We start from the raw sequence: 247,096 nt of genomic DNA, 5'->3' as shown, positions 1-247,096 counted from the left end.
ACACACATATACATACAAACAATTAAAAGTTCAATTAAACAAAAAATATATATATAAAAAAAGGACTTGCAGAACAGTATTGTTTTTAGCATTTTTATATACTACTTTTATATACTTTTATATACTATTATAATAGCCTATTTATTAATATTTTGAACATGCTTTTATTTTTAAATGTTCAGTTTGGTATTTTAATTTATATTTTTGTAATTTTTTGGTTTTAGTTTTTATATATATTTCTATTAATATTACAGTTTTTATTTATTTTATTTCTTAGACACTAAGGCCTGGTTTTACAGACAGGGCTTAGAATAAGCCATGATTAGTTTGATTAGGACATTTAAGTAGCTTTTATAAACGTGTCTTAGAATTACTGGTGTGCATCTTGAGACAAAGCAATGGCACTGACATATTTTAAGATATGCCGAGCAAGTTACTTAAGGTTAGACCAGCTCAAACATACATTTAAGTCTGGGACTAGCTTAAGCCTTGTCTGTGAAACCGGGGGTGAAAGTGGCACTTGTGAAAATGGTTCACTTCCATTCATAAATCCCCTCCCGTGGCCTCATGGGATAGTAAAGTGACCATCGAAAGCGCACTACTTTACAATCTCGGCGGAAGTAGTAAGTCATCAGAGGACTTTATGCAGTCAGTTTTTCGAATTCTTTAGAAAACTTATTTTCGATATTTCAACTTATATTTACTTATACAGCACATTTAAAATAAAATTCCTTGATCTTTTGACATGTAAAGGTAAGGACACCCCAAACCGACGCCAAAGAACTAGCGCTGATGAAAGTCGACTGTGTTGTCGCCTCGCGTCGCTTGCATCGGGGGCAAAAATCTGCACTTGAACACACTGAGAGAACTACAGCCGACTTTTAGCTAGCATGAATAGTTCTGCGCCTGCGTGTGAATGAGAAAACTGTCTATAACTGCAGATATATTCATCTATATTCCTCATTCAAAATGGGAAACTGACGCTGCAGATACACAAACCGCACAAGCAGCGCGTTCTTACCATTTTTAATATGAATCCCCAGACAACAACATGGTGTCGGCCCAGATCCGGTCCATATCTAGTCCACATGTACCAGATGTGGCCCGGATCTGGGCCTACACTATGTTGCTGTCTGGGATCCTGCTGATCACTTTCTTTATTCCACTCCGCTCATGTTAATATAAAAATATTCGCTGAGGAACACTCAGGTAAGATGACGTAAAATTAGAACAGCCTTCTATCTGTACCGTTGTGACTTCTTTGCTGCTGTTTTGCTATTATTCTCGTGCACTGACTCGTTCACCAAGCTAAACAGCCAATCAGAGTTCTCTCTCTCACCGACGGCCCGACATCGATTCTACATGCTGAATCGGCCCAAAAAACCCAACAGCGTCCGACTAGAGCCAACGGTGTGGAACACGCCGAAAAAACTACGTCGGCCCGATGGTGTATCCCGGTCTTAAGAGGTCATTGTACTATAAAAAAAATCCTGTAAATTTCAGAACTCAAAATTTCCTTGTTAGGCCAAAAACAGCTTTCACTGAAATCAGCTCTGTCACATTATGACGTAATAGTGCGAGAGAGACCGCCTCTGCAGAAACAGATCAGCGCCTACTTCCATTTACATCATTGTATATTTGGCCCCGCCCACTGGATATATAATTGTCCTCTTTATTCACATTACTAATAGACAATAGATAAAACCAGGGCTGCATCCGAAAACTAAGGCAGCTGATTTGGTTGCCTCGCTGCCCTATCAGGCAATGACTTTGCAGGCCGCATTAGCACATGAAGGCACCTCACGAAACAGACTTCTGAGGCAGCGTAACGGTTTAATGATTTACAGCAAAATAGTGCAAGCTGGAGATTAAATAAGCAAATATTTAATACTACAGTAGTAACTTTTCGCGAGAAATGACAAAAAGTGTCAAAAGTGGAAAACAATGGTCAAAAACATACATTTACACACAAACTGACCATGAATCGCAACTTTCAGACATCATCTTTATTTTTTAGTTCAACTGTCACAGAATGGAAAGGATTGTGGGATATCAAAGGCAGCAACTGGATAGGCTAAATCTATGCTGCCTTCAAAAATCGATCAGATGAGGGTCTCTCATGAGACAGGGAGTGAAGCTGACTTTGGATTCGGATGTACCTTGATGCCTTCACCTTGGAATATATCCTCCCTAAGCAGCATTTTTACGTTTTCGGATGCAGCTGTGAGTATAGCTACAGGGTTCTGGCAGATACTTAAAGTCTTTAAAGGTATTAAAATAGATGTAAAGGCCATAAAAAGTCTTAAAACGTGTGGCACGTGTCAGTGCAGTGGGTCACCTCACAGCAAGAAGGTCCCCGGTTCTTGTTTTTTTTGGAAATAATGAAAAAACGAAAAAGCATTTTTCTACTTTCAATTTTAAATAAAAAAAACGACTGAACGAATGATACACGGATTCGGGAATAACGCTAAGAAAGAGAGAGAGAAAAGTCTTAACACGTCTTATGAGAGGTCTTACATTTTAGATGACACTTTTACTTAGAAATATCTAAATCCTTTACCAAATTAAAACTAGGCATTATAATTAGCGTACATTTATTTTTTAATTTAATTTAACAATTATTTGTATTATAGGTGGATTTGCTTGTTCACGTGACAATTCGCTATTCGTATTCGCGCATTCGGCGGCATTTACGACAGCATATCCTCTCCTGCACGCGAAAGAAAGAGAGAAAGAAAATGGGCAACGTTAAATGTTCAATTGTAAGTAAGTACATTCTTTATGTGCGTAGGGATGTGCAATATGAATCGTCTAATGATTGTAATTATTGTTTTAATAATGTGCGAGCTGACGTCGAGTTCGTCACTCACGCTTTCACTGCGTTATGTATGCAGAAATATGGCCTTAAAATTCAAAATACCAGAGCATTTTTGCCCCGGTGAGTTTTTTCCCCCTTATATTTACATGATCATATTGTAGTTATATTACAATTTCACACGAGCAGAGTGCCATCCTTTATTTCGCCAACGAAAATTTCTAAATGAAACCACAGCAGAAGAACGAGTCTCCAAGCAACGGACAGCGATGATTTTTAACTGACTGAATCTGCATTTTGAACGAACAAATCAATCAATGATGGTCATTCATTGGTCACTTGTTTCTTTCTTGAATGAATCAGCAGTTTGAACGAATCGGTTGAATGAATGACTCGCTCATTAAGACAGTGCACTTGCTGCCACCTACTGGCGGTTTTAGTTTCATATTTAAACTACCCTTTAAATTAAAAGTTAAAATTAGAAATAATTTCATATTTAGCATTATTCATGCAATTGTAAATGGAAATGCAGTGTAAATATATTAATGCCACGTCTGATGCTGCTTCTGTGTCACCTCTGCACTGCGAAGATGGATTTTGTTGATGATTTAATTTGATTGGTAATAGCCCTATATTGTGTTAATATTCTTATTGAATTCTTATAGAATTTGACATAAAAGGTGATGAATACATCTAATAAGTTTTTTTAAATGCCCTTATAGTTAAAAATTCCCCTGGAAATTAATTTAAGGTGGCAAATATTGCCCCTTAATAAAAAATAAAAAATTCTGTCACTGCTGTAAACTGACCACCACATAGAATATGAATAATATGAATATGTCTTTGTGAGTCAGCTGTCCACAACAGGCCTTGAACCAGCCATTGTACCAGCACAGAAACAAACTCAGCAAAATAGCATATAATTATTGCTATCAACAAAACTTTGAAAATATCGAGATATACTTTTTTGTCAATATTGCACACCCCTAATGTACAGTATTTATTTTTATTTCTTCAGGTCTTAAAACGCAGGCAAAAATGCTATTATACTGCCTGCAAGCAATGAACAATAGTGCAGCTACACAGAAAATATATATCTCCTTAAAGGACTTTGTCATTTATGCACGGCATTTTTTGGTCTTTAAGGTATTGTTTTTACAAAATGTGCATTAAAAATTATCTAAAACTAAAGAAAGTACATTTGGATGTACAACGAATTTTTTTTTTTTATGGAATTTATATATATTTTCTTTATATATATTATCTTTCTTAAATTAACTCACTGTGGTGCTTCGAGAGCATGTGACCAAATGTGCTAATGTCACTTCCTTGCTGCCAAAAAAAAAAAAAGCAAACTTATAGCAAATACATTTTACTGGCTGAGAGAGATAGTTCACCGTTCCACTTCCAAACCTGTAGAGTTTCTCTTCTGTTGAACACAAAATACGATATTTTGCAGAACGTTTGTAATGAAACAGCTGACGGTACCCATTGACTTCTATGGTATATATATATTTCTTACTATTGAAGTCAATGGGTGCCGTCAGCTGTTTCATTACAAACGTTCTGCAAAATATCGTATTTTGTGTTCAACAGAAGAGAAACTCTACAGGTTTGGAACAACTTGGGGGTGAGTAAATGATGACAGAAAGTTCATTTTTGGGTGAACTATCTCTTTAAGGCGATGTCATATATAACTAAAATTACTACTATTATTATTATTATTGGTGGACATATTAATGTACTTTAAATGCAATGTTCTTAGCGTCATTTATAAATGACCCATAGATGTTCCATAGAGTGGCCAGTGTCCCACCACCCCACACCACCTCACACCACCTCGACCAGTGGATCCAGAGTAGGCCTATGTAAAACATTGGAGTTCGCGGGGGGCAACAGTTCAGACAGAAAACACCGGGTCTCGGTTAAAATCAGAAAATCCAAATTTTGCAAAACAATAAAATCGCGAGGTATAAAAGTTTTATTTCCTCACATTCAGAAGTGCCGCTAACATACGCGCGCGCGTTCCTCGACGGTAACCCTCCGTCTCGTATTTGGTTTTGTGGCGCTTCTTTTTAAAAGGTGAGATAAGTCCAGCGGTATATGGACATCAGGTGCTTGGAAAAGGTTAAACTATATCCACCGGTGATTGTTTTGGCGAGACACAAAGTTAATTGAAGTTTGAATGTCCAAAAGAGTTCCCTCAACAACCACGAAAACAAAGACATAACATACAAACACAAACCATTACTAAAGTGTTCGGGAATCGACGGCTTGTCGTACAACATGCTGGCGCCATCGCCACTCAGTTTGCAATTGTAAAACAAACTCTTTGCAAAACGCTTAACACAGTTCTCTACATTAGGCACACCATTCAAAACTAACAGCTCTTGCGTTGCATTTGATGGTTTCTGTGTAGATTTACTAACGTTATACACAAACACATTTTTTTGAAGAGTTAATATATTTTTGAATGTTTGCTTTAGCAAGAGATGTGTTACGTTTTGCATGCTGTGTGCGTGTTTTGTGTGTAGAGTTTAGAGAAAAGGAGCCTCAGTTTGAGAAATTGTGTAAGCACTTATAGTTTTCTATGCAACATTCTCTTTTTTTTTTAATCTATTAGTATTTTATTCTATTTCAGCTTTATTTCAATTACCGAAAACAATTTATTTTCTATTAATTTTATTTACCTATAACAACTCTGTTGCAGACATATTTTCTCTTGAAGAGGTTTAGCTTAGATTGTTGTTGTTGTGTGATGATCGATGGGAGTCAGTTCCCCGTCTCTCCAGTGGGTGTCAGTGTTGTGTAAGTGTCAGAGAGCAGGCGGCGCTGTTTGCGGCCTAGTGGAAGCTTTTGCTCTGTGGGCCTAAACACATTCCTACTAATTCATCGAATAGAGTCACCTTAACATGTACCAATGTCTTAATGCTGTAAAGATTCAGAGAAGTTTTGTTTTAACACTCACAATATTGTAAGGAATCTAAGGCATTTACCTAGCTAGCTCCTATGCTTTTGTGAATGTGAAAATATATTATTCATAATAGCCTATGCTACTTTGTTTTTCCTGAAAACTATCTTCATTGAATATAATGAATTGTTTTTTAAGTGTTTCAGGGTTTAGTTAATCCAATCCGTTTAGCTACATTACTCATTATGTAACATCCAAGTGTATTGCATTTGTTTTTTGCACTGATTACTGATATAATAATGGTAAAGTACTTTGCATTTCTCTTTTTGGAGTGAACACCATATCTACTTTACATATTGCTCATGAATCGGTTGCAGTTCTTGCACAGGAAGTTATGGTGGCTGCACTATTTTTTGCTCAGGGCTCATATTCACTAAAGGAGTGTCTCCTATTTCTCAACCGGCTCCGGTGGGGGGAGGGATTAAACAAAGGCCTACGGCTCCACACAGACAAACAAAAGAGCTTTAATGCGAAATCCCACACAATTTCCACAGCTAACGGATATTTAGCTGCCATTTCGTAGTGGGTCTGTGCAAACAAGCGTGTGTTTTTTAGAGTGAGTGAGGCCTAGTTCTTTCTCTCCCTCTCCTCGGTGCTCTTTCCCGCACTCACTGCTGATCCTGCCAGTGCCGAACAAAGATAATTTACTCAGGAAGCGCTTCGGCCAATCAGACGAGGCCTTACATCCTGCATGTGGGAGGGCAGCCAGTCACGGCCCTGCTCTGATCACACAGGCCTGAGCTCTGAGAGTGGAGAGGAGAGCCCTCCCTTGTCTAAAGGCTGAGGCTGTCCTCCATGTTTTATAAGTATTGACATTACACTGTTTCAGCCATGCATCCACAGAGGTAAGCCTGATGTTTTATTACGTTTGTCCTTTCTTGTCATTGTACTGTTTTCATCCACTGCTAACACTGTGAATTGCAGATTTGATTCTCCACTGACTGGGGAGGCCTAGCAAAGGCCTGAGTCTCAGAAAAACAGGGCAGAGGAGGAAGGAGGTGGGGGAGAGGGCCAGAGAAGGGGGGGGGTCATGCGTTCTCCCTCTCTCTCTGCTGAGCTTTGGCCTGTGTGCTGCTGCTCGGTCACATGGTTGCATGGCAAACGAAGTCAGCTATCACTCATTGCTGAACTGGCAAACAGCTGAGTGACAGTCATTTCTGTAGATGTTGATCTGCTCCACGTAGGGGGAGGAGGATCAGGGGGGTAGGGTGCTTGGGTGATGTACTTTTTTTAAGCTGATTGCCTGTCCCATTGTCTGTTTGTGTCACAAGCCACGCCACAGAAAATGGAGGCATCTGTTAGGGCCCTATTAGAGAGCTGAGAGTCCCAGCTGTGGTCATTTTACACAGGGGCAGGATGGGTAATTCAGGACGTGATCTACCAATGAGGGGCGGAGAGCACAGTTTTCAGTGGCATTCGTGTTTGTTTTATATTTTCATTTTATAGTTTTAGCTTTAGGAGGGATGTTAGATGACAATCATATGTATTTTTTTTTTTTTTTATCTAGTGATTCCAGTTATTTTCTGTGCTGTTTTTCAACACGTCCTTAAGAAAATAATTGCTCAGTGTGGGTGTTTGCATGATTTTTGCTGTCATATTTCACTGTCAGTCACATTGAGAGGGCAAGTACGAGTTTAAAAATAGCATTGAGACACCATTTTGTCATAAGCATTTTTCAAGCATGGATTATTCTTGGAAAAGGAATTCATCAGCTTCATGCAAATCATGCAAAAAAAGCCATTTTGTTATTTAGGCCAGTGATTATAATACAAACTGTAACACATATTATGTGCAGACAGGCACAATGACAAAAAGCCATTGAGGTCTTAAGAATTATAGTCCGCTTTCATTTCCTTTGTGAGCAGACTTTTATTTTTTTGCATTGCACTATTGCACACGCACTATCATTATGATATGTCAGCATTAGCAATGTTGAATTATTTTGGAATGAATGCATAACATTTAAATTCAGTTTCTTTTCAAACTTAAATTGTGTAAAAAGAAATTCTTGTCATTGAGAAGGCTATGACGTATTTTAAGAAGATTGTTTCGATGATATTAGCATATTTCTCATCTCCTTCAAGTTTTTTTTTTTTTTTTTGATTTATGGTGATGTTAACCATAAAATAGCACCACGGCACATACACACACAGCTGCTCCCTAAGACAAAACAAGCGAGTGCAAACCACACGGGACTAAAAGCCCCCTGCCTCGTTCCCAACGGATCCTTGGCCTTTCTAATGATATTTATGGCAGCGTTTCAAAAAAGCCTTTCCAGTACGTATCGTATTTCACCTGTTTATCAAACAACAAATGGTTCCCGAGTTAGTTGTTAATTATGAACAATTAATTTAATTGCGTTCACACTATAGTCAGCTAGATCTTCATATATTGTTAGCCTAGCTTCTCTTTATGGGAAAATGGCTGGAGTGTTTTATGTCAGTACGGTATAGCTCAAGTTGTGTGTGTTCCCAGGAAGATTATGCCACTGTGATTGGGATTCTTGTCAAGGAAACGACACTATAAAGGATTGTGGTGATTGGCTCCTTGCCGTTCGGAGGAAATGACCCGCAGTGGTTTGACGAGGGTTTTTTGCCTGGGTTAAATCAGCAAAGAGCTTCAGAAAAAGTCAAATCATATCTACATCTACATTGTGACAGGAAACAACTGTGTTCTTGTGAAGCCACTGCTTGCCCTTGAAATGATTCACAATGCAGCCATGAACCACAAAGTAGCTGCTCCCTTTAACGGCCCAAGAGCTCAATCTGCGAGCAAGGTTTGCCTTGTCTGAATAGCGAAATGTTTGTTTGCCTGTTGTTGATACTCGGGTGCATTGTCGCTTCACTTGTTTTTCTCAGCTGTGGCTCTTGAGACTGACCTATATGCTAGGGTTTCTGTCGTTCTCCCTGTTTACTGTAAGCTCCCGTGCCATGGACGTGCCAGAGCCCGCGTCTCTGGCCTAGAGGGAGGGGGGAAGGGGAGCTCGAGCAGAGCGGTGGGGGAAGGGAGGCACTCTCATTTCCTGCGAAGAGAGAAAAAAAGACCTCGGCTCACTCTCTGACCAGTTATCTCCACATTCACAGCTGCCTTTCTCTTTATTTGGTCTGTTTGCGAGGACCTCTGATTGTGTCTCTGCTCAGATCGTTCAGGAAGATCCCGTTTTGGAGGGCGGTTTGATTGCAGAGCGGTGGTTTTCTTTCTCTTCGTTCGATCAGCTTCAGGACTTCCTGTTTCTTTGATTTCAGTGTAGAGATCTGGATTTTCAGCCTCACAGTTGGCTTGACCTTTCTGAAGCGAACAGGAAAAGAAAGGCCTGGTGGATGGGAGTTTCTGACGTGATGTGGCCCTAATGTGAAATAACATCCATGCGGCTCCTTTTAGCCTCATATTAAAGTCAAAAATGGCCCTTGGCTACCTGCTTAGATGTGCATTTCCCTCCTCAGACATCACATGTCTAATTCAAGTTTGCTGAAACGGATATACGTTCTCCAGACTAGTGTCATTACTCTTGTTTCTGACATACTCTGCAGATTACTTATGATTTTTCAGCACAACCGGGAATATTTTCTTGTGAGAAAGGTGAGTTTTATTCATCGCAATGGAAGGTTATTTGCCACTTTGGATTTATTTGATGAGTTTTCCTTTTTACTGTCCTAAAGAAAGGAAGTCTCTGAATATCTAAACACAGTGAAAGTACATGGATTTATTTTTTTTACGATGTCAAGCCGTGGCTCCGTCAATGAGAATTAGTGAAAGACTAAGGCCTCATCGTGGCCTGATGATCAATCTTCTCATTTGTGCTCGTTCTCGACACTGGTCCTAATCCTGACCTCATGTAACGGAGATTCGTTGGCAGCTTTTAATCTTTTCTGGTCTTTTCTTCTGAACAAAGACCAGGATCAAGGCCTCATCGTTGTAGGATTTTGTTTGTGCCGTTGACCTCGGTCCGCCTCTTCTCTTTCACCTGTCATTTACATGATTCTGTTTGGTACCCGTCATTTCCATTCTAGCCTTGTGGTTGAGAAGGTTTTTGTTGATTGATTGACCATAGTGGGTTTCCTCTTTTGTGGTCAAGATATGTGTGGTTAAGTGTGTTAAGTATTCACCTCTTTTTGTGGTTGTTGTTGTTGTTGTTTAATCCTTAAGCTTATCAGTTTACTTTCATTAACTTTTGTTAATTGTTAGATGTATCTGATTAGATTCCATTATTGCTGGATGTATAACATCCATTTTGTTACCTCGGTCTGGTCTTAGATGTTACATTTCGGTCCGATAATGATATTAAATAATAACACTGCATGATCAAATGTTAAGTTCAGTACAATAGATAATGGTTCATATTCAAGAAACTTGAGCAGAATGAATTATTTAAGTAAATCATTTTTTTGACATTGATTTTGTAAGACACAATGATTTACACACATTTTTTATGGGTAGTCTTGCCCCCTGAATTGTCATTGGCCAAAAATCCCAGTTCATGTATCTGTTTGCTGTATTAAACATCAAATAAGTTGCTGTTCATACTAAAGGCCTTCATGTGCCATGAGGAACGCAACAACGCAATGTGAAAATTCGCACTCAGAGCAACACAAATTGTGTCTGATGAGATTTCATTGTGGGCAGGGCTACGCAACGCCTCATAAATTGAACCCATGTGACCAAGAAAATGCGGTGTTGCACCGTCGTAGTCATGGCAGGTTAAACCGTGTTTACACTGACGCCCATTAAATGGAGTGTCTGAGCTGTTGGTTTCTAGTAGACGTTCCTACTCTGCCGAAGTATTCAACTGTATCATGTGGCGAATTGCTTTCAGTGCTTCTGTTGGAATTCGCTGCATCGCCACGCTGGTTATTTCAGAGACGGGGACAGACAATTTTGCGTGTTATGTGTCCATTTCAAGCACAATAAGACGAGAAAGAGATCTGAATTTGTCATTTCGAAGGCTGCGTCCTCCGGAGGTCGCATTTGTCGGCTGCATAAGTTATTGAGGCTGCTTCATTTCAGTAAACCCGACCACTGCATTCCAAATTCATTAGGAAATTACAACAATTTATGCTTCAATATGAATAAAAGTAAATTTTCTGAAATAAGACTTCCTTTTTGATATATGGGGCCGATTAAAAAATGCGACCTCCGGAGGATGCAGCCTTCAAAATGAGACACAGCTAGTATATCTAGCAGCCCTACCAGAACTCGCTGTTCTCGCTGAAAATAAAGCAAGAACCATCGTTTTTTTATTGCATGTCTTTAACCATTTACTATGCGCAGTCATTTTGTCACAGCAAATTCACCTTTTATTGCTTGCCACTTTATTGCTTTGTGACTGATAAGGGCAGGCCGTGACAGTAAAGATCTATTTTCTGAGAAAACAACAAATATCAGTTGACAAGAATGGGGAAAAAATTGGTTTCATGGGACAGCAATGTTTCATTTTAACATCTTGTTGTTAATATAGGCCTTAGTTGTATCATTTCATTAGTGTTTGCTAAATTTTACAAGGCAAACATACTGCTAAGAAAAATTTATGTCAGCTTGACATCCAGTTTACATTTTATACAACGTCTGAATATGTAAATACTGCCACATTATTGGGCACATTTTGAATGTATCAATGTCAGTAGCTGATGGTATTTTAATACCCGATTATGCCTGAACTTGGACAAAGTCAAATCCTCTCAAACAAGAAGTAGACTGAGTCTGAATTAAAGACACTCTCCGGTGCTCAGCAGACGTCTCCGCCGTAATCCCCTGTGAGTTGACCTATTCACGGTGGTATTCCCCATGAAGAGGTTTGGTTCATCTGAGGGAGGTGCTGGGTACTAGACACAGAGAGAGAGTTTATGCTTCACAACGTCTTGATCAGTCGTGTTTCCCTCCTACGGTTAAACCACGTAATATCCTGTTGTAAATACAGGCCGATAATAGGTTACAGCACAGCTCAGACAAAGCAATACTCATGCAAGGGTCTCCTTGCCCAAGTAAAGGTGGTTCAGATATGGAATGGAGGACGATTGCTATGAACAACAACAACATAACTCTGGAGATTAGATTACATCATCCAAGTCTTTTATCTCAGGGGTAGACCTCATGAGGTTTCAGTGTCTTATTCCAGCTTTTTCTCTCTCTACTTCATTTAGTTTGGCTGTGGAGGAAGTAAAGACGGAGTCCGATGCTGTTGATGGGATGGAGGTGCCCATGCCACCCAAAGGTATTTTTGTTTTTTGTTTTTATATTTGTATTTATATCGTTTTTTAAATTCTAATATTTAGCTCAGTTCATGCTTTAATCTTACGCAACAGACTCCAAATATAGATTGTGAGAGTTGAAATGTTGAAATGGATAAAAAGCAAGTCACACTTTTAATCTGAACCACATCAAATATGGCGTGCAACCTAATTTCCTCTTTCATAATGGCAACTGATTGTAAGTAGGTTTGTCAGATGTTAAATGCAGCACCTTTTTGTTTTATTCTTGAAGAAGCACATGAAAGACAAGTGTCTTTGTGCGTGGAGGTCGATGGTGGTTTGTGTTGTTGATGCTATGAAAGGTCACAATCACAGGCCCAGCTGGGTGAGGTGTTGTGTTATCCATGTGGGCTTTGCATAATGAAGCAGCTGTGTTTCTCCTGCCAGCGGCCCCTGATCTAGGATCAGCAGAACATGCGCTGACTGCGCAGAAGAGGAAAGCACCCAGTCCTCCACATTCCTCAAACGGACACTCTCCCTCTGACACGTCACCCAGTCCCATAAAGAAGAAGAAGAAACCAGGATTAATCCACAGCAGTAAAGACCAAGTATGTTCCCTCACTGGCTTCCCTTTCTTCCTGATGTCCTTTTGTCCGATTTTAATTGGTTTGAGCTGATAATTTGTCTTCAAATGCTTAATTTAAAAAACATTTAAAATCAAACTCTTGTCTCTTCCTGTGTCCTTTTATATTTCTTTCATTTGAACGGCCAAATTAAATAATCAGGGTTGATTGTGGCTTGTAAATCTGTGTGATTTTATTTTATTTCTATTCAATGTGCAATTTTTAATGATAAAATGCTGGTCATTGAAAGTAAAATGCTTTTACTGATTTGCATGAACAAAGTCGACCCCTTGTGGGGATTTCTTTCTCAAAAAGCATTTGGACACTACAGGCATACTTAAAGGGATAGTTCACCCAAAAATGAAACTTTTGTCATTTACTCACCCTCATGCTGTTCCAGATATTACTTTCTTCTAAGGAGCTCAAAAGAAGATATTTTGAAGAACGTTTCAACTGTTTTTGCCCATACAATGAGAGTCAATGGGGTCCAAACATCAGTGCACAAAATATGGACACTTTTTCAAAATATCTTGTTTTGTGTTGCACAGAAGAAAGAAAGGCATACAGGTTTCCAATGACACAAGCGTGAATAAATAACAAAATACATTTTTGGGTGAACAATCCCTTTGATGTATTTATGTCATTGCATTAGAGAATAAAATATAAAACTGAGTAGTGTTTACTTAAAGAACAACCTATTTTAAATGATCAAATAATAATTATACTGTTTATAATGAAGGCAAAATGTATTGACCCTTTCTGTTTATCATTTCATGTACACTATTCAAAAGTCTGGGGGTCTGTATTTAAAAAATAAAATAATTTTTTTAAAAGAAATACATTAAAAACAGTAATATTGTGAAATATTATCACAATTTAAAATGGCTGTTTTTTTATTGTTATACATTTTAAAATGTAATTAATTTAGCATCATTACTCCAGTCTTCAGTGTCACATGATCCTTTTAGAAATCATTCTTATATGATGATTTGATTCTCAAGAAACATTTCTGATTATTATCAATGTTGAAAACAGTTGTGCTGCTTCATATTTTTATGGAAACTTTTTCTCCAGGAGTCTTTGATGAATAGGATTCCTTATTTGCATCTTTTTTTTTTTTTTTTTTATCTTAAAAAAATCTTGAACCCAAACTTTTGAACAGTAGTGTTCATATAGTTAATGTGATGAACTACACCTGTGGTTTCCACTTTCTAGTTGGTTAAATGTCATTACAAAAATAGCTCAAAGGGAAGTTATTTCTCAGAAAAGTTCTAGCTTTCAAAACCTATCATTTATTTGCGCAAACTACACTTTTTTAAAAATATTGTGTAAGTGTCCGAATGCTTCTTTTTGGGGCCAATGTTAACTTTATCACAGCTAAAAATCAAACGTGAATGCTGTGCCGTCTTTGTGGTGGTGCGTCGCAGTACATATGAATGAACAATGTTTCATGAAAGATGCCAAATGTGGATTTGCTTAATTATGTTATTAATGCGAAAACAACAAGCAAATTTAAATGAACTAGTAACTTACAGTTACAGTTTTCATATGAATCAAGTATCTTTTGCCACTGTCCCTTGATCCTGCTAATCTGTATTTGGCATCTGATGGTATTTTAGGATTTCATTCCAATCCTGGCGAAACACACTTGATCTCAGACACCACAAGGTTCTCAGATCACACATGAGTCATGTAGTGTGTTTACGGAAATGTGAATTGAAATCCTACACAGTGTCTTCCCAATGTGCCGCTTTTGACCCAGTGGTCATGTGACTGCTTACCTGTCCATGCTTGATTTATTGCAGTGCCTTGCTACATTTCCCCTGCGAGTGTTGTGGCTTGTGATTTGACCCCTTGCCCTGTCTCTCTTGCCTGCATTTCAGTGTGAGCTTAGACATGGTCCCTTTTACTATGTCAAGCAGCCCGCACTCACCACAGACCCTGTTGATGTTGTACCGCAGGACGGGCGGAACGACTTCTACTGCTGGGTGTGTCACCGCGAGGGCCAGGTGCTCTGCTGTGAGCTCTGCCCGCGCGTCTACCACGCCAAGTGCCTCAAACTGGCCGCAGAGCCTGAGGGCGACTGGTTTTGTCCAGAGTGCGAGGTACTGAGGACTGTACTGTGTCTGGATTAGTCAAGTCATGTGACTGTCCTTCTTGCACATTCAAATATGTTCAGAGCACAAAAAGCTACTTGTGTAGCGATAAATCATGTCCATAACCAGTCATATGGAAACTTAAGATCTGTTCTAAAACCTAGTGAGCTAAGTTCACAAATTAGGCGAAATTATGCTGCCTTAAAGGGATAGTTCACCCAAAAATGGACATTCTGTCATCATTTATTCGCCCTAATGTCGTAAAATGTATGACTTTCTTTCTTCTGTGGAACATAAAAGAAGATATTTTGATAAACTTATCTGTTTTTTGTTGTTGTTGTTGTTTTTTAACCATACAATGGAAGTCAATGGGCTGGAATGCTGTTTGGTCTTTTTCCAACATTCTTCAAAATATCTTCTTTTGTGTTCCAAAGGGTAAACTATCCCTTTAAGAAACTACAATCAGGAGAATCCCTGAATGTTTATATCTAAAATAGCGGACGAGTCACGATAAACATGTCTTTCAGTACTGAAAAGTGTTAAAAATCGTTTAGCAGTAAAATAAAAATGTTTGAGTGTGCTATGTTTATGCTTATGTTGAACATTAGTATTGTGTTGTTAGTTTAACGACATGCTAACCTCAAACTGTTGCGCTTGTAGAGTATCTGTCTATGTAAGACCGACAGATCTTTTGGCGCGTTTTGCTTGCTATTGAATTTTCTGTACAGCATCATGGGTAATGTAGTTTTTCACCACAAATTCTGCTGTTAAGCATGATTATTTTAAAACTAAGTTGAAATAATGCGAGCCAGCGATTTCAACAGAAACAAATACTATCGATTAACAACCTCGTAGCTCACGGTGAGGCTGTATTTAAAGGTTTATAAGTTATTGTGCACTCTCTAGTTAGTAGTAGTAGGACTTTATTATTATTATTCAGCCTTAGCTGAAAATTGGTCTTTGGTCTCGCCATACAATCACAAAACAATTAACAATACACAATATACATCAAAAATTAAAATATTCACATTTCATTCCTCTATGAAGGAATGAAATGGATGCTACCCATGATAGGAGCAACCTATGTAGACAGCAAGCTCACTAGGTTTTGGAAAACTCTCCTTTCCTAAGAGTTCTATAATTTGCTTGGACTAGTATGAACCAGACCATTCAGAAAATAGTGAAACGAGTTGAATTTATGTAGAGGTCTAGATATTTGCTCTGATGACAATCCTGTTATGCATTATGAAATCTGAAATTTGGTCACAAATCAATTTATTCTGGTATGATTTGTATGTTTACAACTTAAAATAGCTTCAGTGCATTTTTACGCTCCTAATTTGGAGCAGACAGTTCTTACCAAGAGAGGAAAGAATTATTTTAATACATTTTCATGCTAAATGGACAGTAATCAACAGATATTCATGATATTATATGCTTGAACACAAATGATTATGAGCTGTTTGTGTGTGATGCATGTATATAGTACAGTAATTTCCCTCTCTACTTCAGAAAATAACGGTGGCTGAATGCATAGAGACTCAGAGTAAAGCTATGACCATGCTGAACTTGGAGCAACTGTCCTACCTGCTGAAGTTTGCTCTGCAGAAGATGAAACAGCCAGGGGTGAGTTAAATACCACATCCCTTACAATTTATTTAATCACCCCATATTTTCATTATGATGGGTATTGGTTTTCGATTGACTAATTCAGTGCTTGCGGCGTATCTTTATGAATGATTAATCTTGCAGACGGAACCGTTTCAGAAGCCAGTGTCCCTGGAGCAGCACCCAGATTATGCAGAATATATATTTCACCCAATGGACCTGTGCACTCTAGAGAAGGTACGTTAGGTTTTCTGTATTACAAGTGTTAATATATATTTTTTTGTCCTTATTTTAAAGCGTAAATCTATTGTTTTATCATGTAAAACCTAATAAACTTCAAAATGTTTGCTTTTTGAGCCCACTGTATGTGCCTAAAGGTAACATAAATACTGTAACTGAGAAATATGTGTGTCTGTAGAATATCAAGAAGAAAATGTATGGTTGCACAGAAGCATTTTTGGCTGACGTGAAGTGGATTCTACACAACTGTATCATTTATAATGGAGGTTAGTGCTGGTCTATGAAATCAATGTGCTTGAATCTTTACTCACATCAGTACATTCATGAAGTCTAAATGGCTCTATTTCAGGGAACCACAAGCTAACAGCAACTGCTAAAGTTATTGTCAAGATCTGTGAACATGAAGTGAGTAGTCAAATATTCTTACAATATATAAAACATGTTTTATAAAAGCTGATACACCGTCAAACGTTTGAGGTCTGTATTTAACTCTTATGTTTAGCAAGGCTGCATTTATTTGATCAATAATACAATTAAACAGCAATTTAAAATAACTGTTTTTTTATTTTAATTTATGTTAAAATGTCATTCATTTCTGTGATGGTAAAGCTGAATTTTCAGCATCATTACTCCAGTATTCAGTGTCACATGATCTTTCAGAAATCATTCTAAAATGATGATTTGCTTCTCAAGAAACATTTATTATTATTATCAATGTTGAAAACAGTTGAGCTGATTAATATTTTTGTGGAAACTGATACACTTTTTTTCAGGATTCTTTGATGAATAGAAAGTTCAAAAGAACAGCATTTAAATAAAATCTTTTGTAACATTTTAAATGTTTTTACTGTCACGTTTGATCAATTTAATGCAGCCTCGCTGAATAGAAGTATTCTTTTCTTTTTTTAAATCTTACTGACCCCAAACTTTTGAAAGGTAGCATATGTGTACATATTTTAGTCCTGTAAAGTGATACAGTATCTGTAAATCATCCACAGATGAATGAAATTGAGGTTTGTCCAGAGTGCTACCTGTCCGCCTGTCAGAAGAGGGACAACTGGTTCTGTGAACCTTGTGTAAGAGGATGATTTTTTTAAAAGATATTATAGCACTATATATGTGAGTGATCTCTCCTGGTATCAAGCTGCTTCTTGGTTTGTAGTTAATCCTATTAATTTTGTAATATATATATAAAATAAAAAAAATGCCAGTCAATATCTGGGCTGTATTTCAAGTGTAGCTAATGGTCATGTTTGTTATGTTTTCATGTAGTCTCAGCCTCACCCTCTGGTGTGGGCTAAACTGAAAGGTTTTCCCTTCTGGCCTGCTAAAGCCCTGAGAGACAAGGACGGTCAGGTGGACGCACGGTTTTTTGGCCAGCATGACAGGTGAGCCTATTACTCTTCTGTTTACTTAAGCCGGGGACACACTTAACGACTGTAAGGCCGATTATGAATGTAATTTGATACTTACGACTGATCATGCTCAAACTCGCAGAGTCAGAGACACAGTGTTCACAGTCAGTCGGTGTTTAAAATCTGCTCCAGTCATTGAAAACAGTCTGTAAGTGTGTTCAGTTCAGTCTTAGATTGTTTCAGCTAGTCGTTAAGTGTGTCCCCGGCATTAGGAATTCACTTAAATAATATATTGAATATTTACAGTATGATGGCAATGATTTTGTTACCAATATGCAAAATTAGCAACATCAATTAAATTAAATCTTGAACTTGATTAGCTTTTCATTTGACCCGTAGTTTTGTGACCTGAGGTTGTTAAAACACATTTTAATAGCTTTTCTGATTTAAACTCAACTTCTGACTTGAACTAGCAAATACATTTGGGAAGTTTGAAATATTTCTGCGAATCAAGTTTTTCCAACAATACGGCAGCCAATTCATTCATTGCTACAATGTGTTCATATAAGTTTGCAAAAGTTAATTTTATGTTTTAAAAATTAGTTAATATTACTGTATTGTTTTATTGGTAAAACAAATAAAATGTGGGGGGGGAAAAGAAAAGTGAAAAGGCATACATAATCATTCTAATCTGCTGATTTGCTGCTCAAGAAACATTTCTTTTATTGAAAATAGTTGTGCTGCTTCATATTTTTTGGTGAAAAGCCAAGATATACTACCATTCAAAAGTTTTGGGGTCAGTAATATTTAAAAAAATGATGAAGAAATTAATACTTTCATTCAGAAGTGGCAGTAATGACATTTATAATGTTACATAATGTTGCCATTTCAAATAAATGCTGATAAATGCACTTAAATGTATCATGGTTTCCACAAAAATATTAAGCTCAATATTATTTAACATTTATAATTGTTTCTTGAGCATCACATCAGCATATCAGAATAATATATGTGACACTGAAGACTGGAGTAATGTCTGCTGATACATTATTACTGTTTGATCGAATAAATGCAGCCTTGGTGAGCATTTTGACAAGGTGACTTCTTTCAAAACATTAAAACATTTTATTGATTCCAAACTTTTGAGTGGTAGTGTACATCAACAAGGGTCTTATAGAGTCATACTGCCATACGCATTTTTTAAATTTGTATTCAAATATGTACTTTCCCCCATCATTTCCCTTTCAGAGCCTGGGTGCCCATAAACAACTGTTACCTCATGTCTAAGGAGATCCCCTTCTCTGTGAAGAAGACCAAAAGCATCTTCAACAGCGCCATGCAAGAAATGGAGGTCTACGTGGAAAACGTGCGCAAGAAATACAGCGTCTTCAACTACGCGCCGTTCCGGACGCCTTACACACCCAACAACCAGTTCCAAATGCTGCAGGACCCTAGTAACCCTAAAAAAGGCACGGTGAAGAATGAGAAACAGGACAAAGTCAAGTTCAACTTCGATATGACCGCATCCCCCAAGATGCTCCTGGGTAAGACAGTGATGTCAGGAGGGGCGGGACGACGGATCTCTGTGACGGACATGCCCAGATCGCCAATGAGCACCAACTCTTCGGTCCACACGGGGTCAGACCTGGAGCAGGACGAGCGAGGGGCGAGAGTGTCATCGAGTCACTATAGCGCCGGTGAAGACTCAATGGATTATACAGGTGATTAACTAGATTTTCTGCCTTCAAATGGCCAATATTTTGTTTAATACTGGGTAATAAAGTTTTCAAATTTGGCTCCCAGCATCCCCTGCGTCTCTGAAGACAAGCGGCAGCCCCAAGCCTCTCCTACCCACGCCGGCTAAACAGGAAAGGAGCTCAGCCACGGGAGGCATACTCAACCTCAATCTTGGTGAGTCTAAAATCAACACAGTGGCCACTGCACCACTTATTCCTCTGTGCTTGTTGAATATTGGTGTTGAATGTGTTCCCTCAGATCGCATTAAAGCTGAAATGGACCTGAAGGAGTTGAGTGAGACTGTACAACAGCAGCAGCAACAGCAGCAAGGGACGTCCGTTCTCCTCACCTCTCCCAAAAAACCTACCAGGAGTTTGGATAAAACTATAGAGAGCTGCAAGGCCCAGCTGGGTAATGAACACACAAACACACGGAAATTATGATAGACCTCAACAATGACCCTCTACTTTTTCAGCAACCTTGTTTCCACATTTATTTCCTTAAATTTATTTCCTCCACATTCTTCAGTAAAGAGCCTTGAATCATGCTTTGAGATCAATCACAACATTGCAATATTTGAATTCAAGCAACTCAAATATTGTATTTTTTTTTACCGTATTTGTGCCATTCAGAATTGAATTGAGAATGTCTTTTCAATTCCAATTAAATTCCTCGATTTGAACTGATGTAGCAAAAAGGAACTAGAATTGAAATTTGAATACAAAGAAGTAGAAAAATTCAAATACATTTCTATAACTGTAATAAGTGTAATTTTTAACAAGAAAAAGTAAAGTTTGTTAACATGATATTGTCAAAAAGAAACATTAAAAAAGAAAAGCCTTACAGACAGACAGACAAACAGATTTATAGACTAAGGTTTCCCAGAGTGCCATAACTGTCATTAACTTTCTTTGAATTGCAATTCAGTCAAATTTCTCTTTCTGTCATTCCATTTCATATTCCAATTCAGCTTCCTGTGTTGGATGTGACTAATTCAGTTCAAATTCCAAAATATGAATTGAAAGGGAGCTTATTCAAAATTTTCGCAACCTTAACATCTTTTTATGAGGCAATAAACTCCACTTACAACTCCCATAAAGCATTATACCTGTTAATCTAATCAGTCTGGATTTTTTGTGTAGTTTCATTGTCTTATCAGAATCCATAACTACTGTTTCTATGCTCAACCCTACAGTGTTCTGTATTAATTTAACATTTGGTTGGTTGCTAGCAATTTAACTAGCCTGCTAATGTTAGCTAAAGTTATGTAGCTAGCCTGCAAAAACTCACAGTGGGTAATGCCTAGATGTTTGCTTGTGATTGGTGGATCTTGCTTCAAGAATTGTCGGTGATGTATTACTCAAAATGTTGTACTTCACTGAGAATTTAGTGATTAAAAATGTATATATTTTTTCAAATGGAAGGTAAAATCACACTATGACTTGTACAGTATATATATAAAAGAACAGCATGTATGATTAAGATTATAAATATTTTTACTGTCATTTTTGATTGATTAAATGCACCCTTCCCCCCCCAAAAAAGTACCGTAGTTCCTCTAAAAACTAAAACGAAAATTTCTTAATGATTCAAGATGATCACACACCCAAACACGCTCATATAGTGAAAATGTCCTTTTTGTTTTGAGAAACTTTCTGTTCCTCAAAGAATCCTGAAAGAAATCATGCTTTTCACAAAAACATTAAACAGCACAACTGTTTTCAACATTGATAATAATCAGAAATGGTTCCTGAGCACTAAATCACCAGATTACAATGATATCTGAAATATCATGTGACTCTGAAGACTGGAGTAATTATGCAGAAAATTGTAACTGTTTGTGATCAAATATAAATCTTACTGACCCCAAACTTTCGAACAGAAGTGTACATCTGAAGCCCTACTGTTAAGCTCCATTATGTCCCCAGATATGCATTCTGTAACATTTAAAACTGAAAAAATGTCTCTTTCTCTGTCCACAGGAATCGATGAGATCTCAGACGATGTTGAGCACAGTGATTCGGACGACTCGGACAAATCTGACTCCAGTGACAGCGAATACATGTCTGACGACGAGCAGAAGCCCAAGAACACTAACCACAACAACAGTGTCCACAAAGACTCCAAAAAGAGACCCAGACCTCCATCTGCTCAAGGGCAAGACCAAGACGCTGCCCCATCAACCGCTGGAGGAACTACATGTGGGGACAAGAAATCCTCAGATCCCCAGACCAAAGAGAAGTTAAGTGGTGGCGTGGAGAAAGACCCTCAGGAGAAGAACAAACCCCTGCAGCCGACCCAGAAGGAGCGGTCACAGCCTGGGCAGGACGTCCGGCCCGCCGGACCAGCGCCGGATGTGGACTCGGACTCTGAACGGGAGCTGGTTATAGACCTCGGCGAAGAACCAGGTGGGAGGGAAAAGAAGAGAGCCAAGCGAGAGACTCCATCAGCTCCCGGCTCCACACCTAAAGATCAGGCGGGCATTAAAACAGATGGTAGATACCTAACATTTTGGATTTTGTTTCTCTAAAAACATTTCTAGAATATCTAAACTGAAGCTTTAAATTTACATTGCGTTCTTCCCTCTGTTTAGGTAAAGCTCCTGCATCTACCAGCATATCAGCTTCTCCATCCACAGATAACGCTTCATCTTCCTCCAATCCTGGTCCAAAAGATGCAGCCTCATCAGCCATCAAGCCTCCAGCCACCGTCACAACAGCATCTACCACTCAAGCCAACTCCACCTCCACCTCAACCGTTCAGCCCGCGTCCACAGTCCCTGCCGCGTCCAATGTGTTGAAAAAACAGCGCCCTCTGCTGCCCAAGGAGAGCACACAGCCGGCACAGAGGCCTGCGACGTGGAACCAGGCTGGTGGTAAATTCCAGACCTCATCTCAGAAGTGGCACATGCAGAAGGTGCAGAGACAGCAACAACAAGGAGAGACGGTTCCTCAAACAGCCGCACAGAGCCAAGCACAGCCCCAGACCTCAGCCAACAACTCCAGCACACGCTACCAAACCAGACAATCCGTCAAAGGTAAATACATCGATTCCCAGTGACTCCAGCAAACGCTACCAAACCAGACAGTGTGTCAAAGGTAAATACATTGACTCCCAGTGCAGAAGTTTTATTCCCATATAATATATATATATATATATATATATATATATATATATATATATATATATATATATATATATTAGATAATATATAGATAATGATCATTTTATTTAATTGCTAGGATTTGTGTGAGAATTTCCCATGAACTCCTGAGCTGAAATATTCAGTTTAAATCTATGTTTAAAAAATATTAGATTTTTCTAATCTAGGTGATAAATATATTTGTATTTAATGACTAGACTTTGCATAAGATCTTTTATTATTCCCTTTTATTTATTCCCCTTTGAATGTATTTTTAGATTACAATAAAAACTGACATAAACAATGAGCACACCTTATCAAATAAATCACATAACTTTATTTGGACATCATGATTCATCAGCTGTCCATCCGTGTGAGGTTAATGACAATTTTAGAGCTCAAATAACGATCTTTCATGGAAAAAAGTGAAGTAAAGTGATTTCACAAATAAATATGAGCTTCAGATTTATCCCCCAAACATGTTTTTATTGCATTTTAAAACAACTATGACAACAACAACAACAAAAGCTAAAGCATGAGGAAAAAGAAATCTCTGTGATGATCAACCTTATGCAACTTAATTTGTATGGAAGCCAGAGCATTGGTTTAATTTGGCATAAATCTTTTCTCTTGTTTCACCAGCTGTTCAACAGAAAGACACTTCCCCTGTTAACACAGGGTCTGGTACGTCCACTTCCAGCCTGGCTGGAGACTTCCTCACCCCTCCTGCCTCTGCTGACGTCGCCGCTGACATCGCCAAGTACACCACTAAGGTGAGTCATACATTCACTTCAGAAGTAAACACTGTCAAATTGTTCCATTTAAATAGTTCCATTAGTACAATAACGCCTTCAAAAAGCAATACAACATTTCTTATTTGACATTTATATATAATGTTTTCAAGCACAAAGCCTTGATGGCAGGTCACATCTAATTCAAGTGGCTCTGTGCTGTAATATCATTCCAGTATGTACTTATATTATATGAAATGAATTCTGATGTTTTTTGGATAATTAGTTTGAACATATAATTGATCCAACTGATTATTACTCCTGCTGAACTGCTATTACTCAAATTGTCTAAATAATTTTAAAGTCAATGGTGAATTTGACTAATGTTGTCTGTGTTATCCATCATAATGGCAGGTGATGGACGTGATCAAGGGAACAATGACAGAGATATACAATGATCTCTCTAAGAGCACGACAGGGAACACCATTCAAGAGGTGTGTACTTTTTGTGCCTTATTTAATTTCTATTAGTTGACTTTATTCCATCATCCAGACTCATTGTCAATGTGTATTTTATGAAAAGTTAAACTTCTCCAAGACACTTACAGGTTGCAAGTTGATAGACTGAATTCATAAAATGCCAACACTTTGATATAGTTCTCGTGTGACATTCCCACACCATGAACAAACACCCTGAAATCAGTCCCAGCGTTGGAAGTGTTAATTTTTTTAAATCAGTTTTTTAAATCAATGGGTCCAGATTATCTATAGCCATTGCTGAATAGAAGATCCACCAACATGTTCCTAATTTTTTTGACAAACCAAATATAGCTTTCGAGTTTTTAGCAAATACAGATTTTAAAACCTGATATACAGTAGTTTACCATAAATGTTTCTCGCCACAGAAGCATTAAAGGGATAGTTCACTTTGAAATTAATTTTTGGTATGTTTTAGCTTACCTCAAGGGCATCCAAGATGTAGGTGTCTTTTTTTCCGCAGTAGTTTCAATTTTGATATTTTTAGGTCAAACCGTTCTTGTCTGTCAGTCATATAATGCAGGTCTATGGTCACTATCTCAAAACACAAGCTCAGAGTCCAAATTAAAACAATTCCCCGTCGTCCAAATTAAACAATTCGTAATCGTAAGTACACTTTGATGGCCTAAGACACGAAACGAGCGGTTTGTGTGAGAAAACGAACAGTATTTATATCGTTTTTACCTCTTATACGCAGCCATCTGCGTACACGTCAGATCAGATCACTTGGACATGGCTGTGTATAAGTGGTAAAAACGATATAAATACTGTTCGTTTTCTCACACAAACCACTCGTTTCGTGTCTTAGGCCATCAATGTGTACTTACGACGGGGAATTGTTTTAATTTGGACTCTGTGCATGCTCTTTGAGGTGGTGACCATCGACCTGCATTATATGACTGACAGACAAGAACGGTTTGACCTAAAAATATAAAAATGTAAACTACTGCGGAAAAAAAGACACCTACATCTTGGATGCCTTTGAGGTAAGCTAAAACATACCAAAAATTTATTTCAAAGTGAACTATCCCTTTAAAGTCATCATGAAAAGGAAGTTGCGATAGTCGTTTCTTCCCTATTGAGACCTTGACTTATTGCAAAACCTCTTATCGAACAAGAAAAAATGTAAGGCAGGACGTGATTTTGTCCATGAGGAATTGATTAGATGGTTGTGGTTTGCCATTGGTGGTTGCCCCGCCCTCACGTCAATAAACACATCATCAGAGAAGAGAAGAGATGAAGAGGGCAGGAAGTTATTTTGATAAAAGGTTACGAGGGCACATGAATTAAAAAAAGATGATGTGCACGGATAAATTATTTATAAAAAAATAATATATTCCACAAAAATTTTTTTACATTCTGTGGATTTTGTTGCAGATCCGGCGGTTGCGGATTGAGATTGAGAAACTCCAGTGGTTGCATCAGCAGGAGCTGTCAGAGATGAAGCATAACCTGGGTAACTCTCCTTGATGACTTACAATAGCACTGCAAACTGTGTTTGGGGATGCTATAGCAAATACTTTTGTTATCTAATTCAATTTAGAGAACATTTACCAAAGGCCCACTAAACTCCTACAAGTTCTAGATGACCAGGCCAGAGCTTTAACCACTAATACTAAATCACCAGTGTGTGTGTGTGTTTGTGTGTAGAGCTGACCATGGCTGAAATGAGGCAGAGTCTAGAGCAGGAGAGAGAGCGGCTGGTGTCAGAGGTCAAGAAACAGATGGAGGTGGAGAAACAGCAGGCGGTGGATGAGACCAAGAAGAAGCAGTGGTGTGCCAACTGCAAAAAAGAGGCCATTTTCTACTGTTGCTGGAACACAAGTTACTGCGACTACCCATGCCAGCAGGCACACTGGCCCGAACACATGAAATCCTGCACACAGTCAGGTAACTAAACATTTCTGTACCTAGCTTTTACTTTTTAGCACTTTTACCAAAACTGTTGGGAATGGAATTGGGAAATGTTGCAGGACAGATTCGAACTTTCATCGGCCAAATAAGCGCCAAAGCTCAATCTGTCAATGCAAATGTACCAAATGCAAAGCCACTGCTCTGAATGGCTGTTTAGAATAACATACTAACATACTACTTAAAATGTGTTAGTTCACCCAAAAATGAAGCTCGATGTGTGTTGGATAATCAATGTTTATACATGATATAAAAGTGTACACACACACACACACACACACACACACACACACACATATGTGTGTGTGTGTGTGTGTGTGTGTGTGTGTGTGTGTGTGTGTGTGTGTGTGTGTGTGTGTGTGTGTGTGTGTGTGTGTGTGTGTGTGTGTGTGTGTGTGTGTTTGTATGTATGTATGTATACTATATGTGTATGTATATATATATATATATATATATATATATATATATATATATATATATATATATATATATATATAAGCCTAGATTTAATGTGTTCATCATATAAAGTGATAGTGTGTATTCAGAAGACTTTAAACCACTCAGATCATATGGATTTCTTTTACGATCTCTTTGTGAACTTTTTGGGCCGTCAAAGTTTTGGGTTTCATTAAAAATATCTTCATTTGTGTTTTGAAGATGAACAAAAGTTTTATGGTTTTGGAACGACTTGAGAGTGAATAATTTATGACAAAATTTTCATTTTGGGTGAATTATTCCTTTAAACTCTTTCTCTATTATATAGCGTCCGCCTCCCACACCGGAGTCCCCGGTTCGAATCCCGCTCGGAGTGGGTCGAGTAGGACTGGTTACACAATGCACTCAACATGAATATTCAACTTTAGTGTAATGCACTTTTTTTTGTTGTCGGATCAAATAATGTTTTTAAAAAAGTGATGTTAAGACAATTAAATAAAAAATGCTAAATAACCTATTTTAATTCCAAGACGATAACAGAAAGCCACTCGCATTGTAGAATGTATAGCTTTTTATTTATTTTATTTTTTATTCACCATTTACAATCGACCCTTTTCACATTTCTGGGGTTCTCACTAGCGCAAGTCGTCATAGTTGGGTAAATTATGACAAATTTGCTCCCGTAGCAAAAGAAAAAAATCCACGTTAGTGTTTCTATGATTTTCCAAAAGAGGATTTTTTTGCTTTTACTCCCTCATCCATTGTATTATAAATGCTCACGCAGCAGCGTTTGCCAGTTTTCTGTAATTTAATGCCAAGGTAATAAAAAACAAAAGTATACTCTAAAAAAAGATGGTTCTTTAAAGGTTCTTTAAGGCCCGTTCACTCCAAGGATGACAACTATAATACTATAATGATAAAGATGTAGCTCTAAAAATCATTCTAAATATAGAAGAATAGCAGAGTTCACACCACAGAGTTCACACCACAGCTATAACGATAACGGCACAGAGAAAATATATCATTGCAATCACTTTCAGAACGATTTTGTCCAGCTGATGAACGATAAAAACATTGACAGCCAATCAGAATCCATCCTTCTGTAAGGAGCTTGAGCATTTAAAGCGGCAGACAACAAAACTGCAGCGCTCTTAGAATAAACAGAACGTTATCGTCCGCTGGTGTGAATGCTAATATAGTTGAATATATATAAGTTCTTGGTGTAAACGGGTCTTTACACATAAGTAACAGTTCTATTTAGAACCGCATCATCCTGAAGAACCCTTTAAATGCTGAAATGGTTCTTTGTGTTAGAGTTTAGGGTTCTTTATTCCCGCCTTTTTGTTTTTCAAATTTGTAACTATCAAGGCCACCTCATTACTGATTTTCTGGAGATCAGCTACACAGACTGTCAACACACTCTAAACAGGTAAATTATTTATTTCTTAAAATGTCTATAAATTGTAACTTTCATTTTGTAACTGGTTTCTTATCCAATCATGTCTTTTCCTCTTTTTAGTTAAACAGAACAAAGTAAGTGTAAGTGTGACCAGAACTGTTCGGTTAAGGATACTTATCTTCTCTTCTCCACTAAGTAAGTAACAGAGAAATTTAATTTATGATCCATATTTTTAGATATTCAATTTATGATCCATATTGTTTTTTTAATTATTACTTTATAAATAAACATAATCAGCTTTTTTTTTAAAGCTATCCCATGACTTTATATCACTTTTTTCCTTTTAACATTGTAAATGTCTCACATACTGTCCATTTTTGCTCATTTTGACCTTCATAAACATAATTGTTTTTACATAAACAAATGGAAGAGACACACTGTAACTCGAAACTCAATTGTGTATTTCAGATGCTGTCGTACCATAACCTCATCATCTGCCGAGAGAAACTGACACTCAGAATACACACATAATGAAGGACCTAAAAACATCATAGAGGATTGTGAAGAGATTTCACTAAAACTTGGCCTATATCTATATCATGTTCAATAGCAATTGTTATTTATTGATGTATTCAGCTAATAACTCTTGTTAGAGCACTGTCATTCTTGCTACAATTTGCCATATCAATAAAAAATAAAAGTACCCAATTGAAACAACATGCTGTTTGTTGTTGTTGGTGTTGTTTTTATGTAAAACCCAAATAGAGGCTACATGATAATACAAGACCAGTCAGATCGAGGGGTAAAAAAACAAACAATATTAATTATACTAATATTAATGAAAATAAACTAGTATTAAAAAGGTTATTTATAACCCCATTAAGGTCCTATATAACACTTTCAAAGCACGGTTCTTAGTGGAACCTTATAAAAAGGGTTCAATTTAGCACCAAAAAGGGTTCTGCCATTGTTACAAGACGAATATACCAAATTTGGTACTGTTTGGAACCATTTTTTTTAAAGATTGTATAGTGTTACAAATATGCATTACTTTAAAAAAAAAAAAATTTATGTCGCTGTATTTACGATGTTAAAGATTGTGGAAACATGTCATCGGTCTGTGAAAAGGGTCCGTTTTTTAACTAGTAGACAGTATTTATCTACAGTATATACAGTGATGTATTCAGTATGTGGTAAGCTATATTCCCTTCTGAACCACACTCTTTTTACAAATGCATTTATTATTGAAAAGCAATTGTCTCAATAAATAATTCTCTATTCTTCCTCATAGCCACAGCATCTCAGCCTGAAACTGAAGCAGAAGCCAGTTCGGACGCAGCCGGAAAACCTGTAGGACAGTCCCCTAAAACCCAACCGCCATCTACCGGAGAAAGAACGTCACCCGCAAACCACGGACCCTCCCCTTCCACAGACAACACTAAAGGCAGCTCCTCCGTTGCCGTCTCGTAGCTTTTTCATCATCAGAGCGGTGCCATTCAAAGAGAGTCAGATGTGAACACCAAAGGACCTTGACTCACTTCAAACAGACTGTTTATTGTTCAGTGTGGTCATGACATGATGTCAGCACACTTCCTGTTCACTACATCAAACTCGACATTAGGACAATGCCTATAGAAGTTTGATTCATTTCTACGTACATTTCGTATTTGAATTTGTGACTTGTTTAGTACAAAGACGGAAACACCCTTTGATATAAAATATGCAACTGTAAAACTGTTGTGCTTTTTTTTTTTTTTTATACATATCAACTTTTGTAAACTTCAAAAATTGTGTTTGATCAATATGATTTTTTTCTCTTAATGTGAAAGATGCACTTAGAAGTGCCTCTGGAAGAGTAAGTTCACTTTATTCAAAGGTAAAGGTAAATGAAGAGCGTGTTTGTGCAGGTCAAAAACGTACGGAATATGATTGTTAGTACTAATGGATTGTCACTACGTTTCTTGGAAAGATTCAAAGGTTTATATCTTTCAGATCTTTCACCCATGAAAGGCTTCTTGATAAACAAAAAAATGCAAAAATCTAGAGGAGCAAAGGAAAAGATTTTACTTATTGTGGGCATGTTTCTTTTTTTCTCTTGTCTTGTGGACTCTCTTGTTTACATACTGTAAATACAAAAGATTAAGCAGAGATATCTGTAAGAAAAATAAAGTCTTCATGAGACAACACTTTGGTATGTGTTTTATCCATTTGTATCAGGAAATCCATTAATCTATCCATCCATTTATATATCTATCATCTATCTATATATATCCATCATCTATCTATCATCTATCCATCCATCTATATCTATCATCTATCTATATATCTATCATCTATCTATATATCTATCCATCATCTATCTGTCATCTATATCTATCATCTATATATCTATCCATCATCTATATATCTCATCCATCTATATATCTATCATCTAACCATCCACATATACATATGATATATCCATCCATCTATATATCTATCATCTAACCATCCACATATACATATGATATATCCATCCATCTATATATCTATCATCTATATATGCATATATCTAACCATCCATCTATCTATCTATCCAACCATCCATGTATTTATCATCGATCCATCTATCTATCATCCATGTATTTATCATATATCTATCCTTCCATCTATATATCTATCCATCATCTATCTATCATCTATCCATCCATCTATATATCCATCATCTATATATATCATCTAACCATCCACATATATATATATATCCATCCATCTATATATCTATCATCTATATATGCATATATCTAACCATCCATCTATCTATCTATCCAACCATCCATGTATTTATCATCGATCCATCTATCTATCATCCATGTATTTATCATATATCTATCCTTCCATCTATATATCTATCCATCATCTATCTATCATCTATCCATCCATCTATATATCTATCATCTATATATATATATCCATCATCTATATATCTCATCCATCTATATATCTATCATCTAACCATCCACATATATATATATATATATATATATATCCATCCATCTATATATCTATCATCTATATATGCATATATCTAACCATCCATCTATCTATCCATCCATCCATGTATTTATCATCGGTCCATCTATCTATCATCCATGTATTTATCATATATATATCCTTCCATCTATATATCCATCCCTCTACTCATATATCCATCTATTTTTATCTATACATCTATCCATACATCTCTTTCTATGTATTTATCATCCATCTATCCATCAATATATCATCCATCTATTAATCATCCATCTCTATCTATCTATCTATCTATCTATCTATCTATCTATCTATCTATCTATCTATCTATCTATCTATCTATCTATCTATCTATCTATCTATCTATCTATCTATCTATCTATCTATCTATCTATCTATCTATCTATCTATCTATCTATCCATCCATCCATCCATCCATCCATCCATCCATCCATCTAAAAAGTAAAAAATCTTATTTAGTTTACATAAATAACATTTTAGTAATATAATTGCTTCAATTTACTAAAAAATAAAAGCAGTGAGACAGAAAGACTCTTATTTTGTCAAGTATTTGCCACAGTATTTCCCTACGTACGTCTACGTAATGACGTAACACGCCCAAAGAACAAACCGACGCATGATCTGAGAGAAAGGCGCCGGCGAACAAGAGGTAAAACTCGTCTGAGACAGCTCAAATGCCGTTAGATATTATTTATTTTATTTTATTTCATAAAATAAAGACACAGTGAGATAGGTTATGTTGTGACAGCGTAGATAAAGCGTTATATGCCCGTTGGAATTGGTTTATTTTTAACGAGTGCGCTGAAATGAACGCTTAGCCCCGGTCGCTAACGGAAGCTGATGCTGCTGTTTCTGATGTTTTATGGGACAAAGAATTTGCTGGGCTTGTCTTATATTTCGTCGGTCCTGCTGTCTATGAGGTCGTATTTGCAGTTTGACCAAATACGTGTATTCATTTGCGTCTACTCGTTGTAGTAAGTGTCGGTAAAACCCTTGTTGTAAGGGTTATAGAGGGATAGGCGAGGCCTGGATGTGGATGAGCAGCTGAGGCGGTGTGTGACTCAGGGCTGTGTCTCAAAACCTTGCGAGCTGCGTTGCAAGATAACCATTTTGGGCGTCAAAGGAGCATTTGAATCAGACGTGCTTAGTTTAGACGGATTTGGTTTAACGTTACTATGTTTTAAGACACTGCCAGAGTGACTGACATTACTGCTGTCTCCTTTCTCAGCATCTGCTCAGCTGTCTTGAGACTCTGTCTGGCTTATTGCCATTACGATGCATTACAGTCAGCCAGTATATCACACTGACTAGGTTTAGGCACATTAGTATCTTCAAAGTGCTCATTCTGTTACATACCAATGCATTAGTTGACTGAAAATACTATTTCTGTGTGTTTGGTTGATGGATGGAAGGAAATGTTGAGGTGAAATCCGACGTTAAATATGCATGGTACACTCCCTGCGTCACCCATGTGATAAAATACATAACACTACATTCATTGAAGTACTTATGTTTCTTTATATTCCAGCATGGATAATGCATGATATTTCAACATCCTTTATAGTAAAATTGAGATTTTGACTGAATAAATGATCTTATATCATGATGATAATATGTTGATTGATTAGGCTATATTATAATGCCCTAGTTTCTGCACTAACAGTTTACAGTCTTCGCATGGTTACTCATCATGATGTCTCATTTATCTTTAGGAAATGGCTGTGAACGTATATTCCACCTCAGTGACTAGCGACAATCTGAGTCGCCATGACATGCTCGCATGGATCAATGAGTCTCTACAGATGAACTTCACAAAGATTGAGCTTTTATGTTCAGGTGAGTTGTAAGGCTTGTATGTTCTTTTGTAGTAAGTCCTGTATGCTCTTTTGTAGTAAGTCCTGTATGCTCTTTTGTAGTACAATATAATGGTTATGTTTTGTAGTAATGGAAGTGTTATAATTTTCCCTACAGGTGCAGCCTACTGCCAGTTCATGGACATGCTGTTCCCAGGCTGCATACCTCTGAAGAAAGTTAAATTTGGTGCTAAGTTAGAGCATGAATACATACACAATTTTAAGATATTACAGGCTGCCTTCAAAAGGATGGGAGTCGACAAAGTGAGTTGCTTAATTTCTTTTCCTCAAGCTTGTCTGTACAACCAGTGTTTGTGTGGTCAGGTTCAGCAAAACAGACTTTAGCAACAAACTACTAAATGTTATTAAATTTCATCACAGGAATCATATTCACTAGAATTAGATAATTTTTATTGTAGATGGGAGCCAATTATATATTTTTCACGAGTCTCAAACATTACAACCAATTTTTTTTTTTGAAGGATTTTGATTTGTGTCTGGCAGGGGCTGGTGTTTAATTAGGTAGTTTTACAATATTGGCCCACAGCCACTTAGACATTGTAAACTTAAAGTTTATGTAATTTCTGTATTACATGCAGAAGCACACAGAGGGCTTGTTTTCTGAAGCTTGTGACTTTATAGTGTTTGTGGGTTTCCATGTGTTTGGAACAGTCCTGATTTTGCAGTTTCTTTTTGGTGTTTTTAGTGGCGTAACTTCCTCAAATGTAGTTGTATTCTTCCAGTTTTTATTAAAATTTTAAATATATACCTGATAAATCCATGAAATAATATCCGGATGTGTTTTTCCCATCAGATAATCCCCGTTGACAAATTGGTGAAGGGCAAATTTCAAGACAATTTTGAATTTGTTCAGTGGTTTAAGAAGTTTTTTGATGCCAACTACGATGGAAAAGAGTATGACCCAGTGGAGGCTCGACAGGGCCAGGACACCATGCCTGCACCCAACCCCTCCATGCCTGCCCTCAGCAAGCCCAAGAAGATTTTGAATGCAGGTTGGTCACTTTGCATCAAGTGTTTGAACCTCATGGTTTGTTTAGTATTTTAGAATTTGAAATATTTGTGCGTATTGTATACATCTGCCCAAATAGGTCAAGAGTTCAGTGTAAGAACTACACTGCCAATCAAAAGATTGGGGTCAGTGAGATGATGTAGTATTTAGAAGTAGTAGTAATAAGTAAATTGATTATTAAAAAAGTTTTTAAAAGCATTGAGCATTAAACCGTAACAGTATGGACATTTACAATGTTAAAGGAGAACTCTGTAACTCTAGCGAACTCTAGTCACTTCTTCGCTGATTTTCCCTTTTGTTGTCGCATGTTTTCCCCACGAGCTCCCCCTACAGCTGTGGGGGGGCGTATATTTCACAACACAGTCGTAAAAAACACACTTGCGGCGGCCTCCTCCCCCTCTCTACCTCTGCTCATGTGCGTTTGTTTTGATCGGAGCAAGCCAACTGTATCGCGTGGAGCTATGTCTACCGAGGTGGGTCATCTGGTAATACATCATACATGCGTGTGTGTTTATGTCGAATTGCCGTAAAGCAATTTGTGTTTCGCGCTCGTTCTCGTTCTCGTTCTCGATTCTCACGAGACTTCCAATTTCACTTTGCCGGGACGGCAGTGCGCAAGTTGCAAGGTTGGTTTTCCGCCTGGGAACGCTGGGGGGAGCGGGGAAAGTCACCAATATCACCAGAACAGGTTGTTTAACCATCCAAATGATTTCTAGACAGTTTTATTAAGTTAAAAAAGTTACCAAGTTCGACTTTAAATATTTGAATGATTTCTGAATTTGGCTTTGATTACAGGAATAAATTACATTTTAAGATGTATAGAAAAGTTATTTTAAATTGTGACTTCACAGTATTACTCTTTTTACTGTATTTTTGATCAAATAAATGAAGCCTTGGTGAACATATAAGAAAGCGCAAATCTCACCAGCCCCAAACTTTTTAGTGTGTTTTAGCATTAATCATTTTATTCTATCGTTTTTCTAATATTCTCCAGGCATTGTGTTGTTCATGGCTATTTACATTAATTCTTCAATGAGATATTCATTTGGAGACCTGATCATTTTGTTCTTTCTCCTCTGGCCAACGAACGAACACTTGTGTCATTATTTACAAGTCAGAATTTAGATTGGGATTGGTAGAATTCAAATATTCATCCAGTTCCTTCTGCTTGAAGATAGATTCATCAAGCCGGTATGGAGCCGAAGCTTGCTATAGGGTCTGTGGAGAGGACCTGCTCTTGTGGTCTCTGCTGAGGATCTGTCATATCGACGAGGCCTTCACAGGGGATTGTCAAGTAGACACTGTCTCTGCTGACATTCAGGGCTGTGTTGTGGTCGTGTCTAGGTGCAGGTCCACCATCTGATCTGGATATGGACCGGATCCGGCTGACTACATCATGTGTTGTGGTCGTGTCTAGGTGAAGGTCCAACATCTGATCTGGAAATGGGCTGGATCCGACTGATTACGTTAACCTCGGGATAAGGATGAGACAGACAGACTAATATTAGCTTAGATGCCTTTCTTCTGACGATGTAACAAGTAAATCGGGTGTTCTAGCAAGTGTTTTGGTTCCTGTAAACTGATCTGAATAATAGAAATTGATAACGTGTTATGTTTATGCCAGGTTAAAGAGATGTGTTTTAAGTCTAGATTTAAACTGACAGGGTGTGTCTGCTTCCCGAACAAGGCTAGGAAGACTTCCAGAATTTGGGTGCTAAATAGGAAAATTATTTACCGCCTGCCCTGCAGTTGATTTTGATAATCTAAGTATTATTAACTTTTTGAGATCACAATAGATGTGAAGGACTGTATTGCGTTAAGAGCTCGCACTAGGGAGCTAAATTATTTAGTGTTTAAGTAATTAGCAAGATTTTAAAATGTATGTGATGTTTAATAGGGAGCCAATTCAGTGTTGACACAGGCTTGTGATCATGAAATGGTCATACTTTCTGGTTCTAGTAATAACCCTTGCTGCTGCATTTTGATCAAGCTAGAGTTTGATTATTAAGCTTGCAGGGCAACCACCCAGTAGAGCATTACAATGATCTAGCCTGGAGGTCATGAACGCATATACTAACTTTTCTGCATTTGTCATTGAGTGCATATGTTGTCATTTAGATATAATTTAAGTCTACTCCTGTTAAGACAGCCAAAGCAGCTGCTGTAATCGGTATGAACTAGCTGTTGAGCTTTTAAACATCTTTAGTGTCTGTAGTAGGGCTGCCCCCTAATAGTCGACTAAACGTTAGTCGATGAGAAGAGGCTTAAAGGTCCCATGACATGAAATTTTCACTTTCTGAGGTTTTTTAACATTAATATGAGTTCCCCTAGCCTGTATATGGTCCCCAAGTTTCTAAAAATTTCAATCGGTGTAAATCGAGCTTTTGCTATCTTTCTCTGCCTTTGAGAAAATGGAGGCTCATACGCGCTGATCTTGAATCTCCTCCTTATGACGTCATAAGGAGGAAATGTTACCTCCCCTGTCTCTGCTTTGCCCGCCCAGAGAATATTTTCCGCCCATGAGAAAATGCGCTAGGAAGTAGGAACGCACGCGCGCGATTTTAGTTTGTCCACGAGAGATATCATGGCTTTTAAGCGAGCGAAACATAACAATTGCTCAATAATTGGATGTACAAATGAACACCGAAGGGTCAATACAGAGCTGGGCTTGCTGAACGTCTGAAACTAAAGTCTGGATCACTCTCTTCTCAGCTAACGTTACACACCTCGGACAAGTAAGTCAACTAATGATATATAAGTGTGTTGCTTTACTGTTTATGGTTACCTAGATTTTACACGTAGAATGTGGCTGTAACATTATCTATGCAGCTATGCAGTTTATGTGTGTGAATACACACACTGTAACGCGAGTGTTGTACACGTCTTTGTTATTTGGATAACCGTTTTCCTGTTGGTTATATGGCGCGCGCGATATCCGCATTTCAAGATTGCAGAGCTTGATGTAATTGTAATCAGATAAATACAGACGTTACAGATCTCTCGTGGAAAGGCAACAGTAGGTTCGCGTTAGCTACATGATAATAACTGTAAACCATCCCGAATAAAGTACCGTATCCAGACATAATATTTTAAACTAACCATTCGGAAACGTCCTGCTGGAGCCGCTGAGTTGCAACTTCTTCATCCGTTGCTTCTCCATCTGGATCAGATTCTGGGTCAAACTGAAATGCTTGAAAGACTGCGTGTCTTCGTGCCATTGCTATATCCAACGTAAACATGCACGCCACGTTACCGTTGCACAAGATGGTCAAGGCCACACCCACCCTCCACCTTGCGCCGTCTTTCTCCTCCTCATTAGTATTTAAAGCTACAGACACCGAAACGGCCCGTCTGAAGGAAGCTCATTCTGGGACTGGCTTGTAGTGGCTATAATTCTGCACTGAGGCTGAATTTTTGGAAAGAGATTTCAGATACAGTACTAGGGACCACTAAGGCCTATATTAAAGCCTACAAAAAGTAGCATGTCATGGGACCTTTAAGGCTGATTTATACTTCTGCGTCGGACCTACGCCGGAGCCTCTACGCTGTAGGCAACGCGTTGGTTTTCATTTATACTTCTGCGTCGTTGTCCGTGTTGACGCGCAATTACACTTGCAGAGGGAGCATGTGAAACCAGAGGGAGCGGTCCTAGCAGACCAATCACAGCGCTTGCGTCTGCGTAGAGTTGACGCGTTGTTACATTTTTGGAGAGGTGCACGTCAGCCTACGACGTAGCTACGGTGTGAGTTCAACGCAGAAGTATAAATTGGGCTTTAGGGCCAATCCCAATTCTACCCCTTACCCCTTCCCCTCTGTTTTGCGTGTGCACGTGAAGGGTTAGGGCTGTCTCAATTCTCTTTTGGTTGGAGGGGTAGGGGGAAAGGCCAGATAGCCCTTGAAACGAAGATTTTTCGGGACCACACTTCAAACGAAGGGGTATGAGAAATGTACCTGCTACAGAGGCAACATGACTGCCAATAATCATTTTCTTTGTCACATTCAATCTTGTGCTCATTTTTACGGTCATGTTCTTCAAAGAAACGGTTGCAAAAAAATCGTTAAAGTTCATTACCAATATGACGCATGTAAAAAGCAAAAGTTTGAAGCGAAGTGGACGCGCGAATGAGCTGAATTCGCATCCACCGCGCCGCACTAAACGCCTCATTCGCGCCGCAAGACCTCCAGACGCGTGTAAACGCGTCTTTTAACATTGAAATCACTTGCGCCAGACGCTCTATTCGCGTTTGGTGTGAACGCAGCTTTTAGGTGTCGAAGATATCGTCATCTCCGTTGTTTTCTGCAAACTTCAGAAGAAAAATACAAAAAATAGCTGTAACTCACGCAAGACTACAGCTGACGACGGCATCTTGGAAGTTTGTGATAAACATTGGCGCATCTCCTGTGACGTAGGCGCTAGCGACGATGTATAATGACATGTAACGGTGTAGTAGTGGTGTCCCATTTCTTAGGTGAATATTTTCACCCCTACGCCTTGACACTCTTGTTTCAAGGGTTAGGGGTAGGCGAAGGAGTATAAAATAGAATTGGGATTGGGCCTTAGTCAACCAAAATGTTATTAGTCAGTCAGTTTCAACTCGCAAGGAAAAAAAACTCCACAAGAAGTCATGCAGTCTGTGAGGGACAGATCGGTTTTACAGTATGTCAGCCGGGTAGGAAAGCCAAACGTTTAGTAGCAACTTTACATGGACTCTAGCTATAAAGTTATCTAAGATTATGTGCGCTATTATTAGGCGAATATCCAAGGGATCGTCCGGAGTGTGGAAGCTGAAGTATAGCTCGCTTTACTGCATGACATGGAGGCGCCGACGGGATCACTTGCATTTTTACAGGACTGGAGCAAGTCACAAAACTGAACCGAAACTCATTTGTTGGCCTCTTACTACTTTGTGATTGCTTGTTTCCCACAGCACCACAGAGAGCAGCAGTTGCCAAGGTAACACCCAAGATGGTGCCTAGCTCTGCGCGGAGACCTGGTGCAGGTGGTGATGAAGAAAGGGCAGAGCTTATTCAAGAGGTTTGTTATACTGTGTACATTCTCACGTCATTATATTAGTCTGATATATAACCCATCACTACTAAAATGTTTGTTTGGTTACTTTCAGTTAAATATGTTAAAGTCTACGATCCAGGACATGGAGAAGGAGCGGGACTTTTACTTTGGCAAACTGAGGAACATTGAGCTGATCTGTCAAGAGAAGGATGGTGAAGGAGACCCCACCCTGCAGAGGATTGTGGATATTCTTTATGCCACAGACGTGAGTCCAACGCAACTGCAATCTCTCAAAAAAATGTTAACGAGATTCTCTGACTTGTGTTTCTAATAAGACCCTTAACCTGTTAACCCTCACCAGTGCGTCGGCGCACTGAAGCGTTTTTTTATTTATTTAGTTCAAAGTTACTATCAGATTAAATGTTTTACCTTGACAAACTATACATCATTAAAAAGATATAAGACTCAAGTTTCAGTATTTGACAACTATTGTATTCTGAGAAACTTATAGTGACAGTTATGTCTTATTTTGTGTCAGGAGTTATGAAATGGAAAAATGCGTTGATCCCTTTAATATGATTTATGAGCGTCAGCTGGTCCATTCAGAAAAAAAAACTCCGTGCTGTTGTCATGACAGCGATTCACAAAACAACGTCCCTCAGGGCTTTTAGCTAAAAAATGTGCAGACTTGGAGAAATATTGATATATTCTCATAGATTCACATCATATTTCTATAGACAGGAATAATATTTATTGAATTTATACCCAAATGCGTCGATGTAATCATTATGAGCGCTTCTTACTGAGATGTGCTGTGTTTTCAATTCATACCAGCAGCCTGAGGGCGCTATATGCACAATAATACTCCATATATGGAACATGAAGAAGAGCCATAATCATGTGACCTTCAAGGACGTCACTGATAGCAGCTACACACAAAGCTAACACAGAGATCGCTGTAATATGCAGATACAGACGTTTTGAAGACAATAAACATGATTGCAAATGATATTTGATATTTGAGTGTTCTTCAAGCAATGCCAGGTATTTTTATAATAATAGATTATATTTATAATGTAATGCTAATCGATATAGACTTTATCATCGTGCATACTATAAATAATATATTTTCTTTCTGATTTTTTTTTAATCTGAAGCCAAATTAGATCACAGAAGATTATTTAAAACAATCGACTTGCGTTATAAAATAAGTTTGAAGCACAAACATAGTTTTAATCTCATAAATGGTCGTGTATTGATGGTGTGCTAAGCTAACATGCTAGCTAGCTCAGGTGCACCTGTCACCTAGAAGTTATTCTTTTATGGGTTTTTTTTCTAAATAGTAATGCTTTTCTAAAATGTTTTAGTGCATTTGATACAGTTTCAAATATAAGTGAGAACTTCGATAAAATAAATTAGGGATTGAAACCCTATGAATAGCCTGTGAATAGCCAGTCGTTAGTAACTATAATGCAGACAAAAGATATGCATATTTAGATCCATAACCAGGCTGGAGAGGTGTGTGAATGTGTACTGGGGAGACTGAGACTGAATGGGGCTCGTTTGCACCACAAAACAATAGAGACAATAGACTGAATAGATGACTTAGATGATGACTAAACATCAGTAGCATTTTTAAAGTCTAATCAAAATAAAGTAATTTGACATGATCTTGAAAAACATTTAACCAAATACAGAGTTTTAGACTTATCATTTTCAGATTTTAAATATAACATGGTCACACATATGGCTTTAGCTGCAGTGCATTTCTAGATTGCTCCAGGGCCCACTTCAATTTTATTTTCATGAATATGTTTAATAAAAATTAATTTCTAATAACTTTACAAAACTTTGAAGCTATTTAAAAAAATTTTTTTCATTATGACAATAATTAATTCTACATTTACAATAAACTACCAGGTGTCAGCTTTCAAATGAGATCATACTTGTGCTTTTAGTGCAAAGGGTTCATGAACTGTATGTGTTTCAGTTTGGGTATGTCATTTCTGGGGATTTTTCAAAAGTGGCGTTGCAGCTTAACAGGTTAATAGAGAAAAGTGATGTTGTCATACGTATTGTCATCTACCTCATGATACAGTACTATGTCATATGCATTGGCCGATATGACTTTTGTAGGAATGCGCTTTTAGTAGTCAGCCATGATTAATATATTTCATGAGTGATTGTCCATTACCATGGAGGTCACTGAGATAGTGTAGGACCTCAATTCTTTAATGGGTTAGTTCTCACAAAAATGGGGAAAAAAGTTGTCATCAATTACTCACCCCTTATGTCGTTCCAAACCCGTAAGACTTTCGTGAATCCTCGAAACACAAAGATATTTTAAATGAAATTTGAGAGATTTCTGTTCCACCATTGACAGCTACGCATCTACCACTTGGACACTTCAAAAAGACGTTGTAAAACTAATCCATATGAAGTAGTTTAGTCCAAATTTTCTGAAGAGAGACAATCGCTTTATATGATGAACGGATTGAATTTAGGCATTTATTCACATATAAACATTGATCGGCGAACAAACAGAAGCTTGATTCACAAGAATGAACCTCATTGGTTCTTGCTGAAGCTCAAACGTGCTGCGTAATTTCTCAGATTTCAATAAAATATCTTCATTTCTATTTTGAAGATTAACAAAATGGGTTACAGGGTTGGAATGACATGAGGGTGATGTATGTAAATGATGATAGAATTCATTTTTTGGTGAACTAATCCTTTAAGCCAGCGACACGTCAAGACATGCCTCTCTGAAAATGGCAAATACTGTATTCTATACTCTTAAAAATAAAAGTTCCCAAAAATTTTTTTTGCAGTGATGCCATAGAACAACCATTTTGTGTTCCCCAAAAAACCTTTCCTCTATAAAGAATCTTTTGTGCAATAGAAAGGTTCTATGCGTGCTAAACGTTCTTCATGGAACCATCAATTCCAATAAAGAACCTTAATTTTTAAGAGTGAAACTGGAAACACTCACAAAAAAATTTTGACTTTTTTTGTTTTTAATTACATGGAATTATTTATTTTTTTGTATGCGTTGGATAAACACACCTCTTCTGATTGATGCATCGATCCATATTGATGTGTCGTTACAATATATTGGCGCGTCGTTACATTACTCCTCATTTGCCTCAAAAATGAGTTGAGGAAAACACATTCTTGGAACAATCTTTAAATGGCTAGACTTTTGTTATCGGATGACTCACTCTCTCTCTCTTGTCTGTCTCTTTCCTCCTTTTTTTTTCTTCTCTTGCTCTCTCTCAGGAGGGATTTGTCATACCAGACGCTGAGTCAGAGGACCAGGAGGAGTTCTAATGCTCGTGACTTGTTGCAGTTTTACCCTCCTCTCACTCTCTCCATTCCCGTCCTCTCCACACAGTCACTTCCCTCCCACCTTCCCATCCACCCATCCCGTTATGCATTTGGACTATTCCGAGCTAACTCCATATTGAATCCCATCGCATCTGCTAAAGCATGCATAGACACACATCATGTTGAAAGAACTGTTTTAATGCCCTCAGACCTCTGGCTGCCACAATACTCCTGTTTCGCTCCGAGGAAGAGTGTGTTTCCTGTCTGTAAAATACAATCTAATATTGTTTTCCTCTTTTAGCAACTTCAGACACCTGCAAATGTATTTATCTTATTTTAAATGTCTCTGAAACGTCTGTAATGTTTTATTGGTGGCGTCTCCTCCCTCACTGCTGTGATACATATCTGTGACCATGTCTCATTCAGAACCGTACCTTACTGACATAAAACAAAGGGACGGAATGACAAAACGTGCGTTAGTTCATTGCAAAAACCTTCTCACTTCCTAGGTTCCACTCATAGTTTTGGTGCTTGCTTTAGCGTAAGGCAGATAGCAGTCACCAGCGCTCCAGTCTATCCTCAGTGACTGTGCCTTATACAGACTGTCTGGAGGGAGTGGACTCAGTCTGATGTTTGTCTTTACTTTGTTTTATGGATGTAGTGAAGCGTCGTTTTCGAGTTGACGTATGTACTAACACTCAGTCGTGCGCTCTGGTCTACAAGACGCTGCTGTACTGTAGCGCCACAGTTGCACGAGTAAACATATTTTATTATAATTTTATTGCATTCGTTTTAAAGAATTATACCAGCCACTACATCGGTGGACTCAAGGACACATTTTGAGTTGACAAGACAAACACTGCCCATTTTCTACCTGTTTTTACTGCCTTATATTTAATTCTTTTTTCTATCCTTTATTCACATTCGTTTGGCAAATGTTTGTAATTCAGGCTGTTAAAGTTTTCTTTTTTGTTTCTTTTAATTATTATTTGTAGAAATAGCAGCAGCAGAATATTGATTATTTCAGACCACACAAGATAATCCATGAAATCCTTTGAGTTATTTTAAAAGATTGCACTCTTTCAAGACCATTCCCGAAATAACCATGTCAGGCTGATGATACAAATGCAAAAAAAACACTAAAAATAACAACTAAAGGAGGCTTTTTAGATGAACGCTTCCTGGATTTGATCTTTGAGTTGCTTCTTCTAAGCAACGATGTCTCACTTCATTTGTTGTTTTTGGAGAGTCATGATGATTATGATCACTGTGCGAACTGACTTTCTCTGTGTAGTTTCATTGTTTTCATGTGCACTGGTCATTCTCAGTCGATAAGAATTTTTCTCTGTGTGTAGTTCTCAATGTTGCATTTTTCATCAATAGCACACGCAAAGTTTTTATTGGTGCTATTAAATACCTTGACCCTTAAGAACTTGCCTGTTTGTGCTAGAAAAGCCTCTTTGCTGGTTGTTTTGGTTTGTTGGATTAGAAATGTTGCTGCAGTTGGGTGGATATAACGGCATTATATCTGTTCTAAATAGGAGACAATAGGAAAACAAGTGACACTCACATTTCTGAGCTTGCGTTTCGACAAATATCTCATTGTAATTTCATAATCCGAACTGCTAAATGTTGGTGGATGCAAGTAAAAATGTGGAAGGAAGTTGTTTGGAAGCAGGTAATGTCTGTGAAGCGCAGTGATTCACCCTTCCCTCCTTTCTTTCAATGCTCTGTGGCCTTTAAGAACAATCTGTAGCAAAGGTACATAGTGGGGCCCGCACCACGACCAATCTGTCTCTCTCCCTGTTTTTGTACTTGCAGGCTGTTAAGAGTTCCACATTTTTAACTGAAATCCATTTCTTACAATAAAACGGTATTTACATGTCTCTCTGTTGGTGTCTTCATTTCTGGTGTTGAGGAGGGGTTTGCCGTTGGATAGCATCTTGTTTTTGAGAATTTGTTTTGGACGTGTCTGTTCTTTATATGATTTTCCTCATTTTTGAACAATAGAAAGTCATCCAAACTTTGAAATGCGTACATTTGTCATGGAATAACTAAAAATGTCAAATCTCAGCAAAGGCTGTGATGTCTGAGGGATATTTTCCTGGCACACTAAATGCTTAGTACCAATCGAGCATCGTTCAAATGCCACAGCCTACCTGAGAATTGTTGCTGACCACATCCATCCCTATATGACCACAGTGCCCATCTTCTGATGGCTGCTACTTCCATGTCACAATCATCTCAAACATGAGTTCACTAAACTCAAATGGCCTCCACAGTCTCCAGATCTCAATCCAATAGAGCAGCTTTGGGATGTGGTGGAACAGGAGATCCACATCATGGATGTGCCGCCGTCAAATCTGCAGCACCTGCGTGATACTGTCATGTCAATATGGGCCAAAATCTCTGAGGAATGTTTCCAGCACCTTGTTGAATCTGTGTCACAAAGAATTAAAGTAGTTCTGAAGGCGAAAATGTGTCCAACCCGGTTCTAGCTAATCAAGTAGCCAGTGTCTGTAGTTCTTACCCGTGTAGTCGACAGTCAGAAGACATCACCACTAGATGGCGGTAGAGATCAACGCTGTTTAAACAGTTGGACTGAAAATCCTGAACATGCTTGTGTCTTTAAAGGCTGCTTTCACTCGCTGACTCGCTTCTGTGAGCTTCTGTGAGTACTATAGTTGCTATAAAGCAGTCATTACATGAGGAGAATCAGGTACGGCTCAAGCTTTGTTTGTCCATTATTAAAGAGTGTGTGTGAGATTACAGCTGTGGAACTGAATAACAGAGTAATAACTGTGTTGTACCAAACAGGTGTGCTGTGTTTCTCTGTCATCAGGCCTGGTGTCTGAGATGATGACATTTAGCTGCGATGCTACAGTACAGGTCGGAAGTCACATCCTGTGCTTACATGTCAGAGGATGATTGTCAGGGAAATACTTTTTACTTTTAGTATTTATTATGCTACATGTTTTGACATGACAAATTGTAAACAACTGTAAAATTATCTGCTTAGGTATTGAAATTTTCAGGTAACAGTTTTGTTTTTTGGTTTTTTTGATTAAACAAACAGTTTTACAGTTACTTTTCAGTAACTTTGAAAATGTCTTCTGTCTGTAGAATTGATAAATTTAGGGCTATTTCTAAAACTAAGAAAGTTTCCTTCCTTTTTTAAGAAATAATATTAGGCTACTTTCTGATAATTACAAAGTACAAAGCAGTGTTTTACATTTTTTTTTGTTTGGCTATGTGTTTATTCATTTCTTTTTGTCTTTTATATATTTGTAAGTTTTAGTAATTTTAGTACTTACATTGGTTACACTTTATTTTAAGGTGTCATTGTTAAAGTGTAATTATATAGACTTACTCGGAAAGTTTTTGATTGGGATAAAGCTCACAACTACCCCTGGTCAATGGAGGTCCTTGGAATACTCTCATCAGTAAAAGCACAGTATATATTTACAAATAATTATGACGCTAGCGGCGGTCATATAGGGATTGTCAAAGTTTTTTTTTTTTTTTTTTTTCGTCACCTTACTGAATTTTTCGTCAACGATACCAGGGACACCGAAGCACCGGGGAACATGAAATTTGGTGGGCATGTAGCCCCACTAGACTTCTAAGGAAAAATTTCGTTTGGTCCCCGGGGGCCACTCCCCCCCCCGCGCTGGGCCCCCCCAAACCCCCAAAAATGCAGTTTTTCCTAAATAACTACCTGAACCGTGGAACCGAGGATGAAGACATTTTTATGGTATGTTGGTCTACTAGACTTTTACGGAAAAATTTCGTTTGGTCCCTGGGGGCCACTTCCCCCCCCGCGCTGGGGCTCCCTTAAATTTTTCGTCAACGATACCAGGGACACCGAAACACCGGGGAACATGAAATTTGGTGGGCATGTAGCCCCACTAGACTTCTAAGGAAAAATTTCGTTTGGTCCCCGGGGGCCACTCCCCCCCCGCGCTGGGCCCCCCCAAACCCAAAAAAATGCAGTTTTTCCTAAATAACTACCTGAACCGTGGCACCGAGGATGAAGAAATTTTTATCGTATGTTGGTCTACTAGACTTTTACGGAAAAATTTCGTTTGGTCCCCGGGGGCCACTTCCCCCCCCCGCGCTGGGGCCCCCTTAAATTTTTTGTCAACGATACCAGGGACACCGAAACACCGGGGAACATGAAATTTGGTGGGCATGTAGCCCCACTAGACTTCTAAGGAAAAATTTCGTTTGGTCCCCGGGGGCCACTCCCCCCCCCGCGCTGGGCCCCCCCAAACCCCCAAAAATTCAGTTTTTCCTAAATAACTACCTGAACCGTGGCACCGAGGATGAAGAAATTTTTATGGTATGTTGGTCTACTAGACTTTTACGGAAAAATTTCGTTTGGTCCGCGGGGGCCACTTCCCCCCCCGCGCTGGGGCCCCCGTAAATTTTTCGTCAACGATACCAGGGACACCGAAACACCGGGGAACATGAAATTTGGTGGGCATGTAGCCCCACTAGACTTCTAAGGAAAAATTTCGTTTGGTCCCCGGGGGCCACTCCACCCCCGCGCTGGGCCCCCCCAAACCCAAAAAAATTCAGTTTTTCCTAAATAACTACCTGAACCGTGGCACCGAGGATGAAGAAATTTTTATGGCACATCAACCTAGCCCATAATCACTCATTTGTGATTTGCGCCCCTCCCATAAAACATGAAAATGCAATATTATTCTGCTTTAATCGCCCCTATCTTCAGTGGAGATGTTCAGAACTGCACCATATTTCATGTGTATGATTAACTTGACAACCTCTGGGGGTATCCTCTGCTAAGTTTTGTAGAATTTCATCCATGGGGGGGTATAAAATAAATTCATTTATGTGCACATTTAGTGACTGTACACTCATCGGCCTGTAGATGGTGCTGTTGAGCGAAGGGTTGCTGGTTTAGGATGATACTGTCACACACACACATGCAGGAATACAAACAAACGCAAGCATGCACACACACTGACATCCACACGCACAGACACACACCCATACACACACATACAAATCCACATGCACAGACACACACACACACAAACACACACGCGCACACATGTACGCACACATACATACACGCACAGACACACACACACACACACACACAGACACACACATACACAAATACACACACATACACACACACACACACACACACACACACACACACACACACACACACACACACACACACACACACACACACACACACACAGACAGACATGCACATACTATTACTTTTTTTAGGTATATACATAAACACGCAATACAGCCAAATTACTCCACGTCATTTATTTTTGTGGAAAGCCAGTGCAGGCCTGAGCGGCGGTCATATTTTGTACCGCAATGCGGTACATCTAGTTTACAATGTGATATATCTCAGGTCAGACAGTTTTTGTTTAATTCATATAAAGAGCAATGGCAATGGCAGGTGTTAAATAAGCCCAAATTGAGAAGCTATGTTCACTTTAAAAATGATTACTCCACAGAGCCTTATGTTAAATGTTGGTTAACTAGATTACAGAGGTCTTTGTGTGCCCAGCTCAGAGCAGGGGTGTTGCCCTTGCAGATCGAGGTGGGGCGCTATAAAGGTGTCCCAGAAGAGGACAGATTATGTGTTTTGTGTGATTTAAGGGTTGTTGAGGATGAATGGCATTTTTTGTTTTTTTGTCCTGTATATCATGATTTAAGAATGGGTATGTTTGAGAGAATTCAACATAAAAAGCCTGATTTGTTTTGGATGACGGATGGGGATATGTTGAGCTGGCTATTTGAAAATGAAATTTATAGTTTGGCTAGATATGTGGAAAAGGCGTGGAAACTTAGGCAAAGGAATTTATATCCTGACCTAAATTGACAGTGTTTTGTTTGTTTATATTGTGAAAATGATGGTAATGTACTTTGTATGATGGTCATCTTCCTTTGTACTTTGTATGATGGTCATCTTTCTGTATGATGTTTGTTTTGTGTCAATAGTGTCTTTTAAGCCTACTTGGGCTGGGCATGTAAGTGCAAGACACTTTAATAAAAAATTCAATTTAATTCAATATATATTTAAGTACTGAGTAATATTAAGCAACTACATGTCCTTACTATAGGGTTAGGGTAGGATTTGGTTGAGATTAGTTGCATGTAATTATGCATAATTTACTGTTATTACTATAGTAAGTACATGTAACATATACAAGGACACTGTAAAATAAAGTGTTGCCAACAAATTTGAATAGATCTAGATTTAGTTAACAATAACAGTGGTACAATTCAAAACATTTTACTTTTACTCAAGTCTGTTTTGGCTAGATACTGAGACTATAACTTGGGTATAATTTTGACCCCTTTTTTTTTACCTGTTTTTTTTTGTGTGTTTTTTGACCAATTTATTTTTGCCTGTATTTTTGACCAATTCATATGTATATATATTATTTTTTTTGCTCTATGTTTAACTGCCCTATGACATCTGCTGTATGTGATTTCACCTGCTTCGGTCGTTGTCCTGTTCAGTTTAGTCTCGGTCTCACACTGTTCTTTTGTTGTTATCAGAAAAAAGAAATGCTGTTATTTTCAAACACTCTGGGTTTTCTGTCGCCCATCTTTCTTATTTGTGTCTCTGTGCTTTGTTAGAGCTACTGGACGCACAGCTTTTCTTACAGAGGTTATTTATCTCCCTTACAGAGATTACAAAATGCCTGTGGCCTTTGCCCAATAAGACAGAAAGATCTTAAACTTGAAATGATACTCATTCCTATTTATGGAGATTCACAAAATCCTGATATCATATAGGCCAGTGAAGACACTGACAACTAGTCTCTTCATACTCTTCTTTAATTTCTTTACGGCTGCATCTCTATTAACTATCTATCCTAGTATGCAGGATTGCTATTGCACTCTTAAAAAATCACAGCAATATCATAGAAGTATCATTTTTGGTTTCTCAAAGACCCTTTCAGCGAACAGTTCTTAAAATAACTTTTTTTCTTTTTTTGTGTGTGTGAAGAACATTTAAAAAAAATGTAAAGAAACTTTTGTGCATTTGAAAGATTCCATGGATGTTAAATGTTCTTCACTAAACCAGATGACAATAAAACCATTGCTTTTAAAAGTGTAGTCCATCCCAAATTATATGCCTAAAATAGTGTTACAAACTAAGGTGCCCAGATAATTTATTTGTGTGTGTGTGTGTGTGTGTGTGTTACAGATCATCAATGGCTCCAGTGATGCAGTGATTTCACGGCCAGAGTGAAGCCAGCTAACAAAAATATCGGGATCAGGGGGTGGAGATGGGTAGGTTTAGGGGTGGGTTTAGGATCAGGGGGTGGAGATGGGTAGGTTTAGGGATCGGGGTGGAGATGGGTAGGTTTAGGGGTGGGTTTAGGGATCGGGGTGGAGATGGGTAGGTTTAGGGGTGGGTTTAGGATCAGGGGGTGGAGATGGGTAGGTTTAGGGATCGGGGTGGAGATGGGTAGGTTTAGGGGTGGGTTTAGGGATCGGGGTGGAGATGGGTAGGTTTAGGGGTGGGTTTAGGATCAGGGGGTGGAGATGGGTAGGTTTAGGGATCGGGGTGGAGATGGGTAGGTTTAGGGGTGGGTTTAGGGATCAGGGGGTGGAGATGGGTAGGTTTAGGGATTAGGGGGTGGAGATGGGTAGGTTTAGGGGTGGGTTTAGGGATCAGGGGGTGGAGATGGGTAGGTTTAGGGGTGGGTTTAGGGATCAGGGGGTGGAGATGGGTAGGTTTAGGGGTGGGTTTAGGGATCAGGGGGTGGAGATGGGTAGGTTTAGGGGTGGGTTTAGGGATTAGGGGGTGGAGATTGGTAGGTTTAGGGGTGGGTTTAGGGATCAGGGGGTGGAGATGGGTAGGTTTAGGGGTGGGTTTAGGGATCAGGGGGTGGAGATGGGTAGGTTTAGGGATCGGGGTGGAGATGGGTAGGTTTAGGGGTGGGTTTAGGGATCAGGGGGTGGAGATGGGTAGGTTTAGGGGTGGGTTTAGGGATCGGGGTGGAGATGGGTAGGTTTAGGGGTGGGTTTAGGGATCAGGGGGTGGAGATGGGTAGGTTTAGGGATTAGGGGGTGGAGATGGGTAGGTTTAGGGGTGGGTTTAGGGATCAGGGGGTGGAGATGGGTAGGTTTAGGGGTGGGTTTAGGGATCAGGGGGTGGAGATGGGTAGGTTTAGGGGTGGGTTTAGGGATCAGGGGGTGGAGATGGGTAGGTTTAGGGATTAGGGGGTGGAGATTGGTAGGTTTAGGGATTAGGGGGTGGAGATGGGTAGGTTTAGGGATTAGGGGGTGGAGATTGGTAGGTTTAGGGGTGGGTTTAGGGTTTAGGGGGTGGAGATGGGTAGGTTTAGGGGTGGGTTTAGGGATCAGGGGGTGGAGATGGGTAGGTTTAGGGGTGGGTTTAGGGATCAGGGGGTGGAGATGGGTAGGTTTAGGGATTAGGGGGTGGAGATTGGTAGGTTTAGGGGTGGGTTTAGGGATCAGGGGGTGGAGATGGGTAGGTTTAGGGTTGGGTTTAGGGATCAGGGGGTGGAGATGGGTAGGTTTAGGGGTGGGTTTAGGGATCAGGGGGTGGAGATGGGTAGGTTTATGGGTGGGTTTAGGGATTAGGGGGTGGAGATTGGTAGGTTTAGGGGTGGGTTTAGGGATCAGGGGGTGGAGATGGGTAGGTTTAGGGGTGGGTTTAGGGATCAGGGGGTGGAGATGGGTAGGTTTAGGGGTGGGTTTAGGGATTAGGGGGTGGAGATTGGTAGGTTTAGGGGTGGGTTTAGGGATCAGGGGGTGGAGATGGGTAGGTTTAGGGGTGGGTTTAGGGATCAGGGGGTGGAGATGGGTAGGTTTAGGTATATGTAAGGTGGGAGGAGTTGGATCTGGATCCAACTCCTCCCCCTGGATTTTGTGACGTTTTGCTATTGTTTCCAGTAAGTTTGGAAAATGCTATTTCTAAATGTTCTCCGAACATTCGAAATGTTATTTTCTTGGTTAGGTGAACGTTAGAAAAAACATTTAGGATATGTTCGATTTTATTATTTAGCAAACATTATGGGAACGTTATTTTGAATGTTCACCTGTAACAAGTTGTAGGCCTAAGCAGTGACGTTTTAAAAAACATTAGACGAACGACCCATGAACGTGTTGTGCTAACATTTTGATATATTATTAAAGACCAGATAACTTTGAATGAACATTCTATTAACATTACTGGAAGAACATTTGTTCACAACTTTGAGAGAACCTTTCCAGAACGTTAGCCAAAGATCTGAGAAAATTCCCCTGTACCTGGGAAAAGGGTTAGTGTTTCCCCCCATTAATTGATGTGTTATACTCCTGACAAAAGACTCTCATTCCTTCCTCCCAGACACCAAAGAACCGCAACCATTGTAGCCACCAAAGTAGAGCTCTTCAACATTATCATATTCTGTCTAAAAGCAACAATACAGGCTAATGCTAACCACCTAGTCTGGTGTGCGCATGCTAGTGAAAATCCACGTCTCGTTGATCACATGTCTATTGCTTGTCTATATGCGTGTTCTTTGTGAGAGATATACTCTTAATGTAAAGGCTAGACTGTATTCTGTTTGTCTGAAATGCTTCACCGCTCACTTAGCAAGACCTCCGGCCTTTTGTTCCTTATCTGCAGTTAGCGCTCTATCATCTCTTTTCATGCAGACTAAACATCAAAGCATGTGATCTTAACAAAACTGAGGGAAGAACGGGAAGAGCAAGAAGAGCACTGTTTTGTTAAAGTACAATCAAACTTGATAAAAACAATATGCCTGTAGGCTATATCCATATATATATATATATATATAGCCTATACCTGCATGATGAACATCATTGGTTCCAGCTATTCACTAAAAATACGTGTTTGTGAAATGGCTTAGGCTGCTGGAGAGACTTGTCCAATACCCATCATGCCTGTTTGACTCGGGGATTAGGATTTAAACTTCATGTGTTTCAACTGGAACCAAGTTTGTTGTTGAAACTTTAATGCCGCACTCCTCACTCGTGTCTTTGCTAGGGGCAAAATAATCAGAGGACCTGTCTTTTGCTATTTCCTTTAATATGAGTTTGGTTTCAAGAGGATTTTCTGCTCTTTATTGTTTGTGCAGTGCAGAATGCTGTTGAATGTTTAGCGTGGGTTATCTGTCTCTTTCTCCTCATTAATGAGGAATTAGAGGTGCTGATATCCTGCTGTTATTATTAATGTGTGGATTGATGGGTCTGACACGTCGAGCAGGTGTGTTTGTGTAGGGGGAGTTTGAGGCAAACGTTGAGCGTGCTTTCGTCTCTTTCACATGAACATGCTAACTCACTATCTCAATGATCTTTATTAGTGGTGTTTGCTTAAAAACACCTAAATAATCTCATAGATTTACTAAAACAAGAAGAGCATAGAGACTTTTTATAGAAGCCTTTAAATTTAAAATATATTAATAATATAACAAAATATAATGTACTAATACAATCTCACAATTGTGACTATTTGTCATATTTATGACTTCATATCTCAATTGCAACTTTATTTTATTAATGTCTCACAACAATTGTAACTAATTCTAATTTTAGACTTAATATCTCACAATTGTGACCATTTCTCAATGGTATATTTCTCAAATATACCATTTAAAGGTACACTATGTGACATTTCTGCACAAAACTGCATGCCTTTTGTGGAAGAACATTGTTTTGGTTGTGCTTTGGCTGTGCATGACTGCGGATTAATATGACCCTTTACAATCGACAATGAACTTTGTTAGAGAGCTACATATGGCAATTTATCTGTTCAGTAAAATACCTTACTTACCTGTTTAGTAATAACAATACATTCTCCGCTTCGCTTTTAACATTTTAAATCCTTCAGTTCTCGCTGAAAACCCAAGCCAATGTTGATTCTTGTTTTATTACGAGCTGTTGCGTTCTCTTTTTGCCAGCAGACTCTCCTCTAAAATATAACAGGCTTACCATAGTGATTCAGGGTGAGACAAAAACACATTTTGGAAGAAGGATTGATGTATTGACTGATGTATTGGTTCATTTTGAACAAAAGCGTTTACATAGTGTACCTTTAAGACTTTAAATCTCACAATTGTGACTATATCTCATATTTATGACTTCATATCTCAATTGCAACTTTATTTTATTCACAACTTTATTTACAGTTGTGACTATTTCTCATAATTGTTTTCATATCTCATAATTGGAACTTTACCTCCCGGTTTCACAGACGAGGCTTAAGCCTCCCGGACCAAAACGCATGTTTGAGCGGTTTTAACTGAAAGCAACTGGCTGAGTATTTTCTCCTTAAAACTGCAGTGAACCAAAGACAGTCTCAAAAACGTGGTTTGAAATCGTTGGTGTTTCTGACGTTACAAAATACCTTGTAACCAATCAGATCAACGTGTGATCGTCAACCAGTGGATCGCTGAGCTGGTGTGAGTGAGTGGAGGCGGGGCTAATTTGCATATTCATAGAACTGCGTATTCTAAATGATGCAAGGGTGTAGAGTTACATTCAAGCTATTTTAAGGCATGAGGAATTTTTTTTCAAGGAAAAACCTTTTAAATATGTCATTTTGGTGATCAAATATGAGTTTTAAGGGATACGAATATTTACTACAGGGGGACTTTAAGAAAAAGTACAAACCTAGTTTTATTTTCTACCTCTCTCATGTGTACACAAACACTTGGTTTATCCTGAACCGTCCAGCTTGGACAGGTGAAAAAGTGCTAAGAACCACATCACAGTTAAGATCAGGCCTGTCTGATCACGTCTGTGGCTTACTGACTTTGAAGTGCATGAAAAAGCCACATCAGAACTGTGTTTGAGACACATTATCAAACAATCTCACAGACACACAACAGATTATGTGAAAGGAAAAATATGTGACTGGAGTATATGCATCTTGTAAAAAAATTATAATTTAAGAACAGCCCGTTTAGTCGCTGACCTGTGCCGAGTCTGTAAGGGTGTAACGGGGCGTTTCCACGTCATTCTCACTATTTAAAAGAAATCCCTGGCAACCAGGAGGCCTAGAGACTAATACACTGACACAGCCACTTCAGACAAAGAACCTTTCTTTCATCTCTTGTACTCTGAGTTGACTCTCTTGTCCATAATGGAAGTATGTGACAGCTGGATGGCATTTCCTTCATCCTTCAGTTGTGAGATTTGTCTCTCTCTTGTTTCGTTTTTGTCTGCCCTGTGTGGAATGTGTTCTTGTTTGGAAGTGAATGAGATTTCGGTTGCATTAGCAGGAAGACTCTAGACTTCCAAAGTCAAACACCAATTTGACCCCTGCCAGTTTGTGGCGATACTCCTCTGAGAGCAAAGTTCAGAGGTCAACGTGTAGGACAGACAAAAATATTAGTGTGTCAGCCTTAAGCTTCATTCATTAAAAGTGACACGAGTCAGCAGGGGAAGTTGAAGTATTAGTTCATCCAAAAATGAAAAATCTTCTCACCCTGATGTCATCCAAACCTGCATGACTGACTTTCTTCTGTTGAACATGAAAGAGATCATTTGAAGAATATTTGAAATCAAAACATTTCGGTTGCCATTGACTTCCATTATATATTTTGTCTATACAATGGAAGTCAATGGGAACTAAAACTCTTTAATGACCAACATTCTTCAAATGTTCTTTTTTGAAATTTGAAATCTTTTTTGAAATTCCCATATGATTATTCTATAATATAATATTCTTATATAATAGTCATACAGGTTTGGAAGGGCTTCCCTTGTCCCTTTGAGAACAAGGCATTCTTGTCTGTTCTTGTCAATGGAGAGACACCAGATGTCTTCGCACATCTGGCTGCCATCTTATCTTGACTGCTTGAAATCAGCTTGGGCATCCTATCATCTCCTTTTATGTTCCACAGAAAGAAAAAGAAAAGAAAGATGAGTTCAAATCAACATGAGTGTGAGTGAATGAATTTTCATTTTGACCAAAATACGACCCCAGACTTTTGACCTCAGCAGTTTATTGTTCTGCAGCAAATAAAGATTGCTGGACTGAATACGTGTGTGAATAACTGTGTGTGCGTTTTATGACTAGTAGTCAGAGGGGCGCCTCTTTGCTGGCTGTGTTTCAGGTGGTCAAAATGATGGGCGAAGAAAACACCTGCTCCTCTCCTCCCTCTGTCCCCTCTCTCTCGCTTTGTTCTCTGGAGCGCTGCCATTTAATTAAACCTCAGGTTCTGTAGACTGGAAAATGAAAGCCTGACGCTATATGAGGTGTGGAGGAATGTGAACGAGCTCTGGTGGGAAATCTCACAGTGTTGGAGGGGGTGTAATGCACGGTCTGATGGGTTGCTGCTCGCTATTACAAATGTTTCTCGTCTTTTGTGACAACATTTGATTTGTACTGACTGGAAACATTTTACCCTTCAGTGCTCTTAAAACGACAAGCATGTATTGTGTTGCAGTAAAGTAACAACAGATGTGTAAAGAGTACCTAAAAACCATACTTGAGTAAAAGTACAGATACCTTACAGTGAAAAGTACTCCATTACAAGTTACAAGTCACCAATTCCAAAACGACTTGAGTTAAAGACTTAGAGTATCTGATTTTAACAGTACTTAAAGGGATACTTCACCTCTGGAAAGATGAATGTGTATTTAAAATTGGTCATTTATGTAGAAGAAATGTGAAATTATTTTTGAATTCGGAGCTTTCTAGACTGAGAAAAGCCAGAAAATGTATTTTTGGCGTATGTGGATGAAAGACAACAACTCCCAGAATGCACTTGCTTCGCTGCCCTACGAGGCCACACCCAAGCCACGCCTACCGGTAAGAGAGCGCAGTTGAAAACAAGAAGGCTAGGCTACTTGTGAGACTCCGTGACGAGTTTGCCCGGTATTTTGAGATCGCCCAAAATGTCCGGGATTCGGCTTTTGCGTTCTACAGTCGCCATTCATCATGTTTACTGTGGCGAGCAGGACGAGGCTGAGGGGCGCGGGAGAACGTCGCGAGGCCGGTGGCGTGATTACTGAGACACGCCGGGTCTTGCATCTCTCACGGAGGAGCGGGAATTTTCTTAGCAATGTTAAAACGCACATCGACCGATCACTTGTTTAGCGTTCATGTAAACACTACATTCAGATTCACCATTTGGAATGAATTCAGATAGATTGAAACAAAAGGTGTGCAAGCATGTAAATAATGAATGGCGACTGCAGAAACCAAAAGCCGAATCCCGGACATTTTGGACGATCTCGACGGCCGGACATGTCCGGGAAAAAGAGGATGGTAACCCCTACTCAGCTTTCTCCTACTACTCAGCTTTCTCCACAGAACAAGAGCCTGCTAGCTTATTAGCTTCCAAAGAAAGAGGGCTGACACTGTGTACATTCTGTGAGTGAGATCCCACCTCCTATGGGCGGGTTGAAAACATGCGGGACAGCCCCTACTACTGGCTGTAGTCTTAGCCTCTGGCCAAAAAATCCTCCGATGACGCAAAATGAGGATTTTTGCGTCATCGGAGGATTTTTTCCAGACAAAAAATACATAAATCTCTCATCTCAGGGGGATATGAGGGTAGAAAGCACGGTAATTCGAAAATACTACAGGTTTTCTACCAATACAAAGCTTAATGCTAAATCCTTAAGTTTCCCTTTAAAGGAACATGGTGACTTTTTGGGACTTTAGCTTATTCACCGTATCCCCCAGAGTTAGATAATTCCATACATACCCTTTTCATCTCCGTGCGTGCCGTAACTCTGTCTGGCGCACCCACCGTTAGCCTAGCTTAGCACAAAGACTGGAGGTAAACGGCTCCAGCTATACTGCTCCCAATAAGTGACAAAATAACACCAACATTTTCCTATTTACAAGTTGTGATTTGTATAGTCACAGTGTGTACAAATAACAAGGTCACATGAGACACAGCCATCTTCTAACCGTATACATACTGGGAACTATATTCTCAGAAGGCGAGGCACTGTTACTTCAGCGGAGTGATTTACTCCAACTCTGAGCGAACTCTCTCCTCCTCACCACGGGGCTTCTCAGGTGCTGCGAGCAAATCACTCCGCCCATATGTCTATTTAATGTCTGCATACAAATCTGCAAGATGCAAGAGTGTTTGCTCATCTGCAATACGTCTCTGAGACGTTTCCTGTCAGACGTCATATAGACATTTAGAAGATGTCTTTAAGATGTTTATGATTTAGTATGGATGTAAAACAGCTTTTTCTAAACTTTATTCGATGTTTTTACACGGCAGATGTAAAAATGATATGATAATGATTTACTCTGCAGACATCTTGCAGACGTGATATGTCAATAATTATTTTTTTTTCTAGCTGAAGGATGCCAGAAAGACAGTTAATGATTACACTTCTAAAAAGTAAAATATTAATACATAATTTTGGCTTTAATATAATTATGTGGTAAACCTTTTTCATTCAAAGAAATAAGGCATGCTGTATTGTGAATAAAGTCCCAGCTATAGCTACAGCACGGCCTCTCCCCAGCAAACACAGAACATTCCCTAATTTGGTTCGCGTTTGGTTTTTTGAAAAATTTAAATAAAAAATTAATATAGGCCTATAGCCTATAATAACATTATTTTTAGGTTTTATTTTGCAACCATAAAATAACGTTCCCAGAATGTTGCAGGGTGGTTATTTTTAAATAACCTAACTTATACAGAACATTCCCTAATAGTTATTTTTCGGCTATTATTTAATAATCATATAAAGACTGGGTCGCGGGTGTGCTGGATTATTATTAGCGTACAGCGGGGTAGCAATGATATCGGAGTAGGCTAAAGAGGTTAGGGAAACCTACAGAAAACTTTCCTGTCTTACCAAAAACAAACATTAAAAAAAGAACGTTCTGGGAAACAAAAATTGTTAGCTGGGTCGTAGCCTACCTTTTAGCTATAATCTGATCTGACGGGAGAACGGAATCAGTCTGATTCATGAACTGTTTTTTTTATTTTTTTTTTTATTTTTTTTATGCTCACCTGATTCACCATAAAGATTCGAGTTATTCACGAATCTGACATCACTTTTCTCATGAACGCTCATTTGAGAACGAGGAGGACGTGAAGATAAATGTCAAAATGTTAAACAGAAGAAAGCAGGCAAAGAGACAAAAAGAATGGTGTGGCTAAGACAGAATTTACCTTTTATATTTAGGCTACCATGAGATTGATTTTAACAGAAAAATATGTGATTTGATTTGGCAGGAATGGGGTCTATATCACCTATTCATTGGGTCTCGCAGCGTGAGAGAGAGACAGGACTACACACGCACTGCACTGCCCTCTCTCTACTCAACAGCGCGCGCGCGCACTGCACTGCCCACACAGAGGCAGAGCCCGAGAGAGAAGTTGCCCCTTGAACTACACTTCTGCCTAGTATTATTATATATCACACACAGAAAGAAACCGCAACGACTTTCCGTTTATTCGGTCTCTCCAAATGTCCGTCATTAACACCGCAGCAAGCTCTCCGTGGACATTTTGACCAGTTTTAACAGTGTTGAGCGCGCGGCACAGGTGAAGATGGCGAGGGGAACACCGCGCGCACCGGTGTTAGTGTTTCTATCGCTGCTGCTCATTGAAACTTTAACGGCGCAGGAATTGCCCACCGGCGGCGTGAACGGATACAGTTTGCACCCACCGTATTTTAATCTAGCGGAGGGAACGAAAATCACGGCCACGGCAACCTGCGGAGTGGACGAGAACGAGCAGCCGATTCAAGACTTGTACTGCAAGCTGGTCGGGGGGCCCGTGTCAGGGGACCCGAGTCAGACTATTCAGGTAAAAATGTGGAAAATGCTAACTTTTATGCAGTTTACATTACTTAAACATGGATAAAAGCGTATTTTTATGTTAGTATAGTAGTTATAACTTATAATGGATTGTATTTGGCTTTGTGAAATGCACTTTTAATCGTTTTTGTACTCAAATATAGGCTATCAGATGGTACTGAATAATTCCCATATTAATTTAGACCTACTTGGAATTCAAAGTTGGAACTGCAATGGTACACGTTGCCATGTTATATTTTCCAAATTAGACTTATTACCATATAAATACTGTAATTTTTCTTTTTTTGTTAGTCTATAAACAAGTCAGGACAGTGCTCGAGGTCTCGAGGAACTGCAAAAACTTAATCTTATTCTGAGAGCACCTGCTCAAGGTGAAAATGCCAAAGACCCATATAAAGGGCTATACTGACTCCTGAGAGACCCCCACTGAGGCTTCATAAGCAGGGGGCTCAGGAGGCACGACTCAGCTTGTTGGCGAGTGAGTGAAATGTTTAAACATTGTAAGGAGTAAAACGCAACCCCCGTGTAGCACTGCTACTGGGATTTTCCCTGAGGAATGTGTGGCATTCCTGTAGGAGACCTTGAGGGAGACAAACACATTCACATTTGCACCACACTTTCAAAGTATTTGTTAATAAAAGGTTGCGACCTCATCGATTGTTGCAGGGACGTCCTGCGGCCTTGTTCACAACATCACACCTTTGCATTTATTCATTTATCAGAAATGTTTATCCAAAGTGACTTACAAATGATGGATACAATAAGCGATTTACCTTAAAGAGCCAATAAACACGAGAATATTCAAATGTAATTCAGAAAAGTAGGCCTACCATGATTTATCATTTTACTGTAGTAACAGCAACTGGTATTTTGGCAGAGACTTTGGTTGCTGTGCAATTGGCAGTAAGTCGAACCTTCTTATGAAAGATTAGTCAAAGGAAATCTTATCTAATCAATCTCAGAAACCTTCACACATGGGTGGTCTCAACATAATTTGTGAATTGCTGATTGAGTCTTCTCCTGTTTGTTTATTTATACTGTTATAAATCAATCTATTTTCCTAGCCAAGTACACAAATAGCTCTAAATATTAAGAATTAAAAGAAGTTTGAGTTGCCAGCAGTTGGAAAATAATGGGATTGAATTCCTTGGTTTCTTCCAATGTTTGCACTGAAAATTCTGCACACTAAACCCCTACAAATCCTCAGTGTTCACAAGCAACAAGTGTCTAGAGCTATTTGCTGATCACAGTTTCAAAGGATTTCGACATCAAAAATGAAGTTTTACTTTGCTTAGTCGGTGCATCTTTTTCAGACACAGTTTCTACAACTCAGATTATCATGGAAAATATGTTTTCACGTTGTCCTTTAGTCTTTATCATCAGAAATAAACAGATAAAAGGTGAAGAAAATTTTCCAAGAAGGTATTGCATGAGTTGTTTATTTGCACGCACTCTCTGTATTCGTTAAAATAATTATGCAAATCAGGTGTTTTGCAAAAACTCCCAGAAAATTAATTTTAGTTTGTACTCCACAATTCCTTTGCAGGTCACTCTGCATCTGAATCGGCTCTTTAAATGCTTGAGTTTTAGTCATAACTCTCTTCTTTATCTTTTCATCAACATTTGATGAATTATTGCTTCCATTGATAGAAAATTTACACATATCTTAATTATGCCAGGAACTTAATTTATAAAGCATTTAGCAGCACAGCAACAGTTAGAGCACACTATAACATCTGGATCAACTGGATTGTGGGTGGTTTCAGTGCTGTAATACCGCTCACAAAAAGTGGAACAACTGTAGTGAATTCAGGGAGTTCGTGACAGAGGAGTTAGTTTGCTCTTTCAACGTTTCAGCCTGTCTGAATTAAACTAAAAGTAGATCGCCGTTAGAAACCTAAGACTTCCTTTACCTAGTTTTATCTAGTGGCCGAGGCGTCTCGAGGCCAGGATTAAAGGAGAAGAGTTAAGTTTACAGGTCAACTTGAATGTTTTACAGATAAGCCATTACCTGATCATGTGACTTACTAAAGCATTGTGCATTCAATCATTATTTATGTGACAGATTGATACATTAAACTGCTCAATCAGTTTTGTTTTGCAAAGTGCTGAAACGGAAACCTAAAAGCTAAACTTTGTGTCTTCCTGTGTTATCAGGGCCAGTACTGTGACATCTGCACCTCAGGAGACACTAACAGAGCGCATCCCATCAGCAATGCCATAGATGGAACCGAAAGATGGTGGCAAAGCCCTCCTCTCTCCCGCAATACAAAATACAACGAGGTCAACGTCACTCTGGACCTAGGACAGGTATGTTGCCGATGCATTCTTACAATTTGTCTAACTCTCTATCACATCCCCGCCCAAACGCACATATCGTGTTCAGATTATTCAGCGTACAGTAGAGTAATCCGATACTCGGCTACAGCAGGCGCTTTTGTGGATTGCACATGAGTGTAGAATTTCAAGGGTGGATCCTAAGTTGAATATCATCCATTCATACTCAAGTTTGGAGTATCTAGAGGTGTTTTTTTGCTCTGAACGCTTCACATCTTGATCCTTTGTATCGAGGTTTGTTATTTGTGAATAGCTGAAGAGCCAAGGGGCGTTTAAAGACAATTACTTTCTAAACTGTAATTGTAAATAAACATTACTTACACTCTCCCACACTTATTCTCCTCCTAAAGACCTCCAGCGTTCCCAGGGGCTTCTACATAAACAGTCAGCGCTGCTTCATATAGCTTCACGCTGCCCAAATGAGACTTGCCGTCAACAAACGTTTCCCATTGACCACCATTGAGTTTCAGACTCTTCAGTTGTGATTTAATGGGAACCAATCAGTGTTCAGGCTGCAGGATGTTATTATGAGAAGCTTGGATCACATCTTGTGTAATGACTGTATTTAAAATGAGATTTTGGTGAGTGATTTATTACCAGGCCCACACAATCTGCACACACAGCTCTGTGAACAGAATGGCCGTCATTCACAAAACTTCGATATTCCCACATTCCTATTCAATATTTAATGAATAACATTATGCTAATTCTTTCAGCTACCAATGAGTATGTACTCTCAGCTGCATTTAACATGTTTTCCATTCAAATCAGTGTAGAAAGTCTGGACATTCTGTAATTGGCCTACTTACTTTTATAAACAAAAATTGAAATGAGCAATGACCCAAACTCAGATTAAATAGAACATACAAGTAATAGTAATTTGATTACTTTGAGAAGTTATGTGAGCCGAAAAAGTTCACAAAGTGATACGAGAAACTAGCTATATAGGAAATCGGTTGCTTGGAACAAAAAGATCAGTTGAAAAAATATTTGATCACAGAGCCCAGCTAATGACGAATCATAATGAAGTATTCCAGAGAGCTGTTTATTATTTATACACTAACGTTCAAAGTTTAGGGTCGGTAAGATTTATTTGATGTTTTTGAAAGAAGTCTCCTTGTTCACCATGTCTGTATTTATCAGATCAAAAATACAGTAAAAACAGTAATATTATGAAATATTATTACAATTTGTAATGACTGTTTTCTGTTTATTATATTTTAAAATGTAAATTATTCCTCAAATGTAAAGCTGAATTTTCAGCATCATTACTCCAGTCTTCAGTGTCACATGATCCTTCAGAAATCATTCTAACATGCAGATTTGATGCTCAAGAAATTTTTTTTATTATCAATGTTGAAAACAGTTGTGCTGCTTAATATTTTTGAGGAAACAATGATTAAAAAAAATTCAGGATTATTTGATAAAACAGCAGCATTTGTTTGAAATATAAATGTTTTGTAATGTTATAAATGTCTATGCTGTCACTTTTGATTTAATGCATCCTTGCTGAATTAAAGTATACATTTTTTGAAATTTTTTTTTTAAGAGTCTTGCCCTAAACTTTTTAACCAATGTTTAAATAGTCCAGTTGTATCGCTTTTAGCAGTATTGTGTTTATGTGTGATGTGGCTATCTAGTTTTGGTCTAATTCAACTGAACATGGCTGTAATATGTGACAGACTAAGCCCTGTACAACCTACTTTCCTTTCTCTCTCAATCTCTCTCTCCCTCCCTCCCTCCCCCCCTCTCTGTCTGAATGGAGGCAGAGAGCAGTGATTGGCTTTGTATTGAATTCCTTTATGTGGCTGTTGTTTTTTCAGTGCCACTTAACCAGCTTGCTAAAGCTATCATACCTACATTGCTAAGCAGAGAGAGTGAGGGAGAGATGTACTATTTATATTAATGCCATTACACTACAATCTGTTTTGTCAATATAATATTTTATTACAGTATCAACTGTGGGTGCTCTTGCTTTCGTTTGAGGGTGCATAGCAGGGTCTTCAAGTATAATTCTCTCTTTCTCTTCTTCTGAATCAGTCTCTGGTTCAAACATTATGGTTGAGTTAAGCCAATATTCCCACTTGCCATTGTGTTGCATTTACCACAGTTGAAAGAGTGGATCAGGTAGTCCGAACTGGTCTGATTGAGTGGAGGCGGGGACTAATTTGCATATTCATGGCTCTGTGTATACTAAATAAAGTGAGGGATTTTTTTATATTTTTTTTATATGTCATTGTGATTATCAAAGATTAGTTTTAAGGGATACAATTATTGACTGCAGGGGGACTTTAATACAAAGACTTGCACCGTGTCTTAACCAGATGTGAAGTCGCGACACAAAAAAAGGTGTTTTTTTTGTCCTAACTAGCTGTGATTGTGATACGCTATTAGTGACAGAGGATTCTATTTACATACAAAGTAAAAAATGGTGTAATATTTATTAATTTGATTATGAATTTGATTAGTGCCCACACGCTCTTCTAATTGGCTGTGATTTTTGATTGATTTTGTCACGTCTTGTAGTCGTGTTGATCTGGTGTGGAATTTCATTGCATCACGTCTGGTTAGGTTTGTTCAGAGCCACAAACCTAAGTATGAGAAGCAATAATAGTGATGCAGGAACGAGGTGCATTCTGACCCTCAGAGCAGATGAATTAGATTGGAATGTTAGTTACTCAATATCTGCCTCAACCTGTTCAGGGACACAACGACCCTCCCCATCACAATCAAAGTTCACGTCTCTCTCCTCTCGCTCACTCTCTTTCTCTTAACATAAATGCTGACACACATTAATTCATTCTCTAGATGTAATAGATTATTAACCAGTGTTTATGCATGTTCTTTTCAACTCATCTGCCATGTTAACAAGTCAATACTTTTAAAGACACCTGTAATTCCCAAACAGTGGTTCAGTGGGTTTGGTGCCGATTAATCAAATGATTTGAACAAATACTTTTTTTTTCTCATAATGAGCTTTGAATCGATAAATAGATATTTGTTCTACATCTGGCTTTATTGGAACATTTGAGGAATATGTCCCAGGATGTCAAGGAAAATGTTATGGCGTAATGTTGTAAAATATATATATTTTTATTAACCAGTTTATTCTACTGAACTGTTTGAAAGAATCAAGGTTGTCCTTGAGTCAGACTTTAGTCATTACTAACAGTCTTGAGGGCCGTTCACACCAAGAATGATAACTATAACTGCCAGTATATTAGCGTCCCCAACAGCGGACAATATAGTTCTGTTTATTCTAAGAGCGCTGCAGTTTTGTTGTCTGCCGCTTTAAATGCTCGAGCTCACAGCAGGGTAGATTCGGATTGGCTGTCAATGTTTTTATCGTTCATCAGCTGCATAAAATTGTTCTGAAAGTGATTCCATCGATATTGTTTCTCTGTGCCGTTATCGTTATAGCTGTGGTGTGAACTCTGCTATTTTTTAATATTAAGAACGATTTTTAGAACTATATCTTGATCGTTATCTTTATACTTATCGTCCTTGGTGTGAACGGGCCTTTAGGCTCTGTAAACGAGAAAGCTGCTTGCTCTTTTTTTCTAAAAACTTGGCCAATGAGTAAATTCTCTCTGCCCTTAGCGTATTCAGGTTTGATGACATAGCCAGGGCAAGGTTTGGAGAAAAAGTGTGTGGTTGAATGCATGGCGGCAGTCTAATTCAGTCTAATGGAAAAAAGCCAAAGCTAAGCTAAAAACACTTACACTTTAAGCTGAAAATTGTTTTTCATTTTACTGTCTGACTTCTCCTAGCCAAATTCTCACAGTTAATGTAACCTCATTTGTGTAACCTCATCCTCCAGGGCACATTAGTTTAATATCACTGAGAGTTTAGCATTAGAGACAAAGAAAAACTGTCTTGCTGCTAATATAGCACATAAGTGCTTGGGAAATAAAAACTAATGCACTTATCTAAGCTTAAACGAGATTATTCATTACTTAAGCTCTTTTCTGAAGTATTCAGTCATCAACCTGTAATCTTTTGAGGAAGATCATGGATGGATCCCGTCCCATCCGGAAACAGGTCTAAATTATACTCCACACTGCATCAAAACAATAATCAAGCCTGTCAGGGAGACATTCATCACTCTGTTAAAGATACACGGTTGTTTATTTCTTATTTCTCCCTCTAATTCTTAAACATGCATTACTCGTGTACAAGTTTGCACTTCACGCTAAAGTATATTGCAAGTTTTCAGTACCATTTAAATACCTAAAAATACTCTTCTTCCAAACCTTAGCAGAAATCCTGTGCCCTTTTCTGGGGTCCTTTTGTTGCATATGAATTAGTTAAAAATAGACAATGTCTAATCCAGAGTTGCACCATACGCTGTGTGAGTGTGTTCGAGTGTATTTTGACGGGGTGGGGTTGAGTAGGACTCAGTGGGGACTAAAGTGCCCCATTGTGTGCCATGCGCAGAGACGGGCATGATGCCAGTCATGAGAGCCGCACAGAACTACAGTTTCCTGTCATTTAGAAAGGACTGAGTTTATCCAATGTCAAGGCAGCCAAACTGGATGTGTTGATCTCTCAGTCATCTTAAAACAGCCAGTTGCTCACCGTATCCTTACATGAGATTAGTTTTCCTGCCATTATGTATAGATCATGTGATCCGGAGCTAGCTTAAAGCAACAGTTCACCAAAAAAGAACTCGCCCTCATCCTAAAACTGTATTACTGACTTTATTTTGGAGAGCACAAAAGAAGATATATTAAAGAATGTTTCAAATGTGTGTGTTTCAAAATATCTTCTTCTGTGCTTTTGTTCCTCTCTTTGGATTAAAGCATCTGCGAGATGCATAGATGTAAATGTAAATGTTGAAAGAAGAAAGAAAATCATACAGATTTCGAATGACGTGAAGATTTTTGTAATACATTTTTTACATTTTTCACTGAGAGTGTGTTATGCCTCAGGTACAAGATCTACCATGTCAAAATTTGTGTATATGTGTCTTCCATAGTCTCAGGTATGGGACGTCCCATTGTGTGTGGCCTGCATACCTTGGCAAACAAAGTTCCCATTGTGCAGTTCTCAGCTTGCTTTTCCCTCACTTTTTCCATTGGAAAAGATGACACTCTTTTTATCTATATTGCTAAAATGCTTAGTAAATGTCTCTTCTGAGATACTCTTGCTCCGTAAACAGTTTATCATCTGCATTTTTAAGTCTTCCAATATAAACACGCAAGCAATTTTAAGGCGTTAATGAAAATTAGATGCGTCAATAAATTAGATCCATGCATTAGGTCTGAAAGGTCACACCTTTCACCTTTTCTTTGCTATCACTGCAAAGTTAGGAGCGACAACCGCATTGCGGAAGTGAGTCCCCTAAATTATTGTTCCATGTGTGTACAGAACACAACTCACTCCCAAAACTGCGATGATTGACACCGTGGTAACCATAGAAAGGTTTTGGTGTCTCACGTGTTTGGTATCTGCTATTCTGAACGGAGTAATATTACAGTGACAAAAGGCTTGCTGTGTTCAGCAATTTTAACTAGAGCACAGTCGACGGAGGCATTGTTCTGTTTAAAGGCTGATTCACAGAGTGCGCTCGCAGTGTTGCCATGTCCATTAATTGGCTTGGCTCATACAGCGATCAAGTTTATGGAGTTATTAAATTGAGCAGGTGCAGGTCATGACTTATTTTCAGCATAAAGCATTTCCCTTTTTTTGGGGGGCTTGTTCTTGTTCACTAATTTTCTTGCAAGATCTGGCAACAAGAGTCAGGCTCATACCGCTTTCCCTGTGATTTCTTGAACCGCACATACATACGAGAGATACATACGAGCTCTGTCATCTCCCATATTTCTCATCGTACGTCATTAACAACTAGTTGTTCAGTTCAGTTCCGTACACACTGCGGAGAATTTCTGTAAATGTGGTTGTCACTACCTGCATTTTTCGGGAGTTAATTCGGTTGTAGAAAAAGACGTAAATTACTGAACTATATGTGTATAGAACGGGATTAAGCACTAAAAAGGTAAATTGACAACCGAATTTATCTGCAGTGTGTATGGCCAAAGTGACAGCAGCCTAATATACCTGTTGCTGTGTGTGTCCCTAATGTTAATCAAAAACTTATAACTGAATAACTTTTGTAGCTTTAATAAGGATTAATTTGATTATTCAATTTCTGTATTCCTTCTTACATGAATACTACCGTTAGACCATATCTGAACATCTTAAAGTTCTATTGAATTTATTTGTGCTATCGCTTGTTATTTGTTCTTATTTTATGACTGACTGCTTGCTTGTCTTTAATAATGTCTGAAGTTTACATTAGTTAGATTAGTCATTTTTGCTGTGGTATCAAAACTGGAATCGAGAATTGTAAAATATCCCTGTATCTAAAATGTTGCTGTCGTAACAATCTTAATTATTAGAATACAAAGTTACATGGGTCAAAAACAGTGAAAACAAACAATTTTTTACTGGTCTGGCCACTGAAAATGTTGGTAGGGCAAGTAAAAATCTGAAGCACCTGGGCCAGTTGGCATTCCTTGACATTGATCCCTGTAAGTCTTATAATTCATCTGTGTCTCTTTCACATATCTGTTTAGTAATACACACACTAACAGAAGCCAAAGCTCTCTTGCTTGCACACACACCCTTTTTTTCATGGTGTTTACCGAGCATGAAAATGGGCCTGTTAAAGGGAGAGAGAAAAAAAACAGTTGCACAATCCATAGGAGGGAACCATGGAGACGAGGGCACAAGGAAAATTATATGATCCAATCTTTCCTGGATGACAGAGCACTGAGTTGTCTTTCCCTTTAATATGAGCTGGCTTGTATAATGGACATCCATGAGAGTGTCTCGTGCATGAGTGTGAACCATCATTCCTGTTTGAGATGGCTGTTAATGGGGTAATTCAGAAACAGCAGGGATCTGAACTCCTGGTCTTAATTCTTTAGAGTCCTCTACCCCGACTTTAGCCATCGACCATGACGGAGGTTTTGTCTGCAGCTTTTCTGCAGCCCCTTTTCCCCAGCATCCCTGTTGGCAAAAGCCCCATTTAAACCCCAGATGCATATATCTTCACTGACACCGAACACTGCTGACCTGCTCACCTCCTATTATTTATTAAAGGGGCCATATTCTACACTTTTGCAACATACTCCCTCCCCCCCTTAAAGGTCTTTTGCAAAGGCTTCTGGTGGCAAAAACTTAATTTTGACCCGGATGTAAACCCTCTTGCTGAACCACTGAATTCAGCAAGACTGCTTTTGGTACTGTACCTTTTAAGCAAAGTCCTTTATATATACATATACGTAAATGAACTCTGTTATGTTGCTGAATACTGAATAGGGGTAAATCTATAAACCATATGTCATATGTTAATGTGCATATGGTTGTGAAGACAGATTTCATTATATATATTCATTCATATATAAATAATAATAAATGTTAGGTTTTCTTTACAAATAAACACTTAGCTGACAGGTTTATCTGTTCATCTGAACATTCTGGAGAACATTGCACATCTCCCTGTGTGGCAGACATCTTTGATTTTGAGGCTGTCTTCACTTAATTTCTCCTGAATAAAGGTTTTCTGTAAAGTACATAAACAAAATCAACAGATTAGACACTTCCAGATTAACTGTTGTTTACGTATCCTCTCTAGGCCTAATCTCCATTGCATTGGGGGGAAAGCATGTGCACAAGTGTGTGTGTGTGTGTGTGTGTGCAGAGTCTTATAGAATTTAGATGCTGTTTTGCTGCCTGTTTTCTGGTGTTTCAACATTGTATGCTTATTTCCATCTGAGATCACGAATTATCCAGTATCAACTTTAGTATTCTTCCTTTAAAATCCCCCAAATTGCTGGTTTTGCTCTTCTTGGGATGGATGTTGTTTGAAAAGACTTTTTAGAGATCTGGAGGAGCTTTCCTGCTGGAGGGATCAGCTGATACAAACTCCATATACATTCCTGCTTTGAAGATAATTGACCATTGTGAGTTTCATATTGACATGTTCTGGTCATTCCTTTAGTTCAGTTCACTTTCTTCAGTCATGTGTTCCGGTTTGGCTCGCAGTGGATGTTTAGGTCACTACGGTCCACAGCCTTCATCTCACCATGCACTATGCAACTAGCAGCTTTGATTTGACTTTTCTCCCCCCCCCCCCCCCCCCATCTCTTCGCTTCCTGACTTCACTTTTAAACAGGCTGCTCTTATCTCCTTTATTGAACGTCACAGGGCAGTTTCCTCCACTCCTTTCTCAAATATTAGCATTTCAGCAGCATTTTTGAGACATTGAGGGAGAAAAATTAGGATAAGGAGTAGATTGTGATGAAGCAGTAAACTTTGAGTTCAAGGAGAGGGTTTTGATAAATAATTGAGGTTAATGTGAAATAGTCAGAAATAGTGAAACTGAAGATAAGATTGGCTGAATTTTCTATTAATTTGATGGTTTCTTTCATTTTCATTTATCTTAAAAATTGCAAGCATTGGAATACAGTTTACTAGATGTGATGTTATTGCTTAATGCCACGACTGTAAATTGATTACACATTTTAATCAGAAATGAATTAATCACAATTAAACACATATACAATATTTACTATAAAAATTCCCAAATGAAGATATTTCAAGGACTTGATTCTGGCAGAGAAAAAAAGACTTATTCATTTTAAAAACGATTAACTTTGATCATTTTTTGTCTCATTATTTTTTATTATTTAGTCATATTAAATCAACAAGTTAATTTTACAGCTATGCCTAATACGAATGCTATGCTTCTTTACGAATTGTTGGTCATCAACTTTAGCAAAAGCATGCTTATAGATCTGCTGGACATAAAAGCTTTTGAGCCGTGTCACATAGGAATGAATGAGATCAATTCACTCCTCCTCAGGGATCCTCATGTTCCCAAACCTTATGGCCAGAAGGTAGCCTTCAAGAAAACATTTCAAACCCAAATGAACAATTGACCCCCAAAATGAGGCGGGAGAATTTGAGATGGTGTGTGGGGGCTGTCTTATTGCTTTTTAAACAGAAAGGTGGCAGAGTTCAGCAACGCCCCCCGATTCCTGTCGAAACCTGTTCCATTATGCATTTGAGAAAGAAACCCACCTCCATGTCTCCACGGCTGAGTTTGGGAGCTGAAACAATAGGGTGATCCTGCTGCCTTTCAATGGATAGGTACACGACCCTGCAGTGTGACCTTGCTTATCTGAGCCCTGCATGCAAGATAGCTGTCTTTCACAGGTGACATGTCTACAGATTAGGTGTTAAGACCTATCGCTGCTTCACTAGTCTGCTGATTAACTATCAGTGACAAACCAAAATTGGGTGAAGGAACTGAAAGGTCAACCAAGGGTGAAATAATATGTAGATCTAAAATGTGCCTGGGCTTCTTCGGATTTTGGTTTCCTAGAACCACAGTTCAAGCTCATGTTCACACATTAGGAGCAGCTTATGAATGAATGTACTGTATATATATGTAGGTGTGGCTGCTCACCCTTATACTGTAAAAAAAGGGCGAGTGATGTGTGTGAGGGTATGTTGGCAAGGTAAGATTTAGTGGTTGACTCACTAAACACTTAAATATGTCTAAATTTTAATTTCATTAGATAGAAAATATAAAGTGGCATCAGCAAACAACTTATGCTAGAGCTTTTCTCTAAACTAACTTCAATTTTCTGAGCCACTTTTTCAATTATTTTTTATCTAATGATCTCACGGTTATTTTTCGTGGAGGTATGAAGTCAGTTCCCCTCAGGTTCACACAGATGTCCCAGCAGAATAACCACCGGTGCAGTTCATTATATTAACATATGACATTTTCCACAAAGACATTTTGTCTTCATTTTAAACTATATTTGTTTCATATTTTGAAGCCTAACACACTTCAAATTGTGAAAAAATTTGGGTTGAAAAGTTTGATATTTTGATATGAAAATTAATTTTTACATTTTTAATTGTGGCCGATGTGTCCAAATTCTTTTTGGGGCCGCTGTAGTTTTTTTAATGGCCAGTGCCGATATTGATATTTATCAAGCAGAGTTGCAGATATAGTGCAGATATTAAACTTGTTTTAAACATAATTTAAGGCCTGTTTACATCAAGGGCAATAACAATAATAACTGTAACTATAAAGTTTTAATAATTCTAGTTTTATGAGAATAGTTTAAACCAGCGACACAGAGGAATGTTATTGCTGGAATCAATTTCATAACGATTCTTTCCAGCTGATGAATGATAAAAATTAAGACAGCCAAGCAGAATCCACCCGACTTGTTATAGTTATATTGTTATCGATATCTTTAGTTATGTTTCTTGGTTTGTTACTGACCAACTTCAACCAACTTAAAACTATGTAAATCCACCTGCCATGGTTTTCCAGTAGAATAAGATAGAATAAGTATAATAATTTTTTTTTATTTTTTTTTTATTTTATTTTTTTTTGGTAAAACTGGATAACCAGGGGCGTAAACAAAACTCTTTCCCTTTTAGACTTTATATAGTGATATTACTAGCATTGCACTTAATCGGAATTTTATCAGAATTTTCCATATTCCATTTCTCAGCAGCTCTTAGTCATTTGAATGAACTGACATTATGAAGTCAGACTATTAATAGTCTAATGCTAATGTGATCGGTCCACACACAAAAGTTTCTTTCTACATTTTGGGCACATTGGTGTAAAGTTCAGACTGTGGTTTAGGCCCCGATGTCTCATATTCTTTCCTCTAACGTGTTCTGATGAATAGATGCGAATTCACACGCAGCTGAACTGGCAGATTTACCCATCGCTGATGGCAGTAACAAGTACTCAGTGATTCCTTACATAGAAATAGAATTATTCCGTACTCGTCTGAATGCGCTAAATACTTAGTTCCTCGTGAGCAATCTTTCCCTTTCATCTCTCTCTCATTCTTTCCCTTTTGTTCTTTAATCCTCCCTCTCCACACTGATAGATGATAGTGTTTTTTGGGGAGTTTAAAGTACTTGCTACTAAAAAGACGGGAAGGGATGGAGTGAATGTGAGGCCTTGTTAATGAGATAGTAAATGTTTGTTTTTGCCGGGTCAACAAGAGCTGTTGTTGGAGTCTTTCATCCATTCAATGGCTCAGTGGTTGGGTTGGGCCTGAGAGGGGAGGGGAAGTGTGTTTGTTGCGGAGAGGGGGTCACTTTGGTTAATAGAGGGATATAAATACCTTTCCCCCTCCCTTTGCCCTGAAGCGGGCTGTTTTCACTGGCCTTTCCCCTCCTCTAGGCCCCACTTTTAATCAAGACACAGAGAAGGGCATTCAGGAAAATAGAAAAGGATGCACTTTAAAAGTGGATTCTAGCCTGCCATTGCCCGTGGAAGTGAATATATTCTGTATGTATTCTGCGCAGTATACAGTAGATGCATTAAAACGTGGTGCTACGGTTCTGATGTACGGTTCCAAAGTATCCTTTAGGGAGATTTCTAAACTTTGCCCCCGAGCATGAGAACCCTGGAGAGGAATGACAAAAAGAGTGATAAATCCAACCCTCCTCTCCATCTGAGATAAACAGGGCAGATAAACAAGCCTAAAAAGACCTCCATTTGAAGGGCCATAAAAGGTTCAATGAGTGAGGAGGGCTCCAAATACAGATGACGTGAGGCAACTATTCCTGAATTTGACTTGGGGGTACATGCTTGTAAAATCACTCCTCAAACACTGCATTTTGAGTATTTTTACTTTTGTGCTTTTTAGAAGCTACGTATCCATATTTGATTTCAAACTCTTAATTAAACTGGTCCTGTCACCGTTGTCCCATTCTAGGAGTTTAATTTCTCACCAGGCAAATGTTTATCAAAAAGTTTTCCATAAATATCATTAGTTTATTTGTTCTTATTTTACTGGCTGTTATTCAATTAAAAATCCGAAATGCTTGTGCTGTGTCTACTGTCTAAGTTATTAAGCAAAAAATACCCATTGTAAAAACACAAATCCATAGAGTGAGCAAATATTTAGGTGAGATAATTATAATTTTTAAGAAGTAATAATGTTGTTAAACATATTACAATACTTAGGATTTGGGCATTCAGTCACATTATGTTTTCTGCGTGGAGAAACGTCTGGCACAGTCACAGCTTGTGCTTATTATTAAAACAAATAGCAAGACACAAATAGCATTAATAGCCATTCATTTTATTTAAGTTAAAATTTAAGAAAAAGATCAATTTAAGATTTATTTAAGATTTTTATTCTTATTTTACATGTAAACAGACTTCCATGGAGCATTAGGTCATGAATATTTGCCTCAAAAGTATTTTTATTCACACATACAATGACCTTAATGCTTTTCTATGATGGGCATATTTTTAATATCCAGAAGTAGTTTGGCATAATATTCTATTATAATAAATTATATATATTATGTTATTATTTATTAGATAATACAAATTGCTTCATTGCTTATCAAGTAAGCTATGTGGCCACACACACAGACACACACACACACACACACACACACACACACACACACACACACACACACACACACACACACACACACACACACACACACACACACACACACACACACACACACACACACACACACACACACACACACACACACACAGTAAATTATCAGTGTTGCCTGGGTACTACTGATCAAATACCAGTTTGTAGTTCAGTATTTAACTGTACAGTTCAGATGGCTCAAGGTGAACCTTTTGACGGCAACATCGCTGAAGATGTCATTCAGCTTGACGATTTCAATTAGTTAATTATTTTTGATTTGTGGCCACAATATGTGATTAACGTTACAATTATAGATGAGCATATCCAGAGAAATGTTGTAGAAATACGCATGCCACATCGATTCACTGTTTTCAACCCAGGTTTTTATATTAGGTTGGTTCAAAGATCTCTCACTTTACTTGTTCAGCGTTTCCTGACATATGGTCCTGAAAGCAATCCATTGCTCTCCATGCTGGCCTGGAATTCAGATTACTGGTCCTTCACTTTTAATGCATCAGGTGAGTCCTTGGAAATTGCGTTTTTTCCAATGTATATTAATAGCCAACCGGCAGAACATGCTGAGACATCTATGAGTGAGTCCAGCACTGATGATGAACAGCCTGGACCATCTCACCAGGTCAACAACAGAACTAAGATCATATCTGGAGGATCACATATGAATGAGTTCAGCACAGATGATGAACAGCCTGGACCATCTCACATCGTCAACAACAAATTTGAGATCAGATCCGGAGGATCCAGAACACCTGCTGACCAAAGCTCAGGCAGTCAGGTTGAGATGAGACAGGGTGTTAAAATAAAAAGAAAGACACCTAGCAGGTCAGAAAGCAGAGAATGGAAAAATAATAGATCAGACCACAGCTCTGATTCTGATTCTTCAAGTGATTCCCTCAGCTCAACCTTTTCTTCTCCAGTATCACTTGGAGAAACACCCAGAGATGATGACCTGCCTGGACCTCACAGAGGCAACAGTGAGGTCAGAGCATCTGCTGACCCGGGCAGCCAAGATGAGTCGAGACTGGGAAGGAAAAGAAAAAGAAAGACTTCTGACCACCCAGACACTCAAAGCAAAAGGAGGAGATCTGACCACTCTGGGTTTTATTCTGCTGTCACTTGTAGAGACCTCTGTTTGACCATCTGCAACCAAGATGAGTCGAGACAGGGAGAGAAAAAATAAAAAGACTCTAACTAGTTAACACTGGGTCATTCTAAACCCTGGGTAAACAAAATCCTGGGTTATCTTGCGTCATGTTTCACATCACTCAAAATCTACCTGGGGTTAATAATTAATCCTAGGTATTCGTAATACATCACACTGTACATTCCTTATCCCTGGGTTATCATCCTTATTGGCATATTTGCGGTGTCATTGGTTGGACAAACTCAGCATATAACCTGTTTACATAAAGGCTCTAGCATTGTGCATCCTCATATTATATACTGTCGACCACTATCAAGTTTAGAATGGACTTCTCGGACTTCTTCCCTCCAGTTGTCTCATTTTCTGTCACCATTTGAAATTTTTCCCCTCAAACTCTGAAACATAGCATATTTTTTAAACAAACTGTGGTTTTGTGGCTATACAAAGCATGTTATTGGCTGATTGTTGCTAAGCATTTAGCCATAACATTCTAACGCTTTGTTTCACACTGTACACGGTTGGCACCGCAATGCAGGGTTTACAACGCAAAAGCAGACAAAACCCTGTAGCAGGGTTTCATAACCCCGGCTAAAATGCAGTGCTAACCCCGCTTCTAAATTACATGTGTGAAACGTTCCTTTACCCGGGGTTAAAAGCAGGGTTTAGAATGGCGATAGTCTGGGGTGTGAAAAGCAATAAAGACTTCCGAGCACCCAGACAGTCAAAGCAAAAGGAGATCAGACCAGTAGTCGGATTATTCAAGAATTTACTAAATAATAATTTGAATTCGAAAAATAAACATTTAAAATAAACAGATTTACTTGGTTCTGTCTGTAATCATAGTATTTTTCACAAATAAAGAAACTTTTTTTTAGATGTTATGCTGTAACTAGTCACCACACATTTTAAAAAATGTTCCTTTCGATAACTCACCTCTGATTGGCAATTGCGTTCACGTGCTCAACAGGCATGTCTGTGATTGGCTACAATGCTCGACACTTTGAAAACACATTGTAAATAGAAACCTCTGACGCTCTTCATAAAACATGCACACAAATACACGCCAGAGCTCTTGAAAGCAGCGTCTATCAGCCGGTACCGAACTGACCTGGTATTCGGTACTACCAGTACTGGAGAAAGGCTGGTATCTTAAATTTTTTTTACATTTAACATTCTGCAAAATATCTTCTTTTGTGTTCCAGAGAAGAAAGAAAGTCGTACAAATTTTGAACATAAGCGTGAGAAAATTATGATAGAAATTTCATTTTTGCGTGGACTATAACTTTAAACAGAGGACACTGCTTATCAGCGTAAAAACTGGTCGCAGTTGAGAGAGTGAACCATGTCTAATGTAGCGCTAGTGGTAATTCATGGTGCTGAATGAGAGGGCACCTGCCTTCACCACATCTAACCTCTCAGCAAGTTCCCAGAGGAGCACAAAAGGATTTCCGACTGTGCTGGGCAGGAGGGCGCTGGCTCTTGTTTCTTGCTTCCTCTTTCAGGACTTTTCAATGGCAGAGGAGATGGGGGTTCACCAATGATTCAAGACTCTTAATGCTTGATCAAGGCTATACACAGAGCCCATACATTCACTTTTATTTAAACACTTTACTGAGCAGTGCAAGAGAGCGAGACTTGAGTTACATTCATCAATCTCAGCTTATCATTTTTGGTCTATTTCTGTGTGTAATTAGGTTGCACTTAAGTATAACAGAGAAGATCATTTCAAGTTATATTTTGAACAGTTTTGGTATGTTTCAGTCCTTGGATTTGTTTGGCTGATTGTCGTTATGAGAGCGTTGATGTACAGTCCAACGGTGCTGGGGTTTGTATCGCCTGTCCGTGTTTGCACGTTCCAGAAAGACTTTCAGTCTGTGTAGAATTAGAGGATTTTTTTCTTTCTGCAGGTTACATCAATACGCCAGTGTGTGGCAGCTTGTGCCTGTCTTTATGAGTGAGCCAATTGAATGATTAATTCTACTGATTTGTTCAAAAACACTGATTCATTCTGGAATTAAACAAGTGAGGGTCTTTATGAGTGAGTCATTAAATCAATAATTCAACTGATTTGTAAAAAAACACTGATTCATTCTGGAACGAATCAAGTGACTGTCTTTGAGTGAGTCATTGAATCATTCATTCTACTGATTTGTTCAAAAACACTGATCCATTCAGAAACAAAACAGTTTCTCAGAATTTATAGCATTCCATCCCCATTTTTACTTTGTGATCTTCAAATACTAAACCTACTGTAAGTGAAAAGCCACACATGGAAGTACCTACAAGTTTTCACTTTGTTTCATTTATTCTGGAGAGCCATGGGAACTCCCCTTGAGTCGTGTGTGTGTGTGTGTGTGTGTGTGTGTGTGTGTGTGTGTGTGTGTGTGTGTGTGTGTGTGTGTGTGTGTGTTCTAGAGCAGATGGGAGAAACACAGATAGGACACTGACTATACTCTAGGATATCTAATTAGAGTCTGGACAGCATCTGGTAGACAGAAAACACCCACCACTTTTTCCCAGAGACTCACAGGACCAGCCAAGAGCAGAACCAGCAGGTTAAACACTGAACTACCAACAATTAGCCACTTGACCTACCAGTTTAGGAAAGAAAAGCACAGATAGCCCACTCCCTCTGATCTTCCCATGTCATTCCAGAGGGACTATAATTATAAAAATGCCTGGTCAGGATAATGATGCTGATGATGGAAGCAAGATAATAACTGAAGTAGGATGGAGCAAAAGCTTTTAGAATTAAGTTAAATAGACACATGGAAAAGCCAGGTTAAGTCACAAGGAGAGCTAAGACGTAACATTTAATTACGCTTGGAATTCACAAATTCCACCACTTCTACCCTACCTCACACCCTACAGCAAGTATTCCCAAATCCAGTCATGGTCCTCAGAGGAAAACATACTGTATATTCCTGTAATGCTCAAATTATCCCAGACAGATAGTAGTGCTTTTGCAGGAGGGGAGGATGGGATAGGCATGCAGAGCAGGTGTGAACCACCCTTCAAACTCATCTAACCCCCTCTCTCTTATGCCTTAGGGCTGATAATACACACACACACACACACACACACACACACACACACACACACACACACACACACACACACACACACTCATATCTTAGCTGCCCATCCAGCATTCCCAGGAAATGAAGTGTGATTATACATGTCATCGGTGACATCCCTCTGTCTCGAAGCTGAGAACTGATGAACAGCGTGTCTTTCTCCATACATTACTAAAGTCCACAGGAATGAGGTTAGCCCACATGAGCCCAAGAGCTCTCTTGTCTGCGAGGGCTTATGGCAGCATAGATGCCTTTCAGTGGCGTTGTGCTTTCTGAACATTCCCGCACTGGGTCGGTGAAGCACACCTGTTTGTGAATGTTGACATTTTTTATGGGGTGTTTGCACCTCTGGACACTTTTATAGCATGTGGTTTAACAGTTTAAATGTAGTATTTAGGAGCAGACTGTTACATTTGACTAAGTGTGCTTATGGTCAATTCAGTCATGGCTTAACACAGGCTTTAACTTTTAAATGGCACAGTCCTCTTAAAATATAAAAGTGGCTATATATTTTCATGTATAAAGAGCCATTTACACAACAGCATGTATTTGAAATAGAAATGTTTCGCAAGTCTTTACTTTTTTTTTTTGGATTAATTTAAAAAGTGTTCTTAGTGAATAACAGTATTTATTTCTTTAAAAAACTTGCCCACTTGCCCCAAACTTTTGAAAGGTAGTGTATACTGGGTGCAGTAGTAAATGTGTGTTTTCAACATGCTTTTTGGTCAAAAATATAATATTGGAATATTATGTGGAATTTTTTTTATTCGTATCAAGTTAACGATGGATGCCCAATGTTAGAATATAAGATACACATTTTCAGTTCAGTTCAGATATATTTTTATGGCACATTTTATAGGATTACTTTTCTTTAGTTTAGGGACTTCGAGGGACTTTCGAGTTTTAACGACATAAGGGTTCGTATAAAAATAACATCATTAAAAATGTTGGTTTAACTATACCTTTAAGCTCCTTGAGCTGCAGTTATAAAACATTCAGGGCAAACACTGTCCTCTTGTCCTTTTTTCGGGCTATCTGCAGAGTTCCCTATCAGCGTGGCGGAAAGCAATGGAGGCCTTTTCTTCAGTGCTGTATGTTTTGTCGTAGTGTGGGATTTTGAGTGCAGATTACCAGTGTCTGCTCATGTTCACACTTGCCCAGATGCTAACAGTAGCCAGATTTCAGCTATAAATAAGAGTGTTCAACAGAAAAGTGTGTCAGGACACACATTTATGCACTGAATCTTCAATTACATGGCTTGGACACATATTTAGCTTACTTTATTCTTTCTCTGTTGCCTCTATCTGCTCTTGTCCTTTCAGTCTCTTATCCTAACTTAGTATTTTGTCTTCTCTTACACTGGCATCATTGCCTTGAGGAGCCAAAAAAAATAAAATAAAGGTGCTTCTTGAGTTCAAGTCTTTACTCGTTTTGTTGGGGTCTTCCATAGACAGATATGTTCTTTCTTAAAGATGTTTTTCCTGTGCATAATAAGTGGTGTTTGCTGAGTATCTTCATTGCAATTGCTCATACTTGAGGTTAGGAATTTGAAGAAAGTGATCAGATTTGCAATTTTTTGCCTGTGTTGGTCTAAGCACCCCCTAGAAAAAAATAAAAATAAAATAAAAATAATTATCCCATAGATGGCTGTATCTAAAGATTGGAATATTATAGTAACTTGAGTGGGTTCTTTTGACTTGAGCCAGTAAGCAACTCGCCCTAGCAACAACTCAGAATACCTTAGCAACGAGAAATGCTCTTGTGGTTCATTTTTGTGTTTGGAAAGAGAGAAAGTATCCACTATCCAGTGACTCATGTCCTGAGGTTACATGTACCGGTGTTGGAGTGTGTGTATATGCTTTGAGAGGTGATAGACTGTCTGTGCTGTTTCTTGTGACTCTGTAGCTGTGAATTGATGGCAGTAAACACAGCTCTCACAGGCATGTCTGGAATGGACTGTAAGGGTGGGATCCTTTTGCCCTGATCAGATTCTGTCTCTAGGGGGCAACAGCTGTGTTTGATCTTTGAACTCTGGAGTGACCCATCATAGTTTCATTTTACTAAACCATGTACATACCAGTTAACGATGTAACAGGATTTATGACATGTGCCGGGACTCCAGGTGTGAAGGGACGCGTGCAGCTGTTACGGCATCCCCCGTTGCCGTGGTAATCCCTCCTCCTCCTGCTTTCCTCATAAGCATGCCATTATTCTCAAGCCTGTCTGTCGCTGCGAAGTCGGACCGACTGAGGTTGTGATACCATCCATTCCTGCAGAGCAGCACCGGTGTCTTTACACAGACAGCCGCTTGCATCATGACAGGATGTGGTATAAAGATAAAAAATATGATGGATAGGAGGAGGGAGAGAGGGAACAAGTGAAGCGTATAGGGATTGACTGGGTGTGCAACCCAGTGTTCATAACTATAGTACTCTGTTAGGCTCATTCACACCAAGTGTGAGTTTCTTGCACAAAAACATATATAGTCCAACATAAAGTTTTAAAATAAAATAGTTTCTCTCTATTAACTGTAAACTGATGATTTATTGGGTCACACTTTATATTAGGTGTTTTTAACTACTCTGTAGTCACTTAAGTACATTGTATGTATTGCGTTCCTGTTGTATCGCTGTTATCGAGGTGGGATACGGGTAAGGTCAGGGACAGGTTTGGTGGTATAGGTAGATTTAAGGGTGAGTTAAGCGGGAAGGGAAGGATCAACAGTGTAACTATAGATGTAATTACATAAATTATAATAATAATATAATAATTATTATTATATTATTAAGTACATTATAATTATTATAATATAATTAATTGTAGTGTACATTATGAATAGCCTTATAATCCATTATACATAAAGACTTTAAGTAAAGTGTTACCGAAAAAATATGTAGGTGTAGGTAGGGAAAAGCGTATACTAGACGAGGGTGAGGGGAATGGAATGAACATACTTTATACGTACATACATTCACTTTGAAGCATGTTCAGACATGCACAGATCACCTCACCATCACCGATGCTGTTCACTTATACCTGCAACAGGCTTCTGTACAGTCAAAAAGAGTTTAAATAAATGTTACTCAATATGCCCCACATAACACATGACCACTTATTCCAGAATGAAACAACTTAGACAGCTGAATCAGGTAACAGCCCTTTGGAAATATCAACCCAAGTTTAGTTTTATCGTTTGTTTAAAAACGTTACATTTCCATGTTCTTTTTCCCTGTTGACGAAGGTGTTGCCGGTTTCTCAGGTGCTTAATGATTGGCCAAGGATTCACAATCCCCAAACCTGTGTGTTTCCACACTTATCACCATGGCAACACAAAGAGGAATTTGTGCAATCATTAAACACAAGGAATCTGGACACAACTGGACTTTAATTATACATTTCATACACACTTACCTCACGCTGCAGCAAACACAGCCCAACCCAACCAAATAAAGAGCTTTTCCCAGTAAGTAGCCACCTAGAAACTACTCACAACACCCTAGCAACCCCAAACCATCCAGAAGACACTAGCACCAAGTAGCAAGCAAGCACTTACAACCACTCAGAGCAACCATAGCTTCAAGTCAGTGAGTTTTTTTTGCTGTGGAACCACTATTTTTTCATCAGAAAGAATAAAAATGTACATCTTAATCTGCATTTTTCCTACATTTTAATTATCTCTCCAGTTTTTGTTCCTTTTTAAAGTCGACATGAAATCAAAATTGACCCTATTTACTTTGTTAGCACATATTACTAGTCTTGTGGTGAACAATTAATCCATGCAAGTTAATACCGCTACACAGATTTTTGTTGTTTTGCCGTGGTAATCTTTAATCAAAATCTGAAAAGTTACTTCCAGTGTGGAATGGCGTCTTTTTCTGATGACGTCAGTTTGACGGCTTGGGTTGAAAACGCTCAACCACTCCCCTCAAACCGTTAGTCTGCTATGAGCAGAGATGGAGAGGAGGAGCGCTAAAGTAAAACCCTGCCCTCTGTTCAATATTCCGTTTCACTTGGAAATACGTCACAACACTGGAGAAAAGTTGTTTGTAACTTCCGGTTCACGGGGACTTTAATAAAAAATGTATATCATTTGAAATTTGGTGACCTCAAAGACATGATTTTGATGGTTTAAAGCTCTGTGTAGTTAACTCTAAAGACATTACAGCCCATAAGACGTTGGGATGGGTCCATATGGTTAGATATAATCTCATGCTCATATAAAACTTCCTGCTTCTTGACAGAAGCATGTTGCATCTCTCATCATGGTCCTAGTAAGTGTCAAATGCAGACGCACACACACACACACACACACACACACACACACACACACACACACACACACACACACACACACACACACACACACACACACACACACACACACACACACACACACACACACACACACACACACACACACAGACAGTCTGAAGTTCAAGTTCATTCACACCCCTGTGACCAGCGGGCCGTTTGGCAGATGGAAGAAAGAGCATCTGATCCCCATTTCAAAGAGCCCACCTTTCCACCTCGCTAGTCCCGTCAGATATTTCCACAGATGTGTTTTTGTTCTGTGTATCTGTGAGGAGGCTTGCGTTGACAAAAGCCCCTGATGTGGCTGAAGTGCTTCTTTGTAGCAGTGGGGCTTTTGGGTTGCGTTGCATTGCATTGAGGGGTTGTTGAAGTTAGTATAGATGGTGGGGGATGGTTTTGTGTGTGTGTGTGTGTGTGTGTGTGTGTGTGTGTGTGTGTGTGTGTGTTGAAGGGGAAGTACTGTGTTGAAGTACTGTGTTGTCAGAGCTGAGGGGCTTAGAGAGGAAGTAGATGGATGTTTAAGCATTAAGCCTTTGGCTTTCCTAAGGAAGACACTTTTCCAGTAAGATTAAATGAAGAATGTCTGATATTTATAATGGGATGCCTCATTATGAATTATTCTTATTGTTTAATATTTATTAAACTTATACAGAACAGCTGTTGCCATGAGAATGTGCCATGGTGTTTTGGGAGAGGTAGAGATAGCAAAAAGAACACAAATGAATGTCAGGTGGTTATCACATAAGACTAAAATGGGCCAAGGAGATTAGAGCTGATCAGCTGAGTTTTGGCTTTCATCAGAAATGTTATCTCCCTGTAAACAAATTTGAAATAAATATTTTTATCTTAATTCCATGATCCATGTTTTTCCATGATTCCATGTTCTTTAGACAAGAATGATAAAGTTCTAAATCTATTATGTATCTGGTAATGCATTCAGAAATTACACCTCTTTATAATTTCTGAATTAAAATGTATTTTTAAATACTTTTTTTTCTAGTTTGACATGATTTTTAGTTTTAGTATTGTTATATTATTGATGTTTTTTTAAACACCGGTAATCTGACAAATGTAAGCCAATGTGTCAAAGTCAAAATGTAAGCACAAAAAAATTTTTGTCGTTATGTGACATAACCATAAAACAGGAAAATATTTCACAGACTATGACTAAATGCCCAGATCAGTATACTTATAAAAATTATAATAATGATTTGCATTAACTACATTTTTTGTTATACAAGATTAAACTAGGCTGTATTTTTACAAATTTAGTTGAAATGACTTGCAGCCAAATTGATTATACTTGCAAATGTAGTAGTTGTATATACTTACAAACAGTATTAATCTCCACATTAACTTAGCATGACATCATTTAAAAGTCATGATGTCATTCCTTCCTCCTTTCTTTCTCTCTGGGGCAGAAATACTGTATGTTGATTGAGTCATGCTAATGGAGTGACTGAGTTCAGGGAAAACAGTCCAATTATGTCCATGTCTTTGATTAAGTCACTGTGGGAGAACATCTGTGAACCTCAAAGACTTTAGCAATCTATCAGTCATATAAAAGACAGAGACAGGGTTGATATTGATATGTGATGACTTTAGTGAAAAGGAAGTTTAAGGTGGTGGTGATGTCATCGCCTCCATTAAAGTATAGAAAGAGCTTCAGTCTTCAGCTCCAGTGGATGCATGTATAACCAAGGTTAAACTAAAGTATTGTACAGTGTTAGGGTCGGTTCATTGTCTCTAAGTTCATTGTCACCAATTTGTTTGATTTTTGGCCATTGCTGATATTGATAGAGCAAGATGGCTGATCGCTGATATTCAGTAATGCAGATATAAATTATAGAGTTTATGCAAATAAGACATTATTCATATTGTGAACTTATATTGAATTCTTTTCATTCTTCACAGCTTTTCCATGTTGCATACGTGCTCATCAAGTTTGCCAACTCGCCCCGGCCGGACCTGTGGGTTCTGGAGCGCTCCATTGACTTTGGGAAAACATACCAGCCATGGAAGTTCTTCGCCTGTGAGTAACCGAAATGAGCTTTTTATTACTGTTCTTAGGCCCTATCTTACACCCGGCGCAATGCAGAGCAATGCAGCGCCAAGTGCTAGTTTCAGTCCGACGCAGTTATCATTTTCATGTCCTGCGCCACGTTGTTTAAATAGTAAATGCATTTGCTCCCATTTGTGCGCATTGATGGCGCGTTGCTATTTTGAGGCAACAGGAATAGACTGTGCCATTGATCAACAAAAACCTGGTCGCAAATTAAAAAAAAATTAATTTAAAGAGCGCGTTAGTAATGAGCGCCTATAGGCGGGTCCACAACGCGCGTACACTCTGCTTATTAAACACACAGGGACGCACAGCAGCACACAAACATGCCAAAAATTTAAAATAAAAGGATTGCAATGTAAAAGATTATTATTGTGTACATAAAGATATGGTGGAATCCGGCTTGTCCCGTAGATGTTCTGCTTGCACACTTTTACCTCGCGCACGAGCAGATCTGTTTGCGCTCTGGAGACGCGTTCGTTCTTTCCACTATCAAATTCCGTCATGTAAATAGCGAATCTGCTATTGGCAGAAATGGCGCGACCGCAATTGGCATTTAAAGGGAATGGGAGATGAGACTCTGATTGGTTTAATGCACATAAATCCCAAAACACACCCATTACTCATTAAGAGAATAGGGACAACCCTTTTAGACCATGTGCCTGGTGACGCCGACCATTTTTCCCGTCGTTAAACTAGCAAAAGTGGATTTGGACACACCCTAAGTGACCTTGCGCCGTGCGCTTTAGACCATGCGCTTAGATCGTTAAAATAGGGCCCCTTATGTGTTATGTTCACTTCGGTTTTCAATATATTAATGAAAACAGCTTCATGAACATTGTGTGGCCTTCAGTGATTGAGAAGAATGCATTATAGGAATGAAAGTGTGGGTTAAGTGAGAAAGGTCAGGTTTTGGACAGTTCTTTCTGTTCTCTGGCTCTAGGGTTTGCAAACACACATATTGTGTTGTTTTGTTTGTCACTGAAGGCCATCAGTAGTGTAGGTGTACAATCCTGGCAACAATAACTAAACCCCTTGGCTAGCATTTGGAGGTTTGACATTATCAGCATAATGAAATGTAATTTTCAGTTGTTTTGCTAAACTGACAGTCCATCAACCCACAATTGCCTCCATGACTCCGTACAAAACAAAGACGCTAGAGAAAGATGGAGAGAACATTTTGTGACAGATTGCTGTGTGTCGTATACTTTATAAGTAGCTTATTTTATAGATACTCTAATATTCAGTCTAGAGTCAGCCTTGCATGAACAAGAGCTTGATAATGATTGTTTATTTTGTTAGGGAAAAATGGCCACATAACTTAAGATGATGTGCTATATTATGAGTAATAGATTAAATATAATAGAAATATAATATTGGTGTAACAAAGAATACATTAAGCAATAGACTTACCTGCTAATACTAGTTGGAAAACTAAATGTTAGTTTAACAATTAACAGAAATACATTGGGAAAATTTTAACCAGTACTTCTAGTTAAGTTCAGGTTTACTAATCTTACAAATAATATCTAATTGATTATATATAACAATTTATATAATGTTAATATTAATTTACTAATTTATATTAAATTGAGTTATATTTATACTGTTAATTTATATTCATTTAAATAATATTTATATTATTATATTGTTTATATGTATTAGTTCATATTAGTTTTAAATGTATTTATATTATGTATTGATATTAAAATAATTATTTTCTTTAGATAACATTTTGTTAAAATATGTTTTTTTTTTATCAGTTACTGTTAAAGTATGGGTTTCATAATATTATTAAAGCACTTCCTAAATGGAATTAGTTAAAGATACTAATAATCTTAATAATAAAAATGAAAGATATCAAGAATCAAACCAAAGTCAACTAATAATCAAAGTTCACAAATTTATTTACTATTTCGGCAAGTTGCTATAGTCTGTAGGGCGGTACTTGTTTGGATGGTTGTGGTTTGCTATTGGTCAATCTCATGTGAGTGACAGGTTGTCCCGCCCTCACGCCAGTAAACACATCATCAGAGAAGAGAAGAGATGAGCTGCAAGAGGGCGGGGAAGTTATTTTGATTAAAGATTTTGAGGGCACATTAATTTAAAAAAATGATGTGCACGGATAAATCATTTATAATAAATACTGCAATATTCTATTACCAAATCAAGAATTGTCCATTTTGATTTCATGGTGACATTAAATAGATTGTCCTGACCAGTGTCTAACATTTTCTCAACTGATTTGTACATTGTCTCTGTTTTTGCTCCAGCCTCTAAGAGAGACTGTATCGAGCGGTTTGGCAAGAGGACGATCGAGCGGATCAACCATGATGACGATATCATCTGCACAACAGAGTACTCGCGGATTGTCCCTTTGGAGAATGGAGAGGTCTCAACACTGACTCTTGCAGATGCACTTGTATAATTTTAGTACATTTAGAGACACTTTAGATATCATTGTGAACCCTTTTGTCATTGTTAAATCACTCTCACACATGTTCAGATTGTGGTGTCTCTGGTGAACGGACGACCGGGCGCCATGAACTTCTCCTACTCTCCTGTTCTGAGGGAGTTCACCAAAGCCACCAACATCCGCCTGCGCTTCCTCCGCACCAACACACTGCTGGGTCACCTGATGGGCAAAGCCCTGCGAGACCCCACAGTCACACGAAGAGTAAGATAGACCCCTCTTCATTGTTTTGAATAAACAAAAATGACAAACAAAGCTCCATTACAAAACTATAAATTATTCCAACTATATATTTTCTGCATTTATTCTTCAGTATTACTACAGTATTAAAGACATCAGTATTGGAGGAAGATGCGTGTGTAATGGTCACGCTGAGGCCTGTAATGCTCAAGACCCCAATGACCCGTACAAGTAAGTGACCTTTAAGAATATTTGAATTTGCTTTATTTATAGGATTTAAAAGTCACAAGTCAGATTCAAATCATCATATCAGAATTATTTCTGAAGGATCATGTGACACTGAAGACTGGAATAACGATGCTGAAAATTCAACTTTGATCACAAGAATAAATAAACTTCAAAATATACAAAAATAGAAAATAGTAATTTTAAATTGTAATAGTAATTCATAATATTTGGTCAAATAAATGCAGCCTTGGTGAGCATAAGAGACTTCTTTTTAAAAACATTAAAAAATATCTTACAGACTCCAAAAATTTGTATTTTGTCCTGTTTTTGCCAACTCTATTGAGAATGTGTTTTCCTGCCTTATCCATCAATTGTAATGATATCATCAGTTGGCAAATGTTGTTGCTACACTGTTGCAAATATGCAAAGTTTTCACTGATTTGTCCATACGCCTTCACATGAGCTGAGGGCCAGTTCTTTCTGTAAATGTGCTTGTGTGCCGTAGAAGGAGGCTTAAATCATACTTGTTCATAATCTGCTTTTTCCTGTGCCTAGAGGGGGTTAAAATTACCTTTAGTTTCCACCTGCACTGCAGACCACTAGCACAGGCACATACATGCTGCCCTGACGCTTTGCTCTGAGGAGTCTTCACTTGCCTGATTCCAAGCTTTCTGCATTTATTTCCACCTCAGAATATTATTTATCCTCAAACACAATGTTTTAGAAAAGAGTTTTAGAAAACAGCTGCACTCATATCACAAAACAACCAACGCTGGATCTGTTTTTTTGTTTAGGATATTCACATCAGGGTTTTTAGCTAGAAAGCTCATAGTCAGAGCAGCTCGTCGCGTGTCTCAGGACAGTGAGTGATGGTGGCTGGGGAGGGACATTCTTGAGTTCTGAGGCCCTGCAGGCGTCTGGATTTACTAGCTTGTCGGAAGATCACTCTGTTCTTAGCCTCCCTGCTAATTGACCAATGCCTTGAAAGGATCAGTTCAGCATTGGCTCACTTAAGGGTTTCATTCACTCAGGTCATTGTAGAAGTTTGTGTTGAATGTATCCAGTGGCTTCATTTGTTTTGCTACTTTAATCATGTTCCAAGATGACGTCGGAAGTTAAAAAGTAATGAAAACATTTAAGCCAATGTATGTGGTGTATGTGGTCCTTTAGTGTAGAAGACCGTTGGACATAAAGCAGATCATGCTGTTTAACCGACAACGGTTTGTGTAATATTTCAGGAATCTTGAGAGATTTTCCTGGCTCTTTGTATGTCGCAATCGAGACGTATCCGCCGGTCATAGTTTTTGTCCCTGCTGATAAATAGTCTGTTACTCTATTCACTCATTCCACAGATTCCTGCAGCGTTCAGTGCGAGCACACAGGAATATGAACCACCTGGAAGGTGTCATATATATCAGTTTGAAAAAAAAAAATCCTGTGTGGGGATTATCAAAACCCAGAGGGTTAATACAGATCATAGCAACAAGAAACATATGCTAACATTGCGTTTGGAGAGGAGGGAGAGTTCCATAACCTTCATGGATCTCGGTTAAATCTGCTGTTCTTTGTAATTTCCTCTTTATAGGATTTTTTTTGTGTGTGTGTGTGTTACTGATATTGTAGAGATCTTCTGATAGAAATGCGATATGGATGTGGGAGACCAGATGTTTTCCTCTGAGTCTGTCACACCTGTATATTTCAATATGAACCACACATCTTTTGATCCAAAAAATGCAGCCTTTGTGAGCATAAGTAGGAGAAATAGTGCAGAAATAGTAGGAGTATTATTAGAGAATACTTTTCTAAATGAATACTGACTGAATGAATACAGACAGTTAGTGAAGGGTGGAGGGTTTTGATTGACAGAGCTAAATGAGGATTACCCAGAGAATGAGTCAGACACTGAAGGTCACAGGTCAATCGCTAAAGTGTGCTCCATCTATAAGCTTCCCAGATCCACCTGTTTGCCCCACAGGTACCAGCAGTTAAACAGATGTCAGTGTGCAGTTGATTCATGGGGGAATTTGGGTAGATAGGTAACTTCTTCCATGCTGTAAGCTGAACCCGAAGCGTTAGAGGTTCAGGCATGTGTATTAAAGTCTTAGAGGAGATCTAGAGGGCAGCTGAGGGTTAATAGACTCTGGGTGGGGTTGGTTGGTATGGTTGGCTGTGGTGGCTCATTTGAAGTAAGGCTCTGGAACACTTGCTCTCACTGTGGATGGATGCTAATGAAGGATTAAACTGCTGCTCAAGCTGAACCGTCCAAACAGATTCAGGGAAAGTGTGCGTCCGTCCATATGTATGCACTTGGTAGTACTCAGATGAGTGAAAGTGAAAAGTCTGCTTGTTGAACGTGTTTATGTGGCAGACTGCATGGAATTAGCCATCAATAGTCATGCAGCATCCCAATTCACCTACTTATATACTATGTCAATCATTTTGTCACAATTAAAATCCTCCACATTCAATTGAATTTAATTTCCTTCCTTTAGAGTGGGCAATATTAGCCGTTAGAGTGCGCACGGATCTGCACTTCGTTGTCACGACACGCACACAAAATGGCAATAGTCCAAGTGCAGTTTTATTGGGGTAATCCGTATCATAATCCAGTAACAAGCAAAGGTCGAAATCCATATAGCAGTCCAAAACACAGAAAATAAACAGGCATGAAACACAGAGAAGCGGGTGACACAATACAAGGATACCAGAATGAATGATACAACAGGCAGGGTATAAATACACAAATACTGACAAGGTAAGTGAGAACAGCTGAGTGCAATGATAGTGATAAGTGCCGACAAAGGATTGTGGGAATTGCAGTTCATGAAGATGTGGTGACGGTAGGGGGAGAGACCTCTAGAGGACAACCAGGGAACACCAACCAGACACTGTGACATTCGTATTCTAACCGGAAAAAGTAGACCAATCGTGTTTCTTTGGAATACTCATTTCAACATACTACGATTTGGGACACACTAATTCTAATTTCGAATACTATTTAAGATGGATATTATGCAAATAAACTTCCTGTTTATTATTGCTAAAAACAAACATTGTAGAAAGAAACTGTATTGCAGGAGTGAACTAAGATTCACGTGATTGACCATGTTAGAAGTTTTTTATAATTGTGTGAATTTCGATGGATGTTACAGTCTATTTAAGGCGTGTTCACAATAAGACGAATGTTTGGTGTGAAAAACTTTTAATTTGATTGAACGAATGTTAATGAGTCTTTTCAGACTGACACGAATATTCGCGTACCGTCAATGTGACATTTTTTACTGAGGTGTTCTAATCTGTTTTCCATCACACGGCATCCACGACTTGGTGGTGCTCACAAACTATTTTGAGGAAGAATCCAGAGCCGGCTCTCTGTACTCTTGCATTTGGTGTTGTTTGATAAACACCATAGCGAATAAAAAAAGTCTGTATGGCTTTTGAAATCATGTAATACTGTTTTACTCCCTTTTTGCTGTGCTTTCATGTGAATTTATACGATTGTTTTTAAATATGACATATGTGAAGTGTGTAGCAGTTCCTTACTGTCCGCTATATAGCTTTATAATGATACGTGTGGAAATGCAGCCACCCGTGAGCAAACCTCTGAGTCTCAGTTAATTCGATCAGCTTTTCAGATGTCGTAGGAAAATTAAGCAAGCGTGAAGAACTTAACCCTTTCAGACTCTCAGGTTTTAAAGGCTCTCTCGCTTTCCCTCTATCTCCCTAATTCACTCTTTTCATGGAAGCTGCAAGGTCAGTGAGAAGTTTAGACACTTGAATTAAAACACTGTAAGCTCTTGTGTGGCTCATTTGATTCCCATAGGCATGAAGTGCTTTAGTATTTGCATATACTGGCCCCTCGAGATTGAGACAGAAAGAGGACAAGAGTGATTCTCATGAGACTAACCTAAACACGGCAGTGAGAATTTACTTAAAAAATCACTATATATACAGTATGTTATATAAATAAATATATAGTCTGTAAAATGATTCAGTATTTATTACTCATAATAAGTTTTTATTGCAAAGTAAAAGGACTAGTAAAGTTCCTAATGAAATCAGTTTTTCCTGAAAAAGCATGTGGATGATAGAACGATGGATGGTTTTAAGGGATAACCTGTGCTTTGTGTTTTTTGTCTGTGTACCCCAGGCTTCTGTGTGACTGCCAGCACAACACTTGCGGCCCGTCATGTGATCGCTGTTGCCCCGGCTTCAACCAGTTTCCATGGAAACCAGCCACGACTTACAGTGCCAATGAATGTGAACGTGAGTTCTCCACTATGCGTCCAGCCTGCCCACAAAACAAAGATTTAGTACCTGCCGGCGCCTCCTTGACACATTGTTCAATAAACATGATTTCTCTCTTTTGAGAGATTTTTCTTCTTTCCTTTCTTAATGGCAGAACAGCATTTCCTTTGTTCTTTCCAACTGTGCTCTTCTTTATGTATGAATGGACATGACATCTAAAAGTACGAGTGTGACTTTTTCAGAAAGTTCCAAAACTTTATATCTTCACTTCATTTCTGTCTGGTTTTGTGATATGTTTCTTTCTTCATTCAGTCAATCACACAACCCTAGTGAAAAATAAATATAATGTATTTGAAATACTTTTATTTTATGCTAAGTATTCTACAAATACATTTACATATTTATGTACTATAGTGTTTTAGGTTCCAGTAAAGATGAAGGGGATCCCCAATCAAAATCAAAGTTACATTTATTAAACTAAATCCACTCCAGCACAAACAAAAGCGAGCGTCTACGAAACAGAGTGCATTGCCCAAACAATACCAGACCACTGAATGAACCAAAATGAGGGACTTAAATACACAGTGATAATGAACAGAATACAAACAGGTGTGATCGTTAAATCAATAACCATGGTGACAAACTAGTGGCGGGAAATTGAGAACACAGGAAACAGGAAACCATAAGCAAACTGAAGGTACGTTTACACGAGAACGATGTGCTAAAAACAGAAAATAATTTTCTTCGTACAGATGACAACGTTATCAAAACTATCTCTGTTCACATGGATCTGTGAAAACTACTAATAACGCTGTATTATTTATGCCAGAAAAGTAGTTGGCCATGTCACTTTGTAAAGAAAGACCACACACCTGTGCACATACGCATTCTTTTACTTCAGTATTTCTTTTTCTTCTGGGTAAAAATGGCCCTCTGATACCTCTATAAATGTGAATACATATTAGCCTTTCAGATCTAGAATTTGGCTTTGTTGTGCGAGGATTTTTAAAGGTTTACTTTAGAATCAGCGTAGTCCCTGCTTTAGTAAGACATCAGAGACAGTGTGAATAAGAGCGGCTGGCAGTCTATGTGAACAGCCCCAGCCTTCTGTGAGCTCATACAGACGCTAATCCAGTCTGACTTCTCTCACACACTGTAAAAATAGTCCCACAATGCTTTTAAGAGGATCTCAGTCTCACTCTTTGGGTGTCTATCTGTGTATTAGGAGCCGTTTCAGTCTGGAAAACGTTTCCACTGAGAATGTTGTTGGATATCCGCTGTTTCTCACCTAATCTAATCTCTGAGTTCCCAAATATATAACTGCCCTTTTGTGTGGAGAGAGACCTCGTGAGGTTTATAGCACATCTGTGAGCAGAGCTGGCTTGAGTTAAGCCAGAGAGACTGTCCCATCTGACAGAACTGTTTCATCTCACGCCGGGTCACCGTGTCCTCACCCTGCCGTCAGTGGACTGGACCCTTAACAAAACACAGCCATTCCACACCGCACGCCCTGTCAAAGACTCCACTGTGGGACAGGAAAAACACACACTCTGTAGTTTTGAGAGCTATTTAATGCCTGCTGGTGCATATTTAAACATTTTCCTGACAGTGTGAGATTTTTCTAATCACAGCTGATTCAAGTGTTAACAAGTGTCAAGTCAAGTGTTGTTAGTGATGCAATTCTTAGCTGCAACCACAAATTCTGAACCCACTGAGCTGAAATAGGAATTTCGTGTCAGATCGAAAGATTTCCCCATGATTTTACATCTGGATCATGTTGATAAAGTTGGTTGATTTCGCCACATTGACCAGCTTTGGTTAATTGCTTGGTTTGAAAATTCTGTGTGAGCTTTTTGAGCATCTAACAGGTCAAATATACAGAAAATTTAATAAACACTTCATAGTCTTCACTGCATGAATTATAAATTGATTATAATTCTTTTGTTCTTTGATTAACATTAATGACAGACATCACAGCAGCGAGATTAATATGCTGCTGTCACTACCGTAGGACCTGACGCACATGATGCGGATCTGACACTTATTTATGACACTATACAGACTTATCCTTTTTTCTCATAACTTTTTATGTTAATTTAAGACTCTTTAACTCATTTAAGACTCTTTAACTCATTTAATTGTGTGTTTTTGTCCTATTATTAAGTGCGAAGAAGAACTCAATGCGGCGCTGCTGTGCTGTCTGAAGCAGCTTTTTGTGTGCCTATATCGGGTGTTTGTTTACAGAGAGCTGCTTCACAGACAGCGCACCAGTACCAGTACTGATCTTATCGCGCTTGAATGGTTTAATAGCAATTGAATGATTGGTAGAAAAAAATGGATGCTGCGTTAATTGCATTAAATATTTTAATGCGTTACACTGAAGAAAAAAAAGTTGCAAAATGAATGCATAAATTTTTTTACAGCCCTATTGTCCAATATGACTCCATTATTTGAATTATGTCACATTGTGTGTAGAATACTTTGTAATTACATTTTATTGTAAAAAATAAATTTAAAAAATTGTCAATTTATTTGACCACAATTATGTTAAGGTCTGTAATCCGCCTAGGTTTTTCTTCGAGCAACTCATGACACATCATACAAACACACATAAACAATTGCAATGTTTGCTAGTATTGTGAAATCATAACTAGATTTTGTCATGTGCTACATCTACTTAATCTAATACCAAGCTACCAATTTTTGTAAGGGTACACACAATTATTAAATGTTATTTTGTCAATACGTTTTAACATGTATTCTACAATCTAAAGATTCCCTGACAGTTTTTTCCTAATTTTCTCCTTGCTAACTTCACTCCTAGCTAATGGCTGTTGTCTTTTCTCTTTCTTTTTCCCTTCTCTGCTGTCATTCGTCTTTGGACAGTCTGAACTCTTCAGGTGGACACTGATGTGTGTGTCTCTGTATGTCCTTCCCTGCTTGTGTATTGTTCTCTCTGCACTGGCAGATGAGTTATTAATCTCAGTGTGTTTCATCTTCAGGCTGACTATATGGTGACGTAAGCGTGTTGTGTGTGTGTTTTCAGCATGTAACTGCCACAGACACTCATCAGAGTGCTACTATGATCCAAATATCGACCAGCGGAGAACCAGTCTCAACATGCAGGGAGAATACAGGGGCGGTGGAGTGTGTCTCGAATGCCAGGTGGGCTCAGGTGTACAAACACACAATTATAACACAAAAGCAGTACAGCGGCATGGGCTGTGGCTCAAAACCTACCTATACATTTATGCCATTTATGGGCAACATAGGTGCATATAACATTTGTGAGCATCAAATACATGCTCACTGGGTTTGGAAACACAGATTTTGATGTTTTTGCAAGTACATCCTATGATTTTTATTCTCTCACAGCACCACACAACTGGGATCAACTGTGAGCACTGCATTCCTGGCTACTACAGATCACCTGACCATCCACTGGAGTCCCCACTCGCCTGTTCAAGTGAGTCTTCAATCATATAGTGTTATTTTAGAATTATTTATATAATTATATCTTTAATTAACTTTTATTTTCATATTTTCAGTTTTCATTTGAAGTGATTTTAACTTACACTGTGATAACAACACTGGCCATACATGCATTTAAATGAAAATAAAAAAACTAGATATAGTTAAAGCATGTTTTTTCACACTCACGTGTGGTTTTGCAGAGTGTCAGTGTGAGTCTGAGTTTACTGACGGCACATGTGAGGACCTGACCGGACGCTGCTACTGTAAACCCAACTACACCGGCGAGAACTGTGACGCATGTGCTGAGGGATACGAACGCTTCCCTGACTGCTACCGTAAGTCTGTGTGTGTGTGTCTTTGAAGCTTTCATGAAGGTTTTAGGAATTATATTTCAGTTGAATTCATCCAGTGTGGCTAATCTCTAAACAATTATCAAACAATTGTGTTTTCTTGTGTTTATTCTCGTCAGTGGTTTACATCAGTGGAGAGGCCAGACCTGCAGGGGAAATCATCAGTAAGACACTGATTTGATTCAATTTGACTCGAATTTGATTTTATGTAACTTTTATGCACTGATTTTTTCATTGAATTCTTGTATTTGTAGACTGTGAGTGCAGTGCTGCTGGCACAGAAGGGAACTCCTGTAGGACAGACCCTCGCACCAATACATGTGTGTGTAAACCTCAATTCACTGGAGAGCACTGCGACACCTGTGCTCATGGACACTTCGGCCTCAACTGCCAACGTAAGGACACACACTCTCTGCCCCTTTAATATGTTAATGCCACTGCCGTGTGGTGACACCACATGATTATAAGTATTTAAAAAATTTTTTTTTAAATAAACAGGTGCATATGAGGTATAGTTCATTAACAAACATAATAGACAGCTGAACAGTTCATGTCAATTGAAATGTTTAATATATTGAAGTATATGAATAATAACTATGTCTGAATATACATCACACTGAATGTGATTAACTCAATGACAATTATAAGACTCTTAAATAGCATTTAATAAATGCTTTAATTTAATAATTAAAGTAAAGCATTTATTAAATGCTATTTAAGAGTCTTATAATTGTTACTGAGTTAATCACAGTGATATTTTAATGTAAGTATATTACTTGTCATTTCTCTGTGTATCTGTGTGTATGTCCATTGCTAAGTCCTAGATCAAATCAGCTGTCCCGTTCTGCCCATTTTTGTCTTTTTTGTCTTTTAAGCTGCGGTGGCAGATGACATCTGAGCAAACACATGCAGATTGTCGCACCAATGTTATCTGTCTGCTAAACCGCTGTTGTTCTTGTGCATAGTTGGAGTGTTTGCGAGCACAATATACCACACAAAGACAAAGGCAATGCAAACATGCCCATATTCTCGCTCCCTTCCCCCCAGGCTGTCAGTGTTCAGGCCAGGGTTGCCTGGATGGGTCCTGTGACGCAGTGACGGGTCAGTGTGTTTGTCGGAGCGGGTTTCAGGGGTATTCATGCGAGCAGTGTGCACCCGGCTACTTCAACTACCCACTGTGCCAATGTGAGTCTTGCCAACTCTAATCTCACTGAATTCCCAAATTCCCCATGAGTACTGCCAAACCTTGAACTTCACAATGCAGCCACAAAGAAACTGTTTCCTGTGCATTCTTTTACTGCTTAGAAGTCTGTATAAGATCAATACAATGTTTTACCCTATTCACTTGCTTAACACACATTCTTGGTCTTATTGTGCATGATTCATCAGTGCACATTTTAAAATGTAAAATAACTTTCTCCACCTTTACTTTTTGGCTGATAATACTAATTTGATAATTTTGTTCTTGTCTATGTTTGCACATTCACAGACTGTGAGTTTGTTTGTCTGTGTATTAGTGGTGGAGATTTTTTAGTGACTCTTTCTGCAATTTATATCATTATTCCAGTAGGTGGTGTTGAGCGACTGCTTTTATGAATCTGTCATTTGAATCTTTCACTCAACCGATTCATTTGCCAAACTGATTCATTCTGAAACTAAACAAGTGACTGTCTTGATAAGGAAGTCATTGAATCATTCACTCAACCAGACCGATTTGTTCAAACACATTGATTCACTTAGGTACGAAACAAGTGTGTCTTTATGAATAACTGAATCTTTTACTCAACTGATTTGTTTAAAAACACTGAATCATTCAGGCAAAATTGTGTCTATAATGTAAGTTAATCAATCTAGACTATTAACTCAGTTGTAACTCACACAAACTCACACTCAGTTCTTGCTAGAAGGTCTACTCATGATCCAGTCAATTCAGTTCAAGTCACTTTTCACTCTGATATGTCACATTACAGAAGTAAAATGGATTGTCAATGCATTTCATGTTGACTTTGATACTATTAACATTCAAGTTTTAATTTCTCTCTCTCTCTCTCTCTCTCTCTCTCTGTCTGTCTGTAGATTGTGGTTGCAGTGTTTTGGGCTCTGTGCCTGAGATGTGTGACGTGGCCGGTCAGTGTTTGTGCAGGCCGGAGTTCACTGGTCCTCGCTGTGAGCAGTGTCGCTCAGGGTTCCACTCATATCCAAACTGCCAGGGTGAGACACACACACAGTGAATATCCATGAAGAAAGTCTCAGTCTGATTTACACAAATACACTGTCCGCCTCTATTATCTCAACTTTTTATCCTGTTTCCCAGTGTGCACTTGTGACCCTCAAACATCTTTGGACTCCAGCTGTAGTGTGTCTGGTCAGTGTAACTGCAGACCCAACTACAGTGGCCCCAAATGTGACCAGTGTGCACCCGGATACTACTCTTATCCCAGCTGCACACGTAAGTCACATGACTCTTATCACGGTGGAAACATTACCAAGAGAAGGATTGTCTGCTGTAACGGTGATTTTCTCTGTTTCAGCATGTCGTTGTTCAGTGGAGGGCTCTCGCTTCAGTTCCTGTGATCCAGTGTCTGGTCAGTGTGTGTGTCTGCCAAACATTGAGGGTCAGAGGTGTGATAGCTGCATGCCTGGGTCATATGGCTTCCCCCTCTGCCAAGGTGATCTTGCATAGACGTTTGCTCAAACAAAATCCTGTTTATAAATTCATTTACAGTTGTTCTGATGGTTATCTTTCTCTTTTTATGCTGTAGTTGGAACGTGTAACCCAGCAGGCTCTGTTAATAATGATATCCTGCCCACTGTGGTGAGCTTTATTGATCTTTTTCTTTAATAAGTATAGCTACATTCAGAATGGAGTACTATGATACTTCATATCTGTATACTGCATGATATTTTAAATATCATGTATATGTAATAAAATAGTATGTGAGGTATGCAGCAACATTTTAGTAGTAGTATGGCACGTTGTCACAACGTCTGGTGTCCCATTCGTGGTAAAAAAAGAAGAAGAAGAAATTCATACTTTATTCAGCTAGGATGCATCAAATTGTTAAAAATGTATAATGTTAAGATGATTTTTACATAAGATCTTTTGAAAATAAATGCTGTTCTTTTAAACTTTCTATTCATCAAATAATCCTGAAAAATGTCTCACCGTTTTCACAAAAAAATTACAAATCAGCACAACTGTTTTCAACATTAATAATAGCGAATTGAGCTGCAAATAATCATATTAGAATGATTTCTGAAGGATCATGTGACACTGAAGACTGGAGTAATGATGCTGAAAATTCAGCTTTGACATCACAGGAATAAATTGCATTTTTAAATATATTCAAATAGAAAACAGTTATTGTAAATTGTAATAATATTTATGTATTTAAAAAAAAAAATCATATATTTTACATGGTTACTTTTTAATTAATGCTGTAATTGAGTGTATTGGACAGTCTTTTACAAACATTTATTCTTAGTCCTGACTCTCAGTGCTTGTTTGTATACCTCAGGGCTCATGCGAGTGTTGGCCGAATGTAGAAGGGGCGGCGTGCGATCGTTGTAAGCCTCTCTTCTGGAATCTTTCTCCCCATACAGACTACGGATGCTCAAGTAAGCGAAAAGTTTGGACACACAGCACAAAATGCCATTTTGAGTGATTGGGGATTCATGTAAAGAAATGACTGCCATTTTGTTAACTTTGGTGACCAATCAGACTCTGGTGGTAGTGTATTATTTGAATCTGTAGCTTGTTAGTTAAACTGTATATACAATAATATAGATGATATATTTCTGCTTATATATATTCTGATTGATTTTGCAGCCTGTGACTGTCATACAGTAGGAACAATGAGCGAGGTTGCAGAGTGCACTCAGGTATGGAAATATTTCCAAAATAGCTGCATCATAAAAATGCAATTCCAAGAGAAAAGTTGGCAAACCTCCATCTGTGTGTGTATCAGAGCACCGGCCACTGTTACTGTAAACCCAATGTGTGCGGTGACAGATGTAGGGTGTGCAAGGATGGGTACTTCAACCTTCAGAAGAACAACTACTTTGGGTGCCAAGGTACACAATCAATTCCAAGCAGATGTTATCAATATTTCGATGAAGAGATGGGTTAAACTCTCGTCCCTGTGTGCATGCAGGCTGCCAGTGTGACATCGGAGGCTCCGTTGGGCAGGCATGTGATGAGAGACGGTGTCAATGCAGACCCAATGTGGAGGGACCCAAATGCAACCAGTAAGTGAAAAGCACACACTGTGCACTAATCACTTTTATGTGTGGCCGGATGTCATCACTCTGTTGTGCGTGTTTAGGCCACGGCCGGACCATTACTTCCCAGACCTGCACCATATGAAGTTTGAGGTGGAGGACGGAACCACAATGGATGGACGTCCGGTGAGGTTTGGTTACAATCCTCTGGAGTTTGAAAGCTTCAGCTGGAGGGGGTACGCCCAGATGTCCCTCATACAGGTGAGACACACACACACACACACACACTTACGAGACTTAGTGTTTGTACCTTGAAATCATGTTTTTTATTATCAATGGTAAATATTAATTTAATTTAATTTGTGTTATTATTATGAATCTATAATAATTATAGTATAAATAAAATCTATAATAACTACATTACTGAATGATAAATAATAACAAATTGCTGTAATAATAATAAAAGCTATATTATTAATATAAAAAATTACAATAGCAACAATAATAATAATATTCAAATATATTATTATTAAATATTGTGTATAATAGCGATTTGTGTATTCATTTTACTTTTTTTATAAAGCACTTAATGTCAACATTATATCAAAATGGACTCTATTTCCTTTTTTTAGTACATTTGTAAATGTCTTCAAAATGTAACAACTTTCCTCTTTTTGGTGATGTCACCAAGTGATGTCATTTCAGTCCATTTCAGATCATTCTCTCCGAACAACTGTCATATAGAGACAACTTTTTGGACAATTTTAATGTGTAGTACACCATCAAGTCTTAGTCTAGATTTTTTTTCCCTGTTTCACTAGAGCCCCTTTCACACAGAGATTCTGGAAAATTTTGTACGCGTCAAACGCTCTCAGCTTCGGCGCGGATAGTAAGGAGCTCCCTGGTCTCTGCTTCATTCCAGTTTGCAGACATTTTTTAGTTCTTTCTTTGTTGATGACGAACACAAACTTTCTTCTAAGAGCAACAGAGTCGCACGATAACTACGTCATTTCGATGGCACGTGCGTCATCACTACGACACACCCCTTACGCCATTGGTCCTGGCTTTTGTTCACACAGGGCGCGTTCCGGGACTGATCCCGACAATGTTACTAGTTCCCCATCCCGGCATCGATCCCGGCATCAATCCCGGGACGTGTTTGCGTTCACACAGAAGGCACTCTAGCAATTTTACGCCAATTTCCCGGGATCAACGCGCTGTGTGAAAGGGGCTTAAGAAGTATATCACTTTACAGAAGTAAAATGCTTTTTCATTTAGACTTTAAAGATACTGTAAAAGTAATGAAATTAAATATAATGTGAATAAATATAAATTATTTTAAATGTTATTGTTTTTATTATTATTTTGTAAAGACGAATGAGATGTTCTAGTTCATGCATGTGTGTAAACTTCAGAATATCACTGTGATGTGTCATTGAAATGTGCTGTGTCTTTGGCTTGGCTGAGGGCTTTGATCAAGGGTTTTGATTGGTGCTGCTTGCGTACATTGGCTGCTGTGTTGGGCTGTAGTGCTGGTTGGTGGTGGCTTTGAGGAACAGCTTTGCAATTGTCTCTCTGTTGTGGGCCGTTCTTTCTCGCTCTCTAGCCTCGGGTTCTGGTTGAGGTGGTGGTTGGCTCTCCAGACCTGTTTCATGTGGTCTTGCACTATGTGAACCGCGGGGGCGTGGACGTGAGGGGGCGGGTCTCTGTGATCGAGGATGGCAGACACTTCCTGTGTGGGAATTGTAAGTCTTTGAGCACCTTTCTGTTTTAATGATCGGTATTTTCTCCATCTTTCTACCTTCCTCACTTCTTCGCTCTCTGAGCTGGCGACTTCCTGTCCTCCTTGATCCTCTCTTTGCAAACCCTCCTTCTTCTCCCCATATTCAAGACACTCACAGTGCTACCTGCACCTCAGATCTATCACATGATCACCCCCAGCTTGATCAGAAAGCCACAGATCAGGTCTTTAACTCAGGCCTTGTTATGTGCTGTACACCCTCCCCTCCTCTTTCCCTCTCTCTCCCCTTCTCCTTGTCTTCCTTGTCCTCCATCTCAGAATACGGTTAAAATGATGGTGCACGTACGTGAAGCAGACGTGTATCTCACGCGCTTCATCCTCAGATATGTAAACACGCGGTCGGCCGTGTCGAACGGTAAAATCACAGCCTTTCAGAACAGCAGAAGAGGTATGTCTGACGGTTCAGTGTCGTAGTTCTGAACTGTCATTGCTTTCTTTCTGTTAATTGAGGTTCCGGAAAATAACTATTTGAACTTTTGACTATATTATTATTATTATTAATTATGCTGTTTTATCTATTTTATTCAAGTAACAAGGTTCACTCAAAAATTAATCTGTAATCATTTACTCGTGATGTGACTTTCTTCCATTGATCCCCAAAAAAGAGTTTTAACAGCATGTCCGAGCTGCTTGTTTCCATACAATGAAAACTCAAAATATCACAAAACGGCATTGCAATATTACTATAAAAGTGGTCTATATGAAGCATCATACCAGGTCATCAGTGATGCCATATGTCATTGGTTATTGCACTTTTAAAAATTCATTTTCATTGAAACAACTTGCATAATTTTTGTCTATTAAGCTTATGAAGCTATCTTAAAGGACAAGTTCGGTATTTTACACTTAAAGCCCTGTTTACAGATAGTTTCTCATGAAATAGAACGGTTAAGATTAAAATTTGGACACATGCTGCTGTCCCGAGAATTTTAGGTTTCTTTCGCTTCTCCCCCCCCACCTACAGAATGGCTGCATATGGGCACTGGAACAATCCTTCCAAAAAACGCATTAAACTTTCGTTTACAAAGACGTGAAACTCACCGAGTGGTCAGGGGTGTTCACTGATATGCTCGCACAAAAATCACTGCAAAAGATGCTTTCAAACAGGTTTTATCGTAGTTTTTGTCAAACACACAAAAAAAAAAAAACTTGGACAAAAACTACGATTGAGGAGTCTGACTCCGAATAGATACAAAATACGATAAATGTGGCAACATTATTGCAAGCATATATAACGTGGCTGCTTAAACAGGATTCAGATTCAGATTCAGGATACAGATTCAGATTTGTTCTAATAGTTTTATGGGGCTTTTACATGACTCAGTTTTGGGGGCCTGAAAAACGTGTTTCAAAGTGCATGTTTTTTAAAACAATAGCGTTATCATTACAAAACGATATGTTACAAAAACATGAATTTGGTCGTTTTCGCTGATCCGTGTGAACAGGGATCGTCTTGACAACGTTGTCGTCTGTACGAGGAAAAACCTTTCCATTTTTAGTTCATCGTTGTCATGTAAACGTACACTTGCACCATTTTTAACGTTTTAATTTTGATCTTTGGAGTTTATTAGGATTCATCTTTCCACTTTTACTTTTATTGTATGGAAAAGAGCAGCTGGAACATTCTGTTAAACTTCTCCTTTTGTGTTTCACTCAAGTATTCATGAGCAAATGATGACAGCTTTTTAATTTTAAATGAACTACTTTTAGTACAACAACTAATATCTTGATATTAATAATAAATACAAATATGTAACTTCATAACAAAAGAGACATGTCATGTTTGAGTAATTCATCAAAAGCTGTGACTCCATACCCATAAATTAGATCTCCATCCTTCTCTTTGCAGGCTCTGAGCAGTCGAAACAGATCGTCTTTGCTCCCAGTTCAGAACCCACATTTGTGAACGTGCCTCAGAACAGTTTTGTGGAGCCATTCGTTTTGAACCCAGGAACCTGGACTGTGATCATTGAGGCGGAGGGCATTCTGCTGGTAGGACCACCTCTTAAACATTCCCTCTACATTATTATGAGCAAACGCTGGACACACATTCTGTGTCTCTTTCTCTCTGCAGGACTACCTGGTGCTTTTGCCCAGTGCCTATTATGAGGCTCCTATCCTGCAACTTCAAGTGACTGAACCCTGTTCATACAGCAACACACAGAGCGCAAGTCAGAAGTCAGTAGTACAGCAACTTGTTGTGTATATATGTCATGTGTATTCCTGTTAATGTGTAATTTGTCTTTTTGTGTGTTTAGCTGTCTGCATTACATGTATCTGTCTCTGGATGAGTTCCCGTCCATCTCCAGTAATGATGCCAGCTGCAGGTTTGATAATCACCTGCCTAGACCCTGCCAAACTGAAAAGATCACACCTCGCCATCCCAGCATGGCCATCTGCAGCGGCAATGATGTAAGCACATAGGTTAAAAACAATAGCTATGTTTCCATCCAAAGTTGTGAAACTAATGCGCAAAATTGGAATTTCGCATAAAACATAAACATAAAAAAATCCCATCCGTGTGTTCAGATGATTGTTCAGCTGCGTGGTCGTGTTCCTGTCCCTGGAGAGTATGTGTTGCTGGTCGAGTACGCCAGTGAAGATCAAGCTCCTCAAACTCTCACTGTGTCTGTCAACTCACCGGGTGAACCCACTCACCAAGAGCAAATCACACTGCTCCACTGCAAATACAGGTGTGACGTTGCAGCGATTGCCTTTTCTGTTCAACCTGCTCTTTTGTGCTTCAGGTTTTCACTCTCAACTTGAATGGGTCATGTTCTGTAATTTATTGTAGCATTTTAGGTTTTTACCCTGAGGTCCATATTTTCCACTCTCTCTCTGACCCATTGAATTAAACGTGCTGTTTTTGATATCATACCTTTAAGACTTCTTCTATATGACCTCTTTTATGATTGACTAGCCACTTTGCATGTGAAATGAGCCATATTTATTGTTTTAATGTAACATCACAGCCACAACAATTTTAATGAGCTATTTTTACATATTCATCAAAAATTAAGATGACATGTCCCATTTAATTGTTCAATAGGTACTTTTTTCGTAATTTTTTCTACATTTGCTAATTGATTTCTGTGTGTCTCTTATTATGTGTGTGTGTGTGTGTGTAGTTTCCTGTGCCGTGCAGTGTCTGTAGATGACATCAAGCGCGTGGCGGTCTTCACTCTGTCCACAGAGGCTGATATCCGGCTTATCGCCACCGATAGAAGAAGCAGTTTCTTCCTTGTGAGCTCGTCTGCTTGAATTCGACCATAAAGGCTATTTGTGTCCACTGTAATCATGGCATTTACAAGTGTGTGTTGGTTTTCCCCTCCAGCATAAAGTGTTCCTCGTCCCTCGTGCTCAGTTCACCATGGAGTACCTGAAGCCCAGAGTTCACTGCATCAGCACACACGGTCACTTCTCTCCAGACAGGTGACTAACACATACATCTTGTGAATCGTGAACAGCTTCAATCAAACATTTTTGATTGTTGCATCATGCGGGATTACACGTTATAGTTTTTATTTTATCATACATTTTTTGTTGCAGAACTTTTCTAACTCTTCTAACCCTCTGTTTTGTAGAAAGTATCATTTGGTATTTTTTTTATTTTTTTTATTTAGGCGTTCAACTCTCAAGTACATTTAAATTATTATATATATATTTATCTTTAATTTTCTACACTCAAACACTTGTTTTGTAGATTTATTTTATTTATTATTTTATTTTATTATTTTATATTTATAAAAATATTATATTATTTATATTATTTTATTTGACTTTTATTTTGGTGTGCAACACTTTCTACACCTAAGCACTTGGGTGTACAACTTTTCAAACTTTTTCTACTCTCAAATTAGTGGTACAACGAATCAACAAACTCGCGGTTTAATCATATTACAAGGATATTATATTATAAGACAAGTAAATAGTCAGTAATAAAATAAGAACAACGACACAAATTACAAACAGAGATGAATACAATATAACAAAGTTACAAATAAAGTAAGGTCTAACAGTAGTATTCAGGTACAGAAATGTAATAATTAAATGTAAATGACACTGTATAGTATTCACTATATGAATTAAATATAGATTAATTTGTTGTTTGATTAACATTACTGTCATAGACAGCAGCAGGAATATTAGGCTGCTGTCACTTTAAGACCTAATGATAATGATACACTTTTTTTCTCAACTGTTTAGGTTCAGTTTAGACATAATCGACTGTTTATTAGAATACTTATATATTTTGAGATCCTTTAGTGTGTTTGTGTCTGTTCAAGGGCGAGGAGATGCAAAAGAGAGCTCGATTCTGTCTGAGACGTGGATATCTGTGTGTGACTGTGCGCACAGATAACAGTGTGCAAACACTGAGTTCTCTTTTGCGTCACCTTGCGCTTAAATTGTTTAAACTCGCTTTAATGTTTAAATTGCCAAAACTTAGAAAAACGTATAAATGATCAACTTTCACTCTATGATGGTTAAATCTTGCATGGATCAACTACGATCCGTTACACCCCTAACTCAAATACTTGTTTTGTAGATTATTTTCATTTGGGATTATTTTATTTTTGTATATTCTTTCACTGCCTTATCACTGACCTTTCAGTAAATGCTGCCAGTTTTAGACATATGACATATACCAGTTTTATGACATATGAACATGCTACAGTACAGTTATAAGTACTAATGCTCTTATGAAATTTACACGATCATCATGTTTTATATAATTTTTTGTCCAGCGGCTCCTGCATCCCATCTCGTTTCCAGAATCCCCCTCAGTCTCTGGTCCTAAAAGATGGTCAGGCTTCTTCTGCGCCGGAGCAAATTCTGGCTTCAGCCCCCGATCCCTCCCTTTATGCAGACAGACCCATAACCTCTAGGCCACCAACCGCAGCTGATAACAGTGAACACGTGCTTCTGGACCCTAATCAGGTACATCAAGCCCTTTACACTCTCATTGCTGTGCATCCTGTGTCTTCAAGGTTGTCTCTTTCTGATGCCTGAATGTTGATAAAAAGTCTTCTAATGTTCATTTGTCTGCATGATTTCCCAGAATGCTGTGGTGTTTTCAACACGTGTACATGCACTGGGCCGTTACGTGTTCGTCCTACATTACCATCAGCCCCTGCATCCAAATTACAATGTCCAGGTCTACATCAACGGAGGACGCATATGGCAGGGTGAGCATTAAACAGGTGCACACTATTGAGTTTCTGTTTTAGCACTAAAAATATTTGTTTTATTAATGGTCACTCTTTGTTTTCCAGGCCACGTCAACGCATCCTTTTGTCCCCATGGTTATGGTTGTCGTAGTGTTGTTATGTCAGAGAACCAGATTATCCTGGATGTGACGGACCACGAGGTCATCCTGACCCTGCGTGTTCCAGACAGGAAGACATTGTGGCTGGTGAGTGTCATTATGAAATTTTATTAAAGGTTATTTGAATTCTTTGTTCAAGAATGGCAATAACAATGACACTTCTACACTCTCTTGTGTATTAGGATTATGTGCTAGTGGTGCCAGAAAGCACTTACCGCTCCAACTTTTTGTCTGAGGAGCCTCTGGACAAATCCTACGACTTCATCAGCAACTGTGGACAAAACAGCTTTTATATCAAGTATGACACTTCTAAATTTGGAAATATGTATGGATGCTCCGATATAAAAGTTTAGGCTGATAACTATTTACATGCTATGACCTAAAATAACATGAATTTTTTTTAGTATTAGGCAAAAATGAATGACAAATATTTCAATTGTATGCTATTTTTATATATGGATGAAAAATATATACATAAAAAATAATATAAACATCAAAAAAGATGAATTGCAAATTAAAGTGTTGATTAAAACTGAAACTACTAAGAATTGTATTTGGTGATTGAAATAAAGCTGAAATAGAAAAAATAAGATGAAAAACTTAAACATAAAAAACATAAATGAAAACTGAAATAAATATGTTTAAGTACTAAAATGACTAAAACTGAAATAAAAATAAACTAAAGCTAGAATATATATATATAAAATATATATATACGTATATATAATAATAAAAATGACAAAAGCACATAACACAATGACTAAAACTTACTCTAAAAGTAAAATAAATAATAGTATATAAATAATACTAAAATAACAGTTACAAGTGAATTTAGGCATCAAAACATTATAATGTACTGTATGAAAAATATATATATTTATTTTGAGATTTGCTAAAGATTATATTTATTAGTATTGTTAAAATATTAGTGTTTTTAGAGTTTTTAAATTTAGACAATTTAATCATTTAAAAGGAAAAATAGAGAAAATTACACAATTAAATATGCAAAAACGACTGATGCCAATACCTTAAAAAACAATACCGACCAACATCATGGTGTGGATATTTATCGTTATCGTTATCTGCTATAACATTATTAGAGTGCCCTCCATCCTAACATTCCCTCTCTCTTCTCAGCCCTTCCACAGCCTCTACGTTCTGCCGTAGCTCTGCCGTGTCTCTGTCTGCATTCTTCAATAACGGTGCTGTGCCCTGCGGCTGTCACGAGGTGGGTGCGGAGAGCGACACCTGCGAGACCTTTGGTGGACAGTGCAAGTGCAAACTCAACGTGATTGGCCGAGACTGTTCCCAGTGTGCCACGGGATACTACGGCTTCCCCAACTGCAGACGTGAGTAACACCATCCACATGGTGGGACGATACATTGATTGATAGATCGATGGATGATGTTGTTTCCTCTCTCTCTAGCATGTAACTGCGGTACACGTCTGTGCGAGCCTGTCACAGGTGAGTGCATCTGTCCTCCACGGACCATTCTGCCGGAATGTGTCGCCTGTGAACCCCAGACGTTTGGCTGCCATCCTCTGGTGGGGTGTGAGATGTGCAACTGCTCCAGGCCTGGAGTGGCTTCACTGGACATCAGCTGTGACACACACAACGGCCAGTGCAGGTACAGTAAAGCAGGGCACACACACACTCACGAGGATTACTCTTTTTAAGGATCTGAACATTTATGAATATGAATTTGAAATTTGCCTCAGTCTGTTTAGGAATGTCTGTTTTGAGTTGTTTTTTTCAAACATGTTTTAATGTAATTGAAATTTGCAGGCAAAATCAGAATTTTTTTCTTGCTTTCTTGTAAATTCTAAATGGTTGATTTATTTTCAATTTGTTTCATTTGATTTGAATCTCACAAAAATGTTTCCACCCCAAAATCAATAGGAAAAAAATAAGAAATTGTATTTTGTGTGAACAAGCGTGTTTTAAGACCATCAAGACTTTTTGTTTTGTGACATTATTTTCATGACAGTTAAGTCAGTTAACTTTTTCCTTATACCTATATTATATGTTAATTACTCATTTTCTATCAGTGTTATTATAGTAACATTTATATGCTATTACAGTATTTATAATATTATTTAGCTTTAATTTATTTTTATTTAAGCTTTAGTTTTAATAATTTTGTACTTTTTACTTAAACTTATTCTATTTCATTTAGAGACCAAGGCAACATTTTTTATATATATAAAGCTTTTTTTTTTTTTGAGAACGCTTTTTAATGGTTTTCATTTTAGTTGTAGTTTTAGTTCCAGTTTTTTTTTTTTTTTTTTTTGTACAGTGAAAAAATAAATAAACTTAAGCATCTCTATGAACTACTGAATGAGTAAAATGAAAATTTGTGAAAATGTGCTTCATTTTATATATTAAAAAAATTGTACAATGAAAAAAGAAATAATGGTCCAATGGAAAATAGGACCATTGTAATATGTTATTTTGTTCGGGGTGAAATATGCCATGGACAAGTTCATAATATTTGTGAGACTAAACATGTCTGGTGTTTGAAGTCGAGTCATTTGGATTGTAATGGAGTCAATGGATTGTTTACAACTGAGCTTTTATGCCTGAGCCAAACCTTTTTTCTGTGAAGCACTGCCTGAAGGACTGATATTATTAACCACTGTCTCTGGTTATAACAATACTGTCTATATAAGGATTAAGTGCAGGAATTCCAGAGGTATTTATTTTTAGGAGTTTTTATTTCAGTCTGTTGGCCGCACCGTCTCCTCATTAGGCAGTGTTTAAAATCCACAGCGAGGCGAGATTTAAGCTTCAGTGACTGTGAGCTGCAGAATTTCACCAGTCATCCCTGCACTTTGAGAGAATGTCATAAATCATAACTGTTCATGCATCATGTTCATTAACTATAACTGGATAAATGGAAAATAACTTTGGCCTTTTGCTTAGGTATAGTTGGAAAGAAAGTGTTAAGGCTTATGTCAAAGAGCTGATCGTGTTGTCGCCTCACGTCGGCTGCCTCTCGGCTAAAAAGCTGCGCTTTAACAAACCGCAAAGACTACAGGCGACTCTCGACTAGCATGTGTGTCCTGTGTGTAAGGAAATAACTGTCTATTACTGTCTATATCAGCAGGTATCAATGGTCTGTATCCATCATTCAAAAACATTTAAAAAAATGTACAATCTGTAAACAAAGCAGCGTTTGCTTGCTATTTTGAATATCAATCATGCTGAAGACTTTCTTCATTCCTGGCAGCTCATGTTGCGCACTGGAATGCTCAGCTAAGATGATGTAAAATTAGAGCAGCTTTCTGTCTGTGCCTTCATGACTGCTTTGCTCACTTTCATCACTTCACTTTTATTCTCGTGCACTGACACTGAACAGCCAATAAGAGCGATCTCTCTCACCGACAGCCAGATGCCTTTTCAACTCGCTGAATCGGGCGAACTCCCTCCAACATGATCCCGACTAAAGACGACGTGTGGAACACACCACAAAAACTAGCCCGACAGATGCTCACCAATGGCCCAACATTGGCCGATGGCTTAACGTCGGCTTGGTGTGTCACGACCCTTAGGGCAAAGCCAAGATCTTGTTATTTGGACTGGATCTGGCTGAGTAAGATGCCCATGTTTTGGGTCTTCACATGCTCACAAGAAGTTTGGCTATTAGTTTTGTTGAATTCCACAGGACATTGTCACATTTCGTTCAGACAAGATGTACCACAGAGTAGGAACTACAGGTCATCCTAGAGTGTCAGCTGGCACTGAAAACACATACCTATATACTTCATGCACCATGACAAAGCACATTACTCTCTCCACAGGTGCAAGAACAACATTGTTGGCCGTCAGTGTGACAGATGTAGCCCAGGTTTCTATGGATACCCCAACTGCAGACCATGTGACTGCAACGAGGCAGGAACTGAGATAGATGTGTGTGACTCCTTCACCGGACGCTGTTTATGCAAGGTTGCTCTTCCTCTCCTTCTGCACCTACAGTATATCATTTGTGAATTAATTTATCCGTTTTTGCTCAAAACATTAAGGGAGCTCCCTCATCATCACTGTTAAATCAATACGATGTGTCGTCCCTCTCAGGAAAATGTGGAAGGCTCTCGCTGTGACCAGTGCAAACTGGGAACGTTTCATTTGGACCCCACTAACCCTAAAGGCTGCACCAAGTGCTTCTGCTTTGGAGCCACTGACCGCTGCCGCAGCTCTGACAAACGGAGGAGTGAGGTACTGTCCCAAAGATAAAGAGCTGTTGTTTAACATATTATGAATTCAGTCACCTTTATACATGAGCATATACACTACCGTTCGCTACCGTTGAATCTCCTGCCACAGTTCATTGTCATAGTAATCATATTTTACCATATGTCTGTTGAGTTGTCGTACCTGGCAACATGCAAAAATAAACATACGGCTCAACCAGTGTAGTCCGATTTACTAACTGCTTGATATCACTCTTTTCAGTGAACCTTTGTGTAATGGAGGTTTGTAAAAATTAAATCAATGTAATTACTGACTGGTGTAAAAGTTTACATATATTTTTGCTTTGATCTACAGATCATGGACATGGCTGGCTGGGTACTATTGAGGAGTGACAGACAGGAAGTGCCTGTGTCCATGTATCTCGATCAAGATCTGGTGGAGGCGGATCTGAGTGATGTACCTGACGTCTCTCAGGACCTGCACTGGCACGCTCCTCGCACTTACCTCGGCGATAAAGTGAGTCCACAACAATTCTTGATAATTCAGAGTAGTGAAGAGCAGGACAAATTCGGTCATGCATTCCTGTGCTCTGATCTTCTATACCTAGACTTTAAAGGTGCTCTCATCCCTATATTGTGACGTCATGGCAGCTGCTGTGACATATGTTTCAACCAAGCTTATGGGTTAGCCGGCGGTCAGACAGTAAGGGGCCAGACAGACAGCTGAATCTCCATCAGATAGCTCACATTAAAGCTACAGGAAACATAAAGGTCAGATAAACAATATAATCTGATAACTCACGCACACCTTGTTTGGTCTAGTGCTAAATGTTGATGCCAAGATTAAATGCAGGCTTAGTGCAGTCTTTTGTTGACTCAGGAATTATTGTCATAAAGAGGCTTTAATATGCCCTTTTTCAAAATCTTGATATTGTTTTTTTCACATATTTTACATTATTACAGCACCTCTCTTCCCAGTCTGTCAGTAACGCTGTTTAGTTCCTGTTTCTGCGAAGTTCCTTGTGTTTGGTCAACCACTTTGTGCGTGTTTCGGAAATGTCACGCCCTTTACCATAGCAGAGAGTTTCAACACACTACTAACGCAACTCAACCAGGCATCGCGAATTGAGAAGTATAATTTTGACTTGTAAGAGGTCATTGTACTATAAAAACATCCTGTAAGTTTCAAAACTTAAAAAACGTCCTTGTTAGTCCAAATGGAATAAATATACTCGCCTACTGGCGTGTTAGTGAGATGACGAGGAGAGGAGAGAGATACAGAATCACTGGACTAAAAATAACAATCAAGAATCAAGCCAGTGACTAAACGATCAACATGGCATTGTTTCTCTTAGTAGCATGAAATAATCTGTTATTTAAATTGTGATTAAGTTATATACAGAAAGCGATCAAAGAACGCTCCCTTTATAATCGCTCGAGCTGTCAATCAATCAAGCTGTTCTGGACTTTTACCAAAACTCCCATTATAGCCAATGATGCTGACTACACTGCACAATGAATCTCTTATTTACATAATGTTTGCATTGTTAGTTATGATAAAAGCATTTGTGATAGTGCAGAAATCATGTTGTGATGGGAGAAGATTTAAGATTTGAAGATTTTAACACTTTTCACGATTAATCTCAACAGCTGTAATAGTTAAAAAAGTAGTAAAAGATTTCACTTGAGTTCAACATGTAATACTTATTTTATATGCAAAGATGTTAGCCAATCACAGCAGTGGGCGTTTACACTGACCCCTTTAAATGATGAATATTATGATGTGTTCGTTCATGGAAGAAAACTTAAGGCTACAATCGAGGCGTTTTAGGGAGTGCTTACTGATATAGAGAATAAGTCTCTTTGGAGTGACTTTGTGCTTGTAAATTTACAGACCTTTTTTATGCTCAAAAAGCAACATTACACAATGAAAGTTGAAAATGTAAGAAAGCATAATAGGTCCTCTTTAACCTGATTTTGTGTTCTCTTTGCCATGTGTATGTGTAGGTGTCGTCCTACGGAGGCAATCTGCGCTACCGCTTGCACACCCAGACGATGCGAGGTGATGCTTTTCTGATTGTCGAGACCACACGGCCAGACATTATACTCAAGGTACCAGAGCATACCCTCTGTCAAGTTTATTTAGAATCTTTACATAAAGTTGAAGTTGATCTTAACTGAAAATCTTTGTGTGTGTATGTGTGTGCAGGGGAATCAGATGACTCTGGTGTACATGGAAAGAGAGTATTCCTCTGCTGAAGACCCTCATGAGGGAATCGTCCACCTGGTGGAGGTGAGGAAATTAGTAACAAACACTACAAAAAATAATTTTGTCTTCAGACATGAACAGCTGAATTGTTGGTATGTGTGTGTACAAAATAATTCCACAGTTTCCTTTTCTCATTTAAAGGCGAGTTTCAGGCACGCTCAGACTGGGAACTCTGTGTCCCGTGAGGAGTTGATGATGGTGTTGGTGGCGCTGGAGTCCCTGCAGATCAGAGCGCTGCACTCTCAGTCGGCCCAGTCCGTGTCGCTGCACGCTGCTGTGCTGGAGGCGGCAGAGAACCTGCCCTCTGGTCTACATGCCAACAACGTTGAAATTTGTCTGTGCCCGGGACACTATCTAGGAGACTCCTGTCAGGTAGTGTGCTTTAACAAAAACAAGGATTTTATACAGTCACTTCTATACTATGATTCAGTGCCTTTTAGAGGTTCTGTGTGAATATGCCAAAAATCAGCTTTGGATATTTTCCTGTTTTATAATGCTGGAATAAAGTAATATTGCTGGAAAAGTTCTATATTGATGCGTTATGTAAGGGTGCTTCCACAATTCTTTCTTCTGTTGACAACAAAAGAAGATATGGTCAAGAATGCTGGTAACCAGACAGTTGATAGTAGCCATTGACTGGGGAAAAAATACTATGGGAATCAATGGCTACCGTCCACTCTCTGGTTAACAACATTCTTTAGCATATCTTCTTTTGTGTTCAACAGAAGAAAGAAACTCATATAGGTTTGGAACAATATAAGGGTGAGTAAATGAGATGAAAGATCATTTTTGTTCATCTCTGTCTGTCAGCAATGTGCTCCTGGCTACTACAGAGACACTAAAGGGCTGTTCCTCGGGAAGTGTGTCCCCTGCAACTGTAACGGTCACTCTGATCAGTGTCTGGATGGCTCTGGGATATGTGTGGTGAGTTCAGCTCACTAAGTCATATATAAATCACTTAACAGACATCAGCATGGGCGATGTATTGCTATTGCATATTGCATTGGGTATAGTAAAATGTCAAACTTCATGGAAAACAAAGTCTTAAATCCAAAAATGGATGTCGGAGCTGATCTCAGAGCTTCAGTTAGGCATTAGCTGAAAGTTTAAATCTTCATACACAGAACTGCCGCCACAATACCGCTGGAAACCATTGTGAGAAGTGCCTGGGCGGTTTTCACGGTAACAACACAGTTGATGGCCATGCGGTGTCCTGCTCCAGCTGTCCCTGCCCGCTGCAAGTGGCTTCAAACAAGTCAGTGCCCTTATTTCATCATCTGGACAACTAATTTACCATTTCCTGTTATTCTTGAACCTAGTTTTCTTTTATTGATTTGCATGTGCCAATTTCTTCCTGGTTTCTTTGTCTTTAACCCCCAAAAATAGTTGATTTCAGTGCTGGATATCCCAGATATCTCTATCATTCTCAGAGTAAAGGATGTTTGTCTGTTTGATCTTGTTATCAGTTTTGCCATTCGCTGTGTGGAGAAGCCCAGGCATATGCAGTGTATGTGTATGCCTGGCTATGCTGGATCCAAGTGTGAAAGGTACAGTTATGAAACATAATTTTTCATAATAATAAATATAAATAAAATAGGGTTGTCGATTGAACACATCAGTTCATTATTTAGTTATGGAAAACATAACACGTTAAAATGATTAACGCAATTAAAGGCCATTCATAAAGAGAGCCATGTACTTCATTCCTGAATGAATCAGCCATTTGAATGAATCGAATGAATGAATGACTTAATGACTCAACTGCCACATACTGCCAGTTTTAGTTTTCTTATTTAGAGTATAATTTCATTAATAAAATAACTTAATATTTCCATATTAATAAAAAACCAATGAAAGGGAAAATTCATATCATATCAAATTTGCATATAGCGCTGCTGACTTCAGTGACCCGAAGAGCGATAACTTACCGCTGGATGGTGCTATTGACCAATCAGAATCAAGTATTCCACAGAGCCGTGTAATAAGCTGCAATAAACGGTCTGTGAATGTATCTAAATACCAACTCAGATGCCAATTCAAATTGTGGTTCAAAAAGTAAGTTTGTGTGCAATAAATTCAATGTTGAATCAAATAAAATATTTCTTTCTAAAGCCACTTTTTGTAATGGCTATTTAACACAATAATAACTTTACATGATCGTTTGGGGGTAATATCTCAGCCAAATTTGATGTGAGATTAATTTGTGATTAATTAGATTAATTGATCAGCACATCATATAATTAATTAGATAAACAATTGTCACTTGACAGCCCTAAAATAAAAGTAAAAATACCATTTAAATAAAATGATTAAAACATTTTAAATTATACATTTACTCAGATTAAATAATTTATGAATTTATAATTTATAAATGTAAAACATAATAAATTATTATTACTATTATTGTTATTAAATAATTAATTAGAGTCCACTAGAAAATCATAATGAAAATCCTTAAATTACTTCTTTTCTGCATAATGCAGGTGTGCACCAGGTTACTATGGAAACCCAATGGTGATTGGCAGCACATGCCAGCCCTGCAACTGCAATGGTAACTCAGACCCCAACATGTTGTTCAGCGACTGCCACCCTTTGACAGGCGAGTGTCAGAGCTGCATGCACAACTCCGCCGGGCCGCACTGCGAAATCTGCGCCCCTGGTTTCTACGGTGATGCCATCACAGCCAAGAACTGCACCCGTAAGGCAACTTTTATATACTCTAAAACACATCTGTCATCTGGAAGGTGTTTAAAGTGTTCTCATGATTGTGTTTTTTCCCCAGGATGCAGCTGTTCTCCTTGTGGCACTGCACATTGTGACCCTCACACAGGGCAGTGCCACTGTAAGCCTGGAGTGGTGGGATCCTACTGTGACAGCTGTGAGGTATGTCTGCTTATCTTGTTTGTCTATTTATTTGAGTTTTTAGTATTTAGTTTTGTCTCAGTAGTTGATGGTAATAATGTTTTGTTTTTTTAGGATGGGGCATTTGGCTTTGATTCCTGCACGGGCTGCCGTAAGTGTGCTTGTGAAGCAGCAGCGGCGTTGGTTCAGCCATGTGACCCTGCTAACGGCTCGTGTGCCTGTCGGCCTGGGGTCAATGGCCCGAACTGCCGCCAGTGTGCTCCAGGTTACTGGGACTACGGCCCTAATGGCTGCAAGAGTAAGTCTAAAGCACACATACACACAACATGAGGGAATATAACATTGTCTGTTGATTTTAATGAGGGGTGTGGTCTGCAGAGTGTGAGTGTAGGGGAGGTCGCTGTGACCCTCGCACAGGAGAGTGCCGCTGCACCGCAGGTCTGACAGGGAAGCAGTGTGACACATGTCTCAGTCAACACAGTGTTCTTGTGCAACACCGAGCCGATGTGCACTGTCAGCGTGAGTACTGCTTCACTGGACAACACACACTTCATTCACTCACATATTCATTCATTCATTCATTTTGCCTCGCTCATTTTTACAGTACCATTCAAAAGTTTGAGGTTAGTAAGACATTTTAAAAGAAATTAATACTTTTATTCAGCAAGGATGCATTGAATTGGTCAAAAATGATAGTAAAGGCATTTATAACATTAAAATGATATCTATTTCAAATAAATGAGAGAATCCTGAGAAAAATGTATCACGGTTTCAACAAAAATATGCAACAGCACACTGTTTTCAACATTGATAATAAAAAGAAATGTTTCTTGAGCAGCAAATAAGAATATGAGAATGATTTCTGAAGGATCATGTGACACTGAAGACTGGAGTAATGGTGGTGAAAATTCAGCTTTGATCACAGGAATAAATTACATTTTAAAAATATATTCAAATAGAAAATGGTTGTTTTAAATTGTAATGCTATTTCATAATATTATAGTTTTTAATTTATTTTTGATCAAATTATTCCAGCCTTGTTGATCATTAGAGACTTCTTTTAAAATCATTAAAAAATCTTACAACCCCAAACTTTTGAATGGTACAGTATACAGACACTCACTCAATAGCTGAATAATTAATTGAGTCAATAATTAATTTGCTCACTCATTAATTAATTCACTCTTTCAATACACAGGCAAAGTAAACAATATTTTTGTGGGTCGCAGACAGTTTATTTAACTCATCAGATGTGATTGAATGATGATGAGATGATTGTTGTGCATTATGTATTTAGCCTGTGACAGCTGTGTGATTGTTCTGCTGGAGGATCTGGACAAGATAAACCAGCTTTATCAGTCCGTCGCCAATCAGCTGACCAGCCTCAATGCCAGCTCAATGGCCTGGACTCAACTAAACCGCCTCTATGCATCTATGGAGGACATTGCCGTGAGTCTCTCTCTCTCTCTTTCAGACACAAACACTCTCTCAGCTTTTACATTTTAGGATTTGCCCCACTTAAAATGTTAGTTGTGTATTATTAAAATTATACCAAACTATAATTTTATGCCACAGAATGCCATAACAAAATACAACAGCACTCTGGACGAGAGCAGGAACCGGGCCGATTTGCTGGAGGGAGAGCTGCAAATCATTGACTCGGATATTAAAGAGTTAGCGGAGAAGGTATGACAACATACCATCAGATGAACTTATTCTGTTTTCAAACCAAAGGGACCATAAAACGATTTGGCCATATTGACTAAGAGTTTTTTGTGTGTGTGTCTGTGTATTAGGCCTTGGCCACGCAAAAGAAAGGAGATGATTTAGAGGACAACACTAACTCCACACACACTAGAGCACAAGACCTGATTGGATTCATCAAAGGCATCATGGGAGATGTGCAAGGTGGGAGTGTGACAAAGTAGAACAGATACTTGAAAAATAGCCTTGTCTTGTTCAATATACCACATTCAACTGACTTTTCTGTATCTGCCCAGACATTATACTGCAGGTGAACCGGACTGCACAGAATGAGACCACGGTGACCGATGAGAAGGATCTGACTGGAAAGATAGCAGAGGTGGAGTCCATGCTCAGAGACATGCGCTTCAGGGGCTTTGACTTCCAGAGGAGACTAGCAGGAAATGAGCTAGAACAAGCCAACAAGTGTGAGTGACAAGACAGACCGAGTCAATAAGAAATGTTCAACAAACTCAGCCTCTTTCATTTTATTGTGTAACATTTAACCGATCATTTTAAAACCTTTCGAAGCTTATAATCCTTTATAAATACTTGATGTTGGATTGGAAAAAATGGGTAACACTTCACTTAAAGCCTTTGTATATAATACATAATAATAAAAGTATTTTAATGCATTAATTATGCCATTTAATGCATCTCATGAATAATGGTAACCACAGTTATAAGACATTATAATACTTATCTATTCACTGTTACACCTTTAGAAAGTATAATAAAATTACAAACACATCACAAACAACCAAATTCAGATAACAAGGAATCTGCAAATATTATAATGCCTTTTAAGTTTGGTTACAATTATTTACGGAAAAATATATATATTACGCATAAGAGCGTATATTAGGAATACTTCTATAATGCAATATACATAAAGGCTTCAAATAAAGTGTTAGTAAAAAATGTCTCAAGATTATTTCATTAAAAAAATTAAATTATTCACTTTTATACGTGTTTTTACTGTGTTTAAAAGGGATAGACCTTGTCCTTTATAGTTCTTGTCTCTTTGTAGTGGTAGATCGTGTGGAAAATGAGGTTGCAAACCGGACTTTAAATAATGAGGCTGTGGCAGAGAACGTCAAAAACAAACTGAACCAGTTCAGTCAGCAGCTGATGGACCTGAGAGATGCCCTGAATGAGGCCGTCAACAACACCGCACACACCGTAGAAGCCAACAACATTAACCAGAAACGCATGGAGGAAGTCCAGGTAATCATTTAAACACACGGACACACACCTTTTAGCTGAATTGGCCACACATCATATTCATAGGAATTGCGTATAGATTTTAGATGGAGTTGCAGGAAGAACTATTTACTGCAGTGCAATTCAATTCAAATGAACATTATTGTGTTTTTCTAGAAAATAATAAAAAACCTGCGTGAGAAGCAGAAGGAGGTGGAGAACCTGAAGCAGATGGCAGAGGATGATGTGACCCAGGTCAACGACCTGCTCTCCATGCTCCAGGACGCCAAAGAGGTATGTAGAATCATAACATTTCTGTATTTACCATAAAAGAACCTCACTGAACACATGCACATGTCTCTGGATGCTGTGTTCCCGCTATCAGGATTATGAGCGTCTGGCCGCTCAGTTGGACGGAGCGAGACAGCCCTTAGCTGAGAAGGTGCAGAAGTACGCTCCATCCGCCAGTAAAATTCCTCTGGTGGAGGCTGCAGAGAAACACGCTGAAATGCTGGACCAGCTCGCCAAGAATCTTTCCAGGTGTGTGATCCATATATGGTCAACTTCTATGGGGTTTTTAGGGCACTTTAACACGACAACGATGTACTAAAATGAAAAAGTTTTTCCTTTGCATTTTTTGTGTACTGCTGACAACAACATTGTCAAAACGATCCCCGTTCACTCGGATCTGTGGAAAATTACTAAAAACTGGCCAGGCTATTCTACTGCCAGGCCAGTAGTTGGCGATGTCGCTTGGTAAAGAAACACTACGCACCTATAGACTGAACACATTACACGAATGCGCATGTAGCCGTTGTCACAAATTGACTTTTCTATTTTCAGACAATAAAGGCATTATTTTCAAAAACGTGCACTTGAAACATTTTCAAAAGTTTGCATTTTCAGGCCCCCAAAACCCCAATGTCGTGTAAACCAATGGCCAAAACGCATTAAAGGTTTTCAGTATTTAGTTGAAAACAGTATAGTGTAAATGGCCTCTTAATGGATGATTCTGGAGCTAGTATCTTGATAGCAGTCTGATGGCCAATGTAATCCCTGTTTACATTATTTAATAGGGGCAAAGGAGACATCCACAAAAATGCTGAAGTGAACAATTATTTTACAAAATATTTTATGTAATTATTTTATACATTTTACACAAAGCAAGTTTATTCATAGAACACATTTCATGCACATTGATCATTTAAAAATGCTTAACTTAAAAACAGAAAACAAAAGTAAAGACAGTTTAAAATAATTTAAGTAACATATAAATGGCCATGATTGATTAAAAAAAAGGAAAAAAAAATTGTTAAAGGATAAACTGAAATAAAATTATGCAGTGCATTGACTAAAAATTCAGCACACTGCTAGTCAATAACAAAATTGCCCTAAAGCATTCATTGTGCCATACTGCATGTTGCACTTTCTCTCATTCTTAGTAATATGAGTGCACCATCTTTGTATATCTGAAGTCTTTGGTATTAGTCAATATCGGCTTGGCCATATATTATGCACATACTTGTATTCTCTGATGTAACCTCTTCGAATACGCTGAATGTGTTTTAATTTATAATATTGCCTTGTGGTCATGTGTTTGTTGTTGTGCAGTCTGATATCCGGCTCCAATCAAGACAGTTTCATACAGCGTGCTCTGAACGCATCTCGCGCGTACACTAACATTATAAAAAGTATACTGGAATCTGAGACTGCTGCTAAGAAAGCCAATGAAACTTCTACTGAGGCTCTGGAGGTACAGTCAACCACACACACACACACTCCATGCACATCACTGCACCTTTATTAATCCATCTTAATTATTCTTTAAACATGAATACATACACTTACAGTTTATTCACCTTTAGTTCCTTTGTAAGTCACATACATTTAGATTTATTTTTTATATGATCTAGAACATAAAGGACAAAGACCTGTCTCAACAAGCTGCTGCACTGAAGAATAAGAGTATTGAGCTTGTGAAGGCAGCAGAGGAACTGAATAACAGCAGTCAAAGTAAGAACAGCAAACTCTACTCTGGATCTGGATCTAACCGCCACTTTGCACACTTTTATTAAGGTTGTGAACCTCTGTCTAAAGTTGGCCTATACTATATCTTTGTCAGGTTTAAAGCCACGTGTGGACTCCATACAGAAAGGTTTGCAGGATGCTGAAAAGAAGAAAGAGAAAATGCTGCAAGACCTAAAGAACATTCAGGATAACCTTAATGTCAGCCGAGGTCAGAGGTCAAAGTCCTTAGTCCATTGTGACCTAACTAATAACAAGCTAAATAAATAGACTACCATTCAAAATGCTGGGGTTTGTAAAAATGTCTCTTATGCTCACCAAGACTGCATTTACTTGATCAAAAATAGATAATACAGTTAAAATATAAATATTGTGAAATATTATTACAGTTTTAAATATCTGTTTTCTATTTGAATTTAGTTTAAAATATAATTTAGTCCTGTGATGTCAAAGCTGGATTTTCAGCATTATTACAGTCTTCGGTGTCACATGATCCTTCAGAAATCATTCTAATATGATGATTTGCTGCTCAATAAACAGTTCTGGTTATTATCAATGTTAAAAAAAAGTTGTGCTGCTTAATATTTTAGTGGAAATGTGATACTTTTTTCAGGATTCTTGGATGAATAGAAAGTTCAAAAGAACGGCATTTATTTGAAATCTTTTGTAACATTATTAATGTCTTTTTACTCAAATTTTTTATCAATTTAATGCCTCCTAGCTGAATAAAAGTATTATTTTTTAAAAACAAAAATCTTGTTGACCCCAAACTTTTGAACGCTAGTCTATATATTTGAGTCTATCGAGAGAAGTTTAGCTTTATTAAATCAAAACCATGACCTAAACAATGTTGTTGAAATGTGTTTGAAATGTTTCAGAAGACATAGCGAACGACATCACAGCAGCTAAGAGTGCAGTGGAGCAGGCTAACAACACGGTGGCTAATGTTAGCAATGCGCTGGCTCCAATTCAGAAGCAGCTGGAGGAATGGCAGAAGCAGTACGGAGACTCCAATGCCACCAGCGATGATATCAACAAAGCCCTCAGTGACGCCAATAAGTCAGGTGTGTGATAGTGAGCGCTTATTTGTGAGCATGTGTGACCTTGACCTGCCTTTCACATAGAGTCCAATGTATTTCCATGTTCCTGTAGTGGTGGCACTGAGCGACACTCTTCCTAAGCTGATGAAGAAGTTGGATCGTCTGCAAAACACCTCATTTCAGCCATCCAACATCTCCGACAGCATCCAGAGGATCCGCCAGCTCATTGAGAAGGCTCGCAACGCCGCCAACAAGGTACAGATCTTCAAAAAAGTCATTTTTTTTAAGAGCTGCAGGATTCTGCATAAATTGAGAATCACAATTGTTTAAACCAGAGATCACAATTCTCCCACGGTTCTGATTGGAAAACTGAACAAAATAACGTCACTAGAGGTTCTGATAAAATGCTAATAGCTGCAGTTTATTTTAAAAATATTTTATTATTTAGAATTTGAACATTTGCAGAGGTGCAAACTAAATTAAATTAAAAAAATTGGTTTTAATGAATGATTCAATGACTCACTTATAAAGACTTCACTTGTTTCATTACTGTATGAATCAGTTTTTTTGAATGAATCTTTTGAATGATTCAACGGCAGATACATTTAACAGTCACTTTTGGCGCCACCTACTGGTGTAACGACTGGTGCATCCCTACAAGATACCAGAGTTTTCTCAGTGTTCCATAGTGTTGCTACAGGCAATGACTCGACTGTCCTTCCTTCAGGTGACCGTGTCAATGCAGTTTAATGGTAAGTCAGGAGTACAAGTGAGGAGGCCCAGTAACGTGGCCGACCTGGCAGCTTATTCATCACTACAAATGTACATCAAGCTACCAAGTGCCGGACGTAGACGACGGCAAACCGAAACCACCAAACCCCAGTTTGTCTTCTACCTTGGAGACAAAGACGTAAGCCAACTTCCTCAGCCTAACAGTGATTTGTACCTTTTATATGTTATGCAAATTGAGCTTTATGATATTTTGCATGTATTATTCTATTATTGTTTTAAGTCACACATGTATAATTAAAAATAAACACATGCTTCTGTGCTGTATATGTGTTGTAGTCAAGTAAGGACTATATGGCAATGATGCTGGAAGGAACACAGCTGCGCTGGTACTTAAATGTGGGAGGAGACACAGCACAGGTGCTAATGCCTGAGGGCGTGAAGAGCGAATACTTCAACAAACTCATCCTGGAGAGGTGGGAAACATGCACACCATCATTACCGACACACATTGTTCGACACTTACCGACACTTCATTGATTTTATTTTCTAGCTGTATTTCCTTTACACTTCTACTGTATTTGTGTATTGTGTGTGTTCAGGACTGTACAGTATGGTGAGATGGCAATGTCCACAAATTCAGAAGGCACAGCCATAGTTAAACAAAACTTGGAAGCAGGAGGAGAAAATGGCCTGCTCAACCTGCCAGCTGAGGAGACCGTGTTTTATGTCGGAGGTTATCCCAGCACTTTCAGTGTGAGTAATGCTGAACACTTATCTATGGAGCGGAATATAATAGAGACTTTGGGCACTTTTGACTTGAGCCAATAAGCAAACACCACAGTGACCACCTAGAACTCCCTAGCAATAATGCTATAAAGGTTATAAATGATAACCTATGAATGATGCACTATATATGCTACAGTTCAAAAGTATTTGTTTTAGTCATTTAATATTTTTATTCAGCAAGGATTCATTAATTTTATGAAAATTGATAGTGAAGACATTTATAATGTTCCGAAAGATTTGAAATCAAATCAATGCTGTTCCTTTGAACTTTCTATTTATCATAGAATCCTGAAATAAGAAATGTTTCTTGAGCATCAAATCAGCATATTAGAATGATTTCTGAAGGATCATGTGACACTGAAGTCTGGAGTAATGATGCGGATTATTCAGCTTTGATCACAGGAATAAAATACTTTTTAAATTATATTCTAATAGAAAACAGTTTTTTGAAAATGTAATAATATTTCAGAGTTTTACTTTTGATCAAATAAATGCAGCCTTGGTGAGCATAAGAGACTTCTTTCAAAAGCATTATAAAATCTTACGGACCCCAAACGTTTGAATGGTAGCGAATATATTGGTACCATAACATTTATCGGCTGATGTAATAGATATTTTCATTTATTGTTTTCGGTCAATATTGGATATTTAATCATTTGCCCTGTTTTTAAATTGAGATTACATATTATGCCATCATCTAACACTCACTTAAAGTTCATCTTTAAAAATACTTTATAATTTAATGTCAAGTCAAGTCACATGTATTATATAGCGCTTTATACAATACAGAGCAATTCAAAAAAACTGTTATAATAAACAGGAAAATAACAGTCTTAATATCTGCTTAATGATATAATGTACATTTTCTCATACTGTACATTATATTATTAAGATGCCTAAATTCACTTGTAGCATTTAAGATGAATGGTTTTAGTGTTTCATTTTGTATTTTACCAGAGAAAATATTGAATTTTTAAATCGGACATTGTTTATTGTTTATCTGCAACACAATGAAGCTAAATATCAGCTTATCCTTATAAAGAATTTCAGTATTAGTTTATCTCTAGAAAGAATTATCTGTAAAATCTCACAATCTCAATGTTTGTCTCTCTCAAACACTCACAGCCTCCTGTGGATCTGAACATAACATCTTCAAACTTCTTCAAGGGCTGCCTGGAGTTGCTAAGTCTAAATGAAGAACTAATCAGCCTCTATAACTTTGAGGAAACCTTCCAAATGAACACCAACACTGACCTCCCTTGTTCACGGTCAGAGGGGTTTTATTTGTTTATTGAAGGATATAATCTGTTAACTCTTTGTGAGTGCATTCCTTGTAAAATCACTTCATGTGTTAAAACAGGAAGAGGCCATCCAATACGCCTGAATGGACAGTTGATGGAGTGTACTTTGATGGATCAGGCTATGTTGAGGTTTTGTTCGAAACTCAGAAAGAAGACCGTGTGTTTGAACAGTATATCAAGCTCGTCTCGCAAAACGGCATTCTGATGTCGTTCCAAAGAGACGTGAGACTTCTTGTCTTTTGTATGATTCGTGAATTTTAGACACGTTCTCCTGAGTTAATGTCATTTTTCTCCGTCGATTGTCCCTTCTCAGGATAAGTACGTGACTGTGGCTGTGTATGGTGGTCATCTGAAAGTCTTCCATAACGTTAATGGAACGGTGTACAATCATACCGACCCAGAAATGTCAAAAATCGGCAATGCTCAGGCCAGATTTGTGAGTGAAACCCTCTATTTATTCCTGCCAGATGCCAAGATTGTATCTTTAAGTTTTATTGATTTCAATGTTTTCTGTGTTTTTTGTTTTCAGTTCGATGTTATCATTCAACGTTCTAAAAATGAAATGCTAGTGAGGCTAGATCGTCATAAGATCTTCTCGCTTTCCAGTAAAGAGCTCAGCTTTCCAGGAAGATACTTCCTGGGTGGAGTGCCAGAAGACGAGATGCCAGAGAAGTGATCACGCAGATATTTTATATTAGAAGTTATATTTAGATCCATTTTGGAGTAGGCTGTGTAATTAACTATCTGTTCATATCATTGCAGTTTGAAGAGCGTGTTTCATAAGCGTGGCTCCATAAAGGGCTGCCTTAGGTCCATAAAGGCCTTAAAAAGCTATGTTCAAATAAAGACCATGAAGAGTGTTGGGATCAGCTATGGCTGTCCAGAAAACCTGCTGGTGAGAGCCTCATCAAACATGCCTCTTTAGGGTTGGGAATCCACATTCAGTTCTGCTCATAGTGTTGAAATATCTGCGTTCTTCTGCAATGAGGGAACATACTTGTATTCGCTCAGTTATTTGTGAAAAAAGAGGCCTCCAAAATCTGGGATATGAAGTAACGAATGCTGCTATGGTAAATTCTTAAAGTCTTAAAAAATCACCAAAATGACATATTTATGTCTTATTATAGCTTGAATGTAACTCTACACCCTTGCTTCAGTTAGTATACGTGGTTCTATGAATATGCAAATCAACCCCGCCTCCACTCACTCACACCAGCTCAGACTGAGAACCATTGGGTCAACTTTACTCAAGTTACTGTAGTAAATGCTGCACATTTGTATCGCTCTTTACAACGTCGGACACACAACGGTAATTAATATGATTAGCCTTTTGCTTGACCATGTTATCAATCAGCTAATAATGTGTTGCTAATGTTACACAAACAAACCATGTCAGGCATATAGTTCATCATAACATCATAATATACATAATAAGTAAAAATAATAATAATAATAATAAAAAGAAGCTAAAATCGCTCAGCAGAATCAGAATTAGAACCAGAATCTGTAAAGATGTTATGATTCCCAACCCTACTGTTTTCACTGCATATGACCTCTACTGTACCAAGTTAAGACGTGCGTGTATGTGTGTTTGTGTTGTCGTTTTTAGTTTACTCGTGAGGCTCATTTCACTGGTGATGGTTACCTAGGCTTAAAGATGGAGAATCTTCCACCAGACAACTTCTATGCTGGCATCGGTTTCAGAACAGATCAGCAAAATGGACTCATGTTTTACCATACAGGCCAGGTAAAAATTACACTGATCACAGTTTTGCTTATCAAGTCATATTTGAAGTACATAAAACAATATAATGTTTGTGTGTGTCCCTTCAGAGTGACGTGTGTCAGGTGGCCTTAGACAGCGGCCATGTAGTAGTAAGTGCTGGCAACAAAGGAGTCAAGTCTCAGAAGACATACAACGACGACAACAGTCACTATGTTGCATTTTACCGCAACACAAATGGGTACGCCACTGTATGTTTGTGTTCGATTTATTATTACATTGTGTTTGTGTACAGGGTTAAGACTATTTCTGTCTTTGTTTAGGTTGCGCATTTATATAGATGATGTCCTTGAGAGTGGAGGAGAAGCTGTCATTGCGGACACCAGCAGGGCGGCGCTGCAGTCTAACATTACCTATTTGGGCGGCACACCCGCGTCAAGCGGCCTCACCAACCTCACCGGCTGCCTCAGTAACTTCTTCATTAAGAGGTGTGTGTGATGCAGAGAGGGAGCAACGATGAATCATACAATTAAATCTTATACCTGTATGAATATATAAGCTGTAGGAAAAGTTCCAGTTAGATCTGCTGTTTTAATTTATGCATTGTGTTCTTAGAACTGTTGAAACCAAGGTCGAAGATCTGAAATCAGCTCAAGAGGGACACAATTACACATTTTTTTGCCCCGCCGCTTCAGTCCCACTGGAGATACTGGATTCACCACGACGAAAGAATGCAAAGGTACTGATTTAAAAACTGAAGAATATTTTATTTTATTTTATATATATATAAAATAATCATATTAATCACATAAATATTTTATTATTTTGAATATTATATTGTTCAACAGTGTATGAATCATTGTTTTATTAAGAACGCATAGTTTAATTTTTATATATATTTTTTTTATTTTTTTTATGCAGAAGGAAGAGTTAATTTTTGTTAATATTATTTATTTCTTGATTATATTATTTTATTATATGACTATTATTTTTAAATAATCAAATTATTTTAAAAGAGCATATGAAATGTGTGTCTGTTTGTGAAAATGCAGAATAAGCCTCAAGGAAGTTCGAGAACTCGATTGTTGTCCTGCCAGGGTGAGATGTCCGTCCAGGAGGTCGATGCCCACCATTTCAGTGGCTCCTCCCACAGCCACCTGAGATTTGATTCACTGCCTCAAGCGTTTAACAAGGCGTGAGTGTTTCAAAAAAACATATGTAGTTGAAAAAGTCCTTGTTATGACTGATGATTAAATGGCTTCTGTACTATTTTGTATGTTTTGTTATTAAAACGCTAAAAATAAAGTCAGTAGTTTTGATATTACATGTCAAAACTAAATGATTACTGATTTTAATGATTAACTTTAAGTGAGCATTAGATGACAGCAAATGTAATCTAAATGTAAAGATATGGGAAATGAGCATGCACTATTAAAAATCTGTAAAATAGAACTAATATTGACCAAAAAAGTAACTAATATCGATCAAAAAGCAGCGGTGACGTATAATGCATGGGCATTGTAAACTTCATTTGCAGGCCACACATCTCTCTGGGTGTGCGCTTGAACTCTTCGAGTGGACTGGTTTTCCACACAGGACAGAAGGGCCAGAGAACCATGACGCTCTCGGTGTCTGATGGCCATCTGACGCTGCAGATCAATGGTGGACGGAGGAAGACTAGCATACGCAGCAAAAAGAAATACAACGACGGCCTGTGGCACACGGTTCGTATGTGGATGTGCATGTTTTTCTACACGAATTTGCTTTTTTTTTTTTGCCCCAAATCATCTCTTTTTTTTTTTTTACATTGAACTCACACAGGTGTTTGTGAAAGTGGATGACAGGGCCTCTCTGACTGCGGACGGCATCGACACCCAGTTCAAGAGGGTGACGGGTGGAGGGAAGAGTCAGTTTGGTGCTCCTCTCTACATCGGTGGACTTCCCTCAGACCACAGCGCAGCTGAGGTAAACACTGTATATTACAGACACTATAGCTCTCTTCAGAGCCACTCAACTGTCTTCTGTCGTGGAAGTGACTGAACTGAAACACTCGACATGGCCAGAAGCTCAGTGCGTCACATATTGCAAAGCAAACAAGACTGAGAGTTTCACACACAGATGTTGGATAAGAGAGTTTCTTTTTAATTAGATTAAAATAAAAAAAATTTGAATAAAAATAGTTCAATTGAAACACAGGTCTCCGTCCACCATATTTTATTTTATTTTATTGTTTCATTTTATTTTATAAAAGAATATATATTATTTTTATTTTTATTAAGAATTTATTCATAATAATCACATTTTATTTTAAAAAGAATGTAAGAACATAAATATTTGTTTTATTTAGATTTTTCTATGTTTTAATATTGCATTATTGTTAATATTAAATCATTATTAACAGGTTTCCATCCTGTTTTTTTCACTGAGCTCATTACAAAGTGTTTTAGGATTGCCTTATTCGTTAAGGATATTTTTAATGCTGCCACCCATGACAGCCTAAAAGGCTTATGCGAGTAATGCAGCGCACTGCTGATATTTACGTTACACCATTCTGCTTCTGACATCACAAGTTGCGTAAGTTGCGTTTTACACTTAAGTTGGATCTGTATGTTCGTTCGGTCAAAAGCTAGTTATTTTACTTTATAAAGTTTTAAATATGAAGCCTTCAGAAGGCCTTTATTAACTCCCGGAGTCGAGTTCGTTTATAATGGATGGATGCACTTTTTTTGAGCTTCAATCTGCATTGCTTGAGTTGCAATGGTTGCAATCCACTGCTATTATAAAGCTCAGAAGCGTCAGGGTGTTTTGTGTTTTTTAATATAAGTCCGATTGTATTCGTCTGAAAGAAGAAAGTCATATACACCTAGGTTGAGGGTGAGTAAATCATGGGATAATTTTCAAGTACACAGTCTTGAAACTTTTGTATTTCTGTCCGATTTTCTACAACTTTTTTTCTTCAAATCAAAGTTTGTAATGGGATTCACGTCGTAGCTGCTTGCCTTGGTTCATGGCTTATAACGGTTCAAAAGAGACTTTTTAGCAAACCTTATGTGAAAAATGAATGGAAAAAATACTGAAAAAGTGAGCTGACACTGTTTCACTCTTCAGGTTTAGGAGAAGAGATTGTACCTATCTGAATATATTCACAGAGATATTGTTCTCAGAGAGCAAATTCATATCAAAATGCTTTTGTGATGTTGACTTGTCTGTGTTTCTGTTTGTCTCTGTCAGGCTGGTTTCGTTGGCTGTGTGCAGGATCTGAAACTGAACGAGGCGCCACCACAGAGCCCCTCTCACAGTGTGGGAGTGACACCCTGCTACCAGCAGCCCCTCCAGCCCGGGGTTCACTTCTCCAGTCAGGGCGGATATCTGACCATCGGTGAGCCTCTCGCTTCACATCGTCAACCTGATCAGTCAGTCAGACACACTTCAGATTTCATTCTCTCCGTCTCTACATGTTAGACGAATCGCTGATGTTGGGTCGGGACCTCGAGATCCTGCTGGAGGTCCGTGTGGTTTCAGACTCCGGGCTCCTGCTGCACACTGGAGCCAAGAAAACTCAACAGCTGAGTCTCTATCTGAACCAGGGCCAGGTGACACAGCCATGCACTTACACACAAAACTTAGTAAAGGACCTGTGACTCACAAGATTAAATATTTTGTAAGGTTTTATTTAGGGTCAATTCATGTAAATTGGGCCCCATTCTGACAGTAGCTGCATTTACATGGACCTTATAATCCAATTGTAATTGGACTAGTAGCACGTCAATCGGAATGAGTTGGCCATTTCAACTTCATTTGGATTGTAAGAGGTGGTTTAAACCTTTACTAATCCATTCGATAGGACATGTAAATACTTGATTGAAAACCGAAACTGGAAGGTTCTTCGCATGTGCATTAACTTAGAAATAGCGTAATGACATAACGCCTTGTTTTGAGCACAGGAAGGAGCGATTCTACTGCTTGGGAAGGGGCTTTTTTAGGACTTGAAATAGATCAATATTAAGTCTGCTTTTTAAAACAAAGAACAAAAGCGATGGCAGCATGACGGATAGTATGAGTCAACGGAGGGAAATTCATGTAAACATTATGTTCAGAGTCTTTTAAACAAAAGGTGTCCATGTAAGTGTAGCTATTGATATGAGAGTTCAGAGAATATCAACCACGTCATTTAGGGTTGGTGGTGCTCTCTGATGGTCATTGGGACGGGTCCATACTCCAGTTTGAAGTGTCTGTTTGTTCTGTGCAGGTGACAGTGTTGGTGAACAGTGGCAGTGGAGAGTTTTCAGTCAGTCTCCGACCAGAAGAGACACTCTGTGACGGAGGTTGGCACACTATTACAAGTGAGTCATACCCTTGAAAAACAATCATACTGCATTTAACACTTGTGGTGTGCTTTAAATAAAAAATTGGTGTTATTCTCGGGTCAAAAATGAACCGTTAAGACTTTAATTTTGTTCAGTTGATTTATCTAGATGTAAAAATGGGTGTATGCTTATGTAGAAGTATTTTACCTGGCTATATGTCAGTCAGTGGTGGTAGAAACAAATATGTGTATTGTATATAACTGAAAATTAGAATACTTACAAACATTTTAGGCATTAATCATGACTCTTTTTATTGTCTGAAACATTTATAAAATCAAATTAGTTTTTCATTTTATTTGAAAATTGAAGGCATTTTGAGATTAGATATATATTTTTCTACTTTTCTACTAAAAGATATTACCTCCAGTAAAAGTATGTGCTTATTTTCCATTTTGGGTGAACAATGTAGTGGAGTTAAAAGTATGATATAATGCTTTGGAATGTGGTGAAGGAAAAGTAAAAGTTTCCCAAAATAAAAATACTAAAACTACTGATACTTACTTGTCATTGCATTGCATCAAAACCTGATCCAAGCAGAATACAACGGGTAAAATATATAGATACTACAAGAGTATCTAATCTATTTGCCATATATTTTCACACTTTAATATTTGTGTTGTGAATTTTAGTTGTGAAGAAGAGCAACGTCATCCAACTACACGTGGATTCGGCAAGTGAACATGGAGTGGGTCCCAAACAGAGCAGATCGAACGGGGGCAAAGAGACTGTTTATCTGGGCAGCAAACCGGGTATGACACCTGAACGCTTTTACAATTGAGAACATGCAGGTTCAAATCAAGAATCTTGCACTGAAATGTGAAATAATGAGGTAAGATGCTCAATGTAATTAAGCCTTTTGTCCTCTCGTGTGCAGAGACCATAACTGTACCAGGTCTCCCATCGACCGTCCTCTCTTTCCATGGGTGTGTGAGGAAAGCCATACTGAACCACAGGACTGTCATGCTGTCAAAACCCTCGTCTGTGTCTGGATCTGTGGGGACTCAGGGCTGCCCTGCCTTATAGACCACAACTGCATTAACCCCTAAATACTCCACGTACACTGACACTATCAAATCAACAGGTGGTGGGTTTGCTTAGCCTTTAATTTAAACGGATATTTATGGTTACTTTCATGACACCTGTGTATGTAGTTTTATGAATAAGCACTGTAAGTGCCAAGACACCACTGATCAATGACCGGACCAGAGGAAAGGCACTGGATTTATTTTGTTCCAGGTTTAATTAGTACATTTCACTGATACAATCCTGACCAAACACCATTAAATGGGTTTTATGGGAATATTTAGATGTATAAAAACACTGGAGGGAGGGCAATTTACTATGGATGTTCCCAAACAGACTTATGTGCTGTAGGGATTCATTGTGTATTATCATCTAAAATCACTGGAGTTGAAAACTCAAATATTATTTTGTCACTTTTGATATTTTTTTGTCAGATTCCCTGAAATAGTTGTATTTTTATTGGCAATAAACATTTCCTTTAAGTTTCTTGTCACTTTGATTAACTTCACACACACACACACACACACAAACTGTCATTACATAATCAATTGTTTAATAGTGTAGCTTTGGACATACAAAACACACTTGAATCAATGAATGATTACAGGCAAACATCTCGGACTAGCATGAGACGAACACTTCAGAGAGAGAGAGAGAGATGATTGTGTTCAGAAGGTCGTTCTAATCCAAGCTCATGTCCTCGTCATCATCTTTCTTGTCTTTGGAATCACCATCATCAGTCTTGGCATCACTGCCCTCCATGGCCTTGGCAAACGCCTCCACGTCTAAATACCAGGACAAAGCAAATGAGAGCTTGTGAGAATGAAAGTTCTTTAAAATGGTGAAAATGTAACCTACTTTTCCATATATTTTGAAATCAGATTGTGTTGATTCGAGGATGTTGCACAACTCACCTCCTTTATTAGCTGCGTCCACTGCTTCAGAGGGAAGACCAAACTGGTTCATGAGAGGACCGAGCTGACCCGAGGCCAGAGCGCTACTGAACATACTCATCGCCTGCACACACACACACACACACACACACACACACACACACACACACAGAGGTGTTTACATCACAGCAGGATACATGGAGAAGCCCAAGAAAAATGACACTGCTTCTTTCTCTTTACTACCAATTATAGCATTAAATAAACATCAGGAAGTATAAACCATACAACTTACTGAAATGTATAATGTCTCACGTAATTCAAACATAGAATGACGTCAATAAAACCGCTTGCAAACAATGTCATGTAATTACCACAGCTAGAGGGGAGCATTTTGCTAAATGTACTACATTAATTCTTTATATTTTAATTAACCTGTTAGTGAAGTCTTCATTAATATGTGTATGTTTGAATAAATCGGTCATGAAAACAAGTTATAATTACAGCCAATGTTTTTACCATGTCCATGTAGAAACAATCATATCATTAAAAAGTGTTGATTAAATACATTTTTGGACTAAATGAAAACTAATACTTAAATTTTGGTTTTGGAGCAACACTGAATACTTCATTTTTTAAATACCACTGTTACCATCTATATTAGGGACGCACCAACATGAAAATTTTGGCCAATAACCGATAATTCTTTATATTTGAAAGACGATAACCGATATATTAGCTTTATCTAAATCCAATTTTTTTGCCTGATTACAAAAACAAAAGTCTGACCATTAAAATCCATGCCTCAAGCACACAATTATGATGATGCTCTTATTATAATTTTATGTAGCCTATATGACAGACTTGTGTTGCACTTTACTGTATTTTCTTTTTTGAAGTGGTTTCCAACATTTCAAGCAATTCAAAACCATCATGGTGAACAGAACACATCTGAAGTGTCTCAGCTGAAGGAAATAATCCATTATTTATCGGCTTTTTATAAATATCGGCCAAATTTTCTTTATGGGGCCGATAACGCTAACATTAAAAATGAACATATATCGGCCAATACTTCCATAAGTGCATCTCTAATCAATACTTGTATACTTTGTGCACGACTGACCTGCTGGAACTGTGGAGAGGTCAGTGTGTTCTGGATCTCGTCGGCGCTCTGTGGGACTGACTCTCCTGATGGCAGGTACGGAAGCAGTCTCTGCTGCACTTCAGGGTTCGCCAGAATAGGAGCCATGACATCAGGGGTCAACACACTCGCCAGGTCCACTACAGAGGGAGCGACGGGCAAGACGTTAGAGGAAAGTAAAAGTGGGTGAAGATCACATGAGTCGTCGGTCTCTCACCTCCCGGTCCCTCTGCGGCCATGGCGGGAACGTTCATGGTGGCCAGGATGCTCTGCAGGTCACTCAGCTGGATGGGCTGTGTGCTGGACGGGGGTCCTGCCGCAGGTATGGAGGGGGTCTGGGCTGCAGGGGTGGTGGGGGTCACCGTGGGCGAGCCGGTGGAGGTGGCGGCAGGGGTTACGGGTGTGGTGGGTGCCTGGGTGGTGCTGAGGCGTGCGGTGGATCCAGAGGACGGAGTGGCGGCTGCCGATTGGCTGCGGGAGCTGTGGATGAGGGATAGAAGCCATTAGATGCGAGAACACTCGGCAGCAAATATAAGCATTGAGAAATCACCAGACATACCTGGAGGTTGAGCTGCTGGTAGCAGGACCTCCACTGCCCAACAAACTGGCCAGACCTGGACCAGCCAGAGCACCTTAGAGAAAAAACATCTTACTGACCCATATTCTCAACAGTCTGTAAATAGTGTTATGACTGGGCCATATTGCAATCATGAACATGGAATCTTGCTACACACTCACCAAGTCCACCCAGTCCTGTTGGTCCAATCAGCTGCATGAGCTGGTTGTGGCTCATATTTCCCAGGAGGCTTTGCAAGCCACCTTCTCCTTAAAGAAAAGGATATTTAAAAAAAGGGAAATTCCCTTAGTACTCTTGTTGATAGAGCCTGTCCCAGTACCTACACAGGCGCTACAAGTGTGCATATAACTTTTGGCACAACATATTTACAAAGCTTTATTTACACAATTGAATCTTCAATACTTTGCACTTTAAAATAAACTTGTCTGTTCAGTAGTCCTTATATAACCGATAACATTATTGAACGGAGGTGCTGATAATTAAAGTGATAAAAAGAAGTTGCAAAATACACTCTGCATAAATGCTTATTATGTAAATTATTTGTTATATCTAATTAATGTAACTTGCACACTAGATTTTTTATTCTCACATTTCAGGGGCCCTTGAGAGTTTTCAAACATGAATGCGGTATTAGAGATAGTGTGGATTAATGGCTCTGAGCTCTGACGTTTTCAGACCTGGGACAGTCCGAAGGTACATTTACACAACAACGATGTCCTAAAAATGGAAACGTTTTTTCCTTACGCTTTTTGCGTACAGATGACAACACGGAGGATCCATGTGAACAGGGATAATTTTGACAAAAAAAAGACAAAAATGCTGTATTCTGTTGCCAGGCCAGTAGTTGGCGATGTCACTTTGTAAAGAAACACTACAAACCTGTAGACTATAGACTTAATATGCATGACGTCACAAATGCGCTTGTTTTTTGTAGTTTACACTGATGATAATGGTATAGTTTTCAAAAAATTGCACTTTGAAACCAAAATTAAAATATTTGCCGTTGTCGTGTAAGTGAACGGCCAGTACGTATTTTCGTTTTCAGTTGAAAGCAGTGTGGAGTAAACGGAGGTTCTCAAGCCTGGCCCTGGAGCACTACACATTTTAGATGTCTCCTTAAATCAAACACACCTGATTCAACTTATCAGTTTGTTAGTTAAAACTCCAAGACATTAAATATCTGTTAGCTAAGGACGATCAAATGAGTGCAATGTTGCGGGTTCTCCAGGACCAGGATTGGGAATCACTGGTCTAGCGCACTAACCAGGGAAGGAAGCTCATGATAAATGTAAAAAAAAGAAATAATCCAAGGATTACATTTTTTTAACTATTTAAATGTTGAAATAGAAAGAAAGAGTCTGAAAGCAACAATTTCAAAAACTAATCGAATCGACAAGAATCACACAAATGACCAATTGTGGATTCAAAACGGCGACAAGTTTGCATTCCTGATTCACATACGCGTACTCTCAAGTGGCCAAGTATTAGGACATGCCCAAAGTCAAAGTGAGATGAGTGTTCTGCATCTTCTATCACTCACCACCGAGTGCAGAGAGTTCATGTCCGCCACCTCCTCCGCTGCCCAGAGCGCCTGGCATGGGGGGGTTGTTCAGGTACTCGTTGACTTTGCGACAGTACTCCTCATCTTTATCTGTTTTGGGCTCCTTCACACAAGAGAGATGGGACAGCAAGAACAAATGTGACCGACAGCCGACCGGATATCAGAATCTCAGTCATTGTGGTATTGTTCACAAAAAAACAAGACGTAAAACAGTAAAAAGGTACGTTTGTGCACACTGGGAATCATATTTTTTTCAAAATAAAGACAATAAATATAGCAGTGATTGTACATTCAGCACAGTGAACACGACATGGAGTCGAGTGAACCCGACCGGATGTAGCGCAGCATAGTTTAAAATCAAGAATTTAAAGTTTGTGGATCATGAATCTCCAGTGACAGCTGAACTCTCCAGTCCGCATCCGATTCACTTAGACCGACAGAGTTACATTTTTATGCAGGCTACAAATACACTTCATTCACAGCTTGACCCGCCAAGTTTGGAAGGTTTGTGAAATTAGACGTTTATGGAATATTGCAGTATTTATTATAAATGATGTATCTTAGCACATCATTTTTTTTTATATTCAAGTGCCCTCATAACTTCCCGCCAGCTGATTTCTTCTATGATGATGCGTTTACTGGCGTGAGGGCGGGACAACCTGTCACTCACATGAGATCCACCAATAGCAAACCACAACCAAATCAATTTTCTTGCCCGAGAACCGTTCACAAGAATGTCACAACAAGGAAGAAAAGAATATCGCAACTTCTGCTTCCAAACCATCGGCCTTAGCTTAGCTAAGCATAGATCATTGAATTGGACAGGACCATTAGCATCTCTCTCAAAAAAAAATTACCAAAGAGTTTCGATATTTTTCCTATTTAAAACTTGACTCTTCTGTAGTTACATCGTGTATTAAGACCGACGGAAAATGAAAAGTTGCGATTTAATAATCAAGAAACTTTGCTGCCGTACCATGAGTCCAGCAGGCGTAATGATATGACGCAGCGCCTGAAAATAGTCCCCAGCTCGGTAACTTCCAACGTGACCGGGACTAAGTTTGTCTAACCTATTAGACCTATTTTCCGGCGCTGCGTCATATCATTACGCCTGCTGGACTCATGGTACGGCAGCAAAGTTTCTTGATTATTACGCAGGAATGAGAGTATAGTTCCTAGCCATATCAGCCTTTTCATTTTCCGTCGGTCTTAGTACACGATGTAACTACAGAAGAGTCAAGTTTTAAACAGGAAAAATATTGAAACTCTTTGGTCATTTTTTTGAGAGAGATGCTAATGGTCCTGTCCGATTCAATGATCTATGCTAAGCTATGCTAAAAGTGGTACTGCCAGACCCGGAGATCGGCTGAATGATTCGAAAACGGTAAGACTCAACTGTTTAACTCTGGGGGAGTTGTAAAATGAGCCTATTTCCAAAAAAAGTGGAGTATCCCTTTAATAAAAATATGGGCCAATACATCAGCCGTGGCGAAATCTCAGATGAGCACTCCTCACCTGCATCCAAAAGAACAGCCTTTTAGAGCCAGCCTTGAACTTCAGCACATACACTCGTCCTGTAGTGCACTGACTGACCCGCTTGAACTCACAGTCATCAGGGAATATTATCAGATCCTGAAATACAAAATCAAAATATTGATATCGATATCTAAAACACCAGCGCTTGACCACTAACAGTGAACAGTCCTCACTCACATCCTCCACATTCCCAGAGGTCCTGTCCTTCCAGCAGAAGTGGATGAGCGAGTCGTCTGTCTGCTGGATGTACACGGAACCCTTGCGTTTGTCCGGGGTCACAGTGCTGCCCTTCAGGCTCATTTTACCAGCCCGGAACTCAACCAGATATTTACTGGATGAGCTCCGGGAGCCAGAGACCAGGCTGGGGAACAGAGCTCCAGAAGACATCCTCACTGATGGACAGACAATACAAACCATTACAGAAACGTGAAACAAACCAACAGCATTCTGAATCCATATAAATAAAGGTTTTATTAAAGATATCGGTGGTCATCTTTAGCATGTTGCTGACAAACAACACGAAGCTTAAAGGGGTGAGCAGTTACTCAGCAAGATTAGCATTCTAGCTAACTTCAAACAACACCAAATAGCTAACGTTAGTATTTATACACATATTCATCAATATAAATTTAACAATATATCTTAAGATATGATATAGCACCACAAGACCTAACCATCTTTTCGTTGTTTGGCTTCTGAAACTCTACACTCAGTCAGTTAGCATTAACGTTAGCTGCCATGTCTCAACAACAGTGACTGCGCATTTCGTTTCTGATGTGTATTTATACGAAACACGCTGCTACAGATCAGATAATAGCGCATTGTAATAAAAGTGCATCATACCGGTAGATAAGTTTAGTCTTTCGTAGATTCCTGCAGCAGAGAGATGTCTTGTACACTCGCTGAAGAGTTGCAGATGGGCTTCTAGTGAAAAGTGGGCGGCAAGCGACTTCCTGTATCCTGCTAGCCGCGCGTTACTATTGGCCACGGGCACACGTAAGTCAGCATTTGATTGGCTGAATAACTTGTCATTCTTGGCATGCAGCAAATGCTGTGTCATTGAGAGCAGAAGGCTCTTTATTTTACTCAACGGTAAAATAATACGGTTATCGTTCAATAAAACTGTAAGCCATAAAAACATTTTAGTTTCTCGAAATAAAATAAGTGTTAACTGAAATAAGATAAACAGGCTATAAAAACAGCTAGGCTAGTTTACTTATTAAGTTGGCAACCTTTTTCATTTTCGTTTACTTTAAATGTAAGTAGCCTAGGCCTTGCCAACTAAAATAACTGAAACTAAGGGTGTACTCACACTAGGCACGGTTGCCATGAACCGGGCCCGAGTACGATTGTCCCCCCTCCCCACTCCCCCTCCCCACTCCCCCTCCCCACTCCCCCTCTGGCCTGCACTCACATAGGGTTTCATCATTCGTGCCGGAGCACGCTTACTTCATTATGGTGCGACGGTTTCGGGATAAACAGGAAGAGCGGCGCTCTCACTGAACACAATGGAGTCCAGCACGGTTAGCGCTCACACTGCATGCGAACCGCGCCCGAGTCCAACTGAACCGTGCTCTGGCCCACCTCTTCCAAGCGGGCCAGGGCCGGCTAATCGAGCCGCGCCCGGGCACGGTTCGGAGCACTCACACTAGTCAAACGAACCGCGCTTTGGTGGTCAAACGCACTCGGGCACGGTTCAAACTGGCTAGTGTGAGTACACCCTAAGTGGATCATTCTACAGAAATGTCCACTTTTGGTATGGCAAGACGTCTTAAAATGTATTTCTTAAAACATTTTTCTAACATTTAAACTTAGACCACAATATTAAATGACAGTTTGACTTTATGAATACACATAAATGACAGCTTAATGATTTTTAAAATCTTTTTTGTGCATTTATTTAAAGACCGCATGTATAATTTTTTTTGATAATGCAACAAATACGGAGATTATGTTTTATTCATTTGAATCAGGTTTGTTAAAAGTGTGATTGAATGATGTTAGTTAATTTGCGCAAGCATGTATTTGCTATAACAATCGAAATATTAGAAAAACAGTTATAAACAAGTAATGATGCAATCCTTTAAATCAATAACTCTTGAGTGTAGCAGAATTAAATGGATGTAAAATTATCATCATGTCACATGTGACATTTAAATTAATGTGACAGAAAAAAAAACACAGTAACACCAGTGACATACATCTTTGGTCCAATATTATAAGATCAATATTCTTCAACTATGGCCTAATTCAACTAATGGCCTAATTCAACTAACATGCCTAATTATAGTCATTTTTTAAAAATCCATTATTTTTATGCAAATTTGTGGATTTTAGTTTTTTACTCAATTTATTTGCCGCTATTTATTTTATTAGCCTATATAATGATGAAATAAAAAAGAAGGGCTTAAAAACTTGGACTGTCAGTTCTCACTTAATAATGTTGGGTTAAAATAACCCAACAAGTAACCCAACTATGGGTTGGTATAGCACCTTCCCAACTGTGGGTTACCACATACCAATGCATAGGGTTAAATAACCCAACAGTTGAGTTAACTATTTATTTTATTATTTTCATAATAAATAAAAGAAAAATTCGGTTGGGTAAAAAAAAATAACCCAACGTTTTTTACTGTGTAGAATAAAATAATTGCAATATCTATTGTTTTCCAACTTTAGACAGTCTAGGAAGCAGATTGAAACAATAAACCCCAGTGGGTCGCTGAACCCTAGTTTGAAAACCCCCGCTTTAAAGGGATAGTTCACCCAAAAATTACAATTCTGTCATCATTTACTCACCCTCAAGTTGTTTCAAACCTGTATGAATTTCTTTTTTCTGTTGAACACAAAAGAAGATATTTTGAAAAATGTCTGTAACCAAACAGTTGATGGACCCCATTGACTTACATAGTATTTTTTTTTTCCTACTATGGAAGTCAATAGGGTCCATCAACTGTTTGGTTACAGACATTTTTCAAAATATCTTCTTTTGTGTTCAGCAGAAAAAAGAAATTCATACAGGTTTGAAACAACTTGAGGGTGAGTATATGATGACAGAATTGTAATTTTTGGGTGAACTATCCCTTTAATAGACATTTCTGTTCAAAATGATATTTACAACAACCTGCTCATATTATTTCCACATATGTGTGTGCTATAACTCCTCATTAATTAGAAGGTTGGTTGTTACTGAATGAACACGCAAACTCTCAAACTCCACACAACTGCTGCATGATATTTCAGTCATCTGTTTAGAAGCTCACAGATTTATTTCATTGTATTGAAGTGTTTAAATGAAGACAACACAAGGAACAATGAAGCTTCCTTTTTGAGTTTATTATGTTACTGAATATTAATGTGCTTTCATTAAGTAGTTCATTGTTTTACAATGTTATGCCATAATTAGTTACCATGACGCGTCAGCGAACATCACCTCTGACCTGTTTTTCTTTATATATTTTATTTAAAACTTCCTTTACAACTGTGGGCAAAAGTTTTTATTTAGTTTATATTGTAATGTAACATTTAGGCAATATACTGCACCGTATTGCCACATAATCTAAAAAAAGATAATACAGAAATTTATATTTTTCCCTACCAGATGGGCAAAAAATAAATAAATAATCTAATTAAATCCCACTAAACCACAAAAACTTTTTCCCAGCACTATATGCCCAGGCAGTATTGCAGATTTCCAGCATTGAAAGGAATGAAACAGAGAGAGGTTTATCAATGTCATTTTTTTTATTCCAAAAGAATCAACATTTTCAAACTAAAATTTCAGTTAGTAGAATTTGTTCTCACCAGAATGACGTCCCCTTTAATTCTAAAGCAAACTGTTCACAAATGAAGTATAAGCCTCATCTCACAGTAAAATACCATTTGACACCTTTTAACAAAAAAAAATTAAATACTATAAAAATAAATCATTGCACAAAATAAGAGCCATGTGCTTATGATTGCTAGAAATCTATGTGCAACATCTTGGAACATACAGACATCCGTACACTGAAAATACGACAAGAGGGACGCTTAGTCATTCCACTTACACAATGAACTCACACAAAGCCACGTACAAATAAAATCTATAGTTTAATCGTGGAATATTAGTCTCATAACGCTAGTTTTCAAATGATCAAATGTACATTTAATGAAGCAACAGATAACAATAAAGGATGCAAAACAAGTAGTGTACTGAATGTCAGGTGTGTATCTAACAAATGGTGACTACATTTTGACATTCCCGGTGATGTAAGTACTTAGACGAGGGGAAAGGTGCTTAGAAACAAACCGCTTAAGGTTAAGCATTAGTGACTAGCAGATGCATTCAAAGTCAGGCACTGTGGGAAAGAAAAACGTGTGTGTGTACTTGAAAAGAGCAGCAACTGTTGCATCACTGTGCTTCAAACCCGCTTATTTGACTTCAGATCATCTCTAAACGAAAGGAAGCAGTCTGAATGAGAATATGAGTCGATCGTAAAATACTTTATGGCATCTATAGGCAGTAAATATCCTCTCAAATGAGATGCATGTTATAGAAGCTGCCATTCCATAATCATAAAGACTGACACATTATGGGGTGTTTGAGCAGTTTGATGGGTTGCATAGATTTAGTCCGTTTTCTCAAATACACAATGTACATGTCTATGTTTGAGAGCAGCGATAACAGATGCAAATGCTGATGGATAAAACAACCCATGACACCCTACTTTTCATAAAACAAATTCAACGGATAGTGCTTGAACAATTTAGTGTGACACCGATACCTTATAAAAACTGTGGAATATGAAAATTGTGCATTTACAATGTCAACAGAGCTAGTTTTAACTTGTTAAACATTAAAGTCAGTACAATCCGCCTATTTTACATCCCATGAGTCTCTGCGGGAACCACAAAGGGGAAAAAAAAAGAAAAGAAAATTAGCTTTTGAGGCTATTTTTAAAACGCATCACCACATTGAACGCATGGTGAGGATATTTTGCGTAAAGTTTAATCTGAAACCAAATCCAAAAGGCAAAATATTGTACCAATTAAAACAAAAATCGATAGCTTTTTACATTAATTGCCACTAGCGCACACGCACACGCACACACACACACACACACACACACACACACACAGAGTTATTAACATTCATCATCATTCACTAAACATTATAACTGTTGTAATTTTTAATCAATGCTTGATCACATTCACGCTCCACGTACAGCTGGATCCGAGGTCTTAGGTGGCTCAGTGCTAGCCCAACTCAAAACATCTGGAATTAGTTTGTTAAATGCCTACTGTACATGGAAAACAGCAAAAGCAACTCAGTCACATTTTATCTGTGACCTCGTGTGATGTAACTACGTCTACATTGAGCTCCAGCATCACTGACGGTGAACCAGCCGGAGCTCTGATGAGAGGCGGCAAATCTGTTCTCCTACTGCTGTTTCCACGCTCTCCTCCATTGATAAAACCTACAGGGTTGATGAGATGTGAGAGAAGATGCTTTCAAAGGGCAATTCAAAAAGCTTGATCATAAACGCAAGTGCTGAAGATGGTGGCCGCACGATATTAATGTGAGCATAAGCGCTATTGTTTTCGGTTGGGTACAATATGGTGCATGGTGAGGAAGGAGGTGAGGAAATCTCTGCCCTTTGAACTTGCACCTCCTCATCAGTAGATATCAGGACAGTCTGTGTATTTCCTATCAAAGTAGCCGCCAGTGTACAGCCAGTCCTGTGATCCTGTGTATGGGTTTGTGCCTGACTGAAACCACCTGAAACGGGCAGAGAGGTTAAGATATGGCACATGTAAATCACACACGCATACAAAAGGCAGGAAAGTGTGGTAGTGCTAACCTTGTGGACCACTCGTCGCCATCTTTGGCTCGCTCCTTACGAGCTGCTCTCTGTTTCTCTTCCAGTCTCTCCTTTTCTCTGCTGGCTTCATCTGCACAAACACACAAAAGCTTTATGTTAGTCTTTATCATGTATGAACAGAAGGAGGCGCTGTAGGGCTGTTTAACAAAAAAGACTTTTTATTACCCATGTTGCCGTTCTCCATGGCTCTGATGTCAGGCCGTAGGCGGCAGTCTGTGGGTCCCAGCACTCCTTCCATGCCAGGCTCCAGCTCATTCAGTGTCATGGCAAAGTTAGTGAAGTTATACATCTAGAAGTGAACAGAGGGGTTTCAAATCAAGTAAACCAATAATTAAAATGAGATTACACTACAGTTTAAAAATTTGGGGTCCGTTTTTTGTTTTTTTAAAGGAATTCATTCTTTAATTCAGCAAGGATTCATTAAATTGATCAAAAGTGACAGTAAAACATTTACAAGATTTATATCACAATTGTTTTCAACATTGATAATAATCAGAAATGTTTCTTGAGCATCAAATCATCATATTAGAATGATTTCTGAAGGATCATGTGACACTGAAGACTGGAGTAATGGTGCTGAAAATTCAGCTTTGCATCACATGAATAAATTACATTTTAAAATATAATAAAATAGAAAACAGTTATTTTAATTCGTAATATATTTAACTGTATTTACTGTATTTTTTATCAAATAAATGCAGCCTTGCTGAACATAAGAGACTTCTTTCAAAAGATCTACACTACTTTTCTATAGTTTGGGGTCTGTAAGTTCACCTTTTAAGAAATCATCAGTTGGTGTTCTGTTCACGTATTGACGTGTGTGTGTGTGTGTGTGTGTGTGTGTGTGTGTGTGTGTGTGTGTGTGTGTGTGTGTGTGTGTGTGTGTGTGTGCCTTCATGAATATAACATCATGTACCTCTGTCGAATGAGGCGGTCTAGATGATATTCTCCATAATAATCTGCTTCCAGGAACCACGGCCACAGTCTCTTGTACATCAGGCATTTCATCGGCATCCTCGTTGACGGCTTCTGGCTCCTCCTGTTGGTGCAACCGCATCTTTAAATCCCTCAGACAAAGACAAGAACCTTCCCTAATACTCTTTCATTATTCACACCAATTCTCCACAGACAGGAAAAGCATAAACACATACAGTGGACCCCAAAAACTATTTAGTCACACTTAATGTATGAAGTTCACTGCATTAGATGAGACATCAAACCAAGTGGCATCTCCAGTATATCTATCGTTTTACCATTTAAATCGAAACGGTTATTTTTGTGAAATGTCTGACTTGAAAAGGGAGCTTGGGCTTTCTTTCTTTAAAAGAAAAGTCTTTAAACGCTTAAAAGCAGTTTCATCATCACCTTTTTCCAAACCTGTATGACTTACTTTCTTTTGCAGAACACAAGAGAAGATAGTCTGAGGAATGTTGTTAACCAAACGGTGAAGAGAAAGTCATGTACAAGTTTGGAACGACTTGAGGCAATTGAGACAATTATCATTTTTGGGCGAACTATCCGTTTAATCTCCCACACCCAGAAGTCTGTCAAATACAGCCATAAACTGGGTGTGTTGTCGTATAATGGGACCAAAAGGAACTGACAAAAAGCTGAACAGAGTCAAAGGTCTGAGGCATGATGAGTATTTTAACACACCTGTTCTTTCTACACACCGCTCTTCTGTACATAAATTAGCATGTATATTTAAACTACACACCTACCAATGTAAACAGCTCTGTAAGCCTAAAACACTCCATTATTCTCTACATGTGCCTGAACCACTAGACGATCTCCTCAGAACTACACACATCTACACCTACTGATACTAGTCTACATCTGTTACCTTGACATGAACACAGAGAGGAGAGCTGCTTCCATTTATAATTAAAATAAATAAAATAAAATTAGGATATGATACAAGATAAGATAGCGATCAGGGGTTAAAGCAGCATGAGTGGTCAACTGTTAGCCATGCTAATATCTTTCACACCTGTTTGTGTTTTTTAGTGTCCGTCGCTCCTTTCTTCTCGAGCTTCCGATGGGCCTCGTACACATGTGGGTCGACGCTCCACATACACTCCGTCCATTTCCCATAGATCACGCAGCGCTTCTTCTTACTGCAAGCAAAGTACATGTAGAGGAGAACAACTATTTGAGATATAATAAAATAAAGCTGATCTTGAAAAATATTAGATGTAAACGGATGTGGGAATAAAGACTTCCTGTACCTATTTTGAGTCCGATTCCCATTATGACTTAGCTTACTTAGTTTACTTCATTATTGATATATTTGTGGTCTAAAAGAGAATGTTTTTCTCATGATGCCATAATGCTGTATATTTATTGTTGATTAATAATAATCTAGGGCAATTCGAAGTTAGACTGAATACTGGCTACTAGGCTTTGGCTAACAGAGGATCATGACACACAGACAACAGTGTTTTTTTACTTTAGTTAAAGATGTGCTGAAGCAGATATTGGTCATGAAAAAAAACCTGACTCTTTCATGTGTATTACATCTAGCAATGCTGTTGTCGTCCTTCTAAGTATCTCAGAATAGTTTTTTCTGGAAGCCATAGATCTTATTCAGAGCAGCGCTATGACTGCTATGAAAGTGAGGCTGTGAGGTAGACTTACCTTGTTTTCAATGACACCCACTGTAAAAAGCTGTATAAAGCTCCTAGATCACTTATAATTTTCCACAGCTCATGTTGTCTGAAGTTTTTTGTCTACTTAAATTTCTTGGAAAGATATTTTTGCAGTGTTTTGTCAGCAGAAAAAAACTAAAACACATTAAGTAATAGTACAACCCACTGAAGAGAGGTACGTCCATCCCTCACAGCCTCGCTTTCATTCCTGTTAAAATTCAAAGATGGCGCTGCTGTCAATAAGGTCTACATCAGCCATATAGATGGCCAAAGAAGAAAGAGAAAGCAATTCGCATCAACAGGAGAAAAAAGAAGTAAACCTTTCATTTTTAACCAGAAATCAATCATTCAACATGGGAGAGTTCACCATTATGCAAATGAGCAGTGATGCAAAGCGATGACTACCAACGGGACAGTGATGGAGCTCTTGCTACAGCCTGATCCTGCAGTGGAGTAGAAACGCTAACTATACCCAACAGTACAGTGACTTGGCACCTCCAGAGATTTAAATCACAACTTAATTATTAACTTCATTCAAAATGTCATGGGTGTCAAAGATTTGTAATCTTCACTGTCTTAAAAGGTCATCATTGCTTATCTCATTGAAAACCATTTTACACAATGAAATTAATAGCACTTATATGACTCCAGTCATGTCAGTAACTTAATAAAATTTAACCTGAAACGAGTCACCTCATTTGACCACTTCAAAAGGAGCTTTCGCACCGGAGTAACGTTTTCATAGTTCCTTTCATAGGGCGGAAGTACTTGTTTTTGGTGTGTTTGCGCCGTAGGAACTGGGAATGATTTTAGTTACAAAAAGGCCTTTTGGGGGGTACTAAATTAGCTCCTACTTTAGAGTAGAGTCTAACCCAGCACAATAGGAACTACCAGTGACGTAAGTGTACGTTGATTGGCCGAACGCTTGTGAAACACCGGCATCCGCCATTTTTAAAAAGCTGTGTAAACACAGTTTACATACACTTACTCCAGGAGCTAATTCCACGATCACGGAAAACAGCGATAAATAACATTTACCTCTCTCGCCTTTGTCTGCGGCGTTTGTTCTTTTCTCAGCCTTGATGATATGTAGAATTGCAAGTTATCGTAGGAGATTTTTAGTCTCTTAGGTAGGGTTGTTAACTTCAGAAAAGGAAAATACGGGACAATCGTGGTTCTTTATAGGAATATAAGGGACACTCAAAATATCTGTACTGTACCAAACAGTGTAGGTCATGCAGTTAAGTATGTTTAAAAGATTCTCAGACATAAACACATTTGTTTTGCTTAACCCATTTATGTACAATTGTAATGTCATACAAACAAAATGCCACATTACACACAAACCATCGTTCAAAATTGATCTGAAATAGAAAGTAACATGTAACATTATAGACTACAGTTCAAAAGTTTGGGGTCAGTAAGAATTGTTTTTTTGGAAAGAAATTAAAGTAAATAGCGTACTTTTATTCAGCAAGGATGCATTAAACTAAATAAAAGTGACAGTAAAGATCATTCTCAAGAGTCGTGATCAGCACTGCTTCTCTTGCTGTTGTATCAGTCAGAGGTTAGATCAGCGTAGCAGTCAATAAACGGGACAAGGAAGGTCACGTATGGGACAAATCAATTAGGCCTAATATACGGGAAGTCCCGGTTAATACGGAACAGTTGGCAACCCCACTCTTAGCCCTGCTTTTTGTTATTTCGATCGCATAACTATACATCAATATTCCATCTCCATTATCACAAAACCCACGACACAAAAACAGCTCGGATCACGACGTCCCGCGTCCTCAGTTGTTTGCGCCCGCACTTAAAAGACGTCGCTGTTGGCTGGCTTACGTTACTACTGGCGGTGCGAATGCAACCAGGAAAATGGCCCAAGGGGAAAATGTTGTTCTCGGGGGAACGCCCTGGTGGTGGCTAGTACCTATAACTACTTGGTCTCACTCACAGAATAAATAAATTGTAACTGATTGCAAATAGTGCATTTCTATGGAACTGATAGCTGAAAATGTTTGCTCTTTTGTGTGAGGCTTTATCCATGCTGCTAGGTGTTAGTGTAAGACAAAGATCACTGAAATATTGGCTGAAATGACTGAGTGCACATTTAAATCACTATAGCTATAAAAGTTGGCCAGGGTCTTTCTTAAAACATGATCCAATAATTTAAACAGTTCATGGTTATAGAAGCAATCCAGTAAAATGTGAAAAGTGTGAGTCAGGATCTCACCTCTTATCCTGGATGTAACCTTCAACTCTGTGCAGCTCCTTTCCAAACATCCCACAGGGTTTAAAGTTCAGCACGCACTTCTCTCCAGTACTAAGCAATCACACGTCACACTAATCATTCAAACATCAATGTGAATTCACAATAGAATAGATGTGTCATAAAAAAAAAAAAACTTTACCTGTGGTTGACAATTTCCACATTGCCGTACTGTTCAATCCACAGTTTACCGATAATTATATTATGTACACAGCAAAAAGGGTTCGTCCATGTGTAGGCCTCTTTATGCCTGTGAGGATACACACACACACGCACACACACACACACACACACACACACACACACACACACACACACACGTGAGCAGGCCGTTACTCGGCAACCCCAGAACCCTTTGCTCTCAAATCAAACCAGGATACCACTGACTCATCCAAGGAAAATCTCACTCACACAATCAATAGACCTTTTCATGAACACAAAAATAGCAGTTGATGTGCACACACACATATATTTATATATACATATCAGGGAATATCAGGATCTGTACATGTGTGTGCACATAAACATGGCACACTCACTTGTGAAGCTCTAGCGTGATGGTCCCTTTAGGTTCTGCCTCCACACTTTTGCCCCAGAACTTGAGTTTGGGGTAGATGGAGCCGTGGAACACAAAGTCGCCGGTCAGACTCTCAGTGTGAAACGCACTGATGGGCGGATGGTGACTCACCTGCTCTGAGATCAGTCTGAAACCCTGATCCTCTCTGAGTGAAAGAGAAGCAAACAAGAGTAGAGGAAGGAAGCATTAAAGGGGAAGAAGAAGCAAAGTTACATAAATGACAAAGAACAGTTTCCCTTTAGAGCAATCCTGATCTAACCAATGTTTATCGACATCCTCAAATCTTATCAGCATGGTTTGTAATTAAACGCTCTGCTGGTGTCTTTACCGTGTGAGTTCGTAGGTTTCTCCTAAAAGCGGGTTGAAAGGTTTTCCAGTTCTATCCCACTGAGAAGCGACTGCAGACACAGCGAAGGCAGCTACCGTCTTAGGAGCAAGACAGAAAAACCATGTCAAATTAAAGGCCGGATTGTAATATTACAAAAACTGAAATATAGAAATATATAAACGTATAAATTCTAGATCAGCCATTGTGTGTGTGTGTGTGTGTCTCACCTGCATCCTCTCTATAGAGTCGTTCTGTGAGCAGGCTTTGTGGATGAGGTATGTGTGCTCCATATACTCAGAGATTCTCTGCAGAAAGCTCAGGGGCTCATTGAACACAATGGGCATGGTGATCTTGGACAGCTCCTGGAATACAGCACAATAAAACAGGCTGAGCAGGACCAAACGTCGTTACAGGTTGTGCCAAACGACACATTTTCAAACTGGTTGACTAGTGGCCCTTAAGGAACGCTGCTTTAGGGTTATGTCCATTAGACAGTGATCAGACGTGTTTCTTAAGGGGTCCCTAGACACATTCTTACATTCAAAAACAGCTGGGTGTTGTAAATCAAGGGACTAGCAAATCAATAGAAAAGAACGATTTGAGATGAAAACAGTGAGATGCAACTGCATATACATAAACCAAGCATTGAAATATTTTAGTCTTGACAGTAATTTTCTTAATTTATTGCTGAAAGTGATGGATTTCTCAGAGAGGATTTGGATTAGGGCTGTGACTTTTTACTACACGATATATCGCGATACCTATTTTCGCCCTATACCAGTTTACCCCCTCCGAGAAGTTGTAATAAAAATAAATAAAAGTTGGCGTGACATGGAAAATGCAATGGTTTTTACTTCCCTATTGCGTGATCTATATCAGAGTGAAAAAGAAACAGGACTTGATTTTGTCCTTGATTGAAACTGATTGGATCATTGTTGTTTGCTAATTGCTACAAACTCATGTGAGTGACAGGTGCTGGGGGCGAGGGATTATTATTTGCCCTTTCCTAGCGGCGGTGATGTGTCATCAGAGAAGATATGTCCTTGCAAGAGGGAGGGGGAGAATGTTTTGATTCAGAGGGCACACGAATAAAAATAATAACATTGACATGCACAGATCAATCAATTTTAATGAACATTGCAATATTCCATAAAAAAATATGGTGACTAAGTACATAAGCTCACTAATAGACATTAATCAGCTTGTCAACCATCCATTCTTAATGCACTCATAATTATGCTGAACTTGCTCCTAGAATGATAAATTTTTTATCCTTACCAGTCCAATACATTTCTTGAGAATGCTCCAAACACTAAAATCATTTCTGGAGAACATAGGGGCAGGAAGAGACGACCTAAAAGGGCAGAAGAACAATTTCTTATTCATAAACATGCACACACTCTCACAAGTGTACTGATATGTTTGACTGTAGAACTATGCACAGATGTGAAGATTATACATGAACGAGAATGAACTGTAAACATAAGACGAAAATAAGAATTTAAAGATAGAGAGACAAAAGAAACAGAGAGAGAGAGAAGATTAAAGACAGGAGACAAAGAGCATAATAAGGAGTATATGGGTCACGGCACTGGAATCTGGCCGGACCTGCGCTTCTTAATTCCGTTCTCCTGAGGAACAGCTCCATTGTTCTTCTGAGCACCGTCATACGCTACAGCGTCTTTAAAACTGGCTTCTGATGTGCCTTCACACGACTCGTCTGAATCCAAGCCTGAGACACACAAGCACATTATTATAATGTACAAATCACAACTTAAAAATTTAAACACACTAGAAACTAAAATCAAGTCTTCCTACAAGCAAATTTATGCATCACAATATGATACTAAAAAGTATAAAAGAGTTAAATATTTGTGAAATTTGGTCTATAAAGTATAAGTGTTCAAGATATTTACTTTTCAATAATGTTATAATAATAATTAAAAGAACAGTGAAAAAGTTATTTATAAAATACATAAAATCGAATAATATCAGTTGTAAGCAAACTCTCTCCACTAACATTGACCATACATGTTAAATGCAGAAGACTTATAAATATCTTCTGTATGTCTGATATCAACATGCATTTATTACCGATTTCATAACATGGAATAAAATGCGGTTCCTCACGTTTTGTACCACCTGATATGAGCGACTTGGTTGATATGATATCAGGCTTCAGGTTTCCAGCACAATGACCTGCCAAAGTCCATATTGCCTTGTTTATTTATTCATTACATTATTTTCATCTCATTTCATCTCCGCAATGACAGAAGCCATCAGACCATCTGAAAGCAGCACTACATAATTGAAGTTATCAACAGATTGCGGTAAGCTGACACCAGACTGGCGCGCGCTATAACAAACACACACGGCTGAGGGCCAAAGTCAACAGTGGCCAAAACAATAGGGGACAAATGAGATCGTCCTCAGAAAACACAGCTGTTTAATACTGCTGTGTGTGAACTCAGACAGCGCTGAGAGAATGTCAATGTTTTCATGACACGCGACAGCTCCGGACCGGCTTGTGTCACAGAGGTGCCATTACATGGACAAAGTTGTTGAACTTGTTTCTCTTTAGGACTTCAAATTTTAGAGCTACCTTTTGGTTTCAAATACCCATCGGCGATACATTCATGTATTACATTCAATGCAAAAGTAGCAGGAGTAGACATAATGGACCCTTTTAAATCGTACTATTGATTATTTTTTTCTGCTTAACTGTGGAGCCCGACCATCCCGTGCCATTTCGAAATGTCTCTCACCTGTGACGGCATCATAGAACTCGTCTTCATTGTTCATGGTAGAGAATGGGCTGACAGCACAAGGTCTCTAAAACATGGTCTCTCTTTCTTGTCTCTGGAAACAGGGACACCTGCAAAGAGACAATAGTCAATATCAAAACCAGACTCGTGAACAAGAAAACAGCTTACAGTCGTTTTAAGAAGGCATATTGAGAGTCCATTTGATTCTTCCCATATAGGAAAAACAAAAATCCCATCATTCACCTTTCCCTCCAATGATCTTAGAGCCTTAGTTCATTCATGCATCCATTCATCTATCATGTTTGACTGAAACTAGCTGGCTGCTCTTGAAATGAGAGGTGGAGCCACTGCAGGTCTCCTCCCATGGGCTTGTATGCAGCAACTTATTTGATATAGAACTGAACTTTGGACAATCTCCATCCAAAGAGTGTAAGCTGAGAGACAGACCTGTACTGTGACGCACACAGGACGGCCTTATCTCAGTCTAGACAATACCTGAGGGGACGCTTCTTTCACGGTTAAAGTCTATTAGCCAGCTATGCAAATTTATGTAGCCATTGAGTAGTTAAAGGACACTTGCTGAATGTCTCTCTCGGTCTGTTTTAGCGGACTCAGTTAGGCTCAATGAATTCCCTGAGCACAAATTACTGGAGAACAACTAACAGCTTTATTACATCCTTTGACTTTGAAGTCTTTAAGCAACATGAAAAGCGAAGACGAATCAAGCAGTACCCATTTCTAATTACCCGGTTCAAGTCTTTCTTCAACTATCATGACTTCTTTGGTGTCTCCTGTGGCTCTTGTTAGCAAAAACATTTTCTGAGATAGCAAAGTCAATGAGCCGACTCGCTATTAGGACACATATGCAAATCTAGGACAAATATGCAAATCAAGGTGACAACCAACAAGTATGTTGCATAACGTTTATTGATTTTTAATAATAAACCTTATCAGACTTTTTTTTTGCCACCAACCGTTCTGCAACTTCAGGAAATACCTTTTATATTATGACAAATCACTCCACAAATTACCTTGACAATTCATTGGTGGTGTTTGCTAAGCAAAGTGCCACTATTACTCCAGCTCATAGTTAGGGTTGGGGGGGGGGGGTCCATAGCCCGTTTGGGAAGAAATGTGCTATCATTTTGATGGACAAGAAGAAATACATTAGACTAACAATGACTGAAGTAGGGACCAGAGCATCTTCAAATAAGCAAGCACCCACAATACCTTAGAAAAACGTTATGAATCTTAATAGATTAACACAAGTTGTATTTCACTTATGTTTCATAATCTACCATCAACCTGGTCAGTGCATGACAAAAGTTTTAGTGAACTCTGAATAAATAGTGTAAAGTAGCAACAGATATTTTCTTCCTTATGACACACATGCAAGTGTAACGGAATATCAAAAAATATTTAAAAAGAAAAACAAAAGTAGGAAGAAGATTTTTTCATTGTGTATCCATCGGTTTTGACATGTGGGCATTGTACTCGAATGAATGCAAGATAATGTAGTCAATTGTAAGAAAGGCACAGAGTTAAAGCGGACTTAATGATTGGAGAAGTCCTGCATCAACAGAGAGAAGTCTGTCGTTATCACTGGATGATCCAGTTTTTACATTTTGTTTAAACATTATGAGGTCAAATAATTTTTTTTACACCTACACATGGATAAGCTGTTCACAATAAGATGCAATAATATGCATTTACAAAACAGGTAAGGGGAATTTTCATTTCTTGCCAACTTTCATTTTAACGAATCTGTGTGAAATTCCATTTTGCTGACATTTCATTTGGGAATATAACACTGTGTCCTAGACACGACAGGCAATAAAAGGCTTCTTTTCTATGTTAATCAGAGTTTCTGTCCAAATCGGCCATGATGGTGATAGGCAGCGATTCTATTTTAGAAATGTTTCTATTTCTGCAACGTCGCGGCTGGAACAACAACATACAAAGTATGCCGAAATTCTCAGGTACGGTTTATGTGCTTTATTGCATGTCAAAAACGTCTAATGTGAGTTTGAATATCATTTTGCGTGACCTTTATAGCCATACTGAAAGCGGCAATGGATAAGATCAGATCTTGAAAATGAATTAAAGGAAACAAGAAACAAACTGTGAACTTAACGTGAACAGTCACTCAGTATTTTTAACAATTGTTAAAATGGTCCAATGTTTATGAATTTGATTATGTACTTGGTTGAGAGTGCAGTGTGCTTGCAGATAGACTCCGCCCACACACTCTTCTGATTGGCTGTGATTTTTTATAAATGTTGTCGCATCTCATGTGTCATTTGTGTGGACGGACAGACAAATTGCTTGTTGCTGGGATCTTATCGCCTCGCATTTGGTAAGGACATGGTATAATGAACATTATATCTGGACACTGGCCACCCTGCCCTACATAGTGAGCAAAATAATGTTAAAGGAGCTGTATGTAAGACATTTATTTCAATTAATCATAAAATGGCCCTGATATGTCACTAGACATTAAGAAATCATGTTCATTTCAATTACTTATATCACTGACAACAGTAGTCCGGCCAGGATATTGTCATTTAAAAGTGAAGTTGCAGCCCTCAACTGATGTTGATGTTGTCATCTTGTGTTTTGGCCTGAAGCCCCACCCTCCACCTATCTACCAATCACGAAGTCAGTAGTGTTTTGGCACCCGGGTTGCCAGCTCTGCTCTAGTTGAAAGCTCCTTGTAGCAGCCTACGTTCCTGCTGGATCCTGCAGCCTATCTGGCAACCTCGAGTCAGGTGGGAGGGGGAGGGGATACACCGCTCTACAGTAATTTGAAAGTGATTGCAGTACCAGTTTTGGCCACAATCTTACATACGGCTCCTTTAATAAATCAAATATAGTTTCATAAATTACATAATTATGAACAAAACAGCATCATACGTATATTTATGCATAGTTTAATACAAAGAGCCGAGATCACACAGAGTACTTTTTGCTTTTAAATGCAGTGGGATGAAATTTCATGGAAGAGGGTTTAGGGAAAGGTTTAGGGTTGGGGTGTAGGATTTTAGGTTTCGAGCTGGGATTTGAGCTTCTCTATTTCTGGAATGTTTTGAATGAACAATGCCACAGCGCAGCATCTAGAGGGTTCAACTGGATAGGTTAACAAAAACATTAAAACACAACGACTCATACATCATTAGGTGGCTGGTGCACACCTAAAATTCAAATGCACCGTTTTTGCATTCGAATATGGATTTTTATTTTAAATTCGACGAATATTCGAAATTCGAATTGTAAATTTGGCAGCCCTATTTCCTTGTACCAATAAATCAACTCATTGTTCACAAGTTTCAAACAGCAATTCAGAAGCATATCAACCATTTTGCAAGGCCTAAATGGTTTCTAATGACCCAAACCATGTGACACTTCGTTTCCATCAGGTGAAACTCAAGGTTATTTATGAGTTTTTAAAGGGCAAAGGTCAGGGGTCAGGCCACAAAGACGACTTATGAGTAAATCAAAGAGTTAGGAAACGAGTCTAACTTAAGCATGGAGGACAACATGCAGCTGTCTCTCTCTGTCACGGTCTTAACATCAACTCTTAACATCAACTGTTTTTCAAAAAATGCAGGCGCTCCGTTTCAAAGCAGAAAAGGGATGTGAATGTGTGGAATGTTCTTAACCCTTTCAAGCATGAATTATGACAACCTCAGTAAGGATGTTTTTATCCCTACATGTTTTTATTGCTCTTAGGGCATGAAAAACAAGACCTGCACTTTTTTATTCCACATATTTTTCAAAGAGATTTGAGTAGACCGTATGCGTTTTTGGTTTTAACTGGACTAAAGAGATACTGAGTTAAATATAGAGTAATAACACAGTAATACTGGATGTATTTAACAAAGCAATGAATAACATTATGAAATCATGTAAAAACTACAAAATATATACAAAAAAATATAATAAAGCTTCAATTACTGCAAACTCACTGGAGTTTGTTCCTGTTCGACCAGCAGACAGAGAGGAACTTCATACAAGCTGAACGTTGTATGTCTTTGATATCAGAACATGAGGATGTGATTCCATCAAAGATCTGGTGGAGGTAAAACTCAGTGAAAAGGAAACCCAACTCAGACTATGTAGAAAATGCTTATGCTCCCTCCAATTTACCAGAGTTGTACGTCGATTTACCCTTATTAGCTGATAATTCTGATTATGTATTTCTACAGTAGCTGAAATCTACATTTATTAATTAATGTTTTAAGATTGTGGATAAAACAAATACCAATCAAGTGCATTACAAGTAACATGCATAACATTATCCAATTAGCCTACTATTTTGATGAAACGAGTAAAGTAACTCATTACAAGTAACATGCATTACATAGTCAGATTACTTTTTTGAACTGCAAATTACATTCTAATAAAACAAATACATTTATTTACAACCAAAAAAAGTTGCTTCAGATGAGGGCTTTTTAAGAACAGTCACAGTATGAATTGTAGCTGAAATATAACTAATGATGCATGATGTCCAATTTAGTACGAAAGATTAATCCGAATTTCCTCCCAATCTAAAATCAATAGGCCTACTTTGAAAATGTAACAATAATATGACAATAAGATAATATTACAATAAGATAGAACGAATGGATGGATATTCCGGAGCAACTTGGTCTGGCCGTCGGCCAACTTGGTAAAAAAAAAAAAAAATAATTTAATGGAGATTTTGTCTCCATTAAAGAAAGTCATACAGGTTTTGAATGACATGAGATGAGAGCGAGCAAATTACAGAAATTGGATTTTTGGTTGAACTATCCCCTTAAACACACATTAGAGCCAATATAAAAATAAGCAAAGGGTCAACAGGGAGACACCATCAGTCCCCTGAAATCAAACAAGAGAGACAAAGCCAGAGAGAGACTATTGCTCAAGGTTTTCAACAGAATCTGATACATTATCTCTGATGCACTTTCACCTACATGGGAAAACAAGTGTTCTGCAATCAGATGAAATGTTAAAATAACACAGACGTCTCAGCCGCCCCCCCTCCCCCGAGACACTGTGTTGTGCTACAGTAATGATCTCTGATATGCGAACAGCGTTCCCGGGAGCGAGCTGAATGGAATCAGAGACGACCGAACACCGGTGCCGTGGCAACTGATAACCAGGCACAATATGTCCGCATGAAAAATAAAGACTCAGGTGCGGTGTTTTACAAGACCCAGCACACAATCAGGCCCTGTTCATTTGAACAGAATCCTGATCGGCTGGACCAAAGGGTAGAAATGAAGAACCTGGAACACACAAATACAATTTGGGAAAAGAAGAACAGAAGTGATGGGAATCCAAGATAGAATGGGTTGTTTTTTTTGCACTTATTTGGGGGTAAATCTGCAGAATTGATTGTGCTTAATGTATTTAAAGTCAGCATGAAACAGAATTTACGATCTAGCCTTTTCTTCCCTATTGTGACTTCTCAAACAAGAAATAGTATAGGACTTGGTTTTGTCCATCTGGAATTGATTGGATGGTTGTGGTTCGCTACTGCTGTGATGTCATGTGAGTGACATGCTGTCTCGCCTTCGCACCAGTAAACATGTCAACAGAGAAGAGAAGAGGGGGGGGGTAGTAACTGAGTTATGGTCTGGCACAGCTTCATTAATAACTCATTTCCAACGGACGTCGCTCAAATGCCTCTGGGCGCAATTGGATAGACCTAAAACCAATCAGAGTGATCGTCATCGTGTAAAGCCATATGCTGCGTCCCAATTCGCCTAAGCTACACTACGCCATAAAAGTATGTACTCTTTTTTTGAAGAAAAGGTATTTACTTTTGAATGTGAAGCAAAAAAGTAGGCAAGCTTTGGGACATTCTACTTCGTCATCTTTATCGGACGGACCTCTCGCTGCATCCTGTCACGTAAACTGCCCTGTCAATCATCTTGTCACAGTTAAAATCCTCTATTAAATCTAATTTCATTTCCTACCGTTTCGGAGAGAAATGTAGTAGCACGTTCATCTGCCAGTGGGTCTTTCATGGAGACTGTCCTCATGTGTTTGCAATTTGAATATAATAATGCATTTAAAAGTTGAACGGACGTCGCTCAAATGCCTGACGTCGCTCAAAAAAACCAATCAGAGCGATCGTCAATGTGTAAAGCCCGCCCCAACGTTTCTGATTGGTGCCGCGATTTCGACGGATTAGAAATGGCCTTGAATGAGCTCTTTGCCAGACTACTTGCAGAGCAAATCTAAATTTGCCAGAAGTTGTCTGGGTTTTCCCAGGCTAATGAAGGCATATAACTATAATAATTACGTGCATGGATAAATAATTTAAAGACCTGCTATAGTCAATAATTAATTGATCACAAAAATAATTAATTGATCACAAAAACGACATATCTAAATGTTTTTTTCCAGTGAAAAAAAATTATTCATGACTTAACTCTACACCCTTACTTCATTTAGTAGCCTATTCGCGGAACAATGAATAAGCTAATTAGCCCCGCCTCCACTCACTCGCACCAGCTCAGAGATCCACTCGGTAGGAAAACCAGTGCACAATGGTATCGCTCTTTACAACGTCGGACACATAAGGGTATAGATTAACCTTTTGCTTGACTATGTTATCAAACAGCTAATAATGTGGTGCTAATGTTACACAAACCATGTTTTCCTGTTCATCATCTCAGAGTCTGACTGCTGTCCACTGCCTTCTAACAATCATCAGAAACACTTTGAACCACTCAGAACGTCAGTGGAGAAAGGCATATAGTTCATCATAACGCTATATTGCTAAATCTACCCAATTTTTCATATCAACCAAAAATATACCGGGATAACCTGGCTTCTCCCGAGACTCCCCTGCTAGTTTGCAGTTAATGATATGCTGAAGCCAGCAGATACATTGACCTGATTGGTTACAAGCTAGTTTGTGACATCAGAAACACCAGCGATTTCAAACCACGTTTTTGAGACTGTCTTCGTTGGTTCACCGCAGTTTTAAAAAGAAAATACTCGGCAATGGTGTGGACTTGAGAATTTGCACATGGTTTGTCTTAAAGCATATTAAAAACACCACATAGACATATAAACAACATTAAAAACTTAATTTTCACCACAGGATGACTTTAATACAGCAATATTCCATGATAAAATAAGAATTGTCAATATTGATTTCATGGTGACTTTAATCAGTTTTTCTTTATTTTTTTTATTTTTTATTAAAGGAAGTCTTAATAAAGCCATAAGGGGATGTATATAATAGATAATGAATTATAAGCATTACAAATCTGTGTGCATTTGTGAAGGTTAGGTACAGGAGGTTGAGGCAATACCCGAAAGGTCATGACTGCCTAATAAAGTGACTGTAGGTAAACACACAAACACCCACAAGTTTTCAGAAGTGGAATGAATCACAGACTCGGCGTTACTCACAGTTTCATTGAAACATTTGGAATGTGGTCTGCTTGGGTAAGGTGCCTTAACATACCTGACAATGACACATTAATAAGCAAGTCAAGGCGGTGTTGGGAATCTCCATGTGCACGCACATAAAACAAGACAGTGGTATCTTGCTTTACTCTCAGGAATGTGGCCTGATACTTATCTACATCTGTCTACTTGCCACAAGCTACACACAACATAACACCTCAGGAACTGAAAAAGCAATAACTGCTCAACCGCGCACGTGACAAAGCCCACTGTACATCACTGAACCCTTTTACCCGCTTTAACACCGGTAACGGACAACTTCTTTGACATTTCACCCTGTTGCTGCAATTAAAAGCCATGAAACCTACATAAGTCAATATGACAATGCAAATATGTCAAACATTAATACACACATACCATTTGATAAACCCACAGCCCAAAACCTGTCATTCTTATTAGAAAAGAACATGTACAGAAAAGAAAGAGAGAGAACTTAGTAAAGAAGATCAGCAAGTTGTTACAGATGTGTAACATGCTGGTGTATAAAGCCCCAGGGAACAACCCGAACTGGTTCATGTCGGTGCAGAATATGTTAACAACACACTTAAACAGATGAAAATATCTGGAAAGCAAAACCTTCACAAAACGTCAGTTTACTTTTAATGAGAAGTCAGGCTGAGGAAATGACAGCTGAACAGCCCTAAAACTCAACACGACAGGCTTCAATCTCTAAAACTCACTCTAAAGTAAAAGATAATGCTGCACAATTCACAACAAAATCAAAAGATTCAGCAGCTGACACTCTCACAAATCAGGGCTGTGTCCTAAATCCTAGTGAGCTGCCTAACGTTATCTAGACAGCATTTTTGGGGGTTATTCTGGTTCAGATAGCCTAGGTAACGTTAAATCAGTGCGTTTTGCCAGTGATCGCTGTTCCCTCAACAATGTTGTGTAGATAGACAGCAGCTCGCTAGGTTACGAGGAGCAGTCGGAGTCTGTAAACAGATGCTAAGATGCTAAAGCTCCAGCTAACTGCCAAACTTACTAAGTAACGTTAACGGCTCGAGAGCTTTTCGTCCGCTGGAAGGCATTGCTTTAAAACCTCAGTTACTGCTGTGAAAGAGTCCGAAGAGTTACTTTTAAAGAAGACAATCGGGTACCTGTGATGATGGCTGGATTTCGCTTCTCTCGGACAGGGATGATGATGATGATGATGATGCTGTTGCTGTTGTTGCTGCTGCTGAAGAGCTGACACTCTGCCGGAAGAGACTGATATGGGCGTTTTGATTGACGTGTCTCTTGGCCAATTATATTGTGTGAATTTCGTCGCCTGACTGGTTACGTCAGAGCAAGACCTTTTGCATTGTAGTTGCACAACAATGTGTTTATCATGCAGCTTTTGCTCTGTTAAACTCAACAATACTTACTTTTAAATGACTAAATATGTACCACAATAAATAAGTATGCGTCATATATGCTAGCTAGCGTATATATAAGAGCTTGGTTTAATTTAATTTAATTTAATTCATTATATATATATCGCTTAAATATTATATGCTTAAAAGTTATGACAATACATGTTTTTACATTGCTTTAACTCATCAAAATGAGTCAACTTTTTTTATGTTAAAAGATTCTTTTTTTAAAGTCAGTTTAATGTAAATTTAAGTTGAAATGACTTAAACATCCAAGTTGATTTTACTTTAAAAAATGTATGTAGGTCATTCCAGTCATTTAGCCTATTACACATTTTCTTGACATCAAGATATTGAACCGAACAGCACAACCTTGCTTATCATATGTTGCAGTCTGTTCTATGAACCACCTTTCAGGCTATTCCTGTTTCATTTTAACCTAATGTTCATTCCAAGAAATTTATATAACGTTCATCAGTCATTACCAGAGGCCATTGACGGAAATGTAAAAAATAGTACAGAGAAGCCAGTTAAAATAGACCTGCTTGCATGCTATGATCCTCAAATATTGCAATCTCTATGAAAGCATGATCAGCTTGTACATTAAAAATATAAATTTGCTCTGTTTGTTTTATGTCTCTCGTTAATAATGAGGCAGACGTCACTGATATTCACCACTGTTTCCAGCAGCACAGCTGACCTGCATTGACCTCACTGCTTAAATGTCCTTATTGTGTGTGTGTGTGTGTGTGTGTGTGTGTGTGTGTGTGTGTGTGTGTGTGTGTGTGTGTGTGTGTGTGTGTGTGTGTGTGTGTGTGTGTGTGTGTGTGTGTGTGTGTGTGTGTGTGTGTGTGTGTGTGTGTGTGTGTGTGTGTGTGTGTGTGTTGGAAGCCTCTGATGCTGACAAAGAGTAAGAGCTCTGAAAGGTTGAAACCAGAAATCGCTTTGACATATTGGCCAAAATACACTGTATTACACTGTATTGTCCAGTTATGTGATAACTTTGTGCTGTCTAGATCCTAAAGCCACACATTAATCCATGCAGGACAGACCAGCCAGTCATCTGTCAGCAATAAAACATGGTGGAAGAGGCAAATTATAAACTTTTCATCAAAAACCATCCTGCTGATTTGTCTGCCATCAGGGTTACAGTTATTGCAGTGTTTTTCCAACAGATCTCAGAGGACTAAAGACTGGGGCTGGACTATTACAGTAAAAGGGACTCTTTCATCCAGCATTACACACACCAATTACACCCACTGACCCTCTACAACATGGCTTTGTTTCTGCTTGCATAGAAAGAACTGCCCTCTCATCACTGATGCATGAGTCTGACTCAGTTTGTGTGAATGAATCTTTATATCACGGTCAGACAAAATAAACGTGAAGCCTGAAATCAAATGTAAAACATGATTGGCATAACACAGTTTATACATTACATTTTATGGTATGAGACTAGGGTCATTTCTTTGTTAAGGTGTCTCTGTTTTTATTATCCTCTGCCACTGCTTCAACCTTTGAAGTGATAATCGTGTTGTGCTTGCTCAATGTGACCATAAGGTGGCACTAGTGGTTCAATTAACACACAGAAGATCTGTTGAATGATTTGCTTTTTTCTACTTTATTCTGACAAAGATGTTGTAAGATCCACCTGTGTCAAGATACAATTGCTGTGTGCACACTGAACATTAATGTCTACTCTATAACAGAAATAGCTAAGAAACTTGATTTTATTAGCCTAGAACCTATTTATAAATCCTTCATAACAACACCGAAACTGGACACATCTATATATATATATATAAAAAAGTAGCAAATGGAAATTAGGTGCTCAACTTTTGGAAAATACTGATTAATAATCCACACACACACACACACACACACACACACACACACACACACACACACACACACACACACACACACACACACACACACACACACACACACACACACACACACACACACACAACACACACACACACACACACAGGGACACAATCATCTTTATATATATATTATGTAACAATTATCACAACAAAGAACACATGAAAATGTTGTGGGTTTTCAGCTTTATTTTATTTTATTTTATTTTATTTTATTTTATTTTATTTTATTTTATTTTATTTTATTTTATTTTATTACGACACCAAATATTAAATTGATACAGTATGTTCTACTACTTACATATGATTTTTTTTTAACTTATTTAGTTAAAATAATGATTAAATTAAAATAGATGTTATAATAGAATAGAATTAATAGAATTCAAATTAAAATGAAGTAAAAATAATAAGATTATTTTTAATAATTAATCTTTTTTTTTTCTTAAAAGTATTTCTTAAGTAAAACTATGTGTATGTAGAGATGCATTTCTCATCAGACAAGACCAATAAGGATTTATGAATCCACTTTCGTCATTGTCGCCACCACAACCATTACATGGAGACGAGAGGACTGCGGGGTCCCAGTCCTCCCTCCTCAGAGACAGAGCAACAACAGCAGGGAAACCTGTTAGTATCATTATCAGATATTTAGGCCAAGTATATAGGACAGAGGACTAAAATACTGTTGTACATTAATTAAGCCCACCATGAAGTAGAATATGTGATATCCAGCAGCAGCAGGGGATATTTTCTGTGTCTCCCTGTGGGTTTTGCATTCCTCAGTCTAGTGTGGCAAGGCTGCTGACAGCCATAACAGTAACAAAATCCCTAAACGTCTCAACACCGCACAGATAATTGCTGTCTTACAGGAAATAAACAGTCCATTTTCCATTATCCATTCAGAAATTCTACTATAAATATGTCGTAGCAAATAATGCCATCATGTGCGTTGCCAATTTTGCTCTTCTTGCAGGATCTATCCCAACAGATTTTACAATTTAAGATGTAATTTGCTCTATTTGATGAATAAAACAGCACAATACCTTGCATAAAAAGAAAACACTGCATGTACACATGAATGAACCAACCGTGGATGAATCAATCAATCAATAAAAGATCAAGTGAAGCCTCTCTGTCTCAAAGACTCTGGAGGATTGGGACAAATCCCCTTCTTTCATGTGGCAATGAACGCCTCCGTTAGCACAGATCCCAACCAGCTCCTCTGTCCTGTCTCCAGCAGGGTGTTCCTGTGGGTAAACCCATTAACTGTGAGCTTATGAAGTTTGGGGAGCGCCACCTGTGTGAGGGTCCCAGAAGGGGCCCTTAATAAGGCTCTAGTGTTCGGCCAGGAGTGCAGTCTCTGAATAAAGCAATCATTACAGACTAATTCTGGTGCATGTGACCTGTGCTCACATTCCTGCCTCATCCCAGCCTCCCTTTCCACTGCTGCAGACAAGCAGTTTTCAGCACAGAAGGAAAGATATACAGGGTAGATCAGGGCTAGTTTTCACAAGGGCTGTATTTCAGTAAATGTAATATTTTGAGCCAAAAAACAATGGTATAAATGCTTCTTTTAACTACAGTAGCTACAGTAACACTTAATAAAGTACAAATGCAATAAAACCACACTGGGATAAATTAATACAATTAAAAGCCAACAATATTACATTATTGCTATTACAAATCAAATATAGAGTAAGTCATGGAAGTTTTTATTTTTTTCAATTGTATTTCATATTTTTTTTAAATGGCATTCATCCGAAATCAGTGTCAATAAACAGAAGGTTCCCATTGTAACAACCTACCTAATTTACGGGGGTCAAAATGTCAATTATGTTAAATAGGCTGTTAATGATATCTTTTTTCTCAGGCAGTAATGATGGAAATTATCAATACGTTTTTCTTTTTTTCCCTTTTTTTTGTAGCCAAGACAGTCTGGAAAATCAACCTACGAGAAATATTCAACAAATGTAAAAAATATGACAGCTAATCCTGGTATCTCCTGAATCAGCCAAGACAGATAAATAGGCTAGCTGAAACTGTAGATAGAAATACTGTATTATTGTTTTAGCTGTACAGATACAGCTGTGTTGGGAAGACATGAAACAATTAAAGGGATAGTTCACCGGAAATGAAAATGTTGTCATATTTACTAACCCTCAAGCTGTTCCAAAACTGTATGAGTTTCTTTCTTCTGTTGAGCACAAAAGAAGATATTCTGAAGAATGTCGGTAACCAGACAATTGCCATTGACATACTACATAGTATTTATTTTCCTACTATGGAAGTCAATAGCTACCTTCAACGGTTTGATTGCCATATTCTTAAAAATATCTCCTCTTGTGTTCAACAGAAGAAAGAAACTCATACGTGAGGGTGAGTAAATTATAGAATTTTCATTTTTGGATGAACTATCCCTTTAAAGATTAAAAGAACCCTTACTACTAAAGTTTTATAAAACTTGACTCAATATAGCCTATTGTATTTTGGGAAATCACTAAAATGATTCATTACCCTACATCATTAAAAACAGCTGGCTAATAATAGTAATTTGTTTGGGAATATATATGAAGAGTTCAGATGCAAAAACCTCTAAATGCCATCTGAAATTTCCTCCTAGAATGATCATTTTTATGAAGCTCGTATATTTAAGTTCAGTAATTTCACTTAAATGGCAATGAAAATGACCTATTAATTGCCATTTAAGTGAAATTATTGAAATTAAATATACGAGCTTGATAAAAATGATCATTCTAGAAGAAAATTTCAGATGGCATTTAGAGGTTTTTGCATCTGAACTCTTCATATATATGCCTACATTGGTCGCACTGTCAGTTAAAGATTCACTAAAGAAAGTCGACTCATTAAAAAACATTCGAGTTGGAATCGGACAAAACATTCTGCTAATGATTCACTAAAAAGAGTCGACTCATTAGAGTTATTCGTTCAGGAATCGGAAAACATTGGTCGGAGCGTGTGCTGAATCAGTGAATTAGCGCAAATTACTGTTATAGTTCACACTTGTAATATAGCTGCTACTTTAAAGAAAAGTGGCTGGCTTCAATTTTTAAGTACAATCAACTTGAATCAACAATGATTGAGTCAATTCAACTTAAATTAGGCCTGGGCCTACAATAAAATGAGTTAAAGCAATGTAAAAACATATTATGTCATAACTTTTTTATCATATTTTTTTTTACAGGGAAAACACCCGTTCGAATCGTTAATGGGATGAAGAGCTCACGCGCCGTGTGTTGGTGGCAGTAGTGCTCTGCTCTGCGCGCGAGGCTCTCCATTCGTCACGCTCGGAGCCGCTGGGCGGGGAGAAAGAAAGAAACCTCACTAAAGCTCACTAACACTCAGCAGAGGAGAAGCCACGGTTCACAACTGAGGACGCGCACGGGAGAATATCTTGCAGGCGTGGTGAATAAAAGAAAATCGAAGCATCTCAATCCAAGCACTCATCTTTTCTTGTGGATTTTCAACGGTTTTGATGTCGGCTGATCTGGTGTGAAGCGTTTACCAGTTCAACTTCTGTTTTTTAGGGGGGAGTGGAGGTAACATTTCAGCTTCATTCGTGTCTTGTAAACGGAATGAATGACCAAGACAAAGGTTGACACCGGTTCCCCGACGCATTTTGTCTCGTCGAAGGAGAAGAGGCAAAAGCAGAAAATGGAGAGCAGCACCGGCGAACAAGAACAGCCGCCTGCGCAGCCGCTGCAAGTTAACGAGAAAAAGAAAACACACCGGGCACCGTCTCCAGCAAGACCCAAAGATGTGCCCGGGTGGTCCCTCACTAAAATCCGCGGAGGTATCGGCACGCCGACGCTGAGCGTTAAACCGGGAGCCATATATTTAGGCGGTCGCGTGTCCAGACGCAGCCCGGTTACCGGGAAAGAACCGAAAACAGAGAAGAGTAAACCGACCGGCAAGCCCGCGCTACCCGCGGCCGGTGCTCAGAAGAGCAGCGCGAAGTCCAATAAAAGCGCTCGAAGAAAAGTTTCGGACGCCAGCATCGGATCGGATGATTTAAGCAAGGACTCCGGCTGCGCTCCGGGGAAACTCTCAGCCACCGACAGCAGCTCCGAGCTCTCGGACTGCGCCTCCGAGGAGAACAAGGTCTCCACAGACGCGCTCAGCAGTGACACCGAGACCAGCAGTCGCGGGGGGATCGACGGCGATAAATCGGCTGCAGAACATGGACTATTGGACAAGAGTGGTCAAACCAAGACCAGCGTGGAGAAAGAGCGACTCTCGCTGGGAATGGAGACCGCAGAGGGGAGCGTCTCTCCCGGCGACGAGCGCTCGCTCACCTCGTTCGACAGCAGGATGCTCGCCAGCACTTCCCTGGCGTTTTCGGACCTGACTGAGGAGCTGATGGACGGGATGCAGGAGGAATTAATCAGGGAAATAGAGGAACTCAGGTCGGAAAATGATTATTTAAAGGTAAGATTATGATTATATTATTTTATTATTGTAAAATCAAACATCAAAGCATTACAGTAAAACAAATATTTTCATGATTTGTTATCACAACTTTTTATCTTTTTTCAAATCAACTTAGATAATGTGGTTCAGATAACATAATATTTTGAGTTTCTATTTATTAAACCAATCTCCTTCGTTGTATTAACTCAACATTTTCACTTCAATTAACTAACATTTTTAAAGAAACCTGGTAAGTTACTTTTTTTAAGTTAAACCAACAATGGTGTCATATGGCACCATGTTAACCACTGTCTCCACCAAAATGTCATATTGCTCAGTTTAAGGTTACAACTTGGATTTTATTCTAGTCCTTTGGCTGATGCCAAAAACCAAAACACTGATCTCAAGAACATATGATGCAACATAAAAACCTCCAAATAACCAACTAGAACCAAAATGGTTCTTTTCAGAACATTTAAAGAATTTCAAAAAAGAAATTCCCCAAAGTATAGCCAGTAACACTGTTGTAGTTACAACAGTGAAACTGTAGTGCAATATTAGTACAAGCAGCTAACAATATTTTTTTTATGGTCATGATTATGACAACCAACTAGATTGAAAATGCTGAATTACCTTATTAATAAAACAAATCATATAAAAGTGGTAAATTAATTACACTATAAGGCCACTTAGAAATTTGAATCAAGAAAATCAAATTCATAAATTTGTAGAGTAGAAATTACAGAAATTGATGTGAGATGATAAATGGCTGGAAACTAAGATTTTTTTTTTATAATGATGAAATGTATCACAATAACTGTTGTTATTGTATTTGGTGGAAACTAGTTGGAGGGTCACCAGTAATACTATATTACTGCATATCATTATCATTGTTCCTACATGCCAGTGTGTTCCCTCTAAAACTGGAAATACTCATTTTATTCATTTTGCAAGGCATATACTTTGTTTGCTATTAGATGGGTTTGTCTTTTCCACAGAATTACTATGATATGTAAGAGCTGAACAGTGATTCCTTTGTAATCTCGGTTTTCATAAACTATCAGAAGACCATGACAGAACCAAATCTTTTTCATTTGACATGCCTAATATAACAGCATAAAAAAGGCTAGTGTTTAGTTGTGTTGCTTGAGTAATGCAGCTGTTTGTACAGATGCTTGCAGCAGTCCACTGCGCCCGCGCCCACTTTTCACTCCATTGTTTATCCGCGCGCTGAGCACGTGACGCGCGCTGCAGTAGTTGACCTATATTCACTGGAAATGTGTGACAGCACGCGGTGGCCCACAGCATCTATCAGCCTCTGAAAGTGGGATGCATTTTTTACCCGTTTGAGGTATAGTTTATTTGTGTTTAGAGCCATGTGCTTTGTAAACATCGCAGTATTGTGCAAACTCATCATAATCATAATGCAGCATAATGAATTTGATGCATATATTGGTTTTCACACCACCCTTGATAATAGGTCAGGGGCATGCATTTTTTTAAGGGGTGCCAGTGGTAGTCCGGACTTACCTGGGTAGATCTTTTATCATTTAAACCTAATATATATTTTTAAAAAGCTTGCAAAATGCATAGTAATTTCTAAAATGATGCATTGTTTGTTTTTGTGTATATCAGGATGAAATGGAGGAGCTTCGCTCTGAGATGCTGGAGATGAGAGACATGTACATGGAGGAGGATGTTTATCAGCTCCAGGAGCTCAGACAGCAGCTGGATCAGGCCAACAAGACCTGCCGCATCCTGCAGTACCGCCTGAAGAAGGCAGAGAGACGCAGTATCCGCGTGGCCCAGACTGGACAAGTGGACGGAGAGCTTATCCGCACACTGGAGCAAGACGTCAAGGTTAGTGCGGCACGGTATTTATTACAGATAAAACCTACCAATCATATTCTGTTAGGTAAATGATTGTGATTGCTTGAGTTTGCATTTGAACTACCCCTTGTGAAAAAGAAGTGTGCTCAATTGTTCACTGTGTACTTGTAGTGCACTTCAAGTTTGTTTTTTTAGAAACTATACTTGCAGGTAATATAAGCGAAGTAAAAAGCCAATTAATTGTACTTAAAGAGAGTCCACATTCACATTTAAAAAAGTGCACTTTGTAATAATTACCTCAAATTAAAACATTTTAATGATTGTTTTAATAATCTTTTGTCATGCTTAAAAGTACACTTAATTTGATGCATTGACTAACAAACTAAAGCACATTTAAAGTACTTGATTGTAATTTCTTTAGTGTAAATTTAAACACACAGTTGAAGTTAATATATTTAAAAGTTAATATATTTGAAATGTACTAAATTGCAACCTCATCATTTCAAAGTTCAAGACAGAGTTTCAAAGACATCAGAGTAGATTTTAGTTCACCATAAATGCTTGTACAGTACACTTGAACCATTTCAAGAACAATAGAAGTAATTATGAAATTACATATAAAAATGTACTTTTTTAATATAAACTATATATTGAATAAGACATATTGAACTTGAATACACTTTCATTTAATTGTAAATAACATGGAATTAAGTGTCTGAAATCATGACAGTCAGTTTGCACTTAAGCATATTCTTTTAAAGTATATTAGTTCCATAAGTTGTTTTCCACAAGGGACCTCTGAATCCCATAAGTGAATCTTATAAATATCCAATGATGTAGATGTCTTCAGTAGACTGTAAGATCATGCTTTAGCCTGCATGTCATGCACCACGCAGGCAGCTGTCTCACATGGCTGTGGACACAATACTTCCTTTATCTGGTCTGTCAGAGGAGAGAGAAATAACCATGATGTCATTCCCATCGCCACTGTCTGTATTCGTCTTTTAAATGGCTGATGTGTATACAGTAACAGAGGGAAGGAAAAGGGAGGGAGAGTGATTTCCTCTGCCAAGCAAATGCTGTGGCTCTTTGTGCTATTGAGACTGACTATGGTGGTCTTAAACAAGTAACATTGTCACATACTTAAGTTTCACTACTCAGGACACAGCTGGTAAGGATCAGAAGTTTTAACACACAATCGATGAGGCAAGGCGAGGGGGATGGTGTCTGCAGGAAAACATCGCGGCCTCTGCTGAATTCTTTAACTGCTGACAGGAGTCTCCTAACACAGGGTCAATTGTCTCCCCACGCTACTGGCACAGCCAGGTCAAATTACACTGATCTCTGCAGCGTTTCGTGTATTCAACTGGTTGATATACTCCATTGCCACCGCTGTTACAGACACTATGCTTTGAGGAGGAAGAACATTGTTTCTTTAAGTTCAGCTTAGCACAGCAACAAAGCACCGTATAGATCTAAGTGCTAACTCAGATTTTCTTGTACCCTACAGGCTTATGAAGATATGCTACAGTATTTAGTTAATTTGTACAGTGGCTGATGGCCTATATAAACCAATATACTCATGACTGATTGGTCAGATATTTCCTAATATTCACCATCGTCCATGGCAATGCTGTTTGGCAGACTTTCATGTCTCTTGTTTCACACCAATGCTCTCTCTCGTTTGATACAAACACAACTGCTGACATTTTTGTCTCAGTTATTGATTGTAGTGAAAATGACCTTGAGGATTTTTGCAATGTTCATCTTGTTTCTACTGATTGTTTTGTACATTATGACCTAAAACTAGCAGAAAAAGGTAAAGGTAAAACTAACCCAAAGGGACCATGATGTTGAGCATATCATCCAATCATGGATTATTTTGCGATAGACCGACTCTCTTTACATTATCCTGCCTGTTATTTGGCTTACTTACCAAAATATATACATGATTTGACTTCAAATACTAATTTGAGTTTAAAAAATATTGTATTATGTGAAATCCACTGCCCCAAAACGATGCCATTGTGGAGAACCATGTTATTACCATACAGCTATATATATTTGCATGCATATAAAATACAATTTAATGATGACATATTGAAAATTCTAAAATGAAATACTCAGAACACACAACATTTATTTATTGCATTGTTTATCATGCATTAACAAGACTGTTGGTGGATTTGGATCTACTGGTTGATTTATCTCAAAATGCTAAATTATTACTGGCCGCTACATTACTAATCATGTTCTATGTTAAGTAAAACCCTTGATTTTTGTGATACTTTAACTTTTTAAGGCCCAGATGTTAACGCACATGGCCCACTTACCGGGTGTTTCCAAATGAATAAACCTCATTCAGAGGTCAGTGATATTCTGACCAAGAGGCTGTGCAAGACAAATGTTTTTTTCCCCTTGGACTTACCCTGTCATAAAAGAGTTTCCCATGTTCAGATTTTTCCCATCTTGCTCTGGTCTCTCGGGACCGTGGGGGAGGTTGATGATGTCATGGTCAGGAGGGGGTAGGGGTGAAAAGGGTTGATGGAGGATTTGAATGTTTGTAAGATCCCTGCACCATTTCCTGCTCTCTGAAGCACTGGCCTCATTTCTCATCCAGTGAGAGCAGCTTCTCCCAGATCTGTCAGGGGAAGGATGGAAAACAGCTCCACACCTTCTCATCAGCTGCTCTGGCTTATTAAACAGGGTTTGGAGAAGTACTGTAGCTTCCTCTTTCCCTCTGTTACCCATCTGAGCTTCTTCTCCAGTCATGTGCTCATGCAAAACAACAGCTGAGAACCAGAGACAATGATTACAGCTGTAGGAGACACAAACTGTCTAAATGAGATCTCTTCTGTTCCTTAAATCTCGATAATCTAGTGCATTACAATTTTATCACTCCCATTATAATCCAACGATTAGCAGTGCCGGTGTTATACAGTTTGCAGGTTGAATATCTAAACATGCAATATAGCAAAATAAAGAACAGACCTGTGTTATTCTAGCTTAATGCATTATTTTTTCATCCACATTTGAATGTGGTAAGTTTCATAAAAAAGCAATATTTTAAGCAAAAAAGCTGAGAAAATCGCATTTTTTTCAAAAGACTACATCCAGATCACATTCAGAACGACGATCAAAACAAACACAGATGGAGTAGATTGAGTCCATCAACACCCCTAATGCTTGCACAGTCCTATAGCTCGTCCTGGGTCGACATTTCATTCTATTACATAGGCAGTTTTGATTTATATGCTGTTTAATGTTGGTGATCGCGTTATTTTACTTAAGCATCTGCTTTCATATGACATCGCTTGTTTCTGCTTCTTCTTCACATGTGAACATGGAAAGCCGGAAAAAGTCCGTCAATGGCGGGGAAGCGCTGTCTCATAAATTATGGAAATTAATGGGGGGAAAGAGTTCAAATCATACCATGGATATCATTAAATATTTCTGCTCATGCTCAGACTTAATGGAGGTTTGTGGTTTGTGTAAGTCTCCGGCTTCCAAGAAGAAAGTATCAGATTTATCCAAGTCCAAATTATCTGAGCTCTGCTAGTTTAATTTACATCTCCAAAATTTGTTGCTATTTTTATTTCTGAGACAAAGTTAATACTTTAAAGAGTTAAATTCCAAAGTATACTTCAGTTTTGACGCAAATGCATAGTGTAGCCATGCGTACAGCACAACTAATAGTCTTTTATTTGATTTATATTAAAAACGAATACCCCCTCACAGAAGCTCTCGTCAACCTGGCCGTCTATTGTTGTTGCATTTTTCTTTCTTTCGACTGTGAAACAACAAGCTGGGCTAGTGACGCCTTTGGACCAACCAATAGGGCGGTGCAGGGATGATGTATTTTTGTTGGCCAAAACCCAGAAACAAGATCACATTTTAGCCCTTGCGGTTCCATCGTCCTGAAGTCAATGGATTGTTGGTTAAAAGTCTTGGTTAAATTCTATGACATAATGCACTGGTAATAGAGTGCTGCAGTAGTGAAATCAAAACCTGGGAAGACTTATTCACCAGTGGTTCCCTCGGGATTTTCCTATGGGTTTTTATGATAGGGTTTTTACAATTTATAAGTAAAATAAGGTTTGTAGTAAACATAACTCAAAGATACTTGGGCATTTTGTTCTACAACGTAAACTGCACACACTCGCACCCCAAATCTGGTTACTTATTAGAAACGTAAAAAAAAAAAAAACATAGCTTCAAAATGTGTAATTTACGTTGTACATTTACATTTACATTTATTCATTTAGCTGACGCTTTTATTCAAAGCGCCTTACAATTGCTAGATATGTCAGAGGTCGCACGCCTCTGGAGCAACTAGGGGTTAAGTGTCTTGCTCAGGGACACATTGGTGTCTCACAGTGGATTCGACCAAAGGCATGTGTCTTATCCATTGCGCCACCACCACCCGTTGTAGAGCAAAACGTTTATGTTTTTATGCTGATGATGAAATTTACGTCTGTATGTTTAACCTAGCGTATGTGCAAGTATATTTTGAGCTTAATGAGACATGCATTAAGTGTCCTGAGCTTCAAAATAGCAACCTCTGAGCAATAAAATTACCCTCTGGGCACAATGAGAATAATAAAGAGGAAGTGAGGGTGACAGATGCTGATAAGCAAATAAATACTGTTTGGTCAGTTTGGCCAGTTTGGCCTTCGCCTTTTTAGAAATCAGCTTAGCAGCAGCATCCTGGAGATAAGAGGGGAGAAAGAGGCACATAGTAATGAACATCTTATTGTGAAGCAGGTCTGGTCCACTCTCGGTCAAACCACTCTTCTGGCTGCCTTCTGCCTTCATTATCATCTATGTGAGGAGTGCACATGCATAATCATCCATGTGCTGCATTCACACGTCAAAGTCAACTCAAACAGCCATGGAGCAAGACAAAGCCCCACTTAAAGCCCAGATCTGAGGCTCAGAGAAACTCTAGAGGAGGCACATTTGAGATAACTTCAATTTAAAAAATTGAAAAGCAGGAGACTCCATTTACTTGCTCTATATTTTATCTCAGTAATTTCCAGTTTCACTCAGAAATGCATCACATTATATAAGTAAATGGTTTGCAAATGCAATTTTATGCTGACTCTACTTCTTGCTTTTAGGTTGTAAAGGCAGGATTTGTAAAAATATCTCGAGAGTGACATATGGGTGGAAGCAGAAATGGACTGGCAGATGCATTTAAAGTGTGTCCATCCTTTTAAAAATGTAGTAGCAACTGTGTTAATGGGTTTCTTTCAACGACCGAATTTGGTGCCCTTGGACTGTCTTCATCTGGCTCATCTGAGCTGCATGTGTGTTTATAGAGGTTAACCGAAGGGCAGCTTGTTTTTTTTCGTTTTTTTTCTAAGTAGGGTAAGGTTGAGGTTACAGTGTGAATGTGCCCGGGCATCTGTCCCGCAGATGCAACCAGATACAGATCTGAGGGAAGTCATTTAAAACGACCGTTTGCACAGCAGAGAGGCGGAGCAAAGACCCACCCACACACACACACACACACACACAATCAAACCCAAAGACAAACAAATTCCACAGAGCCATTTACATATTTGTACAAGTACAACTGATGAATAATCATGGGCGCATGCAAATATTATTTGATGGGTCATTACACTCCTTTGATTTCAGTGTTTGGTCAAATGGTGCAGCAGATACGTAAAGCAGTTTGAGATTTCTATCTGTGATAGGTAGATATGGCAGTTTGTTGTTTTACATCAGGCTGTGTGTGCAAGGCACCCCCCCCCCCCCCCCCCCCCCCCCCCCCACCCCCCCACACACACACACACACACACACATACGGCATTGCTGTGCTTCACTACCCCTTTCCCTGTTGATCAGGTGTCCATCTTTTTATGCATGTAAAAGCAACAACAGGGCCGTGACATTGTCAGTCAAAGGCAGGTGGGTGGCGTCTAGACAGAATGGAGGGAGGAGTGAATTCAAATAATCTGAGACCAACAGACACTTTTGGTGCTCTGATAATTAAAACATTTGTATGACAATACAGACGCCCCAATTTCCATAAAACCTTGGGCCTGTGGTTATAAACAAACTGTACTCTATTATGAATTGTGACAGATTTATTTCATGCTTGGCTGTTTGTTCTTAGAAATATTGATACTGTATAAATCTCTTAGTTATATTTAAGAACCAAAAGATGTGGTTGCCAGAACTTATTTTAAAAGAACAGAAATTAAATAAATAAATGTTTTAAAAGATGGTGTTTTGATAACTTTATATTTTACAGTCAATAACTGTATGAATCTTTGATATCATTTGCAATCAAAAATCTTTTTGAATTTTAAAAATGTAGTTATAACCACCATAATGACACACTTATTCTGCCAGGTATATATTATATATTCTAAATATAATTTTCACCATATATCGTAAAATTTTATACTGTGCATATTCAGTGAACTTTGTAGAAGGTTTATAGTAAAACCAAGAGTGATTAATATTGCATTTTCAATATAATTCAACATCAAAACAGCATTGTACAGTTTCCTCACACTACAGCACAACCTTTTGGGAAAAAAAAAATGCTTGTACTGAAAAAGCTGCATTGAATTAAAAACAACCGAGCTAGCAGGTTAGTAGTGTTGCTACGTTTAGATAGTTGCTCCACGGGAAGGAAATTAAAGGAAAGATTGATGGAACAAGGCAGAGAGGCTGTTGGTGAGAAAAATAAATGGAAAGAATGAGAGATGGAGGGATCTGATATGAATTAGAGCGTGGTGTTGGTACAGAGGAGCATTGTGGGTACCCAGCTGCACCCTGGCTGTGGTTCAGACACACAGAGAGAGGAGAACCCTCTCTCAAGAAGCACAACTCACAAACAGGGACTGTGTTCCTCCTCATACCCCCTCACAGTCCCCATTTACCCCTTTCAGTGACTGCTGCCCTCTCTTTTCGTCATTCCTCGCACACAAACCTACATCCTTCCTTTATATGTCTGCTATTAGAAACATACAAACATTGTCAGTAATGAAAAATGGGCTTGTGTTGCTAAAATGGTCCAAACACCATGTGGTATAGATGTGTTCGAATTCTCTGTCTTTGTTTGCCCAACACCGATAATTGCCTCCTTAAAAGTTAGTGCAGCTTTACAATCAACCGCTTTTAATGAGCTTTGGGTAATGACCACCTTCAGGAAGACATAAATCATAAACGTATGAGTCAGCCATCTTCAATACTTCATTGGCAAAGCTAAAAGATTGTGTTAGTGAGATTGTCTCCATAGGCAGTTTGCAGAGTACATTTTTTCAAAGAATAATCTCAATTTCAACACACCACATTTAAAAACTGTTGTGGTTGTTTTAGGTGGCGAAGGATGTGTCCATCCGTCTGCACACTGAGCTGGACACCGTGGAGAAGAAGAGATCTCGCCTGGAGCAGGAGAACGAGGAGCTGAGGGTGAAACTACAGGATCTGGAGGTGGCCAAGCAGGTCCTGCAAGCTGAGATGGAGAAGGCCAGAGAGGTGAGGAAAACTGTTGTTATGCAATATGAAACCAATGAAAGCTATAGGGTGGTCTCGGTGGTTACCAGGGCATTGCTTTGTGGTTGCTAAAGTTCATCTGAGAGGTTGTTGCTGTGTGGTATTGGGCATTGCTAGGTGGTTGCTAGGGTGTTCTGGGTGGTCGCTAGGTGGCTACCCTTTTTTCATGGTCAGCATGCAAAATCCGTAAGTTTGATGACATAGAAATGTAAAAGCACACTTTTTCATCAACAAACCGTAGGATTTGAGGTATCATCCATCATAAAAACAATGATGCATGCCTTAGAATAACTATTAATAATAACCACAATAAACCATTTTTTACCATCAAATAATATACAGTAGGAATTGGCCGATATATGTTCATTTTTAATGTTATCGTCATCAGCCCGACAAGAAAATTTGGCCTATATATTAAAGCCGATAAATAATGGATTATTTCCTTCAGCTGAGATTCTTCAGATGTGCACTGTTCGCCATGATGGTTTTGAATTGCTTGAAATATGATTGGAATCACTTAAAAAAAAGGAAAATACTTTTTTAATTGCAACATGTACAGCGCAAGTCTGTACATATGCTACATAAAATAATAATGAGAACATTATAATTGTGTGCTTTGGACATGGATTTAATAGTGAGACTTTTGTTTTTGTAGTCAGGCTCTCAAAAATGATATAAAAACTTGGATTTAGATTTACTGCCCAATATATCGGTTATCGTCTTTCAAATATAAAGAATTATCGGTTATCGCTATCGGCCAAAATGTTTTGATATTGGTGCATCCCTAATATACAGTAGTTCACAAGTCACATATTGGAGTTGGAACTATCCATTTTTGGCCATTTTAGCTTCAGTAAGGGAAATTAGTGTGAGATCTGTAGGAAGTTGCTAGTAATTGGGGAAAAATGGGATCATTATTTAGTTTCAGATTTTCGGAAAAGGCTTCATTAGGAGCTCCTGGGAAGCTTTTAGAAAGGAAAAGTGTTTATGTTGTACTTGATTTGGCTTGGGGCAGACCTCTTGATGTTGACACTTTCGTTTAACTTGAGGCGCAGCGCTCCGCTGTAGTCAAAGCTCTATGTGTGTTACGACAGGAGCCGAGAGCCCTTCGCTCGTACTGATCTGTTGACTTTCTCTGTGTAAATGTCAGCTCGGGTGGGTGGGATTGAGGGTGGAAGGGGAGCACATGAATTTAGCATTAGATTTTCTCTACTGACAGTTTAACGAGGAGGAACATAAAGCATGCTCCTTGTGTTTGGTTAATTCTCTATTTTGGCCTGCATTCTTTTGGTAATAAATGTTTCTTTGTCTTCTGAGTAATAGATGGTTGGCTGGATGGCCTGCGTTGGCTCAATGGTGGGTCTGTGCTCTATTAGCTATGTCTGATAGAAAGTGATGAGAGCATTATTGTTTGAAGCAACGGTCATTATTGGTCGGTTCACTCTTTTCTTTGAGAATCATTTTACGGGGTGTTGTATACCGCTGTGATAGTCAGTGCCAGTGCTCTGATTTGCTCGGCTGCACCACTATGGGTCGGCCCACACGTCTGTTCTGCGTTCTTATTGGCTGAAAGCCCAGGGCAGGATGAGTGCCACTCTCTGTTGTTGAGGCCTGAATTCTTAGCTAGCGGGCACTTATGGTACACAGCGAGAGTTCATACTTAACTGAACTTCTAGAGAAGAGCTAGTAAAGCTTTTCAGACAAAAGACCACTCAAAGAATAGGGAAAAACAACAGTTTGCAAGTAAAAGAAGATGATCTGATGATCTGGCTGAACACGATATCTCACGCTGACATACCCTTAGTAAACAGTATAGGATGAAAGAAATGTATTAAGGTTGATTGGACAGCTCTCTTGAATACTTGAATCTGATTGGTCAGTTGAAAATTTTTTTTTGTGTAATGACGGCTAAGCTGTATAATACGCTGATTTCACGCAGCCGTTATTTTGAAATCGAAAGCGAGGCTCCGGTGGGAAGAAAACCGGAAGTGTCGCCTTTAATCACAGGAGAGTCGTAAATGCGATGGCGTATTGTTGTGTTTAATGATGTTGTGTCAATTCTAAAAATGTACATACATTTCTTTCATACTTTAGACTATATACAGTGAAATTCATTTATAAATAAAATAATTTTTTAATATATAATTCAGAATGTAAAAAAAGAAGCAGGAATGAACTATATACATATCCTATATTGGATATTAACATCCAATAGTGTAAATCGCGGCAGCAGCTTCAGGTTGGTAATCCAAGGCATTGTTGTTTATCTTTACTTCCGGGGTTCTTCCCACCGGAGCCTCACTTTCGATTTCAAAATGGCGGCTGCGTGAAATCAGCGTATGGACTGATTTCCCACAAAGATGTGCTCGTTTTAGGTCTCCTTTATTTTTCTGAAAAAATAATTAAAAATTGATACACTTAATCAAGGTCCTGATAACGACTGATCATGGATCAAACATGGATCAACACCATTTAAGCGCACAGATTTCCTTGTGTCTTCTCCAAATGAGTATATTCATGAAAATAATGGCACCCTCTAAAAATCCTGTAAAAACACTAGAGTAAAAACCTGTTTACTGGTCTTGACTGTAAGTTACTGACTGTACGATAATTTACAGTGATAAACAGTAAAAGGACATTACTAGTAGTCTCTGCATGACACATCACATATGATTATATTTTATTTAAATAGTTTTTATTATTTTCTAATTTGTTTGGTTGTAACACCATGTTTTATGGACAGGCTACATTTAAGATATTCAAGGAAGAATGGACTGAAAAGAAACTTGTGAAAATGTGTAATTTGTATTTCTCCGCCATAATCACTAATCATTTTGTCATTGAAGTGACTTTTGGGCCTGTTGCGTGAGAAAGGCAATTTTGCATGTGGGCCACGCTGATGTCATCCGATCACCATCTAAAACCTCCTTCCTGACACAAAAACAAAGATTCAAAATAAAGGCTGGCTGATTTAGAGTTTTTTTTAACCTAGATAACCCCCCAAAAAATCCTATTTTTCCTTTCCTACAAACGCTCGTTCTTCTTTTATGCTCTCCATCCCTCTTTCTCTAACTCTCTCTCAATACTTCATTTAACACAGAACGAGTATCGATCGGCACTGCAGCTGCCGTGAAGTCTCACGGGTGATTAGGTTCACATGTTCTCCTGCTGCTGGGAGTGTAAGAGGGTGTGTTTGTGTGTGTTTACGGCCTTCTGATGGTGGCCTCTACGTGGAGGGGCTGTTTTATAGATGTTTAATAGGCTTCAGTACAGGAAAAGGTGTTTGGGATAAGAGTGAAGTTTTACTACAGTTTTTGCTTTCTCCAAATATTCAAACCCACAGCTCATGTGTTAGTTTATCATTCAGAGCCAAGTGTGTCTCACAAACAGCATGCATTAATCAGAGCTTGTTTGTTAATTTACAGTTCTTCACCCTTTCTAGACTGTGCTAGAGGAAACAGTCCTATGAAGATGTGACTGAATCTTTATTTATATTTTTCAGGAAACTGGTATGGTTGTTTTGCTCTGAGGGGGAAACCCTGAGAAAGGAAGGAAGTGCAGGGTCTGGAGCTGCATTCATGAACTCAGTGTTAGCTCTCTGATGGAAACAAACACTAGACGAGGAACACTATCTCAGAGATGAACAGTGTCATGCGTCAGGGCTATTTAAACTTTAAAACCCTTGCTTGCTGTGTAGGGAAAAGCACGGGAATATTTTGAGGAATTCTGAGCGTTCTAGAATATTTAGAGTTTTCCAAGAACTTCCTGAAAGTTTGAGGGATGATGTGGGATTCAGTGGGTGACCATGGGATTCTGTTCTTTCAGAACTAGAGTAATGAAATGCTGACCCGCTGACTCACAGGGTATTTGACAATTATGAGAACAGTCATAGGTCAGTAAACACAGCGCTGTGAGCTTTTATAAGAAACCGTTTTCCTTGTCATTTCAAGACAAATCTATGTACTTTTCAGAAAAGGAATGTTCCTGTAGTACCCTGATGGTACTGAATGTGAATGATCACTATATTCATGTACAATGCTATTTACATGGTACTCCAAGGTACATTGAAGAATACTATGGCACATAAATGGTCCAATAACCCTGGTATGTACCATTTTACATTATAGGGCTTGTTTATTGTGGTTATAGTGTTGTATAGTGTTGTATAACTGCCCCTTTCTCTATATTTAATTCAATGCAGTGAATCAGATTCATGAACACACAATACACACAGCCATAATAACGTGAATGTTCTCAAACCTTTTGTAGATCATTGAAGATAAAAATATTTACAATAACACAAAGGAGGAGAGTTAAATGGAGGCACAATAGCGGCTGGTTGTGATATCTTGAGTCTGTCTGGCAGCTGTGTTTGTTGTGTGTCGCTCTATTGTACGGTCTGACCTGTGTATATAGCAGCATCAAAGCACATGGCATTAGAGGTTTTGACTTGATTTGGAACATGATGGGAACAATAGAGAATAAAAGCAAGAAGCACACACACATTTACACTCATGCACAGATTCCACACTTGTGGCCTGGATATTTTTTTCTTCTTCTCAAAAACCAAGAGGTACCTTGTGAAACAAGTACTTAAAGGAGAACTTGGTAACTTTTTTAACTTAATAAAACTGTCTAGAAATCATTTGGATGGTTAAACAACCTGTTCTGGTGATATTGGTGACTTTCCCCGCTCCCCCCAGCGTTCCCAGGCGGAAAACCAACCTTGCAACTTGCGCACTGCCGTCCCGGCAAAGTGAAATTGGAAGTCTCGTGAGAAGCGAGAACTAGAACGAGAACGAGCGCGAAACACAAATTGCTTTACGGCAATTCGACATAAACACACACGCATGTATGATGTATTACCAGATTACTCACCTCGGTAGACATAGTTCCACACGATACAGTTGGCTTGCTCCGATCAAAACAAACGCACATGAGCAGCGGTAGAGAGGGGGAGGAGGCCGCCGCAAGTGAGTTTTTTACGACTGTGTTGTGAAATATACACCCCCCCCCCCCCACAGCTGTAGGGGGAGCTCGTGGGGAAAACATGCGACAACAAAAGGGAAAATCAGCGAAGAAGTGACTAGAGTTCGCTAGAGTTACAGAGTTCTCCTTTAAAATAAGAGTACTTATTATGGAATAGAATATAAAATATAAATATAATAATATAGAAATATACTGAATTAAATGTTTTTGGACACTTGTAATTGCAAATAAATGAGAATGCATTATAGTTTACCATATTTTATTTGATCCAAATTCCTAATAAATGAGTTCAAGCAATAGTAAAATTGATGATTGCCTTAGCAAACACCAATATTACTTTTTCACCTTCACTGTTAAAGGAAGTCCAACCAACCCCTGGATTAATCTGACATACATCCAGATCCAGATACATGTTCGAGAGGAAACGAGAGGTGATTTCATGCTCTAGTAAAAGTCTGCATGAAAAATGAAACATACTACACAAGACACGCAAGACTCAGTTCACATGAACACACACATGACTCAGTTCACATGAACACACACATTCATGCACACAGGCCCAGACTTCACTATATATGTTAGACTGCAGCCATATAATTCATCTGAACAAACCAGCTAAAACAAGTTTTCACATATTTTCTGGCTTGTCATACAAACCTACAGATCTATTACTGTTGTTGTTTTTCATTCATCATATCTTCCTCTTTTTCTTTTTGAGCCGTTTAATGGATAAGAGCTATTTTTGAATGTCACATCACTAGACCCAGCGGAACGTGTTGGTCAGGGATAAAAGGGGATTTCTAAAAAGGTCTGGGATGTCAGTGCTCACTTGATTTGACATCTCTGTCACTGTAGTGGGATTCGGGTGTGCACTTCTAAATGAGAGGCCATTATCCGTCTTAAAGCCAAGGCTCTGATGTCACACGAACACCTATTAGCTCTGTATGTGCGTGGATGTTTGTACACTTCAGACAGAGAGCTTGTAATCTCCAACTGCTTCCACTTGAGAATTACACGATTGAACAAATGGCACAGACAAAACAAACAATAAGATGATGTTGGTAGGGAGCGAGTTTGCGGCAAGCTCTTTTTTTATTGAGCTCAGCACTATGCAGAGCTGACAGACAAAGAAAGCGCAGAAAGGGAAATGTGCGTTTGATTGATGTCTGGACCCTTAAGTCTGATACACACACACACACACACACACACACACACACACACACACACACACACACACACACACACACACACACACACACACACACACACACACACACGCTCTTGAGCACTGAGGCTGGAGGTTATTAGATTTGATAGTGACAATGCTGCAGTGCATGTAGGCCATTTATAAAACCCTTGCACACACACAAAACACACAAGCACACACCTTGTGTAAAGCAACTGGCTGTTCTATTTCTGCTTTTAATGGTGGTCTAATAGTGTTGTCTCCTGGATACGAATCCACACAAACTGCATTAGGTGAGCACCATGTGATGTATTAAGATTGTGTGACTGTAGAAACCAGCTGAGATCAGCTGTTTGAAAGAAGTTTAGCATGTCGGACAAGATTAGATCTGTCAGGTTTATGGACAACGCTTATTCCCTACTGTGTCAGTCTGTTTGTAGGCCTGAAACATAATCTACACAAGTACATACTAACTCGTTTGAATACTTTTTATTTTATTTATATTTATTATTGTTTGATGGCATATTTTTTTTATATTCCTTAAAAAATTATCTTTTAATAAACTAATTATTATTGTTACTATTACTTTGAGAAGTACATTGTACTGTACAATAGTAATAGATTTAAGGTAAACGGAAATTTAGTTTTTGGCGGGTTGTAGTGAAGACCTTTGAGTTTCTGTGTATCTATGCTTAAGAATGTTTATTAGACAAAATTGCGCCGCTCATTCACACAGACAGTCAGACACACACAAAACATGCTGACTTTATATTTTATGGTTTAATATTCACATACACTTGTCCAGTGGTCGGCAACCTGATGGCACGAGGAAGGATAATCACTTGTCACACGAATGGTTCATCGAATGGTAAAATCTCACACTTTAATAGTAGCCTTCATAGTACCTAACTTAATACAACAGGCTGTGTGAATACGAGGAATGCTTACCTCAAAATGTATGTCCACATGCAAGTTTGAGAGACTTTATTTAAATTAAATAAATACACCTCTTTTAGCTATTTTCACGTGCCAGTGATTATCCTTCTGCATGCCAGCATTGGCAGAATAATATGTTCCTGATAGAATTTTATGACCACAAATAGCAGCTTTATAAGATTTAGAATCAATTGAAACTAAGTGTGTTTGTGGCACAAATATTTCTAACAATTGTGTGAGTGGGATTTTCTCACAGAGAGCTTGTATTGATCCACAGTGCTATTTCAATTGTGTAATGTATAGCTCCCGTCCACTGGTCTTTCCCAGGACTGAGGTTAAACGAAATGTGTTTGCATTGCCAGTGGATTATGCTGAATAAAAATCCATATTATTCAATGCAAGGTTAATTCAATTAGATGCATGTGTATTGTGTATACAACAATGCAATCTTGAGCACAATAAAATATTTGTATTGTTTATACTGTGCGAGATGTGTTAAAAAGACAAACAAAATGTTTGTTTGTCCAGAAGGTGAGTTCTTGCTCCCGTTTAACAGATTTACACACACATACAAGGCCTATACATCATTACACAACACAACTAGCGCTTCCTGCCGTCTGATCGAATTCAAAGGTCTCTTAGGTGAAGCTAATTGGTTAGATCTCTGATCTTCCGCTTTCTTCCTAATCAGATCAGTAAGCTATTGCTTTGATTTTGTGTATGAGACAGATCTTATATAAGACCTGTCTCCTCACATCCAGGCTCTTGGGAACGTCATGACCTGTGAACTTCATTTGGGTCAACCAGCAATCTTCAACTTTCATGACACTCACACACACTGAGTGTGCACATGCACTCTAGTGCATTGATTTATATAGAGCATGGATAACAGTCCTTGCTTCATTGCATTTGCTCAAGACTATCAATATTCATCTGTGTCTGTCTATACACCTCACTGATGTGTTAAAGGGTTATTCACGATGGCTTGTTGGAAGCTGCAGACTCAGCACATTTAAAAATGGGAATACTGTGGTTAGATTTATAAGTCATCTTAAAATATGATAGGTTCGTTCATTACAGCTCTTAAATTGGTTTTGGAGAAGCTTCTGAAGTGTGATTGTAGTTCTGTTTTAGATATAATGGCTTAAGAAGTGAGTTGGGATTGAGATTGATCACTTAATCACATCAGAATTACACTTTCAGCGATTCTCTTCAGCAAAATGGTTTTATTACTGGAGCCCAGTGACCTGCCCACCTTATCGATGTAATCTGTCTAGACCAATAACTTGAGGTGATTTGACCGGCAAAACTATACAGCTCTATTTAGAATAGAGTGCTATCATAGTGCTTACTGCATACTGTACAGTATGCATTCAGAAATTATTAGGGCCTTGGGAAAAAACACTGAAAGTGACAAAATTGTCACAATATTGTGTTTGTAAAAATGCTAAATGGATGTGTTAGTTTATAGTATTTATATGAAAAATGCCCTTAGAAAATCTGCTCCAGGGTGTAAAAGCATAGTGCATTGCATTGTGGGATTCAGAGTGTTATCTGCTTGTGCACACCTACACATACTGCATGCCTTCATTTACAATAGAACTCCTTATACAGCATGCATACGACTGAATCATCATTCTATCATACTCAATTTATACTACATTTGTTCAGCCAAAGCAGTTCAGTGGTATTTGTCAACAAATCCATTCAATACCAATTGAGGTGAAATGTGTTTATATTTATGTACTACAGGCCATTATCTAAGGGATTGATTAACAAGCCATTAAATGCCTAACAATCTAATTACACAGCTCTTGGACAAATAATCTGGTTTATATGTCTGTTGCCTATTGAAACAGATGCGCTCTAGATTAGTGACTGTTGCTCCATAATGACTGTATAAATGCTTGACCATTACAATAATCTAATAATGATTTTCAATAACTAACGAAATGTTTCCTACTGAGCATCATATTCTACACCCATCACCATCTCTGTCAATGACTTCTCTGCATCAATGATCTGATTTTGTACTTGATATAGGTTAGTGGACCAATGAAAAACTAAATAAATAAGTCTCCCTTAGGGGTTTGTTACAGTGGCACTGTTGCCCCTTGGAAGATACTTTAACTACAGCCTAAGCCTATATCTTCATTGATGAACCTTCAAAAGTATGTGTATTTTGACATTTAAGCATAAAAATTACAATAATATTTAATTATAATGTAGTATAAGGTTTACCAGCCTTGTCATGTTACATTAATAGCTCAAAACAGCCTGGCTGCAAAATTGAGCGCTCATGAACAAAGATGGCCGATTTTCAAATCTCCAGCCTACAGGGGAATCTTGGTCCAGCCAAACAATTGCCATTGAGACGAATGGAAATTCTTATGAATAGCTTTCTCCAAGTATTATAGACCTCCCTCCCACGATATAGTACTGTTGTGTGTTACTTGTCCATTATATTTTCTTCTGCTCATTCTTTCTCTCTCAGATTTGGAATATAGCCTCTAAGGATTTGAGAGGTTCTCCTGATATATTTTGCTGCAAATTGAAAATAAAATTTTATTGAATTTGTGATGCGTTCTAGTTCAGTAGCCTACAGACTGTCTGGAAATGCAAAAATGAAGAACAGACCATTCAGCTGTCTACAAACCTACAAATGTTAACCATATATTTTCATCCTTAATTATGGATGTAAACTGAGGAATTTGACCTATTTCGGTCTTTTCCACAGATTCCAAAAACCAGCTCCAGATTCAGCGTCCTTCTCTGAATGCCAAATGTCGTTCTTAATACAAATGAGAGAACAAAGTGTGCAATGAGAGGAATGTTTGGAGTGTTTTCATGTGCCAGAGCGCATGCGGCTCTCAATCTGACACGCTAATGAGCGTCAAGTGCTAGCTATTCTCTCTAACGAGCGCATGGGCTCCCTGATTGAATCCCTCTTAAAGGGGAGGACCAGATACAAAGACAAAGAACAGTTTATGTCTGTGGGGAGCTGGATGTCTCCTGTACTCTCATTCATGCAGAAAACAAGGACAGATACTCTATCCAAAGCTTTTTGGTATCTAGGACAGGTCAAAGGCTGCGTTTACACTTGGCATTAACATGCGACCTGTATCCGGATGTTGTCCACATACGCATTGAAAACACAAGTGTAAACGCGCTTCTGATCGGAATGTTATCCGATCAGAGTGTCCGGGTTTGGAGGTTAGTCGAGGACGCATTGTGATCGGATCTCAGTGTAATGTAAATGCAATCCAGCCATCGTGTCTGCATTCACAGGTGGACGTCACACAAAACCCCGCTCACTGTCATTAATATACAACATGCCCCATAGGTGGGGTACATTGTAACATGACCATATGATAGCTTAAAATGTTATTTGATCTAATCAAAAAAATAAATATGACAAACTAAAATATTTTCTCAATAAAATACAATTATTAACTTTTCCATATCAAATAATGGCAATTTTTAATAATTAAAAATAAAATTATTTTTGAGTTTGACAACGAACACACCGGAAAACAAGGCAAGGCAAGTTTATTTATATAGCACATTTCATACACTATGGCAATTCAAAGTGCTTTACATAGAGAGGAATAAAAATAATCACAAAATAAAAGCAAGGAAAATTCAAACAGTTATTCAAAAGCTTTACATAGAAAGGAATTATATAATCACACTAGGGCTGTCCCCGACTATGGATTTTCATAGTCGAATCAGAATCGTCATGTCTTGCCTATAGTCGACTAATAGTCGAATCATGTGTATGGGGGTGGGGCTGGGGGCGGGGCTTTAACGTTTCAAAGCCGCGATGTACAGAAAATCACACAAAGATATAGAAGAAAATGTATAAAAACATTTTTGATCAATAAAACTAAGAAATAACATAAATAACTCAAGAAAGGCCACACTGCAGATTTGCATTTCACATGCAAATCAAATTAAATCGGCTAAATTACCTGTGCGAGCAGGCCAGCCTACAGCACAACATCGATGCACCGAAAAAATAAACAGTTAATTTACTAAATTAAATTAGAACAGAATATACCTTTCTAATAAATAAAAATACAAAACGAAATAAATCAGAATCAAGTCTCAGGATGAGGAGCAAATGTGTGCAAAATGCCTAAAGTGCAGGGGAACATATTCAAAACACAAGCCACAAATAGTTAGATTAGATAACCCTGACAGATTAATAAATAAAATTAAAATAAAGAAATTATTAAAATAACGATAGTAGCCAGAATTTTCAACTTTGTCTTTTTAACTGCAGAAACAACAATAAATGCTAAACTGGAGTGGCAGTCTTTAGCTAAACATGTTCACAGCATCCAAAAATAAAATTAGAACCGGCTGAAAAGTTTTGAAATCACTTGTACCTGATCGAGAGAACAAATCCTGAGAGTCTTTCACTCTGTCTGTCCGTTGGAGTCTTTTCAAATTGTGCGCGCGGATAAAATACATTCTAACGTGAAACCCAGTCTATGCGTGAAACATGTTAACATTGGCCGGCAGAAGTGCGATCATGGTTTTCCTGATGCTAAATCCAGCCTTGGAGAATATCCTTTCTGATGGTGTACATCCACACTTTAGATTTTCTTATCCCAGACATTGTTAAAGATTTAAATCCTTGCCGCGAAGACGCTCCTCTGTCGGTCACGGATTGAAAGTGAAACTTAAATCTGTCACGGGGTGTTTGGATTTATTCACGCACGTTAAAAAATATTTATTAAAAGCTTCTTTCTTTGCACATTTTTATATAGGCCTACAGCATTATCATAATAGGCTGAATATTAACGTATTCAGAAAACCTCATATAGGGCGCTCAAATCACATGATCCTCGTTTCATAACACCTCTGCGAAGATTCGACCGTGAGATCGGTAGTCGAATCAGGCTCCTCCTATCGAAGCATCGAATCTTCGACTATTCGGGGTCACCCCTAAATCACACTATAGCACTTCATAGAGCTTTGCATAGAAAATAGACACAAAATAAAAGTAGGGTAAATTAAAACAGTTATAAAAGGAATTAGAGTAAAATGAATTAAAATAGTAAAAAGATGATACATAGAATAAACTTCTCATCTGGCAAAACACCGGTGTATCTTATTTTGACTCTGAGTTCCCCATGAAATCACAGCTATACAACATAGTTCAAAACATAATACTAATTAATAATTTCTGAACATTGACTCACAGCCTTTATTCACATTTTTCGAATGTTTTCTCAATAGAATTCATAAAAGTATAGAATAGAATAGCATAGTTCTAATAGGGGCACATTGTAACGCAGTGTTACAACATGCCCCATCTGCACAACTGGGATTTAAACCCTGCTAGTGTTTTCTGCTTGTTAGCAAAGCATTAAAGAACCATATCAACTGTTAAATAACATATTGGTGATTAAAATAATATCAGATTTGTCTAATTTAAAATAAACAATTTACAATAATTTTTTTCTCTATATAGTGTTGATATGGCAACTAGAAAATACACTAAGTTTCGTCATGCTAGCATGTGTGGAAGTATTTAAAACAAGGGTGTTACAACTAGCCCCGCGTTAGGTTGTGCCCCGCTCTCCCCTACATCGCAAATATACTGAAATGTGAACCATTCATTTTCTGTAAAGAACGCGCATTTTTCCCACCACAGCTGGCAACGTTCTCGGACTCTTACGTTTCTCTGTACCGTTTCCATTACGTAATATATCTGCATTTTTAGCACTTGCAGCCTCTTCATTCTCCTCATTTTGCGAGATTTGTAAAATGTCCCCCGACTGAAAACTGTTTTCAAAAGAAAACCCACCATTTCAGGTCGACTTTGCACCGGATCCGTCCTTTTTTTTCTTTTCTTTTTTTTCGCGGGAATGCGAGATCCGATCTGTTATCCAGATACAGAAGCCACTTGATGTGGACAGGTGTAAACGCACCGTGTCCTGATTGGCTTATGATCCGATCTGCTTGATCGGATCACGGTGATCGCATGTTAATGCCAAGTGTAAACGCAGCCAAAGATGAAGGGGACGATTCCTTTAGGCTGCTTCTAAACCGGTTTATAGTCAGTTCTCATTAAAAAGGGCAAGATTGTCATGTATGGCAAAAACGTATCATTTTTGTAATTGTAAATGTTTTTAAATAACTTTTTATGTGATATTTGTCAATTTTCCCTCTTTAAGCTACAGATAGATTTTCTGTTTTCTGGATATATCCCCAATGTAAGACATGCTGTGACTGCTTTTGATTGCTGTGTCAGTGGTGTTAATGAGAAACAGGCTGCTATAGTTAGATTTGATTGGCCCACACCTGGGAGCAATTAATTCATACTCGGTACAGGTGTGATTCACCACCTTTTTCTTCTCTGTTTCTCAGTCATTAATCTTTTGAACTTCACCAAATGGCTCAAAACGCACCGTTTTAAGTGATGGCTGACTGTCAACATGAATTCACATGTCTACACCCTGTTATATTCATGGGCTGACTGATCAGGTCAACTAATTGACTCACTGTTTTAATTAACTATTCGATTTTTCAATTTGAAAGTTGTGAACGTTGATATTTTGATATTCGGACACAGTGGTACTGGAGTGCACTCAAGGAAGAAGGGATAAACGAGAGAAAAAGGGAGAGGCCCTCTGCTGTGGTGGCGCCAAGGCTTTTTTTGTGAAGAGTTTGCACACAACAGAAGCTTAGAGATTAAACTCTCACAAGCCAAAGAGAAAAGAAAGAGGCAGAATGGACCTTTCATACCCAACCCCATTAATAATGTGTTCATGTAGAAGGTGTAACGGAAAGAGATGGAAGGTCACAGACAGTGTTCCTCATCCCAAATTACCTTTATACCTTTGTTCTACACTGCATCTCAGGCCCTGTTTAAACCTGGTATTAATATGCATTTTGGACAATCGGATCAGAGTGGATGAGGGAGACTTACCCGTTTGCACCTGTATTTTAATTTGTCTCCTTTGTCCATTTTCAAAAATTTTTGTCCTGATTTCGTCGAGGGGAGGGTCTATTCATGGGTTTCATCAGGTCCCTTTCCACAGGTGTATTAATCAAGCACAATGTAGTCTGCATTCATAATCTAGGTGCTTGATTTTATACACCTGTAGAAAGGGACCTGATGAAACCCATGAATAGGCGGGTAAATGTATGTTGTTGTTTTTTTCAGATCTTTCTTTCTGAAGAATCATGTGACACTGAAGACTGGAGTAATGACGCTGAAAATTCGAAGAGCAAATATGACTTGCTACTATAATACAGACACGCTGCAGTAAGCATGTAACAGGGAGGTGGAGGAGATAGTGCGCTGCAGGACTACTTTACAGGAAACGATGAACCAGACTATTTAAATGTTTAGCAAGCAATCTCATTGGCTGCAGGATCAGCAGAGGCCAATCAGCTTGTGCTATGTAGTGATGATGTGATTGCTTGCAGTTTGCATGTAAAGGACCTATCAGCCTGCGCCCTCTGACTTAACCAGATATTTATTAAAGTGCAGCTATTATGGTTTTTCGAATATTCCCTTTCATGCAGTGTGTAATATAGCTGTTTGTGAATGTAAACGTTCTGCAAAGTTGTAAAGTCGAATGTGCACGATAAATAAAGTTATTGTCTCCAAAAAGAAAGAATCAACTCTGAACGACCTTGACGAGTCGTTTGCGTTACGGTTCTACGTCACTAGAAAAGACATTTGCATAATGCCTGTCTATGTTGTATGTTGTCCATCTGCGAACAATTTGACCAGCCCTCAAACGTCAATTTACTGACGACTGCTTCTTAAATCTCAGAGTTCAACAAAGAATTCGCAAGACACTTGAATTTTAAAGTTAAAATTTTTATTTATTTTGACCAACTTGCTCCTCAAAATCACAACCTGTAAATTATTGATTTTTGATTAATGTTTTACATTGTTCAAGTTTCCGGCTAACCGGCTAACTCACGTTATTACTGTCTTACTGAAATACTTCTGCTAATCAGTTGTGGGCCACTATTTCTAAAAACTGTGTCCATTGATGCAGATTGTCTGTCGTTCTCACTACTGTGAGTAAAGATAAAGGATGGAGCAAGATTTGTTTTACAAACGTTTATCTTACATCAGTCATTCAGGTTAGTGTTCGGCTAACGTATGCACCTTTATTGATACAGTTGATACTGTATCAATTTATACGATCTGTATTATTGATACGATCCTGCATGTGCACTACAATAAATTAGAAAAATACACATCGGTTTGTTGATGGACATGCACTTGTTAATGCTGATGGTGAGGAATTACAGTTGCAACATCTCATAATGTACCTCAAACTGAGTAGTGTATCACTAAGAAAGTCCTGCTCAAGTCGTCCTTGCGATGGAGGGTCGGGTTGAATAACTAGTTTTTCCAATGTTTCATCATCGTAAAATCAACGTTATCGTTAGGCTACCGTCTTTACAGTGTGTACAATTGCTGAGCTTTAGAAAGCCTCCGGAGCTTAAAGGTATAGCGGAGGATGTTTTACTTCCTGGTGGGTAGTCTAAACTATTGGTCCTCCTAATTGTCAATCATTCTGGTGAATCAATCAAACTTTTCAAAAAGTGGAAAAAGTCTTATCTAAAATTTGGAAAGATCCTCCGCTATACCTTTAAGTTCAGTTATGGGAATAGGCGTTTGGGTTCCGACGGGCGCTGTACGCGATTGACCAATCACAGCAGATTGGGCCATCTGGCCAATCAGAGCAGAGTAGCTCGCGGAAAGGAGGGATTTAAAGAGACTGATTCATCCGACGAGTCGTTTAAGAATCATTGAACAATGTGGTGATGTGCAATGTATATTATGAGAGAATGAAACTGTTTTTTGACCTTTGATGCATGTAAACCTATTGTAGGAGACCTCCAAAACAAAATTAGGAGCCTTTAAATAGCATAATGGGTGTTCGACTTGAAGTGGTCGGATATGACATCAAAGTACAGCGAGAACGCTTAGAGAGCAGACGGCTCTGTGTGTCAATCTAAAGTCATCTAATTAAGATGATTCTTTAATTCACTTTCTCACTTCCTTTTTGACTATCCTTCCATTCTTACTGAAGTATTTCCACCCATTACTTCTCTGTTCTAGATCACACTCATTTCTTCTTTTCCCTCATGGGCTTCATGTGTAATTATAAAAGCGATTCCCAGCTCTAATTAACACTCAGGCCTGATAAGCATGTAAAAGAACTGTCCCACTCACGGGTGGACAGAAACATATGTCACTCTTCTTGAGTGTGAGAAAGCTAGAGGCAAATGCTGCTATATGCCAAAACTTTTCCCTGAATAAGTAATCCAAGCACAGGATGAGCCCAATATGAGAAACAATATTGTTCGCACTGATAAAATGACAACAGTGATTTGCTGACAGATGTAAGCAGCAGTACCTGGCAGGCAGAGAAGCTGCATGCACCTGTGTGTGTGTGTGTGTGTGTGTGTGTGTGTGCATGACTGATTTAAGTGTATATGATAAAATCATCATGTTTTTGTTACAAGATACCGTGGCTAACATTATAAGCAGGGTAAAAAAAACATTCTACAAAAGTGTGGCCTTTTTAGTACTTGCCATCATCTAAAATGTCATCATGTGGGACAGACAGAAGAATGTGGTAGTAGATCATGGTCTCGAGCTGTCTCAAATTCACGTGGACTGGAAAACAGTCCTATTTGGCTTTTGGATTTAAAGGAGAATGAAAATGTTTTGGGTTGATAGAGGTTTTGTCACAGCTCTTTGTGTAAGGTATAATGTTTATCACTGCCATCCTGCTGTTGTGAACTAGTACACATTGTTGCCATGGATCAAAGAGACAGAATATCTCATTTCCTAATCATGTACAGAATGACAAAATTTGTGAGGGAAATACACAGCACCTGCAGGCTCTCAGTTGCTTAATGAAAAATGCTATGCTAATGATCCGGCTTTTAGCTTCCTTGTGTTTTAGTGCAATTAGTAAGGGAGAAAGAGGGGAACGCGGTGGTTTTCTGCAGTTGTTTTTCCTGGTTGTGCAGGAGGAGAGGGGCCTGCTCATGTCAAATGGATTTGAAAGGTTGTGATTTCCTGTTTCCCCTCTCTTAACTTCCGCCCCCCATTTATTCATCAATTTGTTCCATTGAACTCTACAGGGGATCTGCTCACAAAAGCCGTTGTCATGGGAACCCATTATAGTCTGGAGCGGTCGGGGACTCGTGTCTCTGCAGTCTGGGAATTGAGGAAAAGCAATGGATTTAATACAGCTTCTCTCTCTGGTTATGTCTAGCTTATGGAGCACTGCGCAGTATACACTGTATGCAGCCTGCTTTTTAATTAGTATGTGAAATAGAACACATTTGCAATGATAAACATTTCACACAGTAGTCTAATACTTTACATAGCATGCCGCAATGCATTGTTGTCACATGACCTTTGTTTTACTCTGCAAGTGCCATTCAGTTGGAAAGTAATTTTGCATTTTTAATCCAATTTTGTGTAAATGTCTGAATTTGATAGTCCATTACTAGCCTGACTACGTCAGACTTCGTACTTCCACTCAATTTCATTTCGCTTCTGTACTCAGTCTGAGACAGCGTCATAGCTTTCCGTTTTCCTCCGGCCTGAAAACAGCCGGCCAATCAACGAACAGAGGGCGGGCTGAGAGCCGTGACGTAGACGCTGATTGTACCGTGGATGCGTAGATTTACTTCACATAATCTGCAAAAGTCGTTCACAGCCATGTTCACTCCGGTATTTCGCTCGATGGTTTTGTTTTCGCATCATACATGTGTTTACAGTGGAAGTTAGATGCGGCTGAGCATGCGCATAACACACGTCATAACCAAACATTATGTGATTGGCTTACGGGTAACCAATGATTTTAAACTTCAGACAAGCGCCCCCCCCCCCGCGAGAAAGAAAACGCTTTTCAATTATGCTATTCCAGACTCTGTCTACGAAGCAAAGCGAAGTAGCAGAGTTTGGTATTACCAGGCTAGTCCATTACAGTTAGTCAAGACAGAATTTTTTTTTTGTTTTTGCTGATATTACTTTCATTTTGTCTCAATGGTGGAAATAGAAGATTAAGTAGATACTAGAAATTTTCTAGTCTGTTGAGGGAAGTTGGAGCTAAAATCTGCTGGACAAGTTTTGGGACCCCGGCACTAAGCTTTTATTTTGGTGGAAAGGGATCAGGTGGTTTATAAGATTCTCATTACTAATTTGGGAAGATAGTAGGAGCATGTTGCGTTCCAAATGCACATTATAAGGGGCTCAGATTAAGAGCACATGCACAGATAGTTTGTGTGGAACTGCATTAACTGTGAACAGACTAGAGCTGAAACACATGAGCTGCTCACGTGTAAATGAGCACAGTGCAGAGCTTCACTCTGAAACATTGAGCACATGTATTTATTTATTATAATCGCAGCTTTTACTGAAAAGCCATGATTTGAAAAAAAAAAACCTCTACTATACTGCAGAAATAGTAACAGTACTATGCTGAACATCACCTGAACACGCTTCTCTCCGGATTAGCGATTTTTATTCCTTTTGCCTTTTCTGTTTGTCATGAATTTATTTTTAATTGTCAGAATAGGTGATCCATTCATTTTAATTTAATTGCATTACAGGTGTTATCTTTAGTCTGGATGATTCAAACGATTAACATCCTAATGATGTTCCCTGTCTAAACAGACAAAGAAAACTCAACAAAAAAAAGAAGACATTCAGCTCTCTGTCCAGCCTCGTGTCTCAGAGTCTCTCTTACGCAACAGGCCATCCTCACCAGTGACAATGATTTTAAGGGACAAAGTTTGTGAAGTGGAGCGTGACTTAAAGACCCTCTCAATTTCACACACTCCGTCAACTCAATTCTTCATAATTCAGTCAAATGAGGAGGTGAAATAAGAGAGACTCCATTGTTCCTTTAGGATAGATGGATTTTGTTTAATACAGTGACACTCATTTCTCATCCCAACTGTGATGAAATCATCTTATTCCTTACATCCTATGTTAGAGGAAGAGTGTGTTTCAGAAGAATAAGTCAAGCAGGCACAAGATATAGGCCACGGCACGGCTGAATAGACCTGTGTGTGTGTGTGTGTGTGTGTGTGTGTGTGTGTGTGTGTGTGTGTGTGTGTGTGTGTGTGTGTACTCGTTCTCAGATTTCTGTACCTGCATTAGGTTTCAAGGTGTTGAAATTCAGGTAGCTGATAAGCAATTCAGTGATCAGATGACAAACTACCTGGATTGTGAGTTTCAACGTGTGCTGGCAGTGCAAAATTATGCAATGTACATGAGTAGACATCTTTCGTCATGTTTCTTAGTAAAGTTGGCATGAAATGAAAATTAACTAAATGCACGTTATAGATATTTTTTGTGAACAATTCCTCTATGCATGTTTAATTTTTTTTTAAATGTTATTTTTCATCCATGTCATGACTTCCATTTCATTGCGACTTTACTGTAATTTCTGCATTTAGAACAAAAGTGATCTGTTTTTAAACAGGTTATTGTTCTGTAGTTATTCCCATCATGTGCATAAAAAAAAAGAAAACTCTCAGGGTCAAAATATATGATTCTCATTCAACTCCCATTGGTGCTGAGCTAAAACCGTTTTCAGAAAATGCATATTTCTTAACAAGCGTGAAATTGTTTTACATTTCATTACTTTTCCATTATTTTTGTTGAAAAATATATTTTAGGTTCTTAGGACAAACACCAATGGTAATTTTAACACTGCAAGCTGAGACTATTATTGTGAGTTTGTTCCCCATATTTTCATTTTGGTTGCTTAGTACAAGGAATAGTCCACCTTCATGTTGCCACATGAGCTCTGGAGGGGGGAAAAGAAGGTATTTGCACACCCTAGATAAACTTTACACTGTTGGTAAATCATCCACTGTTAAAAGAAACATGAGTCATGAAAGATGTTTTCTTTAGTAGACAGTTTGTATTGTCTTTGATTTGAATTGCGCATGTCAGTTACATCAGTGAGTGTCAGACTATTGTCCATAAAGGTCCAATTTAAACGGTGTATTATGAGTTCCTGGTACAGTTATTGGCCAGCTGACAAATATGAATTTACTCGCAAATGCCAGTTTTTACTCTCCTTACCACTATGTACTGTTTGTCCACTTTTGCACATTTGAAATTGTGCAAGTATGACTGACAAAGCGAAATAGACACACATCCATTGCATTAGAAAGGCAAAATTGCTTCAGTATTTCAGAGTAGATTGAATTTTATCACGACTGTTTGGAGCACCAAAGCAGTGAGTGAGTGAAAAAACCCTCACCAAGCATGTAGATACATAATGTACAGCCTTTATGTGTGCAGCTTTTGTGTCAATGCGAGTTAGCGGTGGGATAAATGACGTTGCTATAATCTCATTATGTTCAGACTTCTTTCCCACAGACTCAGCAAACTGCAGTAAATTAAAAACCAGTGGCAGAAAAATGGTCGATACACTAAGTCAATGCTTTCATTTTCTTTCAGCACAAATATATTGATTTTAATGAAGTTTAGTACCATTAAAAGCTGCGATTCCATTAACCTGTGCCATTCTGTCAGCCCACATATGACAGGAAGTGAAAATTGTATTTTTCGCATCAGTTTGTCTGTATTCATCCATTCCGTTTTTTTTTTTTTTTTTTTTTTTTAATGAAGACAAACATGGGTGCAGTTGCATGGTTTTAGAGAAAATCACACTAGAAGTGATCCTTTAATTTTTGTTTGAATTATTTTACGCAATAATGTATAAGAGGCTGTTTCATATTGTGAATATGTATTTTATCATTGTTGAAAACATGTATTAACCAATCAGCATCCACGATTTAAACTATTCATTTTAAAATGTATCGATGGTTCTCTCTGCTCCTCCTATCTCCATTTCCTACAGTGGAGTAGTTTTTTATTTGATGGAAACAATGCAATACCTCACATTTGGATGTGTATCAGTTTAATTTCATGCTGGTTTCCTGCCAAATGATGATTTATCAGTGAAAATATCACAGAGTGGGAGATAGAAGTGATGGTGTGATATCAGAGTGGATGTACAGTGGCTTGGGAGGGGGATAACAAGAGTGAATCATGTTGTAACATATTTTAATTAATTTATCACTTTTTTCCCCTTTAGAACTCTCAGAAGAAGAGAGGTGCCAGACCAAACAACAAACCTGATAAAAAAGCATCGCCTCAGGTAATACACACTAATACTACAATATTAATTATTTTGCTTCTATTGTGATATTATAACGATCTGAAAGAGAACTGGTAAAGTACAGCATTGATAGCAGGTGCTATCGATTTAAAGCTTTCGTTGTTCTATTATTTCTTAAGACCGTCAAGGTCTTAGTCTACATTCTTGATCAAGCTCCTACAAAGTGGTCTTTGTACAGTGCTATAGTGATAACTGAACAGTCATAAAGCATTTATCAAAAAACAAAGATCCTGAGTTGTTCTTGCTATAAATGTAGAACTTTATTCCCTTGTTATACCTCTTTTTCACTGCAGTGGTGCAGGGATCATACTGGGCTTTCTGCAAAATTCTCTCATAATCTCTCCCACTGCAACATAACCTGCCTCCAAAAAACATGAGGCACCACATTCTTTGTAGAAAACTTTTTTTAATCTAAATTCAGGTGGATAAATAAAATAAGGTGTCTGGAGTAACTGTGCAACATGACAAATGTGTGTTGCAATTGTTTGGTGAGTCCAATGTGGTGAAGACATTATCCCACCTTAGCCATTGACTTGGCTAAGACTTGGCGGTGGAAACAGGATATAAATGGACAGCGTATTGTTCAATATTGTAGCAGTTAACAGTTTTTTTTGGTCTCTGCAAATGTTTCTTTCCAGCCTCCAGAGGACAGTTCAGACCTGAAGTGCCAGCTTCACTTCGCCAAAGAGGAGTCAGCTCTCATGTGCAAGAAACTCACCAAGATGGTCAAAGACAACGAGGCCATGAGGGAGGAATTGTCAAAGTTTCGCTCTTTGTACGGAGAGGTTGATGCCTCACTTACTGTCGAAGAGGTCGCAGACTCTCCTCACACCCGAGAGGCCGAGGTCAAAGTACACCTGAAACTTGTGGAAGAGGAGGCGAACCTTCTAAGCCGACGGATTGTAGAGTTGGAGGTGGAGAACCGCGGCATTCGGGCTGAAATGGACGACATGAAGATCCAGGATTCCCCGGGTGGAGTAGGGGTCATGGGTGGAGTCGGGGGTCACCTGCTTCTTTCCACGTCTGAGAATGTGATGGAGCTACAGCGCCATCTACAGTTCGTGGAAGAAGAGGCGGATCTGCTGCGGCGGTCTCTGATAGAAATGGAAGAGCAGAACAAGCTCTTGATGAACGAGCTCAACCACTACAAATCCGAGCTTCCCCCTGTCAATGAGATAGAGCTGTCGCCGTCCACAACCATCAATTCACCCAAAATCATTCCTGGCGCTTCTGAAGATGAGGGATCCGGTCTAAACGAAGCCACCCATAAAGAACTGCTTGCTGCCAGGCTGCAGATCACAGAGCTGAATGGCAAAGTAAAGAAGCTCCAGTATGAGAACCGCGTGCTTCTGTCCAACCTTCAACGGTGTGACTTGGCCTCCAACCAGGGTTCCGCACGTCCAGCGCTGGAAACCGATGCTGAAGCAGGGGACTCAGCTGAGTGCGTCCCCAGCCAGGTGCACCGTGAAGGCCCGGTGGGCGACGAGCAGAACGATATTCTGGAGGAAAAGAATCCAAAATGTTCAGTAACAAGTCACACTTCTACTGCTCAGGGCCCCAGCATAAAAGACCTTTTCGCTATCCGCGACCAAGCGCAACTCATTACCTCAGCCATTCAGCTTCTAACATCACCCGACCCCTCCAGTGTCACACCAGATGCTGTCTATCGTAAGATTACAACAAATGAGTCTGCGGAAGCGGATCTGCTGGAGAAGAGCCAGACCCAGAGCTCCACGCTGCCCCTGGTGGAGGCCCTGTATGGCAGACTGCAGTCCCTCCAGGCTCAGCTACAGGCCCTCAGTGAGAGGGTGGATGCCCTGGGGCAGCCCTCAGAGAGGGAGCGTGTGGAAGGGATGTCCCTGATGCCACTGCTGTCTGAGGCGGAAGACCCTGCAGCAAATTGCCCATGCCCTGCAGATGCTCAGTTCAACCAGAACATGGCCCAACAGAAGGTACACGCCCAATCTCCCTTGCATCTTTATTCTTTCCTTTTTGCTTGGAGTTTTGTCTTTTTTTATCAGCAATTTTCCTTTTTGCTTTGCTTGATTAGATTGAGTTGTATTTACATTGCCCTTTCCCTTAGAAAGGAATGTCGACCACTAGAGCTGCACGATTAACCGTTAAAAGATTGCGATCTCGATTCGAACACCCATTCCTAAATGACAATGATTCATTCGCCTGTGTCTATTAAACCTTTGACAAAATCACAGCGGAACATTCAAACCTGTGTTGACATTGCCCCTGACCGAAGAGAGAGCAGTTGTCATGTGTAGGTATGAAACAGCTTCACAAACAGTCTTTTCAACCACACAGTATCGTTATTTCTGTGTTACAGATATTCATATTATCAGAAGTACTGGGATAACAGTTTATAGTTCAGATTAAACACTGATGTCTACAGAAGTGTTAAAAATTTAGCATCACTTTTTGAAAGTAACTTGTGGTGACAAGTGACTGTTAAAAAATGTATTTGTGATTGAATCATTCATTCAAGAGATTTGTTCAAAAATGCTGATTCATCCAGTAATGAAACATGTGAAGTATTTATGATTGAATCATTTATTCAAACTGATTTTTATTTATTTATTTGTTTAGTTTTCTGTTCAGAATCGTGATCTCTGTTTGAAGATTCTCTGTCTGTGATTGTCAATTTATCCAGAATCGTGCAGCTCTACCGACCACTATAACAATGCATGCTTGTGGTGCATTATAAGGCTTCATAGTGGATAGCATTTAGGCCTCTAATGGAGTTAGATCATCATTATTGTGATAAGAACTGTTTTGTTGTGAAAGTTTTCATTTTGGTTAAAGAATACGCTTTTTTGGCACTGGCTAAGTATTTTATGTCTAGATTCAAATGAGACGCAATAGTATAAGTGTGTTTGTTTACTAGTATAATAATGTATTATAGAATTTGGATGTGGCTGTTTCCAATAAATCTTTGATCAGACTATTTCCGGGGATGTCAACCTGGAAGGGCCACTGTCCTGAAGAGTTTAGCTCCAACACTAATTGAACACACCTGAACCAGCTAATCAAGATCTTCAGGATTACTAGAAACTTCCAGGCAGGTGTTTGGAGCTGGTTGGTGCTAAACTCTGAGGGACAGTGGCCCTCCATGACCGGAGTCTGACACATGTTGGCTAATCCATTTATGTTAGCAAAAAGTGCAAAATAATGATTATTGATATTAATAGTTGTTTGTAGTGGTCCCTTAAACCCATTCTGTTGACTAAAAGTAATGTTGCAGCAGTTGCACCTACATGTCTACTAACTCTCATTAGATTGTAAGTCGAGTATTAGTTGACTGGTAGGGTTAGAGTCAGAATAAGTTGAAATGTACTTTCAAAGTTACTTATAGTCAGTAGAACGTCTGTTGGAGGACCATCACAATAAAGAGCTAGCAGATATTAAGCAGACGGTCTACTAATACTCTAATGAGAGTTAGCTGACATGTAGTTGCAAAGTTACTTTTAAGTTATAGTCAACATAATGTTCAAAAGGTACCATCAAAATAAAGTGTTAACGTTATTTCCCATCACAGATAAAAGCTTAGCCTCTTCATTTACTCACTCTCATGTTGTTCAAACCTGTATGACTTTCTTTCTTCTGTGGAACATAAAAGAAGATATTTTGAATAATGTTTTTGTCCATACAATGAAAGTCAATGGGGAAAAAAAGATACAATTATTTTCTTTCTTTTTTTACTCATTTGAGGTATAATCTAACAAGCATTTATTTAGGCTCCATTAGAGGCCCGACTCTTGAGATCCAATCCAGACTCTTCCCTCCCTCCTTCTCTCTCTCTCTTTCCTCACTGCATGGGCACCATGACCTGTGGTCGCTGCTACATTTCTTTCTTTGTTTTTCTTCTCCCTCTTTTTGGTTTCCCTCTTCCCCATTTACTGTTTCCTCCTCCTCAAACCAAAGATGATGCTTTCGCTCCTTGTTGTTTTATTTCTTTTTGCCATTTTGTCTTATACCACAATGACCAAACTGTTTTTCCTATACATACTTTTCATTGTCTTGTGAGTTTTTAATTTGCTGGTGATGTTTTATAGGTATCATTGTGCAATTTCTCTCGTTTCATTTCTCACTTCATTTCTGTTCTGTCCTTGCATCACTGTCTTATATACCCACACTACACATAACCTTTTTTTATTCCTTCATCATATTCTTCTTGATCTTGTCTGTCTTCTATCATGCTCGTCTTTTATTGTTGTTTTTTTGTTTTCCTTCATTAACTTGCCCATGCATGCATGCAACAGCCTGACTCTAGAGATCAGCCAGACTGTGAGGTCAAAGTTCACCCGTGCAAGGCAGAGGAGGAGAGCAACAGCCACAAAGACAGCAACAAAGATGAGGAATCTGACTTAAAGGAAACAAACTCTGATCTGGTGAGGCACTAAAACATACACACATTTAAATTCTGCTACCGTCTTACAATTGTACACACAATGGCTCTGTTACAAAACATAAGCCAACACTTTTGGACAAAAACAGAGGCAGCATGTTGTGCATCCTTCATGGATAAAGGCCCGTTCACTCCAAGAACGATAACTATATTAGCATCCACACCCGCGGACGATATTGTTCTGTTTATTCTAAGCGCGCTGCAGTTTTGTTGTCTGCCACTTTAAATGTTCTAGTTATTTAAAGCAGGATAGATTCTGATTGGCTGTCAATGTTTTATCGATCATCAGCTGGAAAAAATAATTCTGGAAGTGATTCAAACAATATCGTTTCTCTGTGCCATTATCGTTATAGTTGTGGTGTGGACTCTGCTTATATTTAGAATGATTTGTAGAACTATATCTTTATAGTTATTGATATAGTTATCGTCCTTGTTGTGGACGGGCCTTAAGGCAATTTCAGAATGCAGAACAACAAGTTCAATGAAATATTACATCCATGAATGGTGCTCTCGGTTTCTCTTTGGATGGTTGGCAAACTTCAAAATCTCAGAAGTTACAATGAAGGCTTAAGGTCCTTGAACACTGAGTCAGAAATTTTCGTCAGAAATTTTCGCACGTTAAAAAATAAATACAACCTCATTTTGTGTCAATCACGTTTACACACTGCCTCCGAAACTTTCGTCCGTCATAAAAAAAATCGGATTGGGTTCGATTTTCGTATCCGTAGCAAGCATTCTAGAGGTGTTTTGGTCATTCAAAGCCACCGAATGACGAATACGAAAAAACACACACGAAACTTTCGGACTCAGTGTGCAAGGACCTTTAGGCTGTGTACTGGTCACTCAAATCTGAGGTTTATGGGGAATTGGGAAATTAGGGTTTAAGCAAAGTCTATAAAACAGCAAAGTCTAGACAGCAAAGTCTATTAAATGGGACATTCATAGACTCTAAAGAATGTTTATGTGGTTAAAATATAAAAACACCCTTGCGTCCATAAATAAAACAAGACTTGTTCACCCATGCTGAGATATAAGCAAATATAGTTCTCGCTGCCAACATGGTTTAGTTTTGCCTTAATCCCACTACGCTCTTACATTACACTATATTTTCCCCAGTAAAGGCCTACTTCATTTTTTTTTTCTGTTCAGTTTGGTGCAGTTTAGATGGCCAGCGATCTGTTTAATTTGTACAAGACTTTATACAGTACAAACTCCTGAGAAATATGCAGTCTTTAAACTGAAGACAGTATAAAGTATTGACACGATTATGCCAAGCTTTAAATCATGAAAGCATGCATTATGTGATTTGGTGTCCTGCACGCTGTGCCAAACGCCCTTGCAGCACTTCAGAGAAACATCCAGCCATCAACAGTTTCCACCCAAACAATTCATCACCCAGCATTTCCATAACTGGCAAATGTGGTTTTCACAAAGGAAAAGAAACAACTGAGATCTTGTTATCAAGCTCTGGTCTCATGTTTCGAATTTTAGGGAGGACTCGCTCAATGTTGGACTGTTGCTGCTAGAGTAGAAATGGTCTGGGATGCAAAAAACTTTTTTCCCAAAACTTTTAATTCTGTAAAAAGTCTTGTATATTTTGTCTTGTATATTTCCTCACCTCACCCAGATTGGACATGTTTTTTAGAGGGCTTTACACAAGACATGTTCTTGAGTTGAATGCAAGGTCTTGATAGAGTTAGGCTAGTATCAGTTTTTGCTAAAAAATTAAAAAACATGGCGGCAGCTTCCAGTTTCAAAGAAAATAATTATTAAGCCTAGCGTCAGTTCTGGCGGGTCACGTTAGTCAAGCTCGCATCAGCTGACTCTCAGCTGATCCACGTCTACCTATAGGAATACGACGCCTATCACTGTATAAATATATAAGCTCCTTCAGTATTATCAACAGCTATCACGTTTCTCAGGAGCTAATACCCTCCTCCATCCCCAGCTCCTCCTCTCATCAGTCAGGATTTGGCATTCTGATTCCCCTTGAATCAGAATAAATTCTTGAATTATTTTGTACTTTAAAATCTTGAATTAATGATATCTGCAATACAGTCATGTTGGTTCTGTTCTGTTTCTACTTGGTTGCATGGATGCGCAGGGAGTTCTTGCCCAGAACAGAACCATACCGCCAATCCAAACTATATGCTAATTGTTAATCGTATTTGACGATAGTGGTCCTGACAGAAATTCTAACATCTTGGAAGCAGTAGTTTACATGGGAAATAACAACAACAACCAAAAAATCCCTAAAGTTTTTTATACTAATTATTACTATAGTAAATATTTAAATATATATTAATTATATGTAGGTGTATATAGCCATAATATTCATCTACTTGAAAACATAGATCCATACAATAAACTTCCAATAATGTAATTTGTTAATCATATATGCATTCAAAAATTAAACAGTTTTGAGATGGCCCTGAGTTATGGAAATGACATGTTGATACATGTAGATAGTTTATATACAGCCCTGTCCCCTTACCACTGCATTTTCGGCTTTTCAGGGTCCCAATAGGCTGTTCCCCTATTACCACCTCTGCCTTGAATTCATTAATTTATATCACTGTGTTTGTCAAGCCCCATTTCTGATGTTTCACTCAGAAATGTCACTATCAAGTTGGCCATAACGTCCATTACATGACTTTAAGTTTGCTGGACAGGATACCAATTATGAGATGGCATGAAATCAAAAATAAAAATGCAATTGAGGTTTGCTTTTGTTACATTTAAAATTGACGTTACTTTTTACAAGTTAAGGTTTAAAATAAATAAATAAATTGACTTAATGAATTGTTTAGTATGACTCGGACTCGACTAAGGAGTAATCGAAAACAACACTTGTCCTTTTACTGTATAAAAGTACTGCTTTTAAAAGTTGGTCTATTGTTAACTTGACACAATTGTGACACAACATTTTGTTAATTTAAAAAAAATAAACAGCCAAAGACATCCGTCTGCATACTGTATGTCTGTTTCTGACTTAAATAGTTGTGGCACTTGAAATGAGATGAAAAATATCAAAACAATAAGAAATAGACAAGTTTAGGAACTTCTAATCCATTTTCGGTGTTCTCTGCACTCTTGAAGTCAGACCGATTTGAATCTAAATGGATGTAGTTATAAAGACTGTTATTATTCTGCCATTGTACCACTGACATTTTTTGACAATTAAAAGGCAGTAAGTTTAGCCAATTCCAGTCTATTTGTATTACAAATACTGTGCAGCTACAGCATTTACCAATTACTTTCAATCCCTCTCTCCTTTTCTCTGTTTTCATGTTGTTCTCCAGGTTGGTGAGCTGCACACTCTGCTGTCTGAGGCAAGAGAGAAGGCTCAGGGAGCGCAGGAAGCTTTGTCACAGGAGAAACATGCGCGCCACAACGACACACATAAACTCTCTCAGGTGCAAACATGTTCATTCTTTCTCAAACACTGAACATCTAAAATCTGATTGGTTGTAGACTCATTTTAATGTCTCTTTCTAGCTTCAGGAAGAGCATCAGAAGGCCCTCCTCCTCAGAGACTTCCAGCTACAGAGCCTGAGCCTCCAGACGCGCCTGCAGCAGAAGCTGTGGAGTCAGGAGAGAAACCTGCTGGTGCAGGAGTCACAGCAGCTCAAAGAGAGCCTGCTCCTCATCAGCCTCAAGCTGCGCTGGCTCCTCAAACAGTGGAGACTCGGCAAGAAACTAGACACTGAGAGCAAGGATATCCTAGAGGTGAGAGCTGAGGGGGAATTCACCAAGAATGAATTGTGCCAAAAGCAGGTTTATTTACACACACTGTTTGCATAGTTTTAGCACTTGATTCACTGAAGGAGTTGAAATGAAAATCGGGAAACGATGTGAACATGTTTACTAAGTCCGAACGCAATAAACACGACACAATTCATTCACATTTGGAAAAGGGTTAAACTGGATTGTGGTGGGTTAGTGAATAAGGTGCAGGTTTGCACTCAAAAGTGGTTTTATGGTCCTTTAGCTACACTCAAAAGTTTGGGGTCAATAAGTTTTTTTGTGGAAATAAATAAATACTTTTATTCAGCAAGGATGTGTTTAATTAAACAAGTAAAGACATTAATAATGTTACAAAATGAATAGATGCTGTTCTTTTGAACTTTCTATGAATCAAAAAATCTTCAAACAAGTTATCCATAAAAATATTAAGCAGCACAACTGTTTTCAACATTGATAATAATCAGAAATGTTTCTTGAGCATCAAATAAGCATAATTATAATGATTTCTGAAGGATCATGTGACACTGAAGACTGGAGTAACGATGCTGAAAATTCAGCTTTAACATCACAGGAATTAATTACATTTTAAAATATATTAAAGGAGTCAGAAGTCATTTTTATATTCTCTTTTATATTGTTTTCTGAGGTCAACTTATGACGTTTGCTTGGTCATTACACTCAAAAACATCAAAATGAATAAGTTATAGGCTATTTTCTACCCTGGTTTTGAGCCTAGCTCCTAAAACGCTCGGTATTTATGGGTGTGCCTCATTGAAGACTTGGAAGTAAACGCCCAGTGCTGTGATTGGATAACAGTTTTACATATTATAATGAGTTTCATGTAATGGGCGAATCGGTGGGCGAATCGGTGGGCATTGATCTTCTTCTGTGGAGGCGGTGTTCGATACCCTTTGACGTCATTTGTCGTTCGCTGTGCCTGGTGTCAATAAAAGCTTTTATTGGACTAACAAGGAAGTTTTCAGTTCTGAAACTTACAGGATATTCTTATAGTATGATGACCTCTTATATGTCAAAAGCTCAAGGAAAATTTGATTTCTCAGTTCATCACCCCTTTAAAATAAAAACAATTATTTTAAATTGTAAATATATTTTACAGTATTACTGTTTTACTGCATTTTTAATCAAATGCAGCCTTTGTGAGTATAATAAAAAAAATTAAGAAATCTTACTGACCCCAACATTTTGAATGATTATGTACTTTGTAAATATTATTGAAGTAAATGCTGATATGTTTTTCCAGGTTAACAGTGTCAAAGATCTCCGTATCCTGCTTGAGGAAGATGGGCTGACCTCCCACTATGGAGATAACAAGATGTCTGCTGCTGAGGAGCAGCCACTCAACCCTACACCCAAAGAGCACAGCCTGGCAGAGAAAAGCTGCCCACAGGTGGGCGAAAGCAGAGATTGGCTAAACACCTTACTTCTGCAACTTAAGATTTGATGTCCTTATAATCCAGTCTTCACGGCTATGTAAATGTTAATTTCCATCTCCTGTTGCCCCCAGCAGCCTAGCGGATTCAGTAGTACTCTGTCGGACCTGAAGGTGGCGCTACAGGATCTGAGTGCTGAGCTGCGCGAGGAGCGTCAGAGTTCACATGAGTTAACACAGCAGTTTGCCCGTGCCAAAGCATCATGGGAAGTGGAACGGATGGAACTGAAGAGCATTATCACTCAGGTGAGCAGCTGTGTCCGCTCAAGATGTTCCTGATAGATAGGGGGACACATTCGTCAGTCAGACAATTGAAACAAAATCTATAGGCAAATGTTGGACCTCGGCCTCACTTGACTGAATTTGTATACATATTTTCCATAATTCAAGAGCCAAGATTTTACATAGTCCTCATTTAACATAGGAAATACCTGAAAATACATTTTTTTCCATGCCTTATGACTTGGAATTTAAAGATCAATTTGTAATAAAAGCTTATAGTGACTTTTAAATCAATATATTCCTGTAGCCAAAAGTAAATGGCATGTGTAGATCAATCTGTGTCTGCAGGATATGGGACAGTTGTTGAAAATGTATCTCAGCTGGAGTTTTCCCTTAAGGATTTAAAACTTGAGTGGGAAAATTCAAGTGGGAAAATTCTGTTAAATATACTGTGGCTTGTAACACAAGTGGGAAAATTCTGTTAAATATACTGTGGCTTGTAACACAATAAAATCTAAAAGAGTCCATAGAGGTGAATCATTTTATAGGTAATTTGCACTGCATGTGTAAAGTAATTACTTTAGCATTGATCTCAGTGGGTAATTTTACTACTACACTCAGGGCTATAGTCATTGATTTAACATACACAGATTACAGTAATTCCTCTTGGGAGATTCATTCTGAACACTGAAGCCAGATACATTTCTCGCGATCAGTTTGCTGTCAAACAGGCTGAAGGATGCTGGATATGACCTGTAATTTTATTATTTGATCTGTTGGTTTAAGACATGCACCAGTAGTCTGGGAAGAGAGCTGTTTGCAGTGTGTCATCAGCAATGTGGCATTTCAATGGGGGGGTGAGAGGGAGTGTGTGCTTACAGGCTTGTTGCCGGGCGTGATGGTGAAAGATGAGTTTAATATCTCTGCACTGAGACACATTCATGACTGCAGTCTTCTTAATGGCTTAATTAATGGGCTCTGAGAGGAACAGGATTTAAGACACAGTTAGTGGATCAGTCTGATAAACACAGAGGCTAAAGATGAGAAACAAATAAGAAATAAAGTAGTGATGCACCAAAAAAAAAATCGGTTTTGGCCGCAACCGTTTTGGAGGGCCTAAATCACTGACTGAAACGGTGATGTTTAATTAGCGCTTCTCTGATGGCACGTTTTGACTCTGTCTGACTGTGACAATTTACATGACTGTGTCACGCAGCGTTACATTTACCTCAGGAAAGCCATTCAATGTCCGAGAATAAAGATGTTTTATGATTGGAAAACACTGGCTTGCTGCTGCTTTTGTGTATTCATTATACGTTCTGCCTTAAAGTTGATGGTGTGGAATCTTTCAATGTTAAAATACTGATAACAATGCACATTTTTAAAGAGCAGGTACACATAATACAGTGGCACATGCATTTTAGACTACCGGTACTCAAAAAAATAGACATCAGAAAATGCAATAAAGACATGAGGAGTGTTTGGATAATCATTATGTTTGGTGCTGCTAATGGAGCAGAAATTGTACTGCAGCTTTAAGTCAAGTGTGTGTACTCTGTAGATGTCTTAAACAGTGCGTAGAGATCCGGGGCATGCAATCAGTTGTGTTTAGATTAGCTAAAATACGCACTCTCCTCCCTTCATTGTTGTAAAGGTTACAGCAGAAAAAAAGAAGTATACACACACACCATTAGATTGCACCTAAAGCAATAGCCCTATGCTCTCCAGAGAACCTAATGACACTAGACCGCCCCTTTCACCATTACCACTCTGATAGGTCGATATTACAGAGCTCCTTTTCTCCCTGCCACTCCTCCTTTTTATCTGACTGAACTTCCTTTGTTTTTCTAAGACTGTGGTTTAGGGAATAAGCCAAGCGATAAAGGGAGGAATGGAAGAGGTGGGACTCGACACTCTAGTATTAGCTGTGACCTCTGTGGCACTAATAACAACCTGTCACAGAAAATGATTTATCACTGTATTAACAAGAAAGGTTATTGATACCATTAATGCTGTAAGTATAATGCTATGAAGTCTTCTGTTGATGCTGCACATCGTCACTTATTAATTTATACATTGTCTATTATTAAGATGCTGCACAATTGTTAATTTATCATGCGATTCAAAAGTGAATAAAATAAATAATCTGCAAAGCCACATCAATAGTCTGATGGAAACAAAAGAATTTCTGGATAATTTTTCTTTTTCATAATCATTTGGGTTTATGAGAAGGTATCTGGAACAAATATCTTTCGTCCTCTTTAACCACATTAACTCATTAACCTCTTATTGCCATCAAAAGCAAAACTCATTAGGCATTATTACCATGAGAAGCTAGTCACTGATTGTCTGATGAGTTCCCAGCAGGCTGCGTTTTAATAATCTGACTAGCATACGCTCATGCAGTTTATGATTTCTAAAGATTTGCGGCTCCAACTGAGAAAGCAGAAGGAATTCAAAATATGATAAATGGGTGCCGGCTTCATAATTACTATTGTTGGAAACATAATACAAAATATAACCAGATATCATAATCTAATTGGATGAGTCACATTTGAAGCTGTTGTAAAACTGCCAATGCAATATATAGGGTTGATACAACTCATGTTGTTAACTGTAAACAACCTGCAGTTAATAAAATATATTACCTGGAAAAAGAATTGTCTATTTGAATTATTCTTAAATAATAAATGTAATTATTGCTTTTTTCAACTAAGCATAGATAATTGCATTTTGATTTTGAATATTTAATGGTATTGGGCAATAAATAATATTTATAAAATATCATGATGTCTGAATGGTGCTGCTGTCAGCAAATGCTGGGTGTGTATTATTGGGCTGTTTCTATGGTTACTCTTCTGGTTCTGAAACATCAAGTATCCTCTTTTTATCTCAGTCTCTCATTTTGTACTTTATCTTTGTCATCAGCTGGAGGGTAAGATGGGGAAACCATCTGTGGCTGGGAGTGAAAAGGACTCTCCAGACCTCAAGGGGGCACTAAAGAAGGAGCGAGAGGAGCATCAACACTTATTGGCGGACTCTTACGCTGCCGTGATGGACCTCACCAAACAACTGCAGATTAGTGAGAAGAACTGGGGCCGAGAGAGGCTAGAGCTTTTGGAGCACTTCAACCAAGAAAGAAGCCAATGGGAACAGCGTATACGGGATTCCCAGAGCAAAGGCGCACAGGTCAGATGCCATGTGAAAGGATTTGTTCACTGAAAAATGACAATTCTGTCATGGTTTTTTCTCCTTCACTTTATTCCAAACCTGTATGACTTGCTTTTTCCGTGGAATGCAAAAGGAAAAGAAATTATGATTGTGCTGGTCACTTTCAAGTTTCAGGGGACACAAAAACACCAAAAAGAGTTGAATAAGAGTCTTCTGTACATTTTTGAAAATTCTTCAGTTAAACACAAAAGGTGAAATTCTGAAAGCATCAGATTTTTCAGAATTTCTCCTTTTGTGCTCCACAGAAGAAACTTATTTGGGTTTGGAACTACATGAGGGTGAGGAAATGATGACAGCATTTTTATTTTTGGGTGAACAATAACTTTTATGGTCAAGTTTCAAGTGAATTAAAGGCCTGGGTAGCTTTGTTTTGTATTACCAAAGCTTGTTCCCCTGCTTTCATGTTTTTCTGAGTCCTTTTAATCTGTTTTATATAGGTCTGTGAGAATGTCATTATGACATATTTTGCACATTGTTCATCCCCACACTTCCTTCACTGACTCAGGGCTCCCCTCACATAATGGGAGGATATGACAGTATCTCTAAACATTTCCACAGACCGCCGGCATGCTCACTCCCTGTGTGTTGCATCACTTGCAGCTGGAATTGCTGGTTTTGCAAATCAGAATCAGAATCAGAATCAGAAAGCGCTTTATTGTCAAATATGTTTGTACACACAAGGAATTTGTTTTGGTGACAGAAGCAGTTTCCAGCAGTTTATATATACAGTATATATATAAATAAAGAACATTTTGAGTTACGAGAGAATTAAGAAAATCCATGTGGCTGTGCACAGCTTGTGCTGTCCAATTGGAAAGAAGCCTGAAAGAAGTGCGGTCAGTGTGTCTGTACTAACCAGACTGTAAGTAAGGCTGGAAAAAGAGATGAGACTATATAGTCCCCCCCCCCCCTTCTTTCACTCTCTGCCTCTTTGTGGCAGTCAAGCTCTGTGCTCTAATTTCTTTGTTTCATATGAGATCTTGAATGAGAAAAGTCTAATAACATGCCTCATTGAGAGAAATTGGGTCATTTAAATAGACTTGATGAACCACACCACTATCATTACCCCCACAGAGGAAACAAGCTGTTTTGAATGACCTCATTTCCTAAAGAGAATTTCGACTGACTCAGTTATACCACATGAATGAATGGGAGTACTGTGGCGGAGGGGTGACCATGGCATGCTGTAAAACTTAACTAAAATAGATAATTTCTTTTTCAGTCTCTTCATGATAAAATGTCTGAGAAGGAAACCTTAGCAGATGTAGCCACGAGCAGTTCAGCACTGCAGAGGTAAAATGACTTCCATAAGGTCTAAATTGCATCCCCATTTTAATCAGACGTGATTGTTTTATGATAATCTCCATTCTCTTGTCACAGGACCAAATCAGTTTCTGCACTCTCTGAATTTAAGAGTCTGCTGGACACCAGTCTGTTCCTTCCTGGTCACATGGTCAGTGGAGTAAAAGAGTGCAATGTTGCACAGCACCAATCTACTGCTCCGGCCTCCATTCTAGCTTGCACTGACTTAAGTGATCTCAACAAAAAGAATTGGAAGTACCTGACCAGTGATTCAGCAATATTGGAAAAGCATGACCAGTTTAAGACATGGGACTGCCCAAGCACCAACTCAAACAGCAGCTTCCCAGGACTGGAGCTGAGCAAGGAGTACATCCAGAGAAGCTACACCGCTCCAGACAAGACGGGCATTCGCATCTATTACAGCCCTCCAACAGTGCGGAGAATGGAGAGGAGGCCAGTCAAAGAAAAGGCCCACCAGGATCCCCAGCAAGGACTATCATCTAGGGATGCAGCCATGATAGATCTATCAGGTCAGACTGCTGTGTCTGTACCCTTATCCACCACTTCCTCATCCGCTTATGAGCAGTGGTTGAGCTCACTTTCACAGCAGCATAGAGACCTGCTTGAAGGACGGACAGGAGGTTCTGCACCTTTCCATGGACTGGAGATTTCAGGCAACCTTAGCGATGACATGAAGGAGATGACAAACTGTGTACGACAGGCCATTCGTTCCAGTTCCCTGGAGAGGAAGTGCAGCAAAGATTCTGGGAGCCAGACAGTTGGTGTTTCTAGTACAGGAACACAGACAGCACAGTTTGTCAGCATTGGCCTACAAACTGATGGCCCCATTTCAACTACTAGAAGCCTACAAGGGAAAACATGGTCTCCTCGTCCATCCACCTCACTTGCATCTGCACGCTCTCGACAGATCTCTTCATCTCTGGATAAAGTGCACAGTCGCATAGATAGACCCTGTTGCTCACCAAAATATGGCTCACCTAAGCTCACCCGCAGGGTTTCCACCTCCTCCTCCAAACTCGAGACCTCCTCAACTTCCTCAAGGGATCGCAGTGTCTGGAATTTGCATAACCGTAGTGGATCTCAGATCGGTTCTGCCTGGGCACGTTCCACCACCACACGTGACAGCCCAGTGCTTAGCGGCCTAAATGATGGCTTGACCAGTCTGTTCAGTGTGGTGGAACACTCCGGAAGTGTTGAATCGTTATGGAAAGCAGATCAATGCCCAGGGAGACAAGCCGCTGGAAAACCCTCCTGTCCTAGCATAGGTATCGGTCTGGGAGAAGCGGGATCTCAGAAGTATGGCATGGTCCAGGAGTTTCTTTCCAATGTTTGCGGCAGGACTGCGCCAGTGGGCACGATGGACGAACCGAAGCCTGAATACCTACCTGGAGCCTTGATTGGCACAGACAATATCACAAAGATCGTCAACAAGAGGTTTATGAAAACACAAAGAGACGAGTTGGTAGCCACCGGAAAGGATGCAATGAGCACAACCTCTAGTACCTTGGAGGTGAGTTTAATCATGAACAACTAATTGTGTTAGACAAACTCCCTCTTCCTCCAAAGCATAAACCCTGAATCAAGTAAATATCTTAACTTTTGAGTCCTTTTTTTGTTGTTGCAGGATTTAGTTTGTGACTGCAACTCACAAACCGCCACTTCCTGTTTTGCCCGCCACTCCCGCTCCACCACACGGCATTCCCATGGCCAGTGCAAGCATCGAGTGCAAGAGTCAACCATGGGAACTGAAGAACGATTCGATACCAGTAATGAGTGAGGATGAGGGTGGCCTCTTCTGACGCTTCCCAAAAACTATACAAAATAAACAACTATCAACACTCACACCACACAAACTGCCACACAAATCCACTGCCACATACGCCAATACACAACGACACACCCTTAAACACACATACTTCATATCTTAAATAAAAAAAACTTCAGGGTTACAACAATGGGACCTTGGAGAATTCCTGCATCTGGAGGGTTTCCAAACCAGACCTCAGTGTAACCAGCACACTTTAATGCCAAGGAAGGGGAGAAAGTAGACCTCCTTTTAGGTCCACCATTCCACTGTCAAGATTTCCGTCATAGTCCGTCATTCCAGTGTAAACCAGCCAATCCTGACTTTGAATTCCACCATTCCACAATCATTCAGTCAGACCTCTCCTTAAACTCAGCCATTCTTCTGTTCTTTATCCAGCCAACAGGACAGCTTAGCCAGCCATTTCGATCCCCATGGGAGAACTTGAGTAATCCGAACCCAAGTTGACACCAGGTCTTAATGAATTTCATGTAGATATCAAGTAAACATAAAGCATGCAGCTGAACTACACAAACCAACAACCTCAACATGGCCTTCAGTAAGAGTAAAACTTCTTATCACAACTGCCCAGTGGCCCTTACTCTCGCCCACAAATAGCATTGCTTCGAGTAGCTGTAAATTTGTCCCATAACCAGCAATTGATGGATTCTACAAGTTCATATACAACTTACCTTTTTCAAGTCTACAAGGGACCACTTTTGTCTTTGATGGCTAAGAAGAAAGTTTCTTCCTGGAAAGTGTTGCCACCTTAAACCAACATGGTCTCAATTTGGTTTTATGTTCATGTTCTCTACAGACAATCATCAAACAGCAAAGCTTGTTTCAACCACTTTATAAACTACTTAGGACCATGTTCCATTTTCAAACCAGCCAAAATATGAAACTCAGAATCTACCCCTGGATTTCTCTAAAAAAGGACTGGATGATATGATTCACCATATTGCATTATGAATCTGTCCCATTTAAAACTTGATATTCTTATTATGCTGTCTGAAGATGTCTACGAAGAGCACGTTGGTAGTGGTAGAGTAGGAGGATAGCAGTTATTTAGTTTTCTTTGGTACTTTGTACTGTATAAGTGTTTGAACATTAGAGGACTAACATGTAAATCTCCATTCCTTGGCTATGATGTCCTCATGAATTTTAAAGTGTAATGGTCATTTTTATTATACTTTTTATTATCGCACCCTGCTACTACGGAAGACTGTTGCTGGGTGTATCTTCTGCAATCCTCTTCTTTATTTTCACTGTCTACCTCGCCATCCTCCATCATCATGCTGAAATAAACCTAATGGACCATAGTTAGGGTAGACGGCAATTTTAATTTGATGTGAATGAAAACAAGACTATGAGGGATATAGGTATAGTCAGTTTAATAGATTTTACTATTGGGTGTGTTGAAAAATTAGATGTTAATCTTAAATCTACTGAACTTTGTTTTAAATATGATTCTAAGTCCTTGCAGTCTTCTGATTCAAAAGGTTGTTGAACTAATGCTGACTAGACTGTTGGGTAGGAGTCTGCATCAATGCTGGCTCAGCAAAAAGGTGCATAGTGGCCTAAAGGGTGTGCTTGTGAGCACCCTTCTGAAACCTAAAATGACAAATGGGATATTCTATACACCAGGGATGGGCAACGCCGGCCCTGTGGTGCTGCTGTCCTGCAGAGTTTAGCTCCAGCTCTGAAAAAAGAAAAACTCATCTGCCTGTAGCCTAAGTAATCCTAAAGACATTGATTGACTTGTTCAGGTGTGTTTGATTAGGGTTGGAGCTAAACACTTTCAGGACAGCAGCACTTCAGGACCAAAATTGCCCATCCCTGCTATACACCCCATTGTTTCACTTGGGACAGAGCCCTGTCAATCCCTTACAGCCTCAATCATGCCAAATCGAATGTCGTCTACCCTGACTAAAACCCGTAATCCTATTTTACAGAACACATTTGAAAGCCTCACAAAATACTATTTATGCATATATCACATTTATAAACAGACGTGTTTAAGACTGAAACATTGAATGCTAATTAATTGGCCATAGAGAGATTTTGAGATTAGTGAGATTTTATCAGATAATCCCAAACTATAATCCATAATCTGACCATTTGTCCATGTAGCTATGCAGTTACTGAAATGTGTGTGCCTCCCTGTAGCAGCTCCTGCATCCGAGTCAAGTCTGCTTTGTAAGGTTTTTTTCTTTTCTTTTTTCAAATCTCCAGTTGGAGTGGTGCTGCAGAAACTGAAGTTTAGTCCTTTTTGCTGGTGCTTTTCTTAGCTTTGATGACAGAACATTAGAGGAAAAAATTTTTTGTATGCATTTCTCAAGCCATACAAATTGTTGATTCCGCTCTCTTTATAAATCGGACATTTCTCAGTTGTTCAGTGTATGGAAAAAAACAAACAAACAAACAAACAAACAAACAAACAAACAAAATCCCAGCCTATTATATCCCAGAAAGTGTCACCTCTTTATCTGTCACAGCCTTGCCATATGTCCCACAGCTACCTCTTAACTCAAAACTGTATCTTATATTACATTTAACCCATTCATGTTTTATTTTGAAGGTCACTAGAGTGCCTTTTTAAAATTAAAGCAACAATATATCTGTTAGAAGTATGTTTTTGAGGAACCATCTACTGATGGCAATGAAATAATAGATGTTTTCAGAAGACTGCTGTTAGCCACTGAACCCCTCTGTTTCTTAAAAAGGACAAAAATGACTAAGTCTGTATTCATAAAGTTAAATGAAGTGCAAATTCAATCTATTGTGTATATTGTAATTGATTACAGAAGCCAAAATGCAGTTTGAGGATATTTACGAGTGAAATCTGCAAATGTAATCAGTCCGTCCTTTCTTTATAAGCCATTTTAACCTGTTTGAATGTTTCCTGAATTGAGTCTGATGTTGTGGCTTTGCTCACTTGTACATATCAGACAAACGGTGTACTGTCCCTTCAAGTGTCCCTTAACCATTTAGTCTTGGCATTCACGCTTCTGAGTCTGGTCACATGATCTCTGAAAAAACAGGGGGAATGACCTTAGTTTAGGAGCTTTACGTTTGAGTGCTCACACAGTCGATTTATCCAATGCTGAAGTCTTACATCAAACCCCACTGATGGTTTGAAATTTCCCCAAATTTAGCAGAAGAATGTAAATGATGCCAATTAGACACTTTTATAGCTATTCTTAAACCATTGACAGAAGTTTAAAAGGTCATGTGGTTGGTGGTTTTAGATTTAAAGGAGTTGTTTTCATGGGAGCAGCTCTCTAATTGGCCTTTCCATTCACAATGTTGTTCTCCATCACGTCACTCTGTTTTAATGCCTAGCAATATATAAAACACCTTGTCGCTTTTCGTTGTCAATATCAATTGCTAAATTATTATAAAGAGAATGTGTGTATATTTTTTTTGTTTCCATTTGAAATCTCTTGAATGAAAAAGATGATGTCGGATGGACAATGAGGAATATTTCTAAACGTTTTAACTTGAAATCAAATATACTGTAAATAAATACACAATTTTTACTCTTTCTATCCTTGTGTAGGAAATTTTGAATGTCTCTGCCAACTTTGAGCTTGAATTCTGTACCTTTCCTCACCTGAATTAAAAACATGAGAACATTTTGTGTAAATAGAAACATTTTGAAAATAAAAGTGCTAAAAAAAAATCTTGTTAGAATTTCCTTTGTCCCTTTTTTTTTTACATCTGGGTGGGTGTTGCCACAAATGTTATTTTATACTTGTCATAATTTACAAGTTAACATTAGCTGATTAATACTGAGCATACTTTAACTTTATATGTTATCTGAAATGTGAAATTGAATGTTATGAAGAAAATAATTAGAACTGATTAGTTGTTTTCTACAACAGATTAAATGCACCAGATGTCATTTTAAATTAAATGTAAATTTTCTACTTTAAGAGTATTTTTTGTGATTCACTTTTTTACATATTCAATCTGCACGCATCAAGCTATTTCGTTTTCGACTGTTTAAGTGATGCATCATTTGTGGAGGAAATTGCTGTTGTCTCTCTCTTTTGGAGCAGAGAGAGTGACGGAGTGGTGTGTTAAATGTAGCTATAGGTTGTAACGGTTCATGTCCAGCTGTGGACTGTGAGTCTCGGTTCTGCTGGATTCCTTCTTCCCACACACACACACACACACACACACACACACACACACACACACACACACACACACACACACACACACACACACACACACACACACACACACACACACACACACACACACACACACACACACACACACACACACACACACACACACACACACACACACCAACTGACAACGGGACCATGGAAGTCAAACTCAAGATCATTTCTGTTTTCGCATGTGTGTTTGGAGTCGGGTTCACTTGAGAAGAACATCTGTGATTTTCCTCAGGGTCGGTTTCCTGTCCGCCAAGATTTTCCTTTTTTTGAAAATAATCAAGTTTACATTTGAATGTGAGTGAAGAGAGAGATACAGGATGTGACCAAACAGTTGCATCATTCAAAAAGAGTCAGATTTCCTGTCGCAGTGGGATGACACTGGCATTAACATTCATAGTGTGAATCAATGCAGGAGGCAGAGGAGAAAAAGGAAAAAGAAACCATAAGGGAAAAGCTGTGGATCTGAATGTCATATGAGGGTTTTTCCTTTAAAGCTGTGATGCACAGCAATAACACATTCCATTTCATTCTCCACTGAGCATAAACACGCACGCACACACACACACACACACACACACACACACACACACACACACACACACACACACACACACACACACACACACACACACACACACACACACACACACACACACACACACACACACACACACACACTTTATGTGTTTGATTTAGTGTACTTGGCGACCACTGCTGTCTTGCCCATACAAATTTGTAAGACAAACTTCACAGTACAACAATGTGAGTTATGTGTTTGTTCATTTTTACATTTTAGATTTAAGATCTGGCATCTGCTTGCCCTTCTCAGCGAATTTTATGTTGTTATTTTTAGATGCTATTTATTGAATTTCAGCCATTTTCCATTCACCATTCATCAGACCATTACTTTAATGGGATATATTGATTCAAAACATGGAATTCTGCTTAAATTATAATGGTTACACTTAACCATTAACCATTACATTATAATGGTTACTTCGATGGTCCACTTTAGACATTCTACTAACTATAAGAAACTACATGTCAACTAACTAAGATTATTAGTAAACTCTTTGGTTAGGGTTAGGTGTTTGGGTTCAGGTTCGTAGAATAATGTAGTTGCTACTTATAGTCAGTAGAACGTCTGTTGGAGGAGCATCAAAATAAAGTGTTAGCAGATATTGAGCAGACAGTCTACTAATACTCTAATGACTGGTAGTTGACATGTAGTTGCTACGTTACTTATAGTTATTAAAATGTCTAAAGTGGACCATATGTTGTGGCATTTGCTCCTTTAAAATAATAGTATAATAAACAAAATAATTGTTAGACTTTCATTTGCCCTTTTTTAACATCAAGTTGGGGACTCGGTTGTTGCCACAAATATACTTTTATTACTATTAAAAAATATGTAGGTTTTTCTGACAAGTTAGGGAGTGAAATTGGCCTCAACAAGCTCAATAGTTCCACTCTGTTATGAGAAAAGTCATAGTAATAATTGTAATATTGTCCTTTGCACAACATTGTGTGGTGTGGAGCAATGATATCTGATAGCTTTAGAGATTTTGCATTAATCTGAAACTCTGGCTTTGCGCTATTTTGAATGTAACAGGGTGGATACAAAACTCAAGATGATTGTAATTCCCGCACAAACCCGTCAATAGCAAAGTGAAGCTGGTCACTGGCTCTGATGCTGAGTCAGACGTTCTGTAAGCTATCCTGATTAGATGGAAATCAGTAGCTTGGCTGAGGTGGCCATTGGAGATTATGTAGGTCAAGAAGAGAGTGATACTGCTTATCTTGTAAACCCCTGCACTGAAATTTTCTCTCTCACAGAGCACAGATTGATCAGGTAGATACAGTATAACACACAGTCCCACCTTTAACTGGGAGAATACATGCGTGTGCTTTTTCTGAGATGGCTGATACTTATTATAGCAGCTGTGGCTGCAGTTTATGTACCTTAAAGATCCTGTACAATAAAAAATTGTTATCAAAATTCTGGCTTGTAGTCCATTTGTTTGTTCTGAGGCCATCTGTATGTTAGTCTACCCCTACAAGTTTACACAATTAACTTCAGATATACAAAGAATTGATACATGGTTGTACACATATTTCTGACCAATCAAATGCACTCTCCATTTGTAGTTTGTGTGTCATCAGTAGAGCTTTGTTGTACTAACATTCATCCTTCATTTTCTTTCCTAAACATCAACTGGTTGCAAAGTAAGTGATCTCCGTACAAGCTGTCAAGTGTGGTTTTGTCCGGCTACGACTTAAACTAAAAGATGTTGGCTATTAATTGTTTATTTGTTCACTAAGAATATAGCTATTTTTGTGTCCTTGAACATGAGGAAAATGGAGGGTGAAACAGTTGGGATGGTGAGAAGAGGCCTAGAAACTAAGTTTTTTGAAACTTTGAATCATTTGAACTAATTGCTTTGCAAAATGATTCACTGTTTCAAAGACGCCTGCTGGTTAGAACAGTGTAAATGCAACAAAATATCAGCCCAAACATGCATAAAAACACTTTTACAAATCAGTACCATCAACAGACAGCAACATAGTGTCTTCCCAGATCCGGCCCACATCTGGTACAAGTGGATTCCACACGGTCCAGATGTGGGCCGGATCAGGGCTGACACTATGTTGCTGTCTGGGATTAAATATAAAATATCTATATAATAGGCCTATGTGTTATTTTATTAAATTGTAGGGCTTTTTTTTTTGTTTTGTTTTTTAGATCCTGGTTAATCAGGCCAATAAGAGACTATTAACTACAACACTTTCATTTTATTATGCAATTGTGTCATTACAAATGTCTATAAATTGGATCTGAGATCAGGTAAAAACCATATAGACACTGGTTCATGGGTTCACAGAGATCGTCGCTCCATTGAAATTTTGAAACGTTTTGAAACAGTTATGATGTAACGAAGCTTCGTTTACTAAAATTATATGACTTTGGCAGTTTTATACGCACTCCGAATCACTAGTTCGAAACAAATGATTCACAAAGGTTTTGAAGCTTCACAAAGCAGTGTTTTGAAAGTGCCCATCGCTATAGACCATTGGGAGTAAACGTCATGGTTATGTCATTGCAGTTGTGCGTGCATTGTGGTGGCAGGAACAAGTGGAGGAAAATGGGCAAGATCCAGGGATTAAGAGACAAAATGTCTTTGCCAAATTCCAAAATGCCAAAGTTTGGATGTCAGAATCGGAATGCAAAATAGATGGTCTCATTTTTATAGAATACCTTTGTCAAGACTAGACTGATAAAACCTGTCGATTACCCTACAATTAAAGCATGAATTTGATGTAAACAATAGATCTACATAATATTCACATATGCAGTTCATAGAGGGCATACTGAATTAGCCAAGCAGCAACCATTCGGTCTCTCACTTGATTAAGCCTTAAAGTTCTGCATAATTTATGGTGTGGCCACTTGAGTGACAGGTGGATTGCTGCTGCTGTCACTACAAGCCGTTTGTCTGCTGTATGTTTGCCCATTTTCGGTTACCCGGGAGTGACGCGCGGTGATGCGCTGCCAAGATGGCGACGGCCGGCTCCGCCCAGTTTTGGCTTAAAAAATGCTCTTCGGAAGCCTATGGATGACCTCACGGACAACAATACATCCATATATTTTTTTTACATGGTATTAGCCCTACAGTTACAGCATGAAATAACATTTAAGGCCCTATTTTAACGATATTAGCGCATGGTCTAAATCGCATGGCGCAAGTGCACTTACAGCGTTAGTTTAACAACGGGAAAAATGGTCAGCGCACCCGGCGCATGGTCTAAAAGGGTTGTCCCTATTCTCTTAATGAGTAATGAATAAAGTGTTTTGGGCGTAATGTGCAAAAAAACAATCAGAGTGTAATTTCCCATTCCCTTTAAAAGCCAGTTGCGCTCGCACCATGGCGGATTCGCTATTTAAATGACGGAATTTTCAAGCGGAAAAACTGAACGCTTCTCCAGAGAGGAAACTGATCTACTCGTGTGCAAGGTTAAAGCGTGCGAATAGATAGACCATCTACGGGCATTGTGGACCCGCCTATAGGCGCACATTAATAACACGCTCTTTAGATAACAAAAAAAATATTGCGCCATTGACTTTAGAAAAAAGTTTTGGTTGGTCAATAGCGCAGTCTATGTCAGTTGCCTCAAAATAGCAACGCGCCAACAATGCGCCTGAACACACCTCGTTTTCAGACCAGCACGCCCATGGGTGCACAAATGGGCGCAAATGCATTTGCTATTTATATAACGTGGCGCAGGACGTGAAAATGATAACTGCCTCAGGCTGAAACTAGCAAAAAACACTTGCCTGGCTGTACCTATAACATCTTTTTTTTCTCTCAAAATTGCAAGTTTATATCTCGCAATTTGGGCTTTATAACTCACAATTGTGAGTTTGTCTCACAATTATGAAAATAACTGCATGATATAAACTTGCAAGTCTGAGAACTGAAAAGTTTATATCTCAGTTCAGATATTTCTTGTCAGAATTGTGAGATAAATTGTGTAAAAGATCTGTCGATTCCTCTTAATGATCATGTATTTAAGGCAGCAGTACTTGAAATCCCAGAGTGCCGAGTCTGTAAACCTCCCCTTAAGACCAAACCCAATTCTCAAGCTTAGCTGCTATGCTATCAGTGCTTTGACCTGCTAGGCAGAGATCCCACGAGACTGAAACCCTCCACCCAAATCAATCATACTCTACACTAATGCAGAGGTCGTTCTGGAGGAGGAAAGCTGGGAAATGAGAGCGTCCCTGTTGACTGCAGCAAACTTACTTGGAAAGAGCCAGCAGAAGCTATACAGGCATGCAGCCTGTGTATTTCTGTGATTGGTAATGACTTCTGCTGCAGTCTGCTTTGCATCTACATATGTTCGCAAGCAAGCGATTAATGACACACACAACAAGGTAAACGAATTAAGCAAATAAATAATGGCAGGCATCAAATGAAGCCAGCGTGTTTTGTGCGTTTGAAACAGTTCCAGTCGGCTGTAATTACTCTGCCAGATCACATCAGTCAGCCGTCACACTGATGGAAGGCGGATAAAATACAAACACAGGATGCAGGCAAACAGTCGCCTCAGATTATGAGTGAACCTGACCTGGAAATATCGTTCTCCGTTCCCCGTCGCTCTGAGGGAAAGTGCACTGAGATATTACTGAGGTATGTTTTGGCCACAGCGCTCTATTTGAAGGAAGGGTGTGTGTTTCCTAAGGGTGAAAGTGGGAAAAACAAGCAGGTTCTGCACTCAGTAAACATAAGCTTGATGGCCACGTGACCATTCTGTGACTGAAAACTGTTTTGATATGCAGAAGTGTAAAGAAAATGCCCAGAGGAACATCTTATGGCGCAGAGGGTTTTTTGATAGCTTAGGAGATTTAATGGAGTTCTGAGTTGGTTTATTTCAACACAATCTCATGCCAATTCATTACTATTTTACGTTTTGCCGAATTGGTGACTAATTCGTATGAATTTGCATGACCTCATGTACGTTTTAGTACGATCTGCTTACACGATGGTAGCTTTAGGGGTGGAGCTTCATGCATACTTTTTTTTTTCAAAAATTCATACGTTTTTGTATGATTCGCATTGTGCTAATTCATACGAAATTGCCACCTCGTAACATTTTTACGTTTTCTCATGAGCTTGGGTTGTTTATTATTTTAGTATCACATCTGGGTCTCAGATATTTCACTTAAAACCTTTTATTTTTTACTTTTATTTTACAACAAATAAAAGAATTCAAATAGCATAGTTCAGATTATTTAAGTCTTGAAAGATTCTGATGAGAGATGTTTGAGTTGGTTTGACAGGGTTATCGTTAGCTAAAACTATTTAAAAAATATATGAAATAAAACATAAATATTAGATGAAAAATTTTAACTAAACATTAAAAAATTGCTTTGGCACTAAAGTTGAAGTACTAAAATGCCTACCTAGAATTTAAATAAAAATGAAAACAGAACTTAAACAGAAATACAAATTAATTAAACCTAAACAGTATATATTAAATAGTAATATTAAAAAAGTAATATTAAAAAAAACTATAAAAATGATCAAATAAATAAAAATCAAACAAATTAAAATGATAAAAATCAAAGCTAATTCAAATAGTAAAATAGTATATAAATAATACTGTAATAACAGTATTCGTCATTTTGGCCACATACTTTGGCAAATCTGAGCCCTTTTTTGAGACATTGTTGAGATCTATTCTGAAACTTTATAGACGCATGTGAGACTAATCAAAGAGTCCTCCATTTGCTCTGCATTTACTGCAAAATGTCCAAATCTCCAAAATGTTAAATACCCTTTGACTAGTAACCAAAAGTCCAAATCATAGTCTCTGCTGCACCAATTCAACTGATATAAATACTAGTGTAGAACATTGCATAGAAACCGTGTCTATTCCTCGTTTAGTGAGATCAAATAATAAATCTAATGCAGGATCTAGGAAAAATCTAATTGTTATTAAAACAGAAAATGTTGCTATTAGTAAACAAAAACTATTTCTAAAGCTAGGTCTTCTAAACATTAGATCACTCACACCTAAGGCAGTTATTGTAAATGAAATAGTCACAGATAATAGCTTCGATGTACTTTGCCTAACTGAAACCTGGCTTAAACCAAATGATTATTTCGGTATTAATGAGTCTACTCCTCCTGGATACTGTTATAAGCATGAGCCCCGTCTGATTGGCCGTGGCGGAGGTGTTGCAACCATTTATAAGATATTCTAAATGTTACTCAGAAAACGGGTTATAAGTTTATTTCATTTGAAGTACTTGTACTAAATGTTACGCTCTTAGATGTTAGAAAAACATCCCTATTATCTCTAGCCTTGGCTACCGTATATAGACCGCCAGGGCCTTACGCTGATTTCCTAAAAGAGTTTGCAGATTTTCTCTCAGACCTATTAGTCAATGTCGATAAAGCATTAATTGTTGGAGATTTTAACATACACGTAGATAATCCAAATGATGCGTTAGGAGCTGCGTTTACAGATTTATTAAATTCATTTGGGGTCAAGCAAAACGTCACCGGACCAACTCATCGTCTTAATCATACACTCGATTTAATTATATCACACGGAACCGATCCAACCGATATAGATATCATTCCACAAAGTGATGAAGTCACTGATCACTACATGGTAACTTGCATATTACGTACTGCTGTAATATGTCATGCGGCGTCGCGTTATCAACCAGGCAGAACAATCCTCCCATCCACCATAGATAATTTCTCAAATTGCTTATCTAATCTGTCTCAGCTGCTGCCTGAACCCAAACAAACAGATGAACTAGAAGAACTAACTAGCACTATGAGCACCATTCTCTCTAGAACATTGGATGTGGTTGCACCTATTAAATTAAAAAAGGTCAGAGAGAAAAATAAAGCACCATGGTATAACAATACTACGCATGTTTTAAAGAGAGAAACCCGTATTTTAGAGCGTAAATGGAAACAAACTAATTTAGAGGTCTTTAGAATCGCGTGGAAAGACAGTATGTCACGTTATAAAAAGGCCCTAAAAGCGGCCAGGGCTGAGCACCTCCGCAAACTAATAGAAAACAACCAAAACAATCCAAGGTTTCTATTTAACACCGTGGCTAGACTAACAAATAAACAGACGTCACCCGAACAAAATATCCCGTTACAGTTCAGTAGTAATGATTTCATGAACTACTTCACTGAGAAAATAGAAAGCATCAGAACCACAATTATAAACGTTCAATCTTCAATCGCGCCTTACAATTCAGCTTCAATTATCACCCCGAAAGAACAATTACAGTGCTTTACAACTATAGAACAAAAAGAGTTAAATAAACTTATCACTTCATCTAAAACAACAACATGTTTATTAGATCCTATACCAACTAAACTACTGAAAGAAGTGTTATCTGTAGTGGAAGAGCCTCTCCTCAATATTATTAACTCGTCTTTATCTTTAGGTCATGTTCCAAGAACATTTAAACTGGCAGTTATAAAACCTCTCATTAAGAAACCACAATTAGATCATAATAATCTAGCAAATTATAGACCCATTTCAAATCTTCCATTTATGTCTAAAATATTCTTGCAACAAAATGATATCTATGAAAAGTTTCAGTCTGGATTCAGACCGCATCATAGCACTGAAACTGCGCTCGTTAAAATCACAAATGATTTACTTTTAGCTTCTGACCAAGGCTGTATCTCAATACTAGTTTTACTTGATCTTAGTGCTGCGTTCGATACTATAGATCACACAATACTCTTAGATCGACTACAAAATTATACTGGTGTTCAAGGACAAGCACTAAGCTGGTTCAAATCATACCTATCTGACCGCTACCATTTTGTCTATTTAAATGGAGAAAAATCGATCATAACTCCAGTAAACTATGGAGTGCCGCAGGGATCTGTATTAGGCCCCCTGTTATTTTCAATATATATGATGCCACTTGGAAATATTATAAGGAAACATGGAATTAGTTTCCATTGTTATGCTGATGACACTCAAATATATATTTCATCACGGCCGGATGAAAACGCTACATTTTCCAAATTGACAGAGTGTGTTAAAGATATAAAAGATTGGATGACGCGTAATTTTCTTTTATTAAATCCAGACAAGACAGAGGTAATACTTATCGGTTCAAAAAACCGCCCACAAAACCTCGCACAATACAACTTTAACATCATAGGATGTCCTGTTACTTTATCCTCTACAGTAAAAGACCTGGGTGTTATACTCGATTGCAACCTGTCTTTTGAAAATCATATTTCTTATGTTACAAAAACAGCCTTTTTCCACCTTAGAAACATTGCTAAGCTACGTAATATGCTATCAGTTTCTGATGCAGAAAAGTTAGTTCATGCATTCATGACCTCGAGACTGGATTACTGTAATGCTTTATTAGCTGGTTGTCCTGCATCCTCAATAAACAAGCTACAGTTAGTCCAAAATGCCGCCGCTAGAGTTCTTACGAGATCAAGAAAATATGATCATATAACACCGATTTTATCATCACTGCATTGGTTACCTATAAAGTTCCGTATTAATTACAAGGTATTGCTACTGACTTATAAAGCCCTAAACGGCTTAGCTCCAGTCTATTTAACGGATCTTCTATCGCCCTATAATCCATCGCGCTCTTTGAGATCACTAAATTCAAGGCTTTTGGTCATACCTAGGATATCCAGAACCACCAAAGGAGGGAGAGCATTTTCACATTTGGCTCCAAAACTCTGGAATAGTCTTCCTGATACTGTTCGTTGCTCAGACTCGCTCTCCCAGTTTAAAACTAGATTAAAGTCGCATCTCTTCAGCCAGGCATTCATATAATCCTACAGTTCAAACTACAATCCGGCCTCTAGCTCATAAATGCCAGAGGAGAACTGGCCCCCGACTGAGCCTGGGTTCTCCCAAGGTTTTTTTTTTCTCCATTAAGGCACCTGATGGAGTTTTAGGACACCATTAGGTCACTTAATGGAGTTTTTCGGTTCCTTGCCACTGTTGCCTTTGGCTTGCTCAGTTGGGGATATTTTGGGGATATTTAATTTAATTTTATCAATCAATAAATTCCTCTTGAAACAAACTTTGTTGTATTATTTTAATTTAATACTGTGAAGCTGCTTTGATGCAATCTGTATTGTGAAAAGCGCTATACAAATAAACTTGACTTGACTTGACTTGACTGTCATTATTGTCTAGAAGAAACAACTGAGATAACAAGATGTCATTTGTTACTTGTCTTTCCTGTGGGTGTTGTCACTATAAGACTTTATTTGTAAAAGAGGCTGATAAAACAGAAATTGTAAATAAGGTCAGATGAGCTAAAAGATGAGACAGGAGGAAAGACACGGAGGAAAGACACAAAGGACTCTGGAGAGTCCCAGACACAGGAAAAAGACTCATTGCACTTCACAAGACCAAACAGAATCATGGCAATTAACATCAACCCATAATTAGCGCTGTTATTGTGTGATTACAGTGCAGCAGATACATGACCGGTCCCTACACAGACTACACAACTACACTCCAGAGATTAGGGTACAACATAAAACATTATGTTAACCACATCACTTTTAGGGATTAAACTAGTTTGAACTCCACTCAACCTCTGCCGGCTGTTCAAATCTCTGTCTGTCATTCTCGCTCTCTCTGTTTCTTGCCAAAAATGCCATCCTGCTGTGCCAGGAAATCTGGGTCAATGGCAGAAGTGGCAGAAGGAAAAAAGAAAGAACCAGAGAGAGGCAGATCTTTTGCTCTCTCTAGGGGAATTTTAGAGTCTTAGGAAATCTACTTTTTCATGCAATTATCACATGGAGCAACACATTATTTCTATCTCACCCTCACATTGATCGCAAGGAATGGCTGCATTTTGTTCGGTGTAATGCATTAAATATTCAACACAGAGTAATCTTGTTGTAAAATATGCATATTGCATGCCAAAATAATGTTAGACATTAATCTTCAGTTGTGGATTCAAAATATGAAATTCGATCCTAGGAATTCTACTCTATTATTATATGTTTTAAACAATAGTCCACCACATTACTGTCACGTGACCTCATCATGTTACAAGTGAGCATTATAGAGGCACCCAGTAGTCTTAAAAAAACTATTAGTTTACATTTTACTTATTTATCACACTGGAAATTAAAGGTCAAGTGGCAAACAGGTATTCTATGCATACATTCACAATATTTTTACTATATAACCTATTGCAGAAATAGTATGCGTGCAATGTTTGTATGCTATTTTAGTATCCTTGGTTCAGGTACTCATTCTGGATCTTGAAGCGCTGGTGGTCTGTACATTAGACCCTCATAAATAATGCATTTAGCTGACCTGTGCCTCACACAGTCATTATAATAGAGAAACAGAGCACTGATAAACATTTGATGAGCTCTGTCAGAATGTGAGGAATCTATAGACATTATACAAATGTATGAAATACAGTATATGTTTATCCAGGATTCCCTCACCTTCTTAATTATGTTATTTTTCTTGCATCATCTCAGTAAATCCTTCAGAAAAAAAACAAACATTTATAACAATATCATAATTTGCAGCTCAAGAAAGATTTCTTATTATTGCCAACGTTGAAAACAGTTGTGCTGCATTATATTTTTGTGGAAACCGTAATACAATTTTTTTTCTTCAGGATTCTTATGAAGGAAGGATGTCCGTTAGAAAGTTCAAAAGAACAGCATAATGTCTTTACTGTTACTTTTGTTAAATTTAATGCATCTTTGCTGAATACAAGGGCACGCACACACACACACACACACACACACACACACACACACACACACACACACACACACACACACACACACACACACACACACACACACACACACACACACACACACACACACACACACACACACACACACACACACACACACACACACACACTTACTGACCTCCACACTTTTTTAGCACAGTTTCTGTATGTGATGGTGTTGGCTCTTCTGACTCCGACTGCAGTCTGTAGAGAGATCTGCCAGGTGTTCCTCATAATTAATTCATCACAGGTTTGCTGTGGACATATTTAGACTCAAACGCAATAGAGAGACACAAAAGGGAATGGTCATAATGAAAATACTGACAGAATTATAATGTTTTCTAATGATGCTCCTCTATATCTTCTCTCTCTGAACATGAACTGACACAATGTTATTGATAAATACATAATTCAGGCATTTAAAGATCAAGGCTGTGCATGCATTAGGCATTCCTTGTCCTGGTCACTCACATACTAATATAGTGACACACAGCTGCAATATGCAAATACAGAATTACATATAATAACCCCCCGACCATTTGTGCATGCAATTAAACTAAAGGCGAGAGAGGATGAGCTATATTTTTGGACTATTTGAGTTGCTTTCAATTGCACTGTTTTACTGAGTGCCAAAAACACACACAACTGTTATTATCCACACTGTCCTTTCATTCCTGTAAGGGTTATTTGCTGTGAAGGCCACTCAGTCAAAAAGACTAAGAGTAGAGTGCAATATGAGATGAGTGGAAGGAAAAGAACAAGTGAGAAGAGTGAAAAGAGAAGCTGATTCTCCAATCTTTTCTGAGGTTTGAATGCTTCAGTAGTGAACAGCAGCGTGCCACTGTATGTGATGCTGTAGCTAAGAGCTTTTCCTTTTCTAAGTGGTGGGTGTAAAGAGCTTCATGAGCGCAACGTCTCTATCGAACCAGTCAGGCATGAAGGACAAATTACATTATGACATGTCTAACCTCTGACATGAAGATATTCACTTCATCACATAACACCTTTGAACGATTTGAAATGAAATAAAGCCAAATTCACTCTGCAATCCTGCTTTTCAAAAGCTTTGAGCTTTGGATTCAAATGGTGAATTTCCCTGTCTTACAAGGGGAGATAGAGAAGAGAGAGGTAAAGGTGATGGTGGGGGTTACGTCCCACTGAAAAGATAAAGGAGATGTTTAATCTCCCCACGCTCGCTTCACCCACCCTTGACCCCGAAGACATGCATCTCTCTTTCTATCCATTCAGAATGTCACAAAACCACCTGGCATGAAGCTGCTTGTGTGATACATCCATCTCTCTGTCATTTCCAGGTTATGGTTTGCTGAACCACACTAGTTTGACCAGTCATTTATCTACACTTACATAAATCATAAGTTTAATCAGCCTTACACATTCAATTAAATTAATAACAATAATAACAATAACCCTTAATGCATGTATGTTTCGCCAATCATTACATATTCAGGTCTTTAGAGACCCAGATCTATATCTAACACAGATAGATCTCTACCTGCCGTGATACCATAAAACTATCCTGATATTAGTGTAAGAATTACAGAAGAATAAAATAAAGCATATTTGTACCTTTTGGAGCTTGGAAGGGTTCAGTTTGAGCAGATGTTTTATACCATCATCACTGTTTTCGTCAGAGCTCGTTTTCCAGTTCATTCAGCATCTGGCTCATATTCACAATATCAAACATTATTCTCAAAACGATCATTTTCAAAATTTTGATCGCTGACAGCTTCTTCACCAGAACCATCATCAAGTTACAGTGACAGTGATATTTGATTGCGTTCAGTTCTTGCTCTGCAGTAAATCACTGAGCCATTTCAAGTTTTGCTGATGATACTTCCTATTCTTTTGTTTTCTGCCTGCGGTAACTATGAGTGAAACTTCACTTCATCATTGTGTATCAGACATTGCCACCTTGCAAAATAAAGGTGAATTGCACTTATTCAATCATAGAATATAGAATTATTGTTGTTGTTACGTCCCTAAAGTGGCTAAGGGCATGAGGGAACACAACATAAAAAATAAATTAATGAATTCCCGGATCTTTTAACCCTGGTAGACGTGATCAAGGTGCTGGTGCAAAAAGAACACAAGAACAAAGAGAGTTTAAATTGAGAAAAGGGACATATTTATTCACAATAATGTGCTCAAGAGACAGACTAAAATAAAAACACAAATACCGTTCACTGGGAGTAGGGGCTGAGCGGGGCTAAATAAAAAAATAAATAAAACAAAACCCACATTTTAACTACAACCCCTTCCCAATAAACTACTAACACAACAAGAAAAGAAAAATACAACAAACAAAATAAAGTCTTCTGCGTTCAACCCACCCTACCTAATCTATACTAATTAAGAAAACTCAAAACATACAATAGTGGCTCCTTACCTAGTGTGTTAACAATGAAATAATTAATAAAGGAAAAATAAAGATTCAAAGTTTCAACTTAATACAAAAACAACAAACCACCAAAAAACAACAACTATTGGCTCAAAACAAAAATCCTACACTGAAAAGGCAAACAAAGAATTATAACAAAAACAAGACACGCCAACAACACAGCATGACAGAACAGAAGAATCAGCTCCCTCCTTCCTCTGAGCATGTAACAGTTGTGCAGAAAAAATATACTTACACTGTTACTCACCTTGGGTCGTTAGCGACCCTATACAATTTTGACAAAAAAATTATGGGAAAACAGGCATTCTTTTACAATTGTATTATTTTTCTTGTTATGTTGTTTATAATGTATTGATTAAGGAGTGCTAAGAAGGTTGATGTCTAAATAATTAACGAGGAGGAAGGTGAATGACGTCCTGGGTCACTAAAGACCCGAGGTATGCGTTTAAGGGGTAAAAATTATCTATAATTAAAATAATAAATTACTAAGCATTTACACTGTAAAAATTACTTTCTGAATTTGTATTTGGGAATTATCTTCAGCCAGTTGCTTTCATAAAAATCTACTGTGATTGTGATTGGCCCACAAACACCTTGCATATCTGTTGTATTTATGGCAAACTCAGTGAACCTGAATTATTAATCTAAAAGCAGATCCAAATAAAGAAGATGAAATGCTTATGATAAAGTTAAGACAAAGCACCTTTTGAAAAAATTAATAAAATGATTGATGTACTGGGTGAAATCGTAAGATAATTTCACATTTCCATTTCAATTTACAATTTGATTTCATCAACACATGCAAACACAAAACAAACAAAAGAAAACCTGATATCAACATCTACCAGGCCTGGAGTCATCTACTATGATTAATAACCTCTCTTCATTACAGAAATCTCATTAGTCAGTGTCAATTCAATGTAGTATTTGTCTCTGAACAGGACAAAACGCAACATTGTGCCCTGACCTCGAGCAACACTAAAGCCCATTGCTGATAACAGAAAGAGACAGACGAAGAAAGATAGTAAGAGCGATAGACAGTTCTGATAAAGTAGGACAATCTCAACCTCTGCAGAGGAGACGGGAGACTCTCCCATCCATCACACACACTCTTCACAGCTCATTACTGGGGAATACCCAGCATTCACTAACTAAAGCTTGTATACAATCCCTGTGTGCATGGTGGACAGTAACAAAGTACATTTACTTGAGTACTGTACTTAAGTACACTTTTTGAGTTTCGGTACTTTACTTGAGTATTATTTTTTCTGGAAACTTTTTTACTTTAACCTCACTACATTTGAAAGACAAATATCGTACTTTTTACTCCACTACAATTCTGTCAAGGTCCTTGAGTAGAAAGTGGTAACATCAGTCAGGAGATTATTTTGGTTGCAGGGAGTGCATTTTGGTTGGAAATGAAAGTCGGGTTGACGTCAGAACCCATGATGTTAAACATTTAATATTTAATATTTATATCATCACTGACGTCAACCCGATTAAAATTTTCAACCTAAACGTCTGTCTAACGTTGGAGATTAAAGTCAAACTGGCGTTGGATTCTGACATCCACCTTTCATTTTCAACGTTGGGTTTGGTCTTCTAAATGCAAATTTTGTAATTGTTTTGGAGTACACCAGCTTATAGATAACAGTAAGGCTAACATATTCATACTAAAAGCCAAAAAACTTTAAATAGGGCACTATTTGAGGGAACAGCCATTTGGAATCTCACATTCAATCCTACTGGATGTGTTCTAGACAGAGCCGATCCTGACCTCCCTGGGGCCCTAAGCAAAATTCTGTTTAGGGGCCCTCATACCTGACCCGTGAGCCATGAACTATTTGCCATTGCCACACAGTCACACCTGACACCCCAGTGTTCCCACTACAATCCCTCCTTTAACTAGTTCTAGTGAAAATTTAATTCCTGATATCAGAAGACATTGTTACTAGTAAAAAGTTAATTCTTAATATCAAGAATTCACATTTTAAATAGTACAAATTGAATTATTGATATCAAAAATGCATATCCTGTGAATGAATAAAAGCTAAAATGGCGCCATAGCATGTCACTGTGTTTTTAAATGATAAAAGTAATTCTTGATACTCTTGATTCTTGATGGTTATTATTTACTGAGGGATGTGCATCCAAATTGACCAGAATCTCCAGCCAATCAACATTTTAAATTCAATGGAGCCTATCAAAATGTCAATACATTGCTTTCCATATTGCATTAGTGCAGAGTTGTAACTAAACCTTGACTTAGCGACTAGATAATCATTGTCTTGTTTTAAAACTATAATGAGGAGTGCCATCACGCCCATATTGTACTGGTCCCAACTCACAGTCACAACAGATGTTTCTGCTGGAAAGTGTGCGTTTCATTTCATGCACGTTCATATGATCGCATGTTAACGCGCGACGCGGTTATCTTTTCCGAGCTGCAGTTTATAAACAAACACCGTTGTCCTTTGTCGTTTATTAAACATAATAAATCAACGCACATCAACTTAACTTTAGCCTACTGTTCTTTGCTGACATCAAACTTTGAGAGGAGAGCACACAAGTCTACCTGATAACTGTTGCCGCAATTAACTCTCATGGTGTTTTTTTCTCTCTCTTTTCGTGACCAGAAAGATAGTTCCGCTTCATTTTCTCATCGATATTGTAAACATTGATTGACGCGCTTTGACACGAGGGGAGGCGGGGCCTTGAGTAATTTGCGGGGCCCTACGCACCTTGCGTAGTGTGCGTATAGGGCTGATCGGCTCTGGTTCTAGAAATAATTTTGATATTGATATGAGGGTAGGTAGGCATAGATTCAGAGGCATAAGGTACTGTAAGTATTACATACAACAATGCAACAATAATAAAACAATGCATTGACATATACTTTTTACTTTTGATACTCAAGTACTTTTAAAAACAAGTACTTCTGTACTTTTTACTTAAGTCAAAATCAGTATCTGTACTTTCAAGTAAGGAAGTTGTGTACTTTGTCCACCCTTGCCTGTGTGTGTTTCCAGTAGCACTGGCCATTTTTCTAAACATGCAAATGTTCGTCAGCACAATAATGTTTTGCAGGTGCATGTTATTGTGGTACACAGAATCAAATTCAAGGAGAAAGGAGAAAATAAAAGTCCCTTCAGACAAAAAATTCATTCGTAAGAAGAAACGCTTTGCAGAAATGTATCTTACAAATCTGTTTCAGACACTTTCCATTTTTACTTTTCTAACATAACACAGCCATCATTTCAAGTTTCTCTCTCTGTCAGGCATTGTCTTACTCTTAGCCTCATCGTCTTGCACCTTCAGTGTCATAAACAGATGGGAACATTCCACAGAGAGCTTTAGCACAACACTTTTCACTATTTATGATTGAAATCTTACATTAACTGTTGTGTTCAGTTTAGTTTAAGTTCAAGTTAAAGTTCAGTTTAGGCTTAGTTTGTTTACTAACCCTCAGCAAACATCTCTTATTAACCTCATTTGAATTTACAGATAAAATGATAATCATTTGCTTCACAGCACCGACTCTGATGATTCTACAATAATTCATTTTCATGCCCTTTAAATTTATTGTTTGGGTTTGCACCAACAAGGGAGGCAGCAGATGTTTCAGCTTCTCACTTACTGCAGGAATCCATTCTGTGTGTGTGTGTGTGTGTGTGTTGTGTGGAAGCCGAGCGGGAGGTGCCTTCATCTGCAGCGGTTTCATTCACACGGTGTTAATTAGAATGTGGAAAACAAAACCCCATGTGAAAACTAATTTTAGAGCAAAGAGACCATATCCTTTCTCACACACTGATGCATTCAAAAACAAGAAGTCTTAGAAAAATAGAAAGCATTTTGTTACAAACGTTTGTGACAAGGAAACATTTTAGGGTGATAATAATCATTTTAGGGTGATAAGGAAAACGTTGAGCATCTTAACGTGAGCCCTTCAGCTAATAAATAAATAAATAAATAAATAAATAAATAAATAAGAATAAAGCAAAATAATATGTTTTTTTTTCATTCATTTTTTTTTTTTTCCCATAGGGAGTTTTAAGAAGTCTTTGTTAAAACGTTATGAGCCATGAACCATTGCAACCAGCTACGAGGTGAATCACATTACAGACTTTGATTTGAAGCAAAGAAGTATTTGAAAATCGGACAAAAATACGAAGGTACAAGACTGTGTACTTAACAGCTTTAGTGAAAGCATTGCAGTGAACAGCATTATCGAATTAAAAACAGAGAAATATAAAACTTTTCATTTACAAATGTTCATTGCAAAAACTTAACTCTACGTCATTCGCAGTGTTTCATGGGAGTGGGCGGAGCTAAAGAGCTATTTTGTCTTGTTTTGCTTTAAAAGTTTCCCTATGGAGAAAATGAATGGAGTTTTTACTTCCGGAACCGACTGTTGCACTCTATAATAATTCATTATTATAATAATTAATCATTGACCTGCTTCAGACACTATACTTCATCATTATTGCATCTGTTGTTCAAGAAAACCCAAAAGTGGCCACTTCACAGTTCAATACTGCCGCCCATGGATTGCTTTCTCTCGAACTGAACATAAGCCCTACTCTCTCTCTCTTTGTGCACCCCTCATCTATTTCCCTCCGGTGCCCTGTCCTTGTTTCCATGGAAACAGTTGTCAACGTGGAGGGAGCAACGTGGCAGGATACAACAGCAGATATTTCCCAGCATGCACTGGCGCTAATGGAGGAGAATCCCATGATGGGATTCGTCTGTGCATGCGAGGCTGTTTATTGGTGGTGGTTATGTTATGATAAACAGCTGCATCACCTTAGCAATTGCCATGAGTGAGTGAGTCAGGTCACCTTGCACACTAGTGTGTGCTCCTGATGTCCTTAAAATCACCTACACATTTTAACAGAATAATAAAAACACACACACAAAAACATTTTGACAGTTCCAAAAGCACTCTGGAAATGTACAATATTCACGACATTCTGCCCATTAATGCATAATATAATTGTACAGCACTCGCAATTTCAAATGCTTTTATTTATTCCATTATCTGTCGTTACTCAAACATTCAGTGATTTTAATTATGAATACATCACAGTGATTAATAACTAACAGAAACAGAAAAGAACACAACTTAATAATGCATTGCTGATGAAGGCAAATTTATTGGGTTACACTTTAGTTTAGGGTCCAATTCTCACTATTAACTAGTTGCTTATTATCATGCATATTTACTAGGATATTGGCTGTTTATTAGTACTTATAAATCACATATTAATGTCTTATCCTGCATGACAATGTTCTACATCCCTCCTACCCAATACCTAAACTTAACAACTACCTTACTAAATAAGCAGTAATTAGGAGTTTATTGAGGCAAAAGTCATAGTTAGTTAATATTAAGAATTGGGCCCTAATCTAAAGTGTGACCATTTATGCTTCCTCATAATAAAGACACAATGACTGTCGTTAATATTTCCTTGCATTTAAAAAAAAAAAATAATAAAAAAATAAACACTACATCAGATATTCAAAATAAGAATAATCAAAGAAACAATTAAAATTAATAAGCTTGTCTTCACTTTAGTACCTTGGCTTTTTATACTGCATGTCCTGCTGATTTTTTAATATATATTTGTTATTAATATTATTTAGAAGTTAAAAAAAAACAGTGCCATTCAAAAGTTTGGTATCAGTTTTTGTTTCAAAGAAATTAATAAAAACACTTTAAATTGATCAAAAGTCAAGACATTGTTGCAAAATATTTCTATTTCAAATAAATGCTTTTCTTTTTAACTTTCATCAAAGAGTCCTAAAAAAAGTGTATCACGGTTTCCACAAAAAATATTAAGCAGCACATTACTGATAATAATAATAAGAAATGTTTCTTAAGCATCAAATCATGATATTAGAATGATTTCAGAAGGATCATGTGACACTGAAGAATGGAGTAATGATGCTTTGCATCACAGGAATATATAAAAATATAAAAATTATAATATAAAAAAATTAAACATAAATATATTCAAATAGAAAACAGTTATTTTAAATAATAATAATATTTCACAATATTATAGTTTTGTATTTTTGATCAAATAAATGGAATGTTTTATCAAATAAGAGACTTCTTTTAAAAACATTTTAAAAAACGTACCAACCCCAAACTTACGAACAGTGGTGTACATGTAAGGTGATCAGGACGTCAACACAAAGTGGACCATATGTAAGGGGTTAATTTTGTGAGCCATACAATAAGTGTCGATAAAACAGAGAAAACATCAATTTCCATTCAGGTCAATCACAGGGTAACAACCTTACACACACTCCAATCAAACTCCAGTGCCATCAGATCCACATTCTCATTAAAAATAGAGACAGGTATCAGTCGAAATCTCTTGGCTCTATCATGACTGATTAGAAATTCATGAGTGATGGTCAAGTTTAAGCTCTGAGACTATCAATGATGGTTCCAAGAGATGAAGAAAATACCCGGAGGAGATTTAATATACAACAATCACTTCAACAACACAGCAATGATGAGGTGGAGCAGTATACACACTCTTAGAAGTATGAGATGTGTGGGCTGTTCTCTTATTACAGTGAATAAGAGAGGAGAGAAGTCTCCTTAAAGAGTCTTGGTAATCTGGCACTTTTATATATCAAATGATCGCCCACACAAGCTCGGCGCTGAAAGCCTTTTTAGCTCAAAGAAAAGGAAAGTGGAAAAGGTGACAGGTGAATAAGACAGGCGGAAGAAGAAAGAGAATCTGAGAGTGTGCTTGGGAAGGAAAAGAGAGTTTTAGACGCTTGATGAGGCTCTATGTAAAAGACATCATTTTTGTGTGATAGCCATTCTCACTCTGTCAAGAGATGCTAATGTTGTAGGGGAGAAAGGGGAGTGTTGTAACTTATGTAAAATTTCATATCTGGTTTATAATTTGATTTGTGAATATGTTAAACTGGTATTAATCATCAGAATCATCAGCATTTCATTTACAAGATAAAAACACCAAGAAATATCATGACTTCACAGAGAGGAAGGGTTGTAAAACGTTCTAATGTACTTCTACAGGACCAAGCAAATAAGAAAAAAAAAAAACTAATATTTTAATAGTAAATTTGATTATGACAATAAACTGCCCATATTTTCTGTTCGTGTTACAATCCACTCTGGGTGTGAGTTTGTTCATTTATTTACACAGCTTAGGATAAGATTTACACTTTTCAAAAGTTAGAGGTCAGTAAAAAAAAATTGAAAGAAATGTATATTTTTATTTAGCAAGGAGGCATTACATTTACATAGTTGCTAAATATTTCTAATCCAAATGCTTTTCTTTTGAACTTTCTATTCATCAACGAAAAAGAAATGTATCACGGTTTTTAACAAAACTATGAAACAACAATGATTGATAATAACAAATGTTTCTTGAGCAGCAAATCATCATAGAATTATTTCTGAAGGATCATGTGACACTGAAGACTGGAGTAATGAGGCTGAAAATTCAGCTTTAAATCACAGGAATAAATTACTTTTTAACATATAATCAAATAGAAAACAGTTATTTTGAATTGAAATAATATTTCACAATATGATTGTTTTTACTGTATTTTATTATCAAATCAATGTGGCCTAGATGAATCTAAGAGACTTCTTTTAAAAACACTAAAACAAATTGTATCAAAATTGAACAGTAAATGTCGAAACAACTTTGATGTGTAGCAGAAAAATATGTGAATATTATATGAAGGTTTGAGACAAAAAAACACTCCCCAGTCTGCCTTTTTTTCTCGGGAGCCATCATCATGTGTGTTTTGTTTGTGTGGTACTTGCATTAAAGTTCAATAAGATGGGACACCTTTTTCGCAGTGCATATTTTAGTCAGGAGAGGAAGTGAAAATGTCAAGCGCCCCTCAGGTCCCTCTCACAGCGTCCTCACCACCAGCTGGGCTGAGCTAATGCACTGCTGAAACACACACACATGTGTGTGTGTGCTGGCCTGTCTGACAGTCACTGACCTTTTGATTGCATGACTTTCCACTGGACATGAGAGACACGCTCTTCAGTATTTAACATCAGCACTTCCTTATCTCTGGGATGTGTGTGTGTGTGTGTGTGTGTGTGTGTGTGTGTGTGTGTGTGTGTGTGTGTGTGTGTGTGTGTGCAGGACAAAATACAGTGTGTCTTCTGTGATGAAGCATTGATGCTTAGATGGTGAGAAAGACAAGAAAAAAAGAGCCACAGTCACTCTTCTACCAAATCACAATCCAACAGGACAATATAAAATGTCATATACAGTATGTATAAGATTAATGACTTATTTTATAAATATCAGTATAGCACTCTAAAATCACAAATATACGTCCTTTACTAAAAGGACACGTACTGTATATCTTAAATTAATTACTCTACCAGGATCAATGGACAGTGAACACAAATAGGTTTCAATGTCTCTATGACCTTCACCACAATGCACTTTGAAAATGAATGATTTCAGTCATGCTAATACAAGAAATCTTTATAAAATGTCATTTAAACACTGTAGTTCGACTACATAAAAACTTGCTGTCGCCTGATTAAAACTGCATGTAAACCATTGGCAGTTTTCAAATTTAGCATTTTATGTGTAGCATTTAAAATCTTGTACAACCTTCCAAAACAGGACAAACAACAAACAGAACAGAACCACATGAGCTGGACTGACAGTTTTTCTCTTTTATTTCATCTGTCTGGGGTCCTCTGAACACTCAGAAGGGAATTTCTATGGAATAGAGACAGATGGTACATCAATATTCCTCTCACTCACTTTCTCTTTCTTTTATACATCTCTCTAATTAGCTGAGATCAGCTGATTGCATTGGTCAAGGTCGAGATTTTATTAGTGGAAATTTTGAAGGAAAGCTTAAAGATTACTACTAATTATTCTTAACCTTTAAGTATTAAACTTCAGCGCGTACTGCAACTCATCAGACATCGTTTGAGTTACAGACATGAATGATACCTCAAATCATGTGGCTTGTTAAGATTAGTTTGATATCATTTTCCCCAAAATTCGACTTTTTATGGGACGCTTATTTGAAAATACTGTAAAAACAGTAATATTGTGAAATATTATTACAATTTAAAATAGATGTTTTATATTGTAATATAATATAATTAATTCCTGTGATGCAAAGCTGAATTTTCAGCCTCATTACTCCAGTCTTCAGTGTCACATGATCCTTCAGAAATCATTCTAATATGCTGATTTGATGCTCAATAAACATTATGTTGAAAACATATGTGCTGCTAAATATTTTTGTAGAAATCATGCTACATTTTTCCAGGATTCTTTGTTATTAAATATACATAAAAAACAGCATTTATTCGGAAAATAAATCTTTTGTAACATTATAAATGTATTTACTGTCACTTTTAATCAATTTAATGGTTCCTTGCTAAATTAAAGTATTACTTTCAATAATAATAATGAGAATAATCTTACTGACTCCAAACTTTAATGCCTATCTTAAAACAGAAAAGAAAGAGAAAATAATGCACGATATTTATGAGACAAACACATAAAAGCTCACACGTACTGAATGCCACCAATGTACTGTAAAAGACAGGGACCGGTTAAATGGCATAAAGCGAGAGAGATCAAACATGCTGTAAATCAAGCGATCTATAATACTGTAATCCCGAGAGATTTTTCACAGGCGCAAACCCTCATTTCACCTTGTGTTTTAAACAACAGCGTGTCTGTAAATCTGTATAGGATAACCAGGTAGAATCAATACTAGGTTTTTCATCACTGTTCAGAAAGGCGGCTATTCGACAGTAAATTTGACCCTTTCCTGGCTTTTTATCTCTCACAGACATTAACAATGCCATCACTCAGCACAGCGGTCAATAGGAGCTAAAAGTCAGATATATGTTACTGCTGGACACCTCCTCACATCTATCCTCCTCCATGCGCACTTGTCTGTAATATCAGACGAAGAGCTGAAAACACACAGGCTGTTCGATACAGGCTTGTAACTCAGAGACAGACCTAATGACTGGAACTTCAGAGGCGTTTCTGGGAAATCTTGGCGTGTCCATTCAGCCGAGAGAGTGTCTTCACTACCGGGACTGATTAATTGATGCTATTTTGAGACCCCAAAGAATAATTTTTATGATTTATTATACGGTAAATCTTTTCACAGTCATTGACTAAAGAAATTACACATTTATTCTTGATTGGTGCTTATACTTTTCTCCTTTTATTGCACTGTACAGTGAACTAGGCCTTTATATTTTTATAAGAAAGAGTGAGTGATACATAGGTTGCTTCTACAGTAGGAGTTTCCCCCTGACACACAGAGCAGCTCCTCTGTTCAAACACACTTAGATGATTCAGCTTCGGATTGCCCCTAAAAGCCTTCTTTAGTGTGTCAGTGAAAGATATGAAACAAAAATGAAAGGAACAATACAATACAATAATCATGTATAAAGCACATTTAAAAACAACCAAGGCTGACCAAAGTGCAGTACAGAAAATAATAAATCTAAGAACATAGAAAAATAAAACTACCAAAATTAAAAAGCACACAACAATAGTAAAAAAAAAAAATATTTAAACTTATGGTCAAGGAGTATTGAAAGCAAGAGAGTGCTTGTTGAGAGGTTTATAAACATATAGAAGAATTTTCAAATTGATTTTATATTTGACAGGTAGCCAGTGCAGTGCAGATAAAATAGGAGTTACCGGCTCATACTTATGTGTATCAGTGAGGAGTCTGGCAGCTGCAAACCACACTAGCTGTAGACGGAAGAGGGAAGACTTAGAGACACCATAAAGTGAATTACAATAATCTATACGAGATGTTACAAAAGCGTGAATCACAGTTTGGGAGTTATGCTGGGATAAAAAGGGTTTCACTTAAGAGAATTGGTGAAGGTGAACCAACATGATTTTCCAACAGTACTGATCTGTTTATCAAATTTTAGGTTGTGATCAAACAGAACACCTAGTTTCTAGTGCAGTGAGTTTCATGGGGCAAGATAACAACGGTCAACATCCTTTGTTGTCCAGTTTTCCTTAGGCCCAAATAGAATAATTAAGGTTTTATTTTCGTTCTTTTAAACAGGCCAACAGTGGTTGTAAACTGTTTTTATCATTATGTTTTAAAGGAAAATAGATCTGGGTATCATCAGTGTATAGATGAAAGGATACTCTGTACTTATTAAAAATGGGAGCCAAAGGTAGCACGTACAGGGCAAACAATACCGGCCCGAGGATTGATCCCTGTGGGACTCCACAATTAAAGGTACAATATGTAAGAATTTTGCATTAAAATATCCCAAAATCTCAAGGCCAGTGTTATATATTTTGTTAAGTTGATTACTTACAATATCCCAAATGTTTCCAACTATTTTTAAATCGTGAGAAAATTGCGATTTTAACCAAGGAAACGGGGCGTTAGAGCAGGGGTGAGCTGGGAGTCGCCAGTCAATTGCGTCATATCCGCGTCACCCTCGGTTTCCGCTCGTACTGCGTGGAGTCCTGGACAAATGCGGAAGTTGTAGTTGTAGCGTCTATCAAGCTACAAACTTTAGCTTGTTTCTTGCAGTCGTTATGGGACACAATTATTCTTTACCGATTGCAGCTGGTTCTGTCGACAAAGCATGCTTAATTTTATATTTTCCAAATGTAGCATTCGGTAATAGTTATGTTTATGTAAGGAAAGTATTATTGCTTTAGATTTGTGTTTAGTTTATTGACATTGTTTATCACGTCTGGTGTTTATGGCCATGTAAATAAACATAGCATGTGTTATACATAAAGATTAATCAGTATTTTGGCAAATGATGTGGGCATGTTCGAATGTACTTTTACAACAATTGTTTAGAACATGTAAAACTGCGCAGCGTTATCACAACAATGAATTCAACAAATACAGTAACATCTATGAAGTATTAAACCTTACTTTTCTTGCGGTTAATTCATTTTAATGAAATAAAAGTGTGATGAGGTTTAAGAGTCAGGAAGGAAGAAGACGCGTCGTCGTGACTGGGACTCGTACTTTATTAAAATAAAGCAAAACAAACAAAAGCCGCGCACAACGCGCATTCACTGTGGCAACCGCGACGGCACAAAACAGTTCAAAAATGAGAGCTTGGATCCACCGGTTTTCTTCCTCTGCGTCCAATTTTCTCTCCAGTCTCTCTCTCGTTCCAGCGCGGCTTATAAGCGGTCTCTCCACGCCGATCACTGCAATAAGACACAGGTGCATTTGCACTTGACCTACTTGCTCGTCTCTTTTCTCTCCCATCACAGACCGCGCTGAACCACGCCCCCCTCGCCACAAAAAGCATGTCATTAAACGCAACATTTATAAAAATAGAATTAGCCTCATCATCCATGAACATGATTTTTCGATTCCCGTCTGACTGATTTACATCCACGGTGGAGTTTAAAACGACAGTTCCCATCATTCCACGCTCCTTCACATCGTCATCAAGCTACGCCGTTGTTGTTGTTTGGAATGTAGCGCCCTCTAGCGGCAAAAATTCTTGCATATTGTACCTTTAAGAGGCATGTTAGAGTCGGAATGATGACCAATGCGGACACTGAACCATCTCATCTGTTAGTCAGACAAGAACGAAACCACTGTAAGGCTGTGCCACTGAGACCCACATATATCTCCAGGTTCGAATAAGAGGTTTGATGGAAAAATTTACATACATTTGCAGTTAAACCAGAGAAAGATGTTAAAAATCTTCCCTTGTGAAAAAACTGATCTATTCCAAACTAGAATCTTAAAAATAGGATTTAATTGGGCCGCTCACATCATCTGAGCGGCAGGTGTGTCAACACAGATTATTATATCCAAACGTCACAACAGCATGTGTAAATGAGTATTGTGTAAATAATATCTTGTGATTGTAGGCTGGCACAGCGGAAGTCAAACGTAAAGTGATTAACGCGCAAACAGTCTAAAATGACGAGCCATGACATCTAGCAGAGCGCAGCGTGAAGTAACTCTACTGCTCCAGGGAGGCACAGAGAGTGCCTGGACGGTGCAGACTGACAGGTGAAATGTCGTGGATTAAAGCCAGGCTTCAGTTTCAATCAGAGCTGGTCAGACGGTTAAGCATTAGGATCAGGCGAGTTATAGGAGCAGACTGCTCTCTGATCAGCCAGAACACTATTAAATATTAAAATCTCAGCGGGAAAGGCCAGAGACACAGACTGATCTACACCCATCTCACTAAAATATACATTGAGATCCTGATGTTTGTGGGATTTTTTGGCATGTATAGCCTCTCTGAACTTTGTTCAGGTATTTATATCACAACTACTATTGCTCACACGTAGGCTTAAGGGTATTTCAAATCCGCTAAATTTTAAAGTTCAGCATGTAATTCAAATCTTGAGGTCTGTTGTGGAGAGGTCTTCTATTACAATTCAAATTGATTGCACTTAAAATGTTCACCTTGAAAATGATAAATAAATAAATGTATACGCACTATACATTGAGGAAGAACTTAAGCCATATCTAAAAACCAGAATATCATAGAGACTTGACTCTTTTGACTTGAAGGCCCTAATACACCCAAGGTAAAGTTATTTTTCGTTCTTCACTTCTGGGTAAAAAGAAGTTTAAAATACGTGACCAGTATATTGTAAGAGAACATCTGATGCCACCCAAACTGCTGAGAGTGGATGCACACTTTCCTTTCAATAACAAAATAATCACACAACAAAAAAATGACATCTGTGAGAAAACGGCAGTAAAGAGAGCATCTGATCATAGTGGACGTCTGACCTCGACAGACTGAACAGAAGAAATGAACCCGGAGAAGATTTCCACCAGTGTTATTGGCAACTATTTTCAATGGGAAGTAGCTAAAGATTGCTCAAAAACTAGCTAAATATCGCTAGATGATGTAATACACCAACTGTCAGCACTTTACATCTGTTTTCTCCCCTGATCTCTGCTCACATGCTCTATTTCAATACAATATATTGCTGAATGTCCAATAAAGCTGTTCTCATTTACACATTTTCTACCAGACAATGGAAAGCGATTGTTATATTGACTGACTACACATTATCCAGCAGTCCAAAAAGTCGCTAGATTTGTCACTTCAGGGGTCTGAAAAGTCGCTAATCTGTTAAGTCGCTAAGTTGGCAACATTGATTTCGATGTCAAAGAAGGCAGAGCCTCAGAGCCACACCTACCTATTACGTAAGTGCCACGGACCAATGGTAGTTTGAAGGTGCTTACCAGCCAGAGCGTACTTTTCCGGAAAGTTTACTTTGGCAAGCTGTTTTGGATTCCCGAAATGAACATAATGACATAATGACATCACATCCTTTCGTTTTTCGATTCGCTTACATATCCTGATATGCCCTGGCCTTACATTAGTACACATCCATCTAGCAACCACCAGAACACCCTCACAAATGCACAGAAACATGCTAACACACAGAACACCTGAGCAACCATACTGGTACGTGCCATTGACACTTTCTTCAGAAAACCTACAAATGTAGTTCTTCATATGTTCACTATTGCCTAAAGTGTCTGTTAGTGACTTCCAGTAGTGGGAGAGAAAAGCTCACATATTAATTGATAAATTACCACAGTCAAACTCTTAACGTGGTTTCGCATTAACAGGGAAATGCGCTTGTTCATAGACGCATCAAACAACCCATTAGCAAAACTACAAAGCAAACATTAAAGCAGAGAGATGATTGTTTTAGCAGTAATGTGAGCTATCATCAGCCCCACTCATTTAAAACAGCACTTACCAAAACCCCAAACAAGCAATTCTGAGGCTTTGTGATGGTTTTATGTGTGACTGATGCAGAAATCTTCAATGTATCAGCACATCTACTGTATAAGCAGTAAATAGACTATTTTCAAGTCTTTCATTCTTATACTCTACTTATAATCTAATTACGCTTTTGTTTCCTTTTTTTGTTGGTTGGTTTGTATTTGGTTTTCTTTTGATTTTCTGTCTTGCTTTGTTATGGGTTTTCGTTTTGTTCTTCTGTTTTATTTTGTGCCAAAAACAAACAGGTAATTTTGGATTCTAGACGAGAGTGTAATTAGACAGTATTGGTCAGGTTTACATGCAGATTTCCTATGGTAAGTTCAAGTACACTTCTGAGCCCTTTTATTTCAGCTGCCAATAAAAGTTTAGTACTCTCAGCACAATTTGACTATACTCAAAACTATTTCCACAGATTT

At 38.4% G+C, this 247,096-nt stretch overlaps 6 protein-coding genes and 3 long non-coding RNA genes across 18 annotated transcripts; 5 read left to right on the top strand and 4 right to left on the bottom strand.

Moving 5' to 3' along the window:
- The first annotated feature begins 6,225 nt into the window (after positions 1-6,225).
- prkcbp1l (protein kinase C binding protein 1, like) lies at positions 6,226-29,971 on the top strand. Of its 5 annotated transcripts, XM_082145025.1 has the most exons (21): positions 6,227-6,631; positions 11,924-11,994; positions 12,419-12,579; positions 14,478-14,699; positions 16,203-16,316; positions 16,443-16,535; positions 16,717-16,804; positions 16,888-16,943; positions 17,537-17,614; positions 17,811-17,926; positions 19,142-19,614; positions 19,697-19,804; positions 19,889-20,041; positions 21,613-22,125; positions 22,224-22,667; positions 23,415-23,545; positions 23,918-23,998; positions 25,418-25,496; positions 25,691-25,930; positions 26,715-26,815; positions 29,077-29,201. In XM_082145025.1, the coding sequence occupies exons 1-20, from the start codon at positions 6,618-6,620 to the stop codon at positions 26,798-26,800; spliced, it is 3,321 nt and encodes a 1,106-aa protein (XP_082001151.1). In that variant the 5' UTR covers positions 6,227-6,617; the 3' UTR covers positions 26,801-26,815; positions 29,077-29,201. The 5 variants fall into 5 exon arrangements, with proteins under 5 accessions (XP_082001152.1, XP_082001151.1, XP_082001150.1 ...); XM_082145024.1 differs by lacking the exon at positions 26,715-26,815 and having other exon boundaries at positions 6,232-6,631; positions 14,556-14,699; positions 29,077-29,971; XM_082145022.1 differs by lacking the exon at positions 26,715-26,815 and having other exon boundaries at positions 6,232-6,631; positions 29,077-29,971.
- Positions 26,822-28,502, top strand: LOC309480678. Of its 2 annotated transcripts, XR_014199705.1 has the most exons (3): positions 26,832-27,815; positions 27,906-27,980; positions 28,254-28,502. It is a non-coding gene; the product is annotated as an uncharacterized lncRNA (long non-coding RNA). The 2 variants fall into 2 exon arrangements; XR_014199704.1 differs by having other exon boundaries at positions 26,822-27,980.
- Positions 29,972-31,394: 1,423 nt separating the features above from the next.
- mapre1b (microtubule-associated protein, RP/EB family, member 1b) lies at positions 31,395-43,925 on the top strand. The gene is made up of 7 exons (XM_082145253.1): positions 31,395-31,467; positions 32,531-32,654; positions 32,790-32,935; positions 33,486-33,684; positions 38,630-38,736; positions 38,825-38,977; positions 41,992-43,925. The coding sequence occupies exons 2-7, from the start codon at positions 32,534-32,536 to the stop codon at positions 42,040-42,042; spliced, it is 777 nt and encodes a 258-aa protein (XP_082001379.1). The 5' UTR covers positions 31,395-31,467; positions 32,531-32,533; the 3' UTR covers positions 42,043-43,925.
- Positions 43,926-58,351: 14,426 nt separating this feature from the next.
- On the top strand, positions 58,352-132,293 carry lama5 (laminin, alpha 5). Of its 2 annotated transcripts, none has more exons than XM_082144948.1 (80): positions 58,352-58,823; positions 60,992-61,144; positions 84,097-84,214; positions 86,518-86,636; positions 86,751-86,921; positions 87,031-87,128; positions 91,276-91,391; positions 94,420-94,538; positions 94,749-94,839; positions 95,048-95,182; positions 95,317-95,361; positions 95,452-95,592; positions 96,245-96,382; positions 97,274-97,408; positions 97,512-97,646; positions 97,729-97,866; positions 97,960-98,012; positions 98,716-98,815; positions 99,027-99,079; positions 99,166-99,271; positions 99,352-99,445; positions 99,523-99,679; positions 101,478-101,607; positions 103,069-103,211; positions 103,294-103,397; positions 103,478-103,631; positions 103,749-103,912; positions 104,348-104,462; positions 104,554-104,651; positions 105,965-106,157; positions 106,279-106,405; positions 106,493-106,632; positions 106,728-106,843; positions 107,683-107,894; positions 107,973-108,174; positions 110,348-110,492; positions 110,622-110,762; positions 111,093-111,254; positions 112,745-112,849; positions 112,947-113,030; positions 113,148-113,378; positions 113,817-113,930; positions 114,131-114,261; positions 114,473-114,553; positions 115,490-115,704; positions 115,789-115,889; positions 115,983-116,166; positions 116,247-116,387; positions 117,166-117,317; positions 117,444-117,554; positions 117,665-117,776; positions 117,869-118,039; positions 118,642-118,838; positions 118,992-119,108; positions 119,200-119,354; positions 120,426-120,567; positions 120,728-120,827; positions 120,937-121,050; positions 121,718-121,903; positions 121,992-122,134; positions 122,607-122,789; positions 122,948-123,084; positions 123,211-123,364; positions 124,523-124,665; positions 124,758-124,920; positions 125,012-125,134; positions 125,228-125,370; positions 125,461-125,593; positions 126,308-126,445; positions 126,532-126,662; positions 126,745-126,909; positions 127,037-127,160; positions 127,474-127,616; positions 127,959-128,145; positions 128,243-128,386; positions 129,653-129,800; positions 129,884-130,014; positions 130,671-130,764; positions 131,418-131,537; positions 131,663-132,293. In XM_082144948.1, the coding sequence occupies exons 1-80, from the start codon at positions 58,566-58,568 to the stop codon at positions 131,809-131,811; spliced, it is 10,959 nt and encodes a 3,652-aa protein (XP_082001074.1). In that variant the 5' UTR covers positions 58,352-58,565; the 3' UTR covers positions 131,812-132,293. The 2 variants fall into 2 exon arrangements, with proteins under 2 accessions (XP_082001074.1, XP_082001073.1); XM_082144947.1 differs by lacking the exon at positions 101,478-101,607 and adding an exon at positions 101,025-101,163.
- Positions 132,294-132,342: 49 nt separating this feature from the next.
- On the bottom strand, positions 132,343-138,510 carry adrm1 (ADRM1 26S proteasome ubiquitin receptor). Of its 2 annotated transcripts, none has more exons than XM_082145160.1 (10): positions 138,360-138,510; positions 137,694-137,908; positions 137,496-137,612; positions 135,960-136,083; positions 134,581-134,667; positions 134,402-134,474; positions 134,060-134,322; positions 133,825-133,982; positions 132,726-132,828; positions 132,343-132,596 (listed from the first exon to the last, which is right to left on the bottom strand). In XM_082145160.1, the coding sequence occupies exons 2-10, from the start codon at positions 137,901-137,903 to the stop codon at positions 132,493-132,495; spliced, it is 1,239 nt and encodes a 412-aa protein (XP_082001286.1). In that variant the 5' UTR covers positions 137,904-137,908; positions 138,360-138,510; the 3' UTR covers positions 132,343-132,492. The 2 variants fall into 2 exon arrangements, with proteins under 2 accessions (XP_082001286.1, XP_082001287.1); XM_082145161.1 differs by having other exon boundaries at positions 134,581-134,664.
- A 2,731-nt stretch (positions 138,511-141,241) lies between these two features.
- osbpl2b (oxysterol binding protein-like 2b) lies at positions 141,242-160,676 on the bottom strand. 2 transcript variants are annotated; one of them, XM_082144529.1, is made up of 15 exons: positions 160,541-160,676; positions 151,968-152,077; positions 151,333-151,401; positions 150,811-150,934; positions 150,481-150,556; positions 149,430-149,564; positions 149,203-149,300; positions 148,837-149,019; positions 148,440-148,547; positions 148,262-148,351; positions 145,371-145,497; positions 144,297-144,419; positions 143,546-143,669; positions 143,360-143,450; positions 141,242-143,277 (listed from the first exon to the last, which is right to left on the bottom strand). In XM_082144529.1, the coding sequence occupies exons 2-15, from the start codon at positions 152,002-152,004 to the stop codon at positions 143,175-143,177; spliced, it is 1,488 nt and encodes a 495-aa protein (XP_082000655.1). In that variant the 5' UTR covers positions 152,005-152,077; positions 160,541-160,676; the 3' UTR covers positions 141,242-143,174. The 2 variants fall into 2 exon arrangements, with proteins under 2 accessions (XP_082000655.1, XP_082000656.1); XM_082144530.1 differs by lacking the exon at positions 151,333-151,401.
- A 5,346-nt stretch (positions 160,677-166,022) lies between these two features.
- Positions 166,023-217,515, top strand: mtcl2 (microtubule crosslinking factor 2). 2 transcript variants are annotated; one of them, XM_082144490.1, is made up of 14 exons: positions 166,023-167,127; positions 168,745-168,969; positions 176,278-176,436; positions 197,692-197,754; positions 198,414-199,727; positions 202,044-202,172; positions 205,492-205,605; positions 205,688-205,918; positions 207,198-207,344; positions 207,465-207,632; positions 210,537-210,797; positions 212,062-212,132; positions 212,220-213,672; positions 213,787-217,515. In XM_082144490.1, the coding sequence occupies exons 1-14, from the start codon at positions 166,279-166,281 to the stop codon at positions 213,937-213,939; spliced, it is 5,337 nt and encodes a 1,778-aa protein (XP_082000616.1). In that variant the 5' UTR covers positions 166,023-166,278; the 3' UTR covers positions 213,940-217,515. The 2 variants fall into 2 exon arrangements, with proteins under 2 accessions (XP_082000616.1, XP_082000615.1); XM_082144489.1 differs by having other exon boundaries at positions 207,462-207,632.
- Positions 187,100-189,186, bottom strand: LOC309480128. The gene is made up of 2 exons (XR_014199549.1): positions 188,528-189,186; positions 187,100-187,256 (listed from the first exon to the last, which is right to left on the bottom strand). It is a non-coding gene; the product is annotated as an uncharacterized lncRNA (long non-coding RNA).
- Positions 217,100-219,037, bottom strand: LOC309480127. Its single transcript, XR_014199548.1, has 2 exons — positions 218,261-219,037; positions 217,100-218,124 (listed from the first exon to the last, which is right to left on the bottom strand). It is a non-coding gene; the product is annotated as an uncharacterized lncRNA (long non-coding RNA).
- Positions 219,038-247,096: the final 28,059 nt, after the last annotated feature.

This window comes from Leuciscus leuciscus (genome assembly GCF_965113295.1).
Source record: "Leuciscus leuciscus genome assembly, chromosome: 18".
NCBI lineage: Eukaryota > Metazoa > Chordata > Actinopteri > Cypriniformes > Leuciscidae > Leuciscus > Leuciscus leuciscus.
This window is presented reverse-complemented; position numbering and strand designations above follow the sequence as displayed.

What these genes read in the sequence shown, in the direction of transcription:
- osbpl2b (XM_082144529.1), bottom strand. Translation starts at nt 152,004, where the DNA reads ATGAACAATGAAGACGAGTTCTATGATGCCGTCACAG. An exon ending in AACGGAATTAAGAAGCGCAG is followed by an intron (nt 150,557 to 150,810) that starts GTCCGGCCAGAT and finishes CTGCCCTTTTAG; the next exon opens with GTCGTCTCTTCCTGCCCCTA. An exon ending in ACTCTATAGAGAGGATGCAG is followed by an intron (nt 149,301 to 149,429) that starts GTGAGACACACA and finishes CTTGCTCCTAAG; the next exon opens with ACGGTAGCTGCCTTCGCTGT.
- lama5 (XM_082144947.1), top strand. Translation starts at nt 58,566, where the DNA reads ATGGCGAGGGGAACACCGCGCGCACCGGTGTTAGTGTTTCTATCGCTG. An exon ending in TGATGTCGTTCCAAAGAGAC is followed by an intron (nt 124,921 to 125,011) that starts GTGAGACTTCTT and finishes GTCCCTTCTCAG; the next exon opens with GATAAGTACGTGACTGTGGC. An exon ending in GAAGACGAGATGCCAGAGAA is followed by an intron (nt 125,371 to 125,460) that starts GTGATCACGCAG and finishes ATATCATTGCAG; the next exon opens with TTTGAAGAGCGTGTTTCATA.
- adrm1 (XM_082145160.1), bottom strand. Translation starts at nt 137,903, where the DNA reads ATGTCTTCTGGAGCTCTGTTCCCCAGCCTGGTCTCTGGCTCCCGGAGC. An exon ending in GGCTGTTCTTTTGGATGCAG is followed by an intron (nt 136,084 to 137,495) that starts GTGAGGAGTGCT and finishes TCTTGTGTGAAG; the next exon opens with GAGCCCAAAACAGATAAAGA. An exon ending in ACCAGCAGCTCAACCTCCAG is followed by an intron (nt 134,323 to 134,401) that starts GTATGTCTGGTG and finishes CCTCATCCACAG; the next exon opens with CTCCCGCAGCCAATCGGCAG.
- mapre1b (XM_082145253.1), top strand. Translation starts at nt 32,534, where the DNA reads ATGGCTGTGAACGTATATTCCACCTCAGTGACTAGCGACAATCTGAGT. An exon ending in GATTGAGCTTTTATGTTCAG is followed by an intron (nt 32,655 to 32,789) that starts GTGAGTTGTAAG and finishes TTTTCCCTACAG; the next exon opens with GTGCAGCCTACTGCCAGTTC. An exon ending in CAAGAAGATTTTGAATGCAG is followed by an intron (nt 33,685 to 38,629) that starts GTTGGTCACTTT and finishes TGTTTCCCACAG; the next exon opens with CACCACAGAGAGCAGCAGTT.
- prkcbp1l (XM_082145022.1), top strand. An exon ending in AGAAGATGAAACAGCCAGGG is followed by an intron (nt 16,317 to 16,442) that starts GTGAGTTAAATA and finishes TTAATCTTGCAG; the next exon opens with ACGGAACCGTTTCAGAAGCC. An exon ending in AGACTCAATGGATTATACAG is followed by an intron (nt 19,615 to 19,696) that starts GTGATTAACTAG and finishes TTTGGCTCCCAG; the next exon opens with CATCCCCTGCGTCTCTGAAG.
- mtcl2 (XM_082144489.1), top strand. Translation starts at nt 166,279, where the DNA reads ATGACCAAGACAAAGGTTGACACCGGTTCCCCGACGCATTTTGTCTCG. An exon ending in CGGAAAATGATTATTTAAAG is followed by an intron (nt 167,128 to 168,744) that starts GTAAGATTATGA and finishes TGTGTATATCAG; the next exon opens with GATGAAATGGAGGAGCTTCG. An exon ending in AGAGCAAGGATATCCTAGAG is followed by an intron (nt 205,919 to 207,197) that starts GTGAGAGCTGAG and finishes ATGTTTTTCCAG; the next exon opens with GTTAACAGTGTCAAAGATCT.